This window comes from Anser brachyrhynchus (assembly GCF_964034855.1).
Source record: "Anser brachyrhynchus genome assembly, chromosome: 28".
Lineage (NCBI taxonomy): Eukaryota > Metazoa > Chordata > Aves > Anseriformes > Anatidae > Anser > Anser brachyrhynchus.
The window spans coordinates 2137243-2395081 of record NC_137721.1 but is presented as its reverse complement, the minus strand read 5'-3'; the positions used below and the strand labels follow the sequence as shown (position 1 = coordinate 2395081).

General features: G+C 66.4%; 26 protein-coding genes across 56 annotated transcripts in view; 13 read left to right on the top strand and 13 right to left on the bottom strand.

Moving 5' to 3' along the window:
- NHLH1 (nescient helix-loop-helix 1) overlaps nucleotides 1–14896 on the top strand; it is a 15826-nt gene extending 930 nt beyond the window's left edge. The window contains exons 1-2 of the mRNA XM_080570240.1: nucleotides 1–10521; nucleotides 13548–14896. The exon at nucleotides 1–10521 is cut by the window's left edge and continues 930 nt beyond it. Of these exons, the coding sequence (XP_080426366.1) occupies nucleotides 13953–14351 (399 nt within the window). The 5' untranslated portion in view covers nucleotides 1–10521; nucleotides 13548–13952 and the 3' untranslated portion in view covers nucleotides 14352–14896. The remainder of the gene's footprint in view (nucleotides 10522–13547) is intronic.
- COPA (COPI coat complex subunit alpha) overlaps nucleotides 1–99388 on the bottom strand; it is a 134954-nt gene extending 35566 nt beyond the window's left edge. The window contains exon 1 of the mRNA XM_080570208.1: nucleotides 99385–99388. The gene's annotated coding sequence lies outside the window, so the exon portion shown is untranslated. The remainder of the gene's footprint in view (nucleotides 1–99384) is intronic.
- On the top strand, nucleotides 21361–37101 carry VANGL2 (VANGL planar cell polarity protein 2). 2 transcript variants are annotated; one of them, XM_080570221.1, is made up of 9 exons: nucleotides 21361–21482; nucleotides 28068–28226; nucleotides 29815–30082; nucleotides 30166–30286; nucleotides 32319–32926; nucleotides 33344–33480; nucleotides 33802–33937; nucleotides 34402–34633; nucleotides 34949–37101. In XM_080570221.1, the coding sequence occupies exons 3-9, from the start codon at nucleotides 30012–30014 to the stop codon at nucleotides 35207–35209; spliced, it is 1566 nt and encodes a 521-aa protein (XP_080426347.1). In that variant the 5' UTR covers nucleotides 21361–21482; nucleotides 28068–28226; nucleotides 29815–30011; the 3' UTR covers nucleotides 35210–37101. The 2 variants fall into 2 exon arrangements, with proteins under 2 accessions (XP_080426347.1, XP_080426348.1); XM_080570222.1 differs by lacking the exons at nucleotides 21361–21482; nucleotides 28068–28226; nucleotides 29815–30082; nucleotides 30166–30286 and adding an exon at nucleotides 30297–32231.
- Nucleotides 38570–41701, bottom strand: LOC308183813 (uncharacterized protein). Of its 3 annotated transcripts, none has more exons than XM_080570237.1 (7): nucleotides 41178–41701; nucleotides 40155–40361; nucleotides 39917–40018; nucleotides 39510–39548; nucleotides 39363–39412; nucleotides 39131–39229; nucleotides 38570–38955 (listed from the first exon to the last, which is right to left on the bottom strand). In XM_080570237.1, exons 1-7 carry the CDS (start codon nucleotides 41236–41238, stop codon nucleotides 38893–38895), a joined length of 621 nt encoding a protein of 206 aa, XP_080426363.1. In that variant the 5' UTR covers nucleotides 41239–41701; the 3' UTR covers nucleotides 38570–38892. The 3 variants fall into 3 exon arrangements, with proteins under 3 accessions (XP_080426363.1, XP_080426364.1, XP_080426365.1); XM_080570238.1 differs by having other exon boundaries at nucleotides 38570–38952; XM_080570239.1 differs by lacking the exon at nucleotides 39917–40018.
- Nucleotides 41773–49398, bottom strand: LOC308183812 (SLAM family member 9-like). Of its 3 annotated transcripts, XM_080570235.1 has the most exons (9): nucleotides 48487–49398; nucleotides 46469–46762; nucleotides 46114–46377; nucleotides 45888–45914; nucleotides 45251–45346; nucleotides 45117–45161; nucleotides 43742–43794; nucleotides 43315–43413; nucleotides 41773–43025 (listed from the first exon to the last, which is right to left on the bottom strand). In XM_080570235.1, exons 1-9 carry the CDS (start codon nucleotides 48533–48535, stop codon nucleotides 42984–42986), a joined length of 969 nt encoding a protein of 322 aa, XP_080426361.1. In that variant the 5' UTR covers nucleotides 48536–49398; the 3' UTR covers nucleotides 41773–42983. The 3 variants fall into 3 exon arrangements, 2 of the variants coding, with proteins under 2 accessions (XP_080426361.1, XP_080426362.1); XM_080570236.1 differs by lacking the exon at nucleotides 45888–45914; XR_013942502.1 differs by lacking the exon at nucleotides 41773–43025 and having other exon boundaries at nucleotides 43318–43413; nucleotides 43742–44739.
- Nucleotides 49539–58384, bottom strand: LOC308183811 (signaling lymphocytic activation molecule-like). The gene is made up of 7 exons (XM_080570234.1): nucleotides 57908–58384; nucleotides 54940–55266; nucleotides 54332–54613; nucleotides 53245–53340; nucleotides 52568–52644; nucleotides 51931–52098; nucleotides 49539–51853 (listed from the first exon to the last, which is right to left on the bottom strand). The coding sequence occupies exons 1-7, from the start codon at nucleotides 57957–57959 to the stop codon at nucleotides 51797–51799; spliced, it is 1059 nt and encodes a 352-aa protein (XP_080426360.1). The 5' UTR covers nucleotides 57960–58384; the 3' UTR covers nucleotides 49539–51796.
- LOC308183669 (SLAM family member 8-like) lies at nucleotides 60426–63484 on the bottom strand. The gene is made up of 4 exons (XM_080569919.1): nucleotides 63289–63484; nucleotides 61518–61835; nucleotides 61181–61441; nucleotides 60426–60979 (listed from the first exon to the last, which is right to left on the bottom strand). Exons 1-4 carry the CDS (start codon nucleotides 63335–63337, stop codon nucleotides 60891–60893), a joined length of 717 nt encoding a protein of 238 aa, XP_080426045.1. The 5' UTR covers nucleotides 63338–63484; the 3' UTR covers nucleotides 60426–60890.
- Nucleotides 64855–70598, bottom strand: LOC308183667 (natural killer cell receptor 2B4-like). 3 transcript variants are annotated; one of them, XM_080569915.1, is made up of 10 exons: nucleotides 69868–70598; nucleotides 68254–68493; nucleotides 67729–68037; nucleotides 67397–67660; nucleotides 66992–67102; nucleotides 66522–66595; nucleotides 66340–66405; nucleotides 66163–66228; nucleotides 65912–65971; nucleotides 64855–65682 (listed from the first exon to the last, which is right to left on the bottom strand). In XM_080569915.1, the coding sequence occupies exons 1-10, from the start codon at nucleotides 69956–69958 to the stop codon at nucleotides 65605–65607; spliced, it is 1359 nt and encodes a 452-aa protein (XP_080426041.1). In that variant the 5' UTR covers nucleotides 69959–70598; the 3' UTR covers nucleotides 64855–65604. The 3 variants fall into 3 exon arrangements, with proteins under 3 accessions (XP_080426041.1, XP_080426043.1, XP_080426042.1); XM_080569917.1 differs by having other exon boundaries at nucleotides 66522–66655; nucleotides 68254–68368; XM_080569916.1 differs by lacking the exon at nucleotides 68254–68493 and having other exon boundaries at nucleotides 66522–66655.
- LOC308183668 (natural killer cell receptor 2B4-like) lies at nucleotides 70601–72878 on the top strand. Its single transcript, XM_080569918.1, has 4 exons — nucleotides 70601–70898; nucleotides 71508–71816; nucleotides 71886–72149; nucleotides 72355–72878. The coding sequence occupies exons 1-4, from the start codon at nucleotides 70610–70612 to the stop codon at nucleotides 72552–72554; spliced, it is 1062 nt and encodes a 353-aa protein (XP_080426044.1). The 5' UTR covers nucleotides 70601–70609; the 3' UTR covers nucleotides 72555–72878.
- On the top strand, nucleotides 81789–104216 carry KIRREL1 (kirre like nephrin family adhesion molecule 1). Of its 2 annotated transcripts, XM_080570211.1 has the most exons (15): nucleotides 81791–82058; nucleotides 95877–96026; nucleotides 96749–96898; nucleotides 97692–97849; nucleotides 97941–98091; nucleotides 99003–99108; nucleotides 99213–99361; nucleotides 99450–99577; nucleotides 99674–99800; nucleotides 99917–100017; nucleotides 100107–100305; nucleotides 100384–100491; nucleotides 100592–100731; nucleotides 100836–100913; nucleotides 102050–104216. In XM_080570211.1, the coding sequence occupies exons 1-15, from the start codon at nucleotides 82007–82009 to the stop codon at nucleotides 102518–102520; spliced, it is 2268 nt and encodes a 755-aa protein (XP_080426337.1). In that variant the 5' UTR covers nucleotides 81791–82006; the 3' UTR covers nucleotides 102521–104216. The 2 variants fall into 2 exon arrangements, with proteins under 2 accessions (XP_080426336.1, XP_080426337.1); XM_080570210.1 differs by having other exon boundaries at nucleotides 81789–82058; nucleotides 100107–100491.
- A 2921-nt stretch (nucleotides 104217–107137) lies between these two features.
- On the top strand, nucleotides 107138–114643 carry LOC308183810 (SLAM family member 8-like). The gene is given in 8 exon segments (XM_080570233.1): nucleotides 107138–109585; nucleotides 111776–112117; nucleotides 112401–112694; nucleotides 112832–112954; nucleotides 113056–113084; nucleotides 113086–113148; nucleotides 113466–113573; nucleotides 113870–114643. Coding segments are annotated over 8 exon segments (1077 nt in total). The 5' UTR covers nucleotides 107138–109512; the 3' UTR covers nucleotides 113915–114643.
- Nucleotides 114644–114752: 109 nt separating this feature from the next.
- Nucleotides 114753–119539, top strand: LOC308183808 (SLAM family member 8-like). 2 transcript variants are annotated; one of them, XM_080570228.1, is made up of 6 exons: nucleotides 114753–115632; nucleotides 117248–117580; nucleotides 117894–118172; nucleotides 118255–118380; nucleotides 118564–118637; nucleotides 119284–119539. In XM_080570228.1, the coding sequence occupies exons 1-6, from the start codon at nucleotides 115563–115565 to the stop codon at nucleotides 119356–119358; spliced, it is 957 nt and encodes a 318-aa protein (XP_080426354.1). In that variant the 5' UTR covers nucleotides 114753–115562; the 3' UTR covers nucleotides 119359–119539. The 2 variants fall into 2 exon arrangements, with proteins under 2 accessions (XP_080426354.1, XP_080426355.1); XM_080570229.1 differs by having other exon boundaries at nucleotides 114778–115632; nucleotides 118549–118637.
- A 272-nt stretch (nucleotides 119540–119811) lies between these two features.
- ETV3 (ETS variant transcription factor 3) lies at nucleotides 119812–130958 on the top strand. Of its 3 annotated transcripts, none has more exons than XM_080570218.1 (6): nucleotides 119812–119974; nucleotides 120833–120895; nucleotides 121911–122148; nucleotides 124117–124232; nucleotides 126805–128046; nucleotides 128211–130958. In XM_080570218.1, the coding sequence occupies exons 2-5, from the start codon at nucleotides 120850–120852 to the stop codon at nucleotides 128004–128006; spliced, it is 1602 nt and encodes a 533-aa protein (XP_080426344.1). In that variant the 5' UTR covers nucleotides 119812–119974; nucleotides 120833–120849; the 3' UTR covers nucleotides 128007–128046; nucleotides 128211–130958. The 3 variants fall into 3 exon arrangements, with proteins under 3 accessions (XP_080426344.1, XP_080426346.1, XP_080426345.1); XM_080570220.1 differs by having other exon boundaries at nucleotides 119819–119974; nucleotides 120840–120895; XM_080570219.1 differs by having other exon boundaries at nucleotides 119820–119974; nucleotides 120837–120895.
- Nucleotides 130959–131393: 435 nt separating this feature from the next.
- Nucleotides 131394–144090, top strand: LOC308183809 (ETS translocation variant 3-like protein). 3 transcript variants are annotated; one of them, XM_080570231.1, is made up of 6 exons: nucleotides 131394–131520; nucleotides 136564–136707; nucleotides 139785–139853; nucleotides 140090–140327; nucleotides 141476–141822; nucleotides 143207–144090. In XM_080570231.1, exons 2-6 carry the CDS (start codon nucleotides 136632–136634, stop codon nucleotides 143617–143619), a joined length of 1143 nt encoding a protein of 380 aa, XP_080426357.1. In that variant the 5' UTR covers nucleotides 131394–131520; nucleotides 136564–136631; the 3' UTR covers nucleotides 143620–144090. The 3 variants fall into 3 exon arrangements, with proteins under 3 accessions (XP_080426357.1, XP_080426358.1, XP_080426356.1); XM_080570230.1 differs by lacking the exons at nucleotides 131394–131520; nucleotides 136564–136707 and adding an exon at nucleotides 139273–139343 and having other exon boundaries at nucleotides 141476–141632; nucleotides 141720–141822; nucleotides 143207–144086; XM_080570232.1 differs by having other exon boundaries at nucleotides 131394–139343.
- Nucleotides 144091–145921: 1831 nt separating this feature from the next.
- Nucleotides 145922–171796, top strand: ARHGEF11 (Rho guanine nucleotide exchange factor 11). Of its 4 annotated transcripts, none has more exons than XM_080570207.1 (41): nucleotides 145922–146176; nucleotides 154987–155078; nucleotides 155476–155574; nucleotides 156768–156817; nucleotides 156901–156958; nucleotides 157457–157635; nucleotides 157764–157835; nucleotides 158156–158275; nucleotides 158512–158566; nucleotides 158654–158730; nucleotides 159225–159362; nucleotides 159489–159563; nucleotides 159979–160080; nucleotides 160475–160573; nucleotides 161180–161222; nucleotides 161355–161451; nucleotides 161541–161663; nucleotides 161920–161943; nucleotides 162241–162385; nucleotides 162500–162596; nucleotides 163055–163084; nucleotides 163307–163436; nucleotides 163576–163755; nucleotides 164076–164123; nucleotides 164635–164822; nucleotides 164910–165056; nucleotides 165318–165397; nucleotides 165598–165723; nucleotides 165818–165935; nucleotides 166252–166430; nucleotides 166514–166589; nucleotides 166801–166968; nucleotides 167079–167166; nucleotides 167296–167397; nucleotides 167634–167716; nucleotides 167817–168014; nucleotides 168123–168395; nucleotides 169758–169811; nucleotides 170242–170444; nucleotides 170572–170752; nucleotides 171035–171796. In XM_080570207.1, the coding sequence occupies exons 1-41, from the start codon at nucleotides 146142–146144 to the stop codon at nucleotides 171082–171084; spliced, it is 4482 nt and encodes a 1493-aa protein (XP_080426333.1). In that variant the 5' UTR covers nucleotides 145922–146141; the 3' UTR covers nucleotides 171085–171796. The 4 variants fall into 4 exon arrangements, with proteins under 4 accessions (XP_080426333.1, XP_080426331.1, XP_080426330.1 ...); XM_080570205.1 differs by lacking the exon at nucleotides 145922–146176 and adding an exon at nucleotides 151427–151920 and having other exon boundaries at nucleotides 163310–163436; XM_080570204.1 differs by lacking the exon at nucleotides 145922–146176 and adding an exon at nucleotides 151427–151920.
- Nucleotide 171797: 1 nt separating this feature from the next.
- LRRC71 (leucine rich repeat containing 71) lies at nucleotides 171798–176116 on the bottom strand. The gene is given in 16 exon segments (XM_080570227.1): nucleotides 171798–171972; nucleotides 172054–172107; nucleotides 172109–172176; nucleotides 172269–172377; nucleotides 172476–172555; nucleotides 172629–172668; nucleotides 172902–173000; nucleotides 173085–173171; nucleotides 173919–174240; nucleotides 174351–174419; nucleotides 174509–174583; nucleotides 174693–174768; nucleotides 174910–175035; nucleotides 175114–175230; nucleotides 175305–175413; nucleotides 176069–176116. Coding segments are annotated over 15 exon segments (1539 nt in total). The 5' UTR covers nucleotides 175405–175413; nucleotides 176069–176116; the 3' UTR covers nucleotides 171798–171855.
- Nucleotides 176117–178227: 2111 nt separating this feature from the next.
- Nucleotides 178228–187571, bottom strand: PEAR1 (platelet endothelial aggregation receptor 1). Its single transcript, XM_080570201.1, is given in 22 exon segments — nucleotides 178228–178608; nucleotides 178693–178890; nucleotides 179271–179339; nucleotides 179474–179585; nucleotides 179668–179774; nucleotides 179857–180072; nucleotides 180164–180352; nucleotides 180355–180546; nucleotides 180647–180793; nucleotides 180865–180967; nucleotides 181067–181230; nucleotides 181357–181477; nucleotides 181824–181998; nucleotides 182167–182379; nucleotides 182699–182835; nucleotides 182931–183045; nucleotides 183131–183377; nucleotides 184631–184723; nucleotides 184802–184902; nucleotides 185119–185223; nucleotides 185310–185402; nucleotides 185801–187571. Coding segments are annotated over 22 exon segments (3150 nt in total). The 5' UTR covers nucleotides 185899–187571; the 3' UTR covers nucleotides 178228–178453.
- Nucleotides 187572–187959: 388 nt separating this feature from the next.
- Nucleotides 187960–202886, bottom strand: NTRK1 (neurotrophic receptor tyrosine kinase 1). Of its 2 annotated transcripts, XM_080570202.1 has the most exons (17): nucleotides 202634–202886; nucleotides 200041–200115; nucleotides 199882–199953; nucleotides 199263–199331; nucleotides 198643–198797; nucleotides 198352–198500; nucleotides 198124–198250; nucleotides 197636–197965; nucleotides 197395–197412; nucleotides 197182–197240; nucleotides 196819–196921; nucleotides 196361–196507; nucleotides 196126–196256; nucleotides 195874–196046; nucleotides 194467–194707; nucleotides 194100–194258; nucleotides 187960–193895 (listed from the first exon to the last, which is right to left on the bottom strand). In XM_080570202.1, the coding sequence occupies exons 1-17, from the start codon at nucleotides 202825–202827 to the stop codon at nucleotides 193710–193712; spliced, it is 2388 nt and encodes a 795-aa protein (XP_080426328.1). In that variant the 5' UTR covers nucleotides 202828–202886; the 3' UTR covers nucleotides 187960–193709. The 2 variants fall into 2 exon arrangements, with proteins under 2 accessions (XP_080426328.1, XP_080426329.1); XM_080570203.1 differs by lacking the exon at nucleotides 197395–197412 and having other exon boundaries at nucleotides 202634–202885.
- Nucleotides 202887–203858: 972 nt separating this feature from the next.
- Nucleotides 203859–213446, bottom strand: INSRR (insulin receptor related receptor). 2 transcript variants are annotated; one of them, XM_080570181.1, is made up of 22 exons: nucleotides 212977–213446; nucleotides 210762–211313; nucleotides 209717–210029; nucleotides 209434–209576; nucleotides 209201–209345; nucleotides 208909–209123; nucleotides 208707–208833; nucleotides 208297–208535; nucleotides 208033–208200; nucleotides 207757–207946; nucleotides 207587–207619; nucleotides 207197–207462; nucleotides 206892–207028; nucleotides 206621–206786; nucleotides 206194–206302; nucleotides 206003–206073; nucleotides 205689–205918; nucleotides 205492–205602; nucleotides 205219–205378; nucleotides 204982–205111; nucleotides 204749–204883; nucleotides 203859–204580 (listed from the first exon to the last, which is right to left on the bottom strand). In XM_080570181.1, the coding sequence occupies exons 1-22, from the start codon at nucleotides 213077–213079 to the stop codon at nucleotides 204316–204318; spliced, it is 4008 nt and encodes a 1335-aa protein (XP_080426307.1). In that variant the 5' UTR covers nucleotides 213080–213446; the 3' UTR covers nucleotides 203859–204315. The 2 variants fall into 2 exon arrangements, with proteins under 2 accessions (XP_080426307.1, XP_080426306.1); XM_080570180.1 differs by having other exon boundaries at nucleotides 208707–209123.
- A 138-nt stretch (nucleotides 213447–213584) lies between these two features.
- Nucleotides 213585–218082, bottom strand: LOC308183791 (death-associated protein kinase 2-like). Of its 3 annotated transcripts, none has more exons than XM_080570192.1 (13): nucleotides 217633–218082; nucleotides 216569–216618; nucleotides 216249–216325; nucleotides 215924–216177; nucleotides 215677–215815; nucleotides 215375–215504; nucleotides 215161–215209; nucleotides 215012–215038; nucleotides 214746–214873; nucleotides 214610–214655; nucleotides 214410–214499; nucleotides 214071–214154; nucleotides 213585–213955 (listed from the first exon to the last, which is right to left on the bottom strand). In XM_080570192.1, exons 3-13 carry the CDS (start codon nucleotides 216322–216324, stop codon nucleotides 213875–213877), a joined length of 1104 nt encoding a protein of 367 aa, XP_080426318.1. In that variant the 5' UTR covers nucleotide 216325; nucleotides 216569–216618; nucleotides 217633–218082; the 3' UTR covers nucleotides 213585–213874. The 3 variants fall into 3 exon arrangements, with proteins under 3 accessions (XP_080426318.1, XP_080426316.1, XP_080426317.1); XM_080570190.1 differs by having other exon boundaries at nucleotides 214746–214898; nucleotides 215924–216145; nucleotides 217633–218077; XM_080570191.1 differs by having other exon boundaries at nucleotides 214746–214898; nucleotides 215924–216145; nucleotides 217733–218077.
- SH2D2A (SH2 domain containing 2A) lies at nucleotides 218013–224111 on the top strand. Of its 6 annotated transcripts, none has more exons than XM_080570188.1 (9): nucleotides 218013–218147; nucleotides 218649–218785; nucleotides 219799–219949; nucleotides 220260–220414; nucleotides 220507–220596; nucleotides 220676–220841; nucleotides 221058–221201; nucleotides 221372–221869; nucleotides 222017–224111. In XM_080570188.1, the coding sequence occupies exons 3-9, from the start codon at nucleotides 219812–219814 to the stop codon at nucleotides 222152–222154; spliced, it is 1329 nt and encodes a 442-aa protein (XP_080426314.1). In that variant the 5' UTR covers nucleotides 218013–218147; nucleotides 218649–218785; nucleotides 219799–219811; the 3' UTR covers nucleotides 222155–224111. The 6 variants fall into 6 exon arrangements, with proteins under 6 accessions (XP_080426314.1, XP_080426313.1, XP_080426310.1 ...); XM_080570187.1 differs by having other exon boundaries at nucleotides 218017–218147; nucleotides 218495–218785; XM_080570184.1 differs by lacking the exon at nucleotides 218013–218147 and having other exon boundaries at nucleotides 218291–218785; nucleotides 222017–222163; nucleotides 222295–224111.
- On the bottom strand, nucleotides 223468–232132 carry PRCC (proline rich mitotic checkpoint control factor). Its single transcript, XM_080570189.1, has 7 exons — nucleotides 231363–232132; nucleotides 228783–228830; nucleotides 227768–228352; nucleotides 227052–227147; nucleotides 226026–226169; nucleotides 225626–225691; nucleotides 223468–225215 (listed from the first exon to the last, which is right to left on the bottom strand). The coding sequence occupies exons 1-7, from the start codon at nucleotides 231882–231884 to the stop codon at nucleotides 225129–225131; spliced, it is 1548 nt and encodes a 515-aa protein (XP_080426315.1). The 5' UTR covers nucleotides 231885–232132; the 3' UTR covers nucleotides 223468–225128.
- Nucleotides 232133–235322: 3190 nt separating this feature from the next.
- On the top strand, nucleotides 235323–242188 carry HDGF (heparin binding growth factor). 5 transcript variants are annotated; one of them, XM_080570194.1, is made up of 7 exons: nucleotides 239355–239405; nucleotides 239873–240049; nucleotides 240690–240766; nucleotides 241015–241153; nucleotides 241255–241437; nucleotides 241512–241717; nucleotides 241894–242188. In XM_080570194.1, the coding sequence occupies exons 1-7, from the start codon at nucleotides 239370–239372 to the stop codon at nucleotides 241898–241900; spliced, it is 825 nt and encodes a 274-aa protein (XP_080426320.1). In that variant the 5' UTR covers nucleotides 239355–239369; the 3' UTR covers nucleotides 241901–242188. The 5 variants fall into 5 exon arrangements, with proteins under 5 accessions (XP_080426322.1, XP_080426321.1, XP_080426319.1 ...); XM_080570196.1 differs by lacking the exons at nucleotides 239355–239405; nucleotides 239873–240049 and adding an exon at nucleotides 235323–235830 and having other exon boundaries at nucleotides 241512–241697; XM_080570195.1 differs by lacking the exons at nucleotides 239355–239405; nucleotides 239873–240049 and adding an exon at nucleotides 235323–235830.
- Nucleotides 242189–243139: 951 nt separating this feature from the next.
- Nucleotides 243140–245103, top strand: MRPL24 (mitochondrial ribosomal protein L24). 2 transcript variants are annotated; one of them, XM_080570199.1, is made up of 6 exons: nucleotides 243140–243293; nucleotides 243414–243607; nucleotides 244286–244381; nucleotides 244469–244572; nucleotides 244665–244795; nucleotides 244893–245103. In XM_080570199.1, the coding sequence occupies exons 2-6, from the start codon at nucleotides 243425–243427 to the stop codon at nucleotides 245027–245029; spliced, it is 651 nt and encodes a 216-aa protein (XP_080426325.1). In that variant the 5' UTR covers nucleotides 243140–243293; nucleotides 243414–243424; the 3' UTR covers nucleotides 245030–245103. The 2 variants fall into 2 exon arrangements, with proteins under 2 accessions (XP_080426325.1, XP_080426324.1); XM_080570198.1 differs by having other exon boundaries at nucleotides 243249–243607.
- Nucleotides 245104–245193: 90 nt separating this feature from the next.
- Nucleotides 245194–251025, bottom strand: METTL25B (methyltransferase like 25B). The gene is given in 9 exon segments (XM_080570182.1): nucleotides 245194–245517; nucleotides 245598–245785; nucleotides 246611–247581; nucleotides 247583–247899; nucleotides 247902–248022; nucleotides 248117–248179; nucleotides 249122–249412; nucleotides 250320–250432; nucleotides 250990–251025. Coding segments are annotated over 8 exon segments (2253 nt in total). The 5' UTR covers nucleotides 250425–250432; nucleotides 250990–251025; the 3' UTR covers nucleotides 245194–245320.
- A 59-nt stretch (nucleotides 251026–251084) lies between these two features.
- Nucleotides 251085–254748, top strand: ISG20L2 (interferon stimulated exonuclease gene 20 like 2). The gene is made up of 3 exons (XM_080570200.1): nucleotides 251085–251905; nucleotides 252594–252794; nucleotides 253773–254748. Exons 1-3 carry the CDS (start codon nucleotides 251087–251089, stop codon nucleotides 253884–253886), a joined length of 1134 nt encoding a protein of 377 aa, XP_080426326.1. The 5' UTR covers nucleotides 251085–251086; the 3' UTR covers nucleotides 253887–254748.
- The last annotated feature ends 3091 nt before the right edge of the window (nucleotides 254749–257839 follow it).

Sequence of the window (257839 nt, the reverse complement as noted above, 5' to 3'; positions counted from 1 at the left end):
GGTCTATATACACAAGGTTCTTGATAATTTTAAAATTATAAATGTTTCTTTAACATACTTCCCTCTCTCTCTGTCCTTTCAAATCTAGGTTCTTTGGGGCTTTTTTTTTCCTGAAGGCTTCTGGTTGGAATTTTTTTTTCCCCCTCTCCTTGCTCATTTTCCCCGTACAAACAGAAATAAACCCTTTTACCACTCCCAGCCCCATTTTCCACTCCCAGCTTTTTGTTCGGAGCCGCTCTCTGGCGAGGCGAACAAACAGCTGCCTCCGTTGTCTGTGCCTACGCCGCTCCTCGGATGGCCAACAGGTCTCCCCTGTGGACAGTGCAATGAGCAACCCTCCTATCAGTGGCTGACAAGAGGAAGGGAGAAGCAAGGGGGCTAGGCTGGCAGGCGCTGCAGCAGACGCACATTTTCCCTACCGCTGCCAATGCTGGAGAACACCAAAAGTCTTCGCTTGACTCTCAGCCCAAAATTTACCCCGAGCTGGGGATTTGCGTGTCCTTCAAACTCCTGGTGCCAGCAGTGTCGCTGAGCGGAGGGGTAGGAGGAGAGGCAGTAGCCATCGGTGTTTCCAGCCCTCCTCATTGTGTTTTGCCATGGTCAGTAAATTCATTTTGCTCAGCTGGCTTTTGATGATCAGGCTTGCGCTGCTCGGATCTGAGCCTTCCCTCCTCTGGGGAATTGGGCCTGAGTGTAGGATGAAAGGGGGTGGGGAAGAAATAGGATTGCTGGATTCATCTGGGGAGTAAATGAGCTACAAGAGTGAGTCGCTCTCCCCGTGTTTCTCTTCCCTGTCCTTCCCCTCGCGGTGCCCGTTCTCACTGGTGACACAAACTCAGCTCCTGGCCTCTTTGACAGGGGCGAGGGGATGCTCTTGAGACCTCGAGGTGAACAGTACTTGAAATACAAAGATGTTTTGTTGAAGTAGAGCTAATGTTGGTGAAAGGAGCTGCTTTGTGTGTCGCGGAGAATGAAATCGCATTTTATACAGAAACAGCACCATGCAAAAAGGTCTTACGTTCACCTGCATCCCTCTCCAGATCATAAATGGGGCAGGCCGGGAGGAATTGGGATCTCTGACCTGTTCAGTCATTTATTCTCACTCCTGATCTTCAAACAAAGAGCTGACAGTGGATTTGGGAGTGCTCGTTCCCCTCCGCTGGGACCGGGAAGGCCTTTGCTGCTTTTGTGTATGGCTGCTAAACCGCTGCCCCTTAGGGAATTGCTGTCTGCTGGTTTAAGCCCGGAGACAGTGTCTTAGCCCTGAAAAGGCTCACTCTTAAGCCATCCTTTCCATGCCTTCAGTCTGAGCAAAGTTATCCGCAGTAGGTGCATTTTCCCACTTTAAAAATGAAACAGCCCTGACCCCCTGTTTATCTTCCTTTATAACGTACGGTAGCAGCCTTTGGGGCTGGGTTGCACATCTCTGGTTCCTCCTGCCCGCCCTGATGTAACAGCAGCTGTCCTCAGCTGCACGAACCTTAAAGTTGATAACTCCCCCGATACGCTTGTCTCCATCACTCCTGAGATTATGTGCATTAATTAGAGCATCCCTAATGCTAATAAGCAACGGGGAATAAGTGTTTTCTCAGGACGCGGAAAGTAGTTTGAGCGTTGCCTTAAATGTCGGTTTTTCTTTGCAACAGCGACAAAATTACTGAGTTTGGAGGTGCAACCGCGTGTGTTTTGATGGGTGCTGGCTGAATCGGGTGGAGTCGAGGTGGCAGCCTTTTCCAGGCAGCGATGGCAGAAGAGCCATCCTTTCCCTCTCCCCCTTTCGTGCTGGCTGCTGTGCTTCAGACGGCTGCGCAGGGCGACGGCGCAAAGCTGGCGGTGTGGCCTTCTTTGAGGTGGGCTGATGCAAGCAAGATAATGCCCCTTGTTCAAAGCCTGCTTTCTGTGATAATTAGATAAGTTTGCATGGGAAATTATGCAAAGCATATGGGAAGCAAACAACTTGTCTGGTCATCTTTTGAAGCGAAGGCTTTGAGCTGCCTCTTGGTCTAGGGAAGGGAGCAAACACCGCGTGTCTGCTGTAGCTGGTCCAGGAGGACATAGTCCAGTGGGGCAATGATTCACAGGAACACTCCAGAAATAGCTGTTTTCTAGCCTTGACAGACTTCTTCTAGCAAATGACTTACGATACGCTCCCAGCTGAGTAGCAGAGCCAGCAGAGGGGACAAAAGCTCACTCCGGTGCAGCTGCTGCATACCAATCAAGTTCAGGTACTGGGGAAAATGCTTTCTTCTGCCTCTCAGACTGGCTTGTTGCTCCAAAGCACGAGGACTTGACTTTCTTCCAGTACTGCATTTTGAGGTTGTTTTACATCATTCCTGGTCTAACCTGTTCTTCCTGCTGCTTATAGATGCTGGGTAGCTTTGAGTTCCGTCCAAGCACTTGGCATCCTTGGCATTTTTTAGGCACTGAGTTCAGCAGGTCACTTATTCTGCTGGTTTAGTGGGATTGGGGAGTCTGCAAGCTCACTCCTTTGCTCAACGCTTGACCAAAGGAACAGGAGAAGAAGGAGAAAGCAGCTGAGCAGCCCAAGAGCAAATTCACCCTCAAGGGATGGAGCCTGGGAGAAGCAAGTTCTGCGGCCTTCTGCCAGGGGAAAAAGAAGTGATGCAACTTCTAGCAAGTGTTGCCGAACTGCTCTTCAAAATAAACAGGCTGACGCCGGTGAGGGCTGGGGCAGCTGCTCCCAGGGGCAATCTCCCGTCTGCACCTTGCGCTCTTCTGTTGAAGGTGAAGGCTGCTGCAGCTCTGCGCCTCTTCCCATCTCCTCCCCGCGTCCAGCCCTGGTGAGCCTGGTGGTGATGGAGCAGCCCTGGAGAAGACGGAGGACATTGGAACCAGCTTTCCTGTTGTGCTTGGAGAGGAGCGATTTGCTGCCTGTCGTTCTGCTACAAAGTGCTGAGCCTGGAACAGAAACGCAGGCAGCTCTGCCTCGCTTTTCTCCTGCCAGTCCTCGACTGTCCTCCAAAATCTACTTCGTCCCTTTGCCTTGCCCAGCTCAGAAGTCCTGTCCTTACTGATATCCCCCCACAGACTCTCCATGCAACTCCAGCGCTGCCTCTGGTACCAAGATTGGTCAATAATCCAGGCAGTAATTTGAAGAAACTCTCCCCACACCACCTCCAGCTACATCAAAGCCTAGACTAGGTTTTTTTTGGGCAGCCCCTCGCTCCTCTTGCTGAGGAGGGCAGCTGGCACATGCTGTCTCTGCCGCAGAGCCCCCAGGCATCTTGCTGAGACACTCCCCCGCCACGCACACACACAATCTGCAAGCATCAATTTCCTCTCCTCTCTCCCCACGCAACTCTACCAGGGATTTCTGCACAAAAAGAAGATGCCACTGACTCTCTTGACCTCTGAACTCAGCTGCCTCCCAGGAGGCAGAGGGCTGGGGCTGAGCCCAGAGAGGAGGGTTTGCAGCTGCCCTCGTGCCCGGAGGGGGGAGACATATGGGGGTGACAGTCAATGAGACAAGGAGAAAGGAGAGGAAATGTGTGTTTTCTTAGCGCCCGGCCTCCCAGCTCCTGGGAACTTTATGGCTCTGGAATATTAAGAGGCAGGAAAGTTAATTAATACCCAGAACAAAGCCAGGGCTGTTTGGCTTCTGGGAGAAGGAAGTAGTGGAGACAGGAAGATAAAAATCGGTGTCTTCCCAAATAATTTTTCTGTTTTATCAGCAGCTAAAATAGAGATGAAGCTGATCTGAGGATGAAGGGTTTGGTTTTTGGGGACCAAAGAAAGGCTTTCTGACAAAGGGCAGGAAAGTTTGCTCTGGTGGGAGATGAGTGAGCTGTAGGAACAGCTACCGGTGCCTTATTCACGCTGGGGACTGAACCTGGGACTTTGCAGAGAACCGTTCATGGTATCATACTCTCCATCGCTTCTCCAGGAAGTCACCATTTCTTCTGCGTGAGCTGAAACTTCTGCTCTCCACATTGCGTCCTTCCTCTCCAGGCTGCCCAGCTTCTGCCGCCTCTCCTCTTCCCAGCGCTGGAGCCCAGCATCTGCGCTTTGGGCACCAGCGGCTGCTGCTGGCCAGCGTCGAGCTCCCCGCAGATGGCCCTGCTGGGGATGTCATTCCCCCCCTTTGCTTGCCCATGATGGGCAGCGTTGCAGTGGGTTTGAGTCCAGCTCCCAGTTCAGCTATTGCCAGCTTTGACACCTTGCTCAGCATTTAGAGATACCGAGGCATTGTTCTACGCGCTGCTTTGAGGTGTATTTGGGCAGCCAGGCTCTGTTTTCACAAGTGACAGTTGCTTAGGTGGGGACTAGTGAAGGGAGAGCATTTAGCCTTAACTCCCAGATAAATAGGTAGAGAAAATCTGCCACCCACTTGCTTCGTGAACAAGTTCTACCCCTCTGCCTGCCTTTGAAGTTGCTCCAGATTTCTCTGGAGTGGGCCTGAGCCCATCCTTTGCCTACACAGACTGGTCCGTGGACCGCTAAAGCGGCTATGGATGTAACGGAGCCTTTGTGCGATGCTGCTGTCTAAAGGACACATCCGGGACTGCTAAGGAATCATTTTGGTTACAAGAAGCCACCCTGGGGAAGTGTTTGCTTGGACAAAAATAAGCAGGTGGGAAATGCAAACCAGAAACCTCTGTCTGCACGTCCCTCACCCCCTTCGTGCAAGGATCACGGGGTGCCGTGTGATGATGGTGGGGGCCGCCTGTCCTTGTCCAGGACACTCCGATGTGATGGTGGAGTCAGGTGTGCAGCCTGATCTGGCTCTAAAGCTCGAGGAAACTGACGCAAAGAGACTGCACGGTCTTTTTTCCTGAGTCAATGAAAGCTGTAAGAGAACCCAGGGGTCCTGTGTCGCTGCCTCGTGTTCTACCCAGCAGCCTGCAGTTGCTCGCCAGGGCTCCTGCTGCCACAGTGGTTGACAACTGTTTTCTGTGTTGTACCCACGAGCAGCAGTGAGTCCAGCTGAAGGAGCGAAGGCAGCTTAGCTCAGGACAACCATCGCAGCAAGCAGAGGTCGTTGGCTGGTGCCCAGCAGGCATCTGAGTCTAACGCGTTTAAAATCGGGGTCTGAATACTGCAAATAGTAGTGAGGTTATTGCCAGGCTGGATCATGCCCAGGGTCCATATCTGCTGTTGCCCTTGTCTCCGACAGAGACCAGCAACTGCTGCTATTGGGAAAGGCACAAAAGAACCTGGAGTGACCCCGCATCCCAGCTCCCAACTGTGCAAGACCTGGGCACCTGATCCCCGTGCTCAGTACCGTCGAAGCAGCCCACCCCAGCTCTGCTCAGCCTCGTCCTCTCTCTGTGTGCAGCAAGAAGACCCGGTCAGATTTTCCTACTGCAAGCTTGTGCCTCTGTCTGTCTGTCTGTCCATCAACCAGCCAGTTGCGTGCATTCCTGGAGAAAAATGCTGGGGCTAGAGGAAACGTGAGGTAGTTTGGAGAGATGGTGCTAGGAGGAGATGATGGTGCTAGGAGGAGGTTTTGCCACCACCTCCCGTTTAGTGACTCAAGCTTGCTCCTTCACAGCCTGCCCTGTGCTCCTGGGGCCCTGTCCTTTCATCTCCGTGCTTTGTGCAGCCTCTTTCACCTGCCTGTCCAGCCCCTGCGTGGTGCAATTACTCGGAGGAAGCAGAGGATGGGGCAGGGACGGAGGATGCTGCTTAGGACCTACAGCGCTCTGCTACCCAGGTGATCTTTCCCCAGCGCCAGCACAGCTCTAGCAGTGAGGTTTCTGGGGCTAATCAAGATCGACGTACAAACAGAGCAGCATCTCTGCATCTCGCAGCCAGCAGAAAGGGAGAAGCAGATGGGCTAGAGGAGGCAGGGAGCTGCTGCTAAATGGATTGATGGAGAGGCCTTTAAGAGAGATGGATTGGAGAGGGAGCCGCTGGAGGAAAGGGCCGGGGCGGCCACGCTGCGAATGGGGCAGGGGCCCAGGGAGATGATGGGAAGGGAGAAAGGCCTGCAGATAACAGATGGATGGACACAAAGACTGGAAGGGAAGAGAGGGACAGATGGACAGGCAATAGAGAGAGTCAGGAGAAGAGAGGGATCTGAACGTAATTAGATTGGATCCGATTATGACAGACTCGATTAGAGCAATATTATGATCAGGAGCTTCTGTCGCTATTTGGCTTTTAGGGGGGAACAAAGCCAGAGAGCACGTGTGGAAGGGGGACAAGCAGAGGCGAAGGGAGCTGGGAAGGATGAAAGGAAAGGGGCTCCTTGTGAAAGCTGTCAGTGGTGGTGGTGACAGATTGTCTAGTTATCGAGCACCGGGGCCGTCTGTCACCGACCGCTCACAAAACCTGCACTCAATAAAAGCCAGGGAGACAAAGGCGAGGAGAGGAGAGGGGCTATCGGAGCCGAGAGCTTCTGTCACGAGCCAGGCAAGCGTGCCCAGGGCGTGGGGTGTGCTGAGCAGAGCAGGGCCCTGCTGTTATTAGCTGGGCGCATGCACAGGGAAACACGGGGGTGCGCACAAACGTGTGTGCTGAGAGGTGCTGGGCCGTGCCCTGCCACCTACCCACGCTCACACGTGCCCTGCAGCCCAAGTTTGCACACTCACTTGTGCACACACAGCTCGCACGGACAACCTGCGTGCACATGCAGTTGTGTGCTCTACCACGCTCAGCCAAAAAAGGTTTCGAGCCCGGTGTTGCGAGGGCGGCATCACCCCGAGCTGCCCGGGTGTTCCTGGGGTGCCGCTTCCCAGCGACTGCCTGCGAGGTGGCCGGAGCACCGCCCGGCGGTGTCAGGGGGTGGTCGGCGAGGCCGTGCACCGGCTGCACGGAGCAGCCCGAGCCCCGCAGCCAGCCCGGCTGCAGCAGTTGGTCGTAACGGAGCGCTGCAGCCCAGCCCTGATGGGGACGGCAGCTGCAGCCTCTACGACCCGTGCATCTGCACACCTGGAAGAAGGGTAACAGCACCGAACTGTCGCCACGGGTGCTGGAGGACCTCTTCTGCAGGGGGTGGCCCAAAAACACCGGAGAAGGCTTTGGTGGGAGTGAGCAGCTGGGTCACGGCAGGAACACGGGGGAGCTCGGCAGAGCTGTCTGAGTTTTGTTCTGCAGAGGGTCCTTGCTGGGCGGACGGGACGTGGTCCCGCCATGTGCGTGAAGATGCCAGTCCTCGGGGGCAGAAGTGGTCATGTCCCGGCAGCGATTCTCTTTCCTGCATCCGCGAGTCGTGGCAGGGATCTCCCTCGCGCTCTCCCACCCATCGCTGGGGCGTGCAGCCCCTCTCTATATAAAAGTCCTCAAAACTCTGGCTGGGTCTGCTCCAGCAGCCCAAGGGTTAAAGCTGCCTGTTTTCCCTGACAAGCAGAGGCCAGCGTGGTCCCCGGTGGCTTTGTACAATATGTCGCCTCATCTCCTGCCAAATGCTGCCTCTTGGAGCCTCTTTTCATACCTCCCCGTGCCCTCCCTGCACGCAGGCGGGAGGCTGGGAGCGGCGTCCCCCCGTGGGGGTCCCCGGCCGTGCCTCCTCCCGCAGCTCATCCCCAAAAACCCCTGGCTCGAGGTGGGCAAAGCCTGGGGGGCTCCGTCCCCTGGGGTGGGAGCACCACGACGGACCCACCTCGACCTCACCCTCGCAGGTCACGGCGAAGCTAGCGAGAGGTTTTTGAAAGTTGGCCGCGCTCCCGCCGCCGTTCACCAGCTGCGTTTGCCGCTTGAATGCCGTGTTGAAAGGGAGGCCCAGGAATTCGGAGGGAAGGAGGGCTTTCTGCAGGCTCCGGCTTGTGGGCTCCTGCGGTTAAGAAACCCGGTTGGGTTTGGTGAGGGATACCAGTTTCTGCCCGTCAGGAAGTTGGGAAACTGAGAAGGGAAGAACAAAGCCAAAGGGTCTCTTGTTCTCCCTCCCCCGATCCTCATCAGTTTTTGGCCAGCCTTAGGATACCTGAAGCTCCCAAGTTCTTGCTGAGGAGGCAGAGGAGGAGGCAGCAGCCGAACTCCCGGGGACCACAGCTGCTCCCGTGGGCTCTGAGCAAGGGAAGGTCGCAGCCGAGGGGGGAACTTCGGCTTGGATTGCAGGAGAAAGGTCTTGAGTTTCTCGCTGTGCCGTCACCCTCCCACGAGACCCGTGGCCATGGCTTCATCTTGGCGCGGCGGGGAGGCGCGGCCCTGCCGGTGCTCATCGAGCCCCTGCGAGCACGAGGGCTGCGTCCTGCCCGCAGGCACATCTCACGGACGAGGAGCGGCCGAGCTGAGGGACGTCCCCAGGTGAAGTCCTCCCTCCCGGCAGCGAAGGGGCCTTTGCGATCTCAGCTCCTGCCTGTGGAAGGAGGAAGGCTGGGAGGCAGCCGAGGGCAGAGTTAAGGTGATGGCAGGCTGGGACGGGGACCGTCTGCCGTGCTTGTGTCACTGGGGCCACGCAGAGGGCTGTCCTGGCTGATGTCCCCCACCTCGGGGCTGAGCCAGGCAGCCTGCGCCCTTTGCAGGGGGAGGATGGAGCTGCCTGAGCCTGGAGAGAAAAACTTGAGTGGGGGCCTGCTGAAAGGAGCAGGAACCTGCCCGCTCGCCTGGACGCTGCGGTGGCCACGAGGCCGGCACAGCCCGGGCCTGGCGTCCCTGCGGGGAGGCTCCAGCAGCCAGCTTCGCTCCTTCCCTCCCCTCCTCCCCGAGCCCAGCCCGGCAGGATGCCCGGAGCAGCCCAGCATCAGCTGCAGAGAGAGGTGGGGCCCTGCTGGCGTCCTGGCAGGGGGAGAGGAGCTGGCCCTGGGGGTGGGCAGGCGAGACGGAGCAGAGGAGGGAGCAAGAAATAAATGCAAACAGCCCATCGGGCTCTCGGGGGAGACGGGGGCCCAGGCGGAGCGCTGCCGCGCGTGCGGAGAGAGGAGGGGGACGCAGGGGGATGTGGGGCTGGTGAGCGGTGCCCGTGCCCCTGTGGACGTGCGTGCGCTGCTCGTTTTCGCGTGCAAGAGGAGTGATTTGTGCGTGTCGTGTGTGAGAAGCGTGCGTGGGGCAGGCGTGCGCTGGGTGCGTGACGCGCGTTGCATCCAGTGCCTTCTCCAGGCGCGCTGCGCCTCGCGCGCGCGTTCGTCTCGGGGCGGATGTGGCTACTGCCACGAGCTCATTAGGCGAATATTGTTTTATAATCGGTGCCATAGCAATGGTGAGGCAGGCTCCTCGCTGCCACCTGATCCCTCCGCCTCGTCCGCCGCACGCCCTGCAAACTCCGAGACCATCTGCTGATCCGTGCCACGGGCTGGAGCCTGCCCAGGTGCCGATGCCCATCACCTGGGCTTCGCCCGCCGTGCGGGGAGGGGAAGCAGCCCCCGGGGACTGGGAGCGGGGCAAGAATCCAGCACCTGGGGGAGGGATGGAGGGGGTGACGGCGGGATGCTCCAGCAAGCAAACTGCAGGGAGGTGTGGGAGGATGCACACAAGTACGTATGTATGTGTGGGACGGGGGATGCACGGGTTTCCGAGCCGGGAGTTTACCGGTAAGGGAGACAAACTAGAGCAGATTTTTTCAAGACGGAGTTTAATGCAAGAATCTTAAATCTAGGAAGGGTGAGAGGCAGAGACGGTTTAACCCACAAAAGAGATCATTGCTTTGTGGTTGGCAGGGCTTCGGCGCAGTACCCGTGTGGTCTGGGTACCTCTTCCTTTCACTTTTTTTCTCTCTCCTCACCAAACTTTACTCCAGGTGAATTTCACAGCAGCTCACAGGCAGCACCTACGGGACAGTTGCTGCTGCTGCTGCTGCTGGAGCCTGTCTGGGAGAGGCTCCCAGTCGTCCAGGCACCCATGGGTGCTCACCTGCCCCACGCGTAGACCCACGGCCGGGTGATGCCCGCTCCCGGCTGCTTGCACGCGGACACACGTGCGTGCCAGCAGTGCACGGACACGCAGCCCGCCTCGCACACGCACCCACGCCGTGGCGGGGAGAGCCGCGCCGTCGGTCCCGCTGCTTCTGCAGCCGCCTCTCCTCGTCCCACCCCGGCGCAGAGCCTCGCCTGCCCATCGCTCTCTCGCCACGCTCACTCCCCATCTCTCCATTTCTCCTTTATGAAATATGCATGGAGAACAGATGTCGCCTTCTCCCGGAGCACCCCCACCCCTCCTCCCTCCCTCCCTCCCAGCCCACCACCTCCATCCACCCTCCAGGACCACATCCAACCTCCACCTCCCTCCTCTCCCGGGGGCTCCAACCTCCCGCACAGCCAATGGCATCCCCCTCTCTTGGCTTTAATATTTATGAGGGGGGGAGCAGCGGAGCGGCCAATGAGGCTGCCGGGGTCGGACCCGGCGTGCGAGGCCGGGGTGTATATATAGCGTGCGGGGCACATGCCTCCTCGGGGTGTCCATCTCAACGCGCGGTGGCCCGCCGGCGCTCCTGCCCAAGGAGTGAGATGCCAGGGCCCCGAGGCCACCGGGGCTCCCCCTGAGCCCCAGCTCCATCCCGCCGAGCAAGACGCCAACTTTCCGCCTCCTCGATGGACGGATGAGCCGAGCGGCTCCTGGCTCCCTGGATTATTTGAGCTTCTGGAAGGGAAAAGCTGGAGCCCGGGAATGGTCGGCGGCTTGGCGGTAAGGGGCCTCTCCTCGGGGTGGGATAGCAACCGTGCCCGGCCGCTGCCGGGAGCTTTGATGCTGCCGAAATGCGAGTGGGATAGGTGGGGAGGTGCGGGGTCAGCGGCGTTACGTGCTCCAGGTGCTCTCGGAAGGGGTGCCTGACCCGCTCACGCTTTGGGGCCACCCTTAGGGCACGAGCACGCACTCGTGTCCTTCGCTTTGGGCTTGGCGGTGACCTGGGGGATTCTGTTCAGAAACAAGGGAAGGAGCCTCCGCTCGAATGGCCTGAAAGTGGGGTCACAGGCACAGCCTGCGCCCTCTTTGCGTGGCCAGGGAGCCTTCAGAAATTGTCGCTCTGCTGGTCTGGAGTGCAAAGGAAAGGGCGAGGGGGAAGAGCAAGGGGCTGGGGAGCTTTGCTTCCCCTCGGGGCCATCCCTGGGGCTTTGCTGGAGGCAGGGCTGGGACAAGCAGGGGTTTACAGGAGGTTCTTGCAGCAGATGGCTTTAGGAAGGTGTCAGGTTATGGTTCATCCAAAGGAAAGAGCCCCTCAGAGCACGCGTTTCAGAGGAAAGCTTGTTGAGGCTGGACTAACCCTGCAAAGTAGGAGCAGGGTAAGGAGTGCTGGGGTCCAGTTCTGAAACTTGTCCTGCTGACATCCTCCTGCGACCAAGAGCAGAGAGAGGCCCCGGGCAGGGCTCCTGCCTCCCGTTGCTCGATAACCCCTAAAATTCACTCGCGAGGATGTTGAGACGGTGACAGCACAACGCGTCCCACAGCCCTCTGCACCGGCACGCTGGTGCGCGGTGCTCGGGCTGGTCCCGAGCCTGCTCCCCATCCGTCTGCCCGAGGAGAGGAGTTTTTGCAGCCTGTCCTCCCCCAGGATGGCAGTGACAGTGTCACAGGAGGCTGGGGGGAGGCTGGGGCTGGAGGCTATCGTTCCTCTCCTCCCCTGCCCCGTGCTGATGGGGCTGGGGGGCAGCGCCGCAGCTTCTTGCCACGGGGCAGCCCCAGGCTGGATGCGGCAGCGCCTGAGTTTGCAGAGCGAGAGGAGAGCGGGCCCCTTGAATTCAGGGCAGCAGCGCTGGGATAACGGAGGCAGAAGAGGTCACGAGCATGGCCCCGGGAGCAAGGGGGAGTGTTTAAAGAGGAGCCACACACCTGAGCGCCACCCTGGGTGTCCGCACGCTGACTCCTCGCCGCACCCCAGGTCCGGCACCGGGCACAGGGCTGCTGTGGCACGTGTCCGGCCCCAGAGCTGACGTCCCCCCTTCTCCCAGCCCCGCTGCAGCCTCCCCGGAGCTCGGGCTCCCGGCTGGAGCCGCAGCAGCTGGGAGCGATGCTCCAGGGAACCATATAACGAGCAGGAATGGTGTGACCACGCAGGAACACGGCCGTGGTGACAAGGTGGCCAGGCAGAGCAGCGGCAGAAGGGATGCTCAGCTCGGGCACGGCTTGCTTGGAGCTGTTTGCACCCTGACACGCTGCTCCCAAGCAGCCGGCAGGGAGGGACAGAGCACGAGGAAGGAGGTCCTGGCTCTGCGGGAAGGGGACAAGAGAAACGAGGGGCTGGGGAAACGAAAGCAAGACGGGAACGGAGGAGGTTGAACGGGGTGCAGGAGGCACGGCCGTCGTACACAGCTACAGCAGCTGTGGCTGATGTGGGAACTTCAGGTGCACGCGCCTGTGTGGGTCCGGCTTCGCTGTCCGCAGGCAGAGCAAGTCAAACACGAAGCCAAAGTCGGGCTCGCCCTAAGGACAGCGTAGTTTATGTCATGCTGAAAGCCCTGAGGATATCTCCCGAGAGCCACCTTTCTATCAGCCCTTACTTAAAGCAGCTCCAGGCTAAGGGCTTCACGGGAATAACTTTTTGTTCAGGGTTTGGGTGCGTTACTTGTGCTGCCGCACTGTTCTGTGTTCCAGAAAAAAAAAAAGAAAAAAAAAGTCCATCTGTTTTTGTTTTTTTTTAGTGAAATCTGAATATTCCAGTGCAAGGGTGAGTGTGTAGATGCCTGGCGGGGCAAATATATGAGCCTGGGTGTAAATTACTGTGAGTAAATGGATGTGGGATTCTCACAGAGGAGTTTTTGACTGGGACCACTCGCGTGTATCTGCTGGGATGTGTGTGTGTAAGCACACAGGAACAGCCACGTATGTTAGTGTGGGGACAGGAGGACCGTGCAGTCCTTTCTGTGCATGCTTAGGGGGTTCCTTGCGCTTCCTGGGCAGCGTTTCTGTAAATGCACATCAAGGCTCTGTCCACCAGCCGCCTTTTAAAATGGGATGTGGGCTATTTCTCCCCAGTCATCGCCTGTCCATATTCGTTTAGGTTCCATTTCTCAGTCATATGGCTCATTACAAGCTTGTCAGGCCTGAGCGATGTAATATGTTGTACATCTCTGCCTGGCTGCCTTCCCAGCCCCGCTGCCATCTCTTCGCGCAGCAGCATTTCTCCTTCTGAAGTTTGTTCCCCGGCCCCTGCTCCACCCCAGCACGTTCCCCTGCCCGGGGAAAACGTCCGTGCAGCAAGCCCTTATCTCTCCCCGTGCTGGGGCTCGGGGTCCCCAGGCATCAGCACCGAGCAGCAGAGGCAGCAGGCAGGGGAGAGGAGCGAGGACAGGAGGCAGCCTCCCCGGCCGGCGGCACAGCATCCCGGAGGGAGCGGGCAGCCAGCTTCTATTTGGACACATCAAGCAAAGCAGCTGTGTTGGGTTCCATATGTCTGGGGTGCCAGGATCCATGACATACGGGCTCATTTAGTATACAATAAGCCCCCCTTCCCCTCGCCCCCGCAGTCTGTTTTTCCCCTTCACTCATCCACCACCTGTCATCCCTCCGGAGAGCCAGGAGAGGCGGCTTCCACCTTCTCCCAGCGCTGCTCCGCGGGCTCCTTCTCCGCCACCGGAGCCCCGTCCCAGCCCGACGGGGACAGGCTTTCCCCCGGCCACCGCCGCAGGGCAGCCGGAGCAAACCATCACGCCTCCAGCATCCCCTTTCCGTCCTGCCCAGCGGCTCTGAGAGCCCCTCTGCTTCTTTTTTTCCAGAGCGCGCCGGAGGAGCTCGGCTCTGACACCTGACGGCTCCAAACCTGGGTCCTGCCGCGGCTGCACGGGGGAGCCCCCGGTCTCTGTGCACCTGCACGGTGCCAGCACCGAGGATACTTATTTATTCTTTTGTGTTTCTATGCATCCTGCCCTTTTATTTACACGGTTTATTGTTGAAGTCGTCGCCCACCCAGCGAGGAAAAGGGAAAAATTTTGAAATTCCCTTGCAGGGACGGTGTGTGATGAGGAGGAGGAGGAGGAGAATAAGCAGGGGTTCGCTGTGAGCCGGGGACCTCGTTCAAGCCGAGCAGCTTTGCTTCGACGTGGTGCCCGCGTCAGTCTGTCCTGCAGTGCCTCCTGCCCGAAGCGTCCGTCCGTCTGCCTGCCCGCCCCTCCTCTGCGAAGATGATGCTCAACTCGGACCAGACGGAGATCGACCTGCCCCCGACGCACTCCGAGTCCGAGTCCGTCTTCAGCGACTGCGGCCGCGCGGGCAGCGTGGAGGACGCCGGCGGCGTCGGTCTGTGCGCCCCGTCCCGCATGGCCGAGCAGGGTGAGGCCATGAAGAAAGACCTGCAGCACCTGAGCCGGGAGGAGCGCCGGCGCCGGCGGCGTGCCACGGCCAAATACCGGACAGCCCACGCCACGCGGGAGCGCATCCGCGTCGAGGCCTTCAACATGGCCTTCGCCGAGCTGCGGAAGCTGCTGCCCACCCTGCCGCCGGACAAGAAGCTCTCCAAGATTGAGATCCTCCGCCTGGCCATCTGCTACATCTCCTACCTGAACCACGTGCTGGACGTCTGAGCCGCCCAGCCTGCGTGCGTCCGTCCGTCCGTCTGTCTGTCTGCCACATCTCCTACCTGGGCGTGTGCTGGGCATCCGAGCCAAGAGCTCAAGTCCGTCTGTCCGTCTGCGACCTGCGCCACATGTTGGGCACCCGAAATGCTGTGCCTGCATCCACCCGTCTGTCCGAATGGACCGAGTCCCCGTCCGTCCGCTCTGCCCCCTCTCTGAACTACGGTCTGTATTCCCCCACCACCAAGCCCACGTCCGTCCGTCTGTCTGTCCTGAGCCAGGCTGGCCGTTCGGTCCTTCGGCCGTCCGTCTGTCCTGCTGGATCTGCTGCCTCAAGGCCGTGCTGGCCGTGTGTGCTCCCAGCTCCTGTCCGTCCTCCTGCTGCACGTCCCGCTGAGAGCGCTGATGGGATCCTGAGCCCGCATTCGTCCTTCTGTCCGCCACGTCCACTGCCTGACCCACAGCGGGAGCCTCCAAGCCCGAGTTTCTCTGCGTCACCCCTTTTATACCAGCCACAAACCAGCCCCGTGCAGCCCCAAGCAGCCCTGGGGGCTTGTCCAGCCGCTCAGGGCGCTGGGGCTTTTGCTGCCGTTCTGCTCCTGGCGTTGTGCTGGGCACCTGATGGTCCACACGGGGACCTTCCTGCCACCCCAGCCTGCTCTGCCCAGCAGCATCCACGGGCACAAAGCAGCTTCTCGCGGTTTGTCCTGGCTTGTCAGGAAGCACAGGGCATGCTGCTCCGTCACGAGGTGCCCAGAGCCACGTTGTCCCTGATCCCATCGCAGTGGAGCTGCCTCCACCCAGGGTCTGGCCAAGCCCCTCCATTGCACATCTGCCCCAAAACCTCCTGCTTTGGGAGCATCAAACCCCAAACCCATGCATCTCCGGCTTTGCTGCCCTGGACTCTAGTGCAAAATGAGTGTGGAGCCCCCCCGGCCCTTTATTCGCTCTCTTTGCACCAACAACCGTGACCACCTGGAGCAATCTTCATCCCACCCCCCCCGGCACTTCCTCTGCCTCCCCAGTTTTTGTGTTTTATTTTAAGAGTTAATTTTGCACTGGCAGCAGCAAGAGCACAAGCAGAGCCCTGCAGGGACCAGGACCGAGCCGAACCCCCCCAGCACACCAAAAGGCAGTGCTCTGCTGGCTGCAGGACAGGCAGGGGCCGGGCCCTTAGCGTGGGACCGGGGAGATGGAGTCGGGGGGCTGGAGGGGAAATGTTCTTGGCGAGGGTTGGTGCCAGGTCCCGCAAACACCAGGGGGGCGGCCAAGCGGAGGCTCCTCCTCCTCCCTCCTCACTGTCTGTCTGTCCCGCTGCCTGCTCCCCGCAGCCCCTGCCCTCCTGGGGTCCTGCACTCTGCTTTTTGCCCCCCTGAGGTGGTCACAGCCACCCGAGCCCCAGCTCAGGAGCTCGCCAGCCTCCCAGCTCCGTCCCTCTCCTGTCACCGCCGCCAGCTCCCACCATCACCTCGCTCCTGACCTCATCTCCCCGCTCCCCGCAGAGGCAGGGGACCCGCCGCTACCTCTGTGCCACCGGGTACCTCCGTGCCACCGGGTACCTCCGTGCCACCAGGACGTGCCAGGGGCTGTGGCATCCCCAAGGGCCGGAGCAGGGCCCCCATCACCACGGCGCTCAGCGGCCGAGCAAAGCAGAGCAGGGCAGCCCACCCTTCCCCTCCACTCGCAGACCACGTCCCTGTGCCACGAGGATATTTATTGAATTAATTTATTGATAAATGTTATTATTTATTTGCTGTGTTGTGCACTTTTTGGAAAGGAAACCTAGAAAGCAAGCAAGCAAACAAACAATGACCATGGCGGAAAACAAACCGACCCACCCTTGTACACGGTGTGCCCCAGCGTGTGTTTGTCTTGGCTGTTCAGACTGTGCAAGGATTTATTATTTATGAGTTCACGAGGAAGTCAGGGAGGGGGAAATGAATTAAACCAACAGCAAAAGAGAGATCTTGAACTCGGAGTGCCCGGCTTCCCTTTTTCTTTCTTTCTAACCTTGCTTTTGACCATCTCCTCCCGGCAGCTGTGGGATTCCCCACGCCTGTGGCCGGAGGCGGTGGCAGCGAGACCTCAGGACCGGGAAGCATCGTCCTGGCTGGGCTGGGGCTCACACCGGGTCCTGGGCTTTTCCCCAGCTCTGCAGGCAGCGAGCACACGGGTGCTTGCAGGGTGGGGTGCAGCAATGAATCCGGGCAGGGAACGGGCACCCCGGTGATGTTCCTCCTGGAGATGGGGAAGGAACAAAGCCACAGGGCTTATGCTGAACGTCCTCGTCTGGATCGCTGCTTCAGCCAGGCTGGAAAGCTTCCTTCTAGTCCTTAGAGTTACCCGAGCCCATCTTGGGCACCACAGCCACTGTTTTAGCCAGGACAAGCAGCCCGCGAGCGGTGCCGTCCCTCTGGTGACAGCAGAGGGCTGAGGACACGTGGTCCAGGCACCAGCATCTCCGAACGCGCCCAATAAATCCTCCTTCACCCCCCTGGGAAATCAGCGCAGCCCCGGCTCCAAAGCCACCCGTCACTCGCCCATGCCCCTCTGCCCAGCAGAGCCCCCTCGGTCCCCTTCCCGACATATCCCCACCCTGTCCCCGGTCCCCCTTGTCCCCGCGAGCCCCCGGTGCTCTCCCCGCTTCCTCGGCCCACCCCGCGCCGTGCGGGGAAGCAAGTTTGCGGCTCCTCTCCTTTGTCTGCGCCGATCCCGCGCATCCCTGGGGGCAGGTTGCAGCTGTTCACCGACTTGCTCCAAATTTCTTCATATAATCAATTGGCCTCGGCTGCAGCTCGGCTCAGCGGAGATGCGTCAAAGGGGAAATAATAAAGATGGGGAGGGAGCGGGGGAAGGACGCGGGGAGGCTGCAGAGCCCCCGCACCGGCAGCAGGAAAAGGTGGGGAGGTGCAGGAGCAGCTGATGGAGAACTGGAGCCCCCAGCTCTGCTCCCAGCACCTCCAGGTCTCACCGGGGACATCTCCATCCCACCCCATCCAGCCCGGAGGTGGGAATCGGGTTAGGGAATCTCGAGCCCCACCTCGGCTCCCGAACCTCTGCTGTCCCCGGCTGCCAGCCCCGGCCCTGACATATGGTCCTCATTGTGCTTCACACAATGGCAACACTTCATGCTAATTCAGACGCTGGTCCTGGCCTCGCTGTCATCTCCAACAGATTGGGTCCCTCGCCTGCTCTTTGTGCTCGCAAGGTAACGGGCAGCTCTGCTTCCCCTCTGCCTCCCCGAGCACTTCCCTAGATGCTTCCCTGCTCCCGCAGCCATTCCCCCCTCTCCCCGTGCACATCTCCATCTCTCCATCCACGCCGGTGACGCTGGTCCCGGTGCACATGCGGGTGCGTGCCCGAGGGAGGCTTCACACAACATTTGGAAAAGAACCACGGAAAATTGTCACGAACGTGCCGATGAGCGGGCGTGCATGAAACTGCTCGGCTGCTTCTGCCCGGCATCGAGCATGAGGACGAGGAGGTTGCCTCCTTTCCTGCTGCTCTTCCTCCCCCCAAGAGGAGCAGGGGGCAGGACGGGCCACCCCGCTTCGGGAAGGGGGAAGGACCCCGCTTGTCTCAGCTGCAGCAGGGCCAGGCGTGCCCTGGAGCGGGTGGCCGGGAGGCTGCGTCCCCGGGGATGTCACCACGGGCAGCAGCTGTGTCCCCAGCTCGTCTGGATGAGGCGGCAGTGCCATCTGCTGGGTCCCCAGAACGGGGTCCCGTACACCGACGTCAGCTTCTGTCACCCCAGGCTGGGGACCCCAGGGCCCTGCAGCAGCCTTGTCCCCAGGCAGAGCGCCAGCCACCAGCGGGTGCGAGGGAAAACGGGAAGCAGCGCCCGTGCGCTCAGGTGGGACCTTCCCAAAGCGCCCTCAGCGAGCCAGTGTTCAAAATGCTGCTGTCGATGCTTCTTTAGGCCACGGGGGTACCCCCAGCTGCTGGGAACGGTGAGCCCGGACCCTAAAGTGCCGATGCCCTAAGAGCCAGGGAGCAGATCCCCTGCTTCCAGACAAGGCAGCGGGCTGCCTCGCCGATCTCCCAGCAGAGATAAGCAGCAGCAAGGCAAGAGCCGGGCGGGAGGGCACACGGCCGGTGCTGTTTGGGACCTGCTGTCCCCCCCGGCAGGGTCACAGCACGTGGGGCAGGGGCAGGAGGGTGGCCGGGACTCTGCCGCCCCAGGGTTTGCAGACAAACATCTGCAGGGAGGGCGCAGACACTGCTGATCCCGCCTGGGGCAGGGCCGCTGCTTTCTAGGACTCCTAATCTCCTGAGCTATCTGGCTGGAGCCTTCGCCCCGTCCCGGTGGTGGAGCAACAAACCCAGCCGTGCCGCCCGGGGAACGCCTCGGGGTCAGACCTGCCGGGGCTGGAAGGGGCAGCAAGGGTCCTTCGCAAGAGGATTTTGGGGTCAAGGCAACACGGAGCTGGTGCTGGGGAAGCTTTTGTCCCTGGGAGATGGGAGCACGGTGCCCAGCACCCCCGTGCTGCTGAGCCCCGGTGCCCCTCGCGGTGCTTTGCAGGTCGGGGCTTTTCGCCTGCTGCCCTGAGCAGGGTGCGGAGGGAGGGAGGGGACCGTCCCTGTAAATCACAAGGTGGAACAATGCGGCCCTTCCCAGATGGCGGGGAGGCTCCGGCAGCCCCAGCTGGCCAGGAATGAGCTCCCAGGGCCCATTAATCACTCCTGGAGCCGGAGCTGGAGCGAGAGGACAGCCCGGGGCAGCTGGCTGCAGGGGGAAGGGGGTAGCAGAGGGGTCCCCACCCAGCAGCGATCCCCAAAGACCCGCGGGGCCACGAGGGCCCAAACCCAGCCGGGGTTCCTGCACCCCCCAGGGCTGCACCTTGAGGCCAGCCTCAGAGGCTCGCGGGGCCTGTTTCACCGTGTGAAAACAGGGGGGCAGCGACCCCCCCCAGCTCCGGGCCTGGAGCCAGGGGAGCAGCACGGGCTGGGATCTGCCTCCGGCACCGCATCGCCTCGCCATTTCGCGGGTGGAGGCCGAGAGCCACCCGCAGCAGCCCCAGGGGCCAAGGCTGAGGCTGAGCTCCTGCAGGATCCGGCCCAGCCGGCAGGTAGGAAAAGCTCAGGGGGGCCCCGCTCGGCCTCCACCAGAGCCAGGAAGGAGGAAAGGAGCCGTGCGGGCCCGGGGGGAGGTGGGGGGCCCCCAGCTCAACCCCACAGCCTCGGCTGCCTCCTTCGCCCCACAGCCGGCAAGGGGAGGCCTCGAGCCCCCGAGAGCAGCGGGGAGGCTGCCGCCGGCCTCCGCCTGCCCGCGCCTCTACTTGGGGGGGAACTTGGGGGGACCCTGGGGGGGTCGGGGGGAATCTTGGGGAGGATGCTTGGGGGGGAACCCTGTGGGGCTGGGGGCAGATCCCGGGGGGGCTACGGGGCACCGAGGCCGAACCGGGCGGAGGCTACGGAGCCTCCCCCGCCCGCAAACAAGCCATTTAAATTCCACCAATGGGGAGGCGGCGGGAGGGGAGCTCGGCACGCCATTGGTCAGCTCGGGGGGGCGGGGCCGGCCTTTTCCCAGCCCCGCTCATTGAGAGAAAAGCGCCCGGCGCTGTTCCGCGCACAGCGCCCCCCCTCCCCCCGGCACCCGCTATGGGGGTGCCCCCCCCCCCCCCCCCACCGGCCTGGGGACGTTGGGGGGGGCAGAGCCCGGCCACGGGACGGGGTGCGCAGGGGGCACCGTGTGGGTGTCCCCTGTTGACCGTGGGGAGGGGCTGCCCCCCCCCCCCCCCCCCAGCACCCTGGGGTGCAAAGAGGCGGTGGGAGCACAGCCCTTGAGATTTTGGGGGGGGGGCTGCTCCTGAATGCTTGTCCCCAGTTGCCCCAGTGGGGACCCCCGCTCCTGGCATTGGGGCTCCTGTAGGGCTTGGCTCTGTCCCTGCTGTCCCCCCCCCCCGCTGCCCCCCAGCGCTGCAGGGGCTCCCACGGGGCCTGGCTCCATCCCTGTTGGTCCCCCCAGGTTCCCTCTCCCGAAACGTGCGGCCTGTGGGTGTGTGCCACCCTGCCCTACCCCTTCCTCTGTCCCCCTTCGTCCCTCTTGGTGTCCCCCCCCTGCAGCCATCCGTGTGCACCCCTCATCCCTGGGGCTGCCGGGAGCGGGGCTGGGGGGCTCCCAGCTTAGGCTGGCCCCCCCCGACACCACGACCCGCGGCTGGGATGCCCCAGCTGCGACAGGCACGGCCAGACCCAGGCATCCCGGGGACCGTGCTGGAGGTGGGTGACAGACCCGGCTTTCACGGGGGGGGGACACGTTCGAGGACAAGGGGGGAGACGTTTGTCCACACGCACGTCCTCACCCCAAAGCGCTCAGGCCTGGCACAAAGGGTGGGAGCAGGAGTGCGGCCCCGATGGGCCGGTGCCCTTGCAGGGTCACCTCTCCCTGGGGGAATCCTAAATTCATTAGGGTCGGAAAAGAGCTCCAAGCTCATCTGGTCCAGCCGTCCCCCTACCCACTAAATAACACCCCACTAAATAATATCACACCCTAACCCACGTCCCCAAGCACCGCGTCCAACCTCTCCGTAACCCCCCCAGGGACGGCGATGCCACCACCTCCCTGGGCAACCCGTCCCAATGCCTGACCCCCCCTTCCTGAGAAGCAATTTCCCCAAATTTCCAACCTGAACCTCCCCCGGGTTGGTCCCACCCTAAAAGGGGGGGACCCTTGGGGACACGCACACCCCCGGCACAAGCTCCTGGTGGGCTCCAGGGGCCCGCTGGCGACCTGCACCCCAAAACCCCCAGCTGGGGGGGGGGGGGGCGCAGCACCAGGACCCCTCCCCGCCCTCCCCATCCCCGCAGCAAGCGATGCCGGGGAGGGGGGGGGACACAATGGGGCGGACAATGGGGTCCCCAAGCCCCGGAGGGGCGCCGGGAGCGCGGATGGGAGACAATGGGAGGGCGGGGGGGGGCCGGGAACAGCGGCCGGGGGGGGGCCCGGGGAGCGGCGGGGCCTTGGGGGCCGCTCCGCTGGGAGCCGGGGCTTCCTCCGCCTCCTCCTCCTCCTCCTCCTCCTCCTCTTCCTCCGCCTCCTCCTCCTCCTCCTCGGCCGCCGCCGCCGCCGCAGCAGCCCCGGGATTTTCGTGGCGCTGGGCGCGGGGGGGGGGGGGCGCGCACAAAGGTGCCCAAATGGTGAGTGGGGGGGGGTCCGGGGGGGGTCCCGGGCTTGGGAGGGGGGGGGAACGGGGAGGGGGGAGCCGCCTTGGGGCCGGGCCTGCCCGAGGGCCTGGGAAGCCGGGGACTTTCCTGGGGCCGCGGCCGGGCGGGGGAAGGCGCTGCTGGGCGAGTGGGGGCGAGCGGGGGGCGAGTGGGGGGCGAGTGGGGGGCGAGTGGGGGCGAGGGGCGGGCGGCTGCTGGGAGCCCACGGGCGAGGGGGGAGCAGCGGCAGCCACCACCCCACCACCCCCCCCCAGCCCCGCTGCTGCTCGCTCGCTTCGCCCCGGACCCCCCCCCCCCCAGCTGCGTGCCCCCGGTGCCCCCCGCTCCCCAGCACCGGGGGGCCGCATCGCGGGGCTCGGAGCCCCTTGGTGGGCAGCAAAAGCAGCCGGCACCCCCGCACCCCCTCCCCTGGCACCCCTGCCCGGGGAGCAGAAGGGTGCCGGGGAGGTGGGCGAGGGCTCGGCCCCCTCCCGCGGTGCCGGGTGCGCGGCGGGGAGCAGAAAGGTGCTGAGCCGCTCCCCGCCGCCACGCTCACCTGCTCCCGGCAGAGACCCGGCCGGATCCTGATCCGGTTTATCTTGGTCCTGGCCCTGGCGCAGCGCCCTGAGCCGCCTGGGAGTTCCCTGCGATCGGCGGGCGCAGACACCGGCCCTGCTGCCCCGGCTGGGGCGAGAGGCTTCATTTCCCTTGGGAGAGGGAGTAGAGCCTGTTCCCCCCCCCCACCTCCCGCTGCGGGCCACGGTATAATAAGCGAGGCGGAGGTTTTAAAAAAAAAAAGAAGGAGAGAAGAATTAAATATTATCTGCACGGAGCCTCTGGGGACGGCTCTTGCTTAATCACAGCAATTCGGGATCGTGCTGGGGCTGAGCCGGGCTCGGAGGCAGCCTGAGTCAGATGCGATCTCCGGGCTTCTCCTGGGGATTTGGGCTGCCTTTGTGCTGGGGGCGAGCGCGGGACCCGAGCAGATGATTTAATTAGCAGATGACTCCGTCGGAGGCAGGGGTAGCTCCGAGCCCCATTGGTAGACCCGGGGGTGCCCGTCGCCACGGGGGGGTTTGGCCCCGCTGCTCTCCTCCGGAGCGAGGCAGAGGCACGGATCCAGCCATCGGCCCCGCGAGGGCTCTGCCCGACCACCGAGCGCTTCCCAGAACGTCAGGCCTAGGATTTGGGGTCGGTTCGGTTCCTTGCAGAGTCCGGAGGGGGTCCCTTCCCGCAGCTTGGGGTGCTTTGTGCTGCTGGTCCCGTTTCTGCCGTGGGTTCCTGGGGAATTTGGCCACCTCGGGGCAGCCAGGAGAGGGGGAAGGTGGGGTCTCATGCTGGCAGTGGGGGACATTCGGCAGCCAGGGCTGCCTGTGCTGAGCCCCACGCCGTGATGTGGGGTGCTGGAGCCTCCTGCTCGCCCCCGGGCACCCTGTCCCACGGGGCAGAGGGTGCGAGGAGCTAACGGGGTGGCACAGCCCCACGGACGGGCGCAGCCGGCTGCCATTCCCACTGCTCCTTTAACAGCACTCATCGTTCCTACAGGGACTTGGGGCCTTGGGGGCAGCCGCAGGTTCCCATTAGGCGCACAGCGGGGCTCCCAGGAACTTTCCTGGGATGTGGCGTGCTCCAGGAATGCTTCTCCGCGGCTGGCAGCGTGCGCCAGCATTTGGATGCTGAGCAGGGACCCGGTGCTGGCCATGCTGGAGGAAAGCTGCTCCGTCCCGGGGCATTCCCTGCTGGAAAGGGTGACCCGGAGGAGGGGGGCTTCTGGCGCGATTTGCCTGGTGTTTGTCGGCTCTTCCAGGCTGGCTTCAGCCGTTTGAATGGTAAAATGTTTCTTGTTTGGATCAGATCACAGACAATGGGGCCGGAGGGGACATGGGGGAAGGCAGGGAGCCCATCTCCCCGGCTTCAGACACGGCTGAAGCAGCCCCAGGTCTTTGGGCTGAGCTAATTTGAGATTTCAGGTCTGCTTCCCGAGGGCCGGCGTGGCTGGCAGATGCTTTATGGCTTTATTGTCCGGCCAGGATGCTGGGCAGGGGGCCTGGGAGAAGCGTGCGGCGAGGGCACCGCCGTCCTTGCCTGGCTGCCCCCGTGCTCCTGCAAGCACCGGGGTCGGAGCCGTGGCGTCGTGGCCCGCCAGCGGGCACGGGGTGACGGCACGGCGCCGAAGTCCCCGCAGGGCCAGCTGCCGACGTGCCCGGCCCCGGACAGCCCCCGTCTCTGCTCTGTTTCTCGGGGCTCCGAGGCACGGACCACACCGTCTGCCCGCCACAGCCTTGCGGGATTTAGCGCCAGGCACTCGAGCGGATTAAGCAGAGCTGGAAAACATCCACAAGTGGGGTTGTTTACACGGCCAGCGTCACTTTGGGTCGGGGCTGGTCCTTCAGGACATCGCTGCAGCACGCGGGGGGACAGGGCTTCCCGCGACGCTGTCGGAGAGGCCGCTGAAGTGAAAGTGCCGTCCCGAACCACGCGTGCTGTGGGAGAGCTCTCACCCCGCCCGAGCACCCTGCAGCGCCGCTCGGACCCCGCGCCCACCAGCGAAGGAGCCCGGGACCGCGGCGTTCGAGTCCTCCTGCGCGCCAGGACCTTGGGGTGGCCGCGGGGTTGTCGCCCCGCGCCCGCGTCCCCGCGGGAGGCACCGCCGGGGGAGCTGCTGCGAGGCCGTGGGTGCAGGGCTGAGCCCCCCGCGTGGGGATCTGAGCCCAGGAGGGCAGAGCAGGAGCAGCTGAGGGGCCGTGGGGTGCGCGCGGCGCCACCGCAGTTAGGCTCCCTTGGCGCTGCGGCGTTTTGCAATGCAAATGGCTTTCTCTTTGCAGCCAGCCCTTCTCATGCAAATCCCCTGGGTTTGGTACATTTTCTCCCTCTGGTTCTGGACCTGCCGCAGCCATTTTTACCTGTGCATCCCGGCACGGCCACCACCGCCTTCACCCCGTGAAGCAGACCCGGTGCCGGGGAGAGGCTGGGCTTTGTCCCGGAGCTGCGCAGTGGGAATCCCCGGGCGCTCGGACGTTCCTGTGGATATTGTAACAATCCCGCGTGACCGTAATTAAAGCTGACAGTTGGGAAGGGATATTAAACGTTCTGCATCCAAGCTGACGCTGAGCAATTTGAGATCAGAATGGGACCCCATGGGGGAATTGGATTAAGCTGCTCGGGCTTCCCATGGGCCTTTTGCGCGTCCCTCTGAAGCGCCTGCTTGTGCCGACGGACCGGGGACCTCTTCCAGCGTGGAAGTTTGCAGATTCCTCCTTGGGAGCGTGGTGGTGGCATCTCCAGAGCCTTGTGGGGCTGGGGCTGGACCAGCTTCCCTGAAACATCTCCAAAGCACGTGAGGAGGGCTGGGGCTGCTCCTGCAAGCCCATCTCGGGGGACTTCAGCATCCGACGGAGCCAAGCAGCCCCTGGCTTCTTCCCCGGCACGAGACTCCCCAGAGGCAGCAGGAGAGACGCGGCGTGGACGCAGCTCAGCGAGGAGGTGCCAGGCTGGATGTGGCCCAGAGGGCTCGGGGAGAAGAGGGTTTGCGTTTGCGCTTCTGGAGGGAGCGTGCAGACGAAGGGAGCCGGGCGAATTCTCCCCAGCCCCTCGGCAGGCTTGGCTAGACGTGGCTGTGCTGTAGCAGGGGGAATGCTTCGCCGACCGGTCCCCCAGCTCCTGCCTGGGGAAGGCTGGAGCCCTTCTCCCCTTTCCACGCAGAGGACTTCAGACGGCACCCACAAAGCTTCCTGCACCTTGCGCATCACCCGCAGACACCCAGCGCCGCGGTGCCGGCAGCCTCCTCCGTCCCCGTGGATGCAACCACGGCATTTGGTGCGTGGGGGAACCACAGCCACCGCTCCGTCCCCTCCCTGTCCCCATCACCTCCCGCTTCCCCGATGGCCTTGGGGCTCCGCCGGGACGGTGGCGGCTGGCCCGGCAGGGGACCGAGGCGGTGGCTGGCCGGGGACGGCGTCCATTGTGCGGAGCCAGCAAGGCGTGTTTGTGCAGCCAAGCGAGCGGACGCGCGGGGCGCTGGGCTCGGCAGACCCCAGCACCAGGGCCGGGAGCTGCCTCCGATCCCAGGCTGTGGCAGAGCTGGGGCTGGTTTTGGAGGTGTGATGGGGGCTGGACAGGCTGTGCCCCCCGGCTCCTCCGCGGAGGGATGCTCGCTGCGCTGCTCCCTGGATCGAGCTCCCTGGTGTCAGCTCCGACGGCCCAAAAGTCACGGTGTGAAGCAGAGCTGAGGCTCACGTTAGGTTTTCTGCCTGTCCTTAAGCGTTTACAGACACCAGCTTGCGGTGTGCCTCGGTTTCCCCATCTCTGTGGCGGGCAGAGGTGTGCTGCCAGCCCTCGGGGCCCCTTGAGAGCATGAACAGCGTTGGAGCCGTGTGCCAGGACCCAGGACCCCGGCGTCCTCCCCACGGTGCCCAGCACGACGCTGCCCACCGCCTGACTCAGTTTCCCAACCGTTCCCCAGGCCTGGGAGGAAAATGCTCGCCTCGATGTGCCGGTATTCCCTGCCGCTATTCCTGCTTGGCTTCGCCGGTGGGAAGCCAGCTCTCGTCGGCGTGCAGAGGGTTGCGTTCACACCCCTTCTGGAACCACATGAGAGCATCGTCATCTCGCGCCGCTATCTCGGTGATCGATCTGGATTTGCAGATGCTTTACACCAGCGGTGTAAAGAGCACCACCTCGGCGCGGTGGTGGTGTAAAGGCACGCGGTGGTGTAAAGGCACGGTCGTACGGGCATTTAGCAACCAGGCGGAGCAGTTCAGTAGCTGGCCGGGCCGGTCCCGGTGACCCCATGGGGTTTGGGTTCTGGGTCTCGGTGGGCACCCTCCAACCTGCCCCAGGGCAAAGCAGCCCCGGGCTGGTTCAAATCCTCCTTGGCACGGACGAGGAGAGTGGTGCCGCCGGGCTGCGTCCCTCGGGAAGAGCTGCCTGCTGCCAGCAAATGTCCTCTCTGGCTCTTGGAAGCTCGTGGTCTCGGGGATGGCGTGGATGGGGAGAAGGTCGGTGCCCCGGCGTGTGGTTTTGAGCTGCCTGGCTGGGAAGGGGAGGAGTGGGTTTGCCTCTCGGGCTCCTCCCTGGAGCTGTTTAAAGCGAGAAAGGTTTCTCGTGGAGGAGCACTTGGGTCTTTTTTGGGGCATTTGGAGGCAAGCGATAGTTGAGGTTTGAGATTCGCGGACTCAAAGGCAGGGGGGGTGGCGGCAGCTTCTTTCTGACCGCCCGCAGGACGTGCGCCCCGGAGCCCCAGCCGAGCTCTCTCTGCTTTGAAGCCCGAGATGTGCTTCAGCAGCATCCCGAGAAGCCATCCAGTCTGGACTTGAAGATGTCAAGAGATGGCAAATCCTCTCCTCCCCTGGGGAGTTTGTTCTAATGGTTAATCACCTCGCTATTAAAAAACTGAGTTTTCCTACTCATTTGCCTGTGTCTGGCTTCTGCTCCCAGCCCTCGGCGGTTGCTCTGCTGGCTCGCAGAGGCTGGGTAAGGCGAAGCCGCTTCTCCTCCCGCAGACGAGGCAACCATTTCCAGCTCCACCTGAGCCCCCGTGCTGCCGAACCGGCTCCTCGCTCTGCCAGGCAAACTCTTCTTTTTGAACACCACCAACAATAAAAAAAAAAAAATCCCTTTCTTCCCCGCCGGAGCGGCCAAGCCCCTCGCTCCTCCAGCTGCCGTGAGAAACGCCGCGCTGCTTTGTACTTGGAGCTGGGCACCGCGGCAGCTGCCTCCGCCTTCTCCGGGGACATCGCGAGGCGCCAGGGAAAGCTGGAAGAGCCCCCGGGGTGCTCGGGCTGGCCGGGGGCCGCGGAGGCGCTGGGGGTGCCGGGCTCGGCGCTGCGCCTCTGGGGAAGCCAGTGCTTGGGGCGGGAGGAAGAGGAGCTCCGCGGCGAGCCCGTAACCGCTGCTTGTGATCGAAGGGCCTGAGCCGTTCCCGTGGCTAATTGCTCGCTCCCGTTAGAAACGCCTGCCTGGATTTTGTCCTGGTTCGCTGAGGGATGGTCCTGCCTGGGGTGTTTGGGCAGCGTTGAACCCGCGGGGCTGCTGGAGGGCTGCGGTCCCTCGGGTGGCGGGGACGCGCCGAAACCCCCTCCTGATTTTGGCTGAGTTTTGAGGGACTGGGTCTGGATGGGGCCAGGACCCCGAGGGGATGCCGGAGGGGGGGCTTTGCCCCTTCTGTAGGGTGACGGCGAGGGGCAGCAGGGAGGTGGCAGCCGGCTGCGTGATGCCGGAGCGTGGGGCTGGGGGCGCAGAGGGCGCGGGGGCCGCGCCGTTCCCTCCGCCCCGGGGGGCGTTCTGCAGCGCGATGCCACCAGAGCTGCCTAATGCCACCACGGCTCTGCCGGGGCTCTCGTAACCGGCGACACCCTCGGTGAGCCCCGTCCCTCGCTGGTGGCTGGGCAGTGACGGGTGGGGACAAGGACACCGGCTCGTGGTGGACACGTGCTGGGGCGCAGGACGCTCGTGGTCCTCTTTGGCGTGACAATCCGGGGGCGACGCGCCCCCAGGGGAGGGGACACCGCTCCTGCCGGCCGCTGCCAGGGACGGAGACGCTTCTCTGCTCATCCCCTTTCCCTTTTTCCCCCCCCCCAGCTCGGAGCCCCGGCGCGGACGCCCGACCCGTGAGCGGCCCCCATGCCGCGGCGGCCGCCAGCTGGATGCCGTCCCCGCCGCCCGCTGAGGATGCCCCGAGCGCCCCGGTGACCGCCCGCGGGGGGGACAGCGCCCGTCTCCAGCCCCAGCGCCCCTCCGGTGAGTCCCCGAGCTGTCCCCCACCGCCCCGCGGGGACCCGGCTGTCCCCTCGGGTGGGAGCAGCCAGCGGTGGCAAGGCCCCTTCGTCGTGGCGCTAATGAATAGGGTCGGGGGGAAAAGCCCAGCCGTGGCCCCCCTGCGCCGAGCCGCCGGCCCTCGCATTGTTCCTGCCAGAAACCCGATGCCGGCCTCCCAACAAAGCCCAGAAGAAGGGGGGGGGGGGGTGTGGGGGGGGGTGCTGGCAGGGGGGCCGGGGGGGGTCCCTTTCTCCCTGCCCCTTCCCCCATCGCTCGCTGGGGACGCCGGGACGAGCTCCGGGCCCCCGTTGCCATCTCCTAGACAACCGGCGTGGGGGGGCTTTTGTCTCCATAGTGATAAACGTGCGAGCATCCAGCATCTGGGACAAAAGGGTGTCCCCCCCTTGTCCGTCCGTCCCCAGCCTCGCTTCTTTTTCCCCTCCTCGACTCCCCCCCTGAGGCCTCGGAAAAGAGGCCAGAAGACATTTGGGTTTTATTTGGGCAAAATGGCATTGCCCTGGTAACGCGCCCACCCCGAACGCAGCCGGCTCGGCCCCCACCGCCGGCACCCCCCCACCCCCCCGGCACGCACCGGGGTGGCCGGGTGCTCACTCGGGGTGCTGGGGGTCCCTTACACCCCCCCCACCCCACCCCACAGACATCATCTGGGTGCTGACAGGGGGCTGCGACCCCCCTCAGTGGGGTTTGGGATGCCCCCGCAGGGGTGTCACCGTTCGGGGGGACACCGCGGTGGCCGCCGTCTCGGTCCAGGTCCCTTCCTGGTGGAAATGCTCCGGGGGGGGGCTGCGAGCAGCTCCCGTGCTGCCGATGGGCTGGGGGTGTAACGCAGCCGTAAAGCCCACGTCATTTTCCCAATGCAGCGGAGACGCGGCCCTATAAGCAAGCGCGGGTGGGCGTAAGGCGCGCGTCCGGGCGGATTTACGCAGCAGCGGCGCGCAGGGAGACGTTGGGCGCCGCTGCACCGGGCTGCGGGCTCGTCCTGGGGGCTTCTGACCCCGTCCTCGAAGCCGCCCCCCCCCTCCCAGCCCCGCCGTGCCCACGGGGGCTGCGGGGCCCGCATTGATCCGGGTGTGAGATGCCGAATCCGTGCCGGGAAACTTGTTCGGGCAGAGCCCCAGACTGCGAGCCGGGCCTGCAAGCTTGCCTGCGCCAAGTTATTCATTCTTTTTTTTTGTTGTTGTTGTTGGTTTTTTTGGGTTTTAAGTTTGGCCCCCACCCCAGGCACTCTCCTGGCAATTAAAATAACGATGGCGATGTTCATTAAAGGGCAAATCACCCGAAACAGCGCAGTTAGAAGCTAATCGCTAATAAAGGGAAAGGAGGTGGCCCTGGACCCAACTTGGGTTTAAAATAGAAAATGCCCCAAAACGACCCAAATTCCTTCATCCTTTCCCCGCTGAAGTCCTGTCCCCGCTTTAAACCTGGATCCGCAGGGACGGGGCGGGCGGTGGTGGCGTCCTGGTGGCGGCGGCGGGGACACCCTGGGGTCCCCGGGCACGGCTCCGGGGGCCGCGGCGGTGCCACCGACCCTTCCCCGTCCCCTCCGCAGGCGGGCGCACCGATTTCTCCTGAGACGAGCCCAGCCCAGTGTTCAAAATAGAGTCCCTCAAGGTGACGGTCGACTTCCTGAAGGTGCCCCTCGGCCTGAAGAAGCCCCCTCTGAAGGAGGCCTTGGCGGCCATCCCGGGGCCGGGGAGACCCAAGCCCCTCGGCGTGGAGCGGCACAAGCCCCGGCGCGCCGACACCATGGACAATGAGTCGCAGTACTCGGGCTACTCCTACAAATCCGGGCACTCCCGCAGCTCCCGCAAGCACAGGTGAGAAGGGCTGGCGTGTCCCCGGGGGTCCCCTGTCCCCACCGTGGGCGCGCACCCACCCTGCTCCCCTCTCTGCCCCCCAGGGACCGGCGGGACCGGCACCGCTCCAAGAGCCGGGACGGGAGCCGCGGGGACAAGTCGGTGACCATCCAAGCGCCGGGCGAGCCCTTGCTGGACAACGAGTCGACGCGGGGGGACGAGAGGGTGAGGATGGGCAGGGGGCTGCCGTGGGGCGTGCCGGGCTTTGCATCGCCTCCATCCCTGCTCCAGAAAGGGGGCAGGAGCCGGCCCTGCACTTAGAGCAGCCCCAAATCCCGAGCCAACCTCGGCGGCGCGGGCCCAGCCCACGTCGGGGCTGGGAATTGGGGAAGGGGACGACTGCAAGAGCCCCGGCGGGCGCTGCCGAGGGTGGGAGCTGCGGGGGGGGGGGGTCCCGGCGTGCCTTGCCCGCCCCCGGGGAGCGGTGGAGCCGGTCGGGCTGGCCCTGGGCGGGCTGACAGCACCTCGGGGCGCTGCCTCGGTGTGCCCGCGGCGAGGGCGGGGGGCCAGACGAAAGGGGACGGCGGGGCTGTCGCGGTGTGGGCATGCAGCTGGGGTGGGCACGGGGTGCCCGCAGCTCCCTGCCCGCTGCCCAGGGTGGAAAACGCCTTTGGGGTCGGCTCCCTCGGGATCTGCTCCCTCCGGATCCGCTCCTGCTCCTCGCTCAGCGCCTGCAGGGCGACGCCGGCTCGGCCCTGCCAAGGTTTAATAACCCCAGCCCCGTCCCTGGGAGGATCAAACGGACGAGCGGGTTTGTGCAGCCGGTCGAGCTCTCTGCTGCCGGTGCGGGACCTGCAGCCCCCGGGAGGGTTCCTGGAGCCCAAATCATTGCAGCAAAATCCACCCCCCCCCCCGGGATCAGAGATGCTCTGGACAGGGCACTGCAGCGACGAGGGGGACCAGGCTGGGCGCCAGCTCCTCCGGCCACCGCAGAGCCCAGACCCTGGCTTTAATCATCTCCCAGCCACCTACACGGGCACCTCTGGCTCTTTCATCTTCCCGCAGCACGGAGCCGGTGCCACCGGTGCTGCCTGAGCTGCTCGCGGCCGCCCGCGCACTCCTGCAGTGGCCGGAGCAAAGGACTTGAAAGACGGACTGGAAATACGGAGCGGTCCTGCGGGGGCGGCCAGCACCTCTCCGCTCCTCCTGCCTCCAGCAAGCCCCCGGCTCGGGGGTTATTTCTCTGCTCCGGTTCGGGACGAAGTTGCCAGCCTGCGGAAATTCCGGGAGGAAAAATCCCGGCTTTGTCACGTACAAGGAAAGCCCCGGCTTCAGGAACGCCGAGGTGCTGGGGAGCAGGACGCGAGGATGGACAGACGGACGGACAGACCCTGGGTGCAGGGGAGCGCCGCCGGCGGCGTCACCGCCTCCCTTTGCTGAAACTCCACGTTTTAACTGGGAAGGAATCAAAAAGGGACGACTCACTCCCACACCTGCGTGGCTTTGGTGAAAAAAAAGAAACGAACGGGGCCAGGTCGGCCACGCTGCGGGTTTGTGTCCGCTCCCGGTCCTGCTTTTATATGGGACGGGCTGTGCTGGCTGCTGGGGAGCTGCTGGGGCCTGGCGCCTGCCTGGGATCGTGCTGGTGAAGCTGGAGGTTGCATGGAGAGGTTTTACAAGCAGGGAATACATCTGAAAACAGAAAACAAACAAACAAACAAAAAAAGCAAAAAAAAAAAAGACAAAAAAAAAAAAACAGACTAAGGTTTAAGAAACTGCCCCGTCCCCCTGGCAGAGACGCGTACCCCAAAACGGAGTGATGGCGAGCCGGCACGCGGCCACGAGCCCCGATCGCCGGCGATCTCGCCCTGCCCCGGCGCTGGAGCAGGCAGCGGCAGCCGGCGCGGAGGAGGCGGCAGCGAGGGTGTGTTGGGACGGCGGCCGGGCATGTTGGCTCTGGCCCCGCTAATGAGGGGATTTGCCTGGAAACAGGATGCCTTCCACTTGCAAAGCCGCTCTCGCCCGCGTCGTGCGCGGCGGGGCGGAGAGGTGGAGCGCGGCGCAGAGCCTGCGACGGGGATTTCCTAGAGGGTCCTGGTCGATTCGCCGTCCCCCCGACCCCGGCCGCTAAATGGGGGTGATGGCACCGGTCAGCACGCCGGGCTTGGAGGTTTGGGGGCCGGGGGGGGATGCCGGGCTGGGTTGGGGTCTCGGGGTGGCAGGGCCCTCCTCCACGTGACCCTCTCCCCTTCCCCAGGACGACAACTGGGGCGAGACCACCACGGTGGTGACGGGGACGTCGGAGCACAGCATCTCGCACGATGACATTACGCGCATCACCAAGGACATGGAGGACAGCGCCCACCTGGACTGCTCCCGGCACCTGGGCGTCGCGCTGGCCGGGGCGCTGGCGCTGCTCGCCTTCCTCACGCCCCTCGCCTTCATGCTCCTGCCCCAGCTGCTGTGGCGGGAGGAGCTGGAGCCCTGCGGGACGCCCTGCGAGGGGCTCTTCATCTCGGTGGCCTTCAAACTCCTCATCCTCCTGCTGGGCAGCTGGGCGCTCTTCTTCCGCCGCCCCAAGGCTTTCTTCCCGCGCGTCTTCGTCTTCCGGGCGTTGCTCATGGTGCTCGTCTTCCTCCTCGTCGTCTCCTACTGGCTCTTCTACGGCGTGCGCATCCTGGACTCGCGGGACCGCAACTACCAGGGCATCGTGCAGTACGCCGTCTCGCTGGTGGACGCGCTGCTCTTCGTGCACTACCTGGCCGTGGTGCTGCTGGAGCTGCGCCAGCTCCAGCCCCAGTTCACGCTCAAGGCCGTGCGCTCCACCGACGGGGCCAGCCGCTTCTACAACGTCGGGCACCTCAGGTAAAAGGGGGGGACGGGGACAGGGAAGGGATGGGGGGGGCGCCTGTGGGTCTGGGTGAGCTCCCGTGTCGGCGCGGGCTCCGGTGCGTGCAGGACCGCGGTGCAGTCGTGGTGCTTGTGTGTTCCCGTGTGTGTTTTGTGTGTTTGCACGCGTGTGTGTGCATCTGCATGCGGGTGTTTGTGTGCTCGCACGCGCGTTTTTGTGTCTCTGTGTGTGCATCTGCATTCGTGCGTGTGTATTTGTGCTTGGGCGTTTGCACCCGGGTGTGCACACGCTGCGTCCCGCTGCATCCCGGCACCGGAGGAGCCGTGCGCGTGCCCGCAGTGAGAGCCCTGTGCTCCCTCCCCGTCCTGTCCCGGCCGTGTGCGTGCCCCCGATGAGTGCTAACCTGCTCTTTGTGCCCCGTGCCCCTGCAGCATCCAGCGAGCGGCCGTCTGGATCCTGGAGAACTATTACCACGATTTCCCAGTCTACAATCCTGCCCTCCTCAACCTGCCAAAATCCGTCCTGTCCAAGAAAATGTCCGGGTTTAAAGTCTATTCCCTTGGCGAGGGTGAGCTCCCCCCGTTCCCTTGGCTTCTCCTCTCGTTCTCCCTCCTCCCATCCCGGTGTTTTCCCCTCCGAAGGCAGCTTTCCGGGCCGGGCTCCGGGCGCCGAGCCGGTCCCTCTGGATTTGCGTGCGTTTGTCCCGGCTGGCGCGGGCGAGTCGGGTGCCGGTTCCCAGCCCACACCAGTAACGCCCTGCTGCAAGCAGGAGCAAGTCGAGCGCGGCCGCGGGACGGGGCCATGCCAGCAGCACTGGGAGGCGGGGGGGGGGGGGGGTGGACCCGGAGTGCCCGCTCCCCCAGCTCTGAGCTTGCCCCTTTCCCTGCAGAAAACAGCACGAACAACTCCACGGGGCAGTCCCGGGCCGTCATCGCCGCGGCTGCCCGCAGGCGCGACAACAGCCATAACGAGTACTACTACGAGGAGGCAGAGCACGAGCGCAGGGTGCGGAAACGCCGTGCCAGGTACGGGGCCATCAGCGGGGACCGGGCCCTGGGGAACCCCAGGAACCATCCCAGGACCCCCCTGGGGTGCCAGGAGGGAGGGAGCAGCCCCGGGGCCACCTCCAAGAGCTGGAGCTGCTTTTGGAGCAGCACATCGCAGGGTGCTGGGTGATGTCCCCGTAAAATTGCTTTCGGGGTACGGGGCACGGGGCGGAGCTGTGGGGCGGAGGGGTGGCGAACGGCTCCATCAACCCCCAGGGCTCCTGGGGACCTCAGGACCGGGTTCTGCTGCCCCGACTGCCCCGCTGCACCCGTGGGCTGTGGAGTCACGGAGACCCCGAGTGGCAGCGGCTGGAGGCACTGCGGGGTCCTTCGGGCCCGAGCTGAGCCCCGTCGGGGTCACCCAAAGCAGGGCCTCAGCACCACGTCCAGAAGCTTTCGAATTGCTCCGAGGAGGAGGTTCCACAGGGTCTTTGTCCCGGCAGGCTCGTGGTGGCGGTGGAAGAGGCCTTCACCCACATCAAGCGGCTGCAGGAGGAGGACCAGAAGAACCCGCGGGAGATCATGGACCCGCGGGAGGCGGCCCAGGCCATTTTCGCCTCCATGGCCCGGGCCATGCAGAAGTACCTGCGCACCACCAAGCAGCAGCCCTACCACACCATGGAGAGCATCCTGCAGCACCTCGAGTTCTGCATCACCCACGACATGACGCCCAAGGTGCGCGGGGGCGCAACGGGACGGGACCCAGCCGCCAGGGCAAGGGGCTCGGGGGGGCTTTGCCCACGGCGTGAGAGCCCCCCCCGGCAGGTCGAGGGGTGGGGGGAGGCTTTTTGTGGTGCGGCGCAGCCGGAGAAGCAGGCGTGCCAGGCAGCGATGGATGGGGGCAGGTTCCCAGCTGCTGGACCTGCCGCGCGGCGATGCTTTTCCTGCAGGACCTGCCCAGCAGCTTGAGGCTGCAAAAAAAAAAAAAATTAAAAAATAATAATAAAAAAAGAAAAAGGCTGACGTTCACACGTCCGTTCCTTCCTGCAGGCGTTCCTGGAGCGGTACCTGAGCGCCGGGCCCACCATCCAGTACCACAAGGACCGCTGGCTGGCCAAGCAGTGGACGCTGGTCAGCGAGGAGCCGGTGACGAACGGCCTGAAGGACGGGGTGGTCTTCGTGCTGAAGCGCCAGGACTTCAGCCTGGTGGTGAGCACCAAGAAGATCCCGTTCTTCAAGCTCTCGGAGGAGTTCGTGGACCCCAAGTCGCACAAGTTCGTCATGAGGCTGCAGTCGGAGACCTCCGTGTGAGCTGACGAGGGGTGGAGAGGGGCCGGGGGGGCCACCCCGCCTCGTCCTCCCCGCCTCTGCCGAGGCTCAGCGAGGCCGCGGCCGGAGGGCAGGACTGCGGCAGGCACCTGGAAGCAGTGCCCGCGCCTGGCCCCGCCACCAACCTGTGGCCACCGCTCGCCCTCCGGCTCGGGTCCCCGTCGGGCGAGCCGAGCCCCTTCCTCCTCGTCCCCGCGCTCCCCGAAACCCAGGTCCTTGTAGCGATCCCCCAGGAGGCGCATCCAGCGCAGGACGGTGTCGCGGCCGGGAAGGCGACGGCGTCCCTCGGTGCCATAACTCAAGGGCTAACCCTCCGTTTGAATTTCCTTCACCAGCGTCTTTCCAGCGCGGCCGGGTCTGGCGGACCCCCTGCGCTTTCCCGTTTTCTACCTGGCGACTGTCCTGCCTCTGGCCTTAAAACACCGCCCGGCGTCCGGGGCTGGTTTTTAATAATCGAGACTTTTGGAGTATTTTGCAAACACCTCTGCGATCTGTGGCTGCTATGAACCCCTCCCCGGCCTCCGGGGAAGGACCTGAAGCGGCGATGCGGCCGCGGGCAGGTCCTCGCCTCCCCGCCGTTTTCCACACTCAGCTCTTAACAAAAGCAAGAGAAAGTTGGGGTTTTAAGGCAAAAAGCGGCTTTTCGACGGCGGTGCGTGTGCCCCCGAGGAGATCGGCGTCCCCGCAGCCTACCCTGCCAGCTCCGAGCACGGGGGGGCTTTGCACCGTTCCTGCAGCGTGGCGAGAGCCCGAGTTGTGCTGGCTGCTGGAGCGGGGCAAAAATCATCCCAGCCTCGTCCGTGGTGCTGGGCTGGCCGGTGAGGGCGAGGGGTTGCGGGATTTGGGGGGCACAGCACCCTATAGTTTGCTGCAGAACGGCCCTAAGCACCCCTCGGGCTCCGGTGCTGGCCCCAGGTGGCTTCTTTGCAAAGGGTCTTGGTTCAGCAGGGTCTGAAATCTGTGCCCTGCGGTGGAGATGGGGACGTGGTGGCCCCCGGCGGGGCTGAGCGAGGGGACCCCGCAGCGCTCGGACCCGCGCTGCCCGCGCCGTGGGGCACCGAGCGCACGCAGGGTCCCCGTGCCTGCAGAAGCTTTTGCCTTCCCTTGGTTTTGTTAAGGTTGCAAATACCTCATGGGTTTTTTTTTTGGTTGTTGTTTTTTTATTATTATTTTTTTTTAATTTCTTTTTTTCATCTGGCTTTTGTGCTGCGGGGGGGGGGGGGCGCTCACGGGGGTGACCGCGGCATCCCGAGCTGAGTTTGGGCTCGCTCGGTGGCGAGACCTGCCAAATTCCCTCGCTGTGACGCACACGTCCCACCCCAGAGGGCCTGGGGGCTTCCCCAGTAAATACCAGTAGCAGAGAGAGGCTCCCCAGTGGATTTCAAGGGCTCTCCCAGCACAAGCTTGTGGGGGGATGCAGCAGGGGTGGGGGGCGGGCACCGCCTTTCCAAATTCCCAGGAAATCTCCATTTTTCCGGAGTTTCTGTGTCTTTATAGCCCCGCCAGGTCCCCGCAGTGCCAGCGTCTGTCCCGCGCCAGCTTCCAGTCCCGTTTACACCAGCACCGCCGCGCCGGAGCCCCCCCGGGTGCCGGAGCCCCTCGGGGGGCTGGTGCCGCCGGGAGCCCGGTTTGGGGGTGTTTTACTGCAAAAAGACTTCAGTGAGTGAGAGTGGATGTTGTAGGCTGGGGGGGGGGGGGAATTTTCCACTTGGAGTTTAAGAAGAATTCACCTTTTTTCGTTCTTTTTTTTTTTTTTTTTTCCGCAGAGCCGAGCCCTTGTGCATGCGTGTAGAAAATTGTAAAATGTAAAATTGTTTTTTAATATATAAAAAGCTTGTTTTTACAGTTTGCAGTGGATCGAAGCATTATGGCAGTGTTAGGAAGTTGGTTTTTTTGTCTTTTTTTTTTTTTCATAGAGGATCTAATTTTTTTTTTTTTAATAAAATAAACCCGTTGGACATTTTTTTTTTTTTGGCTTTGTCTTCCCCCCCCCCCCCGGTGCTTTGCAGCACCCGCTCCAAGCCCTGCTTGGTGTGGGGTTGGGGCCGGATCCGGATGCGTGCCCTGCAGCAGCAGGAGGCGGCCTCCAGAGAGCGCTCGGGGAAACCGGTCCCTGCCCTCAAAGGATGCTCGGGGCTCATGGGGCCAAGGTTTGGGGTTTGGGGGGGCAAGGTTTGGGGTTAACGGAGCCAAGGGTTTGGGGTCTTAGGGGTTTTACGGAGCCAAGGGTTTGGGGTTTTATGGAGCCAAGGTTTTGGGTTAACAGAGAAAAGTTTTGGGAGGTTATGGAGCCCTCGGTTTGGGGTTAATAGAGGAAAGATTTGGAGGTTTTTGGAGCCATGGGTTTGGGGTTAACAGGAAAGATTTGGGGGCTATGGAGCCCTCGTTTTGGGGTTTCTGGAGCCAAGGGTTTGGGTTTTATAGGGCTAAGGACTGTGGATTTATGGGACTGAAGATTTGGGGATTGTGGAACCAAGGATTTGGGGTTTACATGGCCAGCAGTTTGGGGTTTATGTTTGGGTTTATCTTAGGGTTTTGGGGGGGACACAGGTTTGGGTTTATGGAGCCATGTGCTTGGGTTTTATGGGGCCAAGGATTTGGAGCTAACGGGGATTCGGGGTTTGCACGACGAAGGCCCTGGGGTGCGACTGGAGAAATTCCCAAACCCTTCGGGGCGCAGCCCCCACCTCGCCCCCCTCGCAGGATGCGCGCTCCGAGCACAGAGGCAGCGGATGTGCCCCCCTGCACACCCCCCTGGCCCCCCGCTGATTCACCGGGCCCGGGCGTCAGCGTTTCCTTTGGCTTTAGCACCTTCTCCCCCCGCTCTCAGCCTCCCCAAGCATCGCCCCCCCCGCGCCTCCCTCCCTGCGCCTTACGTGGGGCTGTGCGTTGGCACCACGGGGAGCAGAAAAAGGAGAAGCCGAGGCAGGGACCAGGTTAACCCAGGGACCCGGGGATGTCACAGTATCACCGGCCGTGGGGACAGCATCCGTCCAGCTGCACGCCATCGGGAGCTGCTCGCTTCCCCGCGATGGTTTTTTTTTGCTTCTCTGCCCTCCCCGGCTTCCACCCACAGGGTGCCCCCATGGTTATTTCCAGCCCTTGCCGCCTTCCCTTTTCTCTCACCCCGCCTTTGCCCCGTGATGACTTCCAGCGTTCAGCAAATGAGCTGCCGGCACGGTAGCTGCGTGGTTTTTTTTTTTTTCCCCCCCTTCCTGCGAGTAATTAATCAGCCAAGAAACCTCCTGCCCCCGCAGCCCCCACTTTTCCCTCCGCGTGGGCCTGCGGCCGCCTCCGCTCCTTCCTAGGGCCAGGAAAAACTGACAGCTCGGCTGCGTGGGGTGGAGAAAATCCAGGCTTTCCGGGGTGAAACCCGGCTTTATTGGCTCGGCCGTGCCCCCCCACCCCGAGCCCTGTCTTTGGGGGCAGTGAAGGCACACGCGGCCACGCTGCGCCCAGCCCCGTCCCACGCGGGTCCCTGTCCCGCTGGGATTTGGCGACGCGCCGGAGCATCCCTCGGGCGGAGCGGGGCGGTACACGATGCTCTCATCCCCCAGCGTCCACGTGTCCCCCCCCGCCGGGTGTCTTGTCAGAATTTGTCATCCTGGGGTGGCCTCGTGCTCCGTCAGGTTGTCCAAAAGCCGTCGGCTGCCCCCGGCCAGCCCTCAGTCAGCACCGGGCTCCCCGGAGCAGCGGGCACCGCCGGTGGCCTCAGGGGCATCAGGCTGCTGAGGTCAGGGAGAGGCAAAAGGAGATGCTGGGGGGGGGCACAAACCCTCCCTGGGGGTCCAGGGCACATCAGGAGCATCCTAAAACCCTCCCCACGCAGCGCTTTGGGTGCACACCGTGCCCAGAATTGTGCCCTGGGCTGGCAGCTGCCGGGGGGGGGTAGGGGGGAAATACCTGGGAAGGCAGCGGCTGTCCTGGGGGGGGGTCTGGCTGGCAGAAGGTGGTCTCGGTCAGCTCCTGGGCTTGGGGTTTCTCTGCCCCCTTCCTGTCCCCCTGCAAGAGAGGAGCAGCAGCACAAGGAGGTGCTGAGCATCCTCGCCACGGCTGCGGCAGGTGGGGAAACTGAGGCACGGGCTTGGGGGGGGGGGGGAGCGGCGGCGGAGCAGCCCCCATGTGCCCGGCTCACCTGGGCAGCGGGGAGGATCAGGGCGGTGTCGTGCTCTAGGACAAGCGCATCTGCAACGCAACACGCGGGGCTGAGTCAAGGCACTGGGAGCGGGCAGAGGCTGCTCCAACGAGCGTTGCCCTAACGAGAAACCCGCTCGCGGCTCACCTGAGAAGTCGCTGATGGAGGTGGCTGGGTCCCGCGTCCCTGCGGGGCAGGGCAGACACACGCATGACATTAGAGAGGCTGAAAACCCATTAATAAAACAACAACAACAACAACACAGCAAGCTCCTACTGGGATGAGGAGTGAGCAGGTTTGGGTTTTGCTTTGCGAGGCCACGAGCTCGGTTTGTGTCAAAACAGAGGCTGAAGCTGGCACAGGGGAGTCCAAAAGGTGCAAAACTGAACAGAAGAAGCCTCCTCCAGCACGAAGCCCCGTCGAGCCATGCCAGGATGGGTGGCACTTTGCTGCTTTTTGTGGTGCTCTGAGGCTGGGAGGATTTGCCACCGCCGTTTGCTGCTAAACCCATCACGGGGCTGCCCCAAGCACGGGTGCCCCGGCGAGGAGCTCACCTTCGCCCTTGGTCCGCCGGTAGGTGAAGAAGAGCACGAGCAGAGCAAGGAGCACAAAGATCACAGGGGACCAGTACTTGACGGGAACTCCCGACCCATTTTCTATGGGGAGAGACCAGAGGTGGGGGCTTGCTGCCAGCAAAAGGGTCTCAGGGTCACTGGGGGGGCTGCAGGACCCTCCAGGGCATTTGGTGGCACAGCCCCAAGCCACATCTCGTCCTTTCCCCATGGGACTCACGGGTTTGGTTCCCCAGGCTGCCCGCTTGCGTTGGTGTGGTGATGGTGGGGGGGTCCCTGGTCAAAGGCGGGGTCGGGGAGGCCACAGGCCACGTCTGCATCCCATCCACGTCCCTGGTGGCCGCGGTGGGGTCTCCCATAGCCTCTGGGTTGTCATCGTGCTGGGTGATGTTCTGGTCCCACAGCTCCTCTCCTTCGAGGGCGAGTGCTGGGCGCAAGGTTCGTTAATTCCCGCTAGGGCCGGGCAGCCCCAGCGACACCAACACCGCACATCCAAATATTAGGAATTCGAGGTGAGACCTACTGAAACCTCACACCAAGCAGCGCGTGGCATCGGGGCTGCACGAGCCCCACCGGGATCCCGCACCACGGCTGGGAGCTGAGGCAGCTGCAATGCCCCCCCACACCCCCCACACCCCAGATCCTCGTCCCTCCATCCCTGGGTGCCCTGGGGCTGGGTGAGCATCAGTGGCCCGGTGCTCGCGGGCTCTGCCAGCAGGCTGAGCTCCTCCCGCACGTCGCATCGCGGCCGCGCACCCCCGGCAGGAGGCTGGGCAGCTCGCCAGCGGTGCCAGCGCGGTGGCTGTGCCGGGGTGGCGCAAGGGGGACACGGCTCGGGGACACCCAACTGGCGCCAGGGCCGGGCAAGGGGCCGGGGGGGCAGCGAGCATCCCGGCTGCGGCGCTGGCAAAGAGCTGGGCTTGAAGCTCGGAGCCAGCAGCGCGGTGAGGTTGGGGTCCACAGCAGAGCCCTGGGTGCTGGGGGAGCTCGGGGGTGCCCAAAGCCTCCCCCTGTGCTCAACCCAAGCCATAAAGCAGGAGGCCAGAGCCGCGCTCCCCATAAAATATCAGGGCCAGCACCCTGCCCTGACGCAGGGGCCGCAGTGCCCTGGGGAGCCATCGCGGCCTTGCACCCCCAGCCTTCACGCCGCCCCCTCTTCCTCTTCCTCCTCCTCTTCCTCCCCTCCCAGCCCCGCAGGTGGGGGCACCCCCAGGCCCCGTGTCGCCCCCCCGGCCCCACTCACCGGCCCCAGCGCCGAGCACGGCGACGCAGAGCCACCTCCAGCCGGCTCCGCTCGCCTCCATCCCCTCCGCCCCTCCGAGCCCTCCACCGCAGCTCCTCGCAGCCGAATTTGCAATGCCTTCCTTCCCCTTTCTGCCCAGCCAACGGCTTCCTGTGAGCACGAAGGTGTTGCCGACATAAAATGATGATTAATGGGCAGAGAGCATCCCGGGGGGCACCGCCGGGGCTGCGATGGGGTAAGGGACGGCGCCCCAGCCGTCACCGGCGTGGGCGAAGGAGGCGGCGATGCTCCAGCGCTGCCCCGGCTCCCTTTGGGCCCCTGCCCAGTGCCACCAGTGCTGCTTCGAGCTCTGGACATTGCCCGGCTGGGCCGGGTTTGGTGCCACAGGGGCAAATCCCTTGGTAAAGCGTTTGGCCCACTGAGGTTTTTTATTTTTTAATGGATCGGCAGAAATTCGAGAAACACAAAAACAAGTCTTATCTGGCTGCACCGTGAAAACGCGGAGAACAAAGTAACACCACGGGTTTGTCACTAATAAGACTGCTTTCCCCCCCCCCCCCCCCAAAAAAAATACGCAGACAGAAAATGAGCTCAGATGTGTCTCGCATTTTTATTCCAGCAGCTCCTAGAGGGCTCTCCTGTGCCAGGCACTTCAAAGAAATCTCCGGTTTCATCCCTGAATAATTTACTATCCGCACAGACAAGACAAAGAGCAGGGGGAAGCAGCACGCACAGGAAGAGGCTTCCACGGCTGCGGTGTCTGTCTGGAAAACTGACGGCAAGGTGCACGTCCTGCTCAGCGCCAGCTCTGCTGGGGACGACGCGGACCTGGGCACCGCGTCCTCCCCGAGCATCCCGAGCTCACCCGGTCCCTGTGGGGATGAGCCCGGGCTGTGCAGCCGCTACCGCCCCGTGCAGCATCTCGGAGAGCTGCTCTGCTCGGCACAGCTCCGCCTGGAAGCAGCCTAATGCTGCAGCTCCAGCACCTCACACGCGAGCACATCATGCAAGAATAAAACCTCGTGTATAAATACATCAAAGGAGGTGAGCACAGCAGCACCAGCCACGCTTCTTGTCCCATTTTCCCCCCCCGAGACCTTCTCCTGCCCCCCGACAACCTCAGACCACTTCCCACCCAGCGGTGTCTCACGCGGGGCTGCAAGCAGCTCGCTCGCGGCACAAAGAAACCCCACGAGTGGTGGGGGAGCTGCGAGGTCTCCACCAGCTCCCCACGAGCACTGGGGGAGCGAGCACAAGCGCTGAAACCACAGTGCACCTTCATCTCATTCTTTTACCGTGTTTTAAAAAGTGTTATTTTTACTTTCTCTTCGTCCCATAACCGAAGAAGTCAAAGTATTTGCACGGTTAAAAAGTGTAGTAAAAAATCGTGGCTTTAGGACTCTCCTCGGGGCTTCCCGCCCCTTTGCGCAGCCTCCTCGAGGCTCCTCGCTGCAGGAGCCTCCCAGGAGCAACGTCTCTGCGTGGCAGGGCCGGGTCGGCAGCCGCAGTTTTGTTCCGTGTTTCTCCGGCCAGAGAGTGCAGAAAGAGGAGCCCACGTCTCACCTGGATGCCAAAACACGGGCAGAGCTCCTGCGCCAGACGAGCGTCTCTGCCTGCGCCGCAGCCCCCAGGTGCTTACGTCCTCGTGCCGAGGCCAGGGTGACCGAGGCGGTGGTGCTGAGCCGGGAAGGGATGCCACAGCCCGGCGTGCTGGCACCACGAGCGGAGCGGGCTCACGGCTGTGCTGGGCTCTGCCTGTGCCGTGGCACCCAGCTCGCTGACCGGCCAGCAGAGGCTTATCCGCTCCTAGCACCCCGGCGTGCTGCCGCCCAGCTCGTTATCATCCACCTGCAGTTACAAACAGACACAGCTACACGAAGCTCCCAGCAGCCGATGCCGCTGGTGACATCCGAGGAGGCCCTTAGGCTTGCTTAGAAGTGCTGGGCCCCAAGAAAAAGCAGTGGCGACCCCCTCTGTCCTTGCCCCAAGCCCCTGCCCCCAGCACCACGGCGTTGCGATGCGCTCAAGGGACGAGCTGCCCCTTCCCACTGCCTCCCCGCCCTGCTCAGGTCCCATTTCGCCCCCCGGGGTCTCGCCTCCCCCCCCCAGCGGGAGATGGCCACGAGCACCAACCCACCTGGGCCATGGCCTGGACGGTGGAATAAATGGTTTTGGAGGTCTCTGCCCCATGGGCCGGCGTCTTCTTTGGGTCATTTCTCTGTGCATGAGGGAAATCCTGCATTTGTGGAAAAAGTTTTTTACATGTTTCCAGGGCACAGAAGAAATGGCTCGGGGAGCCAAGGCCACCCGAATTTGGCGGGGCTGGGGACCAAGACCCAGCGCTGGTCCCTGGTGACACACGGGGAAGCACAGGCAGGTGGCTGTGGCTTTGCCGGCTTCTCTCGGCCGTCCCCTTTGCTGTCCCCGGGAGGAACCAGCAGATAAAAGCGGGGCCGTCCGGCTGCTGTCCTCCCTCCACATCCCCACCATGCGTCCCCCGCGCTGTCCCCAAGCCACGCAGGGACCCCAAGGGGGTCGTCGGGGGTGAGCCCGCAGGGACTCACCTGCTGGGCAATGCCGACCTCAGCGTACACCGTCAGGTATTCTGCTGCCACCTCTGCAAGGAGAAGAAGGGGCAGGTCAGCACCGGAGCCGGCTGCGGCATCCCCGGTGCGCACCCGGCTCCTCGCCGAGGGCTGGGGGGATCCCGGCACCAACCCTGCAGAGCCACGGCCGTGCGCTGGCAGCCAAAGACAGTCGAAGCAACTCGCTAGTGAAAATCAGCTTTTTATTTAAATAGAAGATGTTTTCATGTGCTAGCCTCTCCATTTTAAGCTGCAGCCATCGCAGCAAGAAGCGTTGTCAGTCTTTGTCTCGTCAAATAGAGGATGGGGGGATTTAAGTCCTTCATAACCCTGGCTTGGGGTCAACATTTCAGTGCCTGTCATTTGAAACGGCCACGGGGACTTGGGCCTGCACAGAGAGGAATTTTTAGGGGAAGAGCTTTGCTGTTGCTGGTGGAAGAGCTGGGTCCTGCTTCTGGAGAAAGCCTGGGTCCTGGTGCTGGGTGCGCCTGCACACCCGGCCCGGGCACACAGAAACGCGAAACAAAGGGCAGCGACTGCCCCGTTCACAACAGCTTTAGCTCAGCTTAGCGAAACAGCAAGATGCACACGTAAAAAAGGCGAGGGAGAGCTCTTCTGGGAAGGCACAGGCACATCCCACCGCCGATGCCGGGGGCGCAGACACCAGCTGGTGCTGCAGCCTCTCGCTGCACCCGGCCTCTCCGCTGCAATTGTGTCCTGAGCCCCGGACACGGACCCGAAAGCGATGCCATGCTCTTGGGGAAACCTCCGAGCTCTGCCCCCAAAGCCCCCCAGCCCCAAGGAATCCAGGCAGCGGCTCTTAGGGGCAGCGCAGGCAGGCAGGAGTCGCTCGGGCTGGGCACGGTGCTGCAGTGGGGCCGTTTCACTTCTCTGCACCCCCCTCTGCTGCCGCCTTCAGATTGTCCCCAAAGTCCCTCTCGTGCTTTGGCGCTGTCCTCACGGCTCCGCTTTCTTCCCTTGGGGAGGGCACAAAGGTCTCCAGTGAGGGACAAGGGCAGGGGATGGCTCCAGCGGCCGCAGCATCGCCCCGGGGGGGGGGGGGGCGGTCAGGGACGCCTGTCCTGTCATCGTGCGTGCAGGATGGGGGCGCAGGGAGGTGCTGGGGGTTCGCCAGCCCCAGCCTCAAGCGCTACCTGGGCTCGAGGGAGGATGTACGGTGACCTCCAGCATGTCCCAGGGGGGGTTAAAGCTTTTGGGGGGCTGTGAGAGCGGCTATGCTGCGGTGCCAAGCCCTGGCAGTGGCTGAATTCCCTCCTGATCTTGGTGACCAGCCTGTCCTCACCAAGAAAATCGAGGACGGAAGGAAACGCCTGGGGGAGCCTGAAAATCCTACCTGTAGCGGGAGCTCCGGGCGTGGAGGGGTTGCAGATCTTCCTGCCTGGGGGAGAAGCGACACCGGGCTCCGTCACCAGCAGCCCCCGCGTGGGGCTGCGCTGCAGAGGCTGGGACCTGCAGGCAGAGCCTTACCTCGGAATATCAAGAGGGCCAAGAGGGCAGCCAGGATTATTAGCGCTATGATCACCGTCGCGGCTACGGTGCCGGTAAAGCTGCTCCTGTAGCTGTCTGGAGAGAGAAGAGGGTCCGGTGATCACGGAGGAGTCGTTTGGGCACGTCCCGAGGCTCATCGGCCTCTTCCCAGCGTCAGACCCGGGGGTAAAGAAGCGCGGCTCTGCTGCTGACCCCTGCTCGGCCCTCCCCTGCTCGGCAGGAGCTCTTATTTCATGGGGACGTGGTGCAAGGCTGGCAGGAGCCGACGCGCTGTACTGGGACGAGCTGCTGCTCTTGCACCTCCCCAGCTCTGCCTCCCCACTGCATTAATAGTTCCCTGCTCTGATCCCAAGCTGGGACATTCGGGGACTGACCCAGGCCTCCCCCTCCAAATTTTCTCCGGTGGCAGAGACAGTGCACGGATGCTGAGGATGCCCAGAAAGCCTGGATATCCCCCACCCCTCCGCCCCCGAGCTGCAGGAAGAGATGAACTGCTCCGGCCTCAGGCTCCCCGGCCTCCAGCGCAGGGTCGGGGCAGCCCGGTGCCGGCAGCGCTGGCTCGGGCACCCTGTGACACTTGGGGACAGGACGTGGACGGGGCGGCACGGCTGCTCACCGGTGGCAGGAGAGCGGGTTGTGTTTTCTGGCGGCACGGCGTGGGGAAGAGAACAGGGACAGGGGAGAGAGGTGAGCGCTTCGGCAAAGCCCCCCACCCCGGGGGGGGGGCCACGCTCTCTCTGCTTTCTGAGAGCCTGAGGAGTGCCCAGCTGGGATCAGGATGCGTCCCGTCCCCGCCAGCATCCCCCCGGCCCCCCATCCGCGCATCCTTTGAGGGCTCTCACCTGCGCAGAGGGCGGCGGGCGAGACGGTGGCGTTGCTGCTGCTGACGGGGTTTCGCACCGTGCAGGTGTAGGACAGGACATCCAGCTCCCCCGGGGGGGGAGCCTCCACCACCACCTCGGGCCCCTCGGCATCCAGCTGCTCGCCGCGGCTCCAGGAGAAGGATTTGTCCCCGGGGGTGTGCACGGCGCAGCGCAGGGTGTAGCGGCAGCCCTCAGCCGAGCAGTTCCGCGACGCGCAGGTCACCGCCGGCTCCTGCAGCACGCCTGGGGAAAACGGGGTGGGGGGCGGGGGGCTCTCAGCACATCTCCCACCCTTCGCTCCTGGCACGAGGCCGAAACGTGAAAAGGCACTCACTGTACACCCGCAGGATGAAGTTGGCTTTAAACACGGTAGTTTTTGCTGTGTAGTTGCCGGCATCTTTCTTCCCCAGCTGGGAGATGGTGAGCGCGCTGCCGTCCTCGGGGAAGGTCACGCGTGACTTGTAGGAGTCCTCATAAAACGAGGGATTGGGAGGCTCTCCCAGTTTGATGGTAAGTATGGTCTCTCCACGAAAGCTCCAGGCCAAATTTTCTCCTCTCAGGCCCTGGAGGTGAAACGTGACGGACCTGCCCTCGGCTCCATCCACTTCTAACGTGCTGCTGGCACACGCTGGGGAGAAAAACCAGGCTGAGCCCCGAGCACGAAACGAAGTGGGTTTGGGGGTGCCGTGCTCAAGGGGCAGGTTCAGTCCTGGGTGTGGAGCCCCCCCAACCTTAGGCCTTTGGGGTTCTTTGGGGTCCGGGCCCCGAATCGCCCTCCATGCCGCTCCCCAGCCAGCACAGCATGCGTGGCACGAGGACGGCCGGTGCATCGCCGCGGCTCTGGATGTGAGGGTGCTGAGAACCAGCCCCATCACGGGGCGCTCGCGGGAGCTGGGGGGGGTCCCACGTGTTTTACTCCGGGATGAGGTCCCGCAGCAGGACCGGTGCTTTCGCGTCCCGCAAGCGATCGGCACGTGGTTGTGGCTGCTCTCAGCTGCAAGACTCACGCTGCTTCGCAGGCCCCAGGAGCATGCAAGGGACAAAGCCCCAAGGTGCAAAGCAAAAAGCACAAGGCGGAATTTGTGACGGCTCCAAAAAAAAAAAAAAAGAATCAAGCAGGTTCCCTTTTCTTGCAAGAAAGATGACCAAGCTCATCCAAATGAGCAAGGAAGCAGGTGGCTGCTTCTCTGATTTTGTGACTTCTTCCCTCTTCTGAGGAGGAAGAAGACATATTGCTGTTGTTTTGGCTACTCCCCAGTTCAAATCTCTGCTGCCCCAGCCGGGCTGGGCTGGGAGGGGGGAGGCTTCCCCACCAGAGCCTGGAAAGGGTGGGTCCTGGCCCCGAGACGCTGCTCTCTTCCCAAGGGTGCTCTTCTTCGAGGCCAAGCAAAGGCACTCTTGCCCGCACCCCCCCGCCCCGGGGACCCCTCCGGGGACGCGCTTCCCCCGCTGCAGGGAGGGGAAAAAGCTGGCAGAGGAGATAGGGCTCGGGGAGGAAATGCTGCAGGCAGGGCGCGCTCGTCCTGGGGGCCGCGGGGGCTCCTGCGGCGTCTCTGCTGCTTTCTCCCTGCACCTGACAGTTTCTCTTTTGGCCACAGCCACCTGCAGACCCTGCCCAGAAGTCATGGTTAGGAAGAGAGGAGGAGAAAAGCAGCATCTCCAGCCGGCGTGGGAGCAGAGCCCGTCCTGCACCAGTGCCTGCTTAAAGCCTGAGCCACCCCGCCAAGGCTTGGAGACATCTGGTTGCAAGAGCCAGATGGGAATCCACACGATTTTCCCTTCCAGACCTCCCTCGATATTACTTCTGTGCCCATGAGTTCATGAGACTCGTGGCGACAAACGTCCCGGTGTCTGCAGCAGCCTGAAAACAACCAGAAAGCTCCTCGTTCCAAAAACAGACCTGAGCTCCCCGTAACGAAACCCTGGACAGGCAGCAGGCTCACAAACAACACGCGGACGGCCACGGGGAGCAGACCCCGTGGCCGCCGCCGGACACGGAGCAGAAGGGCAAAAGTGCACATCTGGGGCACATCTGGCAGCAGCTGGACGGAGGCCGGGCTGGGGCTGAGGCCCAGCACATTCACCCGTTAGTGGGGGGGGCCGCGCGAGGATGGGGCCAGGAGCAGGTCTGGGATGTGCTGGGCGTGATTCACCCATCCCTTGTGGGACAGCGGAGCCGAGCCCTTGTAACGGGGTGAAAAAACAAGCCCTGTCCCCACGTAGGGCACTCGCACCGGCACACATCAGTTCGTCCCGGGCTCTCTGCTCTCGTGGGCATCCCCAAACTGCCTCCACCCGTGGGCTCCTTCCCTTCCTTCGTGGCACCCGGGGACAGGAGCATCCCACCCTTACCTGCTCGGCGCAGGAGGCAGGCGAGGAGCAGGCACACAAACACCTCCATCGGAGCACGGCGCGCTCTCTGCCCTCAGCTCTCGTGGTTTGTGGCGAGAGAAGGAAGAAGATCACACTACGCCTTTTTCTGTTTCTCACTTCCTCCAAAACAGCTCTTTAAGACCCCTGGGCTGGTTCGTTGGGGACGGGACTTCTGCAGATTTTTCCAACCTCAAGCAGCTTACCCAGGGCCGTGTCTGTGAGGTTTCAGAGTGCCCGGGCTGCCCCCCGGGGCCCCGGGTGCTCTCCCACACCGGGGACGACTCTCCCCACCCTCTGCCCACCCTGCACCCCTGCGTCCCCCCTCTGTGACGCTGCAGCCGCAGGAGCCGTCCCCCCTCGCCTCCTAAGGGCAGCCCCACGGCCGCACGCTGATCTCTGACTCCTCGCGTTCACTCCCCGTCCTGCGTGTGTAAATACTCCTAGGGAGACCGCCCCCCCCCCCCAGGACCTCAAGCACCCAGGAAGGGTTTGGGGGATTTCTCCGTAACGGGGCCTCTCAGGCACTTCCTTGCTTACCTGCTGGAGGTGACCCTGCTTTAGGCCCCATTTTGTCGGTTTTGGGATGCCCCTCCATCCTCCATCACATCGCCCCTCTTGCTCCTCAGAGGGGGCCCAGGGGTCCCCCGGTGGTCTCGGACCTTGGCCCCAGACGGTTTGGAAGACGCTAAAGCAGAACCCAGAGGCCGCTGCATCTGTTGGCTGCTTGTGGCAGCTGTGCTCGGGCTGGCCCCAGGCCCCCGATGGAGCTGACACCGCCGCTGCAGCCCCCAGAGAACCCCCCCACCACCGCAGCCCCCTCCTGAAGGACGGCACCCTGCCAACTACCCGACCCTGGGGCAGTTCTTGAAGAAGCGCAGCCCGGGGGAAGGAGCCAGGCAGCTGGGGGAGGATTGTACCCCGCGGGATATTCCCCCCCCGGGGCAGGGAGGAGCAAGGGGCAGCAGAGACAAAGTGTTACGTACGGACTGACCGCGGAAAGGCTGGGAGTGAACCTGGGAGGAAGGGGAGGGTGAGAGGGAAACATTTTTATTTTGTTGCTCCTCACTATCCTACTCTGTTACCAACTGGAAATAAATTAATTTTCCCCAAGTCAAGTCTGTTTTGCCCGTGACAGTGACTGGCGAGTGCCCCCCTGTCCTTGTCTCAGCCCAGGAGATTTTTCCACGTATTTTCTCCCCCCGTTCTGTTGAGGAAAGGGTGCGAGAGAGCGGCTGGGTGGGCACCATGCAGCCGGCCGAGGGGATCCCGCTGACTGACATCACACAGCAGCGTCCGGCCCGTCACGAGGAGGAGTAAGGTGCAAGAAAATCCCGTGGAATACCCAGAATGGAAACCAAAACAGAGAAACACCATTCCCAGGCAAAGTGCGGCAGCCGTGACAAAGTGCATGGTGGTGACAAGTGTCCCAACAGCCAGCCCCGAGGGAGCGGGGGGGGCATCACGGATTGGCGCTGATGGACCCACATCACCGGGGCATCCTCTGTAAGGGACGACGAGATCCAAACTCTCCATCCCCAAAACTGTCCGAGGAACGCCTCCGCCACCAGACCTTCCGGGGTGCAGCATGACCCCGGTGTCATACTGAAATTCAGGCGAAGGAAGCGAGCTGGCAATGTCTGGCTTTAAAATACCGCTGGTTCCTCTACCATGGCAAGGGGAGGGGTTTCAGCTGCTCGCAGGGGCTGCCGCAATCCTGCCCTGATGCGGTGCTGGGGGAGGCTGGGCCAGGAGGCCGAGCAAGAGCAGGGAAATGAGAGAAATCAGCCCTGTGGGGTAATTAGCCCCGCTGAACTGCAGTACAGCTGAGGCGGGAGGAAGTGCACATGGAGTAAGAAAATCACAAGCAATCCGTTAAAAACAGCTCCTGTCTTTCACAATGCCCTGGGATGGGACAAGAGCAGGGGCAGGAGGAGATGTCCCACGGGAAGAGCCACCCACAGCCCCCTTCGGTCATCCCACCGTCGCCAGCAGCCGTGCGGGTCTGCAGCACCAGCGCCGCTTCACCTGCAGTTACGCTGCCTTGGCTCTGGGACAACATCAGTTTGTTGTTTTGTTGTTTTTTTTTTTTTACCATCCTGAGCATTTTGAGCCCCCCCGCGCTCCGCAGGTGGGCTGTGGTTGCACATCGCAGGGTCAGACCTGTATTTCTGCAAGGACGAACGAGAGAGCAGCGGGCTGCACCCTGCCAGGCACAGAAATCGGGAGTTTGGGCCCCGTTTTAGGGGCGCAAAGTGGAGCACGACTTTGCCCTTCTCTGGACCTAGGCTCCTGGTGGAAGTGACAGCCTTGCAAGCAGACTTTTCCAAGGAAGCAGCTCAGCTGATCTGCTGACGTAACACAAGGAGGAAGCTCGGGACGTGCAAAACACCAATTCGTCTTCTCGCTGCCAGCACCTGATCCAGCGCATCCCTCCCCCAAACCTCTCCGGGAGGCGTTCCTGGAACTTTGTTTTTCCTGCAGCCGCACGCGAGATCCGTCGTGCCGCTGGGGTTCGAGAACAGCTCGGGCTGGGAGCGTCGGTGGTCCTGGGGGGGCTCCCGGCCGCCCGCAGCACCCCGCTGCCGGATGCTGGCTCGGCCAGAAGTCCGGCTCTTGGAAGTCCACCTGGAGCAGCGGCCGTGGCAGGCGAGGGGGTGGCGGAGCGCAGCAGGATGCGGCCCCTTCCCACGCGTGGCCATGGGCGAGCGGCGCCGGGCGCCCTGCCCAGCGTTGTGCAACCCAAATTTCTGCAGCAGTCAGACCCAAACCCGCGCCTCGTGCAAGCTGCCACGGAGCAGAGCTCGAAACCCCGCTTGCGATTTGTTGTTTTTTTTTGGTGATTTGTCCTTCTTTTTCTTTTTTTTTTTCTTTTTTTTTTTTTTTTTCTTTTTTCCCGGTGTCGCGGGCCGTGGGCTCCCTCTAGCGAAGCCGGGGCCGTGGGCTGCAGCCGTGGGGTCCCGCAGCCTCCCCCGGCCACGTCCTGCCTCGCCCCCGGGGACTGCCGCCTGTGGGGTCGCATCCAGCTCCTCTCCCGGTGCTCAGCATCTCAACCGCTTGTCCCGCAGCCCCAGCCCGCAGCGAATCCTTTCCCCGCTCCGGTCCTGCGCTGGGCTCCACCGTTACTCGACGCCAGCTTTTTCGGGGCCGGGAGCAGCTTTTTTGGGTGCCGGAGGGGCCTGCCCTATTTGGCGGGGCTGAGCGGGATCCCCCCAGCCCGGGATGCGGGTGCTGGTCACGGGGCGTGGATGCCGGGGGTCTCGGGGCCAGGCTGCCGCCGCGCAGGGGGGGCTCAGATCATGGGCAGCGTCACGCTGGCATAAACCGTCGTGGGCTCCACGTCAGGGCTCTGCTCGCGAGGAAAGAAGGGGGTGAGCGAGGTGCCCAAATTGGGGTGCCCAAAGCGGGGAACCCGCGTTCCCTTACCTGCGAGAGGGGCGAGCGGCCCTGCGGGGTGGGCGGCTCTGCCCGGGGGCTGTGCCGGATCCGGCCGGGGCCCTGGGCTGTGTCCGGGGGCAAGCCGGTGGCTGCGGCGTAGATGGTGGTGCAGGAGGGGTGCTCCGTGCCGGGGGGGCTGCAGGGGATTTTCTGCTTCTGTGCGGGGAGCAAGGGGTGAGCGGTGCCAGACAGGTCGCTGCGGGGGCTCTTCCCTCCCTTCAGCCCTGCAGGACTCCAGTTTCATCCCGGAGCAGGATTTGGGAGGGGAATACTTTCCCCCAGAGCCACCTCCGGGATGTTAGGGGCTGGGGAAGCTGCAGCACCCAACTTTATTCCCAGAAAATCCCAAACTAAGGCCACCAGGATGGTTCTCGGGACCTCACCATGCTGGGGGGTGACACCCAGGGGCCCATGATCCCCCATTCCCACCACGGGCACGATCTCGCCACCTCCCCGGCTCAGCCGCCACCAGCCGCGTCGACACCCAGTGACCAAAGCCCACCGCACGCGGAGCCACGAGCGCGCACCCGGCACGGCTTTGGGGTGCCGCTGCCTTCCCCGCTGCTCGAACCCAGGCTGCAGCCCCCCGAGCATCAACCCCCGTGCCTGGGCTGGGCTCTCTCACCTCCACCCGCTGCACTTGGGAGTAGATGGTGTGCACCTCGCTGTCCTCGGCGAATGGCGCATGCTTCCGCAGCTGGCCTGCCCCGGGGGAGACGGACGAAGTCACCGTGGCGCCGCAGGACAGCAGCTGGGGACCACCCTCGCACCCTGCTCCCAACCCCGAAGCATTGCAAGGGATGGCCTCGGTGTTTCCCCAGCACTGCAGGGCGGTGGGCTCAGCGCCGCACGTCCCCAGCACGGTGAATTTGTCCCTTTGTGAATTTTGTCCCCCTTTGTGAATTTGTCCCTGCACAGGGGACAGGGGAGCGGGGCGGCCGTCGCCCTCGCCGAGGCGTCTGGGGAGATGATGGTCTCGCAAATTTGGGCTGGGATCATGCATTTCCCCTCGAAACCGTGTGATACAATCACAGAAGCATAGCATCCGGGTAAAGCACTTGAGACCATGTGCTAGGTGAAGCAGGTATATACATATATATAAATATATATTTCTTTTTTAAGCTGGTTTCCTTCCTCCCTTCTACCCCGTGCTTCAAAAGAAGCAGGTTTCACTCCCTCCCCAGGGCCACGGACCCCAAGACGAGGTACTGCAGGGATCAGCCTGCCTGGGGGGGCTGTGATCCCCTCCTGCCCCCCCCCAAACACCCCCCCATGCCCCCGGCTGCATTCCCTGACACTCACCCGTGTGTATGGCAGTGAAGACCCCGACGAAGATCAGCGCAACCGCTATGGGCACCGCCACTGCCAGCACCAGGTTCGGCCCCGGCCTGGCGCTGCCTGCAGTGCAGAGAGGGGAAAGGGTCAGCACCAGCCCCCCAGCAGAAAAACCTCCCCATTTAAAACCATCCTGGGTCTTGTCACCTACATCTGAGGCTGATTTTTCGGTAGAACAGGAAACAAGGGGCAGGAAATGCTTTCTTTTGAACTCGGTTTTCAATAAGCGCCTCCAAACTGCAGCCGTCAGCGAAAAAGCTGCTGGGGGCTAGATCGGGGCCAGATAAGGCCCTAAATACAGCTCCGGTGGCTTCGCAGGGATCTGCAGGGAGATAGCCCCCGGGTGCTGCAGGTGCATGGGAAGGGAGCCTGGGGACAGAGCTCTGAGGGTGGCACCAGGCTGCCACCACCGTTAATGCGTGTGGCACAGGGGTGTCCCCATGTGCAAGGGGCTTGGGGGGACGAGGGGGGACAAACAGGCCCGAAACCCTGGCATCACCTCTTTTTGGCATCTTCCTTTCCCAGTCTGGGGAGGCCTGGAGATGCCACGGGGTTGTTTACCGGGCACAGGGCGCTGCAAGAGCCCCGGCGTGGGTCAGCACCGCAGGGAGGTGACTTCACGCCGTGTCCCCAGGGAAAGGGGCAGCCGCTGCTTCCCCCGGCCCCAGCAAAAGTCCCCACGTCACGAGGAAGGACAAGAAAACCCCAGCGAGAGAGAGCACGGCTTTTGCCCCGAGAACCTCCAAAGGGGAAGTTGTCACCGAGGTTTTTCATCCCCACCCGGCCCTCCCGGCGTGCAAATCTCATGCATTGAAAATGAGCCCTGGGCACCGGGGCGCAGCGAGAGCGGGGCGGCGGATGAGACCCCCCGGCTCGGCGTTTACGGGAAGGACCGGGCAGCCCTGAGCAGGCGATGCTGCGGCCGCTTTTCCTGCAAAAGGCTCCTCTGAGGCTGCCGAAAGCAACGTGAAAAAAAAAATCCCCTGCAGAGCCAGAGCCGGGCTGGAGGTGGGAAAGAGCCGGGTCGGCGGCTGTAGCGTCCCCGGGGACTCACCCCGCTGCTCGAAGCTGCAGGCGGAGGAGTTGAAGGTGACGGCGCTGCTGCTGACAGGGTTGCTGGCGGTGCAGGCGCAGGCCAGGCTGGTGGCGTTGAGGTGGTAGGAGAGGTGCAGGAGGCTGCCGTTGTGGGCGCAGGGCGATGAGGTGCTGGCCTCCAGGCCGGCCCAGCTGTAGGACACGTTGTCCCCCCTGGCCGCCGTGCAGTTGAGGGTGACGGTGCAGCTGTCGTTGGCCAGAGCCCAGCTGAGGACCTGGATGTCGGGATCGGACACCGGCTCTGGATGGGGAGAGGGGACAGAGGCTCGTTTCTGGGCAAGGACGGAAACGCCGCCTCGTCCCCTGGCCTGGGAAATCCCACCGACCTCTCCTAGCTCCGAGGGAGGTGGGGAGAAACCGATCTCGCCCCGGGCCTGCTGCGGCCTCTCCAAATGGGGACAAGGTCTGCATGTACCCAAATACTCCTGTGATACCAGAGACAGTCCTGGACATCACGGGGGGCATCTCTCACCACCCCCACACGCCACCCCATTGCTGCCCACCTCCCAGACCCGCTCCCAGCACCACAAGAGGCCGTCACGGCCCTCCGAAACCAGCGCCTCTCACCATACACTTCCAGCTGTATCTGCCAGACCTTCTCCTCCGTGTCCTTGCTGGTGATGTACTCGTAGAGCCTCTGGTCCTGCCGCTTGGTGCTGAGGATCTCCAGCGAGAAGTTGGAGGAGTGGAAGCGGTTCTGGCTCGGATTGTAGTTGGTGTAGTTTCCATCCAAGTACTTGAGCAGGACGTCCTTGCTATGCGGGTCCTCTGTGTCCCGCTTCCACACGGCCACCCCAAATCTCTGGGTGAGGTCCTGGAATTCCTGGGGGATCCACAGAACCGTCGCCTTCCCCAGCGTGCCCAGCACAGTCTCCCTCGTCCCGCGGCCCATGCCTGGGAGGAGAGCAGAGAGAAGGGCTGACGCAGGCAGAGATGCATGAGGACAGCCCGGAGGGCTCGCAGAAGCTGCGCCCTCCCTGGTGCTGCTGGAGAACAGATGCCACCCGAGCTGCACGAGCAGGGAACGGTGTTGGACCCACCCTGGTAATCTGGAGATGGCATCTGCTCAACAATCTGCTCGGCTGCTTTACTGAACTGCATTTTCAGCCCGCCTGAACCTTTGCTCGCGCACCACATCCTGCACCAGCGACTGCCACGGCTCTCAGGGTAGGAGGGAACGCGAGGGGCTCCATGCCCCAACGTCCCTGCGTGCTCCCAGCTCACAGGGACCCCTTCAGCACCCGCTGGAGCGGGGCCACCTCGAGCAGGGGAAGGCGATTGTGGCCCTGGTCCCATGGAGAGGTGATGCCCATGGGGTGGCCGGAGCACCCTGGAGCAGTCTTGGTGACACCAGGGCCACTTGGAGGGAAGCGATGCTTGGTGGCCCTCGGCCAAAGCCTGTGGCTGGGTGTGCGTCAAGGCATACGCCTCCCTGAAGTGCTGCTGCTACAGATACCTCCCTGGGGAGTTTTCTTTGAGGAATTGCAGGAAACAAAGCCCCACAGGCTGGCTCTCCCTTCTCCTCTCACCCAGGATCTGGCAGGCGGTGAGGAGACGAGGTGGTCCCATGGTGTCTCTTGGGTGTCTCTTGTCTCTTCCCAAGAGGGCGATTGAGCAGCTCCAATGATGGTGGGACTGTGTGTGCACCCCAACGTACCCAAAAGCATCCTGCCCACCCAGCAGTCCTGGGAGAGGTGCAACTCAGGGCTTCTACCCTTCTACCCAACCCTTTCCTGCTTCAGGCTGTGACCCCGTGATTCACACTAGCCCACAGCCTCCGTGAACCCTGAGCTTGTTTTTGTAGGAAATAGCGTGGAGAGCGATGCCAGCTCAGCACTGCTCGCTGCTGGAGCACGGAGGGGACCCCACCGTGTCACCCCCACTTCCTTCCATCAAGGTGGAGGCTTGTCCCAGAAGGGAAAAGGAAAGTGTGGGACTCACTGCAGAAGAGCAAGCCTGGTGGGGCCCAGATAAGCCCAGTATCCGCTTCTCCTGCTGCACATACAGTTCCAGTAAAAACCACAAGAGAGCTCAGGGTGACTGTTTTCCTCTCCCACCGTCCCGAGTACATGCCATCACTTATTTTTTCCCCCTCCGTGGCACAAAACACAGCAGCTTCAGAGCTGTCCCTGTGAATTACGTCTCCACGGCGCCGACCCAGCCATGCAGACACGGCCGTTATCCCGCAGAAATGCCGAGCCCCGGCTGACCCAGCAGCTGCCACGTTTACTGTAAGGCCCAGCACGGAGCTGGATGTTGTCTTTTCTCAGCGGCCTGGAGCGCGGCGGTTAAGCTCCTGATTAATTACCGAATGGAAAAGCCCTTTTTGCATCACGTTAGAAAAACCCTCTGCCCCGGCAAGAAGCAGCTCCCGGAGAGAGGAGCTGTTTCCCCATGGGGAAGGCGGCTCGGCTGGAGCAGGGATGCTGTAGGAGGGATGCGAAGAGGGCCAAAAGCATCCGCACAAACCCAGCCGGAGGGGCTGGAGGAACGCAAGCGACGCGCGGGGTCCGAAGCAGCCCTTGCGTCAGGTATTGTGTTCATGGGACTTTCGGCATGCTGGCCGGGCAGAAAACCCCGGGGAGATTTCAAGGGCAGGTATTCTAGTAACAGTGAGCCAGCAGAGACGAGCAGAAACCCCAGCTCCGCGAAGCTGCCGGTTTCCTGGCCGAAGCCTTCGGTTTGTGCCCGGCGATGACGCAGTGGGCTGTGGGGGGACACAGTGTCCCCAGGGATGGGGACGCTGGGCTGGCTCCAAAAAGATGGTCAGGATTCATCGCTGACCTCCCTCTGCTCGGCTCAGGGGCCCCGTCTCCCCCCAAACTTTTGCACAGGTTTAACACTGAACCTTTCTCAGCACCCTCCCGCTACGTCCTGCAGCCCTTGGAAGGGAGGACCCCGCGCCCTGGCACTGCCCCGACCCCTCCTGGGTTTTCTGGGTGTCCCCCGACCCTCTGCACCACAGGGACTGTGGATGCTGGGCCTGGAGGGGTCTCAGATCCAGAGCCGATCCGGAAGGGTTTGGATCATTCATTTTTAAGCAGAAAGCGACAACGTCCCCAGACTTCACCCGCTCCCACTCCTACACACATTTTACTGCTCAGGTACCATCTCCCAGCCCACCGGCACCTCCAGCTGAGGCAACCTGAGCTAAAATCTGCCAAAATCTGCCAAATCTACCACACATCTCCCGTACCCCAGCCCACATCTGGTACCGAATGATTTGCTCGGTGCTGTTAATACCCCGTTAAAACACACGCGGAGTACTTTGTTACTGCAAATACGCTCTGCCCATCACCATCTTTGTTCCTCCAGCGTCTTTTATTCACTCCTCCCTCGGTCTGCCTGGTAGGAGCGTATTAGGGATGCACGGCACATCCAGCCTGGAGTTGTGAGTCATTTGTCTTCCAGATGAATATTTATATTTATCTGCCTGCCCACCCAGCGCACGGCTCGCAGTTTCTAAAAGTCCTAAGACCTGACGATCCCCGAACCACCCGAACCACTTATTTTGCAGATAGGAAGGCGTACGTACCCCAGACGCGGCAGAAGGAGACGACCAGCCAGAGACACACGCTGCAGCCCATGCCTCGCTTCACGGAGCTGCTGCCGGAGTGAAGCTAATATCTGCTGCTGGGCTCATTATAAGACCAGGTGTACTCAAATCAGAGACACTGCTGTGGGCCATGTGTTTCCTGTTTTTTCAGCAGAATGACTGTTTTTCTCGAGTGGAAACTATTCAAAGCATAGAGTCACTGCTGAATGCTTCACTGGAGAGCACCAGAGAGACTTGCAGAAGGACCCGGACCATTGATTTATCGTTTTCACCAGAACTACATCATCCAGCCACAGGTCCTTAACCCAAACCCAAGAGAAGAGGAAACAGCCAGTAAGAAAATTATTTCATGTACGGTAACAGCTTCCTGGGGCTGTCCAGTGCCTGTGAATGCGGTGGAGGGGAAAGAGGTGGTGACACAAGCGGATCCCACACCACAGCAGCCACAAAGCTCACCAGGGCCCCTCGCTGCAGGAAAAACACTGGATATTTCGGGATTAACCTGCTCTGGATGCATGGGACCCTTGGTGGTCCCGGCCTGCAGCTTCAGCTCCGTGGCCTCGCTGCAAGCAGGAGCAGAGGTGGCCTTTAACACCCATCGAGGAGAAGCCCAACCCTTGGTCTCAGGCTGAGCATCTTTTTGCCCCAGTTTGCTCCTGCACCGCTTAACCCCATCCCCATGGGCCCAGCCCAGCCAGGACTTGGGGGCAGGGACAGTCCCCACTCCTGTGGGTGCCCCCCATGTTGAAGGGGCAGGGAGGGGACATGGATGGAGCAGGGACCACGCTCAGTGAGCATCGGGGATGGGGAGCGCGGGGAAAACACCGCCCGCATGTTCCATTGCTGGGAAGGGGCGAGAAGAGCTTGGTTGTTTTTGTGTTTTTAGTGGAATGAATTATTCATCTCCGCCGCTGCTTGGCCTGCAAAGCGTTGCTGCTTTACAATGGGAGAAGGTTTTGGTTTGTTTTTTTCCTATTGCTCTTTTCGAGTTTTTCTTACTTTTTCTCTCCTGGTTTGCGGAAGAGAGCAGAGGCAAGAGCATAAAACACAAGTTCCTCCGCTGGTTTAAAACAGACCAAATTTAAGTGTCAGGGTGAAATAAAAGCTGAATTTATGCGCTTCACCATTTTTCAGCGGAGCAGAGCTCTGAGCGCTCCACGACTTTTGTCACCAATAAATTATTTCTAACACTAAAAAGCAAAGTTATGCCTAAAACCACACCAAACCAGCCAGTGCTCCCTGGCGTCCTGCCGGGCCGTTCCTTCCCACTCAGAAAGCATCTGTCTGAGAAAGCAAGGCCTTTCCCAGGAAAGGGAAGAGCTCAGCAGAGGTGTAAAATAGAAAGAATGAGTAAGAGCAGTACAGAGGGGACTCTGCTCCTTTCTCACAGCGTGCAAGGAGCGTGGGCTCAGCCGAAATTTGGCAGCCGGCTCGGAGGATGCTGAAGCAGCTGGATGAGAGAGGGCTTGGGCATCACCTTGGTCTGATGATGGAGGGGTTGGGGATGTCACCTGGGGGCATTGAGCAGAGCACCCAGCTGCCCCAGCAGAAATCCCACCAAGAGCCGGTGCTCAGGAAGGGTCTCTCCCATGGATGTGCTCTTCAGTGTTCTCGCACCGGCTCGGTCGCGTGGGCAGGGCGTTGGGACAGTCCCCAACGGGGACCGTGGTTCTGCCAGGGTTTGAACACCCCCAGCCACCAAGAGAAATCATTCAGACAGCACGAATCGCCATCCAGGAAGGATGAAGGGGCGAGGATAGGACAAATGGTGATGGGAGCTCACAGAAAAACTCCCTTTACCTGGAAAGGAGGATCCTACATGCTGCTGGTTTCCCCATCAGAAACCAGGCAGCTCGGGCTGAAGTCTCCTGGCTGGAAAGGTGAGCGAGGCACCAGCCAATGCTTTGGAGGGGGCTTTCTGTCGAAACCCACATTGGTACTGAAATCTCACGCTGCCACACACGAGGAATTACCCTGGGCCTCTTATTAAACCCGGGAGCTGGAACAACTCGTGCTTGTTCCTGATTCTCAAATGAGCCACCGAGGTCCATGCCACCCCTTTGGTGAATCTGGCCCTCGGAGCCTTTATTTAGTGATGGATCTGGGAAGTTCGCTCTTGGGTTGTAGGGAGAAGAGAGCCCAATTCTTCATTTTCTCCGTCTGATTTGCTGGAGTTGACAGGAGCTGCAGCACTCCAGGCAGCTGTGGCCCTGTGCGATGTCCCTGTCCCCCCTTGCAGGCTCAGGGATGTCACCATCACTCACAAGGCACGTCCCCCTGCCCCGTGCACCCCCCAGCTGCTCCCGCAGGGGACAGCTGTAGAAGGGCTCCTCTCTCCAGCGAGGGCAGTGGGGACAAACACAGCTCCCCTATCACCCCTGGTCCCCAGGCACCCACTGCCACCGACACCAAACCCCAGCCCAGAGGAAAGGGGGAGCAGGAGGAGGGGGCACCAAGCCAGGAGGAATGAAGCACATGCACCCGAAAACATGAGGACTGGCGTGGAAAGGAAATAATTTACTGCGTGCATACAACATAATTCCAATATTGAGCCTTTCTGGGCTGAGAAAAGTCAACCTTAACTGTCTCATGGTCATGCCCCGGTACTCCACGACTGGATGTGGGGCTGCACTGGCCGTATCCTGCACTTCCCCTGAAAGTGCCACGTGCTGTGTACCGTCCATCATGACCACACCACACACCAGTCCCCTAAGGGCATTGTCCCCCCAGTGGCTGGCAGACACCAGGTGAGAGCCGAGGATGCCCACTGCCATGGGGAACCTGCAGGAAAGGCTCAGCTCAGGTCTCAGAGCTAGGGCTGAGAGCATTTTTGAGCTGCTAGATGTCCATTTTGTGATTTGCGTCGTTGGGGTTCTCGAAGTGCCATTGCAAGAGACTTGCCATCTGGGGGCTTCATCCAGGTTCTAGCCCCACAGCGGACAACATCAGCCACAGCGTGTCATTAAGGCAGAGCAAAGAAGAGGAGGAGGAGGTGTCCCAGCAACATCACCATGCTGGTCTTGGTGGCGGTGGTGACAGCAGAGGACTCAGCTGGAGGCAGAGGGAAAACCAAGACATGAGACCAGCCCAAGCGGGACCACTGCAGGGCTGGAGCATGCAGCCCCACGGGCCCCTTCCCCGGGGGGTTCCTGCCACCCCCAGCCCATGGGAAAAGGGCCCTGACCCCTGGGACTCCCGGGGACCACCTCCCACCCATCCCACCCAGGTTCTGCCACCTGGTACAGCCGGTACCTGTCCAAGAGCAGGGGTGCCTGCGGGTCAGCTGGGCGCTGCTGGAGGACACGGGGTTGCTGGCCCTGCAGGTATAGGTTTCCAGCGAGGGGTTGAAGGAGAGGGGCAGCGTGCTGTTAGAGCCCGTTGTCATGACCCTGCTGGGGGGCATCCACTCATAGGTCACATCTTCCATCTGCACCGAGCACTCCAGGGTGACTTCACAGTGCTCCGGGTTGTCCCCGTTCACTATGGCACGCACGGTAGGTTTGGGGACCGCATCTGCAAGAGGCACTGGGATGTCACAGCCCGCCCTGTCCCCAGCAGGGTGCCAGGACCACCGCCCCCCCAGGCTCACCATACACCTTCAGGTAGATGCTGCCGGTGTGCTCCTTGCCCACCTCATCCTCCAGGTACACCCAGTAGATGTTGCTGTCATTTTTCTGCAAGCTGCTGATCTTCAGCGTATTGTTGGAGAAGAGCTGCAGGCGACCCTTGAAAGGGCCATTGGGGTACCGGACCTCCTTCCCGTTCTCGTGGATGGCGACCTTCAGGGAGCTGCCGCAGCGCCAGTGGCTTTGGTGGTAGGTGGTCTTCTGGCTGTTCGGCGGGGGGCTGAGGTACACCACCCCTCCCACGACCCCTACTGCCTGTGGCGAGGCCACCTGCACCCTTGCTGTGGGGAGAGCAGAGAGTTGTGCTACCAGACATGGCTCGGAGGGGACGGGGGCAGCCCCTTGCCTCAGCCACCTTTGTAGCCCCCGGGGCTGTGAGGCATCGGAAAAGGCTGCCCAGGGAAGCGGCTGGGTCACCATTCCTGGACATATCTGGTGTGGTGCTCAGGGACGTGGTCTCATGGCAGACCTGGCAGCGCTAGGGTAATGGTTGGACCTGGTGGCCACGGTGCTCTTTGTCCTGGGAGGTGGTGGAGTCACCACCCCTGGGCGTGTTCAAGGAAAGGTTGGACGCGGTGCTTGGGGACATGGTTTAGTGGGTGACATTGGTGGTAGGGGGGCGGTTGTACCAGGTGATCTTGGAGGGCTTTTCCAACCTTAATGATTTTGTGATTCTTTTCCAACATAAACGTTTCTATGCAGTGCCCCATGGTGGGAACATCCCTGAGGCTCATCGGCCTGACTCCTGCCTCCACAGAGGGTGGAGTCACGGCATATATCCAAGAGTGCTGTCCACATACTTGAGCATCAACTGTCTTGGGGCCATGCCCACAGCCCCGGGAGCTTCTTCCAGGGCCTGACCACAGTGAAGTCTTCCCTAATAGCCAGTCTGGCTGCCCCCAGCCCCATTTCCTCACATCCTGTCGCCAGGGAGAAGAGACCAGGGCCTGCGTCGGTGCTGCCCTCATGAGGAAGCTGCAGGCCACCGTGAGGCCTCCCCTCAGCCTGCTCCTCTCAGGGCTACGCAAACCTCACACATCGCGCCTTCTGGTCCTTCCCACTCTCCCGTTGTCCTCCTTTGGGCCCATTCTGATATTTTCACGTCCTTCGTATGGTGCCGAGCCCAGAACTACACAAGGAGCTTGGGGCGAGGCCGTGCTGATGCCGATGACTGCAGGACAGCCATTTCTTCCACACCCCAGGGTTCGGGACAGCCATTTTGGCTCGCTTCTGGGCGGGCTGACCATCAGCCCCAAGCCCCCCGTCCTCCCCTGCAGGGCCACGCTCCAGTTGCCTGCCCCCGTGTCCGTACACATCCGTGCCTTCCCTTTTCTCAACCCTGGGAGCATCTTGTGAGGCACGGCTTCATGCCGAGCTCTGCCGCTGATATTTTTGCTTCCACTTTTGCTTCTACTTTCCTCCCCCCTTCATAGCTCGCTCGGCAGCCCCTTGCCCCCCAGCTTGGTGGGACACCGGGGTGCCCCATGGGGAGCGAGACGGACACCGGGGTGTCCCCACAGGTCACAGCTTGGGGATGGGAATTGCTGGGGAAAAGAGTGAGGATGGGGAAGGCTCATGTAGGATGGGCAATCCACGGGCACCCCCCCAGTGCCCACCACCACCACCACTGCCGCTGCCATCCCCAGCACCATCCGCCCCCCGCCCGGCATCACAGCCCACCCAGCACCCTTGCCCTGGAGAACCCCCACCCCCCACCCCCTACCCCAATGTTACCTTGCACAATAGAGATGAAGAGGAGCCCCGCTGCAAGCCCCACCGCCATCTTCACCGCATTTTGGCGCGCAAAATTCTCGCTGAAACTCACATGGCCGAGTGTCTCAGACACCCCCAGTGCAGAAGCCCCCCAAACCCCCAGCTCCCCGGTCAAGGAAGTATGTTAGGGCGAAGAATAAAGACCGCACCCTTTCTTCCTCTTTCGGGTCCTCCAGCCTTGCCTGGGAGAGCCAGAGGGCGGCAGTCAAGCTGAGGCGGGGGAGGTTCAGGCTAGACATCAGAAAGAGGTTTTTCACCGAGAGGGTGTTTGCACACTGGAAGAGGCTCCCCATTCGAAGTAGTCACTGCACCAAGCCTGTCTGAACTTAAGAAGCATTTGGACTGTGCACTTAGTCACACGGTCTAAAATTTTGGGTAGACCTCTGTGGTGCCAGGAGCTGGACTGGATGATCCTTACGGGTCCCTTCCAACTCGGGATATTTTATGATTCTATGATTCTTTTGGGGGCAAAGGGCAGTGAAGTCCTGTGCTGGGGGCAACCAAACACTGGCACCTTCCCACCTGTGAAGGAAGGGCGATGGCAGCACCCACCGAGACCCGACCCAGTTTAATTTCAGCCCCCCACAGTTCACACCCATCAGTGAGAAGATGCGATGCCAGCAAGAGGTGTTCCTATGAACGTGCCAGTGCACACAATGCTGCAGCCAGACGGGCAGTGCTGTCCCCGTCCCCGGGCACAGCGGGGCTGCGCATCACCGGCTCAACGCACACCAGTGGGAACTGGCAGAAGTGGGGATCAAACTGTGCTGTCACCGTGCAAGCTGCAGCCTGGGTGCTGCAAGTCACCCCCCACGTGCAAAGCATGGCCATTAGGGAAAAATTACCATGATGGAGCATGGCTTGGGCTGATGGGTGCAGCTCAGAACTGGCACCCTCAGCTGATTCTGCTCATTAGGAGCACGGGGACCCTGCCTTCGGGGCCAGTCCCTTCTGCAAAAGGAGATGCATCTCCTACATCAGCCCCTGCTGACGGGCAGCATCCTCAGCCCCTTCCACGTGCCTGAAGTTTCTGCCCCGGCTTCTCCATCAATGCCCACGCTGCTCTGTGTGTGGGTTGCAGCTCCCAGCCCCAACAACACAGCCAGGCACAGCCCAGACTTACCTCCCGTGGCCGAAGCGAGAGTGGGTTGGGATTTATGCCATTGGAAGGGTTATTATTCACCAAAAAGAAATAAGAAAAGTCTCCTTATGTTCATTTGCATTTGCATTCACCTGCATTTAGCGTGAGAAGTATTCCGCTCACACCTGCATGCCTTGAAGTGCAGAAGACAGGGCGCGGGCTGGCACCGATCGGCGGCAGCAGCACGGCAGTGCCTGAGCCCCGACGGGCAGCGCCTGCCCCCCAGGTTTCCTTGCTGTGACAGCCAGCTCCCCCCCAGCACCCCCCCAGCACAGCTCCCCATTAACGATCCCCATTAGTGCTCCTTTCACAGAGAGCAGACACAAAGATATTTTGATGCAGGGAATCAGACGAGAGGGGAGCAGGCAGCACCATCAGGAGAAAGCTTCCATCAAAGTGGCGCATTTAATTTTAATCCCAAATAAAATCCCTTGATCTTGCCTTTGGTGAGATGTTTGAAGCCAGAGCCCCTCTTCCTCCTCCCCTCCCTTCTCCCAGAGCGACTCGTGCCATAGGATAACTTCAGTGGGAAGGGACATGGGGGCATTGCTGGACACAGGATGGCTCCGGGTGCTCGAGGCCATGCCCAGCATCATGCTCCTGCCCTGAAACCATCCCCAGGGCCACCCCAGTTCGCACAGCAAAAACTTTTCCAAGTTCCTCAGCATTGGCTTCAGAGGCTCCCAATCCCAGAGCAAGGTGATCCGCCCCCCCCTCCTTCCCCCTCCAAGTTACATTTCAGGCTATAAATAGTCAATTAAGCTAATTAAACCAGCCCCACAATTGCCTCTTGCAGTTCGGCTTCTATTCACACTTAAAAATGAATTCACAAGGTGTATTGGATCTGTCAAAAACTAAAAAAAAAAAAAAAAAGCTCATACACTGGCACTAACACACATCAGGCATCCTCAGCTCCCACCGACGCACAGTCCAGATTTCAAAGCCGTCTCCTCCAAAGACAAGCTTCAACCACCCAGCCTGTCCCCCTTCCCTTGCAGCAAAGCCTCCAAGGCGCAGTTTGGGTTTGCAGTCCTTGTAAAACCCCATTTCTGGATGTTCTCATCTTGAGCAAATCCCCAGCTCCCCGCGGGTGCTGGCTCCAGGAGAAGAAGAGGTCTTGCCAAAATGGCCAGGGGCTAAGAGAGGTGGTGGTCCACAGGAGACAGGGACAAGCTCCGCGGGGGGGGACTCCAGTGTTTCAAAGGCACCGTAGGCTGCAAGGAAAAGGGGGGAGTTTCAGCCCAGCAGGGACTGGTGGGTGTCGCTTCGGGTCCCCCACAATGGCATTTACAGCCCCTCACGGCGAGGGTGACGTGGGGCTTTCGTTAGTCACCGAAAAACACCCCCAAAGTCACCCAGATTCCAGCAGCAGAAGCTGCAGAGCGGAACTTGGAGAGGAGACGCGTGGGGCTGCTCTCCCCACGGGGCCGGGGCCCATTTTACCTCTGTGTAGGCAGTGCAGACCAGAGCTGGATCCAGCTTCTTCCTCCTGATGGAAGGGGACTGCGGAGCAGAGAAAGGACCCGCCGTTAGGGACAGTGGGTGGCTGTTGCCCCACCAAAGGTCCCTGAGGACATTTCAGGAGCACCGGGCGGTACCGGCCCCCACCAAGCACCGATGCCTTCGGCTTGTGGGGAGGATTTGGGTTTCTCTGCCATTGCAAATGGGCTGGAGTCACAGCAGGGAAAGCTCACCTTCTTGGTAGCTTGAATAGTGGAGTAGATGGTGCAGGTTTGGGGCTCCTGAAAGGTTCTGGGCCCCTGCCAGGGCAAAACAGTGAAAACGTGAGATGAAAAGCAAGTTATGGGCAAAAGGGGCAGCCCTCTGCCCAGGGGACCACCCACGTTCCCTCTCCTGGGTTGGAGCCCCACCTGTGCTTTGGTGGAGACCACGGCGTAGATAGTGTTTCCTACTGCATTGGCCTCCCTGTTCCTGTTCTGCAGGAGAAAGCAGCCCCAGGCTGGTTAAAGGACGCAGCCCAGGGCGACAGACACTTCCAAACCGATGCTCCCCACGTGGGGAGGGGGCTCCCAGGGACGCCCCCAACACTCACAAGGTCTTGGCCAGCTTGGACTTTGCCCACTTCCTCATAGACAGTCAGCGATGGCTCGACGTGTTCTGGGGGAGCTTGAAGGGTCAGAGCGAGGGATGAGCGGTTGCAGCCCCCATGCTGGGGGGATTCATCCCCTGGGAAGCACTCGAGTAAAGCAAAGCAGAGGGAGAAAGGCATCCCTCGGCAGTCTGGAGGTTTTGTTCCTCCTCTGAATAGAGCTAACATTGACCACAACCCAAATAGTCCCCGGGACCCCATGGGGTGAAGCCTCCAGTGCTGCCACTGGGTTTGGGCACGGCGCTGGGACAGGGCTCAGCCCGTCCCCAAGGGGCACCCTGCAGAGCCAGGGGCTTGGTGGCCGCTCCCACGTCAGCCCAGGAGGGACGGGTGGCCGAGGGCCAGCACCGAGAGCGTTAGCAGGAGCGCGGAAGCTGCAGAGCCAAATCCCCGCGCCAGCCCCGGGGTCAAACCTGCCGAGCTGTCCTTCCGTCGCTTCCTCCAGCACCAGCAGGCAACAAAGGCGACGATGGAGACAGCCAGCACCAGCGGCACGGCCACTGCCCACCACAGGATGGAAGACACTGAGAAGAATGAGGGCAGAAGGGAGACGTGGGACAGAGCCTGGACGTTTCTGAAGCACCGTCCCCATCAGTGCCACAGCTCAGCACCTGCCCAGGAAACCTCAGCCCCGATGTACATCTCCCACGCCCAGCAGTCACCGTTCCACTCCCAGCAGGAGAAGCTGGGCACATTTTAGCCCAGCAGCAGCATGACACCCTCTGGAGTTTCACTGGGGAGTTGAAGGTCCCGGAGACCGGAGCAGTGCAGCTGGTGCACCCCCAAAGCCAGCTTTGTTGGAGCCGAGGGCAAATTACCTGTGGGCGAAGGGAAGCAGACCGTCTTGGTGTCGATGCTGGCCATGCTCCAGCTGGCCGGGTTGCTCGCGTTACAGACGTAGGTCCTGGGCTCGGAGTCCCCATGCACCGGCAGCACGTTCCCGTGCCCCAGGGGAGCCCCATCGTGGGACCAGCTGTAGGAGACGTTGGCAGCACCGGGCACGGAGCAGAGCAGCGAGATGTTGCACCAGCCCTGCTCCTGCTGCAGTGTGCGCACCTCCAGGTTTGGCTGGCCGACGGGCTCTGTGGGGACAGGGGGGTGAGAGGGGCTGGGGGGGGGGGGGGGCAGACCGGGGGGGGCATCCACTCACCCCACACTGACACGCAGAACCCCTGAGGAGGAACGAAGCCAGATTCAGTCTCAAACTCTGCAGAGTATTTGCCGCTGTCTGCCTGGGTGACCGGGCTGATGCTCAGGGAGAGGGTCGCCGGGAGGAAGGTGGCTCTCCCAGAAAAAGGACCCTTGAAATCTCGAACTTCATTCTTTGTAGCCCTCTTAATGACCAGCCGGGTTCCTGAATCCAGTACCACTCTCCATTCAAATACTGCCCACGCTCGTGGTAGTTCCTTGGGCAGCAGCCGCAGCTCTCCTCCGGCAGGCACAGCCCTGTCCTCGCACCCTGCGGTCCCAAAGAGGAGGCACAGGGTGAGCACGGGGGGTGTCCTGGGGCATCAGAAAACACTAGGGAGGGGGCTTGCCTGCTGGAGCCCCCTGTGCTGATGCCCCCATACCCTCTGGGCACCAGTGCTCAGCGCAGCAGGACCAGGTCCCTGGGTGTCCCCAGCTCCTGCAGCACCCCGGGCTGGCCGTGTGTCTGTCTGTACCCCCTACTCACAGCTGGCAGCTGCCCGTGTTTGCATCATCTCCGTCCTGAGCAGAGGTGTTTGCAACCCCTCCAGTAAGGCTCCAGTTGCTCGTTTGTGCCCCAGCTCCTTTCTTGCCTGCCCAGCCTGGGGAGCAGCAAGAACCTTACCCAAGGGACCCTTCCCCCCACCCCAAAGCCGGGCTTTCTCCCCTTCCTGTTCAGAGCAGCCCCGGATGTCTGGGCCTCTGGTAGAGGTGAGATAAAAAGCCCCTAAAAAAAAAAAAAAAAAAAGAAAAAAAAAGCCAGCGGTCACCGGGCCGAGCACGCACGCAGCCGCTCAGCTTCCTCCTGCCTGCGTGCAGCTGGGGCACTGAGGCAGCCCCAAAAGGTGGGGGGCTGCTGAGGGTCCCCAGCTCGGCACGGCACAGCCGGGTGTGCTGCTGCCCCCTCGTAGCCCCCTGTACGGCACGGCCACGGGGACGAGCACCAGGTCGGGGATCACAGCTCCGCATTGATGCTCGGAGGGCGCTGACAAAGCCACCGGCTTCGCTCTCCTTGCGTGCGTGGGTGGGGGCGAGACCTGACTTGAGACACCGAGCCTAAACCTCGCCTTCATTAAACTGCAGCCACCAGACCTCGGGTACAGAGGGGACACCCCCAAGACCCAGCGTTAGGAGAGGCTGGGGCATGCGAGAGCAGGAGCAGCCTCCCTGGGAGGGATAAGCACTATTTATCCCCCGTGGGCTCACACCTGAGTCTCATTGCGCTGGGCGCCCACCGCTCCAGGCACCCAGGAGCCTTCAAGCAACGGGGACTGCCGCTCGCTGCAGCTTTGCAACCACACTGTGCTGCAAGAAAAGCACAAAAGGCACCGTGACGCCCTCGGCCAGGCTGTGCCTTGCCCAGCCACTGCGGTCCCAGCGAGCGGGGGAAGAAACAATGCGAAGTGCAGCCTGCAGAGGTGTGAACGCAGGGGCCGAGCTGGTGCAGCACGCCAAGGTTAACCACACCGGTTAGCAAGGGAGGTTTTGCAGCTCAACCGAGCCCCAGGTTGCTGCAGGTTTTGTTGCTGCAGCTTCCAGCCAGCGGCATCCCCCCCAGGTGCGACCCCCGGGGCTGGTTTGGCAGAGCTGGCGTGCAAACTGGTGGGGATGGGGTGCTCGGGGAGAGGAGGCAGAAGTGGTGCCCGCCCTGGTCACACCAAAAGCAGGGAACGCGATTGGGGCTACAGAAATGTGTCCGGGGGATGCTGCAGGCACCAAACGTGCCCCCGAGTCCAGGCATTTGCAGGGGCCCTGCTCCCCACGGCACAGAAATCTCCGGTTTTAGGAAGAGCCTCAGGCACTGACAGTTCCCTGAAATTGCTGTCAAAAGGTGCTGACCTCACTCAGCAGAGAAATCCGGCCTGCAAAAGGGAATTGGCGCAGCGCAACGGCCAGCGATGGCCCTACATGGGCTGGGCCGGCCTGGGTGCAGAGGACAGAGGCACAGAAAACCCCAAATACTCCCCCAGCCCCAGCCCGTCTCCTCAGGACCCCCGAGCCCGGCTGAAAACCCACGTCCCACCCGCGCATCCCCCCTGCCCTGCCTGCAGCCTCCAGCCGCCCCGCCGTGCCGTCGGCTCGCCCCGCGTCCCCTCCTCACCTTGGCCACCCGCAGGGAGCTGGGCTGCCACCCACAGCACCAGGCACAGCACCATCCACGGCGCCGGCAGAACGTCCCTGAGCTGCTCCATCTCTGGAGCGTGTGAGCAAGCTTCCTGCAGCTGGAGAAAGCCCTAGGAACCCGTGACCGGCCATCAACAACTTCCTCTCTCGCCTGCGGTTCCTCACACCCTCATGGGCGCGCGCTCCGGTGCAATATCCTCTGCGTTGCCACAGCTCGCCCCCGGCCACCCCCGCTGTCCCTGCGTCACCAGTGGGGAGGATGGGACCATCTAAGGCTCCTTTGGCCCCGGGGGGACTCGTGCTGCTGCCTCCCAAGCGAGCTCAGCTGCAGGGCGCAGCAGCTGCAAACCTCAGGGGAAACTAATTTTAATTACTTAAAGTGGGTGCTTTTGGGGTTTTGCTTTCTTTTTGCAGCTTGCCTTTGGGAGAAGAGGGTGCTCAGGGTGGCAGCGGGTGCTCACAGTGTGCAGCACGCGAGCACCCTGACGCCAGCTTGGAGACAGCCCCGAGCAGGATCCGGCCCACCAGAGAGCAGTGCCCAGCCCAGCCTGGGGGTCGGGGAGGCGCGGGACCAGGGCTGCCTCCTCCCTCACCTCCCAGCACCTTTCTCTGTGACCTAATAAAGGCACGAGGGCAGGGTTGAATTTTTTTGGACTTCTTCTCATGCACTTTCCATGTTTCGCTGCGCTTCCCACCCAGATCCGTGCAGGACCTCGGTGATGCTGCACCCACGGGCGAAGCTGGGCGATGCCCCCGCTCAGGGCTCCTCCCCTCTCCTCCCACCGCCCCACGGAGCCAGGCTGCGGGTGCAGGACCAGCCCCCAGCCCCATGCCGTACCCCACAATCTGCTGAGCCCCAGCGCTGGGGGCCGGGGCAGGATCAAACCCCACGCCTGCCCTCACGGCCACGTCACGCCTTGTTCCCGTTCCTGCGCGGCGCGGTGCAGCTGGCCATGCAGCGCACTGCGCTTCTCCTCGTCCCTTTCCTCTTCCTCAGCCGAGCCCAAGGTAAGCTCACTGGGAAACTGCTTTTACATGCCTGCCTCAGATGGTCATTCGGCTGTGGCGTTGGTTTTGGTTCTTTTTTTTTCGTCTTTTGTGCAAACCAGCAAGAAAATGGTCCCTAGCGGAGTCCGAGATAGCCTTTTGAGTGGCCGGGGGAGAAGAACCCCAATAAAGTGATGCTGAAAGCAAAATGCACTTTTTTGAGGGCCTGAAGTTCTCCCTGCTATGCAGGGAGAATAACTTAACTCAGAGTTACTGTGAATTGTTACTATTTTTTTAGGAAAGGATGCGTATCTCTGAGAAACTGTTCCGTTTATAAGGCTTTAGTGTGCCCTGGGAGAGGGAAGCAAGCAAGAGTTAAGGCAGAGCTTCCTCTTTGTCTTTGCAAAAGGCAACTCTCTTCGTACTGGCCCTATAAAATAAACATATATTGGGAAAGAATAACCCCAAAGTGGGTGTACACATCAGTAGCTCCTTCTCACCACCCAGAGACAACTGACGATGGAGGATGTGAGAGGTGAAGGAGGAATTAGCTGGAAGCTCCTTCCCAGAACGAGGGGAACTGAGTGACACCCCCCGCGCTCATCCCATGCCTCCTCTTTGGGACCGCAGGGTGCGAGGACAGGGCTGTGCCTGCCGGAGGAGAGCTGCGGCTGCTGCCCAAGGAACCGCCGCCAGCGTGGGAAGCGTTGGAATGGAAAGTGGCACTGGATTCAGGAACCCAGCTGGTCATCGTGAGGGCTTCAAAGGATAAAATCCAAGTTTTCAAGGGCCCTTTTTCTGGGAGAGCCACCTTCCTCCCGGCGACCCTCTCCCTGAGCATCAGCCCGGTCACCCAGGCAGACAGCGGCAAATACTCTGCAGAGTTTGATATTCAATCTGGCTTCGTTCCTCATCAGCGGTTCTGCGTGTCAGTGTGGGGTGAGTGGCTGCCCCCCCCCCTCTGTCCCCCCACCTCCCCCAGCCCCTCTCACCCCCCTGTCCCCACAGAGCCCGTCAGCCGGCCAAACCTGGACGCACGCGTGCTGCAGCAGGAGCAGGGCCGGTGCAACATCTCGCTGCTCTGCTCCGTGCCCGGTGCTGCCAACGTCTCCTACAGCTGGTCCCACGATGGGGCTCCCCTGGGGCACGGGAACGTGCTGTCGGTGCATGGGGACTCCAAGCCCAGGACCTACGTCTGCAATGCGAGCAACCCGGCCAGCTGGAGCACGGCCAGCATCGACACCGCGACAGTCTGCCTCCCTCCGCCTGCAGGTTTGTGGGACGTTTCCTGCACCTTTATGTCCTAACTGAGCTTTGGGACTTAAATCTGTTTGGGATGAATGAGTGGGAGATGCGGCAGCATGCGGCGGGGGGGGGGGGCTTGGCAGGATCAGTCCTGCAAGATGCTCCAAACCCAGTGGGGCTCGGTAACCCCAGGGTGGAAAATGCCTCCCTTCCCCATCTTTTGGCTCTTCAGTTGCAGGCACTTCGTGGCCCTACTGCAGAACCAAGGGGGTTCTCAGCCTCCTGGTTCTGGGCAGCCTGGTGGCCGCTGTGGTCATCACGCATGTCCTCACTCGGCAGCAGGACGCGAGCCAGGCGGTGGCATCCCCGTCCCAAAGCACTGGACCCCCTGGGAAGGGACTCACAAGCAGCCCGACCCCTGTGAGTTGTTAACCCCCATGAAAACGTATGAACAAGCCAATAAACCTCTTTTTCTCCAGCATTCTGGTGTTCCTCAATCGGTTCTGGGCCATACTGCGGATCCCCAAACACCCTTCCTGACTTGTCAGCTGCCCTTCGCCTCGGCCGTGGTGCTGGGACAGCCTTTGGGGACCTCAGGGACACGCAGCGGGGTCCTCCCCCGGCACAGGGCCAGCGTCCTGGTCCTTGTCACCTCGTGCTTCCCAAGCGAGCATCCCAAGCGTGGGGCAGGGCGGGGAGCAGCAATGCATCCCGCGGAGCCTCCCAGCCTTGCTTTAAACTCTTCCCCCCCCCCGGCTTTTATCTGGGCAGCTCGGCGTATCGCCCGCGCATCGCCGCAGGTTTATTCTCGCTGCCAAATCTCTTTAACTCCAGATCTGCCGCCGTCAGATAAACTGCGAGCGGGGCGCGACGGCGAAGGAGCACCGCCTTATCTGAACGCGGCAGCAGTTTGTTGTTCCTTATCTAGCCCGGCCGAGAGATACGCTGCGAAATCGACGGCGCTGGGAGATCTTAATGAGCTTGTCCGGAGAGCGGTTGAGACTTCAGGGCTGCCCAAATTAAACCTGCGCAGCCCCGCACTGTCCCCTGCCCGGCTGCCATCGGCGATGCCAGGAGAGGGGAGAGGAGCCCCTAATCCATGTCCCCCCCTCCGCCGGCTGCATCTGCCCTGTGATCCCCTCGCCGCCGCTAATCACCTTATGGGCTTGGCGCCTAAGCTCATTGTCTCCCAGCCCTTCCCGCTGCCCGGCCAAGCGGTCAGCGCCGCGGCCCCGAGGGGAGCCCCACGCGCCCCGAGGGTGCCCTGGGAGGGCCTCAGCGTCCCCGGGGATGGTGTGGATGGGTGGGAGCCGGGCAGATCCTGGGCAAAACTCCTGGAAAAACTCGGCGGCGGTAGCTCCCGTCTCCCCAGGGTGGGTTTCCTGCAGCCCTGAAGCAGGCACAGAAGGGGCACGGGGTCCCCGCTCCTCCATCGCCCGAAGCGGTGGGGGATCAGCGTCAGCCCCCTCGAGGGGCGCATCCTGCCCTGCCGCAGGACCTGTCGGCCCCGTTTCTCCTTTGGGGCAGTAAAGGGGTGCCTCACGCGCCCGTCGTTAATTGCTGGGTGCTCGTTAGTCGCCGCTGTGCCCTCTCGGGGCTGTTTTCCCCGCGTGTGCCCGCTCCCCGCGGTGCCGTGGGACGCGGGGGCTCCCCCGGCCCCGGCCCCCCGCTCGCAGGCAGAGGAGCAAAAACTAATTAAGGCTACAAAGGAAAGGCGAGGTTGAAAACCTCCACTCCAGAGCAGGGGCTGAGCCGATTAATTAGAGCTTTTGTCTGCGGCCGGGTTCAACATGTAGGGAACAATTTACATCAAGGGGACCTTCCCTTTGCTGTAGGAGCTTTCTGCGGCTTGCCCAGGGAGCGCGAGCCACGGGAGAGAGGGGGAAGAAAAAGAGAGAGGGAGGGAAAAAAAAAGAAAAAAAAGAAAAAAAAAGGGAAAGGAATGAAAGGGAAGCATTTACCACGTTTCACAGACCACGTTGAGGAGGAAGGGAAGATGCTGCATGCTCGAAGCACCGCATTGCAGAGGAGAGGGTGTTTTTATTCAGCGCATCATCCGCGGTTTCTCGTCCCCCTTCCAGCGAAATGTGGCCCCTGAGACGTGCAGGCGCGGGGGGCTCCGGGGGGGAGCCGCTCGCGTGGCCGCACGAGGGACGGGGACGTGGGGACAAGGGGACGCGCGGCCGCTGCCGGCCCTGACCCCGGCACCCCGGCTGCGGGCAGGCGATGCTGCGGGTGGGTGCAGGATGTGGCCCGCGAGCCCTGAGCGAGGCTCGCAGGGTGCTGCTGCCGGGGGACGCGGGGGGGGGGTCCCCACGGCCCTGCCCCGCTGGGGCTGTGACCGCTTCTGGCTTTTAGCTCGCCCGCAGCTCCCTGGCTCGGGGGGCGCAGCCCGTTCCCGCAGCGCCCGACTTCCCTTTCGGTGTAAATGAAATGGGGGGAAAAAACAAGGTTTTAGGCAAAATGCTCGCCCTGCCCAGAGCGCGGCTCTGCCCGAGAGGTGGCAGCATGCGACCGCGCAGCGGGCCGGGCTGGCTCCGGGTGGGGGTCCCCCCCCCAGGGCACCCCCCCTAGGGTGCAGCCCGCAGGTGCTGAGCCCTGGCTCCGTGCATTAACCCCAAGCCGCTGGGGTGAAGCTGGGACCGGTGGAAACCCTGGCTTTGAGCGGGTCAGGGATGGCAGGAGGGTCAGGAAGGTCTGGCGTCCACGGGGAAAGGCAAATGAACGCCCAAAGCTGCTTTATGCAGCGCCTGAGCCTCTCCCAGCTCCGGGTGAGCTGTGGGGTGAGGGCAGAATTAGTGCCCCTGCTGCCAGGTGGATTTGATGGGGAACGGGCTGGGACGCTGGGGGCTGCCCGGGGCCACCTTCCCTCTCCCGGCCCCCACCAGCCCCACCGGGTTATTCATCACCCACACGGGCAGGACGGGCTCTGCCGCAGCGAAGCGGGAGCTGCCTCCTCCTCCCTGCGCACCCGGGGCAGAATCAGGCCGGGGCACACCTTAGCAGAGCTGCTTCCCCTTCCTCGGCGAAGCCCGTGCCAAGTCACTGCTTCCTTCACCCCACAAACACCCACGTCCCTCCAGCCAGCCTCGTGCAATCGCCCTCCATCAGCCCCCGGGCTTTCCTGCTGCAGCAGGGCACAGCACCGCGGACCGGGGGGTCCCCAGACACCCCCACGGAGGAGGGGACCCAGGGGCACGGCCGGGGCCGCGCTGCTCGGCTGCGTGCAAGGGGGCTGGGATGCCGGGCAGGGAGCCTGGAGCATCCCTGCTGCACCAGCACCCATCCCTAGGGATGCTGCAGGGTGTTTCTAGGAGGGGTGGGGGCAGTGGGACCGGGCACAGGCACTGAGCACCACGCAGGGGACGCCACCGCGCTGGGGACGGGCAGGGGGCAGCCCCTGGGTGCTGGGGGGGAGGAAGGCACCGTGTGGCCCAGGGGTTTTTCGTGGGCGCCCTCCTCGGTCCGCAGGTGATGCTGCTGGAGGCACGTCCACGTGGTGACCAAGGACTGAGCCCTGCGAGGACGAGAAATGAAGCGGCTGCCCCCAAATCCAGCGACACCTCTCCCTGCCCCTGCTCCCACCCCGCGCCCTGCAGCGCCTGGTCCCAACGTTCCCCATCCAGGGACTCCTCCGCTACCGGGTCAGCACCGGATTCGTGTTTACGGCCCCAAATTCGGTGTGAGAGAGTAACTCAGCGTCTCATAAAACCTTCCATAGTTTTTTAATAAGTGAATTATTTACTGGTGACCCTGACTAAATGCTGTGCGGCATAAATTATTGACGGGCAGATCTGTCAAAAAGTTCTCATAAATAAGTTATCCGGTGCCGTCTTAATGTTCCCAGTAAATTACTCATTCAATCTGCCGTCTAAATGCTCTCCTGGGAAAATTACTCGCGCCTGCTGATTTATGAATTAGGACTGGGCAAATAAGGACGAGCGGGAAGGAGAGCCCTGCCGGGGCACCCCGGGCTTTCACGTCGCTGTGACGTTTTGCCGCGACGTGCAGAGCCTGGCACTGCCCCATCCACCGGCCCCGCGCGGCCGCGGTGCAGGGGGTTTGTAGGGTTTGTAGGGTCTGGCTCCGGGGGTGCCACCTCCTGGGGATTTGGGGAGCATGGAGCTCATTTTCTTGCACCTATAAGGTGGCACAGATCCAGCCCTGCCCTGTGTACCAGTCCCAGCAGCCGTGTCCCCCCCCACACACATCCCCCAGACCCACCAGCAGCGGGTTCGTGCTCCCCCCGCACCCCCCCCACCCCGAGCACCCCTGCAGGGAGCCCCGGCTGGCGGCGGGCTCGTTACCTGGGCTTTATTAACACCGCGGGGCACCGCGCGCTTGCTTTATGGCCGCTATCATCACCAGCCGGCAAACACGCATTTCCATCTCCCCCAGCAAGCCTAAATCCTCCCTGCCAAGGGCCAGGGCTTGCTCTCAACATCTCGAGTGTGCGGAGAGCCGTATTTCTCCCAGGTCCTCCTGTCATTAAGGCAGCAGGAGCCCGGTGCAGAGGGAAAATTCCCCGGCACCGAGACCCGGCCCCTGTCCGGCACAGCTCCCCTCCCCGTCCCCTCCCCGCGTCCGTTTCCGAAGCACCTCGTTCCTCTGCCTCTTTGCCAGATCTGACGGAAATAATGCATTAAGCAGACCTCAGCCTCGTGGGGTAACGGAATGAAAAAGCGCAATCCCCAAGACAAGGCACAGGGTCCCTATGACAAGGCACAGGGTCCCCATAACGAGGCACAGGGTCCCCAAGATGAGGCACAGGGTCCCCATGATGAGGTACGGGGTCTCCAAAACGAGGCACAGGGTCCCCATGACAAGGTACAGGGTCCTTATGACAAGGCACAGGGTCCCCAAGATGAGGCACAGGGTCCCCATAACGAGGCACAAGGTCCCCAAAACGAGGCACAGGGTCCCCATAACGAGGCACAGGGTCCCCAAGACGAGGCACAAGGTCCCCAAGATGAGGCACAGGGTCCCCATGATGAGGCACAGGGTCCCCATGACAAGGCACAGGGTCCCCAGGATGAGGCACAGGGTCCCCATGATGAGGCACAGGGTCCCCATGACGAGGCACAGGGTCCCCAAGATGAGGCACAGGGTCACCATGACGAGGCACAGGGTCCCCATGACAAGGCACAAGGTCCCCAAGATGAGGCACAGGGTCCCCATGATGAAGCACAGGGTCCCCAAGATGAGGCACAGGGTCCCCATGATGAGGCACAGGGTCCCCATGACAAGGCACAGGGTCCCCAAGATGAGGCACAGGGTCCCCATGATGAGGCACAGGGTCCCCATGATGAGGCACAGGGTCCCCATAACGAGGCACAGGGTCCCCAAGACGAGGCACAAGGTCCCCAAGATGAGGCACAGGGTCCCCATGATGAGGCACAGGGTCCCCATGACAAGGCACAGGGTCCCCAAGATGAGGCACAGGGTCCCCATGATGAGGCACAGGGTCCCCATGATGAGGCACAGGGTCCCCATAACGAGGCACAGGGTCCCCATAACGAGGCACAGGGTCCCCAAGACGAGGCACAAGGTCCCCAAGATGAGGCACAGGGTCCCCATGATGAGGCACAGGGTCCCCATGACAAGGCACAGGGTCCCCAAGATGAGGCACAGGGTCCCCATGATGAGGCACAGGGTCCCCATGACGAGGCACAGGGTCCCCAAGATGAGGCACAGGGTCACCATGACGAGGCACAGGGTCCCCATGACGAGGCACAGGGTCCCCAAGATGAGGCACAGGGTCCCCAAGATGAGGCACAGGGTCCCCATGACAAGGCACAGGGTCCCCAAGATGAGGCACAGGGTCCCCAAGATGAGGCACAGGGTCCCCATGATGAGGCACAGGGTCCCCATAACGAGGCACAGCCTGCGAAGCAGGCAATGAAACCCAGCCCAGAGGACGGGGAACAGGCAAGAAAATTCACACCTTTGATCTGCGAGGGCGACCTCCCACACTTTGCCCTGGGTTTGTCCCCATGGGGGGGGACGGGGACGGGGTGGACGCGCGGGCACTGCCTGGGGATGCCCCTCGATCTCCGCGGCTCTCCCAGAGCATCCCGACGCTGCTCCGTCACCCGCGCGCCAGTGTTTGCTTTAATAATTGAATGCCAGTTTGGGGGACAATTATTTATTTAAAGGAAACAGCGTGTTAACAAGAACACAATCTAATCCCCCGTGACAGATGTCTGCTTTATTAGCACCTCTGTCCGAGAGCCGAGCCCGGGAGGCGAACAAACAGACACGACAAATAAAACCTCGTTAGGAGATGGAAGCACACTCCAGAAATTAGTGTGCGAAAGGGAAAAAAAAATAAAGAATAAACAGCGACGGCACCCCTTCGGTGGCATTTCCATTGGTGTTGGGGTGCTCGAGGTGAGCTGCGAGGGGTGGGGAGAGGTGAAGCTCAGAGCTGGGGCCGGACCGGCCCTGGGGCGACGATGCTGGCGGCAGCGTTTTGGCCATTTCCCTGGCATTTTGGGCAAATGCGTGGTTAGGCAGCACCCGGCCATCCCCAGGGCTCCCAGCTCTGCTCTCGCTGGCCCTGGGGAGCCGCTGCTGCGCAGTTTGCCGATGGGGAAACCGAGGCAGCGAGCGGCAAAGCAGCTGGAACCCGAGGAAGCCCCGCTGAGATCCTTTATCCCCGTGACTTTGACCCGCTTGTGAAATTTGTTTTCCATCAGCCAAGGAGTTCAGAAGTTATTGGCAGGGAGCGGGAGCACGAGCGCATAAGCTGCGTTTCCTTAGGAAATCGAGCCTCCTGCAGCTCTTTGCAAATCACCATCCGCCGAGCAGGCAGGAGCCGGGCACGCAGCGCCCGCCGCCTCCCCTCCTGGAAGGCCGTTAATTACGGCGGAACGGAGGTCACGCTGGTGGGAGCACGGGAGTGCAGGCAAGGAGGCTGCCTCGTAATTGCTTTACAGAAATAATAATAATAAAGAGACCTAACGCGGGGCTGTGGCGCCGGGCTGGACTTCTCCAGCCTGGCCGCTTATTGAATCGGGGAGGGAAATCCACCTCCTTTCCCCGCCGAGGTGCTTTTCGGAAGCTTTCAAATTATTTTTCCGCTCCCCGTTGTTCCATGCCGGTGAGCGGAAAGTGAAATCCCGTCCTCTCCATCACGCTGCGAGCGGGGCTGGCGGCACCGGCCAGGGCCCCCCAGGCATCGCAGCCCCCCAGGCACCTCTCCAGACCTCACCAAAGCCACCGAAGGCCAGGGGACCCTGGGCAGCCCCGCGCCGATGTCACCCGGCACTGTGCCCATGTGGGCCGGGGCCGGCTAACGAGCGGGTTCGTTAGCCATTCCGCTCCAGCACGCCGCTCGTAATGAGCAAAGGCGAGCGGCTGCCTCCAAATGGGTTCTGGAAGCTGCTCGGAGACATTAGGCTCTGTATAAATATCATTATGATTGTTATTATTATTGGCACAGATGGGCTTTCATGGACCGCCGCGCACCACGGGAGTTCCCGTTCTGCCTCCGGCGCTCGGCGAGTGGGAGAAAACAAATCGCTGATGCCAGCTCCGGCCCCGCGCGGGGCGCCGGGAGGTGTCGTGAGCCTGGTCCCCAGCTGCCCCCCTCCCGGCACCGCCGGGAGCTTCCTGACCGCTCCTCAGGACCCTTCCGGATGGGACCACGGGGACCTCGAAGGGTGTCCCCAAGACACGATGGCCCACGCTTGCCGCGAGGATGGGTTCGTTCATCCCGCCCCAACTCTGGGGTCGATGGGCTTGATGCTCATCCCTCCGTGCTGCCGTGGTGGCTGGCACGTGGCGGGGGCCAGGGGGTCCTGCTCTGCTTCTTCCAGCCTTGGTTTTGGGGTGCCCCCAGCGCCGGCCCCATCACCAGCCACCCCTGCTCCTGAGCAGCGAACGTGGCAGCGAACGTGGCAGCTCCTCTGCTCTGCTCTGCTCTCCTCCCCCCGTCAGCAAATTCCCCACCGCTCCCCCCTGACCTCCCTCCCTTTCCTTCGTGCCTGACAAACTCCCTCCTATTTATCTCCATCTCCTCCGCTCCACATTCCTCCGGGGAGGCAGGGCGGCAGCCCCCCGGTACCCTCGCCCCCTCCAGCCCCGGGGGCAGAGCATCGGGCTTTGGCGAGCCGAGGGCAGGATTTGGCCGCTCAGGAGGGCAGGGGACGCGACGATGCCTCGTCCCCAGCTGGAACCGGGCGCCCCCGGCGCTCAGCATCTTTTTATTGCCCGGGCGGCGGCACCAGGGGGCAGCGCGGAGCCGCCGGCAGCGGGGCCGGATCCTTCCTCGCCGAGCGGGGGGGCAAAGGGCAGGGCCGGGCCGGGGCGAAGCTGCAGCCCCCAGCCCCCTGCCAGGGACGAGGAAGAGGAGGAGGAGGAAGAGGAGGAAGAGGAGGAGGAGGAGGAAGAGCCCCCGCAGTCCGCCGTGAGCCACCTCCTGCATGGCACGGGGGGGCACCCGGCCACGCCAGCGCCCCGCGCGGAGCCCGGGCTGGGGGCGGCAGCTCCGGCAAAAACTAAAAATCAGAGCGAAGGCTAGAAAGCGCTGCTAGAAATCCCCGCCGGAGCCAAGCGCTTGGCCTCTCCGCTCGCGGGCGGCCTCAGCTCCCTGCCCGTCGCCCCGCGCTCCTCCACCCTTGGCAAAGCTGCAGCCGCCGGCGGGCGCAGGAGATGCCTGCTGACTCAGGCAGGCAGCCGGCGCTGGTTCCCATTTGCAATGTTTTCTCTAAAACCCTCAGGGCTAGAAATTCTATTTAAAAAAAAAAAAAAAGAAAGAAAGAAAGAAAGAAAGAAACCCAACAACAACAGCCAAGAAAAAAAAAATAAAAACCCAACCATGAAAGCTGAAGCTTCTGCCTCTACCGAGGGCTTAGCCCGCTCCGCTCGACTTGGAAAGCTTCCCTTCCCCGGAGCCTGTAGGCAAGAGGATTTTTCGAGCCGCTGATAGCCAGGGCCTTCAGTTGGGGCTTAGAAAGTTTTCAAAAGAGGAATAGAGAGAGGGGAGGATCAGCAAGCGTGCGGCGCGGGGGAGAGGCCGCCCGAACGGCGGCGGAGAGGTGAGGCAGGGCGAGGGCGGGGGGCTCGGCCCGCAGCCCCCTGCCCCGGGTGGGTGCCGCAGGGTCCTGGGTGGGTGCTGCGGGGTCCTGGGTGGGTGCTGCTGGGTCCTGGGTGGGTGCTGCGGGGTCCTGGGTGGGTGCTGCTCTCCCCGGGCAGTCCCACACCGTGCACGCCCGTCCAGCTGGCCTGCACGTGCCTGAGTGTGCACACGCAGGGGGACGCACGCCCCGGGACGCACACGTGCAGCGTGACACGCGTGCACAGGCGTGCACGCACACGGGCGCAGCGGCACAAAGCCACCCCCAGCGTGCTCACACGCGTGTTCGCCCCGCGTGCACGCGCCAACACGCACGCACACGCACAAACACACGTGCACACGCGTGCACACTCATGCACACGCATGCACACGCATGCACACTCGTGCACACGCGTGCACACTCGTCCAACTCCAAGGTCCCACGCGCGTCCAGCCGCACCCCCCGGGTGCGCACCCCCTCGCCGTGCAAAAAGCCGCCCCCCCGCGCCCCCCCCCAAGGCCCGGGCCCCCTCTCGCCCCCCCCGCCCCCGCTCCCCCCTCCCCAACTTTCCCGAGTTGCCGCCCCCGGCCCGGCCCCGCCCCGCCGGCAGCGCGCACTCCGGGGCGGCGCGGCACGGCTCGGCACGGCTTTGCACGGCTCGGAGCGGCTCGGCACGGCTCGGAGCGGAGCCAGAGAAGCCCGCGGCCCTTCCCCGGCCCCTGCCCGGCCGGGCCATGCTTTAGCAGCGGCGGCGGGGCCGAGCGGGGCGGCGGGGCAGCGGCCCCCCCCCGCGCCCCGTGCCCGCAGCGCGGCCGGGACGGGAGCATGCGGATCCTCTTCCTCTGCCTCCTGACTCTCGCTGACTCCTACGGGCAAGGTAAGCGCCGGGCACCGGGGGCACCGAAGAGCCTGGCACGGCTCCCGGGGCACGGCACGGCTCGGTCCGGCTCCGCCCGGGGCCGGGACCCGGCTCCGGACCCGCGCGGTGCCGCCGCGCCCCGCTGGGATGCGCCCGGCTCCGGCCAAAGGAGCCCGCGGCTGGGTCCTGGGGGGGGGCTCCCGCGGCTGGGGGGGGGCCGGGCAGGGTCTTGGGGGAGCCCCCCAGCGGGGGCTGGGACCCCGGGTTCGTGCTGGTGGACCCCGGCTGTGGAGCCGCGTCCCCGGGTTGGGAGCAAATGGACCCCCCCTTGCTGCGTCCCGATGCAGCCCGGGGTGGGCTCTGCCCCCCACCCCTCCCCAGCCCGCTTCGGGGCAGGGCCCCCCGGTTTCGGTCCCGCTGGATGCCCCGGTCGGGGCCGTGCCCCCCGCAGGGGTCCTGGCCCCCCCCGGTCCGGTCCCGCTGGAGCCGGGGTGAGGCCGTTGGAGATGGGGTCCGGGGGGGCCGCGGCGCTCGGACGCAGGAATTTTGTCGGTGCCGGGGCAGGCGGGGGGGACCCGGCAGCTCTGGGGACCCCCAGTGACCGGGGAGATCCACGATAGGGGGGGACGTGTGGGGGGGACCCGGCCTGGACGTGGCGATGCTGGCCGAGTGGGGACTGCCGTCCGTCCGTCCGTCTGCCCAGGATACCTCTCGGTGAGAGGGGGCGAGCGCCGGGGGCAGCCGGGACCCCCGGCTCCCAGCCTGGGCAGCCCTCAGGAGCGGGGCTGGGGACAGCGTGGGGCACCCCCTTTCCCCCCCCAGTCGCTTTACGGGGCTTGCTGCAACCCAGGGGCTCGCCCGAGCCCCCCCCGTCCCTACATGACCCCCCCAAATGACCACAGGGAGCCATCGAGGGAAACTGAGGCACGGGGCGCCGTGTGGCCAAGGTCACGCAGAGCAGGGGGCGCGGAGCTGGGGACAGCCCCGGTGCCCCCCCGGCCACCCCGACCACCAGCAGGGCCCCACAGGGATGGGCACCGTGCGTGCACCGAGCTGCTGGGGTCTCTGCTGGGGTGTCCCCCCCCCGCTGTGTCCCCCCAGATGGCACAGGGGGGGCCGGCGCGTGGCCGGGGCCGGGCGCTCGAGGGCATTGCCCTGCGCCGAGCCAGCCCCTGCACGGCCTCCGGGTCCTTCCCTGCTGCAAAATCCAATCTAATTTTTAATTAAGGGGGCGGCGTTGCTAAGATGCCAGGAACAAAAATGAGTCGAACGGGGGGTTTAAAAGGAGCATGCAAAGCCTCTTAGAGGGCCGAGGCTGGGGCCGGGGGGGTGAGGAGGGGGGGGCCGATCCCAGGCTCCCCCGCGCAGGGCTCGGGGAAGCGCCGCGGGGCTCCGCTGCCCTCCCAGGAACAAAAGCGCCCGCACGGTGCCATGTGCATCGTGCCGGCCTCCGCGCTCTGCCTCGCCGCAGGGACGAGCTGGACGGGCTGCGGGGACGGGGACGGGGGTGGCAGCACCCCGCCAGCATCCCCCCGACCCCCCCCCCGAGCGGCCCCGTCCCGCCACGGTCCCCATCTCGCTCCTGCCACCGCTAAGTTTCGCTTCTGCCTCCCCGCCGCGGCCCCGCTCTAAGGTGGGATGCTTGGGGAGAGGGGGGGGAGCAAAATCTGGTGGGCTCCCCCCACCCTGGAGCCAGGCGTGTGGGTGCTGGGGGGGGGGGGGGGGGTCTGTGCCATTCATGGAGTTACACCCGCTCGCACAAAGATGTTGAATGGGTTTCATCACTCTTCATTTCTCACTAAATAATTTTCTGTATCTTATCTAAATGAAACCCATTATTCTTCCCCCCGTTTCAATCACTCGCTGTGATTGCGCCTCAAATTGAAATATTTATTCATTTTCTGGGCGATTCTTCTTCTCCTTCTCTCTGTGGGTTGTTGTGTGTGGTGGTTTTTTTTTTTTTTTCTTTTCTTTCCCTCCCTTCTTCCCTCCCAAGGAAGAGCAGCGAAATTGAAACAGCGGAGAGATGGCGGCGGGGGCTCGTCCCGGGGCTCTGGTGCCGGCGGGGGCTGCGCTGAGACCCCGCGAGCTCGCTGCGTGCCCCGGGGGAACGTGGCTGAGCCCCGCTGCCTTTGGAGCCCTCACCCCTGGGTGCATCGCTGCTGAAGGGGCAGGAGTGGCACCGGGACCGGGCGCTCCGAGGTCAGGCCTGTCCCTCCGGCCCCCATGCTGGTGCCTTTTTCGGGTAGGGAGCGGGTGCAGGGCTCCGGTCCCCCCGCCCCGTGCCCCTGCAGGCACCCCAGGGTGATGCCAACCACCTGGTGCAGCACCAGCATCCCGCAACCTGGGGCTGCCCCAGACTTATGGGGCAGGAGGGACGGTGCCGGGGCACGGGGCCACCCTCCTTGTGCCGGGGAGCGGGACGAGGTGGCTGGGCAGGGGCTGCGCCCCAAATCTGCCCGCTGGAGCCGGGCGGAGGCAAAGGGGTCTCGGTGGCCACGGGGAGCTGCTGGGGACGGCGGCGGGCACCTGCCCGTGCTCCCCGCCCGGGGCCGTGGTGGCTCGGCTCCCTGCGCGCCGCCGGAGCGGCGGTGGCGTGATGTGATGTGTAAGCTGACCGTCGTCTGCTGCAGGGTAATAAAAGCCCCCGGGAGAGCTCCCGTGCCGCGGCGCGGCGGCCGGGGAGGGTGGGAAGGTGGCCCCGGTCCCCACGGCTGGGGGGTGCCAGCGCTTGGCATCGCCCCCCTCCGTGGGCAGAGGGGGGAGGCCGGGGACGTTCGGGGAGCGAAGGAGCCGCCGGTGGCTTCGGGTTGCTCGGGGCATCCCCGCCACCCTGCACGCCCGCTTTGCCCACCCAGAAAGCCCCGTGCCGCTCTCGGCGTGATCCTACAGCGCTCGCGGACCCGTGCCAGCTGTCCCCAGGGTCCCCTCCGGGTCACCGTGATTGTCCCTGCCACCCTGCAGACCCTCATCCCCAGAACACCTCGGAGGGGGAGATGGAGCCCCAAAGGGTCACCACGTGTCCCCCCAGCCCCACAGTGAGGGGGACCTTGGGGTGGCACCCCCAGCCCTGCACTCCCTGTTCCCCGCAGCGCCCTTCAGCCATCCCAGTTTGGGCTAACTGGGATCGGAGCAGCCTGGGATTAAGGTGCTTGAGCGCAGGGGGAGGGGGCTGGCAGCATGGGGGGCCCGAGACCCCCGGGTGCTCCCCCATGGGGCTCCAGCACCGGCACGGAGGGAGGACGGGGGCTGCGCGGGGCGGGTGGGGAGGGTCCCAACCTCCCCAGGGGCCCCAAAGCCCCTTTGCGAGCACCAGGGATGCCGCGGTTTTGTGCAGGGTCCTGCCCCGAGCCTGCGGCACGTCCCTCGCAGAAGGGGCCGGATCCTGCCCCGGCACACAGCGAGCCCCGGCTCAGCCCCGCAGCGGGGCCACGGCAGCCCTTTGGGGCCGGCGGGACGGATCCTGCCGCGGCAGCCACGGCCCCGTGCCGGGACTTGCCCGGGCCGCCCGTGCCAGGGCTGAATCGGCCGCTCCCCAGCTGGGGCCGTGGTTTACTGCCGGGGAAGCATCCCAGGGGGGTGGGGGGGGCAGCGGCCCCGTCCCGCTCCCGTCCCAGCGGCCTCCTGCCCGTTTCCTGCAGGGCCCCCAACTGCGGCCCTCCTCCCACCCGCGGTGACCTCCGGCACCCCACGCGCCCTCCTCTCGGAGGTGAGATCGGGGTCGTCGGCCACCTCGGCCCCACCGACCCGAGCCGACCAGCATTAATTACATCCCCGGCCTTTAATTCGAGATTGATTTAATCCCGAGCCAGCTTTCCTCCTGCCCCGCCTGGCCCAGAGCCCACCTGGGCTGCCCTGGGCTCTCTCGCCGCCCTTCGGGCACCCGTGGGTGCTCGCCCGCCCCGCTCACCCCATCCTTGGGGCCACCGCACCCAGCCCTGCGGCACCCACCTCGCCAGCCTGCTGGGGTGCCCGGGGGCCACCACGGCCCCAGGAAGCCCCCCGGTGTCCCCTCGGTGTCCCCTGCACCTGTAGGACTGGGGAGGGGACCCCGGTGGCCCCGCGGGGTGTCGCCGGCCCCGTCCGGCGGGGACGCAGCCCCCCAGCAGCGCGGGGCGGCGGGGGGATTGTCGCTAACTCCCCGTAAAGGTTCCCCCTAATTGCTTGCCTTACCTCAGGTTTTATCATCAAAGCATCCGTTATTCCCTCTCCAGCCTCCTTTTCTTTTTATTATCTCTTAATTAATCACTCTAGCTTTCACACTTAGCAGATAATTACAGTCTCCTGGGTGCACGGCTCATTTTCATAACCTCCTGCTCCCAGCCGGGGGTGGGCACGGCGCGGGAGGGCACTGGGTGGTGGTGGTGGGGGGGGACACCAAAGGGACCCGTCCTGCGCCCGCAGCGGGACCGCGGCACCCTTGGGCACCCTCGGGCACCCGCAGCCCCGCCTGGGTGGGTGCGCGGCGGCCGGCGCTGAAAATTGACGTTGAGGGGGCCAAAATCAGCCAAAAGGCATCGTGCAAGGGGCCGGGGGGGGGGGGCAATGGGGTGCCGGGGGTCCCCACGGGAGGAGGAGGAGGCTCGGGGCAGAGTTAAGGGGATGGAGGGAGCTGAGCGCGCAGCGGGGTGCGGGCGGGGGGCTCGGAGCGGGGCGGGGGGCTCGGAGCCGGCCAGGAGAGTGCCCGGGGCTGGGGGACGGCGGTGGTGGGGGCAGGAGGGGGTTCGAGGAGCCGAAACCCTCGGAAAAAGGCGCAGGGAAGGGAAAAGGGGGGGAGCGAGGCCTTTTTTCTGCAAGGGCTGGAACATAATGGGCTGCCAGCGCTGCCATGGCAACGGGCGGATTATGATCCAAATGGAAATCAAAATAAGGGGGGGGGTGAGGGGGGGGGGGGGGAGAAAAAAAGCGAAAAGAGTGGAGTAAAAAGGAGGAGGGGAGGAAAAACAACTTTTATTTCGAACCCGAGAGCGGCCGTGCGCCGTGCGGGGGTTGCCATGGGAACGGCGGAGGGGGAAAGCAAAAAAATTAGAAAAAAAATTAAAAAAAGGAGCAAAAACCGCGCACGCGGGCGTGCGAGGGAGCGCGCGTGGGTGCACGAGGGAGCACGTGCCCGGCTGGGCGTGCGAGGGGCACGAGGGGGCCCGCTGGTGGCACCGGGCCCCGGGCGGTGACACCCGGAGCATCCCCGGCCTCCTCTCCCTCGCCTCCTTGCAACGCCCTTCCCGGCGGATTTGGTGGGAAAGGGGGGGGTTTTGCGGGGCGGCCAGGGGGGTTCCCGACCTCCCGCGGTGTTTTGGGGTGCACGAGGCTCGGCCGGGGACCGGGGGGCGTCGTGGGGGCTTGGGGACGGGGCGGGGGGCACGGCGGGTGGACGGGGGCTGAGTGGGGGCTGGAGGTGGCCTCCCTGGGGACACAGGGAGGTGATGAGGGTTGGGGACGGCCTCTGCGGGGGGGGGGCGGGCAGAGATTTGGGGGAAACTGAGGCACGGAGCCTCGCCTGGCCCCGGGGAGGGCTGTGGGGCTCTGCAGGCAGCCTGCCCAAAGCGAACGGGGAGCAGCGGGGAGCAGCCTCCCCCCCACCCCAAATCCAGGGACGCCCCAAAAAGTGCCTCTGCCCCCCCCCCCCCCCCGGGTGCCAGCCCCTGCCCGCCGCGGGCTCGGGGCCTGGCGCGGGGAGCCGAGGGTTAAGCGCCGGGTTTCCTTTCTCTCCCTCTTCTTCCAGAGAGCCTTGGCAGGAAATTCCTCAAATTCCAGGCTTGTAGGATCATTGCTGGGCTCTGACCGCAGCCAGGGCTGCTCCAGCTTCTCCTTTGCGGGACTCGCAGGGGCCGGCGGCGAGGGGGGGGGGCTGCAGGGCGGCCCCCACGGCGCTCCCGGCCCCGTCCCCGTCCCCCCCCAGCTGCCACCCCACGGGGACCCCGGCACTGGGGTCGGCCCCATTTGGCCAAGCTGGCTTTGGCGGGCACGAAGCCCCACGGGACCCCCTCGTGTCGCCGCCCTGGGGGTGCTGGCGAGGGGGGTGGGTGCCCTGCAGCCCCCCCCCCCCCAAGTTCCCCACCCGGGACCCCAAATCCTCGTGGCGGCCACGGGGTCGGGGCGGGCTGAGGTTGCTGCCCCTATTTTCTGGAGCAGAGGGGGAAGGGAGCGCGGGGCCATGCGGTGGGGGGGGACAACGAGGGTCCCCTCCCAAACCCTTGTGGTTTTGAAGGGGACACCTCGCCCCCTGTCCCCATCAGCCCCCATCCAACCCCGTTCCCTCCCAGTCGAGGTTTCCACTGAACCCCCCCCCCTTTTGCCAGGGCGTGAGCTCAGCACCACGAACCACGGGCGACGCCGGATTTATCCGGGGATATTTATTTATAGGGAAACTGAGGCAGGGCAAGGGGCCGGGGGGGCGGGGGAGGTTGGTCCTGCCCCGTGGCACCGGGGGGGTCCCGTCCGTGGCGGGGGCTCCGTACCCCAGCCCTCGGCGCGGGGCCGCTCTGCCCCGTCCTCTCCCACGCGCCGCGGCGCGGAGGCCCCGTACCGGAGGCTCGCGCTCCCAGCTGCTCGTCCCGATTCAATGTGAATGATAATCCCATTATTAAGAGATGTCTCATTAAGACATCTGTAACGAGAGCGCTTACCAGCAGCTCGGTGGAAGGGTGCCAGCCCTGTTTAAATATTTCTTTCCCCTCCATTAATGATTAGGGAATTTTATTTTTCTTTTTTATTTTTATTTTTTTCTCCCCTTTCCCAAAGAAGAAGTCCCCTCCCCCCGGCGCGCACACACAAACAAAAGTCTTAATTAGACATTGTTCCTAACAGGGATATTACACAAATTAATTAAACTCAAGCCAATAAACAGCCCTGCTCCATAATTCTGACAGCCCCAGAAATGAAGAGGAAATAACGAGGGCAGAGGCGCCGCCAGCTCCCGGCTCGCCCATGGGTGGGGGGGGACGGGGGCACCCTGGGACCCGCCATCGTCCCCCCCCCCCCCCAGTGGGGGCTGAACACGGCGTGGGGGGGGGAGCAGCGGCCGCACATCTGCAGCCCAGGCCTTTGTGCGAAGGGCAGCGGCGAGGGGAGGAGGAGGAGGAGGAAGAGGAGGAGGAAGGGGCTGGGGTGCGAAGGCTGCCCCGCTCTGCTGAGCCAAAATGCACGGAGCCCGGCATGGGCGCTGCGGGGCCAGCTCGGGGAGGGTGCACGCGGCTGCACGTGCACACACACACACACGCACACGGGTGTGCACAGGAACACGGCCCGCGCTCACGCTCGCAGCTCCTGCGGACGCAAGGGTAGCGCCTTGCACGTGCACGGCTGGGGCGCGCGCACCCGTGCAAGCGTTAAAGTTGGTGCGCACACGTGCACGCTGCTGGGCGAGCACACGGACGTGCACACGCACGTGCACGCGCTCCCGTGCAAGTAAGCGTCTGGTGCATGCACACACATGTGCACATGCTCCCGTGCAAGCGTCTGGTGCATGCACACGTGCACACACAGGCGTGCACACACACACTCCTGTGCAAGCAAGCATCCGGTGCACGCACACTTGTACACACGTGCACATGTTCCTGTGCATGCACTTGCACACCCATGCACACTCCCGTGCATGCACAGCGCCGTTGCACACGCGCTCCTTCACGCTCATGCTGCACCCCGCTGCGGCCCCTCGCTCCGCGCCCGCCGGCCGTGCCCGGCCCCCCGTGCCCCCCAGGCGCTCCGAGCCTTTGTCTTTCTGCCTGGCTGCCCCCTTTCAGGGGCCGAGGGCAGAAGAAAGGCGCCGGGGTTCTCACAAACGGCCGCTGCCTCCGGGCAGGGCAGGTGGGGGGGAGACGGAGACCCCGGCCCCGGGGCACTGGAGGGGGCTCGGGGCTCCTGGGGACACCGGGGTCCCGCAGGCGTGATCGCCTTGGGGGGGACGGGGGGACCGTGGGGACCCCTGAAGCAGGGTTCTGCCAGGATCAACCCTCGGAGCGCCACGGGACGGCGCCTTAGGGTCGGCACCGGGTGCTGTGGGGCAGCAGAGGTGTCCCCAGGGGGGCCTGGGGGGTTCCAATGGGAAATCCGGGGGGGCAGCAACGGGATTTTCTTGGGACAGCAAGACAGCTCCCATGGGGCAGCAATGGGGTTGCTGTGGGGAGGCAACGGGGTTCCGATGGGATAGCTGTGGGCTTCCCATGGGGAAACGATTGGGGTTCATGTGGGGAAGAAGTGGGGTTCCGGGGGGCTCCCCGCAGGGCACCCCAAACCCCCCACCCCAGGCCCCTGGTGCACGCAGGACGGTGGCAGCTGAAGGGACAGTGGGGTGGCCCCATGGGGACCCTGGCCCCGCGCGGCCCCCCCCAGCCCAGCTCGTTTGCCATAACGCAATAAAGCACTTCATTTATTCGCTCCTCTATTTTCTCCCTCTCCCTGCCCAACACTGGTTTATATTTTATTGGCATCTTTGCTGCGCTGAAAGTAATGTAATTACGAGGGGAATTTATATGTTGTTTCGTAAGTCGGGAGTTCATTTTTTTTGTATTATTATTATTAGGTGGGGAATATTTAAGGCTCCTCAGGAACGAAAAATAGAACCCAATTCCACCGCGTCATCTCCCCCGGTATTTATGCCTCTGCCCAACGAGGTTTCAATTGAAAATTGCTCCGTATGTTCCCAGCGCCGCGTATTTTCTCCCCGTGTCTCATCACGAGCTGGTGCCTCCTCTCCTCCTCGTCCCTGCGGGTCCTCCGCCATCGCTCGTGGCCTTTTTGGGGGTGTCAGAGCCGTCCCCAGATCCTCGCCGTGCGCTACCGCTTGCGCATCCCCTATCGAGGCGCCTTCCCCGTGCCTCAGTTTCCCCCCAGCGCCTTGCAGGGGGGGCAGCAGGGTGGTGGGGCCACGTCCCCGTCCCCCCCCCCAGCCCTCCTCCTGCCGTCCCCAGCAGCGCAGGCGTCCCCGCCGCGGTGACACTGATGGGCTGTGACACGGCGGGAGGTGCTGGCCGCCCGCGCGGCGGCGCGGCGCCCGTCTCCTGCCCGGGAGGTAATCGAGGTGGAATATTTGATCGGCCGGGAAATGAGCTGCTAAATTTGTTGTGAGATTGGTGTCACAAGCAATCGCGGCGGCGCTCCTCGGCCGGCGGGGGACGGCAGCAGCGGGGAGCGAGGGGACACCGCGGGCTGGGGACACCGGGGGCTGGCGGAGCCGGTGGCGCTCCAGCTGCTTCGGTGGCACAGGGGGCACGGCGATGTCCCTGATGCGGAGATGTCCCCGATGCAGAAATGTCCCTGATGCAGATGTCCCCGATGCAGAAATGTCCCCAGTGCGCACCCCACGTGCCGCTGCCCCCGGGGACGCCGCGCCTGGTGGCACGGCCAAGGTCACCGTGGCCAGGGCGCGGGGAGGACGGCGGGGACCCGGCGTGCCCAAAGGCGGCGGGGAGGAGGGGAACCGATCTCCTCCTCATTTGTTTTTATAATTTTGCCTTTTAAAAAATGAAAATAACTGGAGCATCCCTTCCCCGGAGAGCTTTGCTACCACCAGCTTCGGCAGCGGGAAGCGGAGCAGGAGGGGGGGAGAGGCAACGGAGCAGCCCCCGCCAGCACCGTGCCAGCCCCGTGCCAGCCCCGCGGGGACGCTGGGGACACCCCGGGGCCACTCCCCGAGATGGCGGCGAGGGGCAGGGCTGGATGCGGCCCCGTCCCCTCCGTCGGCCGCCCTGGTGCCTCCCAGCCTGGCGCTGGGCGCGTGCCAGCGATGCGCTGGCGTCATATGATGGTGGTGAAATACTTTCCGTTCCTGCTGGGACGGGAGGATCGGGAGCGGAGCCGGGGTCCTGGCTCTGGAGGCAGCCACGGGGGGGAAAAACGGGGACATGGGTGGGGACGGGGATGGGGATGGGGACAAGGGACAGGGATGGGGACAGGGACAGGGATGGGGTTGGGGACGGGGACAGGGATGGGGATGCTGGCGTAGGGGGTGCAGGGTAGCTGCTGCGGGATTCAATTACCGAGGAATTAAAGGATGGTAATATTCAATTAATGTCAATCAGAGCGGGATTAGAGGAAGGAGAAGTTGTCGGATGGGTTGGATGCGGAGTGGATGGGGTTGCGCTTGGGGCTGATAAGGGAGCAGGGGGCACGGATTGGGGCTTTGGCCCCAAATGGTGCAGTTGGCATTGGGATGGGCACCCCAGCATCCTCACACCGCACCCCAGCATCCTCACACCGTACCCCAGCATCATCCTGCCGTACCCCAGCATCATCCTGCCGTCCCCCAGCATCCTGGCACCGCGTTCCCGTCAGCGTTCCCGTCCCCGCCACCCACCCCCCGGCCACGTTAGCGTTAAAAAGCGAAGGGGAAGGAGAAGAAAATAGAAGAGGGCATTGAGTGACTTCAAACAAGGAGCGGAAGCGGCTTCTCCTGCCAAGATGCTTTCAGAGCGCGCGGCTCGCGCTGTTCCCGGGCAGTGCTGTCTTGCTGGGGTAATCGCAGCGAAGCAGCCTCATAAATTGTTGATGGCAACGGGGACCCTCTCTAGCAAATACCAATTTGCTGGCTGCGAGCTGCGGGCGAGCGTGCCGCCGGGCTGGGCTGGCACCCGGGTCCCCGTCCTGCTGCCATCACCCGCCCGCGTGGCACGGGGACACGGGGACGCTGTGGGAGCAGGCTGGGGGCATCCCCAGCTGCGGGGCCCCCTCTGCCCCGAGCCTCATCCCAAGTCCCATCCCTGCTCCCCGCGGTCCCCGGGTGGGTTTGGGGCCCTGGCTGCCACCCTGGGTTGGGGACACGCGCGGGGCTCCGTCCTTGAGGCCACCACCTCCACCAGCCACCCGCGTCCCTGCCCTGAGACGCGGCCGGCTTTAGCAGAAAGCCCCAAATTGCCGGAGCCTAAAATAGCTTCTGCTCCTCGGCAGATGGGGCGGGAGGACGGGGAAGTGCCAGGGTCGATCACGTCTCCGCTCCGCCGCGTCCCCCGCCAGCCGCGGCACCCGCCCGCTGCACGGGCAGGATGGCACCCGCGGGCTGCGTGTCCCCCCACCCCCCCGCTCCCGGTTTTGGGGACGCGGCGACACCGCCGGGAGCGCCGCGCTCGACCCCGTGCCTCGGTTTCCCCACGCTGGCGGTGCCCGAGGTCCATCCGTGGCGCCGTCTGGGTGGTTTTGGGGCCGGCCGCGATGCTTGCGCTTTTTTTCCATCCCATTGCCTCGTGCCGGGTGACAAGTGGCTCGGGGCGCCGGCACCGGGGCGGTGACAGCACGGTGACAGCGTGGGGGCAGAGGGGACGCGGGCGGCGGCGTGGATGCAGCCAGCAGCGTGTCCCAGGGATGGGGACGGGGACGGGGACAGGGCGATGGGGACAGGGACGGGGACAGAGCGATGGCCCCGGCTGCAGCAGCCACCCGCGGCCCCGTCCTCCCTCCCGTCTCTTCCTTTCCGCTCTGCCGGGCAGGGCCACAAGGAAGCCAAATCCTCTTTTCTCTCCCGCAGAATAAAACCAGTGGAGGGTGGTTTTTATTTTTTTTATTTTTTTTTTTTTTCCTCCCCGTGTATTTTTTTTTTCCCCCCCCAATATAAATAGAAGCGAACAACTTGGGAAGAGGAAAAGGGGAAAGGCTTAAATTTAAAAGCGGTGAGAAGAGGAAGGGGAGGAGGGAGAGAGATAAAATAATAAAAAAAAAAGAAAAAAAAACTCGAGCGCGGAGAGATTTAGCTCCATCTGAAAGCTGTCAGCGCGAATAAAAAGCTTTTCTTTGAACCCTGAGTTTAATAGCGAGAGGAGAGAGAGGGAGATTGGAGCACCAGCCCCAGGGCTTAATCAGACCTTCATTTGATAAATAGAGGGAGACAGGGAGACCCGAGCCGGGTGTGTGGCTCGGTCCCCACCGGGTCCCTCCGCGGGAGCCCCCCGCGTGCCCGAGCACCCACGGGTGGGCACAGGCTGGGTGCGCACGCCCGGCACCCCGCGGCGGTGCCCCGGAGCCTCGCGAGGGGTTTGTGGGCTCCTTGGCGCGATGTCAAGGCCCCGCCGCGGCGAGGGACGCGCGGTGCTCGCTGTGCCAGGGCCGAGCCCCCCCCGCGTCGCCCTGCGCCAGACTAAACAGCGGCGGAGACAGGGACGGGGACGGGGACAGGATGGGGACGGGGACGGGGATGGGGACGGGGATGGGGATGGGGACGGGGACAGGAGGGTGCCTGCAGCAGGGTGGGGGGCTTCTTCCCACGCCTGCACACGCGTGGGCACATGTGCACGCCCGTGCCCCCCGCTTTGGCGTTCTGCGGGTGCCGCCGGGCGCTCTGTGTCACCCCACGGTGGCCCTGGGCTGGCCGTGGGTCCCCGCTGTCTGTCTGGCGGCCGCAGCCCCCCCCCGCGCTGCCTCCCCCCCCTTCCCCAGCTCTGATCTTCCCCCACGCCCACCTCTCTCCAGGCACCTTCCTCTTTGATCTCCGCTCTGCTTTTTTATTCCCCCCCCAGCTCCATCCCTCCCCCCGCCTCTCCCATTCTCTCCTTCCCTTTATCTCCCTCCCTCCCCCTGTCCCCGCTCCCGCTCCTCTCCCAAAACGCTGCCGCGGGGGGGCCACGGGGCGGGGACATCCGAGTGTCCCCAGCCGCCCCCTCCATGCCCAGGGCCCCGTGGGCGGCTGGGGGCACCCCGGGGTGGGGGTTTGGGATGCCCACGCGGGTGGGATGTGACTGGGGGACACCAGCAGTGACCGTCCCCAAGTCACCGCGGGTCCCGGTGGGCTCTGCGAGGGGCCGCAGGGCTGGGTGCCCCTTCCTCAGCACCCTGGGGTGCCCCGTCCGTGGGTCCTGGGGTACCGGGCCCAGGGGTGCTCCCATCCTGGGGATTTGGGGATGCCCGATGCCACGTGCGGGCTGGGGGGGGGTCTCTCCAGTTGCCTGGGGGCGATGCTTTTGGGTTGGTTCCTGGTGCTGGGGTGCAGCCAGGGGGTGCTGGGGGCTCCCCGGCAGCGGCGCGGGGGTTTGGGGAGCTGCCGGGGGCTTTGGCTGCAGGATCAAAGGCAGAGGGGGGCTGGAGCGCCCGGCTCTTGGGGACGGAGCACACGCTGGGGACACAGAGCTGCGTGGTGCTGTGCCATGCAGGGCCGTGCTGCGCCGTGCTGTGCCGTGCCGTGCCGTGCTGTGCCACGCCAAGTGGTGCCATGCTGTGCTGTGCTGAACTGTGCCATGTTGTTCCGTGCCGTGCCGTGCCATGCCGTGCCGTGCTGAATTGTGCCGTGCCGTGCCGAGTTGTGCCGTGCCGAGCCGTGCTGAGCTGTGCTGAGCCGTGCCAGGCCTCGCCGGGCCACGCAGGCGGAGGCAGGGCTGGGGACTTAGCGGCTTCGTTATCTGCAGCTCGCTCATCCCCAGAAGGGATTTCTGCCTCCCCCTCTCCCGCTCCACAGCGGAAATCATTTGAATATTTTAGCAAGAGGCTTTCAAGGAGGGGGGAGGCGAGCACGGGGGAGAGAGAGGCAGCCCCCCCCTGCCACCCCAGGGGGGGGCGAAGTGCCCCTCACCCCGCTGTCCCCACGCTCCCCAAGCAGGCAGGGACCCCGGTGTGCCCAGGTCCCCAACCCTGCCCCCCCGCACACGCATGTGACACAGCCGCACGCGTGTGACACGCACCCCGCGCTCCCCCCGCTGCCCTCCCGGTCGATGCCCGCTCGCCACGTGACGGCCGCGGCACCACGGGGACACGTCCCGGGGGGCTGGGGACGGCGCTGGGGACCCCGGTGCTGGCCGTGCCGTGCCGCACGCGGCTCCCTGGTGCCGGCACAGCCCGGTGCCACCGGTATGACGGAGCACTGGGCGCTGGTGTGTGGGGTGCCCTGGGCCGTCACCGATCCCCGTCCCACGTCCCCAGCGGCGCAGACGCGGTTCGTGGAGGAGCCGGAGGACCAGACCGTGGTGGCCGGCCAGAGGATCGTCCTCTCCTGCGTGGTGCTCAACTACTCCGGGATCGTGCAATGGACCAAAGACGGGCTGGCCCTGGGGATGGGGCAGGGCCTCAAAGGTACCCGGGGGAAGGCTCAGGGAACGTCACCGCGCAGGGCAGGGGGTGTCACCGCGTGGGAGGCTCCTGGGCGTTACGGCTCCCGCGGCGCCGCGGCCCTCATTTCCCAGCTCCATGCGCCCGAGCGGGGCCACGTGTCCCGTAGCCAAGCTCCGGCAGGGACTGGGCACTGCTCTCTGCTCCTTCCTGCATGCATTGGGGTCCTGGCATGTGTTGGGGTCCCGCACACACTGGGGTCCTTGCGCACGTTGGGGTCCCTGCACACACTGGGATCCCTGCACACACTGGGGTCCCTGCACACACTGGGGTCCCTGCATGTACTGGGGTCCTGCAGATATTGGGGTCCTTGCACACGCTGGGGTCCCTGCACGGACAGGGATCCCTGCACGCGCTGGGTTCCTTGCACACATTGGGGTCCCTGCATGTATTGGGGTCCTGCACATTTTGGGGTCCCTGCACACACTGGGGTCCCTGAACACTTTGGGGTCCTGCACGCACCGTGCGCCCAGGTCCCTGCACACCCTGAGGACCCCCCCATGCCCCGGGGATGCCGCACGTGCCCCATCCCCTCTGCCTGCCCGTGTCCCACGCGGCCGGAGCTGGCAGCGGGCAGCGACCAAGCCCCCAGCCCCGGCGAATCTGGCTCAGAAGCTGGGGGCACGGGGAGCACCCAGGGGGTCCCGTCCCCTCGGCACTGACCCCCCCGCGCCGTGTCCCCGCAGCCTGGCCGCGCTACCGCATCGTGGGCACGGCCGACTCGGGCCAGTACAACCTGGAGATCAGCGACGCCGAGCTCTCCGACGACGCCGTCTACGAGTGCCAGGCGACCGAGGCCGCGCTGCGCTCGCGCCGGGCCAAGCTCACCGTGCTCAGTAAGGAGCGAGCCCGGCTCCCCCCCGTTGTCCCCGGGTCCCCCGAGCCCCCCCCCGGACCCCCTGAGCCAGCCCAGGCAGGCGCGGGGAAGGCTGCTGCTGCCTACGCCGCCGCCTCCCCCTTGCCTTGCCTCCAGCAGCCTGGCTGTGCCATTATCTTTAATGCCTTAATCTATATTCACGCCGTGGCTGAGTTACGGGACCTACGAGTGCAGTAACTTTGATTTCCCTGACTTTTGTGTCTTGTAAAAAAAAAAAAAGAAAAAAAAAAAAAGATGATGCCGGAGCCGCAGCGGAAATGTTGCATGAATGGGGTTTTGGGGCGGATTTCTTGCTTTTCTTAATTTTTTTTTTCCCTCTCTTTCTCCTTCTTCCCCTGGCGTTGAAATTCCCATTAGAAAGGCAGGAGATAAAAGGCGCGCGAGTGGGAGCTGTGGCTGGGTACTGAGCCCAGGGGGGTCCCCCTGTGTCCCCCACCCCGCACGGGGCTCAGATAGGGCAGAGGGCTCCCAGGATGGGGGGGTCCCCATCAGCCATTCCTCCTGCACCCGGCTCCCACCTGCATAATTGCAGCCAGCACCCAGGGGCGCTCTGCAAGCAGCCCAGCCCCTCCCTCAGCACCCGTCCCTGCAGCACAGCACGAACCCCGCCGAGCCCCCCCGGTTCTCCTCTCCCCAAGAGCCCAGCCCTAATAAATCAGTTTTAAATCAAGGTTTTAGCTCCTCAGCTTGGCAGCTGTGGAGGGTCCCCGGTGTCCCCGGTGTCCCCAGTTGGTCCCCTGTCCCCTCTGCAGTCCCCCCCGAGGACCCCACCATCGACGGAGCCCCCGAGATCCTGCTGCGCGCGGGGACGCCGTACAACCTGACGTGCCGGGCGCGCAGCGCCAAGCCCGCCGCCACCATCGTCTGGTACCGGGACGGGCTCCAGCAGGACGGAGCCGTCACCACCACGGTACCGGCCGTCCCGTCCCCTCCCTCGGCCCCGCCGCGGCCCCGCGCGGCGCCGGAGCTCACCGCGGGCACCGTCCCCTTCTCCCTGGCAGGAGGTGCTGGCTGATGGCAAGCGGGAGACGACGACCAGCCAGCTGGCCATCAACCCCACCGACCTGGACATCGGCAGGGTTTTCTCCTGCCGCAGCACCAATGAAGCCGTCCCGGCGGGGAAGGAAACCTTCGTCAAGCTCAACGTGCACCGTGAGTCCGCGACGGGGACGGAGGGGACGATGCCGTGGCGCGGGGACGCGGCACGCGGGTGTCACCGGGGCAGAGCGAGGAGCTTCCAGGGTGCCGGGTGTTGTGGGGTGCCGGGGGGGTCCCAGCATTGTGGTTTGGAGTCCCCCAGAGGGTGCCTGGGTGGGTGGGGGCCGAGGTTGCGCCCGCTGGGGTTCACCGGAGCTGGGCTGCGCCGGCTGCAGGCGGGGGCCAGCTGGGGACGGCGCGGTGAACACCGACCTCCAGTGGCTGCTGCGGGAAGGCTCAGCCCGGCCGGGTCCACGGCCACGGTGGGCACCCAAATCCATCAGGGATGGTGGGTGCCTGCTTCTGGAAGGGGTGAGGGGCACCCAAAGCAGTCAGGGATGGTGGGCGCCTGCTTCTGGAAGGGGTGGGGGGCACCCAAATCCATCAGGGATGGTGGGCGCCTGCTTCTGGAAGGGGTGGGGGGCACCCAAATCTGTCAGGGATGGTGGGCGCCTGCTTCTGGAAGGGATGGGGGGCACCCAAATCCATCAGGGATGGTGGGCGCCTGCTTCTGGAAGGGATGGGGGGCACCCAAATCCATCAGGGATGGTGGGCGCCTGCTTCTGGAAGGGATGGGGGGCACCCAAATCCATCAGGGATGGTGGGCACCCACTTCTGGAAGGCATGCCAGGCACCCAAATCGATCAGGGACGGTGGGCGCCCATAGCAGGCAGGGATGCCGGGCACCCCAGAAGAACATCGCAGTTTCGGGGCTCTCCCCCCGTGCCGTGCCGTGCCCTGGGTGGCAGCACATGGGGCCGGCGTTGCTGCGCCGGGCTGGGGGATTCTCCCCTCGCCCCCTTCTCTCTCTCTGCCACGCTGAGCCCGCCCCAGCGGCCGCGACGGCTCCGTCCGCCTTCCCGCAGATCCCCCGACTGTCACCCTGTCCATCCAGCCCCAGACGGTGCAGGAGGGCGAGCGGGTCGTGTTCACCTGCATGGCCACCGCCAACCCCGAGATCAAAGGCTACAGGTGAGGAGGACCCGCGGACCCTGGGGGGGGGGGGGCTCACCACAGCCTCCGGGCTCGGTGCGGGGCCGGGGGGGGTGCTGAACCCAGGCTCTCTGCTCCCCCAGGTGGGCCAAGGGGGGGGTGATCATCGAGGAGGCCAAGGAGAACAAGTACGACACGCAGGTGGACTACACCTTCTTCACGGAGCCCGTGTCCTGCGAGGTGCACAACGACATCGGCAGCACCAACGTCAGCACGCTGGTGGACGTGCACTGTGAGCGGGGCAGCCCCCCCAACAACCCCCTCGAGAGCCCCCCCAGGGCTGCCTCCCACCCCCCCCAACCCTCCCCTCTCCCCGCCAGTTGCCCCTCGCATCATGGTGGCCCCCAAGCCCACCGTCACCGACATCGGCTCCGACGTGACGCTGACCTGCATGTGGTCCGGCAACCCCCCGCTGACCCTCACCTGGACCAAGAAGGAATCCAACATGGTACTGAGCCGCGGAGGGGGGCTCAAAAAGGGGCCGTGCCCCCCCCCCCCGCCAGCCCTCCTGAGCCCCCCCCTTGTCCCCGTGCTGCCACCCAAGGTCCTGAGCAACAGCAACCAGCTGTACCTGAAGTCGGTGACGCAGGCGGACGCGGGGCAGTACATCTGCAAAGCCATCGTGCCCCGCATCGGCGTGGGCGAGCGCGAGGTCACGCTCTACGTCAACGGTGAGCGGCCGGGGCAGGGGGGGCACGGTGCCCGCGGTGGGACCCCCCCCCCACCCCCGGGTGCCGCTGGGTTTTGGTGACACCCCCCCCCATCCCCGTCCCCGTCCCTCCCGCAGGGCCCCCCATCATCTCGAGCGAGGTGGTGCAGTACGCGGCGCGCGGCGACCGCGGCAAGGTGGAGTGCTTCATCGGCAGCACGCCGCCGCCGGACCGCATCGTGAGTCAACCGCGGTCGGGCAGGGGGGACGCCATCCCCGTCCCCGGGGGGGCGCCGCGGAGAGGCGCTGACGCAGCCCCCCTCGCCAGGCCTGGGCTTGGAAGGAGAACGTTTTGGAGGCAGGGACGCTGGAGCGCTACACGGTGGAGAGGACCAACACGGGCAGCGGGGTCCTGTCCACCCTCACCATCAACAACGTGATGGAGGCCGACTTCCAGACCCACTACAACTGCACCGCCTGGAACAGCTTCGGGCCGGGCACCGCCATCATCCAGCTGGAGGAGAAAGGTACCGGGGACACGGAGCCGCGGCCACCGCCGTGCCGCCCGGCCCCGGCTCACGTCCCCGCGGCCTCGTCCCTTGCAGAGGTCTTGCCCGTGGGCATCATCGCCGGGGCCACCATCGGGGCCAGCATCCTCGTCATCAGCTTCCTCGTGGCGCTCGCCTGCTTCCTCTACCGGCGTCGGAAAGGAAGTGAGTGGGGGACGGGGACGCCGCGGATGGGGACGGGGCGGGGGGGGACCGGCCAGGCTGTGCCCCCCTCCGTGCCACCTCCGTCCCCGCGCGTCCCCAGGTCGCAAGGACGTCACCCTGCGCAAGCTGGACATCAAGGTGGAGACGGTGAACAGGGAGCCGCTGACGCTGCACGCGGACCGGGAGGAGGACACGGCCAGCGTCTCCACCGCCACCCGCGTCATGAAGGCCATCTACTCGGTAGGGGACAGCCCGCGGCGGGGCCACGCCGCAGCCAGGGCTGCCGGACCGTGGCGGGTGGGAGCGGGGGGGAACGAGGCTGTCTGTCCCCGTTTCCCCTGCAGTCCTTCAAGGATGACGTGGACTTGAAGCAGGACCTGCGCTGTGACACCATCGACACCCGCGAGGAGTACGAGCTGAAGGTCTGCTCCTGGGGCGAGGGGTGGGGAGGGGAGGGGATGGGGATGGGGTGGGATGGGGATGGGGATGGGGATGGGGATGGGATGGGATGGGATGGGATGGGATGGGATGGGATGGGATGGGATGGGATGGGATGGGATGGGATGGGATGGGGATGGGATGGGATGGGGATGGGGATGGGGATGGGATGGGGATGGGGATGGGATGGGATGGGATGGGAGGGGGATGGGATGGGATGGGATGGGATGGGAGGGGGATGGGATGGGATGGGGATGGGATGGGAGGGGGATGGGGATGGGGATGGGATGGGATGGGATGGGATGGGGATGGGGATGGGGATGGGGATGGGATGGGATGGGATGGGATGGGATGGGAGGGGGATGGGGATGGGGATGGGATGGGATGGGATGGGATGGGATGGGATGGGAGGGGGATGGGATGGGAGGGGGATGGGATGGGAGGGGGATGGGGATGGGGATGGGATGGGATGGGATGGGATGGGGATGGGGATGGGGATGGGGATGGGATGGGATGGGATGGGATGGGATGGGAGGGGGATGGGGATGGGGATGGGATGGGATGGGATGGGATGGGGATGGGAATGGGATGGGATGGGGATGGGGATGGGGATGGGGATGGGATGGGATGGGATGGGATGGGATGGGATGGGATGGGATGGGATGGGATGGGATGGGAGGGGGATGGGGATGGGGATGGGGATGGGATGGGATGGGATGGGATGGGATGGGATGGGATGGGATGGGATGGGATGGGATGGGGATGGGAATGGGATGGGATGGGATGGGATGGGATGGGATGGGGTGGGGATAGGGGATGGGATTAGGATGGGGATGGGGATGAGGTGGGAATGGCGACGGGGATTGGATAGGATGGGATGGGATGGAATGGAGTTGGGATGGGGATGGGATGGCAGAAGGTTGGGAGGGGATGGAAGGCATGGGATGGGGATGTGGACGAGGATGAGGATGGTGTGGAGATGGGGATAGGGACAAGGACACAAATGGTGCTAAGAACAGGAATGAGGCATGAAAAAAGGGAAGCTTGGAGGAGGGAAGGGGCCGGGTCTTCGCCCAGCCCACCCCAGCCACATTCCCCTCCCAACCCCCGATCCCCGCAGGACCCCACCAACGGCTACTACAACGTCCGTGCCCACGAGGACCGCCCGGCCTCCCGCACCGTCCTGTACGCCGACTACCGCACGCCGGGGCCGGGGCGCTACGAGGCGCGGCCCCCCTCCCGCCTGTCCCACTCGAGCGGCTACGCGCAGCTCAACACCTACAGCCGCGGCCCCGCGTCCGACTACAGCGCCGAGGCGGCCGCGGGCACCGGGGCTCCCCCGGGCACGGCGGGGGGCGAGACGGCCAGCCAGCTCTCCTACGAGAACTACGGGGGCCACGCCGCCTTCCCGGCCGGCGGCGGCTACGGTGGCTACCGGCTGGGCTACGGGCAGCCCCCCAGCCTGGAGCGGGCGCCCTACGACGCCTACGACCCCATGGGCAAGTACGCCAGCGCCACCCGCTTCTCCTACACCTCCCAGCACTCGGACTACGGGCAGCGCTTCCAGCAGCGGATGCAGACGCACGTCTAGGGGTGGGGGGCGGCGGGCGGCGGGGCCCCGGCGACTGTCCCCTGATATTCAGGGGCTCATCCTGACCCCCCCTCGCCCCGCTTCTCCGTGCGCCGGGTCCCTTCTCTTCGAGCTTCCACTCCCCGCTGGGATAGCGGTTGTCTTCGCGGTACCTTCCCAAAGGGGCGCGGGGCGTCCTCCCCCTGGCCCCGTGCCCCCCGTCCCGGCCCCCTTTCCCCATTCCCGGCTCGGCTGGGAAGGAGGGGGGAGCCCGGAGCCTTCCCCGATGGGGGCTCAGCCCCGCACACCCCGGCCAGCGCCACCCGTCCCACGGCACACATGCGGCCGCGGACGTAAGGACCGCGCCTGGCTTCTGTTTTCTCCCCAAAATGCCCCAGCCCAGCCTGTTCCCGTTCCCTGTGCCTTGACTTTTGGGGTCGGCCCACGCTCGGGGCCGGCTCCCTCCCGTCCTTCCGTCCGTCCGTCCGTCCCACAAAGCCCCCGCTCCCACCCTGCCCCGAGCCGGTGAGCAGGGGGCACCCCGCTCACCCTGGGGGTCTCGGTACGGCGAGCCCCCAAAAACGCCCCCATGCCAAGGGGACGGGGAGCCCTCAGTGAATGTATTACAGGGATGTAGGATAGGGGCAGCTGCTGCACCCCGAGGCTGGGCGAAGGATTTCAGTCCCCAGACGGGCACCAGGACCCCAGAACAAGGGGGACCCCGGAGCAAGTGGGACCCCAGAACAAGCAGGACCCCAGAACAAGGGGGACCCCAATTCCCTCAGGAGCAGGGAGCCGGGTTCTGGCTGGGGCACGAGGGGTTTTGGGGGCACTTTGTGAGCTCAATGCTGGGGAGGTTTAGGGGGGGGTTTGGGCTTCCCAGCTGCTTCCTACCCAGCCCAGCTCTCGGTACCGGTACCCACCAGACTCGGGGGGGTCCCCGTGGGCCCCTGGGATTAGGTACGAAGCACCCTCCCTGCCTGCCTGGCTCTGCCGTGGGGATCGGGGCGAGCTCGGTGACCCCCATCCTGCAGAGCCTCCTCCTCCTCCTCTTCCTCCTGGCTGCGGAGCCGGCCCCGCGGCAAGCAGGTACGATTCGGCCGCAGGACGGTTCGGGAAGGAAGGGGCACGGCACGGAGGGGGGGGGGGGTCCCCATTTTCCCCCCCTTCCCGTCCCCATCGGGTTTAACCTCGACCCCAAAGGTACTGTCAGGACGGTGCTGAACCCGACCCAGCCTGAGCCCCCCCACCCCACCCCGGCCGGCCCGCGTGCCATTTCTTGTGATGGTGCCTGACTTAACCCCGGCTGTCGCCCCAGATGCTGCACCCCCACCGTCTATAGCAATAGCGTCCCGCCGGCCCCGAAGCCAAGCTGAAGCTTTAAACTCAACTCCCCGGGGCAGGGGAGCGGGATCGGGCCCCCCCCCCCCCCCCCCCCCAGCCACGTCCGAGCCCCAAAGGGAGCCCCAGGCCAGGCGGCGGCACCCCGGGGCGCGGGGGCGAGCGGGTCCCCTCCTAGCACAGGCTGTTTTAGACCCCCCCCCTAGAGACACGTATCTGTGACCCCTGCCCCCCAAGCCACCATTTTTTTATTTGTCCTTTTCCTTTTTTTTAAATATTATGTACTATATTTTTAGTCTTAAACACGATATATTATATATATTTAATTTTTTTATATATATATTATAAATATAAATGTTAAAAAAAAAAAAAAAAGAGGGGGCTGCGGTTTGCCTTTGTAGCATCTATCTCGGGGGGGGGGGGGGGCTCTGCCAGCGGGGCTGGGGGGGATGAGGGACTGGGGGGGGGGGGTCCCGAGCCGCAGCACACCCCGCGCTGCCTCCGCCGACCTATTTTTTTTCGCCCGAGCTTTCAGCAGGAGCCGCTGCCAAGAGGGGCAGGGGAGGCGCTGGCAGCCCCTCCGCACCCGGCCTCGCTGCGCTTTATTTCTCCCAGCCAAGGCCGCGAACGGGCTCGCTTAATGATTCTGTTTCCCTACAAACGCAGCCTATTACTTTGTGTGTTTCCACGCCTGGTTTATTATGCATGAACCAGGCAATTTGCCTGCTGCTCCCGGGACCCATCTTTAAAACAAAAAGGTGCTTTGTCATTCCTAATGGCTTCTGCTGGAGCGTGGAGCGTGCGGTCGGTGGATGGATGGATGGAAGCATGGGGTGGATGCGCGGGGAGACGGATGTGAGCGGAGGGAGAGGCCTTAAGCTCCTGCTCTGCCCGGAACCCCTTTAACTCGCCGTGAGCATCCCGTCCAGGAGCGAGCCGTGAATTCACACCTGGCGATTAGATCAGCTCCGAAATCCAAGCCCCGGAGGTGCTTCCACCTCGCTAAAGAGGCAGCCGCGTTTCCCCGGGAAGCAACCCTCCCCTCCTCGCCATCCAGCTCATTTATTCCGAGATGTATTCTAATTTATTCCCCAGGATGGAGCGCGCTCGCCGCCTCCTCTCGGCTCCGCAGAAATCCCTCGCCTTGTTCTTCCTCCCTCGCCTCCCCGCAGGCACGAGGCTGCAGCCTCCAGAAGAGCAGGGGAGGGTGACGCGGGGCTGTTATTTCATTTTTCGTGCGTTCCCGCACGCCGGCTCGCGTGGATGTGCTGCACCGAGACGAGGGAGCATCCCAAAAGTTTGGGGGTGCAGATGAAGCACCGCGGGCGCGGGACAAGAGAAATTGCCTTGGGCTTCGCCGGGCTGTCCCTGTCCCCTCAAAGCTGGGGACAACGGAGGGACGGGGCACTTGGCAGCACCCGGGAGCCAACAGGCAGCTGGCTTTGGGTCCTGGGGTTTCCCCCAAACCCAGCTTTGGGTCCTGGGTTTTTCCCCCAAACCCAGCCCGAGAGCACCAGGCAAGCAGGGAAGCAGCCCCCGTCACCAGGAGCTCCTGACCAGGGCAGGCACAGCCTCAGCCTCGCTCCCAGCCAGCTGCCAGCTACGGCAGGTTAAAAATAATTAAAAAAAAAAGAAATGAAATAAGGATCCCTCTAGAAAAGCGTAATTTGTCTCCCGGAGCCCCGGACCCGCTAATAGCACGCCGTAAGCAAACAGAGGCACGACTCCGGCTCTTCCCTCACCGCCGGCTGTCATGCTGGAATTTAATCTCTCAGCCCTCTGCTCCCCAGGCCGGTGATAAAGTAGAATTTGATTTCGTTCCTAATAAATCAGAGGCTCTTGGAGAGGAGGCGGCAGGAGGGTCGAGGACGCAGCCCCCCGGGCAGGAGTCGGGGCTGAGCCGAGGAAAGGGGCTTTGGTGCCGGGCAGGGCGCGAGCAACGGGGACGGCCAAGCCCCCCTTTATCCTCAGAAAGCTGCAAAACACTGGGGACGTTTCTCCCCCCTCCATGAGACACCCCCCTTGTATGTCCTGTTATCATGGTCCTCCAGGCTGGCGTCTGAGCCAAATCTCTCTTTTTTTGCACCAAAAGCAGGGGCATGACCACCAGCACCAGAAGATGGGGGAGAAGGCCCCTAAAGGTCCCTAAAGGCCCCTAAAGGTCCCTAAAGGCCCCTAAAGGCCCCTAAAGGCCCCTAAAGGCCCCTAAAGGCCCCTAAAGGCCCCGCGCCCTCACGGAGCCGCAGCAGCCCACCTCCACCACCGCCCGCCAGCCGGGCGGGCACTGAGCCCCGCCCCTTCCCGCGGGTCCATTTATACCAGCGGAAATCCCGCGAGACTTCAGCGTGGGCGAGAACGAGGGGAGGGGTGTCTTTGCGCGCCCCGCTGCTTACGTCATCAGTAGCTGCCTGGTGGCGGCCGGGGAAGGGGCGAGGGAGGGAAAATGGCGGCCGCGGGCGGCAGCGCCTGGGCCCGGGCCGGGCCTCCGGGCTCCGGAGGCTCCGGGGGGCGCCGAGGGCCCCGTGTGGGGCCTTGGCGTGGGAGAGCCGAGGCCGGGGGGCTCTGAGGAGGCCAAGAGCTGGGGGAGGACGGCGGCTGGGGGGGCGCAGCCGGGGTTGGGGCCTTGCCTGGAGCCCCGCGGGCCTCTGCGGGGAGGGCGCTGGGTCCCGGCGCCCAGCGTGGGGCGGTGCGGGGCTGCCCCTGGGGCTGCTCGGGGCTGGGGTGGAGGCAGGAGGGGCTGAGCAGGGCTCCCCCCCCCCGGGCCTGCCGAGCTCCCCCTTGTGTCCCGGGGCGCTCCCAGCGCTGCTGCTTGCGAAGCGCCGGCTGGAATGGCTGCAGGGCTGGCCCCGGGGGGGAGCGGCGCGTACCGGCGGATCCCCGTCAGGAGCTGTTGGCGATAAACAATAAAACACCGCGCTTCCCTTGGCCGTGCGGCCTGGAGCTGTTCGCCGCGGCCCTTCGTGCGCTTTAACCCCGGCACAACTTCTTCCCGAGGGGCGAAAGCGCCTTGGAGCGAACGCGGCTCCGCGCTCCCTCCCCGGGGAGCAGGAGGTGGTTCTGCCACCCAAAAACGTGATCCGAGCCGGTTCCTAACGAGCTGACGGGATTTTAGGGGTGGGCTCCGCTGCCCTGCGCTGTCTCGGTGGGTGCAGCCGGGACCGCGAGGCTTCCCCTGCCCGGAGCGGCTGCAGGAGGCGCGGGGCAGGATCCGGCCCCCAGCACCCCTCCAGCACCCGGCGGCGCGCGTGGAAATCGGTTTTGTGAGCTCTGCCCAGCGGCGATGAAACCCTAAAACCCTTCAGGCCTCGTGCAGGGTTACCCGGGGCCCTTTTCGTGCGGCGCCCCCCGTTGCCGACCCAGCTCGTCCTCGTGCTGCCGGCTGAGGTCCGGAGCACGGCGGCGACTCGGCGGCGGTTCCCAAATCCCCCCAAAACGCCCCAATTTCTGCCGGGTCCTGGCAGAGGCACAGCCCTGGAGGAAGCCCCGGACCCAGAGGGGCTCTGGCAGCCCCCAAGGGGCGATGGCCCCGCAATTTTGGGACCCGTCGGAGGGGAGGACCCGAGCGTTTTGGCACCCACAGCACCTCGCGGGCCCTGTCCCCCTTGCCGGCAGATGGCAGGGCCGCTCGTCCCGGGGCCGTGGGGACAGCCAGCGGTGACCTCGCTCTCGTCCCCACAGCGGGTTCGCAGCGTCCCTGAAAAGGGGGGGCTGTCCCCAAAAGCACGTACAGGTCCCCGTCCCGGCGGTGCCAGCGAGGGCTGGGGTCCCCCGAGGACACGATCCTGGGCGCGTGGAGCTGCGCCGAGCCCCCCCTGCCCCGTGCAGCCGCTGTCCCCACCCCTGCGGCTGCAGCAGCGATGGCGGGGGGGGGGGGAAGTGGCTTCCCCCACGCTCGGCCGCAGGTTTCCTGCGTGAGCCGAAGGGCTCTGGCTGGCCGGGCACCGGGGGACCCCAGGGGCTGGGTGGGCACCCGGGGGGGGGGCCCTGCTGGGGGGCCATCGCCTCTCGGAGAGCCGGGGGGGGGCTCTGGGGCTTCCCGGGGGCAGCGCTGGGGTGAGGAATGGCTTAAATCCCGCCCCGGGTGCTGGCGGAGGATCAGCTCAGCCCCGCTGGGCGCAGAGCGAGAGCAAGAGGTGGCAGAAATGATCCGATCTCAAGCTCACGCGGCCCCTCGTTCGTGCTTCCAACTTCGAGGTTCAGCCTTTCCCCCCCGTTGCGCAGGGTGGCTCTGTGCGGTCACGTTGAGTTCTCAGCAAATTGTGACTTTCCCGGCTGCTGACAGGCACGCTCCCTGCCCGAGGCAGCCCTGGGCTCCGCAGCTCCTCCTCGCCCGCGCACGAGGACAGCGCCGGGGGGCTCAGGAGCTCAGGATGCGGCCCAGCTGGTGCCGGAGGGTTTCGGGGTTCAGGATGTGGCCCCCGCACGTCGGCAGCGCCGGCCCCGAGCTCCCTGGGCTGGGTCCAGCCGCGTGGGGCTGCGGCTGCTCCCGATGCTCATGGGGTCGCATCCTGGCCGTGCTGCTGGTCCCGTGTCCCACCTCTTCGGGGCATCGGGGTCTCGGTCCCGGCACTGCTGCTGTCCTGCCAGGCGTCCCGGGGACGTGCCGAGGGGTGATTTAGGAGTGAGTGGCCCCATGCAGTGGCTCTCAGCCCATCCCCTCCGCCCCGTACCCCAACGCCCAGAGCCGGCCGCTTCCCAAGAGCCAAATCCGAGCACTGGCCCGGACCCAGGTGCGTGCTGACCTCAGGTTGTGTTGCCGCTTTTTATCTGGGGTGCTCCTTGGAGCCATGGTGACCTCCCCGTGTGTCGTATGGCGACGAATGCAGCCCGTGCCAGCTGCGGGGAGCAGCCCCTGGGAGCAGCTGGCACGAATCCGGGCTCTGTGGCTTCTCAGCCTGGGGTCTGGGAGCAGGACAGGGCTGGCTCGTGTCACCTCACGCCTTCCCGAGGGTCCTTCTCCCCACCCTCTGTCCCGGGCACGCTGCTCCCCAGCACTGCTGGTCCCTCGGGGACGCATCCTGCAGGGTTCGGGCATCGCCCCCCTGCTCCCCAGGGGCTGATTTACCTTATTTTATTTTTTTTTTGCTAACGCTCTGTCCAGCCGAAAGCCGACTGAACGTGGCGCTGAGGCTCGTTCCCTCTTTGTCTTTTCCACCTTGGCTCGCTGGGGGGTTGAAATTAAAAATAAGCTGGCCGAGGTGCCGATGGGGTCTGCTTCCTTCCCTGCGGGCACCTGGCACGGGGCTGGGAGGGCTCAGGGGGGGTCTTTCCCTTTTGCATCCCCCCCCCACAACCCCCGTGCTGATTTCTTCGCCCCAAGGAGCTCAGCCCAGTGGGGTTTGGGATGCGCCTCCCCCCCTCGCTGCCGTGCTGCCTCCCCCGGGGAAACAATTCGGACCGAGGGGACCGAGGGCAGGGATGCTCTGGATGCCACCGCCCGTGGATGCCGAGAGCTTGGGGGGGGGGGGGGGGGGGACCCGGCCGTGCCCCCCAACCCTGGGCCGTGCGCGTCCCATGTCCCTGCTCGTTTGCGGCGAGCTCGTTAAGAGGCACGCGGTGCCCCGGCGCGATGCGATGCTCGCCTTCCTCCGGGTAGCGGCGGAGAGAGGCGGCTTTGCTCCTCCCCGTCTCCGCCGCCGCTGACTCTGCCCACCGAGCGGCACAGAGCAGGAATGGAGGGGGACTTGGCCACGAGCGGAGCCCGGCTGCCCGCGCTGCTGCTGGCGCTGCTCGGCCTCGCGCCAGGTGAGTGCACGGGCGCCGAGCCCTCGTCCCGCGTGGCCGGGGCCGCCCGGGGTGGGCAGCGCCGCCGCTGGTGCCACCCGGCCCTCCGCCACCGAGCCCTTGGCCGCAGGGGTCCAAACGGCCGCGCAAGAGCGCACGATGCTCGAAGGAGAGGTTTCGTAACCGGGGGGGGGGACGCCGGGCAGCCCCCCGCTGCAGCCCCCGGCAGGGGCAGCTCGCCCCACGGAGCCCCCCGGGGGCTGTGCCCAAGAGAGAGCGGCGAGGCTCTTACGTAAAACGGGAGAGAGGAATCCCCTTAATTCCCGGCGTGCTAAGCCACACGTTTAATAATTCCCATAAAACCCTCGATTCCGACAGAAAGCATCTAATAGTCCGGGCGGATTAGCGGCGAGGTTTTATCTTCCTAACGCTTAATTGGCTTCGGGAGCGTGCGGCCGGCAGACGGGGGCTGCTGGCGCCGGCGCTCGGCGCGTGCTGCGGGCAAAAATACAGCCAGCGGGCTGGAAAGGAGGCCGACGCGGTGCCTCGGGCTTTGCCAGCCCCCCACCTCGATCCGAATCCTTTGCTTTGGGCGTGCGTGGGGGCGATGAGCCGGAGTGGGATAAAGCCCGGGTTGAAATCACCTTCGGAGACCTTTGGGATCTGAGATCGGAGCTGGACGGAGCTGGACGTCCCCGCGCCGGGGAGCCTCGAGCACCTCGGGGGCCCCCGGCTCTGCCCTCCCCCGGGGCCGTTAATAGGATAGGAGGGACCAGCCCGGGACGCGGCGTGCTTGTGCTCGGCGCCCACCCGCTTCTCCCACCCGATTTTCCTCCATCCCTCCCTGCTCCCCCTCCTCGCACTCGCTGGGGGGCTGCGACTCGTCCCTCCTGCCCCCGGGGCTCAGCATCTGCCCGGCAGCTGGGCACCGGCCTCGCGTGCCGGACCCTTCCCGCAGCCGGGGCCCCAAAAACCTGGGAATGCCCCCGGGGGAGCAGCGCGGGAGGGAGCGGGGCTCAGCCCGGTGTCAGGCTCGGGTGGAGGAGCCCCAAAAAAGCCCCCGATAAACGGGATCGGGGCGGCACCGCCGCGGGGATGCTGGGGAGCGTTCCTTCCCAGCGGAGCAGGGAGGCAGCTCGGGCTTTATAAAAAGCAAACGCTGGGATGTCCGCGTTTAATCTGCTTTAATATTCCGGCACATCTGCTTCTGGCGGCGGGGCGGGGGGAGAGGAGGGGGCACCGGGGACGTTGCGCCCCGGGTCCCATCCTGGACGGGGCAAAGGCGCTCGCCCCAAGCCCACCGCTGAGCGTCCCGGTCCCTGCGTGGGACAGGGACAGGTGGCAGAGGGGGGCTTCGACAAGATGCTGCCCCCCCCCCCCCTTTCTCGGCCCCTTCCTCCCCCTGGCAGGGCCGGGGGCGGTGGAGGAGACAGCTTGCGGGTAGGCGGGCGCCGCCAGCAGAGAGGGAGCTGGTGCCGAGCGTGCTTTCGCGCGGCGAGCTGGCGGTGCTGCCAAAAACTCGCGGCGTAGGCTCAGAGCGACATCGCCGCCCCGCATCGCCCAGGTGGCTCCATCCCTCCCGGGCCCCCACGGTCCCTCGTCCCCCCCCCCCGGCCGGCGACGTCCCCGCGCTCCCAGGCACGTGGCAGCGGGGTGCGGGACCTCGTGCGAGCCCCCGAGCGCCCCGCGCCTCTGGAGCGAGGGGGAACCCAGCCCAGCCGCTCCCCCCCCCCAACCCCTGCCCTAACCCCTTGTTGGTTTTTCGTAGGCATCTTGGCAGAGGCGCGTTTTAAGGCAGAAAATGAGGTTTTGCAGATGCTGGCGGGGAACTCCTCGCAGAGTCTGTTGGAGCGTTGTTCTGGTGAGCGCCTGGCCGCAGCGCCCTAGAGCGCGCCGTTCAGATGCGGCACCGGCATCCGAACACGTAGACGCTTTCTTTTTTGGAAACCGACCCTGGCGCCCTCCCCTCCCCGCCGCTAGCGGCAGCCTCGGCGTGCTCTCGGGCCACGTTCCCATGTCCCTGGCCCGGACAGGGACATCCGCAGCGGGTTCAGAGGACACGAGGCGTCTGCGCCGGGGCCGGGCGATGCTTCCTCCTCCTCCAGCCCGGACGGCGGCACCGGGAGGGGACCCGTCCCCCATGGGGGGGGTCCTGCTGCCCATCCCCGCGTTGTCCCCGCGCACCCCGGTGACTTTCTGCCTTGTCCCCAGAGCTCCTCTTCGGCCGAGTCCGTGCGCAGCCCCAGCAGGTGATCGGCATCCTGGGGGGCTCGGTGCTGCTCTCACCGGCGCTGCCCCCCGGCAGCAGGGTGAAGGAGATCGAGTGGAGCTTTTCGGCCGGCGCCGGGGCCACGATTCAGGTGGCGGAGTTTGGCCCGGGGGGTTTCGAGCGCCCCGACCCCCACGACCGCTTCAAGCAGCGGCTGGAGATGCTCAACGCGACGGTGCTGAGGATCGGGGGCCTGGAGCCGGGCGACAGCGGGGTCTACGGGGCGCGGATCAAACTGCACCCGGCGCTGGTGGAGGACCAGTCCTTCAACCTCTCCGTGTACGGTGAGCGATGCAAAACGGGGCCGGGCTTCGGGGACGCAACACAAAGCTCCCAGTGCAGGCTCGAAAAGATGGGGGGAGCGCGGCAACAGAGCGACGAGGTGATTTAGGATTGACCCCGACCTTCCGTGCTGCCTTGCTTGGCCCTCCGTGCTCCCCACCGTGGGGTCCTTTGTGGGGTGGCCGCGTCCGTGGTGGTGGCCGTGCCCCGTGCCACGGCGTGGGGCGGCGGGAGGTGGCCGAGCGGTGCCGCGCCGGGCTGACCCCGTCCTCCCCTTGGGCACAGAGTCGGTGCCGAGCCCCCGGACCCGCAGCCAGCTCCTGGCCAGCACGGTGGAGTGGTGCAACCTGACCCTGCAGTGCCAGGGCGCCGGCAAAGGCGCCGTCAACGTCACCTGGAGGAGGGACAACGGGCGGCGGGACCTGGGCACCGACCGCTCGCAGCTGTCCCCGGACGGCACCACGCTGCGCCTGGCCCTGCAGCCCGGCACCGCCAACGCCACCTACGCCTGCACCGTCAGCAACCCCGCCGACCAGAAGGTCGTCCTCTTCGACCTGCAGGCCATCTGCCGGAGCGGGGGTGAGGGTGCTTGTGCTGCTCCGGGGGGGGGGTCCTGAGCACCCTTGGGTGCCACCGGCTCAGCCTGGGGTTGTTGGGAGGGTGTGGGGGGGGTCTCCAGCCGTCCCCCGGCTCAGCCCCGCTCTCTGCCCTCGCAGGGGGACAGGCGACCTTCTCCAAGTCGGGGTACATCGTCCTCACCCTCATCCTGCTGGCCGTGAGCCTGGGGGGCGCCTTCTGGTGCTGGCGGCTGAACAGCGAGAAGTCGGCGGCGGACCCAGGTCGGTGGAGCCCCTCTCCGTGGCAGCTCGGGGCCGAGCCGTGCTCGGGGGGCCATTTTCAGGGTCCCCCCTGACACCTCCTCCCCCCTCCTCCCCTGCAGCTGCCACCCCCACGGTGCCGGCCGAGGAGGGCCCCCCCCGACCCCCAGTACGCTGAGATCGTGCGCCGGAGCCCCCCGGAAGGTAATGACCAGGTGAGGAGCCCCCCGGGAGGGTCGGGCACTGGGGCTGGGTGCTGCCGGCCAGGGGTGGGGGCACGCTAGGGGGGTCCCCATCACCTCGGGGTCTCCATCAGAGAGGGTTCCAGGTCACACCAGGGGCCTGGCCACGTCGGGGTCCCCATCTCGTGGGGTCCCAGCCACGCAGGGCACTGCTGGGTGCTGCCGGGTGCAGGGGGGGCTCCGCGGCACGGGGCCACCGGGAGCTCTGCATCCTTCCCGTACCGGGGACGAGCGGGGAGGGCAGCGGGGAGGGCGGGGAGGACCCTCAGCAGCCCCCATTTCTGCCCCAGGGCCTCCGTCCCCCCGAAAATAACCCGGACCCGAGCCCGCCGGAGAAAGCGCCGGTGACCACCGTCTGCGAGCAGATCCGCCGGGCGCCAGAGGACACGGCCGAGGAGGTGACATAGGCCCTCAGGTGCGGGTGGCCCGTGGCCCCCTGTCTGCCCCCGGGGGGGGGTCCGGGGCCGGGTGGGGACCCCCCCAGCCCTGCCACTGCCCCCAGCCCTGTCGCTGCCTGCTGCGCCAGGCCCCGTCCCGCTGCCGGATGGAAGGGGGAGAGGAGGGGAGATGCAGGGACGGGCAGACGGCAGCACAGAGGGATGGACAGACAGCAGCACGGACGGACGGACGGACAGGGCGGCGCGGCGCCCTCAGTCCGCCTGAAGGATTCCTCTCTCTCTCTCCCTCCCCGCAGGCGCCAGCAGCGCTGGAGCATCGGGACGCAACCCAAGGGCTGTGACGTGCGTTGTGTGCCAAACCCGACCCCTCTCCAGCCCCCGTTTCGGCTCCGGGGCACGGGAGGCGCCGCCTCTGGGTGCCAGCCGGCCGGACGCTTTCCCACCCACCTCCGGTTTGCCCAACCCTCTGCCCGAAGCCCTCCCAGCCCCTTGGGGAACAAGGAGACGAGCGGCAGCGAGGCTGGGGTCCCCCCTCCGCCACCGGGGCTGGGTGCAGCTCTGATGCCTCGGGACCGGGGTTGGGAAGGGGGGGGGGGGGGTCCCAGCCCCATTTCTTCAAGCTGAGACAGCAGGCTGCCCTGGCAAAAAGAGGGGGGGGGGGGACCAAAACCTTTTTTTGGGGTTACAGGGGGCGGGCAGGGGGCTGGGTGCACCCCGGTGCCAGCCACTGTGGATGCAGGATGAGCCCACCTGGGGCAAATTGTACCCCCCCTGCCCCGCTGCCCCCAGCTGAGCCCCTGCCCTGGTCCCCCCCTCCCGGGGCCGAGCAGCCCCCGGTGGCATCCCGGGGGGGGGGGACGCGGGGGCACCGGTGCCGGCGTGGGTCCGCGCCCACTCTTCCTCTCCCCCGTCGCTGTTTCCGTGTTGCCCGTGCACTGCCTCGAAAAGGGGGGGGGGTGGAGGGGGGGGTCTCACTCGTGTGTGTCCAGCACCTTCTGTCACGGGGCCCCGTGCTCGGCCCCCACCTCCCAGCCTCGCGAAACCAGCAAATAATAAAATCTTGGTGAGAGCGCAGCGGGGAGCCTGCACGGGGCTGCGCGCGCCCAGGCGGGGACCCCTCGCCCTCAAATCGTCCCCGGGGCCGCGCTGCAAAGCTCCCCGGCTTGGGGCTGCGCCCCAAAAAAAGAGCACGGTGCGGGGGGGGGGGGTGCAGCCGCCTCTCGCTTCCCTTTTTGGAACTGCAGAAAACGGCAGCGGGGAGCGCGGTTCCTGCTCTGCGCCGCCCCAGCCCCTGCGCTGCTCCTCTGCAGCCGCCGGCACGGGGACGAACCCGGCCGTGCCGCGCTCCCCTTCCCTCCCCTCGGCCCCGGTTTTGCTCCGGGGAAGGTTTTTTCGACACCGCTCCCGGGGAGCCAGCTCGGCGGGGCGGGAGCGCCGGTTCGGCGCAGGGGCCAGGAGCATCCTGCACCCGCTGGCAGCATCCCCGAGCCGGGGGCCGAGCTCCTTGTCCCCGTCTCACAGCCAGCCGAGAGCTTCTCGACGGCGGCGGCGGCGGCTCCCTGTGCTCGTGGTGCCTCGCAGCCAGCCCCCGCAGGAGCCTCCTCCCCGAGCCCTACGCCCGAATCCCCGGGTGACGGGGGCCGGGCGCTTGTCCCCAGCCCGTGCCAGGTGGCCGTCCCCGCACGCCGCCGGCCCAGCTGGCGTTATTTACCCAACAGCGGCATCCGGGCTCCAGCCCTCCTTTATTGCACCCGGAGGAGAGCGAGGGCTGGGCAGCGGCTCCAAAGGGCTTCGGGCGCCGGAGAGGTCCCGGCGGGGCTGGGCGGCGGTGGGGAGGCTCTGGCAGAGGGGCTCAGCATCGTCCCCAGGGTGTCCCCAGGTCGCCACTCCCCTGGGAAGGTGCGCTGCTGCCTGTGGGCAGATTTGCATGCGTCCTCACCGCCGCCTGCGCAGCTGAGGTCAGCGCTGCCTCGAGCTGGTGATGGAGACATGGGGGGGTCGCGCGGCCGACGGCGTCCCCTCGAGCCCCGGCTGCTGGCCCTGCTCCTCATCGCCGCAGGTAGGCACGGGGGAGGCGGCGGCCACCAGGCCCCGCTCGCCGGTGGCCCACCGGTGCTGAGCCCGGAGGCGGTGGCGGTGGGAGAGCCGGGAGTGGGAGGCGAGCTCAGCAGCGACTCGCTGCTGCTGCAGAAACCCAGCGAAATCGTGGCTTCGGGGCTGGGTTGCAGAATGAGTCCTAGCCCTTTTGGAGGTTTCGGTGCAGGTTTGAAAATGGGGGAAACAGCGGGGTGGGAGCAGGGCTCGACCCCACGAAGGAGTCCCGGGCGCTGCTCCCAAGGGAACCCGGGCTGGGACACCCTCGGTGCTGTTGGGTGCCGTGCCCCGCTCGCTCGCAGCCGATGGGAAGCAGCGTGGGAAGGGCTCAGCGCTGTGCACGGCATCGCCATTTATTGCCAGCGTAAATCACCACCGGAGAGCTCTGCTGTCACCGGTGGGGCCGGGACCCGAGCGTGAGAGAGTTTGCTCCTTGTCCTGCTCCGCGTTAGCGCTCGGCTCGCAAACCGTCGGGGTTTTGTGCCGGCCCGACCCTGCCCGCCCGTCCCCGCAGGGCCCACGGGGGTCCCTTTGCTCAGCTCCCAGCTCGGAGGCAGAGGCGCTGCTCCACGCAGAGCGCTGGGGCTGGGCCGGGACCGCAGCCCCCAGCTGGGGGGCACCCAGAGCACCTGGGGTGGGGGGGGGGACACGGCCACCACCAGCCCGAAGGCTCCAGCTCTACGGGGTGAGGGCTTGGGGACGGGGATGGGGACAAGCGGACACCACGCAGGAGCTTCCCAGGGCAGGATCAAGCCGGGAAATGCCGAGGCTGTGTTTGGGGTAAAGCTCGGGGCACGGCCCTTTGTTTGGGGCAAAATACCAGCGGGCGGCTCGGTGCCACCGGGGGTGACGCGCAGCGACGCGGGCTCGCTCTGCACCAGCGTCCCCAGAACGGGGGAGCCGGGAGGGCACCGTGGGGCTGGCCGCCCCCTCCCTCCCCACACCCCCGCTTTGCTGCCTGCATGCCAGCCCTGCAGCATCGCCTTCCTCTCTGCAAAACCAAAGCGGCCCCCGGCCAGAGCGCGGCTGCACCGGCAGCGGGTGGGAAACGCGTGGCCGGCCCCGAGCGGGGTACAGGAAGCGAGCGGCCGGCGCAGGATGGGTCCTGTGATGTGGGGACGCAGCTGGCCCCGCCGGCACGGTCGCCTCCACGCAGCTTTTCGCGTCTCGAAGCCGCATCCCGCCCCTCCTGGCGTCACGGGAGGTCTGCACGGCACGGCCGCGCTAGAAATAGGGCGCTGCCCGCAAAGCCGGCTGCACCCCAAAACTCGGCTCGCGGCTCCGGAGGGTCGCTGGCGGGCGTCTCACGGAGGGCAAGCCTCCAACCTGCCCCGGCTCGAGCCCCGCAGCGGGCAGAGCCTGCCCTGCTCCTGGCCAAGCTGCTCCCCGCGGCTGGGGGGGTGAAGCCCCCCGGCAGCCGCGGCCGTCCCTGCGATGGGGACGGGGTGGCACGGGGACAAGGCGGCTCCGCGGGTGGCTGGCGTCAGCGCAGCGGTGCTGGCAGGGTGCTGGAGGCGAGGGGTGACGGATTAAGGGTGCTTTGGGCTCTGCTTCTTCCTGACCGCCGCTGTCCCGGGCAGGCACCGCAGGCACCCAGCCGCAGCCGGCGAGCGGGGTCCGGGGGCGCTCGGTGCTGCTCTCCCCGGCACTGCCCAACGGCAGCAGCGTGAAGACGGTCGAATGGTACTTCAGGGCTGGCGCCGGTAAAAAAATTCAGGTGGCGGAGTTTGGCCCGGAGGGCTTCCGTCGCCCCGACCCCCGCGACCGCTTCAAGCAGCGGCTGGAGATGCCCAACGCGACGGCGCTGAGGATCGGGGGCCTGGAGCCGGGCGACAGCGGGGTCTACGAGGTGCAGATCAAATACGACAGCACGACGGAAGTGGACGACCCGTCCTTCAACCTCTCCGTCTACGGTGAGCAACTGGAACCGGGGGGGGGGGGGTACTGGGAAGCGCTGCCGCCGCCCCTGGGGTTTCCAGCCCGCGGGGAGAGGCGACAAAGCCCTTTTGTGCAGGGAGTTATCAGCGCCCAGGAAAGGGGAAGAGAAACCGCCGAGCATCTGCCGGGGTGGTGGGGGGGGGGGGATTTTCCTGGCGTTATGACAGATCCGTGCCCCACCTGCGCTTCCCTCTCCTGCCCTTTGGCTGCCCGGCCCTCCCAGCCGGCGTCCCCAGGGTGTCCCCATGCGGGCCGGGTCCCAGCAGGGTTTCTTTGCGCCGCCGCCAGAGCCCGTGCCGCCGCCGCTGATCCAGCACCAGCTCCACTCCCGCGGCGCCCAGGGCTGCAACGTCACCCTGCGGTGCTCGCTGCCCCCCGGGAGCCCCGCTTGGGCCACCTTGCAGCTCGGGGACGCCTCGGGGACGCCGTGGGGACAGAGAGTGGACGGCCAGACCCTGCAGCTGGCCATCCCCGCCAGCGCCCTCAATGCCACCTACACCTGCGTGGCTCGAAGCCCCGCCGAGGAGCAGAGCTGCTCCGTCGACGTCAAGGCCCTGTGCGAGCACGGTAAAGCCCCGCCGCGTCCCCTCCCGCCACGGCGGGGTGGCCGGGGGGGCGTCCGGCCACCCACCGCCCCTCGTCCCCGCAGAGGCAGGCAGGCAGAGGTGGTACATCTGCCTGGGGGTGCTGGCCGCCGTCGTGGGACCGCTGGCCGTCCTGTTGTGCCTGCGGAGGAGGAGGAGGAGGAGGAGGAGGAGGAAGGCGGCGGAGGGAGGTGGGCACTGCCACCGGGACCGCGTCCCCGTGGCCCCAGGGGATACGGGGGGCACGGGGGGGAGCCGTGTGCCCCCGGGGTGTGATGTCCCCAGGGCTGGGGGGTCCCCGTGCCCCCACGGCGGGGTGGCTCCAGGCCCCCCGTGTCACCCCCGCTCGCCCTCCCCAGCTCCAATCTCCCCAGCTGCCCTCAGCGTGGCGGAGGAGCCGCAGTACGCCCAGGTCCTGAGGAGAAGCCCCGCCGAGGAGGACGAGCAGGTGAGGCCGGGGGAGGCCACCCGTGGCCCCGCCGGGCAGGGGTTGGGGACAGGGCCGGCCCCACGGGGGGGGGGGTCCCGGGGCTGTCCCCAAGGGGTGACCCCGCTGCTGTCTGCTATGGGGGGGGGTCCTGCGGCTGTCCTCACAGGGGGAACCTCAGGGCTGTCCCCCATGGGGGGGTCCCGGCAATGTCCCTACAGGGGGGTTCCAGGGCTGTCTGTCCCCATGAGGGGACCCTGGTGCTGTCCCCCCACAAGGGACCCCAGGGCTGTCCCCACAGGGGGGTCCCAGGGCTCTCCCTATGGGGGGACCCTGATGCTGTCCCCCTGGGGAGATCCTGGTGTGCTGTCCCCACGAGGGGTCCCAGGGCCATCCCTATGGGGGGACCCCAATGCTGTCCCTACAGGGGGTTCTGGGGCTGTCCCTGTGGGGTGACCCCAGGGCCAGGGCTGCCCCCACAGGGGTGTCCTGTTGCTGTCTCCGTGGAGGGACCTCGGCGCTGTCCCCGCAGGGAGGTCCCAGGGCTGTCCCCACAGGGGGGTCCTGTTGCTGTCCGTATGGGGCGACCCCGGGGCTGTCCCCACGGGGCTGTCTGGGGTCTCTCCCTACGGGGGGTCCCGTCCCGACCCCGTGCCTCTCCCCGCAGCCCCCCCAGCCCCGCACGCCCCTCAAAACCATCTACAGCGAGGTGGGGGCCGGCCTGGCCCAGCCGCAGGCCTGAGCAGCAGGACCACGGCCAGACGGACGGCGGGACGGACGGACGGACAGACAGACGGGCGGACGGGCAGACGCGCAGCCCTTTTACCCCCCTTTTTCGCTTTATTTCACCCCATTTCTGTCCCCTTCCCTCCCCAAACGCAGCGGGGCTCGGCACGGCCCCAATAAAGGCGGTTGGAAACGGGGGGGGGCGGTGTCTGTGAGCGTGTGTGGGGGGGGACCCCACGGGGGGGGACCCCAAACCCTTAATTTTTTGGGGGGGGGGGGAGAAAGGGGCCCGCTTCGCTTTCCGCCCTCTTTTGTCCCCCAGCGCCACCCGTCGGCGGGCCGCGGGAAGGGAGGGGCGGGGCGGCGCCGTGCGTGCGCGCTCCCGCCCCGCCCCGCCGAGCCGGAAGCGGAAGCGGGAGGAGGGAGGGGAGGGGGGGGAGGAGGAGGGAGGGGACGGGCCGGGAGCGCGCCCGGAAGTGTGTGGGCGGCGGCGGCGGTTCCGGTTCCGGCGGCCGTGCGGGGGAGGCAGCGGCGGCGGCGGCGGCGGCGGCAGCAGGAGCGAGGCGCGCACCACATCGGCACCGCGGCCCGGCCGCGCTCCGCCGCCCTCCGCCCCCGCTCCGCCCCCGCAGGTGGGTCCCGGGAAGCGGCCCCGGGAAACGGCCCCGGGAAACGGCTCGGGAGCCGCCGCCATCTCGGGGGGGTTGTGAGGGGAGGGGGGGGGAGGCCGCGCCGCCGGGGGCGCTCCTCTGGGGGCGGCCCCGGGGCTTTGGGGGGGGGCCCCCGGTTACCGGAGCCCCCGGCGGGGCGAGCCCCGGGACTGCGGGGGGGGGGGGGGGGGTTCGGGACCGGGAAGCGGGGGTTGGAGCCGGGCGGGTTGGGGGGGGAGGGCCGGGAACGGGAGCCCCGGGGCAGGGCGGCGCTGGGGGGGGGGCAGGGCCGGGCCGGGCCGGGCGGCGGCGCTGTAACGGGAGCCCCGGGGGCGGCCCGCGGCCCTTCCCATCGCCGAGCGGCGGCGCCGAGCAGGAAACCCCGGCGGGGACGGAGCGGGAGCGGGGGCGGGCAGGGCTGGCAGCGCCCCCCGGGGCACCGGAGCCGGGTTTTGTGTGTGTGTGTGTGTCCCCCGCCCCCCCTTTCGGTCCCGGGCCCTTCGCCCCGTCCCGGAATCGAAGCCAGCTGCGAGCTCCCGCCCGGTAACCGGGGGCTTCCCTCCCCCCCTCCCGCCCCGTGTCGGTGTGGGGGAGCTGAGCAGCGCTGCGTGTTTTGGCACCGCTGCCCGGCCTCTGAGCAGGAGGCGAACGGCGCTCGCTGGGGTTTGGCACCCCCTACGTCCCCCCCCTCCCCCCCCCCCCCCCCCCACCGGGGCCCCGCCGGGACGGGAGGTGAACGGTAACGGGGGGGGGGGAGGGGGAAACAGGGTCGGGGGGGCGAAACTGGGAGCGCCGCTGGCGCGTGGGGCTGGCCGGGGCTGATCTCCTTCTGTTCCTCAGTCAGCAGGAGGGAGAAAATGAAAGCGGGCTGCAGCATCGTGGATAAGGCAGAAGGAGGAGGAGGTAAGGGGGGGGCGCCGCGGGGGGCTGCCCGGAACCGGGGCACGGCGCTCGCCTCTGCCCCCCCCCGGCCCCGAGGAGCTCGGGCAGGATGAATCCCACCCCCCACCCCCAAAACCTCCTCATCAAAAAGCCACGTGGCGGTGGGGACGCGAGGGGAGCCCCGCTCGTTGGTACCCCCTAAAGACCTCCGGCTTTAACGCACCGAATCCTCCCCGGGGACGTTCGATTTGTTAGGGTTAATCAATTTTTATTTGTGAGGGCCTCCCCGTCGGGTCTCTTGTCCCCCCCCCCCCCCCCCAATCCCCTCCAAGTTTTGGCACAGCCGCGGCTGTTTTCGTTCGAGCCGCCAGCCCGCGACGGGGGCGTGGGTGCCGGCCGGGCACGGCGAGGCTCCGCGCCCGCTGCCCGAGCCGAAAATCGCAGCCGCGACCGTTTGGAAAAGCGCGGCCCCGGCAGCCTCACCGGGGAAACGGCTCTGACAAAAGCTGAGCTTGGCAGCCGCCCCGAAACATCTGTTGGCGTGCCTGGCCCCGCAGCGGGGTGCCGCGCTCCGAAAGCCGCGTCGCCGGGGTCCCCGGCAGCCCGCTCTCCGCTCGCCTCGCTTGCAGTCGGTGCCCCCAAGTAGGCAAATCCGGCCCTCTTTGGGTCATCTGAAGCACCCGGAGCCCGAATCGTAGCGGCGTTTAAAGCCGTCGGGCTGCTTCCCGCTACTTCTGCCTTCTCTCTGTTGTTTTTTTTTTTACGTCCCTTTAAGTTTTGCCTTTTTTTTTTTTTTTTTTTCCTTTGGAGCTCCTCCAAGGAGACTGGGGCGAAACGAGTAAGGAAGCGAGCGGCTCGAGCGAGCGAGCCGGGCTTCCCTGCTTCTTCCTCATGGAGCGCGTGCTGGGCTCCCAGCTCCCGGCCACTCTCCGCGGCCCCGCTCTGGGGAGAACCCCCCGGGTCCGTAGCGCGGGCGCTCGCGAGCTCCGGAGCCGCGGAGTCGCCGCCTGAGCTCCTTTTCCCGTCGCTCCCCAAGGTTACCACTTCCCCGAGTGGGCGTACAAGACCGAGTCCAGCCCCGGCTCGCGGCAGATCCAGCTCTGGCACTTCATCCTGGAGCTGCTGCAGAAGGAGGAGTTCCGCCATGTCATCGCCTGGCAGCAGGGCGAGTACGGGGAGTTCGTCATCAAGGACCCCGACGAGGTGGCGCGGCTGTGGGGCCGGCGGAAATGCAAGCCCCAGATGAACTACGACAAGCTGAGCCGGGCTCTCAGGTGAGCAGGAGCCCCCCCGGCTCGTCCTGGGGGGAGCCGGTTGCGGTGCCCTGCCCCGCTCCGGGTGCGTTTCGGGGAGCTTCGTGTCGAATCGGAGCTCTGGGGTGCGACTGGGGAGGCGGGGGAGGGAATTCCTGGCTGCCCGTGCCGCGGTCTGCGGCGGCGCGAACCCGCACCTGTGGCTCAGGTGGTTATTAGCAGGACGGCTTCCTTCCGGGGAGCTTTTCTGCCTCGTTTCTCCGCTCCCGCCGCCGCCGCCGGCTTGAGCAAGAAGGTGTGGGAGGAAACCGAGAGGTGTTACTCGATTATCACGCCATCGATGGTACCGTTTCAGAGAAAGCAGCTCCCCTTTCTAACGTTTCTCGTGCTTGCCTCTTCGCTGCCAAACCTCCTCCCGGTGCTGCGGGTGGCTGGGGCCGCCCGTGACCACCCCTGGGCGCTGCTCAGGTGGGGGGGGGACACGTTCCCTGATCCCCGGCGAGGCTGAAGGGCGCCCTGCTGCTGGTGGCGAGGGCTGAGCGTCCCTCGCCTCGTAACGCGAAAACCTCCGCTGAGACGTCGCTCCCTTTCCTTTCGGCCCATCACCCCGTTTGGTTTTTTTTCCGAGCGTTTCGAAGCGAGGCGGTAAAAACCTCGCCGGATCCGCCGCTGCGGCCGTTTCAGCGTTCGAAGGCTGTCGGGAGCAGCCGGGTCCTCGGCGGGCCCTGGCGTTTATCGACGCGGTCGCTAACGCGGACTTCGCTGCCTTACGCCCTCTGATACCTCCTGGGTGGAGCTGGCGAAGGCAAACAAGGCAGCAAACGCAAGAGTCCCGTGCTGGAACAGGAAGGAAACGATAAATCGAGTGGCACCGAGGCCGTAATTGAGGCATGGGAGTGGAAAATAGCCACCACCTGCCAACACCGATCATGCCTTGGCATCTCGGCGCCAAGCGTGACGGCGGCAGGGCAGGAGCCGCGCGCAGGGACCGCGGCTCCCCCCGGGGAGCTCGGGCTCGTCACCCCCCCTCCTGCCAGGAGCCCTCCCCGCTCCGTTTGGCGTCGCCCGCCGCCGAGCGCGGGGGATCCACGGCCGCGAGCCGCCCGCAATGCCTCTGTTTGTACGCCGCAAGGCTGAGGGCAAACAGAAGTGGTGTAAGCGGGGAGGAGGCTGCGCTGCAGGGTATGGCTCCTTTCCCCGCGGCCGAGTTCTTCCTCGCTCCGACGTCGTTTGGGGCCGTGAAGGGCCCAAAAAAGGAGCAGGAGGGGAAGGAGACCGGCCGGGGCTTGGTGATCGGCGCCGCCTGGGCAGGCGAGGGAGCGTTTTCAACCCTACGGTGCTCTGGGTAAACAGGAGGGAAATAAATTCCTCGCCCGTGAGTCCGACGGCAGCAGGGACCGGCCCTCCCGATTTCCGGCCCGGTGCCCTGCGCCCTCTTTGTGACGGCGTGCCGGGCCTCGAGGCTGGGAGGAAAAATAAAAGCCAGGGGTGCCTGGGGAGCCTGGTCCCTCCTGTGCGGCTCTGGAACTGCCCTGAGCTTTGTTCTGCCAACGCCTCGGGTGCAGATTCCCCTTTTTCAGGCTCGGCGTCGCAGCGCAGGCTGCCTCCTGCCTCTGCCCCTCTAGTTCCGCTCCGGCGCTGCGTGGGGGTGCTTGTGCGGGCCCCCCAGCCCGCGGCACCAGTCCCAGTTCGGATGGGGGCGAGAACAGCAGGGGCAGCCCTGGGGGGCCTTCGGGGTCGCCCCTTTTCCCGCGTGTTTTAGGGAATGTCACGCTTTGAAAGTTACCCCTAAAGAACGGGGGACAGGAGGAGCGAGTGCCGTCTGGAAACTTCCCGAGCCCGTATTTTGTTGCCTTCCTGATGTCAGAGCTCTGGGTGACTGCCTCCTGGCAGCCGTGTCAAAGGTGGACGTCGGTCGCGCTACGAAAACAAGACCTTTGGACGGGTTGCCACGTGCCTTGATCGCTCTCCCTGACGTTTCTTTAACAGATACTACTACAACAAGAGGATCCTCCACAAGACTAAAGGCAAAAGGTTCACCTACAAGTTCAACTTCAACAAGCTGGTGATGCCCAACTATCCCTTCATCAACATTCGTCCCAACGGTGAGTGCGGAGCCGGGGCTGCCTTTCCCTTCCCGTCGGCGAGCGCGGCGGGGCCGGGGCGGGCAGAGCAGCCTCTGCGGGTCCCCCCCCTATCGCTCGTCTCCTGCGCTCGAAAGGCTCGGCCGGGGCAATCAGGGCCGGCGCGGTGGGGGCGCCTGGGCGCCGATAAAGCTTTATCTCGAGCGCTCCTTCCCTCGGTTTGTCACCGGCGCATCTGTGGTTGTCCTCGGGGGAGCCTCGGAGCGGTTTGGTTTCCTATTTGGGTTCGCCTCGACGGGTGCCGCAGGTTCGCTCTGCTTTCGCTCCTGGGGGAGGAGGGGGGGGGCGGGCGGGCGTCCTTGGGATAAGAGGGCTTTATTTCTCTTGCAGGGCCCTTGCCTCACATGTTTGTAACCTAAGTTTATGGTGCCATATAAAGGTGAGCCTCCCTGACAAGGAGCTTAGAGGCGTGCGGCCGGGCGGCCCTGTCAGCACGGTCACAAAGTCTGCAGCTCAGCAGCACTTTGCCCTCCTCCCCTCTTCCTGCAAAGCCCCCCGTTTGGTTGCGGCTCGGCTCCTTTCGCACCAAAAGGAGTTGCTGTCGTTTTAACGAACGTGCCTGGGGTTCAGAGAAAACCCGGGAGCGAGCTCAGAGCGTTTCTCGAGTTTCCAGAGCAGCGTAGGAACTCGTCTGGGTTTGACTAAAATCGCAGGTATTTCTCGATCCTCCCTGCGGCAGAACGGCCTGCTGACATTCAGGGTAACGAGAAGGAGTTTGGGAACGGAGCGTAATTGTTCCCTGCCTGTCCTAAAAGGCCTTTGAGTCTCTTGCCAGGAGCAGTAGCAGAAGTTCACGCTGGGCTTGTCCTAGAGTCAGCATTACTGCTGCGGTTTCTCTGGAAGAGGGTCCTTTGTTTCGCAGGATCCTTTTTGGTGGAGTTAAATCCCCCCCGTAGCTAGATTTCTGCAGCCGGGGCGATTGTCTGCGTAGCTGCGCTGCCACCGCGCAGCCAGGGAAATTAATGGCGATGGTGTCCGTCAAAAAAACCCCTTCTGGAAGTCATTACAGCGGGGCCCTAGACTCCAAACTCTCCGCAGCAAAGAAAGCGTGACTGCAGAGGCGCCTGAGCCAGCCTTTCTCACAGCGCCGTGCGCTCGGTTCTCACCTCCAGAAGAGCGCCTCAGGGGAAGCCTTGAAGATCTGTCTCGCAGAGAGGGAGGGAAGGGAGAGAGCAGGGGAAAGTGGGGATTGAGCGTTGACTCTGAAACCCCAGCGGCTGAGAAAAACAGGTTACGTGTGGGCAAAGCGATTTCTCATCGGCGCTGCTGTGCTCTGTGCCTACGTACGGCGATGAGCGCTCGCCGGTCTTGGCAGTTGGAGCGAGCTGCATCCCTCTCCGCCCCGGGGAGCCCCAGGCAGGCAGGAGCACGAGCGTGACGGCGAGGCATTGTCCTCCGAGCGAGCGGGAACCCAGAAGGCGAGGCTTGGGAGAGGAGAAGCGTTCGGAAAGGCCTTCTGCCTCACCTGTGTGGGACACGTCGCCTTTACGGCAGCGGGGAGGGGGAAATGTGTTCTCCGGGAGCCCTCAGCCAAAGCATGGGGGTGTAAGATGTAGTACGAAGCCGCGCTGCAGATCTATAATTACTTGCAGCAACAAGTCTGGGCAGTTCCAGCTCAATATTGCTCACTGCTGTTCCTTTTCCCTGTTTGCAGCCACTCCCTCCTATCTCTGGGGCATGCATTTAAAAAAAGAAGTTTGGAGAACTGGAATGCACTTGTCTAATTACAACCTGTTTTCTTTCCTTCTGGCTGGGATGGGGGCTGGGATATCAAACCTGTTTGGGGCACCGGAATCAGGTTTCTTGACTCCGGCTCCCGCAGCTTTGTGAAGGGAAAGGAGGACGGGACGGGGCGGCGCGCTGCGGAGGTGAGAAAGCGTGCGGAGCGACTCGCCTCCCGACGGCTCGCTGCAGCCGGAGCACGCTGGCGAGAGGCGGCCCCGCAGTGGGAGCTCGCCTCAGGAGCCTGGGGGAGAGGAGGCAGCAGGAGCCGGCAGCGCTGCCGGCGGAACCGTTTTGGGGGGGAGAACGTCCTCGCAGCGAAGCCCAAGCCGGGGGCTTTCAGTATCCCACCCCGAGAGCTTGAGGTTTAGCAGCAGCGCCTCCGCGGGCGGCGTTGGCGCGCGGTTGCCTAAGCGTGCCCCCGGTGCGCCGTCACCGAGGACGTTTTCGGGTTAAACCGGAGCGCGGAGGTCAGGGGGAGAGCCGCCCGAAAGTGGAAGTTTCCTTCGGTGGTGCCGGAGGTTCGAGAAACCTCTGCCGGGGCGGAGAGGAGAAGGTTCCTCCCCGGCAGCGGCGAGGTTTCGAGGTGGGCAGAGGAGACGGGAGCCGCGCCGGGGAAGGGAGCAGATGGGGAAGGCGCCTCCCATCCCGGCGTCTGCCGCGCTGTTGACAGCGCATGGCATTTTCGTGTTGCTCTTCCAAACGCCTGCGGGCGCAGCCCGAAAAGCAGCTCCTCACCTGTGATTTAACTCCCTCAGCAGCGGCGCCCTTAACTCTCTCCCCCCCCCTTTCTCTCTCCACCTTGCCCCAGGTGTCGTGCCGCAGAGCGCTCCTCCCGTCCCCACGGCTTCGTCCCGCTTCCACTTCCCGCCGCTGGACAGCCACTCTCCCACCGAAGATGCCCAGCCCGGCCGCTTCTCCGGCGGCTCCCTGGTCCCGTCCAACCCAGAAGCTTTGGGCGACGGCGGCGAGAGGAAGCCCGACCTGCCGGAGCTGGAGGACGGCTCCTCCGACTGGCGCCGCGGCGTGGATCTCATGGCCTCGCGCAACGCCGTGGGCGCCGGTGGCATCAACCACCAGAAGCGCAAGCCGGATATCATGCTGCCTCTCTTCACCAGGCCCGGGATCTACCCGGATCCTCACAGCCCCTTTGCTGTGTCCCCTCTGCCGGGGCGCGGCGGGGTCCTCAACGTCCCCATCTCTCCCGCGTTGTCCCTGACGCCCACCCTCTTCTCCTACAGCCCCTCTCCAGGCCTCAGCCCCTTCACGGGCAGCAGCTGCTTCTCTTTTAACCCCGAGGAAATGAAACACTACCTGCATTCGCAAGCTTGCTCCGTCTTCAACTACCATCTGAGTCCGCGGACTTTCCCCCGCTATCCGGGCCTCGTGGTCCCGCCACTACAGTGCCAAATGCCCCTCGAGGAGCAGCCCCAGTTCCCCATCAAGCTGCAGCCTCCGCCCGTCGGGCGCAAGAACAGGGAGAGACTGGAAAGCGCCGAGGAGTCGGCCACCCCCCAGCTCGCCAGTCCTCCCCCCAGGGTGAAGGTCGAGCCCTCGGTGGACAAGGAGGCCGAGCGCCAAGAGCCGCCCGCCAAAGGGAAAGACAAAAGCGAGAAGGAGGAAGGCTCCGGCATGGCAGCGGCGCCCGGCGCCGGCCCGGAAGAGGAGAAGGGGCCCGTGTTTGCCAGACCGGCCGCCCCGTCCTGGCACCCGGCCCCGCCGGCGCCCACCCAGGCCGCCTTCCCGGCCGAAGAGCCGCAGGAGCGAGGGGAGAGCAGCGGCGAGAAGCCCCCGAGAGAGCCTGCCGCAGAGCCGGGGGCTCAGGAGAAGAGGGAGGACGCCCTGATGCCCCCGAAGCTGCGTCTGAAGCGCCGCTGGAACGGGGACCGGCAGGCGGACGCCCCCGAGGAGCGCCCCAACGGCCGCCTCCACTGGCACGGGGCGCTGGGCGGCCCGCACCTGGCGGCCGGACCCAAGGCCGTGGCGGCCGCCGCCGCCGCCTCCGACGCCTAGGCCGGCCGTGCCGAAACCGGCCGTGTATTTATGTAGCAAGGTTGCAGAGCGTTGGGGAGGGGGGGCGGGAGGGGGGAGGTTGGGGGCGGGCGGGCGGGCGTTGGGGTGGGGGGGCCGGGGGGGGGTTGGCGCCGGGGCTAGACATGGTTTGGTAATCGTAGAGACTAGGGGTTTGTGTTCTTTGTTTTCCTTGTTGACTTGCAGGTGAGACGCGGTTGTCTTGTTCCGATCGGGAGAGGCGAGGGAAGCCGGCGAGCTTCAGGCCTCGCGCGAGCTCCGGAGGGGTTGAGGCCTCCACCGAGACGGAGGGACTCCAGGCGCAGTCGGTTTTCCGTGCGCTCTAGTATTTATAGAAGCGGCGATCTCGGAATTCATCTAGTTCCCCCTTTTTTTTTGTTGTTGTTGGTGGTGGTGGTGCTGGTTTATTTTTTATTTTTTTTTTTTTACCGAGTCCGGCGCGATGGCGGGAGAGGATTTCCTGATGCCGTGCCGCTCGGCGGCGGCAGGAGGGGCAGGGGGAGAGGGAACATCGAATGTCGCACGGTCCCCGCGTGGCGGCGGGGTGCGGGAGGGCGGCTGCCAGCCCCCCCGGGGACGTGGGGCGCCGCCGGAGGAGCGGCGGCGGCGGCAGCGCGGTCCCAGCGAGCGGGTCCTGGGAGCGCTTCGGGACCGGGCAGGCGTCCTTTTAGCCTTTCAGAAATAGCGCAGAAGCCATGAGCAAATTACAGGATCTTTCAGGGAAGGGAGTGGGGTGGGAAAAAAAAAAAAATAACCTAATGCCTTTAATACACGCATTAAAATGTACCCTAGGTTGGTTTTTTTTTTTTTTTTTTCTTTTCGTAATTGTATGGGTGGAGCTGGGAGTGATTGGAAGCTTAACACTGAAACGATTGTGGGTGAGTTCATAGAGAAGGAATGACAGGAGCTTTGTTAAATCTCATTTCCTTTGTTCGGTTCCCCTATCACTTTGACTCATGCCTTAACTACGTTGTACACTTTAGGAGAGAGCAGGGGCTGGTGACAGGAGGAGCCCGTGCGGGTGCCAGACGCCTTCGGCCCCGGGTCGGGCCGCTCGGTGGAGGCGGGCTGAGCCTGGCGGAGGCGGCCGGGAGCCGCTCGCGAGCCGGCGGCGGCAGATCTCGCGGCGTTGGCCCCCAACCCGCTCTTCCCCGACGTAGCCGCGGCTCTCGTTAGGCCGATGAACTCGGGCTCCGGATTGCGCCGGGGAACGCGGCTCCCTCCCGCTGCGCCACGACGGATTTCGAACGATTCCTTGAAAGGAACGTTTTTTTTTTTAAAAAAATAATAATAATCGGTAGAGCCGCATCCGCAGCGCCATGACCCACGCGGGTCCCGGCGAGGGGCTCGTGCGGGAGGATTCCTTCTGCAGCCGGGGGGCTTTAGGAGCTGTTGGGAGAGGGCAGGGAGCGCGGGCACGAGGTTGGTCGCGTACGCTGTTAGGCAGGGAAACGCCGGCCGCGGGGCCGGAGACGCCGCCGCACGAGGAGGGGACCCCGGGGGGAGCTGGGGAGGGGGGGGCAGTGATTTGTGGCCCCCCACCCCCCACCCCGGGCTGCCTCGTCCCCGTGGGACCCCGCACCGGGATTTACCTCCGGAGGGGCGGGGAGGGAGCCCCTCGGTCCGTGGCCCTCCTCTCCCTTCCCCGCAGCCCCGACGTCAGCGTGAACTCAGGAATTAGAAACACGAGGCCTTTCCCCACCCCCCCACCCCCCCAGTAACGCGTATCGGGGCCCCCCCCCAGTGACCCAAGTGCCGGAGCCCGCGGGTGCTGCTCCCGTTTGGGGTAGGGGGGGCACGGCCCTGGTCGCACTTCTTTAAGGCAAAAAAAAAAAAAAAAACAAAACCCAAGAAACAAACGGAGTCGGGCTGTCGTTTGGCTTTAAAACCGAGTTCGGTTTGGGGGCCGGGGCGTGCCGGGGGGGGGTGTGTTTTTTTTTTGGGGGGGGGGGGGGGGGTGGTGGTTTGTTTCTTCATAGCCATTGCACTGCAAACCGGGAGCTCCGCGTTCAGGGATAAAGGACTCAGGTTCTCAGGACAACGGACCAGGGACCGGCTGCGGGCGGTGGGCTGCGCCTCGGGGGCATGAGGGGTGGGGGGGGGCGGCCAGGACCACCCCCCCTCCCCAAAAAACCCCCCCCCCGGCAGTGCCACCCGCGTCCCCGCTGGCTCAGGGGTCACCGCGGTGCAAGGCTGGGGCTCCTCCCGGCCAGGCGGCGTCGCATCGCCCGGCGGCAGCCCCGGGGGGAGCACGCTTATAAAGAACATTTTAAATAAGAAAAAGGAAAAAAAAAAAAATAATTAAAAAAAAAATTTATATATATTCCGATGTGCCAAAATATTTAAACTTGTAAAGTTTAAATGGTTGAAATCTCAACGTCCACCTGTATTAATTAATCAAGAGCATGTTAATGTTTAAACCATTTTTTGCTTTGTTTAGCCGTAGAGAACCTGTAGGAAAGAGACTTTAATCGGACAACCAGCCGCGAGCCGAGAGTTTGGGGGGAAAAAAAATAACGCGGGCAAGACAGGGCAGGGAGGATTAGCCCCGCGGCTGCCCGTAGCGGTGAGCAAGTCCCGCGGACCGGCCTGCACGCCCCGACCTGGACCCCCCCCCGATCCCCACGGGGGTCTCGGCGGAGGACCCCCCCCTCCAGAAGCATTAACCACGGCGGCGGGACCTTTCCACCCCGCGCTCGGTTGTCCCTTGTTTTTATTTATTCCGTAATTATGTTTTCGTTTTTAAAGTAACTTTTTTTTTTTCCTCTTTTTTTTTTTGTCTTACGGATCCTGGTGGGTTTAAAAAAAAAAAAATGAGTTTCTTCTTTTGGTTTGAAATAATCGTAATCAGATTGTTTTTAAAGACAAAGTTCGATTGTAGAGTGTTTTTAAGGAGAACGTATTTACCGATAGAAAGTTTTCTTTTTTTTTTTATTTTAAAAAAAACAAACACTTTTCCTGAGGCATGTTCTTTGACTTTACTAGACTCGATTCAGCAGGGATTAGCAGGGGTGCATACACATACGGGCGGGGACGTGGTTGGCTTCAGCTGTCTGTCCGCGGAGAGCAGGAAGAAAAGTGTGTGTGTATATGTACATAACAATGTAAAGTAGTCCTTAAATACTCCATTGTGCAGTGCCTTTAGACGTTCCACTTTCTATAAAGTCTTCAAAAAAAAAAAAAAGTTTGCATATATATATTATATATATATGATGTAATGTTATAGAAATATATGTATAATATACATATTTTTTTCCAGGGGTATCTGATAGCTCTGTATTTTGTTATGGAAGTTGAAAGAAAAAAAAAGAAAAAAAAAAAAAAGTATTTTACCTCAAATTAAAAGTTAAATAAACCTTTTAAATAAGCATTTCTGCTCTTAGCTCGCTTCTTGGGGGCTCCCACCCTGCGTCTCCTAGACCCGCCGCCGGCTCCGCCGCGGTCGGCGCCCGCTCCTCGGCCCCGCTCGGTCCCCAGCGAGGAGACGCTGCCCCAGGTGAGCGCCGCTGCGGGTCCGGGCTCGGGTCCCGATCCCATTCCTGCCGTCGGGACGGGGCAGAGCCTCTCCTCCCCGGCCCCCGATGGCGGCCGGGATTCGTGTCCCCCCCCGGCACGGGACGGGGATCGGGTTGTTGCAGCGCATCCATCGCGCCAGAGCCTCTTGGCTCGGCAGCCGCGCCGCTCTTGAGGCCGTTTTAAACTAAATTTAACTAAAACTGGCTGAAATCCACGCCCTGAAATCGGCGCGTTGTTGACCGGGCTTTTTGCCAGGTTTTTTTTTTTTTATTTTTTTTTTTTTAAGAGCGTTTCTGCAGTGGAAAGGGGCTTGGGAAGAGGGGCCGGGGGGGAGGCGTGGAGCAGCCCCGCTCTGTCTGGGGAGGCGGGACGGGGCTGCTTTATTTGATTTTTTTTTTATTTTTTATTATTATTTTTTTTTTGAGCACAGAGACGGATCTGTGTCAGGAGGGGATTAGGGGCTGGAGCTGCTGGCTCCCGGCCCTGTGCTTGCACCACGCAGCTCGGCGTCGCCGCCGTCCCCTTTCCAGGCCTTTCTGTTGTGCTCCTGCGAACGGGGCAGCCCTGGCTCGAGCCCCGCGGCTTTCTGCTCCCTTCCCTCAACGCACGGCGAATCTAACGAGCAGCGCGCGTTTGATTAAGCCCCCGGTAATTCCCAGGGCACGTGCGCTGGGGTCCTGAGGGCTGATCCTCCCTCCCCAGCCCTTTCAGCCCTTCCCGTGCCGGCAGTTTTCAGGCGTCGAATCGAAGACCCCTGGCGGAGGGGGCTCTGCGCCCGCTGCTGCCCGAATTCGCTCTCGCCGCGTCTTGCGGCCGCGCGGAGCTCTCGCGGGGTGCCCTGAACGAGAGGCCGCCGCGCCGAGGGTTTAAGGCATCCCTCAGCACGCGCTGGGCCTGCCGGGGGAAGTTCCCAAAGCGCCCGCCTGCGGGTCGCGAGCCCCCCTCCGCCGATGTTTTTCTTCTCCGCGCGTTCGCCCCGCGAGGTCCAAGCGCAGAAAATGTTTCCACGCGCCGGAGCGGAGCTGGCAAGTGAGGGTGAGGGGGGGACGCTGCTCCCCGTCCGAATGCGGGCTGCGGAGCTGCTTCTTCTCCCCCGACGAGCTGGAGCTTGGGGGGCTGCGGGAGACGCCCCCCCTCCCCGCGCGCGCCTCCCAAATCCCCTCGCACCGAGCGCTGGCTTTGGGATGCTCGGCCCCACGCAGGGCCAGCCCCCACCCTGGGGGGAGAAGAGCCAGGAAAACGAGGGGAGAAGCTGAAGTTTCGCAGCCGCCCTCCCAGCTCCTCGATGGGAAGGGAAAACGCAGTTTCGCGGACGCTTTTCCAATTTTGTGATTAAAAAGGAGCCCTCTCCCAGCCCCCCCGCCAACCTCTCTGAAGCAGAACGCTGTCTGCTTTCCAGGGAAAATAAGGGAGGTTTGGGCCCGAGCTGGAAAACCAAAGCTTAGTATTTAGAAACTTCCAGTAAAATCAAAGCAGTAATTTTCCAAAGCGGCCCCAGCAGCTCTTTCTGGGAGCCTGGAGCTGATGGCAAAGCTGATTAGAGGCTCCTCGCCTGCCTGCGCGCTCCCGGCCAGGTGCTCCCCCTCCTTTCCAAACACCAGCGCAGCCAAAAGCCGAGTTCAAAGCCCCGCGCGGGGGGCTCAGGGCAGCGACGTGAGCCGGGGGGGGGCTGCGGGAAAGCCCCCAGCCCAGCTCCCCCTTCCACCTTCCCTCGCTTCCCACTCCCAGAGCTGCGGCAGCGAGGGGGTGACGTTGCAGCCTCCTGGGTTTTTTTTGGGGGGGGGGCACGCAGCGATTTGGGGCTCGCAACACCCCAGGGGGGAGGAAAGGGGGGTCGCTGATGGAGCGGGGAAGCGGCAGCCTCTCGCCCCGCGCCTCCTTTCCATCTCCTTGACCCCCCCAAGGTTTTTTTTGTGGGTCCCCGTGTCCTTGCTGGGGGGGGGGGGGGCGACGTGCCCCACGCGGCAGCCTCGGGGGCGCTCAGCCCCGCAGCGGAGGGCACGGGGCGGGAGGGGCCGGTGCTATTGATCTGCCAGATTACTCAATTTCACCCGTATTGATCAGGTAATTGCTTTATCTCAGTTCTCATTTGGCCGCTGCTTTATCTGCTCCCAGCCCCGCTCCCCGGCACCGAGAGGCACACGCTGGAGGGGGGGGGGGGGGGTGTGACAAAAAAACCCACCGCCTCCCCCCCCCAGCCCCGAGCATCCTGGGTCCCCAAATCTCTTTCTCCCCGGCCAGCTGCGGCGCTCACAGCGTGCGTGGGACCGAAGCCCCCCTATGGGGCCGGGCATCCCTATGGGGTCGATGCTATGGGGTGGGGGAACAGCTCGGGGGCTTCCCAAAGGGTGTGTGAAGGGTGCCCAGCCCGGCTCTCGGGGGGATGCTCGCACGCAGCTGGGCGCGTGGGAGGGCTCCGCACCCCGCCGGGGATTCCCCGCGCCCTCTCCCCACGCGCGGGCCAAGGGCAGCTCTGCCTCGCTTTGCTTTCAAGCTTCGCCCCGGGTCTTCGCGTGAAGCCCACCAGCCGCAGGGGTCGGCGCTGCCTGGAGGGGGGGGACGGGGGCTCTTTTTTGGCCTCTCCTCCCCAAAATCCCATCCCACGGGGCTCTGCTCCGCAGGGCGGCTTCGCCAGGACGCTCCCGTGACGGCGGGAGCCTGCCGATACCCCCAAATTCGCAGGTGCGACGAAACCCCCCGAGCTCTTTCATCCCGTCCCTGCCTCCTCCTAGCGCAGCCTTACGCCGGGCAATTAAAACCGCCTCCAGCCCCGCTCCTGCCTCGGGTGCCGTAATCCTCCCTTGGCACCCGAGCCGCGGGGAGGAGGGACGAGCAGCGCCGCCGCCGCCTCTGCCGGCTCCGCGCAGCCCCAGGGCCCGATCCTGCCCGGCACGTGGGCTGAGCGCGAAGTCGCGCTGGATGGGGCCGGGGCGCCCAGAAATGTGAGCGAGATGGGTTTATTACGCGGAGTCTGTTGCTGCGATTGTTATCGATCCGCAGCTGTCACCTTCCATTGCTGCTAATGGGACGTGAAGAGGCTTCGGTGACCGGAGAGGCGCGTGCGCTCCCGCGTGCCGGCCTCATCCTGCTCTGGCGCAGTCCCCCAGCACCCCTGCTCCCGCTGCTGCCTCCTTTCTCCTCTCTTCCTTTCGCATTCCTGTCCATTTCTGCCATTTCTCCTTCTCCCCTCTCTCTCCAGCTCACTTTTCTCGTGCCCTCCTCTTGCAGCCCCCTTTTTCCACCCTCTCCTCCTGTTTTCCATCCCCTCTGCTCCTCTCATCTCGCTCCTGCTCCCTTGTCCCAACGGCTCCCTCCCTCCCTGCTCCCTTTTGGTCCCAATTCCCCCTTTCATTTTTGCCATCACCTCCCTTGCATTTGGCCGTCTCCCTCTCTCGGCCGCACGGCCGCCCCATCCTCTTGGAGCCCCTTTTTGGGGTCACCATCGGCTCCGCTCCCACCCCGCGGAGTGGGGCTCTCCGCGGCCTCTTCTTTTTGTGCTTTCCTGCCCCGCCTCCTCCTATTATTTTAATTTGAGAGGGCAAGGAGGGAATTAACCCGTGAGAAATGACACGTTGACCCCAGGGCCATCACGGGGGGGGCGGGGGGCACAGGGAGGTGGAGGCACGTGCCCCCCGCTGCCCTCCGGGGGCCGTCGGGGCTGCCCCAGGGGCATCGCCCGGCACCGGGGGCTCCTGGAGCCAGCGGCGTGGGACCGGGATCTGGCCCCGCGGTCCCCGTCCCCTTCGCGTGGTGGGGCTGGCGGCCCCGCTCCCTCCCTCCCCGTGCCGCTGTCGGGAGCCGTTCAAGTCTGAACAGATAGCGAGCCGCCCGGGCGATTACTCCCAATTAAGGGGAGGGAAAGCAAAAGGAGCCGGAGCCCGCGCGGCGCTTTGGTAGGCAAAGCTCGCAGCGCCCGGGGCCCTGGCACCGTGCCGCCGTGGCTCAGGGTGTCGCAATGGGTGGGCAGCCGCGCTCCGGCTACGCCCTGCAGGACTCGCAGCGAGCTCCTGGATCGGCAAGAAACGAGCGGCGGCTCCACCCGGCCGCCGCGCTGCCCGGGCGCGTCCGTCTGGCTCCGGCTGGGCTCGGGCCGCGGGCAGCGGCGCTGCTCCGCCTGGGATCGGGGCGAGCCTGGCCCCAAAGCCCGGGAGGTGCCGCGGCGTCGAGCGGCGTCCCGGTGCCTCCCGCCCTGCCCTGCGCCCTCGTGCGTCGCCCGCTCCCCGGCCGTGCCGCCACGTGTCCGTCTGTCACTCACCCCCCCCCCACACCCCAACCCCGGTATCGCTTTCCATCACGTTAGCCTCGGTTGATTTAACCAGAAAACAACCCCAGAATTTAATTCCCCGGCAATGCTTCTCCCATCTCGATCAGGAGGCCGGGCTGCTCCCTGCTGCCTCCGCTGGAGCCGAGCCCCTCGAGTAAGCAGGGGATGGGGAACGGGGCCAGCCCGCAGCCCGGGCTTTGTAGGGTGGGCGAAACCCGCTGCCCTCCGGGGGCTTCGTGCCCGCGGCAGACCCCACGTGCCTGGTGGCAACCCGGGGTGGAGCCGGTGGCAGTGCCCGGCCCCGGCGGCCACCCCGAGCCCCTGCGCTGGTGGCTGCCCGTGGAGCATCCCGCTGGGGACGTGCCGGGCTCGGGGCGATAGCAGCCCCCGTGCCTTCTTGTCCCCGTAAAAAAGGTTTGGATGGGGAAAACGGGGCTGGAATGAACCCGGAGCCATCCAGCAGGGTCGGGCTGCCGGCAATTCGGGTGCCTCTGGGCTTCGTGCTCGGTTGCGTGGCTCCAAGGTGAACCCCGTCCCGGCCAGCGCGTCCCACCCGCTTCCCCCGCTTGCGCTGCCAGCCCCGTCCCTTCGGTGCAACCCCGGTGTTGGGCACAAAGGGTCCCGGGGGCATCCCCATTGCCCGCGAGGAAGAGGAGGAGGAGGAGGAGGACGGGGAAGAGACCGCGGCTGCCACAATCGGGCGGCTGCAGCGGTCGGCAGCCCGCGGCCGGTGAGGGGTTAACGCGATTGTCTCCGCAGCCACGGCCGCCCTCCCGGGAGCGCCGAGGACTGGGTTTTCATTTTAAGTAACCCTAACGCGGCGTGCGATGAAATGCATCGGGGTCGGGCGCGACAGAGGCGAGGAGCGCGTCGGGGAGGCGGACGCCGAGCGGCAGCCGGGAGGTAGGAGACGTGCCAGCGGTCCCGGTGCGAGGCACCGCGCGCGCGACCCTCGCTGTGGGCGTCCCAGGGGGGTCCCAGCCCCGGCGGTGCCTGGAGCAGGTCCCGTGCCCATTCAGCACAGGGCATGGGATGTCCCCGGGCACCCCGCTCCTTCCCCCGGTGCTGCTGGGGTGTCCCTTCGGGGTGGTGGCGGATGCTCGGGGTCACCACGGCGGTGGCAGCCTCGTGCTGCCGAGGCTGCTCGGTGCCTCGGTGCGTTCTTCACCGATTTCACCGAGGTCTCGCCCCGCAGACAACTTCCAGGTGGACTCGGCTGCGTCTCTCTGCTGGGAGACCTGCAAGAGAGAAGGGAAAAAGGGGGTAGAAGGGGAAATTTGGGGGGATGGCTTCTCCCAAGCAGGGTTTGGGGAATTATTCCCCCCGGCTGAGCATCCCCGCAGTGCTCGCGTCCAGCCAGGTTGGTGCCCCTGCGCCAGCACCGAAGCGGATTTAGCCAGCGAGGGAAAACCCCAAAGAGCTTTGGGGATTAGGAGCAGGCTCAGGGGATGCAGTGGCCGATATCCCATCCCAAATCTCAGCCCCGCTCCTCCGCAGGAGCCGTGGCAGCAGCGAGCCGGGGAGCAGGGATGTGCAGCTGCTCTCAGCCCGGCCCCACAGTCAGCCTGCGTCTGTCCCGTAGCAGCCGGTGTCCCCGTGTCCCCTGTCCCCAGGGTCCTGCAGCCCCACGGTGGCCGTATCCAGCCCCGGACACGCTGCCCCAGCTCAGCATCGCTCCCATCCCAGCGCCGGTTTTGCTCGTTAGGGACTCGCGTTTAATTCCCGCGGCGTCGCCCGTGGTGGGGACGGAGCGGAGCGCAGGGGACGGCGTCGCTCCTGCTCGCTGGGGGTGCACAGAGCCCCCGTCCCCGACCCCTCGCCAGGACGCTCACAGGGCTTTGACTTTCCGAAGTGACCTTCACCCCCTGTCCCCAGCGTCCCTCCCGGGTTAGGGTTTCTGTTTGAGCGCGTTACAAAAGCCTTTTAAATCCCACAGCCCCTGGAGACCGAAGGAAGGGAAGGAGAGGGAGGGAAGGAGGAAAACCGCTGCGAGCACCGGAGCCCGGGACGGATTTGGGGCTGGGGTCCGACCCTGCAGCATGGGGGGCTCCCAGCCCTGGGAAATGGGGGGGGAAACGTGTCACCGGGGGTGGCTGCGATGACGCTCCGTCCCCATCGCTCTGGGGACGGGGACGGCCGGCAGCCCCTCTCCCTGCCCCATAACCCGGGATGGGGGCGCAGGGGGCGGCCCCACGGCCCCCAGCCCACCCTGCTCGACTCCCCCTGCCCCTTGCTGTTCCGATGGCCCCTAATCCGCTTGTTTTAATAGCATTAAATGCTTTTAAACAAACAGGCCCTTCACCTCTGCCTGCTCCGTGCGCGATGCCCGGGAGGGCTGGGCGGGCTGGCTAAGGAGATTGGAGCGGGATTTGGGAGAGATAAAGGGGCAGGAACCCGGCCAGATCTCACCCCGGACAGACAGACGTGTTTGTCTTGCGCTGTCCCTGGGCGGGGGGGGGGACACCCAGGTGTCCGGGCTCCTTGAGCAGGGCAGCGGGACCCCAGCCCCAATTCGGAGCCCGCCGCCTCCTTCCTCCACGTCCCCGCTCGCCTCCTCTGCCCCGCTCCGGGGGTTGCTCGCCCCTGGATGGGGCACCCCAGGGCGACCCCCCCGGGCTCGGGGGTCCCCGAAGGGCTCTGGGGGGGGGGGAGCACCCTAACCCCGCAGCCCTTGGCACGGCGGGATTGCAGGCAAGAGACTTGAAAGAGGCGGCGAGGCCCTCACTAATGAGGGAGAATAAAGAAGCGGGGAGAGAAAAGCAAATGAGGAGAGCAAACAAGGAGGAAAGAAAAGGCAAGAAGAAAAGGCAAGAGTCATTTTCATAACCGCTTGGTGCCGAGCAAGCCCTCGGGGCGGTTTTTCGCCTCCTGCCCTTTGTATCTGCTGTTCTCAGGGGCCTGTTTGCATTTCTGCTCGAATCCAAACACCCCGGATTGCCCCGGTTGTATTTACCCGTCTGGGACGGCGCCGGGCCCATGGCTGAGCCCGCAGCGAGCCCGCCCCGAAGGGCACGGCGTGGGGCGCGCTCCCCTCCGCCGCCTCCCATCGCCCCCGTCCCTTTTTTTGCCTTTTTTTCCCCCCCCCTGTTTTCCTTTGAATCTCGAATCACGCTCAGATAAATCACGGGGCATCGAGCCCTCGTCCTCCCGGGCGCGAAAAAGCACAAGGGGATGTGCCCCCAGGCGGGGATCGGTCGCTCCATCTCTTTCCCTTCCGTGCCCCAAATTTCCTCCTCCATGGGGGGAAATTTCCTCCTCCACGGGAGGAAATTTCCTCCATCATGGGGGGAGCAAGGGCTGGGGGGGGGCTGCGGGGCAACAGAGCCGCCCCTGGGCAGGATCCGACCGCGGGAGCCCCCAGACCGCCCGGCCCCGCTCCCCCTGCACCTTTCCAGCAATTTCTCCGCTCCCTGCCAGGGGGGGTAAGAAGATTTACGCGTAACCCATCCCCTCCCCGTATATATGAAGGCGATTCTCCCTAAGACCCTCAGACGCTTTCTCTCGCCCTGCCCGGGACGAGGTCCCCAGCGGTGCCGCAGGTGAGTGGGGCAGGATGCGGCCGTGCCCCGGGGCCTGGCGGTGCTTTGGTTTCCCTTCTCTCCTGGGACACGGGGAGGGCTGAAACGCCACCCGGGCGCTCCAGGGAGAGAGGAGGAACGGTGAATTTGGAGGGTTTTAGCCTGGCGGGGTGCTGGGTGCCACCTGCACCCCTCCACCTGTCCTTCTGCTGCCCCAGGGGTGACCAAATCCTGGGCTTTCCCCATCCCTCCCAGCCAGCCCCGTTCCTGTTCCCTCCATCCCCAGGCCTGGGGGCCCCAGGAGCCCCCCCGAGCCCCCCAGCCAGGACACTGCACCCCCCCCCCCCCCAGCCCACACCCCCCTGGGGCAGCCCCTGCGAGCGAGGACGTGACTGTCCCCACGAGGGACCGCGGCGCGGACGGGCTGGGGGACCCCATCGCCCCTCTGCTTTCTGCCCGCAGGCTGCGGGATGCAGTGCGGCTGCGTGCCCCCCCCACTGCCCGCCCTGCCCGGCTCCTACTGGGTACCAGGTGAGCGCCCAGCATGGCCAAACTGGGAGAGGCGGGGAGCGCCCTGCGGGGCCGAGCGCCCCCAGCGATGCTCCCCGCCACGGACCCACGGCCACCCGGGGGTCGGGGGCACGTCACTGTGGGCCCCCCCCTGGCAGAAATGGAGCTGCCTCGGGGGGAGCAGTGATGCTGCGGGGCGATGCCCCCGGGCCCCGGGGAGCCGTCGGGGCCCTAAGAGTGCACGGCTCGCTCCGCAGGGCTGGCCTTCCCCGACTGGGCGTACAAGGCTGAGTCCAGCCCCGGCTCGCGGCAGATCCAGCTCTGGCACTTCATCCTGGAGCTGCTGCAGAAGGAGGAGTTCCGCCATGTCATCGCCTGGCAGCAGGGCGAGTACGGGGAGTTCGTCATCAAGGACCCCGACGAGGTGGCGCGGCTGTGGGGCCGGCGGAAATGCAAGCCCCAGATGAACTACGACAAGCTGAGCCGGGCTCTCAGGTGCCGCAGGGAACGGGGTGGGGCGAGGAGCCCTCGGGGACACCGAGAGCCCTGGGGGACACCGAGAGCCCTGGGGACACCGAGAGCCCTCGGGGATACCGAGAGCCCTGGGGGACACCGAGAGCCCTCAGGGACACCAAGAGCCCTCAGGGACACCGAGAGCCCTCGGGGACACCGAGAGCCCTGGGGGACACCGAGAGCCCTGGGGACACCGAGAGCCCTGGGGGACACCGAGAGCCCTCAGGGACACCGAGAGCCCTGGGGGACACTGGGAGCCGTCGGGGACACCAAGAGCTCTGGGGGACACCGAGAGCCCTTGGGGACACCGAGAGCCCTCGGGGACACCCAGAGCCCTTGGGGACACCGAGAGCCTTGGTGGACACCGAGAGCCCTGGGGGACACCGAGAGCCCTGGGGACACCGAGAGCCCTGGGGGACACCGAGAGCCCTCGGGGACACCCAGAGCCCTTGGGGACACCGAGAGCCCTGGGGGACACCGAGAGCCCTCGGGGACACCCAGAGCCCTGGGGGACACCAAGAGCCCTTGGGGACACCGAGAGCCCCTGGGGACACCGAGAGCCCTGGGGGACACCGAGAGCCCCTGGGGACACTGAGAGCTCTCGGGGACACCCAGAGCCCTGGGGGACACCGAGAGCCCTCGGGGACACCGAGAGCCCTTGGGGACACCGAGAGCCCTGGGGGAAACCGAGAGCCCTGGGGGAAACTGAGAGCCCTGGGGGACACCGAGAGCCCTCGGGAACACCGAGAGCCCTGGGGGACACCGAGAGCCCTGGGGACACTGAGCGCCCTCGGGGACACCAAGAGCTCTGGGGGACACCGAGAGCCCTTGGGGACACCGAGAGCCCTCGGGGACACCGAGAGCCCTCGGGGACACCGAGAGCCCCTGGGGGAAACCGAGAGCCCTCGGGGACACCCAGAGCCCTCGGGGACGTGGTGGCCACAGGAGTGGGCGGTCCTGGCCCCACGGGCTGCAGCACAGCCCCCCGTATGGGGACAGCGGGGACGTGGCCAGGGGGACCCCTCGGCTCTCCAGGTTCCCAGGATTTCGTGCAAAGCCCCCCCCCCACCCATCTGCCCACCCTCCCACCCCCCCGTGCCGCTGACGCCCCGCCGCCTGCCCCCCCCCAGGTACTACTACAACAAGCGCATCCTGCACAAGACCAAGGGCAAGCGCTTCACCTACAAGTTCAACTTCAGCAAGCTCATCTTCGTCAACTGCCCGCTGTGGGACGCGCGCTGCCCGGCCCTGCTGGCGGGCGCCGTGCCCCCCGCCCTGCCGAGCCAGGTACGGGGGGCTCAGCCCCGGGGGGACGGCCCCGGGGACCCGCTGCCCCCGTCCCCACCGCCGCCACCGCCCCGTTCGTCCCCGCAGCTGGTGCAGAATGTGGTGCTGAGCCGGCGGGCGCTGGTGGAGCCGCTGGTGTGGTCCCGGGGTCCCCGGCACCCCCTGCACCCCGAGGTGCTGGAGAAGAGCCGTAAGTGTGGGGGCACGGCGGGCACGACCCACGGGGGGCACGACCCACGGGGGGCACGACCCACGGCCTCGCACGCCCGCGTGCACCAAGCCCGTGCCACCGTCGGGCACGCTGCCACCCAGCCGGGGAGGGGACCCGCGGGGTTCGGTGCCTGGGGTGGGGGGCGGTGGGTGCCGGGGTTGGTGGGTGCCGGGGTTGGTGGGTGCCGGGGTAGGTGGGTGCCAGGGTCGGTGGGTGCCGGGGTTGGTGGTGCTGGGGTTGGTGGGTGCTGGGGTCGGTGGGTGCTGGGGCTGGTAGGTCCCCGGGTTGGTGGGTGCCGGGGTCGGTGGGTGCCAGGGCTGGTGGGTGCCAGGGCTGGTGGGTGCTGGGGTTGGTGGGTGCCAGGGCTGGTGGGTGCCAGGGCTGGTGGGTGCTGGGGTCGGTGGGTGCCGGTGTAGGTGGGTGCTGGGGCTGGTAGGTCCCCGGGTTGGTGGGTGCCAGGGCCAGTGGGTGCCGGGGTTGGTGGGTGCTGGGGTCGGTGGGTGCCGGGGCCAGTGGGTGCAAGGGTGGGTGGGTGCCGGGGTCGGTGGGTGCCAGGGTGGGTGGGTGCCGGGGTAGGTGGGTGCCGGGGTCGGTGGGTGTTGGGGTCGGTGGGTGCCGGGGTCGGTGGGTGTTGGGGTCGGTGGGTGCTGGGGTCAGTGGGTGCTGGGGTTGGTGGGTGCCAGGGTAGGTGGGTGCCGGGGTCGGTGGGTGCCGGGGTGGGTGGGTGCCAGGGTAGGTGGGTGCCGGGGTGGGTGGGTGCCGGGGTGGGTGGGTGCCGGGGTCGGTGGGTGCTGGGGTCAGTGGGTGCTGGGGTTGGTGGGTGCCAGGGTCGGTGGGTGCCGGGGCCGGTGGGTGCCAGGGTGGGTGGGTGCCGGGGTAGGTGGGTGCCGGGGTCGGTGGGTGTTGGGGTCGGTGGGTGCTGGGGTCAGTGGGTGCCGGGGTCGGTGGGTGCTGGGGTTGGTGGGTGCCAGGGTCTGTGGGTGCCGGGCTCAGTGGTGCTGGGGCTGGTGGGTGCTGGGGTAGGTGGGTGCCGGGGTCGGTGGGTGCTGGGGTTGGTGGGTGCCAGGGTGGGTGGGTGCCGGGGTCGGTGGGTGCTGGGGCCAGTGGGTGCAGGGGTTCTCGCCCCCTGGGTGCAGGCAGCAGGGCCGGGTGCAGGCAGGGCCTCCGCCGTTGCCGGTCCCACAGCAGCACCCAGCGGCTGCGGCGGGGAGAGAGGAGGGGGCCGAGGGTGCCGGGGCCGAGGCGAGGTGGAAGGAGAGAGGGGGACGGGGTGGGGGGGGGAGCACCCCGGGGTCCCAGCGTCCTCGGCCGTGGTGGCCGGCCGGGCTCTCAGGGTGCTCCCCGTCCCTCTCGCTGCTCGCAGGGCTGGGCTCCGCGTCCCCCCCGTGCCTGGGGGGCTCCTGCTGCCGCCCCGAGGAGTTTCCCCCCTTGGCCGCCTTCCCCTGCCCGCTGCTGGCCCCCCCGCTGCGCGACTGGGCCCCCTTCCCCGGCCACGTCCTGCCCCCCCCGCGCCATCCCCTGCCGCTGCTGCCCCCCCAGCTGGGAGCCCCCAGCCCCGGGGGGCTCCCCAAAACCGAGCCCTTCCTCCTGGGCCCCCACTGCCCCCCCAGAGCCTTCCCCGGGCTCTTCTTCGGGGGGGGGCTCGCAGCCGAGCACCCGTGCCGGCCGGGGGAGGACGGCGAGGAGGAGGAGGATGAGGAAGAGGAGGACGAAGGCCGGCACGGCGTGGCTCCCGTGCCCCCCCGGCCCCCCAGCTGGGCCCTGCAGCCCCCCTAGGGGGGGCTGCCAGGGGGCAGAGCAGCAGCGAGGCCCCGCGCCTGCCCCCGGTCCCCCCCCCCCCCATAAGACGTGACCCCCCCGCATGGCTCAGAAATAAAGCGTCGTGCAGCGAGGGGGCTCGGCGTCTCGCTGGACCCCCCAAAGCCACCGGGACCCCCGGCCTCACAAAGGGGATTTTGGGGGGGGGGGGGGGAAGGTGGCGCGGGGGGAGGCTGGGAGCGCTGTGGGGTTCATGGGGGGGGCGGGGGGGGGGCGATCCCGGCGGCCACCGCTCGCTCCCAGGGATTCCCGGAAAAGGGCCCCGGCCCGTTTTCGTTTTCGCTTTCCTTTGGTTTTCCGGCTGGGGAAATCCGCGGGGGGGTGAAAACGGGGGGGGGGACACGGGGGGACCCCCGCACCCCGCCCACGGTGCCCCCAAGCCCAGGACGCGTCTGCGGGGCCCCAACCCTGAGGCTGTACCCGTGGGTCCCCAAATCTCCGACGTCCTTCTGGATGCCCCCCCCCCCCCCCCCCCAGGCCAGCTGCCCACTGTGGGTCCCCGAAACCCCGGGCGTCCCCCTGGGTCCCCCAAATCTGTGCTGCCCCCACACCTGGGTGTCCCCGAGGGTCCCTCAAATCCCCGCTGTCCCCGTAGGTCCCCAAATCAGTGCCGTGTCTCTGCTCCCCCCCGCCCCCCCCCCCCGCCGTTCCTGGATCCCCCAAACCCCCACTGTCCCCGTAGGTCCCCAAATCCCTGCTGTCCCCGTAGGTCCCCAAATCCCCACTGTCCCTCTGGGCCCTCCCTGCACCCTGCTGTCCTTGTGGGTCCCCCAAACCCCCGCTGTCCCCGTAGGTCCCCAAATCCCTGCTGTCCCCGTGGGTTCCCCAAATCACTGCTGACCCCAACGGTCCCCAAAATCCCTGCTGTTCCCACAGGTCCCCAAATCACTGCTGTGCCTCTGACCCCCCCCTACACACCTGGCTGTCCACAAAGGTCCCCCAAATCCCTGCTGTCCCTGAAGGTCCCCAAATCCCTGCTGTCCCTGAGGCTCCCCCAAATCAGTGCTGTGCCTCTGTCCCCCCCCCGCCGTCCCTGTAAGTCCCCAAATCAGTGCAGTGCCTCTGACCCCCCCCCCCCCCCGCTGTCCCTTTAGGTCCCCAAATCCCTGCTGTCCCTCGGAACCCCCACCCCTCCGGGTTGTCCCGAGTGTCCCCAGATCCCTGCTGTCCCTACAGGTCCCCAAATTCCCCCCGTCCCCGAGGCTCCCTCAAATCCCTTCTGCCCCTCTGAACCCCCACACCCAGGTGTCCCCAAGTGTCCCCAAACCCCCGCTGTCCCCAAAGCTCCCCAAATCCCCGCTGCCCCCCAAGTGTCCCCAAACCCCCGCTGCCCCTCTAAGACCCCAAACCCCCTCTTTCCCCTATAGGACCCCAAACCCCCGATCCCCCCCGAGTGTCCCCAAACCCCTACTGCGCCTATAGGACCCCAACCCCCCGCCTCTTTCCCCTACAGAACCCCAACCCCCCCCCCACCCCTCTAAGACCCCCAACCCCCCCCTTGCCCCTACAGGACCCCAACCACCCCCTGCCCCCCTCGTCCCCCAAACCCCCTGTTTCCCCTCTAAGACCCCCAACCCCCCCCCACCCCTCTAAGACCCCAAAACCCCCCCTGCCCCTACAGGACCCTAAACCCCCCCTGCCCCCCTCGTCCCCCAAACCCCCTCTTTCCCCTCTAACACCCTGAACCCCCCCCTCCGCCCCCCTCGTCCCCCAACCCCCCCCCGCTCCTCTACGACCCAAACCCCCTCTTGCCCCTATAGGACCCCAAACCCCTGTTCCCCCCCCAAGTGTCCCCAAACCCCTGCTGCCCCTATAGGACCCCAACCCCCCTCTCTTTCCCCTATAGGACCCCAACCCCCCCCCGCCCCCCCTAAGACCCCAAACCCCTCACTTGTCCCTACAGGACCCCAACCCCCCCTCTTTCCCCTACAGCACCCCAACCACCCCCCTGCTCCCCTCGTCCCCCACCCCCCCCCCCTTTCCCCTACAAGACCCCCAACTCCCCCCCGCCCCCCCCGCCCCCCCAACCCCCCCCCCGCCCCTCCAACTCCCCGCCCCCCCCCCCTTTCTCCTACCCCCCCCCCCACTTTCCCCGTGCCACCCCCGCCGCCGACCCCCCCCCGTGCGGCGGCAGCGGGGGCCGGGCGAGCCCGGGGATTGGGAGCGGCCCCTAGGCCTCTCCCTCGGCCCGGCCCCCCAGCGCCGCCGGGCGGGCGCTCGGTGGCGGCGCGGGGGGGGGGGGGGGGCGGGGGGGGGGGGAGCTGGAAGCGAAGCCTTTGGGGGGGGGGGTGGGTTCGTTGAACCGGAGCCGGGTCGAAGCGAGCCGGGGCCGGGCCGGGCAGGGCCCGCCGGGGGGCCGCCGGGGATGGTGGCGGCCGGCGGGGGTGGGGGGGGGGCGGCGGGCGGCGGCGGCTCCCGGAGCCCTGAGAGCGGAGCCGAGGCCCAGGGCCCCCGGGCGGCGGCCGCCGGGGGAGGCCACCATGAGCGTGAGGCCGCCGCAGGCCGCCCTCGACAGGTAGGAGAGGGGCCGGGGGGGGGGCGGGGGGGGGCACGGGGCTTTGGGGGGAGCCCCCCGGGTTTGGGGAGGGGCTGCGAGGGCTGGGGAATGAAGGGGGGGGGGGGAGGGAACGCGGCCTTGGTGGGGGGGGGGGGAGAGCCCCGGCCCTGGGGGTTGCGGAGCCGGTGGGGATGGGGGGGTGGGGGGGTGAGGGGGTGGGGGGGGGGTCGCTGTGAGAAAGGGGGGGTGAAAATGTATAAAAAGGGGGGGGGGTCCCTCGGTGAGACGGGCCCCGCGGTACGGGGTCGGGTCGTGGTGTGGGTGGGGGGGGTCGGGGGGGTCGGTGGGGGAAGGGGGGGGTAGGAAAGGGGGGGGGGGCTACAAAAATGGGGGGGGTCCTGCGGGAAAGGGGGTCCTTAGGAAAGGGGGGGGCCTAGTGAGATGCCCCCCGCGGTATGGGGTCGGATTCTGGGGTGGGTGGGGGGGTCAGGGGGGTCGGTGGGGAAAGGGGGGGCCCTAGGAAAGCCGGGGGGGGGGGGGTGGGCTATGAAAAAGGGGGGGGGGCTACGAAATGGGGGGGTCCCCAGTGAGGCGGCCCCCGTGGCGTGGGTTTGGCCGCTGGTGTGGTTGGGGGGGTCAGGGGGGTTGTTGTGGAAAGGGGGGGGTCTCTGTGGAAAAGGGGGTCCCTGTGAAGGGGGGGGCCCTGCGAAAGGGGGGGGGCTACGAAAATAGGGGGTCCCTAGGAAAGGGGGGGTCTGCAGCAAGGATGCCCCCCCCCCCGTGTCCCCGCAGTGGGTTTGGATCCTGGTGTGGTTGTTGGGGGGGGGGGGGCTTCGGTGGGGTTGCTACGAAAGGGGGGATCCCTATAAAAGGGGGGTCCCTACGGAAGGGGGGGTCCCCAGTGAGGATGCCCCCCCCGTGTCCTGGGTTTGACTCCTGGTGCGCTTGGGGGGGTTCAGTGGGGTTGCTATGAAAAAGGGGGGGTCCCTACGAAAAGGGGGGGCCCTGCTAAAAGGGGGGGCCCTACCAAAGGGGGGTCCCCAGCAAGGACGCCCCCCCCATGTCCCCGCAGTGGGTTTGGATCCTGGTGTTGTTGTGGGGGGGGGCTTCGGTGGTGTTGCTACGAAAGGGGGGGAACCCTACAAAAAGGGGGGTCCCTGTAAAAGGGGAGGTTCCTACGAAGGGGGGGGTCCCCAGTGAGGCCCCCCCCCCCCCCCCGTGTCCCCGTAGTGAATTTGGCTCCCGCTGCGCTTGGTAGAGGGGGGGGTTGGTGGTGCTGGGGGGGGGCTTCAGTGGGGCCCCTGTGAAATGGGGGTCAGGGGGGTTAGGGTCACACAGCCGGGGTCCCATCGGGGAGCGGGGTCAGGGCAAGGGGGGGTGGGGAAATCGGGGTCCTCCCGCAGCTCCCGGCCCCCCGGCACGACGCGGACCCCCGGGGGGGGGGGGGGCCACCGAGAGCCGCGGGCTCCCCGTCGCTCCCGCCGGCCCCGCGGGGAGGCGTTGGGTTAATTGCAATTAATACAAACGGGGTGCCGCCGCCGCGGCCAGGGCTCCCCAAACGTCCGAACCTCGCGGTCCTCGGGGTCCGCAGGAGGGGGGGGGGGGCTGCCATGCAGCTGCGAACCCGGGACCCCCCCCCACACACACACACACACCCCCCAAAGGCTTTTATCGCGTCCCCGGGGCGCTCCTCGTTGCCTTGGGGCTCCCGAAAGGCCGGTGGATCCGCAGCAAGGTGGCCAGCGGATCCGCGGCGAGGTGGCCGTCAGGAAGGGCACCCCAGGCTCGCCGCCCCCGCGAGCCCACCGGTGCTGCCCTTACGGCCCCGCGTCCTCGGGACCGGCCGTCGGCCCCCCCCCCGGGGAGGGGAAAAAACCCAAAGAGCCCGACCGAAGGCGGCCACGCAGCCTCAAACGGCAGCGGGCGCCCCGGCGGCGGTGGGAAACGGTGGCCGAAAGGAGAAGGAAGGAGGTTTGGTCCTCCGCTGTCCCATACCGATATCGGGGCCCCCCCCCGCCCCCCGGGCACGCGGAGGGGGCGTTTTGCCCCGATTTTCCTCCGTTTCGACCCGATTTCGTGGGAGGGAAGGGGCGGCCAGGTGAGCGCCGGGTTACGGGGTCGGGGCCGGTGCCCCTCTGCTCTCCCACCTCCCGCAGCTATATAATAATAACATATATAATAAAGGGCTGGGACGTGGCCTTGGGGCCTGCGTTTGGGGTTAAATCTGCAAGGAACGGGCGCCTCTGGCCCTGGGATGGAGAGGGGGACGTTGCACGGGCAGGGCGAGCGGCACTGGCCCCGTGCTCGCCGCTCGCGTCCCGTCCCGGCGTGGGCAGCGTGGCGCCGGGCAGAGCTCCGGACACTGCCCTTCCCCGGGGGTGGGGGGGTTTGGGGGTTGGAGATGGGCATTTTCCTTCCTGCGTGAGGAAGAGGGCGACGAGTTTGCACGTCGTACCCCCAAAAAAAGCCCCACTGCCTTTTTTTAGTGCCGGGACGGAGGCAGGAGGGTGAGGGGCTGGGGCAGGGCGGCTGCGGACTGCCTTTTTTTAGCGCCGGGACGGAGGCAGGAGGGTGAGGGGCTGGGGCAGGGCGGCTGCGGCCCCCCACGGCCGAGGCTCAGTTTTGGGAACCCCCATCCGGCGTCCCCGTGTGGGGACGCGGCACGGCAGGAGGGGTCCGCGACCTCGCTCGCGCCACGGCCCCGAGCGTGGGGCAGGGCCGGGAGCTCCGGGGGGGGACGGTGCTCGCCCCTGAGCGCCCCCGGGGTGCCGGGAGCCTCGCCGGAGGCTGGAGGAGGCACGAGGGCAGGTGCTCCCTGCGTTATCCCCGCTCCTCAGTGCTGGGCTCGCCCTGCCCGCGGGATAAACGGGGCGCTTCCACCTCCGGGGTGGAGCGCGGCCTTCGAAGCCGCCCCGCCGGGCTTTGCCCCCGGGTTCGTTGGCTGGGGCCCCGCAAGAAAGAAAAGCCCCCGGGGGCGCAGGGGGTGCCGCTCGCTGCAACCTGGGCGAGCGCCGGGCGTTACTGCGGGGCTCGGGGCCGCCCCGCGCTCTTTAAATAGCCGCCGTCTCTGCCGCCCTTTAAGGTCAGGTGCCTGAAGCGCCCTGGGAGCCGCTCTCGAAGCCACAGGCGACGTGAGAACGGGTTAAAGCGAGGCCTTTCTCCCTCCGCTTCCCCCCCGCGGAGCCCCGGCAGGGCTGCCCCGCTCCTCCCGGCTCCCCGTCCCCGGGCCGCTTTTGGGGCCGGGGGCGCACGGAGAGCAGGGGGCCCCGCTGTGGCTCCCACCCGGGCTCGGCCTCTGCCCTCCGGCCTCCCTCCTCGGTGAGGTTTCGGTCGCGGGAGGACCCCGCGGGAGGCGTTCCCCCCCCGGCGGTTGTTCGCACCCGTTCCCGAGCCGCGCTGACACGAGGAGACGCGAGCTGCCCCGCCGCAGGGCGCACGGCTCGCCTCCGCGAGGGCGCTCGGGGAGGAGACGTCGCCGCGGGGCAGGTTATTCCCCATCTCGCCGCTACACCCACGTCTCGCACCCCCAAAGCGCCGTCGGCGGCCGCCAGCGGCCGCTGGGCCGTCCAGCTCAGCCGGGCTGGGTTTATCCGGGGCTGATCGGCCCCGGCGGCACCGGTGGGGAGGGTTCGGGCAGGGTTTGGAGCTCGTGCTCCGGCCGGAGCCGCTTGCTGCCTTTCCCCGCGGGCCCTGGCCCCGTTCCTGGCAGAGCCGGGCCCTGCGCTGCGTGGGAATCGCGCTTCCTTCGCTGGGGATCGGGATCCCGGCCCTGATTGCCCCGTCCGACTCCCTCCGCGCTCCCGTGGCGCGCTCTCCTCGCGGGCAGGGCGGGGAAGGGTGGCACAGGCGCTTTTTCAGACAAAATCGGGTGGGTGGAGAGGGCTCCCCGGGGGCTGCTGCTCGGCTCGCTGAACTCCGCTGGTGGCGGTACCGATGCCTGGCATTTAGGCAGCACGGCTCCCGAGCGGCGCGCGTCGCGAACGCCGGCTGATGGAGACATAAAGACCCGGTGCTGCCCGTCCTCGCCTCCCGGCCCGGCTCTCGCGGCCCCTCGTGCTCCTGCTGCCGATCTCCGCGGGCGCGGCTCGCGGCTCTTGAGCAACGGGAGCCTTCTGGACACGCTGCCGCCCGGCAGCTCCCGCCTCGGCCTCCGGCCCCTTGCCCTGCTTGGCACGGCCGGGGCGCTTCGAGTGGCCCCGTGCCGCCCCTTGGCACGCTGCGGGACCGGGGACCCAAGCAAGGGCACCGGGGACCCAAGCGAGGGGACTGGGGACCCAAGTGAGAGGATCAGGGACCCAAGCGAGGGCACCGGGGACCCAAGCAAGGGCACCGGGGACCCAAGCGAGGGGACCGGGGACCCAAGCGAGGGGACCGGGGACCCAAGCGAGGGGACCAGGGACCCAAGCGAGGGCACCGGGGACCCGAGCGAGGGCCGTGGCCGGACCCTCGCGTCCCCTCCTTGGGCTCTTCCACCCGTTTTACGAAACCCACCAGCTCCCGAGGCGCAGCCTCCCCGCAGGGACCTGGCATTACAAAAATTTGCAGCACACAGACAATTAGAGACGTGGGGAACGGCGCCTGCTCTGCCAATAAATAGGCAGGGCTGCTGCGCTCGCCGGGTTAATTTTTTTTTTTTTTTTCCTCCTTTTAATTAAAAACCTTAATTTAAACAAAGCTCTCGCAGAATCCCCTGCCTGCTGCAGCGAGGTTGCTGCTGCAGGAATCCAGGGATTTGAATTTGGTTTGCTGCGGCGTGGACTGGGGGGCGGGGGGGGGCGGCTTTGCGTCTGATTTGCAAAATGGAAATCGTTACCCACGGGCCGAGGCTTCGCTTCGCCGCTTTCCCTCGGAAATAAAAGCTGAAAAAAAATAATAAAGGGGGGAGATTTGCTGCAGAAAACCCCAAAAATGAGCCAGGTTGGACCGCGGCCTCCTGGCGCGGACGGGCAGAGCAGCTGCGGGGTTTTTTCGGCAGCCGCGGGGACCCCGGTGTGGACGGGACCGCGCGCCCTCCGCTTCGCCCCGCCAGCAGCAGCCTCGGCAAGGCTGCGATCTGCCTCCGCGCACAAACTTGGGAGCGGACCCGTAATTACGAGCTTCCCCCGTGCGTCATCGTTCGGCAGGCGAGCGGCCGGGCCCCGCCGCGGGAGCAGGGGGCAGATTTGGGACCGAACCCGGCACCGGCGCGGGCAGCGGCGAGGAAGCCGCCGGGCGCTGCGCACGTGCCGGGGCTGGACGCGGCCGGGCAAACGCCGCGTCCCTCTGCGGCGCCGTGGGGAATGGATGGGGGGGGGGGGGGAAGGGGAGGAAGTTGAATCATTTTTAGCTGAAATTCCTTCCTTCCTTCCTTCCTTCCTGCCCCCAAATATCGGGAGGCGGCCGGCACGGGAAGGGCCGCGGCTGGGCAGGGCTGCGGGCTTGCAGCGGGGAGCGGCGGATCGGCGCGGCGCTGCCTCCACCGCGGCATCCCGCTGCTGGGCCCGCCGGGGTGGCGAGTCGGGCATCCCTCCCCCGGGAGGCGCATTTCCCTCCCCGAGTTGTGGTTTTGCCTTTGTTTTTTTTTCCCCGATTTATTTCTCTTTCCCGCAGCTCTCGCCCCGCTGGCGGGGCCCGCGGCGGCGCGACCGTGCCCGAGCGTCGCGTCCCCGGGAGGGGGGCACCGCGGGGAGCAGCCATTTGGAGCCCTGGAAGGAAAAAAAAGAGCGCGGCGCCTCGGAGGCAGCGGCTGCGAGGCGCTGGCTGGAGGCTGACCCACTTTGCGGGTTCGATTCCGTTTCCCTCTTCATCTTTTAATTGCGCCGTTCGCCCTGCGCGGGCTCCTGAGGTGGCAGCGCGGGCCGGGCCCTAGGTGTTTGCTCTGGGGCGTGGGTGCTGATTTTTCTCCCTTTTTATTGATTTTTTCCCCCACCCTTTTTCGAGCTGAATTGTCCAGAGTGCCCTGTCCCGAAGGAAACAAAGAGGCAAAGGAGCCGGACAAAGCTGGCGGTGCCCACCTCGACCCCGCCGGGTGCTGGGCTCCCGCCGTGCCTCGCCGTGGGGGGCTCAGCACCCCCAGCGTGCTGCCACGGGGGAAATCCCGACCAGAGATGATAATTGAGCTAAAAATAGCCGGAATCGGGGCAAAGAACCTCAGGCCAGTAACGTGACGTGGCCCGGGCGCAGCGGAGCGTGGGACACCCGAGCGGTCGGGCGGGGACGGGGACGCTCCGAGGGCCATCGCCGCCGATGCCGGTTTGGAGCGGGCGAGCGGCCGGAGCCTGGCCCCGGGCCCGCTGTGCCGGGCCCCGATGAGTCAAGGGTGCTGGCGTGAGTCAGCCGGCAATTCCCAAGGAATTTCGGGCCCCGGAGGAGCCTGAAGGGCCTCGGAGCTAAAGCCTGTAGGAAAACCTGACCGCGGGTCCTTCTGCGGGCGCTGGTTTGGGACCCGATGGCGTCCCCGAGCGAGCGCGTGGCCACCAAAGGCGCAGGGCTCGTTCGTGTGCCCCGTGCGGGGAGCCCGTCACCCCCCCGGGCAAACATCTGCGGGGCCAAAATCCCTGCGGGAACGTGGCAGTCGGCGCCGAAGGAGAAACCCCGGCGCTGCTGGAGGAGCTGCTGCAGCTGGAAACCCGCACCAGGGTCAGGACCGAGTCGAGGCGGCGCAAGCGCCCGCGCGGCCTTTGGTTAGAAACGGCCCCGTTTTGGCTCGCCGTAAGTCAATTAGGAAGAAGCTTACGCAAAGCCGAATTAAACGACTCTTGGAGACGGAAATAAGCTGGCGCTGGCCTGGCTTCCGCGGGCTGTGCGGGAAGGGGATCCCGCCGTAAGCGTGGCGTTGGCGTCGCCCCGCGTCGTGCTGGTGCGGGGCTGGGGGCTGCCGGCCGGGCTCCGGGCGCACGCGGGCACCTTTGGGCACCCAGGAGCTCGCCCTAAAGCCGGCCCTAAAAGGCTGCTCGGGCCCCGGCCGCGTTCGTCAGCGCCTCCCCTCTTAAGTCCTCGCATCCGGGGCGATGCCAAAAGAGGAGCCGATCCTTCCTTGGCCTGGATTAACGGCACCGCCTGACCAGCCGGGTAATCCCGCGGGTAATCTCAGCGGGATCACGCCGGTGCCGTGCCCCCGCGCCTCCCGTGTGCCAGGAGGGAAAGCCGCCGGCTCAGCTCGAGGCTGGGGGGCTTAGGGTTTGCGGGAAGGTCTGCTCCCAAAGGCTCGCCTCAAAGCGGGGCCCTGTCCCTTCGTTTCCCGTCTCCGCTGAACCCTCACCAAATCCCCCAGGCCACGGATCTGCCCGGGCTCCTTCCCACCGAGGGCCTGATTTCGTCCCCTTTTTTTTGGGGGGGCTGTTTGCATCACCGGGGTAGGAAACGAGGGAAGGAGCTGGAGCAGGAGGCGTTGGCCAGCCCCGTGCGATGGAAACGTCCGTCCCTGCTCTCCGGCTTGGCCGGGGGGTGCCAGGCAGGGAGGGGACGCGCAGGAGAGTGCTGATCCCACGGAAAGGGGCGCAATTACCCCAGCGCGCCTGTAATTGTGGTTTCGGGAGCCGTTGCGTCTTGGAAAGCGGCAGCGAGGTTCTCGGGCTGGCGCTGCCGTGGGCTCCAACTTTCCTTCCCCTGGTGGGGGGGTTTGGGGCTGTGCAGGGACCCTGCTGGGTGCCCCCCCACCTCCCGCAGCCTGGGTTTTGGTGCCAGCGTGGGGCAGCTCGGCACGAGCGCACGCGTGGGCTTGCGTGTGCCCGGAGCTACAGGAGATGGAGCTCCATCCGGGGGTGCCTGGTGCTCCTAGAGGCTGCTCGCCCTCTCCCCAGGCTTCCCGCAGCCCCCCTGCCTCCCGCCCCCTGTCCCTGCTCCTTCCCAAGGCCGGGAGGACTCGCGCAGGCGGTGTCCGAGTCTCCGAGGCCGTGCCGGGCGGGAGGAGAAGCCCCGGAGGGAGCGCAGGATGCGGGGAGGCGGTTCGGGGTCCCTCCGTCTCTTGTTCCATTCATCTCCTCTTTCTGTCCTCCCCGCACCGCTGTCCTCGGGGCCTCGTGCCTCCTGCCACCACCCTGGCTCCGCTTGGGGTTTCTGCCCCCGGGAAGCGGGCTCGGGGCTGCTCGCACGCTGCAGCCTCGCTTCTTCGCCGCCTTTGGGGCGCACGGCAAGGACCGGCGGCCGCTCCTGCCAGCGGTGCCGTGAGCCCCGCAGCGCTTCTCCGGGCGCTTTGGGACCCCTGCGCCAGCAGCACGGCCCCGGGGGGGCTGCTGGGGCTGGCAGGAGGAGGGACGGGGATGGGACCGGCTCGGGGGACGGAGGCAGGGCCCCCTCCTCCTGCCGCAGCCCTTGGCAGCCGGTGAGCGGCTGCGTCCCTGTGGTGCGCCGAGCGCCCCAACCAGCTCCCGCGTCCCGCACCCGAAGCCTTCCCGCAGCACCGGGGAGGCTCAGCGAGGGGAGGAACGCTCGAGCACCCGTCCGTGGTCTGTCCGTCTGTCTGTCCGTCCGTCCCCGTCCGTCCCTCGCGGCTGTGTCTCTGTCCTTCCCTTGCAGCCCGCTGAGACCTGCGGCTGCGCGCCCTGCGTGAGGCGTCTGTCCCCTGCCTGTCCCCTCCGCTGCTCTCCCTCAGCCCCACTCGGGACCCCGAGCATCCCCTGGGGCTCTCCCCGAGCGTCCCCAGGGGTTCCCCCCGAGCCCGGTGGCGGGGCTGGGCTGGGAGAGGCGTTTTCCCGAGGCCAGGCAGCTGGGGGGGAGATGGATGGGTGCCAGCTGCCGATGCTTTCCAGCGCCGGGCATCGGTTTTTGCCGAGAAGGGGACAGGTCCCAGGTCCCGGCGGTGCCTTGGGGTCGCTCCATCTGCCCGACCCCGCTCTCCTCCCCCGCAGGTTGAGCAGCCTGTCTTCCCTGGGCGATTCGTCTTCGGAGCGGAGGTCTCCCGGCCACCGCCGCCAGCCCTCTGACTCCTCCGAAACCACAGGTAGGCTGCGCTGCCCCTCTCGGCGGCTTCTCCAGGATGGCGCTGAGCGCCCTGCCTGCGCCCTGCAGCACCCAGCACTGGCAGTGCATCTCATCCGTCCCCGGGGCATGGGTGGGGAGGGAAATGGGGTTGCAAACGGCCTCTGAAACGTCCCCTGGGGGGCTGCAGAAGACGGGGTGGCTTCTGCTGCTGCTGCTGCTGCTGCTGCTCCTGCTGCTGCTGCTCCTGCTGCTGCTGCTGCTGCTGCTCCTGCTCCTGCTCCTCCTGCTCCTGCTGCTGCTGCTGCTGCTGCTGCTGCCAGGGGGGCCAGGCGGGGGCTGTGGCCCCCGAAACCGGGCGCACCGGGGGATCCGAAGCTCAGAGCCTCGCTTTTTATTCCTCTCCCGTCCCTCCCCAGGTCTGGTCCAGCGCTGCGTCATCATCCAGAAGGACCAGCATGGCTTCGGCTTCACGGTCAGCGGGGACCGCATCGTCCTCGTCCAGTCCGTGCGGCCAGGTGAGGGGGCGGAGGGGACGGCGGGGGGGGACCCGCAGCCGGTGGTGGTGGTGGGGGGGGTGCGGGTTTCCTCCCTCAGCCCCGCAGCGGCCGCATCCTGCCCGTGGCGGCCGCTGCGGGAGAAGGGAGGAGGTTTCGGGGCGAGGGTACCCGCAGCTCCCCGCCCTGGGGGCAGCGCCAGGTTAAGGCCGGGCTCCCCCCCCCCCTCCCCGTGCAGCCGGCGGGTGGGTGGCTGGGGAATTCCCTTCGGCAGCCCTGGGTAAACACAGATCCAGCAGCCCGCGGCGGCTCTTGGCGCTGTGCTGCAGGAGACGCTGCCGGTTTTGCTGTATAATGACTTTGCGGGGTGGCAGGGCTCGGAGCAGCAATTTAGACAGACAATGAGCTGCTTATTTTACAGCGGATGTTCCCACCTCCTCCCCCTTCCCCCCCCCCCCCCTCCTAGCCCGAAAGCCAGGAAAAATGAGAATATAGGGAAGGGAAAACGCTGCGAGTTTCGAGGGCAGGTCAGCGCCGGAGGTCCTCTCTCCTGCACCGGGAGCTGCGTGGAGAGACCCCCCCCCTTGTCCCAGGGGGACGCGGATGGGGACGGGGACCCTTCCTGGAGGTGCCGGTGCTCAGTGCGTGGTCAGGGGTGCGTGGGTGCCCCGGCGAGGGCGAGCGCCCGGGTGCAGGACAGGGGGGGACTCCCGCACCCCCGGGCTCCTCCAGCTGCCACCAACGCGAGCGTTAAAGCCGGAGGAGTCCCAGCAATCCCGTGGACTTTCCACTCTCCGAGCTCGCTGCCGTGTCTCGGGCCCTTGGCCCGGAGTCGGAGCTGATGGAAACATTTCCTCTCGGTTTTGGCTGGAAGAAAAGAGCATTTTTCGCGTCTTTTAACCTCGACGGCTTTGTTACAGAGCGGGCCGGGGGGGTGGAGGCAGGGGGAGAGAGGAGGCAGAGCGGCGCTGCTCCTCCTGGGCCCCCGCTCCTGCCTTTGGACGGAGGCGGCTCTGGGGACGGGCAGGAGTCACCGGGGACCGGGGGGAACCGGGGATGGGGGGGTCCCGGCTCCGGCCAGGGCTGGAAAAGTTTGGGCCGCGGCTGCACGAGCGGCGCGGGGCTTCCTGGGGCTGGCAGGCGGCGCTGGGGGCTGCGGCGAGCCTGGCAGCGCGCGGCCTTGGTGACGTCCGTGTGTCCTGGCTGTGCGGCAGGAGGAGCGGCCATGAGAGCCGGGGTGCAGGAGGGCGACCGCATCGTCAAGGTGAGCACCCCCGGCCCCCCGCCTCGCCGCCGCCCCGCGCGCCCCGGCCTGACGCCGCTCCTCCCCTCTCCTCCCCTCGCCAGGTGAACGGCATGATGGTGACCAACAGCTCCCACCTCGAGGTGGTCAAGCTGATCAAGTGTGAGTACGGCTGGGAGCCGCGGAGGAGATGGGTGGGAGGCGCACGGACGTGACGGGGGCGGCTCAGCCCCCGCAGCCGCGGCCGATGGGCACGGTCTGCCCCGCGGCGGGGAAACCGGGGCCCGAAAAGCACAGCTCAGCTGGCCTCCCCGCGGCAGAACCAGCAGCTTCTCAGCTCTGCCCCATGCTGGCACGGTTTTCCCCGTGGACGGAGGGCACCAGGGAGCATCGAGCCTGCTGCCGCCCAGAGCTTTCCGTCCCTTTTTGCTTCTGGGGATGAGGCCCGTCGTAAATCCCCAGCTGTGAGGCCTAAAGACAGGGCTTGGTTCTTGGGAGAAGATGAGGAAACCCGTCCCGGTCCTTCCTGCACAGGCTCACAGGGACGGGGACGCGGCCACCCCGGTGCCGTGACACTTGCCCGACGTTTGGGGTCCAGGCAGCGAATAACGCAACTTTTTCTCTCCCTTCCCTTCCCTCCCCGCTCCCGGCTTCTTCCAGCTGGCGCCTACGTCGCTCTGACCCTCCTGGGCTCCCCCCCGCCGTCGGTGGGGCTCTCCAGCTCCCAGCAAGACGTGAGCACGCCGGGGGCTCCCCGCGTCGCCCCCGCTTGCCCCCCGCCGCCTCCGCCCCCGCCGCTCCCACCGCCGCAGCGCATCACCGGCCCCAAACCCCTGCAGGTTGCGCACCCCGCCCGCCGCCCCCCCCCTGCCCGCCGCCCCCCTCCCTGCGTGGCCGAGGTGGGGGGGGGGGGGAGACGGGCAAGGCTCAGCCCCTCTCTTTCGCGCCCACCCTCCCTCCGTTGCAGGACCCCGAGGTTCAGAAGCACGCCACGCAGATTCTCCGCAACATGCTGCGGCAGGAGGAGGCAGAGCTGCAGGTACGGTGCAGGCACAGCATTTTTCCTTCCCCCCGAGGAAATCCTCCTCCCGGGCTGGGTTTTCCCTCCCCCCGGGGGCAGCTCACCTCTCTCAGCCCTTCGTCCCCGCTCGCCGCAGTCCGCAGCGCCTCCGCCGGGCCGCGCTGGCGTCGGGGGGAGAGGGAGGATATTCGGGTGCTGGCCCGGGGGAGCCCCTGCAGCACGCGGGTGCGCGGTCAGCCCGCCGCCCCCTTCAGCTGCGCCTTTTCCCTCTCCCCGCGGGCTGTGGGATGGGCCGACGGGCTCGGGGCCCTCGTGAGCATCCTCGTCTCTCCGCCCAGCGCTTCTACGAGGCCTACAGCCGCAACCCCGCCACCGTGGTGGAGGAGCAGATCGAGGGGGCACGCCGGCGGGTCAGCCAGCTGCAGCTCAAAATCCTCCAGGAGACCGGCGGCTCCGTGGTACGGGAGACGCGCGGGAGCTTCTGGGGGAAATTCGCGGAGTTGGGACGTCCTGGTTACGGTTCGGGTGTCCTGGGCTCCCTCCGGGGCTGGAGGTGGCCGGGCAGGGTGGCGGAGATGTTTGCGCTTTCCCGAATTTGCTGCCGCGGGTGGGAGCCGCTGCAGCCGGGCGTCCCCTTGCTCCATGCCCGGGTGTCCCCGCGCGCTTGGTGGCATCCCAACGCCTCTCCTTGCAGGATTCGGGGCGGCTCTGCGGTGACTCCGGCTTGGCCGCTTTCAGAGCGGCAGAAGGTGAGCGGTGCTGGCAGCTTGGCCCTTCCCTGTCCCGCTGTGTGGGGCAGTCCCAAACGCGGGGCTCAGCCCCTTCTCCGTCCGCAGGCCGCCTCTCGCTGGACTCTCAGGACGGTGACAGCGGCTTGGAGTCGGGCACAGAGCGGTTCCCCTCCTTCAGCGAGGTGAGAGCGCACCCCAACCGCTGCCGGGCACTGCCGGGGGGGGTGAAAATGGGGGTGGAAACCCGCTGCCCCTCACCTGGGGTGGCTGAGGACAGCAGTGAGCCTCAGACGGAGGGCGCTGTGCACCGCTAGGAGCCGAGGACCTGGCTTTGCGGGTGTAGTTACTTGTTTGCCTTCTGAACAAGCTGAATTTCTGGTAACACGGTCTCAGCTCTGAATTTTTTGGCCACGCAAGGCAGATCCTGAAACACAGCGTACCCGGGATCATGGTCCCAGTCCCAAAGTCCTCCCAATAGCCCCGGAGCATGGCTGTGGTGTCCAGGTTCCCCGGGCCCATTGATAACGGGGTCTCAGGGTCTCTGAGCTGGAAACTGCTCCCGAGACAGCCCCAAACATCTCGGCCGGGCGGGCGAGAGCCCCCCCCAGCCCCCGGTGGTGGCGCGGAGCCGTCCCCGCACCCGTCCCCTCCATCACCTCCCCGTCATCCCGAGCAGATGTCCCTGAACCGCAACTCCGTCCTCTCCGACCACGGCCTGGACAGCCCGCGGACCTCCCCGGTCATCACCTCCCGCCTCTACCAGCACCACCGCCGCCAGGGCTCCGACACCCCCTTCGCCCCCACCGCCGAGCAGGTAGGACGGGGCCGATCCTGCCCTGCCATGGGTTGGGTGCCGCGGCGCTGGGGACGGCCCGGCGGGCGTCCCTGCGCTCCCCGAAGCCGGCGCCTGGCTCCCAGCGCCGTCCCTTGTCCCTTGCAGGGATCGGAGCGCGCGGGACGCCCCCTCATCATCGGGCCGGAGGAGGATTACGACCCGGGATACTTCAACAACGAGGTAGCGGCGGCCAAGCTCCTCTTGGCTTTCGTCCCGTCTCGTCGGGGGCGGCTGGCCGGGGTCACGGGACGGGGCTCTCACCCCTCCCACGGCCTTCCCTTTGTCGCCGCGTGCCCTGGTGCCCGGGAAGCGGTGGCATTTAGAAATCCTCCCAAGGAGGATTTCAGCCGGGCCGCTGACCTCCGCTGCCCCCATCGCCCAGCCTCTGCTGTCACCTCACCCACGCGGCGGGGACGGGGATGGCCCCGGTCGAGCTGGCGGTGCTGGTCCAGGGGGAGGCCGGTGGCCCCGTCGGGGTGGGAGATGGGGAGCAGGGGCTGGGGTTTAGGCCAGCGATGAGCCGCGGGGTGGGGATAATCCGGAGAATTCGGTTCCTTTCTTGCCTAACCGGTGCTTTCTCCTCCGGGTCCTGCAGTGCGACTCCCTCTTCCAGGACCTGGGCAAGCTCAAGTCGCGGCCGGCACACCTGGGGGTCTTCCTGCGCTACATCTTCTCCCAGGCCGATCCCAGCCCCCTGGTAAGAGCTACGGGCACCAAACGGGGGGAAATAGCGACGGGGCAGCGTGTTCGGGGCCCTCCCCGTTTCCCTGGGGTCCCGCAGGGCGCTGACGGTTTGCAGAGCGCCTTGGCAAAGCGCGGGCTCCACGCAGGGCTCCGGCAGCCGGCTCCTGCCGCAGGCAGCTGCCAGCCAGCGGTGTCCCCAGCCGTGCCTGCGGCGAGGGGAAAGCCCAGTGTAGGGTTACACGGCCTCCCCTTCCTCCCAGGCGTGGCACGGGGAGGGTGCTGCCCTCCCCGGACCCCCGTGAGCATTTCCTGTTTCATGGCCGTCCGGCGTTACTGAGCGTTTCACCTTCCTGCCTCGAGCCCTTCCTCCCTCCTCGCTGACCAGCTCCGCTCTCCCCTCCTTGCAGCTCTTCTACTTATGCGCAGACGTGTGCCAGCAGACGGCCGCGAAGGATTCCCGGGTCTTGGGAAAGGAAATCTGGAACATCTTCTTGGAGAGGAATGCGGTGAGGACCGGAGCTGTGAGCCTGCGTGGGGACGGGAGACGGGAGGGGAATCAGCTGGAAAGCCAACCTCGCACTTCGGTGTCACATCCCTTGCACAACGGCCCTTTTTTTTTAACGGCGTTTTTGCCGCTGCCGTCGCTTTGCTGGTTCCTCCGCATCGGTGCACGTTGCGTAAGGCGCGTACCCACGCGTTGCACAACGGCAGCGGCCTCAGCGCCCGGCAGCTCGGCGCAGGAGGAGCAGCAGGAGCAGGAGGAGCAGCAGGAGCATCCTGGCAGCAAGGATGGGGCTCGAGGCTCTGCCCCTAGCGCTCCTGGGGCACCTACTGCTTGGAGGGAGCAGGTTTCGCTCCCGCTGCTCCAGAGGATTTTGTATTTTGGGTGCTGAGATGAGTGCCGGGCGTTTGTGTGTCTGGGAGCGTTGAGACTCTCAGCTCTTGGCTGCAGCAATGCCAGGTGGTGGTGCAGGAGCACGGGCACCCTCCCCCAGCAGCTTGGTGCTGCTGTGAGCGTGGTTTCAGCACCCCCAGCTCCTTCCAGCCCTGCTCGCTGCCTGGCAGAAGCGAAGCGGTGCTGAGCTGCTCTTGTGTTGCCTTCCCTCCCCCAGCCTCTCCGAGTGAAAGTGTCGGAGCAGCTCCTGGCTGAGATCGGTGAGTGAGGAGGGTCGGTGAGCTCCAGGCAGATGGCGAGGCTCTCGCAGCCTGCCCCGGGGCAGCCAGGGGATCCTCTGTGCCCCCCCCCGCGGGCTGCGGTGACACCGGCCGTCCTCTCCTGTCACCCAGAGACTCGCCTGCGGAACGGGGACGATGTCCGAGCCGCCCTCTTTGAGGCTCAGGAGATGGTGATGCCCGAGATCCAGGAGCAGATCCAGGACTACAGGTGGCCCAGCGGCGCAGAGCCCGTCGTGCTCCCCCCCGTGCCTCCGCCCGGTGCCCAGGCTCGTGGCACTGAGCCCCGTGTGCCCGCAGGACGAAGCGCACCATGGGCCTGGGGAGCCTGTATGGGGAGAACGACCTCCTCGACCTGGACGGGGACCCCCAGAAGGAGCGGCAAGTGGCCGAGAAGCAGCTGGCCCAGCTGGGTGACATCCTGTGAGTGCCCGTCGGGAAGGGATCGGGCACAGGAAGGGCTCGGCTCCTCCGTCCTGCCACCTCCCCGTCGTTACTGGGGGAGACTGGGGGAAGGAGAGTTTGGAGCGGGAGCTGGGCGCGCTGGCATCGGGGCAGGAGGAGGGGGCTCCTGGGGGGAGTGGGGGGAGGAAGGGCTCGGTGCTGGGAGCACCTCACCTGGGGGCTGAGCAGAGGAACCCTTCCAAACAAGCTCTTTCATCCCTGTCTCTCTTTCCAGGTCCAAATATGAAGAGGACAGGAGGTGAGTGACCCCTGGACACGGCAGGCGTGCGCCCAGACGCAGCTGCACTGCAGTCGTTAGCTCAGGAGGCAAAAGGGGGGCCCAGAGAGGAGGTGTAGGGGCACCCCCTCCCCGTGCTGGCCCGCGGCACCCTCTCCCAGTGCCGTGTATCCCCGGGGGCCCTCGGGGTGGCCCTGGGGAAGGAGCAGACCCCGTCACCCCACACCCCGCAGGCCATCCTGGCCTCGTTCGCCTCCTCCAGCCCCCGACACTGTGTCCTGGTGCCTCACCTCCAGCTCACGCTCGCCTCTCTTCCAGCTCCCCCATGGCCTTTGCCCTCAGCACGTACATGAACCACACCGGCATCCGCAGCCGGGAGCCGCGCGTGGCCAGCGCCAGCGAGAAGGCGCAAGCCCTCCCGGACAAGGACAAGTGGCTGCCCTTCTTCCCCAAGACCAAGAAGGTGGGTGGCTGGCTGGCAGCCGGCCCTCGGGGATGGTGCTGCCGCCTCCTGAGGTCGGGGTGACCCTGGGGAGCCGCGCTGTGACGCCAGCGCTCCTCTCGGGTGCCCCAACAGAGCAGCAGCACGAAGAAGGACAAGGATGCCATGGAAGACAAGAAGCGCAACCCCATCCTCAAGTACATCGGGAAGCCCAAAATCTCCTCCCAGAGCAGTGAGTACCGGCACCTTCTGGGACGCCGTTCCACCGACGCCCCGCTGCCGGAGGGGACCTGCAGCCACCCGCCTGCCCTTGGCTCCCCTTCGCCCACAGCAGGCACCTCGCAGCAGCTCCCCCACGCTCTCCTCCTCCAGCCGCCCATTGGAAACCCCTTATCCGGGCCGTCCGTGCTCCCACGTGGCTTTGAGGGGAGCAGGAAGGGAGCTGAGCTTGAGCTCTCCCCAAAATTCATCCTAAATAACCCCATCCTGCAGGCTGCCACAGCCCAGGAGCTGCTGGGGTGGGCTGGGATGGTGGAGAGCCTCCGCACGTGTGCCTACAGCCGTGTGTGTTCCCCTTCCTCCCCTTCTGCTTTCAGTTCTCATGCCGTCAGCTCACACGCTCCCTCTCTGCCTCCTTCGCCGCTGAAACGCAGGATTGATTTGACATCTCATTTTTGTTTTTCCTTTCAGCATTTCATGTCCCTTTGTCCCCTGTCGAAGGTAAAAGGCCTCTTCTTTTATTTGCCATTCACCTCATGCGCTTGGTTTTTGGTTTATCCCCCCGCCGAGGCACCCAGCGTTGGGGCGGGAGGAGGGCTGCCCCGCCTGCGCTCGGGACGTCTCCCCGGTGCTGCCCGCTGGCCTTGGGGACACCCCCGTGGTGAGCTCCGGCGGCTCCCCCTGCCCGCCCTCACCGGGGTCCCTTCCTCGCCTTCGCCCCAGCAGTCAAACCCGGCAATGTGAGGAACATTATCCAGCACTTTGAGAACAACCAGCATTACGAGAGCCAGGAGCCCGGCACGCAGCGCCTCTCCACCGGCAGCTTCCCCGAGGACCTGCTGGAGGCTGACGGGTAGGGTGGAGGCTGCCGGGTGCCCTCGGTGGTCCCGGGGCTCTTTCTGGCCGGGACCCTGAGTTTTCCTGCACGTGTGCGTCCCTGCTGCCTCTGCGGGCTCGGCCTGACTGCTCCCGGCTTTGTCTCGCCGCTGCAGCTCCCGCGCCGAGGTCAAGCTGGGCCGGTCGGAGAGCTTGAAAGGCCGCGAGGAGATGAAGAAATCTCGGAAAGCAGAAAACGTGCCCCGGTCCCGCAGCGACGTGGACATGGATGCCGCAGCCGAGGCCACCAGGCTTCACCAGTCGGCGTCGTCCTCCGCCTCCAGCCTGTCCACCAGGTGGGAGCCGCTGCTGGAGCCCAGGCTGGGGGGCACCCGGGTTCCCCTCGGCCCTCAGGAGGGAGCTGGGATGCTCGGGGGCCTGAAACCTCCCCCTCGGGCTGTGACGCTGCCTCCCGGGCAGGCTCCGTGGGTCAAGGCCAAGCCTTGGCCACACAGAATGGGACGGTCGCTGCGGCACCCAGCTGCCTGCAGAGCTCCGGGGCTGACGTTCGTCATGGGAAACCGGGGGGAAATTGGGCTTAATCTGGTGGGAAACGCCGCAGGGGTGCGGCGGCGGGCAGAGGGGGCTCGCGGGTGATGCTCCTGTCCCTCCCCAGGTCGCTGGAAAACCCCACGCCCCCCTACACGCCCAAGATGGGACGCAGGTGAGTGGCCCGGCCGCCGCTGCCATCGCCTCTACCGCGCCGCCCCGAGCCTGCCGCGGGGCCGGTTTCCTACAGAGCAGGAGGGTCACTGTAGAGGGGACCGGGGGGGGTCAGAGGGGCTCTGCCTAGCTTCTCCCTTCCCACCCCCCGGGGCCTTGCCAGAGCACAAGGGGAAACGGCGCCCAGGGCTGCCCCGGGAGGGAGTCCCCGGAGATGCCTCCGGCTTGGCGCAGTCGTGCTGCGTAACGGCAGCTCCCCGTCCTCGGGGGCTAGGGGGCACCTCTGTTCCCTTGTGTCTCACGCAGGAGCTTAATGGACCTATGTAGATGGCTGCTGGGGGACCTAGTCTTTTAGCTCGAGAGTCAGAGGCTTGTGCTTCTTGTGCGGAAGGTCCCGGGTTCAAGCCGAAATAGGGCCCAGGTAGATATTGGCTGTGCTGGGAGCGCTGCAGGCGGGCTCGCTGGCGGCCGCCGCCGCGGCGTACTCCCACCGCCGCCTTTCACCCTCCCAGGAGCATCGAGTCGCCCAGCCTGGGCTTCGGCGTCGACCCCTTCCTGCCTCACCTCCTGGAGGACGAGCAGGGCCAGCTCTCGGACCTGGAGCCTGAGCTGGACTCGCAGAACTGGCAGCACACGGTCGGCCGGGAGGTGCTGGCCAGCCTGCCGCAGAAGGAGATCGACCGGCAGGAGGTGATCAACGGTAAGGAGCCGGGGGTCTCCCGCCCCCCCCCGCCGGCGCCTCGGGAGGCCCAGGGGACGTCCCCAAGCCCGCCTGCCTCTCGCGCAGAGCTCTTTGCCACGGAAGGGTCTCACCTCCGCATCCTCCGGGTCCTCGACCTCCTCTTCTACCAGCGGATGAGGAAGGAGAGCCTGCTGTCCCGCGAGGAGCTGGCGCTGCTCTTCCCCAACCTCCCAGACGTGATCGAAATCCACAGTGAGCCTCCTCCCTCCCGCCTTCCCCTCTCCCCCGCAGGCCTGGCAGCGCCGTCCTGTCTCACCTCTCCGCCCTCTCGTTTCCCGGTGGCTCTCCAGAGCCTGTTAAATTCTGGGATCTGCCAGCGCCCGCCTCTGGGATGCCCGAGCGTCACCAGCCTTTGCGTAGCGTGATCCAAGGACAGGCATCGGTGCCCCGCTCCTTGGCAGATTTCATTCGAGCGGTCCGAGCTCACTTCTTGTCTCTCGCATCCTCGCCCAGATTCTCTCTCCGAATCCATGAAGAAGCTCCGGGAAGAAGGACCAATCATCAAGGAAATCGGGGATCTCATGCTGTCTCGGGTAAGGAGGGACGGCTGCGGGGGGGGCGCGGGGGCGAGGCAGCCCTGGGGACGTCTGGTTATCCGGGAGGACGGGCTGGAGGGGATGGAGGGGGCTCTGTGGAGCCAGGGCAGCGGGGCGGACGAGCTCTGGGAGAGCCCTGGATGGGGTCGGGGTGGGCCAAGCCTCGGGGTGACCGAGCCCCCCCTGTGCCCCCCCAGTTCGACGGCCTGGCCAAGGAGGAAATCCAGCAGGTGACTGCGGACTTCTGCTCGTACCAGTCCATCGCCCTGGAGCTGATCAAAACCAAGCAGCGCAAGGAGACCCGTTTCCAGATCTTCATGCAGGTTCGCTCCTCTCCTGGGCCGCTCCTCGCCCTGGCGCTCCCCCGGCTCGCCCCCGTCGCACCTCGGGGCCTTCATCCTCTTCCTCCCGCCCTAGGAAGCAGAAAGCAACCCGCAGTGCCGGCGCCTGCAGCTCAAGGACTTGATCATCTCCGAAATGCAGCGCCTGACCAAGTACCCGCTGCTGCTGGAGAACATCCTCAAGCACACCGAGGGTAGGGGCGGGGGGGGCGCCGGGTTGGGGGGGGGGCACCGGGGGCCGTGCGCTCACCTCGGGCACGTCCTTCAGGAAGCGATGGCTTTGGGCCGTGGGGCTCGTGCCTCTCCGTTGTCACCCGGAGCCAAATCCGGGGGCTGTGAGGAGGACGTGCTGCTTTCCAGCCGGGCTGGGGGGGGGGAAACCTCCCCCCCTTTCAGCAGGGAGCTCATCTCTGAGCCCGGGGTGCAGCTGCGGGTGCGGGAGCTGGCACGGAGGGATGGGGCAGCACCATCCATCTCCTCCTGACCCTCGGCTCCGCTCCGCCATCCCAGCGGGCACCTCGGAGCACGACAAGCTGTGCCGAGCCCGGGACCAGTGCCGGGACATCCTCAAGTACGTGAACGAGGCCGTGAAGCAAGCGGAGAACCGGCACCGCCTGGAGGGCTACCAGAAACGCCTGGACGCCACCTCGCTGGAGAGGACCAGCAACCCCCTGGCTGCCGAGTTCAAGGTAGCCCCAGCTCCCCGGGGGGTTCGGGGGGGGGTCGCCCGGTGCCAGCCACGCTCACCGCTGCCCTCTGCCCCCCCCCGCAGAGCCTGGACCTCACCTCCCGGCGCATGATCCACGAGGGGCCGCTCACCTGGCGCATCGGCAAGGACAAGACCGTGGGTACGGACCTTCCCGGGGAGAGCCGGGAGATCCCGCCCCCCCCCCCAGCCTCCTGCAGGATCTGGGCCTTTCACCCCGGGTCCTGGTGGCGTTTTGGGGACTCCGTGAGGCTGGGGACGGCCGGGGACAGCGTGTCCGCGGGGCCACCGTCCCTCCCGGCTGCGAGGAGCTGCGAGGAGCTGAGCCCCCGCCGTCCGCTCTCGCACCGCAGACCTGCACGTGCTGCTCCTGGAGGACCTCCTGGTGCTGCTGCAGAAGCAGGACGAGAAGCTGGTGCTCAAGTGCCACAGCAAGACGGCGCTGGGCTCCTCGGACAACAAGCAGACCTTCAGCCCCGTCCTCAAGCTCAACTCGGTGCTCATCCGCTCCGTGGCCACAGGTAGGGGGGTTTGGGGGGGACCCGAGGCGGGTGGCAGGGGACCTGTCCTGCTGGGACCGGGCGGCCCTCGCCGGACCCCGACCTCCTTCCTCCTCCCGCTCCCCGCGCAGATAAGCGAGCCCTCTTCATCATCTGCACGTCGGAGCTGGGCCCCCAGATCTACGAGCTGGTGGCGCTGACGTCCTCCGAGAAAAACACGTAAGGAGGAGCGGGACGGGCGCTGGGAGCTGGCGGGGACTGGGGGTTGGGGGACGGGGGGGTTCCTCCGGGTGTGCCCCCCCCCCCCAACACCCCAGGAGCTGAAGGTGCTGCTCTGGGCCGCCCCAGGTGGATGGAGGTGCTGGAGGAGGCGGTGCAGAGCTCCACCAGGAATGCCACCTTCCCCCCCAAGCGCCGGACGCCGGAGCCCACCCGCGCGGCCCCCTCCAGGTGAGCGGCGGGGCCTTACTGGGAGCCGGGGCCGGAGCCCAGTTCGGCACTGGTTCGGCACTGGGGGACGAGGCCAGCGGGCCGCGGGCTCTCTCGGACCCAGGGGGCTGGGGACGCGGCTCCCCCCCTGGTGCGAGAGCGGCTCGCTGGGGACCTGGGGGTGGCTGCCAGGGCTCCCGGCCCCTTGTCGCTGCTGCCCCCCCCCCCGCCTAACCCCCCCCTTTCCATCCTCGTAGCCTGGTGCTGCCGGACGCCGACGTCTCCCCCATCCTGTCCCGAGGCGCCGGCTCCGCAGCGGAGGCGGAGGAGAGCTCCTCAGGTGAGCCCCCCCGTGCCCCCCCCACCGCCTCGGCTGCCCCGTCCCCGGGGTGGGGTGGGGGGGGCGCAGCTCTGAGCCCCCCCACCCCGTGTCCCCGCAGCAGACGACAATCCCGCCGAGCTGCTGGGCGAGGAGAAGCCCCCGGCGCTGCCCGAGGAGCCGCAAAGCAGCGAGGTAGAGGAGGAAGGGGAGGAAGAGCCCGCGGGGGCGGCCGGAGCCTTCCCGGAGCCCCCCATGCGCCTGGCGCTGCCGGTGCCGCTCTCGGCGGAGGGGCTGGCCGAGGCGGCCCTGGAGGACGGTGAGCGCCCTTGGGGGGGGGAGATCAAGGAGGGGGGGTCCCCTGAGGGAGCAGGGGCCGGGGATGGCACCCAAAAACCGCCTCTTCCCCCCCCCACCACCATCCCAGTGGAGAACCTGCGGCTCCTGATCCTGCGGAGGCTCCTGGGCGGCCGCGACGCGGAGCCCGAGGACGACGTGACGCCCACGCCGTCGGTCAGCGGCGGCACCCAGCCGTGGGACCCGGTGCTCTGCGGCCACGATTCGGCCTCCCAGGAGGTGCTGGCCGAGCCCCCGGCACCCCCCGAGGAACCGAAGCCCCCGCACCACCGAAGCTGGGAGGAGACGAGCCGGACGCGTCCGGCGGCGGAGGAGCCCGGTGGCTACAAGGTCGTCCGGAAAGGTAGGGGGCTGCCGACAGCCCCCCCCCCCACCCAGGGGCCGGGCAGGGGTGCGGGCACCCAGGACACCCCCCCCCCCAGCCCTCTCTCTCCCGTACCTGCCCCCGGCTGCGATTTGGGTGCTCGCTCCCTGCTTGCGCGAGGTTTGCGTGAGGGGTGCGGGTAAACCCCGCTCCCTGTGCACGGCGCTGGGTGCTGGTGCTGGGTGCTGTGGGGTGCCGGTGGTGGTGGTGGTGCTGGTGGGTGCTGGTGAGGGGTGCAGGTTGACCCCCCCCCTCCCTGTGCACAGCCCTGGTGCTGGGTGCTGGTGCTGGGTGCTGTGGAGTGCTGGTGGTGGTGCTGGTGGGTGCTGGTGGGTGCTGGTGCTGGGTGCTGGTGGGTGCTGGTGGGTGCTGGTGCTGGGTGCTGGTGGTGGGGTGCTGGGGGGTGCTGGTGCTGGTGGTGGGACGCTGATGTGGTGCTGGTGCTGGGGAGCTGATGGGTGCCAGGATTGGGGTGCTGGTGGTGGGGTGCTGATGGGTGCTGGTGGGTGCTGGTGCTGGGGTGCTGGTGTTGGGGTGCCGGTGGTGGTGCTGGGTGTGCTGGTGGTGGGTGCTGGTGGGTGCTGGTGGGTGCTGGTGCTGGGGTGCTGGTGTTGGGGTGCCGGTGGTGGTGCTGGGTGTGCTGGTGGTGGGTGCTGGTGGGTGCTGGTGGGTGCTGGTGCTGGGGTGCTGGTGTTGGGGTGCCGGTGGTGGTGCTGGGTGTGCTGGTGGTGGGTGCTGGTGGGTGCTGGTGGGTGCTGGTGGTGGGTTCTGGGGGGTGCTGGTGATGGGACGCTGATGGGTGCCAGGATCGGGGTGCTGGTGTTGGGGTGCTGGTGCTGGTGCTGGGTGCTGTGGAGTGCTGGTGGTGGTGCTGGTGGGTGCTGGTGGGTGCTGGTGGTGGGTGCTGGGGGGTGCTGGGGGGTGCTGGTGCTGGGTGCTGGTGGATGCCAGGATTGGGGTATGGCGGTGGGGTGCTGGTGCTGGGTGCTGGTGGGTGCTGGTGCTGGTGGTGGGACGCTGATGTGGTGCTGGTGCTGAGGAGCTGATGGGTGCCAGGATTGGGGTGCTGGTGGTGGGGTGCTGATGGGTGCTGGTGCTGGGGTGCTGATGGTACCAGGATTGGGGTGCTGGTGGTGGGGTGCTGGTGCTGGTGGTGGGTGCTGGGGTGCTGGTGGTACCAGGATTGGGGTGCTGGTGGTGGGGTGCTGGTGCTGGTGGTGGGTGCTGGTGGTGGGGTGCTGGTGGTGCTGGTGTTGGGGTGCTGGTGCTGGTGCTGGTGCTGGGTGCCGGTGGCGGGTCCCGCTCACCCCCCCCCCCCTCTTTCCGGGGTGCCCCCTGCAGGCAGCAGCCAATCAGCACCCGAGCTGCAGGAAGGAGGCGGAGCTCGTGTAGATGGTAAAGGGACCCCCCCCCCCCCCCCCCCCCCAGTTCCCAGCCCGGGGGGGGGTCCCCGGGTCCCAGCAGGGACGCGCGGCCCCGTGATGGGGGGGGCGCCCCCGTGTCCCCCGGGGGGAGCCGTGAGTCCCAACGATGACACGGGGCAGGGGGGGGGACACGTCCCTGGGATGGTTGGGGGGGGGGCTGTGTCCCCTGGGAACGGGGGGGGGCCGTGTCCCCAAGGACCGTGCCCCCCCCCCCCCCCCCCCGGCAGATGCCACCGAGCGCCCTGGCAGCCCCGCTGCCCCACGATCCCGTGGCCGGATCCTGCCACAAATGCCCCCCCCTGCAGCCCCCCCCCCCGGCCATGAGGCCGCCAGCCCCCCCCCCGTGCTCCCACGGCCCCCCCCCCGCCACCCCAACACTGCTCCCCCCCCCCCCCTTCCAGGCAACTACTTCTACGTCAGCATGCCCCTGGGACCCCCCAAGCCTGCGCCGCCCCCCAGCCCCCCCCGGGGCTCCCCCCCCCGGGACCTCTCCTCCTGCCCCAGCACTGCCGAGGCCCCCCCGGAGCCCCCCGGCCCCCCCCGCGACGTCGACCTCATCTTCCGCACCATCGAGCAGCTGACGCTCAAGCTCAACAGGCTGAAGGTGAGCCCCCTTCGCGGTGCCTTGGGGGGGGGGGGGGGCTTTTTGGCATGGGGGGGGACACCCCCAAACCCGTGCCGCCCCCCCCCCACCCCCATCTCCGTGCCCTTTCTCTTTGTGCCCCCCCCAGGCCGTGGAAAGAGCCCACCGGGAGCTGCTGCGCTCCCTGGGGCACGGCTCCTCGCCCGACGCCACCCCCGTGGGGGGCTCGGCCCCGGGGACGGAGGGGGGGCCCCAGCGGCCCCCCAGCCCCGAGGGCGGCAGCCCCCTGACCCTGCGGAGCCTGCAGGGCCCCAGCGCCAACACGCCGGGTGAGTGGCGGTGCCTGGCCCCCCCCCCCGACCCCTTTTTCCCTGGCCCCCCCCCCGTTATCCCCCCTTTTTCCATCCTTTTTGCCCTTCTCCCCATCCCCTTCGCCCCCTTCTCACCCATTTCTCCCCCCCCCATTTTGCCCCCACCCCACTTTTCATCCCCTTCTCACCTTCCCCTCGCCCCCCACCCTCTTCCCACTGCCCCCCTCGCCCCCCCCCCTTTGCCCCCCCCCCTCATGGCCCCCCCCTCCCCCTCACCCCCTTTCTCCCCTTCTCTTCCAGGCTGCCGAGCCCCCCTGGCCGAGGACCCCGCTCACACCGCCGACCTTTAGCCCCGCCGCGGGGTGTGGGGGGGGGGGCAAATCTCCCCCCTAAAAATCACTCTGAAGCTGGGGGGGGGGGGGGGAGCTGCCCACCAGCCCCCCCCGGCACCCCCGGGGGCCGGCAGCGAGCGCGAGGAGCCTCGAGACCCAGGCTGCTGGGGGGGGGGGGCTTCTGCTGGAAGGAGGGCGCGCGGGACCCCCGCCCCGCCGGCCCCCACCCTGCATGGCAGCCGCGGCTCGGCCCCCCCCTGCGCCCCCCCCGGCCGCGAGAGCTGGATCTAGTCTGTATAAATGCACTTTGTTTCGTTCCTCTCCGTGCTGCGGCCCCCCCACCATCCCGTCCCCCCCCCCCGCTGCCTATAAATATGTACGTACGTGCCCCCGCCGTGTAAATAACCCCGCGGCCCTCCCGTGTGTCCCCCCCCGACCCCCCCGCAGCCAGGATGGGGCCCGTTGTCACCGGGTTGGGGGGGGGGGGGACAGCCGGCGACAATCGGAGGCAGCCAGCCCCCGGGGGGGGCCGTGGCGAGGGTCTGGGGGGGGGTGCCTGTGCCCCCCCCCCCCTCCTTCATCCCCGTCCCGCGCGTAGAGGCGAGGCCGGCGCTGGGGTGTGGTATATATATTATATATAATAGAGCCAAGACCGACTGGTTGCTGTTCGATGCTGTATAATCTCGTTTATTTCCTTCCTTCCGACGGTAAAGATTTTGGTTTGTGATTATTATTTGATTTTATTTTGATTTTTGTGTCCCCCCACCCCAGAATCGAGCCGTCCCCTGGCTAGGGCGCCGCACCCTGCTCCTCCTCGCGGCCCCGCGGCCCGGGGACGGGGTCGCGCTGCTGCAGCAGCTCCCGGAGCCGGGCGAAGGCCTCGCAGCTGGGAGGGAAGCCGTTCCTCTGCGGGGACACCAGGGATGAGGCCGTGTCACCGTAACCCACCCCCCCGTCCCCTGTCCCCCCCCCGTGCGCCCCGCTCACCTGCAGCGAGAGGCGCAGCAGCCCCGGCCGCCCCGCGGCCCCCCCCCGGCTGCTCCTCCTGCTGCTGCTGCCCCTCCAGCACGGCCAGGAAGGCGCCCAGGCCCCGCTCCGTGATGTGGTTGTCTGCCGGGGGGGGGACACAACATGGACACAGAGGTGGGGACGGGCCCCGTGCCGCCGCCGAGCCCCCCCCCGAAGGTTCCCCCCCCACTCACGGGCCAGGTTGAGGTTGAGCAGCGCGCGGTTCCCCGGCAGGACGACGTGCCCCCCGCGGTGCCACGCCGGCTCCAGCAGCGGGTGCGACGGCTCGGCCGGATCCTGCGCCTGGGGAGGAGGCGGACGGGGGGGGTGCTGAGGGTGTGTGGGGGGGTCCCAGACGCAGCATCGTGTCCCCCAGCCCCCCCCTTCCCGGTGCCACTCGCCTCCACGCTCTGCTTCTCCTTGCTGGCGGCTTTGGCGCCGCGGCCTCGGGTGGGCCGGGGGTCTGCAGGCGCTGTCATGGCTGGGGGGGGGGCAGAGGAGGAGGGAAGTGAGCCGGGCACGGCCCCCCCGCGCCCCCCAGGCCCCTCACTCACGCTTCTTGGGCTGCTTCAAGTCGTCCTTCCGCAGCAGCTCCTGCGAGGGACAGCGCCGGGGAGGGGGGGGGGGCACCGAGTTCAGCCCCGCTGCACCCCTCGGGCAGCACTTTGGGGACCCCCCCCTTGTGCTGGGGGGAAACTGAGGCACGGCCACAGCCCCGCCGGCCCCCAGACAAAACCAGAATTTTTTTTTTTTAATCTGGCAGCTGTCTGATCGGCCGTGCCCCCCCCCAACCCCAAACCCCCCACGCTGGCCACCCACCCCCTCACCTTCTTCTTGGCCGTGCCCTTGCTGTGCTTGGCCGGAGGCAGCCTCTCGGCGGCTGCGCTGCCCTGCAGGCTCGGGGCGTCCTCGCTCCTGGCCTCAGCCTGCTTCGGGAGCCACACACCGGTGCTGGGGGGGGCCCTAGGAAGCCCCCCCCCCCCCCCCCATCCCGCACACAAAACGCTCACCGCCTGGGGCTGTGCCAGCGCCTCCGCCAGCAGCAGCCGCCGCCGTTCCACCACCTCGGCGTGCGTCAGCGCAAAAGGACCCAGCACCTGGCACGAGTGGGGCCGGGGCTGCGATAATGGGGCCGGCCGCATCCCGCTCCGACCCCATCCCACTCAGCTCCGACCCCATCCCGCTCTGACCCCATCCCGCTCCGACCCCAACCTGCTCCGACCCCATCCCACTCCGACCCCATCCCGCTCCGGCCCCATCCTGCTCAGCTCCGACCCCATCCCGCTCTGGCCCCGTCCCGTTCTGACCCCAACCCGCTCCGACCCCATCCCACTCTGACCCCAACCCGCTCTGACCCCAACCCGCTCCGACCCCATCCCACTCCGACCCCATCCCACTCCGACCCCAACCTGCTCCGACCCCATCCCGCTCCGACCCCATCCCGCTCCGACCCCAACCTGCTCTGACCCCAACCCGCTCCGACCCCATCCCACTCCGACCCCAACCTGCTCCGACCCCATCCCGCTCCGACCCCAACCTGCTCTGACCCCAACCCGCTCCGACCCCATCCCACTCTGACCCCAACCTGCTCTGACCCCAACCCGCTCCGACCCCATCCCGCTCCGACCCCAACCTGCTCTGACCCCAACCTGCTCTGACCCCAACCCGCTCCGACCCCATCCCGCTCCGACCCCAACCTGCTCTGACCCCAACCTGCTCTGACCCCATCCCGCTCCGACCCCATCCCACTCCAACCCCATCCTGCTCCGACCCCATCCTGCTCCGGCCCCATCTCCCTCCGGCCCCATCCCGCTCCTGCTCCCTTGCTGGGGGGTGAAGCCCACCTCGGCCAGCCGCAGGGCCCCCACGTCCCCGATGTCGTTGTGCGCCAGGGACAGCGACAGCAGCGAGCGGTTCCAGCGCAAGCCCTGGGGGGGGGGCACAGGATGGGCTGAGGGGGGGGGACGGGCAGCAGGCAGCGGCTCGCCAAGCCCCGCAGCCCCCACCTGGGCGATGTGCCCCGCTCCCACGTCCGAGATGCGGTTGAAGCTGAGGACCAGCGAGACCAGGCCGCGGTTGGAGGAGCTGAGGGTGGAGAGGCTCTGCCCGATGAGCCGGGCGGCCTCGTCGCCGATGCCGTTGTTGCGCAGCGAGAGGTGGGACAGCCTGCGGGGACGGGGGGGGGGGACAGCGGGGGTCCCGGTGGTCCCAGGCGGGATTTCGCCCCGTAGCGTGCCCCCCCCCCCGCTCTGCGCGGGGTCGAGCGCGGCACTCACGTGCTGCCGGGCCCCATCAGCAGGTGGAAGGAGTGCTCCGGCAAGGGGTTCCCCTCCAGGCTGAGCGTCCTGCGGAGGCAGGAGTTTCCAAAATTCTCTTAATTAAAGATAACGAGACAACAATTAAGGTGTTTCCCCCCCCCCCTCCCACCGCCTACCCGAGGCCGGGGCAGCGTGCCAGCAGCGTGGTCAGCGCGGGGAGCAGGCGGTCGGTCAGCCCGGCCCTCCAGAGGCTGCGGGGGGGGGACACAAGTGGCATCAAGCGGCACGTCGCTGGGGAGGGGACGTGGCAGCGCCTGGGGGGGGGTCACCCGCGTGCCCCCTCCCCAGCCCCACACTCACTGCACGGCCCGCAGGTGGGCGAGGGCGGGCAGGCACTTGCCGAGGACGCCCAGCATCTCCTCCTCGACGGTCCAGCCTGACGGGGGGACGAGGCCAAAAAAGCGGGGTGGGGCGGGGGAAAAGCCCCCCCAGACGTGGCCTCGACCCTCCTCAAGGGCCTGCTGCGGCTCGTCCCCCGTCCCCCTAGGGACATTTTGGGGGAACTTTGGGGGCTCACCTCGCACGAAGACCTCGCGGACGCTCCGGGGGTCGTCGTGCTCCGTCTCCACCTGGACGCAGCGCTGGACGTGGCCGTGCCGGCGCCGGGTGCGGGTCTCCGGCCCCGCCGGTTCCTCGCCCTCCGCTGCAGAGGGATGGGTGCCTCGGGACCCCAAACCCCAGCACAACTCCCCCCGCCCCCCCTCTCCCGCACCCCGCTCACCGGCTGCGGGGCCAGCGGGGGACGGCCGCGGGGTGACCGCGGGGACGGCGGCGATGCCAGCGCGGGCGCAGAGCTCGGCCAGGTCCTGCTCCAGGAGGCCGCTGCACTGGTACTCCTCTGGGGGGGGGAGGCAAGGTGTCAGGGGGGGTCCCGCTGACTGGGCCCCCCCCCCCAAGCACTGCCAGCCTCACCTGCGCCCTGCTCGCCCTTCCTCGCCGCGTTCCTCGCCTCCTCCTCGGGGGCAGCCACCGCCACCTTCTCCCGGGGCGTTCGCTCCCGGCGCCGCCTCATGGCCGGCAGCTGGGGAGGGGCCGGGGGGGGGACACTCAGCGCCCCCCCCCCAGCACCCCCCGGCCCCGAGGCTGGCACCCAAAGGATCCCTGAGCTAAGGGGGAGCCCCCTCCGAAGGGGACCCGGGGTGGGGGTCCCAGGGGTGGGGAGGACCCTGGGGGGGGGTCCCATAGGTGGGGGGGACCCAGTGGGGGTTCCAGAGGTGGGGGGGGACACCTATGGGGGTCTCTATTAGGGGATGTAAGGGGGGTAATGGGGGGGGGGGGGGCAATGGGGGTCGCCACAGGGAGCAAGGGGGTTGCAGGGATGGGGGGGGGAACCGCATGGGGGGTCCCCATGGAGGGCTCCAGAAGGGGCATGGGGGGGGGGTCCCAAGGCTGGGGGGTGCCCGTGGAGGTCTCCATGGGGGTCGAAGGAGGGTCCCGGGTGCTGAGGGGCAGCACTGGGGGGGTCCCGAAAGGGGGAAAGGGGGGGTCCCAGAGCGGGGGGGGGCCTATAGAAGTTTGCTTAGGGGGTGGGGGGGGTCCTAAGGGGTTTGCACCGCCGGAGGGGGGAGCTGTGGGGGGTCCCCCCCGCGGAGCAGGGGGTCCCGGTGCCGGGGGGGGCCCCGGGGGGCTCCTCGGGGGTCCCCATGGGGCCGGGGGGGGCCCAGGCCGGGCCCCACCTCGCTCGGCGGCCTCGGGCCGTCCCCATGGCAACGCGGGGGCGGGGCCGGCGAGCGGGGGGCGGGGCCGAGACGGGAGGGGGCGGGGCCGGGAGGGGTGGGCGGGGCCGAGGTGGAAGGTGGGGAGGGGGTAAGGGTGGGGCCGTGCTGCAGCGCTGATTGGACAATGATTGGGCCAATCACGGGGCGCGCTTTGGATCCGCTCTGGGAGCGTTGCTGGGCCAGGTCCAGGGGCTGGGCCGGAGCTGCCCTGAGCCTGCCCTGGGCCGGCAGTGGGCGCCCGGCGGGGCCCTCTTGGGCAGCACTGGGATTTACTGGGGCTTTTCCTGGTGTTCTCCTCTGAGTTACGCTGGGCCAACCACCGGCATTTTGTTGGGGCCCTCATGGAAGCACTGCTGGGCCTTTCCTGCAGCCCTCACCGGACCATCACAGGGACAGTCACTGGGCACGTTCTGCTGCTGTTTCTGACTCATTATGGGGCAAATACTGAGCCTTCCCCGGAGCCTTCCCCGGAGCCGTTATTGGAGCATTCCTGGGGCAATCACTGGGCCTTTATTGGAGCCTTAATTGGACCAGAGTTGGGCCACAAACTGGGCCTTTACTGGAGCTTTCATTGCACTTTACTGGGCCATACAGTGGGCTTTTATTGAATCCAGCATTGGCCATTAATGGGCAAGTCACTGGGTCCTTAGTGGTGTTTTATTAGTACCATTATTGGGCCGAAGACAGGGCCTTTAGTGGAGCCTATTGCAAATTTTCTGGGGCAATCCCTTGGCCTGGTTGGGGTCTGTCATGTTACATAGCTGGGCAACCGCTGGGCCTTTAGCGGAGCCTTAACAGGACCAGAGCTGGGCGCAAGCCCGGCCCCCCCCCGGAGCCCTGCTGGGCAGTTCTGGGCCCGCCACTCGGCCTGGTTGGGCTCTGTCGCTGGACCGGAGCTGGGCCAATCACGGGGCCGGTGCTGGACCTTCAGCAGCCAATCACGAGGCGCGCTTTGGATCCGCTCCGGGAGCGTTGCTGGGCCCGGCCGAGGGACTGGGGAGGAGCTGCCCCTGAGCCTGCCCTGCGGGGCCCTCTTCGGGCAGCACTGGGGCACGGACTGGGATTTACTGGTGCTGGCCTGAGGGCCGTACTGGGCCGATCACCGGTATTTTGTTGGAGCCCTCAGGGAAGCATTGCTGGGCCAAAGATGGGGCCTTTCCTGCAGCCCTCACGGGACAATTAATGAGCCAATTAGTGGGGTTTGAGGGAGCCGTTACTGCAGCATTCCTGGGGCAATCACTGGGCCTTTATTGGAGCCTTAACTGAACAGAGCTGGGCTAAAGCCTGGGTCTTTACTGGAGTGCTGTTGTACATTTTTTGGGCCAGTCGCTTGGTCTTTTTTTGATCTCCCCTTGTCCCAGAGCTGGGCCCATCACTCAGCCTGTACTGGAGCTGTCCTCGCACCTTTACTGGGCCAGTCACTGGGCGTCTTCTGCAGCCCTCATTCAACCATTACAGGGGAAACTTCTAGACATATTCTGCAGCTGTATTTGGATCATTCTAGGGCCAATTCCCGAGCCTTTCCTGGAGCAGGCACTGGTCCATTCCTGGGCCCATCCCTGGCCCTTTCCTTGGGCCCTCGCTGGTTCATTCCTGGGCCCATCCCTGGGTTATTCTGGGTCCGTCCCAAGGTGTTGCTGGAGCTCTCCTGGCACCTTCCCTGCACCTCCCGAGGCGCTCCGTCGGGGCCTCACCGGACCGTTACCGGTTGACCCCCGCGGGCCCTTCCTGCAGCCCTCTGGGACCACCCCAGCCCCCGCTGTCCCTTGGCCCGGCCCCGGGCCACGCTCGGGGCTTCGCCGCAGCCCCCTCGGATCGCCCCTGGGCCAATCACCGACCCTTTGCCAGCGTTGGGCAATCACCGAACCAATCAGCGGGCAGCGCCTGGCTCCGGAGTGACCAATCACGAGGCGCGCTCTGGATCCGGCCTGGGCGCTTTGCTGCGCCATCCCCGCGCCCTGCTGCAGCCCCCCGGGCACGTAAGGGGGGTCTGGGGGCCCCTTCCCGGCCCCATCCCGGGGTCGTTCCCGGCCCCATCCCGGGGCTGCGCCCTCCGGGGCCCCCTCTGTGCTCCCCCCACCCCTGGCACAAGGATACGGCCGCAGGCAGCCTGGAGCCCCGGTTCCAACAACCCGGCTTTATTTACAGGCTGCACCCCCCAGGGCTGGGGGACAGGGACAGGGGCTCCGGGGGGGGCGCTCAGCCCCTGCACGGACCCTGGGACGGACCCACCGTGTCCCCTGTCCTTGTCCCCATAACGTCCTGGAGCCAGGGCAGGGTCCCTTGTCCTTGTCCCCGAGGCAAGGGGCGGTTTTTGGGGCGGGGGGCAGGCGGGGGGGCGGCTCAGCGGTCCTTCCTGCGCAGCGGGGGGGACGGCGGGTGGTGGCGGACGGGGGGCACGTCGTAGTGGCTGGGGATGTGGCTGTTCTTGGGGGAGTCGTAGTGGCTGGGGGGGGCCGGGGCTGGTTCCGCGCCCTCTGCCCCCCCCGGGATGCTCTCTGGGGGGAGAAGAGGGGGCTGCTGGGGGCAGCTGGCAGCAGGGCTGGGGCCGCCCCCCCCCGGCTGTACCCCCTCGTCCGTACCCTCCTCGGGGCCGGCAGGAGGCTCCTCGAGGAGCCCGATCTCGGCGTAGGACATCTCCCGCTGCACCGGGGCCTTCATCTCCATGTAGCTGCCCTCGGGGGTCTTGGCCAGGAGGGGGGGCAGGTCCTTGATGGTGGCGTAGGGGTTCTCGCTGGCCAACGAGCTGGCGCTGGCCCCCAGCCCCTCCTGGGGGTGCTCTGCGGGACGAGACAGAGGGGTCCCCATCACAGGGGCAAGGGAGCAGCCCTGCACCAGCTGTGTCCCATCCGTTCCACCCCTCGCTGCACGGAGTGCTCGGTTTTATCCCTGTTTTCATCCCTACTCCCAGGCCTTCTCCTCTCCATCCCCATCCCCATTCTCTTCCCCATCCCTATCCCTATTCTTTTCCCCATCCTCTTCCCAATTTCCATCCCCATCCCCTTCCCCTACCCCCATTCCCTTTCCCTATCCTCCTTCCCCCTCCCCTTCCCCTTCCCCATCCCCGTTCCTGTTCCCGTCACCATCCCCTTCCCCTCCCCAGCCCCTTCCCCTCCCCAGCCCCTTCCCCTCCCCAGCCCCAGCCCTTCCCCGTGGGTACCCTTGCCGTAGTACTTCCCCAGGCTGCAGCTGTAGCTGTAGCTGTAGCTCCGGTCCAGGTGCCCCCCACCTGGAAGCCGAGGACCATGAAGAAGCAGGGGCCGGGACAAGGGGACAGGTTTGGGATCCCCGTCCCCCCTCTGCACCCCACAAGGTGCTCCCCCAAATCCCGGGGTGCCCAGCACCTTCCCCGCTCCCTCTCACCCCTGGGTCCCAGCGGGGGCGCCCCGAGGTGCTTCCAGTCGGGGGGCAGCGTGGCGTTGCCTTCGGGGCCGTAGGGCCTCTCCGCACCGGGGAAGAGCTGGGGGCCGGGTACCTGGGGCCGAAAAAGGAGCCAGGTAGGCCACGGGGCTCCCAGCGTAGCGCCCGGTGCCGTGCCGTGCCGTGCCGTGCCGTACCTTTAGGGAGCTGGCTCTGTCCTGGGCGCTGGGGGCAGGCAGCGTGCACTGGGACAGCGTGTGGTAGCTGGGGTTGGAGTAGTAGTGCGCGTGGCCCGGTGGCACGTCTGGGGGACAGGCGTCAGCCCCGGTGCCACGGGACCCCGGGGGGGGGGGGGCTGGAGAGCCGCGGCCCCGCGTGCCGCTCACCTGGCACCACGTACTCGGAGGTGTCCATCCGTCCCGCTGTGTACGCCACGGCCAGGTGCCGGTTCTCCTTCCCCTTCTGCCGGTGGCGGTAGCACAGCGCCGCGGCCACCACGGCCACCAGCAAAGCCACCAGGGCCACCAGGCTGACCACCACCCCCAGGGTGCTGTAGGCCAGCGGAGGGGTGGGCACGATGGTGTAGGGCTGGTCGGGGGTCGCTGCAGTGGGGGGGGGGACAGGGACAAGTCCTTAGGGTGGGCAGGGACCCCCCCCCCCGCAACCCCCCCACCCCTCTCCGTGCTCACTCACCAGCCTCACAGTGGGGTCCGCTCCTGCCGGGGGCGCACGGGCACACGCCGGTAACGGGGTGACAAGTGGCATTTTGGGGACAGTGGCACAGCTGCTCACACTGGAGCCCAAAAGTCCCGGGGGGGCACTCTGCAGGGTACGGAGGTGCCCAGGATGGAGCCAGCTGGTGGCCCCGTACCACCCAGGACCCCCCCCGGATGGACACTGGGGGGGGGCACGGAGCTGCAGGGTGGGGGAAGGGGGGGGTCCCCCACCTTCTTCGCAGTGCGTCCCCGTCCAGCCCGCGGCGCAGAGGCAGACGCCGGTGGCGGGGTGGCAGGAGGAGCGGTTGGAGCAGGAGCAGCTCAGCGAGCACCTCTTGCCGTAGCGGCCGGGCGGGCAGGCTGCGGGCGGCAGGGCTGCGGTGAGACGAGGGGTGCTCGCTGGCGGGGTGCTGGGGGGGGGGGGGGGGAAATAACCCCGCTCCCCACCAGGGGCACTCACAGCGCTGGCAGTTGGGGCCGCGGTAGCCCGGGGCGCAGGTGCAGGATCCGTCCTCGGGCGAGCAGGACGCCCCGTTGCGGCAGGAGCAGGGCTGGCCGCAGCCCCGGCCCCAGAAGCCGTGCGGGCAGCCCCGCTTGCACTGCGGCCCTAAAAGGGGGGAGAAACCGTGAAGGACAAGGACGGGGGTGTCCCAACCCACCCCCCAGGTTCCTCCTCACCTGTCCAGCCGGGCAGGCAGCGGCACTCCCCGGTGACGGCGTCGCAGCCGTCCGCGTGGGCGCAGTCGCAGCGCTGCCCGCAGCCGGCACCGAACGTCCCGTTCTGGGGGCACGGGGACGGGGTCAGCGGGGGGGACGGCGGCACCGAGCCACCCCCCCCACCTTGGTGCAGACAGGGCTGTTGGGGACGGGGACTGCTCACCGGGCAGGGCTGGTGGCAGCGGGGGCCGTGCCAGCCCGGGGAGCAGCTGCAGGTCCCGCTCTGGGCGCTGCAGGCGGCCCCGTGGGCGCAGTCGCAGCTCCGGTTGCAGCCGGGGCCCCAGGTGCCGGCGGGACACGGCGCCGAGCAGTCGGGTCCGTGCCAGCCTGCGGGGCGAGGGGAAGGGGGGGGGGGCGGCGTGGGGATGGGGATGGGGAAGGGCAGGGGGATGGGCCCCCCCCACCACCACCACCAGCACCACGTCCCCGCTGCGGCCCCCGTGGCGCACCCACCTTCCTTGCAGGAGCAGGAGCCATCGGTGGGGGAGCAGGCGACGGCGTGCTGGCAGGAGCAGCGCCCCGAGCAGTTCACCCCGAAGGTGTCAGGGGGGCACAGGGAGGAGCAGTGCTCGTCCTGGGGGTGGCAGGGACAGGAGGTGGGGGGGTTGTGAGAAGGGAAACCCCCCACAAGAGCTGGGAGTCCAGGGACCACCCTGCTCCCTCACCTTGGCGCACCGGTGCTGGAAGCAGAGCGGGTGACCCCAAAATCCCGACCTCCCAAGGGACCCCCTGAGGTTGCCCCAACCCCCCTCAACCCCAAACAGCTCCCAGACATAACCAGACCCCCGAGCCCACCCCGAGGATGCCCAGTGTCCTCCCCAGGGCCACCCAGACCACCCCCCACGTCCTGTCCCCCCCCCCCAGGGGGTCTCCACACCCTCCCGTGTCCGCCCCGCGGCGGTGGCAGCTCGGGGACGCACCGTGTAGCCGGGGGGGCAGTGGCAGCGGCCGGTGGCCCCGTCGCAGGTGCCCCCGTTGAGGCAGAGGCAGGACTGCAGGCAGCCGGCCCCGAAGGAGCCGGGGGGGCAGCTCTCGTTGCAGAAGAGCCCGGCCCAGCCGGGGCGGCAGGAGCACTCCCCGAGCAGCGGGTGGCAACTGGGGGGGCACCCGCTCAGCGCCCCAGTGCTCCCAGTTTGGGGGCACCGGGTGCGCCAGGAGGGGCTCTGCAAACGGCGGGGAGTGGTGGGGGAGCCGGCCCCTACCCACCCTGAACCCCCCCCCCCCCCAAAATTCTGCATCCTGGGCAGGGACGCGGGGCCCTACCTGAGGCTGTGCTGGGGGTGGCAGAGGCAGCGGCTCTGGCAGTGGAGGCCGTAGAGGCCGGGCAGGCAGCGCGGCTCCTCGCAGCGGCTGCCCTGGAAGCCGGCCTCGCAGAGGCAGGCCCCGTCCACGTGGAAGCACTGGCCCCCGTTGGCGCAGTCGCAGCTCTCCCGGCAGTCCTGCCCGTACCGCCCCACCGGGCACCGCTCCTGGCACCTGCGCGGGGATGGGGATGGTTGGCACGGCCCACGGGGGGGGCTCCCGGGACCCCCTCTCCATCCTCCAGGCTGAGGCCGTGCAGCTCGCCGCATGCCACGCCGCCTGGAGGTCCTGCTCTGGCAGCACCAGCGTTTGGTGACCCCGTCCCCCATGTGCCCCATCCCCGCGTCCCCCCCTGTGTGCGCCGCTGTCCCCTCCAGGTGCGCCCCCATCCCTCTGCCCCCCAGCCCCGCGTTTCCCTGTCCCCTGTGCCCCATCCCCGTGCCCACTTCCCCACGTGCCCCCGTCCCCCTGCCCCCCCCGTCCCCACACTCACTGCTCTCCGGTGAAGCCAGGGGCGCACTGGCACTGCCCCCCCAGGGGGTCGCAGCGGCCCCCGTTGTGGCAGCGGCACTCGCCCTGGCAGCCGGGGCCGAAGCGCCCGGGGGGGCACGGCGTGGAGCAGATGTCCCCCTGCCAGGGGACAGCGGGGTCAGCGGGGCTGGAGGGGAAAATGGGGACACCCCCGTGCCTTAAGGGGGGGGGGGGGGGGGCCGCAGCCCACCCACCATCCATCCATGAGGGCACACGCAGGTGTTGGAGCCCAGGGGGTGGCAGATGCCCCCGTTCTGGCAGGGGCAGTGGCTGTCGCACGGCGTCCCCTCGGGGCAGGGCACATCACAGCTGCGGTGGGAAGGCGAGGGGTGAGCGGGCGGCTGGGACCCCCTCCCCAAGGGGATCCCCCCCCCCCGTGGGACCCCGCACTCACAGGGGGCCGGCGAGCCCCAGGGGGCAGAGGCAGGCGCCGGTGGAGCCGTTGCAGGGGGCTCCGTGGTGGCAGGGGCAGCGGAGGCGGCAGCCCTGCCCGTAGGTGCCCGGGGGACAGGGCTGGCGGCACAGCGGGTCGGCGAAGCCGGGGGGGCAGGCGCAGACCCCGCTCAGCGGGTCGCAGGGGGCCCCGTGGTGGCAGTCGCAGCGGTGCCCGCAGTCCCGGCCCCACGACCGCTCGTCACACTCTGCACGGGGACACCACCGCTGCCTCCCCACGCCCGGCCCCAGCCCCACACCCAGAACCTGCCACATCCCAGCCCCGTCCCAACCCCGCTCCATCCCAGCCCCATTCTATCCCCATCCCCAGCCCACCCCTCATCTCCATCCCCATCTCACTCCCGGTCCCCATTCCAAACCCCGTCCCATCCCCATCACAATCCCATCTCCTTCCTTTTCCCTTCTCCTTCCCCATCCCTGTCCCTACCTCATCTCCATCCCCACCTCCCTCCCAGTCCCATCCCCATCCCATCCCCTCTCATTCCTTTTCCCCATCCCCATCTCCCTCCCAGTCCCTATTCCAATCCCCATCCCATCTCATCCCTTTTCCCTTCTCTTTCCCCATTCCTGTCCCTACCTCATCTCCATCCCCTTCCCCATTTCTCTCCCAGTCCCCATCCCATCCCCATCCCATTCCCATCCCCATCCCATCCCCATCCCACCCCATCCCCTCTCGTTCCTTTTCCCTTCCCCATCCCCATCTCCCTCCCAGTCCCTATTCCAATCCCCATCCCATCTCATCCCTTTTCCCTTCTCCTTCCCCATTCCTGTCCCTACCTCATCTCTATCCCCTTCCCCATTTCTCTCCCAGTCCCCATCCCATCCCATCCCCATCCCATCCCATCCCATCCCATCCTCATCCCATCCCATCCCCATCCCCGTCCCATCCCCATCCCATCCCATCCTCATCCCAGCCCATCCCCATCCCCATCCCCATCCCATCCCCATCCCATCCTCATCCCATCCCCATCCCATCCCCATCCCCATCCCATCCCATCCCCATCCCCATCCCACCCCATCCCATCCCCATCCCCATCCCCATCCCATCCCCATCCCATCCCATCCCCATCCCCATCCCATCCCCATCCCATCCCATCCCCATCCCCATCCCATCCCCATCCCATCCCATCCCATCCCCATCCCCATCCCATCCCCATCCCATCCCATCCCATCCCCATCCCCATCCCATCCCCATCCCATCCCCATCCCATCCCCATCCCATCCCCATCCCCATCCCCATCCCCATCCCCATCCCATCCCATCCCCATCCCCATCCCATCCCACCCCATCCAACCCCACCCCATCCCCATCCCCATTAACCACCGGGACCCACCGCACTCCCCCCATTCCCCCATCCAACCCCACAGCCCCACTCCGGCCCCCACACCCGGGGGTCCCCCACCCCGCGCCCCCCCACCCCCCCTCCCCGCCGAGCCCTCACCGCTGGAGCAGTCGGCGCCCCGCCAGCCCGGCTCGCACTGGCAGCGCTCGGGAGCCACGCACCGGCCGTGGACACACTCCTGGGTGCAGCGCGCTGCAGGGACACGGCCGGGAGGTGAGGGGGGGGCACAGCCCGGGCCCCCCCACCCCCTCGCCCCCTTGCCCCACTCACGGACGCAGACGTCCCTGCTCTCGTAGTAGCCCAGGCAGCACTGGTAGCGCCGGCGGTAGTCGGTGCGCACCGCCTGCCGGTACTCGGTGCGGTACACGATCCTGTGCCAAAACCAGCGCCGTGAGGACGGGGTGCGGGGGGGGGGACACCCTGCCCGATCCCCCCCCACCCCATCTTGGCGACCGGGCAGCACCCAGAGGGACAGCGCTGAGGACACGCTGCGGTGGGACAGGAGAGCAGGAACCCCCCCCCCGGCCCTGCTCCAGGCACCGAGGGCTGGGTGAGCAGGGTGTTTTTTTGGGGGGGGCTGCGCTCACCTTTGCTGCAGGCAGAGCTGGGATGTGCCCAGCACCCCGGTGCAGGGCTCAGTGGAGGCCACGACGTGGGGCTTGGCGTACGACTCCTTCACCGCCGCCGTGAAGCTGCCGGGGGGGCAGAGGGGGCGGGGTGGCGGCAGGTCCCGCGGGGTCCCCGCCGCCCAGTCCCCCCCCCCCAGTACGGCTCCTACCTCTCCCAGTAGCTGCAGACGTTGGGGTCGCCGGGGTGGAGGGCGGCCAGGAGGCAGGCGTGCACCGCCAGCGCCGCGGCCCGCAGCGCCATCCTGCACGGGACACGGCGCTGAGCTCGGAGCCGGGCTCGCACGCCGCGTTCCCGCTCCCCACCCACCGCCCCCGGCTCGGATCGGGCTCCCCGCGGGGCCGCGTTCGCATTCCTGCGTGCGGAGGAACGGTCCTGGCCCCGGCCCCAGCCAGGCGTTAAGGGGAAACTGAGGCACGGCCGCACGGGTGGCCCCAGCACCGCGCCGACCCCACAAGCAGCCAGAAACGCCGCGGCCCCGGAGCTGCGCCCGCTCTGCCCCGGCCCCAAACGCAGCCGCTGCTGCTGCGGGGCCCCGAATGTCCCAGCCCGGGGATGGTTTTTGTCAGCCGCCACCACCGCGGCCACGGCGCTGAGGACATCCCATGGGACGCCCCAGGCCTTATCCTGGCATCTCCTCACCCTGAGAACCTCAGCTCCAGCCTCTCCCCCCCCGTCCCATCGCAGTGCGCAGCCCTGCCGGGTGTCCCCAGGGTGCCGGGGACCAGGCTGCGGGGCATGGGGAGGGGAAGGAGTTAACCCTCCCCCCCCACCCCCAGGCCCCCAGCCCTGGCAGCCGCCCCACGTGGCCCCGTTTCAATGCTTTTAATATTTATTTGCAGTTGTGTTTCCTGGATCCGCCGTGTTCTTGCTCAACCGAGCGAGGGACCGGGCTCGCCGGGGCGGCGCTGGGAGCACGGCCAGCTCGGAGCGGGGTCGGCGGACGGGGCCGCACGCTGCGGAGTTTGGGGGGGGGGGGGCGCATCGGGGCTTTGGCAAGACCGAGCAGGAGGGAAGGGCAAGGGCCTGGGCACCGTCCCCATTGGGGACGCCAGGACCCCGTCCCGGTGACCCCGAGCCAGCCCCGCGTGGCCCCGAGCACGCGGCACCGCGTTTACGGGGCCGTTCCGCGGCTCTCCGGTAAATGCACGTGTGCCGCGGGAGGAAACAGAGGTTTCCTGAGCCACGCAGCTGGATTTACGGCCGCTTCCTCGCTGCTCCAGCCAGGCCGGGGCCAGCCACCGGCCCAGCCTGGCCGGGGACACCCCAGAGGTGCCACCACCCCCCCCCCCCCAGCACCATCCTCCTCCTCCCCGCTGGGGCCGCGCTGGCTTGGTGCAAACCCAGGCAGCGGGCGAGGGGGCTGGGGGTGACCCAGCAGCCCCCGCACAACTTCCCCGGGGCCGAGCCCTCCTCGTCCCAAAGCGGCGACGTTTTTCTAGTGGAAAAACCGTTTAGTCAGAAAGTTTCTCCCCGTTTCCCTTCAGCTCCCAGCGGCCGTTTCCAGGGTGAGTAATTGCTTGCCGGCTTCCGAGCCTCCCGCCCCAAGCCTCTCCTCCCTGGGACGGGACCCCCGAGCCCTCCCCACGGCCCCGCAGCGCCCCGGCCCCGGCCCTGCTCCAGCAAAGCCCCGCGCCAGGGGCTGGGGGGCCCCAGCGCCGCTGCGAACAACAGGAACCGCTTGGAGATGCTGGCAGGAAAAGCGAGGAGTCATCAAAACACGGGGCCCAGCTGCTCCTAATCGGGGAGCGGGGGCGGTCTCCTGAGACCCCCAGGGTTGTCTTGGGGGCGCACGGCAATAGGGACCCCCAAGAGCCAGCACTGCCCGGCCCCACAGACCCCTCCAAACCACCTCCGGAGCAGGGAGCAACCCATCCCCGTTCCAGGGAGCCCCGACCCTATTTGGGGACAGGGCTGGGGTGCTCAGGCGCTGGCGGGGGGGGGTCACCAGCACCCAGACCTCCGTCACCTTCACCCCTGGGGTGGCAGCTCCCCTAGGGACCCACCTGCGTGCTCCTTTTGCAAACCAGACCGGAGGAAAGGGGACACCCCGAGGGGCTGGGGGATGGATTTCATCCCGACCCCCCCCACGAAGCTCCCTGCCTTCTCCCTCCCGGGGCCCGGGGTGACGCGGGGTCGGGGAGCATCGCCCGCGGGTGCAAAGCCGAATTGTGCGGCGTGGGAAGCTGGGGGCGGGGGCTGCAGCCGGGGTGAGGGCAGGGGATGGGGGCTCCTGCCCCGTCCCCATCGGGGACACGGAGCCCGGGAAGGCGCCGGGGCCCCCGGAGCTGCTATCTGTGCCCCGGCGCTTCCTCTGCCGCGGGCTGACGCGTTTCCTCCGGGGGCTGCGAACGTCGCGGGGACACCGCAGGGACGGGGACAGGGATGGGGATCGGGATGGGGACAGGGATTGGGATGGGAATGGGGCTGGGGCTGGGGCTGGGGACGGGGATGGGGACGGGGATGGGAATGGGGACAGGGTGGGGACGGGGATGGGGATGGGGCTGGGTCCCTCTTAGGGTCAGGGTCAGCGCTGGGGTCACCACGGGGGGTCGCAGCTCCGTCCCCCCGCCCTCCCCCGCCACCGGGGGACCCCAGAACCGTGGGCACGGGGCTGGGGACCGTCCCCTCGGGGCCACCCCCGGGGGGCGCGGCGTGGGACACTCACCGGGCCGGGACCGGGACCCCCTCCGGGGTGGGACCGGGACCCCCAGCGGGCCGGGACCGGGACCCCCAGCGGGCCGGGAGGCGCAGCGCGGCCGTCGGAAGCGGAGGGAGGGCCCGGAGCCGCTGTCAGGAAGTTTGGACGCGGAGACAACTACGGAAAAGGGAAAAAAAAAAAAAAATCCTAGGGTTGGGTGGTTGTTCTTTTTTTTTTTTTTTCCTCGCCTTTTCTGGCCAGAAACCAGCAGGTTTGGAACAACAACAGCGCCGGGGCTCGGGGCGGGGGGGGGGCGGCCCCGCAGCCCCTCCGTGGGACACCCCCAAGTGGGTCCCGGCCCCCGACGGCTCTGGGGGACACGAGCGCGGCCCCGAATCCCCCTGAACTCCCCAGATCCCCCCCCTTTTTTTTTTCTTTTTTTTTTTTTTGGGCGGGGGGGGGTCAGTACGTGAGGAGGCGGCACCCCCCCGGGGCAGCCCCCGGGGCCGCGCCCGGCTGAACAGCAGCACCTGGCGGCCGCGGCCAGCAGAGCCCGGCCGCGCGTCCTGCCGGCAGCCCCGGGCACGTTTCGGTCCCGCAGCCCGGGCGCAATTCGTCCTCGCGGCCCGGCAGCCCGTGCACACATCGGCCCTGCAGCCCGGCAGCCCGTGCACGAGTCGTCCCGGAATCCCACACACATCATCCCGCAATCCCATGCACATCACCCCTGCATCCCGCACACATCACCCCTGCATCCCGCACACATCACCCCTGCATCCCATGCACATCACCCCTGCATCCCGCACACATCACCCCTGCATCCCGCACACATCACCCCTGCATCCCACGCACATCAGCCCTGCATCCCGCACACATCACCCCTGCATCCTGCACACATCACCCCTGCATCCCGCACACATCACCCCTGCATCCCACACATGTTTTGTCCTCGCAGCCCTGCATCCCATGCACATATCATCCCTGCAATCCCACACAACGTCCCTGCATCCCGGGCACAATTTGTCCTTGCAGCCCAGCATCCCGTACACATCATCCCTGCATCCCACACGCATCATCCCTGCATCCCAAGCACATTTTGTCCTTGCCGCCCTGCATCCCCTGCACACATCAGCCCTGCATCCCATGCATATTTTGTCCTTGCAGCCCGGCTTCCCATGCACACACCGGCCCTGCATCCCCCTACAACATCCCTGCATCCCATACGCATCATCCCTGCATCCCAAGCACATTTTATCCTTGCAGCCCTGCATCCTCTGCACACATCAGCCCTGCATCCCACGCACATTTCGTCCTTGCAGCCCTGCATCCCATGCACATACCATCCCTGCATCCCCATACAACATCCCTGCATCCCATACACATCATCCCTGCATCCCAGGCACAATTTGTCCTTGCAGCCCGGCATCCCGTACACATCATCCCTGCATCCCACACGCATCATCCCTGCATCCCAAGCACATTTTGTCCTTGCCGCCCTGCATCCCCTGCACACATCAGCCCTGCATCCCATGCATATTTTGTCCTTGCAGCCCGGCTTCCCATGCACACACCGGCCCTGCATCCCCCTACAACATCCCTGCATCCCATACGCATCCTCCCTGCATCCCAAGCACATTTTATCCTTGCAGCCCTGCATCCTCTGCACACATCAGCCCTGCATCCCACGCACATTTCGTCCTTGCAGCCCTGCATCCCATGCACATACCATCCCTGCATCCCCATACAACATCCCTGCATCCCATACACATCATCCCTGCATCCCAGGCACAACTTGTCCTTGCAGCCTGGTATCCCGTACACATTATCCCTGCATCCCACACGCATCACCCCTGCATCCCGTACACTTCATCCCTGCATCCCAAGCACATTTTATCCTTGCAGCCCTGCATCCCATGCACATTTTGTCCTTGCCGCCCCGCATCCTGCACACATCACACCACGGCCACGTGCCGGGTCCTGCGCTTTGCCCACACCAACCCCGTGCAGCGCTGCAGGCTTGGGGCAGAGTGGCTGGAAAGCAGAGGAAAAGGCTCTGGGGGTGTCGGTCGATGCTCACCTGACCATGAGCCCGCAGTGTGCCCAGGTGGCCAAGAAGGCCACCGGCATCCTGGCTGTGTCAGGAGTAGTGCAGGCAGCAGGAGCAGGGAGGTGATCGTCTCCCCGTACTCTGTGCTCTGCTGAGGCTGCACCTCGAGTGCTGGGTTCAGCTTTGGGACCCTCACTCCCAGAAGGACATCGAGGCCCTGGAGCGTGTCCAGAGCAGGGCCACGAGGGTGGGGAAGGGCCTGGGACACAAGTGCTGTGAGGAGCGGCTGAGGGACCTGGGGGGGTTTGGGCTGGAGAAGAGGAGGCTCAGGGGAGACCTCATTGCTCTCTGCAGCTCCCTGAAAGGGAGGTGTGGGGAGCTGGGGGTCTGCCTCTTCTCACAGATAACCAGGGATAGGACCAGAGGGAATGGCCTCAAGTTGCGCCAGGGGAGGTTCAGGTTGGAAATGAGGAGACATTTCTGCTCAGAAAGAGCGGTCAGGCGTTGGGACGGGTTGCCCAGGGAGGTGGTAGAGTCCCCGTCCCCGGGGGTGTTCAAGGGGAGGTTGGACGTGGTGCTTGGGGACGTGGTGCTTGGGGACGTGGTTTAGTGGGTGACATTGGTGGTAGGGGGTGGTTGGCCAGATAGTCCTGGAGGGCTTTCCCAACCCTAATGATCCTGTGATCCTCCCTGCAGCCCATGCGCATTCTGTCCCTGCAGCCCAGCGCCCCGAGCACTCGGCGTCCCCGCGTGCCAGGATCCCGGCCACAGGCCGCACCAGGCACACGTTGTCCCCACGTCCCCGGCAGACGCTGTCCCGGCAGCCTGTGCACGCAGCAGCCCCGCGCTACAGGATCCTGGCCGCTCAGCACCCCTGCGGCCTGGCTGTACACCACGGGATGCCCCCCGGGGCAGCACCCCAGCATCCTGGCCTTACACCACGGGTACCCCACCACGTATCTCCCCCCCATCCCAAGACCCCCGCCCTAATACCACCCCACATCCCGGGCTCTTCCCCCTCACATTTCACCCCTCGGGGGCTCCCCCAGCCAGGCGGCTCAGCACCGCGCATCGCCCCCTCCCCACGCCCAGCCGCCCCCCGCGAGCGCGTACATTAGCCGGCCTCAACTGATGTCAAGGCGCCGTTAATTGCCTCTCCTCGTTACAGTAATAGCTCTAATCACTCGTAACGATTTTCACGTCCCAGTGTGGCTCAACCGCTCCCCCCCCCAATGGGCTCCATTAGGAGCAAGCCCACCCGCGGCCCCGGGGTTTGCCACGGCCACCCCAAAACGGCCCTGCCCGGAGCAGGGTTGGGCACCGAGGCTGTAGGGGCAGGGGGGCTGCGGGTTGGGGACAGCGGGATTGGGATGAGCTGGGGACATCTGGGCTGGGAGCCCCCTGGAAGTGACACCCCCCCCCCCACACGCACACATTGCTCTTAAATAAGGCATCCCCGGGGTCACGGGGAAATGCTGCTCGGGGACACTTCAGCAGCACTTCAGCTGCGCCTCGTTAGCGCTGAGATGCCTCTGCAGCCCCTCCGAGACCTCCGGGGCCGGGGGATCGAGGCCCCACAAGTGCACTTAGGGGCTGTGTGGGGTCCGGCCTCCACTCACCCCCCCCCCCGAGACCCACGGTGCTGGGACGCAGCTGCATCCCCGCAGCTGCCACGAGCGCCGTGCCGGCCCCAAAAACCATCCGGCCCCAAAAACCATCCGGCCCCAAAAACCATCCGGCCCCAGAACGGGGCAACCTCCACGCACCAAACCCGCAACCGAGCAGCGCCCCCGGGGGCTCCTCCCGCCCCACAGCGCTGTGGGGTGCCCCATGGCGCATCCCTGTCCGACGGGGGGAGCAGGGCCAGGGGCACCCCGCCGCGCAGGATGCGGCCACAGCATCAACAATCTCATCCTGCTGGATGTGGGATGGGGCCCAGGACCCTGAGCCCTCTTTAACCCCCATCAGCCCCGTCCCCGGCCCGGCTGCGGTGCTGCTGGGGGGGGTTTGGGGGGGGGACACTCTTCCAGGGAGCAGAGCCGTTAATTACCTCATTGCCAGAGTCCATTACCGCTCCCCCCGGAGCAGCTGAAATGGAGAAACTGCGGGGTGGGGATGAAATCAATCAGGGCTGAACACTTCTGGGAGCGGGGCTGGCGTGGGGGGGGCTTAACCCTTCCCTAGCTGCCCCGCGGGGGAAACTGAGGCACGGCCACGGGGAGACCTGGCCCCGGGTCCCCCGCGCCACGCCCGGTGCTCGCTGCCACGCGCAGTCCCCTTTTTGGGGCGTTTTGCTCCTTTTTGCAGCGCCCGGGCGGCGGGCGGCCGCCGCTTCCCCTCCGCGGGGAGCGGTATTGACCGAGGAGGCAATCTGCAGCGCGGCGCTGGAAAAGCTCAAAGTTGTAATCTTGTTCCTTCCTCAAATTAGATAAGAGGGAAAAGCCCATAAATCAGCGCGGGCAGCGATTAGAGAAACCCCAAGGAAGCAGGTCGCCCTCCCGGCCGGGCTGCGCACCGGTGCCACGGCTGGGTGTGGGGCACCGCTTGGACCCCCCCCAGCCCCCCAGGAAAACTTTGGGGTGGGACAAGGGGCCAGGAACCACGGCCTGGCTGCATAGGTTCGGTTCCCGCACCTGCAGGACGGCCCCTGGGCTCACTGCCTCAGTTTCCCCACCTGCTTTGCCAGCCCCTGTGCCCCATCCTCGGGCTGGTGGCCCGGAGACGGTGACCCCACTGTGGGGTGACAACCGGGGACAGATTGCATGCAGGGGGGCACTGGGGGGGCAGCTCTGGTTTCCTGCTGCTCTCGCCGTGCCGAATTCACCCCAAGCCAACCGGCACGGCAAAGCACCACGGCACCACACCGTGCCTCAGTTTCCCCCCCCGTCTCCCCTTCCCTTATCTCAGGTCGCAGTGGGTAACAAAGGAGCTGGCAGGGCCCAGCCCGCGCTGCCTAATTAGCCAGATGAAATCAATTCGGCTCCATTACAGTCAGATCCAGGTCTCAAACATTACCAAGGCGGCCGGAGAGCCCCGGGAAGGATGATTAAGTGGACGCTACAGGGCATTCGATAACCCCGTGGCTCCGATGACGGTGCGCGGGGAAGGAGGGGCTCCTCCCTTTGTTCCGAGTTTTGGGTTCTTCGCCCCTTTGTGCTGCGAAGCGTCCCCGCGGCGTGCCAAACCTCGCCCAGGGCCGGGGGACCAAGCCATCTCCGTCCACTGTGTCCCATCCATCTCTTCCCCTGCTCCAAAAAGCCCTTCTTTCCCCCCAAAGCCCCTATTTCTTCCCAAAAGCCCCTCTTTCTCCCCAAAAAGCCCTTCTTTCCACCCAAAAATCCTCTCTTTCTCCCCCAAAAGCCCTCCCTCTGCCCAGCAGACCCCCGAGGCAGCCAGGTCCCAGCGTGGCAGAGAAGTGGATGTTTTATTATCGGCCGGGTTCGCTGCGGGGCGTCCCCGCGGGCCGGGGCCAGGACGGGGAGGGAAGGAGCAACCAAGCCACGGGGGACCCTCGCCCAGACCCCCCGGCCCCCCGGAGCGGTCGAGCCACCAACGTGGGGCTGGGGGGCTCCCGGTTCTGGCCCCCCAGGAGCAAACCCACATCGGGTGGGTGCCGCGGCCACAACCCCGTGTGGCACAGCTCCAGCGCACGGCCCTGGGACCCCAAACCAGCCCTACAGCCCCCCCCCCCCAGGAAGCTTTCCATGATAAATGGGGTTCGAGCCCTCAAGGCATCACTTTGGGGCAGGGAGGGGACGCGGAGAGAGGGGCCGGACCCCTCCGGCCGGCCTGGGGGGTGAAAGCCAACCCCTCCAGGTGGCTGGGGGGGGCGTCGGGGAGCCGAGGGGCTCTGGGGTCCCCGTTCAGCCCAGGATGTCCAGGTAGATGGGGGGGCTCTTGACCAGAGCCTGGAGGCGGCTGTGGATGTCCTTGATGCGCTGGCGCTGCTGGGGCTCCCGCTGCCAGCAGCTCTGCATGATGTCGTACACCTCCGAGGGGCACGTGCGGGGCCGCTCCAGCTCCCGGCCCTGCGTGATGCACTCAATGGCCTGCGGGAGGTGAAGGGGGGGGGGGGGAGAAAAATAGAGCTTGGCCCCCCCAGGCACCCTCAGGACGGGGGGGTGCTCTCTGTTCCCCAGCCCAAGTGCGGAGGAGGACGCAGGAGGCCAGCTCCCCGCTTGACGCCGCTTGCCGACCCCAAAATTGAGGGTGGGGGGCTCTGACCGGGTGCTCCCCCCACTCCCCCAGCTCACCTCGGTGTTGGAGAGCTGGTACCAGGGCTGCTTCCCGTAGGTGAAGATCTCCCAGAGCACCACGCCGAAGCTCCAGATATCGCTCTCGGTGGTGAACTTGCGGTAAAGGATGCTCTCGGGGGGCATCCAGCGGATGGGCAGCATGGTCCGGCCCCCCACCTGCCCGGAGGGGGGCCATCAGCTGGGGGGACCCCCCCCCACCACCCCGGTCCTCCCCCTCCCCGCAGCCGCCGGACCCCCAGCCCCCCGCACTAAGTGCTCTGCGGCACCATTAAATATGGATGGGCTTGGGGTAGGGGGCAGCGGCTAAAATGGAAAAATCGAGGCGGGGGGTGAGGGGGGGCACAGACCAGCCCGGGCTGCTCACCCGGTAGTAGTCGGTGCTGTAGATGTCACGGGACATGCCGAAGTCGCCGATCTTCACCACCAGCTCGTGGCCCACCAGGCAGTTGCGGGTGGCCAGGTCGCGGTGCACGAAGTGGAGGGAGGCGAGGTAGACCATGCCCGAGGCGATCTGCGTGGCGATCTGCAGCATGTGGCTCAGCGTCAGCTGCCCGCGGGGCTGCCCCTGCCCCTGCTCCAGGATCTTGGCGTCCGGCCCGTGGGACCTGGCGGGGCAGAGGGGATGCTCGGAGCGGGGGGGGGGACGCGTGACATAGGTGTGGGTGTGGGGGGGTGTGCACGCAGGGGAAGGGCGTGCAGGTGTGTGTATCCGGGGTGGGTGCAGCGGTGTGGGTGCTGGGGAAGGGTGTGCACGTGTGTGTGTGCATGCACGCAGAAAGGGCTGCACATTTGTGTGCATGCACGCAGAAAGGAGTGCACATTTGTGTGTGCATGCACGCAGAAAGGCGTGCACGTGCGTTTGCATGCACGCAGGAAGGAGTGAACGCGCGTGTGTGCATGCACGCAGGAAGGCGTGCATGTGTGTGTGCATGCACGCAGGAAGGCGTGCACGTGCATGTGTGCTCAAGCCAGAGAGGGCCATGCACATGCGTGTGCACGTGCTGGGGAGCGTGCGCACACGTGTGCGGCCACACCAGGGAAAGCCACACACGTGCGCACACGTGCTGAAGCAGCATCCACACGCGCGTGCATGCACAGAGGGAAGGCAGGCACACACGCGCGTGCGTGCACACCGGGGAAGCCGTGCACACGTGCGGGGAAAGCGCGCGCACGCACGTGCCTGGAGGCGTAGTGCACGCACGTGTGCACGCGCCCACGCCAGGGAAGCCCGGGTGCGTGCCGAGGAGGGCTGTGCACGCGTGTGCACGCGCACACACCGCCTCGGCGGGCGCGGGGAGGGCGTGGAAGCGGCCGGGCAGGCGCGGAGCCGGGCGTGCGAGCCGGCCGGGGGGCCAGCGCGGCTGCAGGCGAGCCGGGGCAGGGGCAACGCTGCCTTTGATGGCGAGCGCTGCTGACAGCCGGGCCGAGGAGGCCGCGGCCGTGAGCGGGGGGCTCTGCTCGGCAGAACCATTACTGCCAAGTCCCATAACAATAATCATAAAAGCCACGTCTCAGAGCTCATCGCCTGGCCACTAAAGCGATGCCTCTGGCAGCCCCCCCTTACCCCCCCTCGTCTAGCAGCAATACCTGGGGGGCCAATCGAAAAGTCTCTGCTTATTCCAGCTGATGGCCAATCTCTCTCTATTTAAGCCTCTCAGACAGCTAATCTAATCAATATTGCAAGGAGGGCTGCATTAGCAGGGAGCGCGGGGCGGGCTGGCTGAGCCCTGCTGATGGAGCGCGGGGAGGGGGCCGCGCGCGCCGGGCCCACCTGAGGAAGCGGTTGAGGTCGCCGTGCTTCATGTACTCGAAGACCATGATGAGGGGCTCGCCCTCGGTGCAGACGCCGTAGAACTTGACGATGTGCTCGTGCTGCAGCACCGTCAGCAGCTCGGCTTCCCGCTGGAAGTCCAGCCTCGCGCTCTCCGTCACCTCCTTCAGCGCCTGCCGCCGGCACACGGCCTCAGCCCGGACCCGGGGACCCTCCTCCCCCCCGGACCCCCACCTCCGTCCCCCCCCTCACCTTCACGGCCACCAGCATCTTCTCCTGCTCCGGGAGGAGGTTGTAGCACTCGGCCAGGAAAACCTTCCCAAAGGCGCCTTCGCCCAGCTCCCACTTGAGCACGATGTCCCGGCGCTGCACGTGGTGCACGCCTGGGGGGCACCCAGGTGTCAGCCCCAAGCCCCCCACCCCGGCTGGGTTCAAGAGAGGGTGCGTGGGGGCAACAAGGGGTGTTCGGGGGGTCCCCCAGCCTTACAGGTGTTGCAGAAGTACTGCGGGTTCTCGATGAAGTTGCTCTTCAGCCCCTCCAGCTTGCTCTCGGTGGAGGACACGGGGCTGCTGCCCAGGTTCATGAAGTGCAGGGACATGGCCAGGTCATCCTCCTGGGCCAGCACGGCCGAGCCTGCGGGGACAGGGACGGGGACATCACGGGGGGGGGTGACGGGGGGGGGCGGGCGTTTTGTGCAGCGGTGCCAGGCGCTGCCGAGCATCCCCCCGCCCCAGCCGGCCCCGGGGGGAGCCAACCCGATCAAACCCATTTAGAGGCTGAATCCATTCCAGGAGTGAATTAGCAGCTGCTGCCCGCGCTGCCTGGCCCCAGGGGGGGGCCCCCATCGCCACCCGGTCCCCCCCCCACGGGTGCAGGGCACCGGGGACCCGTGGGGACCGTCACCCTGCGGCCGGGCGCGGGAAGCGGGGCGAGGGGGGACTCACGGTTGATGCCGAACTTGGAGCGGCGCCCGCACTTGTTGAGCACGAGGAGCATGACGGAGAGGAAGAGGCAGGCGAATACAGCCAGGGCCACGGCCACGGAGACCTGGGGACAGCGGGGACGGGGCTCAGGGTCCTGCTGCGGAGCCGGGTCCCTTCTCCCAGCCCTTGGGGTGGAGGCGGCCGCGAGTCCGTTGGGGAAACCGAGGCACTGGGAGGGCAGGGGACTGCCTTCGTCCCCGTCACCTTCCCACCTCGTCTGGCCTCAGGTTTGCCTTTGCCTTACGGACTTATCCTGCGTTCCCATGGGTGCCCTGGTCCCCCCCCCCCAAATCACAGAGAGCCCCGTCCCGGCCAAGCCCTCACCCCAAACGTGTGCTCGTCCGTCGTCTCCACGGGCCCCTCCAGCGAGCTGTTCCTGGTGCCTGGGGCGGGGAGAGGGGCACAGGGTGAGCGTGGGGTGGGGGGACACAGCGGGGACAAGGACAGCCACGCTCCTCCATGAGCACTGCACCCGCACTGGGGGGGGGGGACCCCGGGGGGATTGGGGCAGGGGGAGCAGCGTGCCCCGTCACTCACCCAGCGGAGACAGAGACACTGGCACAGCATGGAGAAAGGAAAAAACACGCGTTATTCCCCCCAAAAAAGAGAACCCCAAAAAGTTGGGGAAACTGAGGCACGCAGGGGCTCGGAGCCACCAGGCAGCGAGGCGGAGACAGAGGCACCGGTGTTGGCGCATGGAGAGGTGCGGGGCACCTCCACCAGCCGGGTTGGGGGGGGGGGGAGCCCCCAGGAAGCCCCCAGCCCCTCCACGACGTACCGGGGATGGGCTCCTCGGGGCTGAAGCTGAAGGGGTTCTCCATGAAGCGGCCCCGCACGCTGCGGGCGGCGGCGCCCAGGGGGTTGCGCACCAGGAGGGTGTAGTTGCCGTTGTTGACGTGCGTGGGGCGGTTGAGCTGGAGGCAGCCGTGCAGCACGGTGGAGTTGTGCTCGTACTCCACGATGCGGGTGTGGATGTAGGGCCCCTCGGCCAGCGCCGTGCCGTTGAAGAGCCAGCGGATGCTGGGCGCCGGGTTGCTGTCCACCGAGAAGGGGATGCACCAGAAGTGCTGCGGGATGGCCTCGTGCAGGAGCAGGATCACCGGCGGGACTGGGGAGACAGAGCCACCTGCGTCCCCAAACCGGCATCCCCAAAACCGGCGTCCCCAAAACCGGCGTCCCCAAAACCGGCGTCCCCAAAACCGGCGTCCCCAAAACCGGCCCCCTTGTCCCACACCAGTCCCCGCATCCCCTCCCCAGGCGGCTCACAGGTGACGTTCAGCGTCACGCTGTCCTCCGCCGGCCCCACCGCGTTCTCCGCCCGGCACGTGAGGTCTTTGTGGTTGAGGCTGGAGGAGACGTTGGTGATCTCCAGGACGAGCTCCCACTCCGAGAGCTGCGGGGAGCAGTGGGATGCGGTGAGCAAACCCTGCCGCGGCAGGGACGGTGCCACCGGGAAGGTCCCCGCCGCGCCCCGAGCCCCGGCGTTGCGCTTGCCTTGGTGACCCTGGGTGGCTCCGATCCCACGTCGGGCACCAGCCAGTCCCCGGTGGCCGGCGGCTCGCCGGCGATGTGGCAGGTGAGGTTGACGCCGTCCCCTTGGCGCAGCACCACGTCGGCGTGCTCGATGCGGACGGTGGGGAGCTCTGCCGGGGAGCGGGGCGAGCGGGTCCCCACGCTGTCCCCAGCCGCAGGCGGCTCAGGAGGGGGGACACACGCCAGCACCCCCCCCCCTCCCCCGGCAGGATCGGGTCCCCCACCCCCGGGCGCCGCGTCCCCGCCACCTACCGCAGCCGTGCAGGGGCTGGCTGCCCAGGGGCACCAGCACGCCGCCCTCCCAGCAGCTCAGCGACTGATTGCCCAGCTCGGCGCGGCTCCCGTCCTGCCACAGCTGCAGCCAGCGGAGGCTGCAGGAGCAGTTGAGGGGGTTTCCCACCAGGATGCTGAGGGGGGGGGGCGAGAGGATGCGTGCTGCAGCGCGGTGCCCGGGGGAGGCCAACCGGGCATCCCCGGCTGCGCTGCTTCTGGCCCAGTCGCCCCGGATGGCTGGTTTCAGCTGGGGCTGTGCCACATGTGCTGTCCCCATCCCCATCCCCGTCCCCATCCCCATCCCCGTCCCCGTCCCTGACCCTATTACCGTCCCCATCCCCATCCCCGTCCCCATCCTGACCCTGTTACCGTCCCCGTCCCCATTCCTGACCCATCCCTGTCCCTATTACCGTCCCCGTCCCCATCCCCGTCCCCGTCCCCATCCCGTGGCTGTCGGAGCCGCCGGCTCGCTGCAGGGTGTGCGCGACCCACGGCCGTGCCCCCAGCCCCGCTCCCACATCACCCAGAGCCACGTCCCCCCCCCCCCCCCGCCGGGGGCCATCCCAGCCGCACCCCGCGCCCCCTCCCCGGGCACTCACAGCTCCTGCAGGGGCAGATGCTGGAAGGTTTTCCAGGAGAGGGTGTGCAGCGCGTTGTAGGAGAGGTTCCTGCAAGCACAGCGCCCGTCAGCCCCCCCCCTTTCCCCAGGGACCACCCTCGTCCCGCATCGCCCTCGCTCCCGGCGGGGGGGGGGGGCCTGGCACAAGCTGGGGACACCGCTGTCACGCCGTGACCAAGCGAAACCGCCGGTGCCAGGCTGGCCCCCGGGGAGCCCGGCGCAGCTTTTGGGCACCCCCTTGCAAGCAGCGACTCCCCGCGCATTACCGGGCAGCCCCCCCCCCGCTCTCCAGCCTCCCCTCCTGCGCGGGGCCGGGGCAGCACGGCGCTCCCGGGGGGGCTCCTGCCCCGATCGATGGTTTCCCACTCAGCAGCACGGCCCCACGTGCCCCCCCCCGCCCCCCCCCCCCCAGCCTGGCTGCAGCGGATCGAGTTTTGCTGCCGCGCTGACGGGCAGGGGGACAGCATCGATCCCCCCCCCCGGGCACGGGGACGAGACACCCTGCACCGGGATGAGCGTACCCACGGGGGGGGGGCGGGGGGGGACGTGCAGGGACAGGGACCTGAGCCCCGGAGCCGTGGAGGGGGGGGGGTACTCACACGTGGCTCAGCCTGGGGGTGTCCTGGAAAGCGTCGTCGGAGATGTGCTGCAGCCCCGAGTTGGCGATGGTGCTGGGGGAGGCGAGGGCTCAGCACGTGCAGGGGGACCCCCCCCGCACCCCACCCTCAGCCCTCCCCACCCCACCCCGGGGTGCTCACAGGTTCCTGAGGTCCCGCAGCATCCTGGTGTCAGCCCGGGTCAGGGCGGTCAGCAGCGGCTGGTTCTCGATGACGCTGGAAGGCGACGGGGCCCCGGGTGGGGGTCAGCCCCCCCCCCACGGGGTCAGCACCTCCCAGGGGTGGGGGAGCAGCCCCGAACCCCCCCCTCGTTCCCCACGCTTTGCTGTCAGGAGCTGCCATGGGGGGGGGGGGGACACACTGCTCTCCGCACCCCCAGGCCGGGCAGTGCCCCCGTCCCCCCACCTGCACCCGGGAGTGCCCCGGAGGGATGGGGGGGGCTGGGGGGGGGCAGAACCCATGGGAGAGGGCTGGGCGAGGGCTGGGGCACCCACACCGTGGGGAGGGCATCAGCAGGACCCGCACCCCCCTCCTGCCCCCGTTGCCGCTCTCCCCACCCTGCAGGATGGGACCCCCAAGCTGGGACCCCTGTGGGGCAGGGACCCCCCCCCCCTTCGAAGCCCGCCCTCCCCGCCCCCCCCAGACACCAAAAGGCACCGGGTGATGATTTATGGCATCGGCTTCCCGGCCCTAACGCAACTTCTCCCCGTCCCCACCCACGATCCGGCTGCACCAGCCCACGCTCGGGGACGGGAACGGGGCCGGAGCGGAGCTGCCCCCGCCGTGCCTCAGTTTCCCCCGGCAAACAGGGCTGAGCTCCCCCCCCTACCTCTGAGCTGCTGCGGGGTTTTCCCCCCACCCCACCCCAGGCTGCGATGGGGACAAGGGAGTCCGGGGGTGTCTCAGGGGACCGTCACCCCCGCTGCCACCCACCCCACCCCGGCAGGCAGTGAACAAAGAGCTGGGGTGGGGAAACTGAGGCAGGGGGGAGGCATGCGGCAGCCACCGCCGGCAATGCGGCAGGGCCAGGGCTGCGGCAGGGCGAGGACCCAGCCCGGGCACCCCGATGGCACCCACACGGTCCCCAGGCAGGCCTTGGGGCAAGGTGACAGCACCAGCGGGGTGGGGACAAGGGGGTCGCCCCCCCCCCCCCGCAACCCCTCCCTGCCCACCGTGGACCCCGCTGCCCCCCAGCCCTTCGCCCCTGCTGGCACCCCCGTGGCAGGGGGCAAGGAGCCGGCCCCAGCCCCTCGCTCGCTCCCTGGGGGGGTCACAGCAGGGACCCCCCCGTCTCTGCCCTCCCCAGTGCCCACCTCCGGGCGGCCCCGATCCCCGCAGCGTCCCCCACCCCCAGCCTCATCGGCGCGGTCCCTGCCCCAGCCCCGTGCCACCACCCCGGCCCCCAGCCCCGCCGCCCCCACCCAGCCAACCCCCACCCAGCCCCAGCCCCACCGCCCTGTCCCCGGCCCCGGCCCTGTCCCCATCACCGCATCCCAGCCCCAGCCCCTGCAACCTCGCCTCGTCCCCATCCCCGTAATCGTATCCCGATCTTATCTCCCCATCCCATTGCCATTTCCCCGACCCATCCCCATCCTCATATCCCAGCGCCAGCCCCTGCCTTACTGCCTCATCCCCGTCCCCATCATCGTATCCCAGCCCCAGCCCCTTGTCCCCAGCCCCAGCCCTGTCCCCACGATAGTATCCCAGCCCTATATCCCCATCCCATCGCCTTGTCCCTGTCTCCATCCCCATCACTGTATCCCAGCCCCAGCCCCTGCCTCACCGCCTTGTCCCTGTCCCCGCCATCGTATCCCAGCCCCACACTTCATCCCCATCCCCTTCTCCCCATCCCCGTCCCCATCATCGTATCCCAGCCCTATCCCCTTATCCCTGTCCCCATCCCCATCCCCGTCATCATATCCCAGCCCCGTATCCCAGCCCCATCCCCTTGTCCCCAGCCCCATCCCCACCATCATATCCCAGCCCCATCCCCTTATCCCTGTCCCCATCCCCATCGCATCCCATCCCCAGCCCCTGCACCACCACCTTGTCCCCGTCCCCAGCCCCATCCCCACCATCATATCCCAGCCCCATCCCCTTATCCCTGTCCCTGTCCCCATCCCCATCGCATCCCAGCCCCAGCCCCTGCACCACCACCTTGTCCCCGTCCCCAGCCCCATCCCCGTCTCCCATCCCCTTGCCCCCAGCCCCATCCCCTTGTCCCCAGCCCCTTGCACCCAGCCCCATCCCCATTCCCAGTCCCTTGTCCCCAGCCCCATCCCTGTCCCCAGCCCTGCATCCCAGCCCCATCCCCTCGCCCCCAGCCCCATCCCCGTCCCCATCCCCTTGTCCCCATCCCTGCATCCCAGCCCCAGCCCCTCGCCCCAGCCCCAGCCCTGTCCCCATCTCCTTGTCCCCATCCCTGCATCCCACCCCCATCCCCTTGTCCCCAGCCCCATCCCCTCGCCCCCAGCCCCATCCCCGTCCCCAGCCCCTCATCCCCGTCCCCAGCCCCTTATCCACAGCCCCAGCCCCTTGCCCCCAGCCCCAGCCCCTTGTCCCCATCCCCTTGTCCCCATCCCTGCATCCCACCCCCATCCCCTCGCCCCCAGCCCCATCCCCTTGTCCCCATCCCCTTGTCCCCATCCCTGCATCCCACCCCCATCCCCTCGCCCCCAGCCCCATCCCCGTCCCCAGCCCCTCATCCCCGTCCCCGTCGCCCAGCCCCACTCACAGCTCGGCGAGGCGGCGGGGGCCCCGCAGGAGCCCCCCCAGGCCGCGCACGGTGCCGGGCTCCCCGCAGAGGAGGCTGCGGGGCGCGGGGCAGCGGCAGGGCAGGGGGCAGGGGGCGGCGGCGGCGGCGGGGGCTCGGGGGGGCAGCAGGGGCAGGAGGGCGGCCAGGCAGAGCCAGGAGGGCAGCGGCAGCATCGCGACCCGGGGCCCGGGGGGCTGCTCCCGGGGCCGCCCCCCCCCCCCCGCCTCGCCCTCGCCGCCCCGCAGCCCACGGGCACGGCGAGGCGTGGGACCGGCGGCTTAAAGCGGCCCCGCGTGGCCCGGCCTCCCGGGGAGGGGCCGGCGGCTCCCCCCGCCCCGACCCTGCCCGCAGCCCCGCGGGGGGCAGGGGGACGGGGGGAGTTTGGGGGGGGGGGGGCGGGGATCGGGCCCCCCCCCCCCCCCAAGTGGGGCAGGGGGCGCCGGGCACCCCCCGCCCCTCCCCACGCAGCCCCAGGGTGTTTGGGGGGGGGGGGTCGCAGTCGTGCCCCCTTCCCCCCTGGGGTCCCGCACCCCCCCGGGTACCCCTCAGCACCCCTCATCTCCAAACCTCCCCCCCCCCGGCCCCCTCCCCGCCTTCAAACCGCGTCCGCAGCCCCGCGCCCCCGAAGCAGCACCCGTCTGTCCGTCTGTCCGTCCGTCCCTTCCCGTGCCCCAGGGTGGGCAGCACAGCCCCCAGACCCCAACCCCCTCCCAGCAGGGCCACCAAGACCCCCCCCCAATTCCCCCCCCCCAATGCCCCCCAAAATCTCACAGCGCACCGAGACCCCACCGGGGGACGCTCGGTGGCACCTTGGCCCTGTCCCCAGCTGTCACCCCCGGGGTCCCCTCCTCGTGGTGGGGAGGGCACAGCACTGCCGTGACCCCCCCCCCGCCATCGCCGCCCCAACTCCCCCCCCCCCCATCACGGCAGCAGGGCTCACACGTGCGCTGAGTTTGGCACGTCCTCAGCCCAGGTTTCTCCCCCCGTGCTCAGCCCCAAACCCGAGGCACCCCGGGGCTGAGCAGAGCCCTTGCAGGACCCCCCCCCCCAAGGCTGAGTTCCCCCCCCCCCCGGGCTGAGCCCCCCCCAGCGGCCCGCCACGCCACCTCCTCCCGAATTCCGCGGCTTTGACGTTTTTTCCCCAGAAACGCCCCCGGCTCGGGCACTGCAGGGCAAAACCACAGCTGGGGCGCGCAGGAAACAGATGGGGCCGGGGGGGGTGGGAGCGGAAAACCCCGAGCTGTGCCCCCCCCCAGCCCCCCCCGTGCCCCCCACAGACCAGGCAGCCCTCGAGCGAGCCCCATCCCGCTTTATTTGCCCTCGTCCCGCGGCCGCCGAGCCCCCGACGCTGGTGCCAGCAGCAGGGCCTGGGGGAGGGGGAGAGGGCAGGAGGGCAGCGCCGTGCCTCAGTTTCCCCACCTGCCAAAAGGGGGGGGCACCCCGCTTTATTCCCAGGGCAAAACGCGACCCCACAGGGCAACCCTTTTTTTTTTTTTCCCCAGCGCGACACCCCCCCACCCCCCCCAGAACCCCTCCATGAGCACAACACCTCGCCGGCCGGCCCCCCCCCCCCCTTCCCTTAAAAGCAATAAATAACCCGAAAGGGCCCCGCGGATGGGGCCGGGGGGAAGAGTCCGGAGCGGGTCGGGACCCCCCCCTGCTCAGAGGCAGCCCGTCCCGTTGGGGAGCCGGCCCCGGCCCCTGCGGGTGGGCAGGGGGGGCACGGGGGGCTCGTCCTCCTCGGGGGGCTGCTCCGTCTCGGCGTCGGAGGGCTCGCCCGAGCCGCGCCGGCGGTTCTCGGGGCTGTAGAAGAAGGAGAGGGTGCGGAAGGCGGGCGCCATGTGGTCCTTGATGCTCTCCAGGAGCTGGACGAAGGACGGGCGCTGGCGCGGGTTCTGCTGCCAGCACAGGCACATCAGCTCGTGGCTGCGGGACAGAGGGCGCACGGTGGGTCTGGGGGTCCCTGTCACCCCCTGTCACCCCTCCCCGGCCACCCCGATGGCAGCTGGGTCACCGTGACCATGCCCCATACGGGCCTGAGGCCGGGGTGACGGGCTCGGTGCCTATTCCCGACCCCATCCCACCCCAACTCACAGTTGGTCAGGGCAATTCTCCGGCTTCTCCAGGACGCCGTTGTCCATGACAAAGTGCAGGACCTGCTCGTTGGACATGCCCTGGTAGGGCTGCTCAGCCAGCGTGGCGATCTCCCACAGCACCACCCCGAAGGACCTGCGGCACCCCACGGTCAGCCGGGGGGGCATCCTGCTGGCTGGGGGGGGGGGGGGGGGGGCTCAGCTAGCACAGCCCCCACCTGCTCCATCACCTACCAGACGTCGGACTGGGTGTTGAAGATGCCGTCCTTGAGGGCTTCGGGGGACATCCAGCGGACGGGGAGCAGCCCCTTGCCCCCTTTGCGGTAGTAGTCCGTCTCGTAGATGTCCCGCGTCATGCCGAAGTCTGGGAGAGGAGGAAGAAGAGGAAGAGGAGGAGAAGACAAAGAGGAAGAGGAAGGGCCGGGAGCACCAGGACACAGGGTCCGAGCCCTGGTGGTGCTGGCCGCCCACCTCCGATCTTGACGGTGAAGTCCTCGGACACCATGCAGTTGCGGGCGGCGAGGTCGCGGTGCACGAACTTCTTGGCGTTGAGGTAGGCCATGCCGTCGGCGATCTCACCCGCCATCTGGATCATGTCCTTGAGCGAGGGCGGGGGCAGCCCGGGGTTGTTCTGCACCGCGCACAGAGAGGGGAGGCTGGGGAGGGGGGGACACACACGTCCCCAGGGACGGGGGCCGTGCCCCCTCCTCCGTGGGGCGCCGCGGCACCCGGCCAGCCCCTCACCTCGGCGTCGGGTCGGAGCGAGCGCAGGTAGCTCTTCAGGTCCCCGCGCGTCATCAGCTCCATGATGACCAAGGCTGGCTGGCCCTGGGACACGACGCCGAGCAGACGGACCTGGGGACGGGGCAGGGGGGACACAGCCCTGTGAGCAGCCCCCGCATCCCCTGCCCGTGTCCCCCCGCCCTCTGCCGCACACCTACCACGTGGTGGCACTTGAAGGCCTTCATGACCGAGGCCTCGTTGAGGAACTCGATGCGCTCCCGCATGGTGGCCAGCTCGTTGACCGTCTTCAGGGCCACCTTGGTCTCCTCGCCCTCGGCCACCAGCCCCAGCGCCAGCCCCTCGTACACCATCCCGAAGGAGCCCTGTCCCAGCTCCCGAATCACCGTGATCTTCTCCCGCGACACCTCCCACTCGTCGGGGACATACACTGTGGGGGGGACACCCATCACCGGCATCATCCCCATGGTGATTGGGACACAATCCCCACGGGGACATCTCTGTCCCTACGTACTGTCCGAGGCACTGAAGTACTCGGGGTTGACGGAGGCGTAGAGCGTCCCGCTGGGGTAGCCGTCGTTGTTCCTGCGAGGGCGGAGGGATGGGCATGGCGCAAAAGGGGGGACAAGGGACAGGGGCGCGATGTCGCCTCCCCCAGCCCCGGAACATCCGGGTCCAGCCCTGGGGGCGCAGGGCGATCGCTACCTCTTCTTGTTGTAGAAGAAGACGAAGATGGCGAGGCAGGAGATGAGCACCATGAGCACCACGGGCGTGACGGTCAGCAGGACATAGAAGCTGCCAGACTCCTCCTCGGCTGCCGGGGGCATGTGCCCATTGGGCAGGGTGCACACGTTTCAGGCACACTCATCCCACCACCAGCACTGAGCCCGCAGTTCCCCAGAGCCTCAGCACCCTCTGATCCCCGGTGCTCCCATCCCAGAGCATCCCCAAAGCCCCCAGACCCCCAATCCAGCAGTATCCTTTGATCCCCTGGTGCAGAATCCCCTGCTCCCACCAGCACTCCCCAGTTCCCCAATCCAGTAGCACCCCCAGCCCCCAGCTCAGCAGCACCCCAGCTGCCTGCCCACAGCCAGGGGGTCCCGCTGGCGTCCCCCCAGCCCCCTGAGGATACCTGGCCCCAGGATGTAGAACTTGACGAGCCCCGTCCAGGAGCCGTTGCCGGCCAGCGAGGTGGCCCGGACCTTGGCCGAGTAATTGCCCGGCTGCAGCAGGGCCAGGTGGACGCCGCCGTACTTGGCGTAGCGGTGACGGGAGACGCAGACGACGGTGATGACCTCCTGGGGGGCGAGGGGATGGTGGTAGTGGGGACATCCCCCCCACCCCACCCTGTGGCATCGGGCAGGGGGACGCTGAGCTCCCCAACAGCGGAGCCGGGTCCTCACCTCGCTCTCGCGACTGTACTTGATCTCGTACTTGAGGATGAGCCCGTTGGGGTTCCGGGGCTCCTGCCAGCGCAGCAGGACGCTGTTCTTGCTGGCCGGCTCCCACGTCACGTTGCCGGGAATGTTGTCAGCTTGCACTGCAGAGGGGCACCAACTGGCTCAGGACCCCCATCCTGGTGCCACCAGCACCCAAAACCATCCCGGTCCATGGCCGGGCAGGAGAGCACCGCACACCGAGCCCTGATATCACCGAGCAGGGGGGCTGCCCTCGACCCAGCCCCGCACGCTGCCCCAACGGGACCTACGTTCGGGCATGGTCCTGGCGAAGACGAAGGTGGCGGCGCTGCAGCCCACGGTGTGCGCGGCGTGGTTGCAGGCGTGGATGTCGATGCGGTACTCGGTGAAGTGCCGCAGCCGCGACAGCACCGCCCGGTCCCGCACCACCTTGTCCTCGAAGATCTGGAAGTCGGGCTTGGGCTCGCTCCCGGCGCGGCTGGGGGCCGGCGGCTCCACCGAGGAGGTGTTGGTGGGGGACGTGACGGCCACCACGTCCCTGCGCCGCTTCGGGGTCCTGCGGAGCGGGGAGACGGGGACAGGGACAGGAGGCAGTTTGGGGCTGGGGCACCTGGGGCACCTCCCCAAAGGTGGTAGGGTAGGGGAGACCCTCAGGGTTTTGGGGCCATTTCCCAGCTCACCTCTTGTTGATGGACGTCACCTTCCAGGGCGGCCTGAGGCAGCGGAAAAGAGGTTAAGGAAGCAGCCCCTTATTTAAGGGACACCCTCTCTGGGGCAGCCTGGTGCTTGGAGACCCCCCTGACACGGGGAGACCCCCCCTGACACGGGGATCTCCCCCCAGACCCGTCACCTGGGGATGATGATGGAGTTGTGGAGGAAGTTCTCGAACTTCTTCTGGAAGGATTCAGCCTCGCCCTCCATGCGGAGCTGCCCGTCGGCGGGGCGGCAGGGGCAGCACCGCTCCTCGGCGTCCTGCTCCACCTCGGGGTCGTCCCCGTCGCTGAAGCGCGTGTCGGCGCTGCTGGTGGGCAGCTTCAAGCCTGCGGGCAGGGACGGGCAGGGCTGGAAGCACCGGGACATCCCCGTCCCACCGGTGCCGGCACCGTCCCCAGCCGCCGTCCCGCACCTTTGTGGCAGTAGTCGTTGACGTAGAGCTCCATGTCCTCGGCCAGCTGCTGCCACAGCACCAGGTAGTAGGTGATGTTGCCGTTGCGCTGCGTGGGCGGCTTCCAGCGCACCACGATGTGGGACGAGGAGTTGGACATGGAGATGACGTCCCGGGGCACCGTCGGGGCTGGGCACGCAGCGGGGTGTCAGCATCTCCCTCGGAGGCCACCGTGGGCACCCCGCTTTCCCCTGCCCCCCACCCCCCACCCCCGGTGCCCCTTACCCGCTGGCATGGTGCGGATGTAGACCACCTCGCTCTGCGCCCCGTAGTTGCGCCCTTCCTCGGCGGTGGTGAGGGTGATGGCGCGGACGAAGATGGCGTACTGCGTCCACGGGCGCAGGTTGAGCAGGGCCACCCCCGGCTCCTGGTCGCTGCTGAGCGGCAGCTCCACGTCCAGCACGTTCCAGCTCTGCGCCCCGCAGGCGTCCTGCCCCACGTACTCCGAGACATTCTGGAAGGGTCTGGCCCCCACCCAGCCCTGGGTATCAATGCGGGGGTCCCGGGAGCACCCCCTGGCCTCGCCAACCCCCTCCCCGGGATGGGGCAGCCCCGTGCCGTGAGGGTGCTGCGGGGTGGGGGATGTGGGGAAGGGGCTCACCCCCACCCTGAGCGCCAGGGCCGGGGCCACTTACGACTCCTTGTAGTAGACGATGAAGCTGAGGAGGTCGCGGTACTCAGGGGGCCGGTACCGCTCCCACTTGAGGAAGATGCGGTCGGCCTCAGTGACGTTGGAGACGAAGCGCAGGGTCTGGGTCTTGCCTGCGGAGGGGGCGCAGGGTTCAGGGGGGGACTCGCGGTGCCGCTGGGCCCCCCCAGCCCCAGCCCCGCACTCACAGGACGCCCGGTCCCCGTTGGTGCGAGGGTTGATCTCGGCCTTGTTCTGCCGCCCCTTGGTGCCCGTGACCTCCTCCATGCGGTAGATCTCAGCCAGGCAGAGCTTGGGGTTGAAGGCGAAGTACATCTTGCCCACGGGGATGGAGAGGACGTGGTGGCTCCAGTCCCACAGCTGCTGCAGGTTCTGGTTGTCCAGGACGTACAGGGTGTAATTTCTGGGGGGAGACGTGGGCGGAGGCGATGGGCACGGGCACACCCAAAGCCGTGCGTCCCCACCGCGCCCTGTCCTCACCCGTCCACCATGGAGTCGCCGCGGATCAGCTTGAGGTTCTTGAAGAAGGACAAGGAGACGAGGGCGAAGGAGTGCTTGATCTTCAGGAAGCCCGTAATGGTCTCGATGAGGCCCAGGCTGCTCTGCAGCTCCGAGGCCAAATTATCTGGGAACAACCCGCGGGTGTGAGCCGGGCAGCGCTCCCAGCCAGAGAGCCGGCCGCTCGGCTGCACAGGGCCGGACACGGCACTCACAGCCCCGGCGGATGTTGACGATGAGGTTGCCCTCCACCAGGGTGCATCCCGCCAGCTCCTGCGCCGCCCGCGTCGAGTCGATGGTCTTGGTGCCCACCTTGCACTCCTTGGGGCACAGCCCCTCGCACTTGTGGCAGAAGATGCTGCGGGGATGGGGACGGGGACATGAGCCGGGTACAGAGCCACCTCCCTCCATCACCACCCCCAGGTTGGGCGGGAAGGGGGGGTCCCATCCCAGGGGGTCCCATCCTGAGGGGTCCCATCCCGAGGGGTCCCATCCCACCTGCTCTCATTCCTGGTGTAGCCGGGGGGGCACTCGGAGAGGCACTGCTGTTGGTGGATGACGAACTTGGAGGCATCGCGGGGGTTGTCGGAGACCTTGCGGAGGCTGGCACAGTACTCGGCGGTGACGCAGCGCCAGCCCTCGTACTCGTAGGTGCGGGGCGGGCAGGAGGGCAGGCAGTGCCCGTTGAAGTGGAAGTGGCGGCAGGCCACGCACGAGCGGCTGTCGCGGGGCCGCCCGCAGCCCCCCAGGCACTCCGCGTGGCAGCACTCGCCCGCCGCCGTGCACGCCGAGCCCGCACCACACGGGCACACTGCGGGAGAGCGGCGCCGCGGGCAGGGGACGGGGAGAGGACGTTAGCAGGGGTAACGTGGAGGGGGAGAGGGCTTGGGGGTTGCATGGGGAACGGGGGAAAAAGGTGGGTGGGGAGGGCTGGGGGCTGCCGATGCCCTCCTGGCACAGGGGGCAAGGAGAGAGGGGTGGAGGGATGGAGGGAGGGAGGGACAGAGGTAGGAAGGGTGGGCAGAGAGAGGAAGAGATGGGGCGACAGTGGGAGGGATGGCCAAATACATGGGTGGATGAACAGAGGGAGGGCTACCCGGACAGACGGCAGGACAGACGGACAGGTGGATGGATGGGGGAGGCTCATCCCACGCCAAGCCTCAGCTGCCCAGCAGGGCCGCGTGGCGCAGCCGGTGCCGGGGCAGTGGCCGAGGTTACAGCCCCGATAAGGATCTGTGTTTATAGTATATATTTCATTACCAGGCCTCCTGTTTACTGCAAACGAGCCCGGGAGGGGCCTGTATTTACCTCGCCGCTGGGAAAACACGGCAGCTGGGAGCTGGCCTCTCCTCCGGAGGATGATACAGCGCGGATCCGATTACCCCACCGTGCTGCCGCTGCTGCGCCGGGGCAGGGACGGCCACGTGCCCAGCCCTGCCATCCCCAGCAGCTCCCCCAGCCCTCCCCAGTGCCTCCCAGTGACCCCCCGTCTGCTCCCAGCAAGGCAGCCCGGAGGAGCGAGCCCCGTGCCTCCAGCACCCACCTTTCTGGCAGTAGCTGGAGGTCCAGCAGCGGTAATCCAGCTGCCCGTTGACGCTGGTCTGAGCGCACGGCTTCTCCACGTCCAGGATGCCCGGGCAGACGTCGGCGCACTCCTCGGCCAGCTTGTTGCCCACGATGTAGCTGGTGTCCACGGCGTCGGGCAGCAGCAGCCCCCAGTCGATGGTGGAGAGGTGGCAGAGCTCCTGGTTGCGCTCGATGCGCACCGAGCCGCGGAGGACGTGGCCGAGGCTGTGCAGCCCGATGTCCCGCAGGTGCGGCATCTCGAAGATGACCAGGGCGTAGTTGAAGAAGAGGTTGGTGCCGCGGATGACCGAGAGGTTGGGGAAGAGGTCCCGCAGGCTCTCCAGCCCGTAGACGCGGAAGAGGAGCAGGTACTCGGTGATCATCAGCAGGCGGGGGAAGCTGAAGCCCCGAAAGTCCTCGGCGCCCGTGGTGAACATCAGCAGGATCTGCAGGTTGCCCTCGATGATGGAGCAGTTCTCCAGTTTCTTCAGCTGGGACACGTCGTTGCGGATGTCCATGCTGCCGCAGACTGGGGTGGCGAGAGGGGACACGGGGGCAGTTGGGGGTCCCGGGCAGACGGCCCCGCCACCCAAGGGACCCCCGGGCCGTGCCCCCGTGCGGTGACAGGCGGGGGGTTGACGTCCTCGCCTCGCCTGTCACATCTGCCTGCAATCCCCGTGGGCAGCTGGGGCAGACGCGAGTGGCTGTGACAAGCAGCCGGCGCGCCGCAGCTCCTCAGGGCACGGCACAGCCGCGGTGATGCTAACGAGGTCTGGCTCTGTGGGAGCTCCTCGCCCACCCCGGGAGCACGTCCGAGCCCCCTGCCCACCCCACGGGAGGCTCTGAGCCCCGGGGGCAGCTCGGGGTAACCGCACGGCATCCTCCTGCCAGGTCAGCCCCATTGACCCCCCGGCACCGTGCCGTGCCGGCCCCATGGGGTTGGGGCGATGGGCTCGCCAACCCGGGGTTTTCCCAGTAGGATACCCCGTAGGGAGCGGGAGCATCGGGGGCCAGCCCCACGCTGAGCATCACCCGCTCCCCGTTCCCGAAGCTGGCAGCTCCCCTCTGGCAGCATCCCCAGCCTGAAACCTGACGCCGAGTTATCGCGGAAAGAAGCGCGCTGAGACACCCGGAGAGGGATTTACTGTAAACACCGAGGGTAAACACGGCCGGCGCGGCGTGTACCCTAAACACCAGGCACCGCCGGCACCACGGCATGGCCGCCCGCGCCGCGCGGTGCCGCCGGCTGGCACACGGAGCTCCACGGCCCAGCAGCCGCCCGGCGCGGCTGGGTTCAGCAGAGCCCCGCCCCCCCCCAGCACCCTGGGGTGCCCCCCTGGGACATGGGGGTCTCCATCCTGCCGTGGGGCTGAGGGTTCAGCCGCTGAGGTGCCGGCCCCGGGGGATACGGCCCTGAGCTGCCACCGCCGTGACCTTGGCAAAGTCACTGGCGCCCCTCTGCTGAGCGGCACGAACCCGAGGGGAGAGGGGGCTGGGGACCCCCGGGTCCCTCGGGGTGCAGAGGGGGGACTGGGGTCCCCTGTGCCCTCGTGAGGGCAGAGATGGAGCAAAGAGCATCCCCAGGGCATCTCTTGGCTCAGATTTGGCTGCTTTGTCCTCCCCCGTCATTTTCCACCTCCACCGCCCCCAACCCCGCTGGGGAAACTGAGGCAGGGGGCGGAGGGGAGCGCAGGACGCGCCACTACACCAACGACAAACCCAAACGTCCTGGTGCCGCCGTCCCCAGCCCACCAGCGGGGCTGGGATGGCAGCAGGGGGGTCCCCACACGAGTCCCCTGGGGCTTTCCCCCGGCCAGACCCCACCACAGCCCCGTCCCCGTCCGCACGGTGCCACCCCGAGCCTCAGAGGGTCACGCACTGACAGCACTGGGTGCCGCAGAGCCGCCGTTTCCACCCTCCCGTCCCCCACGAGGACAAGAAAGCAACACCCCCGACCCCAGCACGGGGCCCCCACCCCAGCTTTTCCCCAGGACGCCCCCGCCCCAGCTCCCCACCCCAAACCCCGAAGGACGTGGCCGTGCCGGAGCTGCCTAGGGGCGTCGCCCCGGGGGGAAACCGAGGCACGGCGCGTCGTCCTTGGCCCTCAGCTCTTACGGAGCAGCCAAGTGACCCCAAAACCCACACCCCACCGGCACCCCTTCCCCACCAACCCCCCCATCCCGGCCACTTACTTTCGGAGGGGGCCTGCACGGGGGGCAGCGGGAGGGGGCCGAGGAGCAGCAGGGCCAGCGCCAGCCGCAGGGCACCCAGCGCCCTCGCCTCCTTCGCCCCCATCCCCGAGGGGCCGCGGTTCCCTCCGGCCTCGGGCGCTGCTGCAGGCGGGCACCGCGTCCGGCCCCGCACGGCACCGCACTCCCGGCCAGCACCCGTGGGACGCCGGGACAGGGGTGGCCCCCGCACCCGCCAGCCCTCGCCCCGGCCCCGCGGCCCCTTCACTTTTGTTTTCGGCTGCGGCACACTAAATATTTAGCCTGACAACTGCGCGGGGACGGGCCGGGGACGGGGCCAGGGCTTGTTTGGGAAATAAAGAGGGGAGAAAACAGGGCGGCCCCCGAGCATGGCCAGGCTGGAGGGGGCCGGGAAGGCGGGGGGCCCCAGGACGATGCGTCGTGCCTCAGTTTCCCCATGGGGCAGGGCGTTGCGGGCTCCTCTCGGCGTGGGGACACGTCTTCACCCCATGGGGGTCCCGGGGGATGGCGAGCCAGGGGGCCCCGAGGTGCCGGCTGCGGTGAGGAGGAGGAGCGGGAGGAAGCCGGCAGCACTCAGCACCCAGCGCAGATGCAGGACACGAGGACGGGGGGCATATTTATTTCGTGAGACAGCTCCGGGGGGGGGGGGGCGGGCAGAGGACCCGGGGGGGGCGTCCCAGCAGCAGAGACCGGTCCGGGGGCACTGCCCCAGCGCCCCTCCAGCACCGCGGGACTGGGAGCACTGGGGCCGGGCAGCAGCTCCAGCTCCCAGGTGCACAAAGCCACCAGAATGAGGGAGCCCCACCGGAATCGGGGGGCCCCCCCGAGGCCCCTCTCGTGGGCCGGCCCCGTTCTGGGGTCCCCTCCCCGAGGGGGGGGCTCAGGAGCAGCTGCTTCTCCGGCGGCGCAGCAGCGTCGCGGGGTGGCTGCCCTCGTCCTCCTGCTCGCTCTCGCAGCCGCGCTGGGGGCACAGAGGGGCTGGAGGGCACGGGGAGGACCCCCGGGCACCCCAAGAAGAGGGCACCCCATTGCATGCCCCCACCCCAAATACCCATACCCCCTCCCCAGCCTCTCACCAGCTCCTCGTCCTCCGTCCTCGGGCCGCAGAGCAGCCGCATGCGGCACAGCCGGTTGCAGGCGGACACCATGTTGTAGGAGAGCTGGGGTGGGGGCGGCAAGGTGGGGGTCCGGGGGGGGGTGATCCCCTCCTCTCCCATCCCCAGACAGCAGCGTTACGGTGCCGACCCCGCCACAGCCCCCTCCCCAAACGCACCCACCCCGGAGCGCAGCGCGGCGCCTTCACCCAAGCACCCCGGGGTGGTGGCACCCCGCACCTTGGTGTCCCCCCCCTGCACCCCGGTGTCCCCCCCACACCTTTTAATCCGGTGCCCCCCCCACCCCCCTTTTCCTTTCACCTTCCACTTCCTCCGGGCGTTGAACTTGCGGAAGTTTTTCATGTTGATGGAGGAGCGGCTCCGCTTCGCCGCCTGCTTCCTGCTCAGGGGCTGCAGGGGCGAAGCCGCGGCATCGTCCCCGCGCCCCCTCCCCGCTCCCCCAGCACACGGTGCCCGGGGGGGGGGGTCCCAGCCCTGTTCCCCCCCCCCATCCCTCTCACCTTGATCCAGGGGTGGACGAGGCACTCGGACGCCGTCATGCGCTCCCTGAAAGACAGGGGGCTGGGGCGGTGGGGGCCTGGGGGCACCCTGGGGACGGGGACGGGGACGGGGACGGGGACGGGGACAGGGACTCACCCCGGCTCCTTCACCAGCAGCTGCCGGATGAAGTCCTTGGCCATCTCGGAGGTCTGGCTGAAGTAGTGCTCCTCGAACTCGTAGGCGCCGTCCAGGACGTTGGAGAGGGTCTCGGCGTCCGTCTCGCCCTGGAAGGGGGACAAGCCGCTGAGCCTGCGGGGACACGACGGCGACGCTGAGCACTGGGCCAGCACCGGCTCAGCCACCCCGGGGACAGCCCCCCAGGGTGCCCCCCGTGCCTCAGTTTCCCCCCTGCCCCTACTCACAGGATGTAGGTGATGACCCCGATGCTCCTGAAAGACAGAGGTGGGGGGGGGGGGGGTCAGGTGCTGCCCTCCGGGGGTCTCCACAGCAGCCACGGGGGGGCTGCACCCCCCAGCAGCACCCCAGGCCCCCCCAGGACCCCAATCCTCACCACATGTCGGTCGCGGAGCTCAGCGGCTCGTAGTTGATCACTTCGGGAGCTGGGGGTGAAGGCAGAGCCCGGGGGGGGGGGAGCACGTCAGAGTGACAGAGACCACCAGGGTGGGCGTCCTGTCCCTGCTGCCCCCTGCTCCTGTTCTTCCCCACGGAGCCGGGGCTTTTGGGGTCCCGGTGCCCCCCCCCAGCCAGCCAGGGGGGCTCGGTACCGATGTACTGGGGGGTCCCGCAGAGGCTCTTGAAGGTGACGCCGTCCTCCAGCTTCTGCGCCAGCCCGAAGTCGATGATCTTGATCTGGGGCTTGGGGACGTCCTTGTCCTGCAGCATGATGTTCTCGGGCTGCGGGGGGAGGGGGGGGGCAGGATGAGGGGGTGGCAAACGGGGCCGGGCAGCACCCCAAAACCACCGCGCCCATGGGGGCAGGATGCGGCCACGGAGGTGCTGAGGTGTGGGTGGCACCGTGACGAAGGGGGGGGGGGGGGGAACCCGGAGGAGAGGGGGGGGACAACACCTTGAGGTCGAAGTGGGCGATGTGGCGCGCGTGCAGGTACTGCACCCCGCGCAGGATCTGCGCCAGGAACCCGATGGCCTCCTCCTCCGACAGCATCTCCTTCTCGGCGATGAAGTCGAAGAGCTCCCCGCCGCGCATCCTGCACGGACACGGCGGTGGCGGCGGTGCCGGGAGGCAGGGGGAGGCTCAGACCGGGCAGGTCTGAGCCCGGGACCCCCGGGACCCCCTCCCCGCCCCCCCAACTCACAGCTCCAGCACCAGCACCATCTCGGTTTTGCTGGCAAAGAGGTCGTGGAGCCGCATGATGTTGGGGTGCCGCAGGTCCCGCAGGATGGCCACCTCCCGCTCCACCTGCGCCCGCTCCAGGCCCCGCCGGCTGCCCCGGCACCGCCGCGTCTTCACGAACTTGGCAGCGTAAAAAGCGCCCGTGCCGCGCTCCCGGCACCGCCTCACCACGCCGAAATGCCCGCTGCGGCCAGAACCGAGGAACCGAGGCTGAGGCTGGTCGAAGGCTTGGGGGGGGCGGGTGGGGGGCTGCCCCCACCCGGGGCACCCCGCGGCCCCCCTCTCACCTGCCCAGCGTCTCCAGCAGCTCGTAGAGCTCCTCCACGCTGCCCGGCCGCAGGGTGACCGCCGGTGAGGCTTCATCCTGCCGGGGGGGGGGGGGGCGCGGCGCGGGGGTCCCGGCTCAGCCGCATGCCTCGGGGGGCTGCACCCAGCCCAGGACCCCCGTGGAGGGCACCGTGCCCCACCCCCCCCAGGTGCATGCAGGAGGGGGTTCTCCGGTGTACATCCCACGCCCTCCTCGCCCCCACCCCACCTTGCACCAAAATCAGCTCCACGAGCTCCTCTCTGAGCCCCCACCCCTCCCCCCCAGCTCCTCCCAGCTCACCTGGGTGCTGTCGGAGGCTGCCCCCCCGGCCCCCCCGTCCTCAGCCATCGCTGCAAAGACAAAAAGAGAGAGGGGCTCTGGGGGAGGGCAGCGGGGCCAGGCGCCCCCTGCCCACCTCTCGGTCCCGGCAGAGCCCCCCCCCAGGCTCCTCGCACCGATGGCTTTTGGCGCCGCTCCTCGACGCGCCCAAGCAAAGAGGGGAAACTGAGGCAGGGCGCACGGTGAAGCGGGGGGGAACCCTTACCCCCCCACGAGCCTTCCTCCGCGCCCCGCCGCGCTCTTCCTCGCTGCCGGGACAGGGGACGGCTGCTCCCCGCGGTGACAGCCCCGTGCCACCCCCCCGGGGCTGCGCGGGGGCACCCGGCCAGGCGCCGCGCGGTCCCCAACCCACGTGCTGGGACGCGCGTGGGGGCGGCTGCTGGCAGCGGCTGGAGCCGGGTGACCGTCCCCAGCATGTGACAGGGCTGGGGGGGGGGGGGGGGGGCCGAGGGGGGGGCCCAGCCGCCATCCGTGGTCACAGCAGCCCAGATGTCCCCAGGGCTTACGGACACCGGGGCAGTTTCCTTCCAGCCCCGCGCTGCTTTTGCAGGGAGGACGCCCCAGTGACCGCACCGCAGGCGGCTGCAGGGCTGAGCCCAGCCGTGCTCACGGCCCCGGGGGGGGGGGGGGCTGCAAAAGGGGCAGAGGGGGGGTCCCGGGAGCAGAGCGTGCGCCCCGCCGTATCCCGGGATGGCTCAGCCATCCAAAGGGAAACGCAGCTGATGGAGACGAGCGGAGCTGGGCGGCTGCGCGGCACCACCCAGGAGGGGTTCCCAACAAATATTTCCAAACACAGGTCAGGCTGCAGCGACCTCAGCCACAAAGCCCCCCCAGGGACAACCAAAGCCCCCCCAGGGACAACCAGAGTGCCCCAGGAACAACCAGAGCCCCTCAGGGACAACCAGAGCCCCCCAGGACCCCAAAACCCCCCTGCACACCACAGGGCACAGCTGAGATTTGCACCGCGGGGGCTTGCCGAAGCCACCCGTGCACCAGCGGGACCCCACCTCGCCGGGACCCCTTACCTCTGCCCAGCTCCGGGTGCGACGTCCCCCCGCGGGACGAGACCACGCCGTGCTCCGCACCCCCGCCCCGCGCGGCTCCAGCCTCCCTCCTGCAACCCACCGTGCGGGGATTTTTTTTTCCTCCAAGTCGCCTCTTTTCCTGGGATCCGGCTTCCGCTGGGGAGAGACTGAGGAAAACCAGCAGGAAGCAAAAAGCTCCGCGCGCCTCTGCTTCCAAGGTCCCTGGAGAAATCCCCCCACGCTGTCCCCGCCCGGCAGAGCGGGGCCAGCTGCGGAGAGGAGCTGGGAGAGGCCTTGTAGGGTCACATTGCTCGGCGTTTCTGCGCCTCGGCCCCTCGAGGAGTGGCCGGGAGCCGGCAGGATCGGTCCCGGGGCCGAGTGAGCCTTCGCTCCCACCGCCGCGGTCGCTCCGTCCGCACCCGTGAGCGCGAGGATTGCAAACAGGAAACCTGCCTGGCCGATAAAAATATTGTAACCCAACTGCCCGGAGGGGAAACGGAGCGGAGGGTGTGAAGGTAGAGAGGAGGGACGGGTTTCTTAAGGTGGAGAGCGCCGGGGGGCATCGCGCCGGCCCACCGCGGCCGTGGGGCTGGGGACGCGCCGTGGGCTCCGCGCAAAGCCCCGGCGCCAGGGCTGCAAACCTGCTCCAGCCCCAAAGCTCTGTGCAGCTGCAGGGCTGGGCCCCGCGGGGGGGAACCAGGGCGCAGATGGGACAAATAAAGAGCTTTTTGTGGGTGCAGACGTGCCGCGGGGCGGGCGGCCAAGGGGGTGGCTGCAGCCCCAGCACCCCCCGGCTGCAGCTTGCCCCCATCAGCACGGGCATCACCGGGCACAACCCGCGCTCCCCTGGTGACCCCTCAAGGCTTTGCAGCATGAAATCAGCAGCCGAAGGTGCTCGGGGCAGAGGGGGAGGAGGGCAAGGAGACGTCCCCAAAGTGCCCCCGCCGGCGCCGGTGCCACCCGCAGCCCCACGCCGCCTTTCCGTGACGTCGGCCCCTCCTCGCCGCGCGGTGCAGCTCCTTCGCTCGCCGCTTCCTGCCCCCGGCGGCGGCGCAACCACGGGCGAGGCGGCAGCATTGCCCCACCGCCAGCGCCCCAGGCCCCACACAGACCCCGGTTCCCGCCCCGGGCTTCGGAGTCCCGGCCGGCGGAGGTAGGTGCAAGGGCTGGGGGCGAGGGGCTGGGGTCTTCCCAGGGGTGGTTGAGCTGGGGTGGGGGCAGAGGGGCTGGGAAGTGGGCCCCGAGCACGGGGACGTGCAGCACCGCGGTGACACGGAGATGCTCGCCGTTTGTCCCCGGGGAAGGGTCCGCGATGGAGAGGGGCAGAGGACAAAGGAGGTGCGGGGAGAAGGGACCACAGCAGGGCTCCTGCGCGCCCCAGCGCACCCATCCAGCCCTGCACAGAGCCGCCCGTGCGCAGCACAGAGAGGGGGCACACGGCGAGGCCGGGCTTCGGCCCTTTTCGAGGCCACTTTGGGCCCTTCCCAGCCCTGGAGCAGCCTCAGCCCTGCCCCGGAGGGCAGGAGCCCGGCTCGCCCACACCGCCCGGCTGCTGTTTGCTCAAGTTGGGGTTGTGCCATTTTGCTTTGTCAGCCTCCTCCCTGCCCTCTTCCGTGCGTTTTTGGGTGCAAGATCGGGCCGGGCGCGCTGCAGCCGCCGGTCCCCTCGGTGCTGCGTAAAGGCAGAGACGAGGCCTCGGCCCCGGGGCTCTGGGATCCACCAGGATCCCGCTCCTCGATGAGCCCCGACCGGCCCCCATGACTCAGAGATGCCTCCCGTAATCGAAATAGCCCCGGCCGCTTCCACCCCCTCGAGCATCTGGTCGGGATTAATTTTGTTTTGCTGAGCGTTGGCGGCACCCAGGCGAGCCCGGGCGCTGGGCGCACGCAGAGCCCGAGTTCACACGCACGTGGCCAGGGTCCCCGTCCCGTCCACGCACAGGGTTTCGTGCGTTTTCCCCATCTCCTCCCCCTCCCCTCCTGGCTCACCGAGTTTTGAAGGTTCTCGGGGTCCCTCCTGGCGCTTTTCTCCGGGTTCCCAGCGTTGCCCCTTCACACCGTGCGGGTTCCTGGGGAGGAGGAAGGCGATGAGCTTATGGGGCAGCACGGGGGAGGCGTGGGACCCCCTTGGAGGCCTCACCTCAGCCTGTTCCTCTCCGCCTGCCAGGGACATTGGCCCCATGGATGACGACCGCCCCCTCTTCAGCACCTTCAGACCTGAGGACAACGCAGCCAGCACCCAGCCGGGGCACGGCGCGACCCCGCTGCAGCCCCCGAGAGCGGAGCAGCCCCCGGAGCAACGAGATGCTCAGGGCAGGGTAGGACGAGGGGCAGCAAAGGGTCCGGCCCCCCAGCTCCCCACCCCAGCACTCTCAGCCACCTGCAGGTACCGTGTCCTCACCCCAAAACCCCTGCAGGGACCGTCCAGCACCGCACACCGACCCGGCCCCTCTCCCACTCCCCAGGCACAGCCCCCACGTCTGCACACCGGGGCTGGGGGGGCTGGCAGCAGCCACCCACTGCCCCCCGGGGGGGGGCATGAAGGGGCGCAGGGGGGCAGCAGAGCATCCTCAGGCACCCTCTGCCCCGCGTCCCCCCGAGCCCCAGCCCCTGTCTGCTTCCTCCCAGGCGCCGCCGGGGTGGCCCCCGCCCGGGGGGGGCGCGCAACCGGAGCTGGTGGCCCTGTGGGCGCGCACCAGGCTGTGGTTCGAGCGGACGCAGGCCAGGAGGCTGGGGGCCGAGGGCGAGCTCCCAGCCTGGTTCCACGGCTTCATCAGCCGCAGGTGAGCAGGGGGTGACCCCGTCACAAGGTGTGTGTGTGGGGGGGGGGGACAGGGGAATTGAGGGAGCTTCGCTCATCCACCCCGTCCCGCAGGGAGACGGAGCAGCTGCTGCGGGACCGGCCGCCGGGCTGCTTCTTGGTGCGCTTCAGCGAGAGTACCGTGGGCTTCGTCCTGTCCTACAGGTGAGGGACCCCAGCCCGGGGAGCTCGGCCCCTCGCCATGCCACCACCGCTGACCCCGTCCCCGTCCCCGTCCCCGCAGGGGCAGGGAGCGCTGCCGGCACTTCGTGCTGGACCAGCTGCCCGACGGGCGCTACGTGATCCTGGGCGAGCGCAGCGCCCACGCCGAGCTGGCCGCGCTGCTGCGGCACTACGCCGCCGCGCCCGTCGCGCCCTACCGCGAGTTCCTGACGGTGCCGTGCCCACGGGTGAGGATCCCCCCCTCTCCCCCCCCTCCTTGCTGTAATTAGCCCCTTTAACATCCCCTTCATTAGCCCATGCCGCCCGCAGAGGCGTTCCCGCTTCTCGACGGGGTGCTGAGGACGCGTCGCAGCTGGGCAAAACCAAAGCTGGGGCTGGTGGCCCGGTGCCACCTCCCCGGGTCTGCGCCCTGCCCTGCGCTCACCCCTCTCCTCTCGCCGCAGCAGGACAAGCCCCACGGGGGGGTGCAGCCCCCCGGCACCAGCTCCCCATCGCCAGCGACCCCGCCGGCGTACAGCACCGTGGCCAAGCGGCCGCCGGGAGCCGGGCAGGCGGCGGGGGACGGCACCGAGGGAGGCTCCGGGGAGGTAAAGGCAAGGCTGGGGGGGGGGGACGGGGGCACTTCCAGAGCAGCTGCAGGGTGCAGGGATGTGGTTGGGGTGAGGACGGCTCCGGTCCATGAGGACGCTGCTGGGGTGGGGATGGCGCAGGTCCCCGGGGCTGCCCCCAACCCTCCTTTTCTCTCCCTCTCTCCCAGGCTCCCGGCACCCCCCCGCCGCTCCCGGCCAAGGTGGGCTCCTCGTCAGCCCCCCAGGGGCCACGCAGCCGGGCTGGGAGCGGAGGGGCAGCCCCCGAGGGTCCCTACGCCCAGGTGCAGCGCGAAGCCGTCCCCGCCGAGCCGCCTGAGGCCAAGTACCAGCAGCTCGTGCGCTTCCACACCTACGCGGAGCCCCACGAGTGCGGGGAGCCGGAGGAGCCCATCCCCTTCTACGCCATGGGCCGGGGCTGCGGCCCCGCTCCCGAGGAGAACGTCTACTCCGAGGTGGCGCTGGCCCAGCGGGAGCTGCCCCCCCTGCTCCCCAGGGGGGCGCGGGGCCCCGTCTCCACGCTGCCCCCCAAGGCGCGGGCACCCACCGAGCCGGCGCGCCGCCGGCTCTTCCGCAGCTTCTCCAGCCAAGCTTCCAGGAGGAGGCAGCCCCCGGTGGCTCCCACCTTGGGCAGTGGGCAGAGAGGAGCCCCCAGCCCACCCCTGGAGGTGCGTGTCCCCCCCGTCCCACCATGGAGGTGCTGGGAGCCAAGCTCCAGGTGGGATAGCGTGGGGCCGGGCTCTCCAGCCGAGCCTCCCCCCGAGGCTAAGGCACCATCTCACGGGGGGGGGTTTCCCTCCCCGTCCCATCCCCAGGCCCCAAGGAACCCCTCGCTGGAGTTTGATGACCCCATTTACGGCCAGAGGAAGAGCAGCGCCACGAGACCTGCAGCCCCCGCGGGGCAGGAGGGGCAGGAGAACATTTACGAGCAGCTTTCCGGAGAGCGGCCCTGAGGCACGCAGGTAGGTCCACGGAAAGAGCCGGCCGCCTGCCCGCGCCACGTCCACCTCGTCTGCAGAGCAGCGAGCCCCTTTTTGTGGGGCAGAGCCCCACGGAAGGAGCAGCCCCGCTGCAGAAACCGGCACCTCGGCAGCCCCGGACCCACGGGCAGCACCCGACAGCTCCGCACCGGGATTCGTGCGCCCTTCCCCGCGGGGCATCCTGCTTGCCTGAGCCCTGCGAGACTGCTAGGAGGGGACGGGAAGAACGCGTTTAATCCATCTTCGCAGAAGGAGATGGCTATGAATAGAAGCAGGGCGGAGGAAGAGGCTGTTATAGTCAAAACAGACTGGTTCCAGCGGGGCTGGTGCCTCCGGATCCTGACGCTGAGCTGGCCACGAGCCGGAGCGGTGCCACGAGCCCAGAGCTGCCCACAGGTGCCTCCAAGCCTGGCCACAAAAGCCACGAAAAGCCACAAAACCCGGGGGGGCTGCCCGCGCCCCCTGAGCCCCCACCTCCTCGCTGCGGCCGCGGTGCCACCGGCTGAGCGTGGCTCCAGCGGGGTCCTGGTGCGGGCAGCCTGGCCAGAAGGGAGCCAAAGACCCGAGCTCGGACCCGTTGGAGCTCCAAAGCAGGGAGGGGAAGGGAGGCCGGGGGTCACCTCTCGGAAAATCGCCGCTGGTTTTTCCCTCGAGCCTTTCTTTGGCGGCCCTTAACCGGCCGCAAGCGGAGCAGAAGTCAAGCTGCCATCGCCCTCCGCGTACCTTCCCTCTAGTGATAAAAATCAGCAATTGCACGGCGAAATGGGAAAAACGCCAGCCTCTGGAAGCTGCCCTCGTCCCCCGGGTCACTGCAGGAGCCCGGCTGGGCGAAGAGGAGCCGGGAGCACAGCCCCAGCCCCAGGACGGAGCCTCCCGCCCCACACCTGGGGGCAAAGCCCCAGCAGGCAAAAGCCCCCCCCCGGTGCTGCTGCCCCGGATTTGGGGACCGCTCTGTACCCAGAGGAGGAAAAACCCAACACCGGGGAACAGCCCCCGGTGCAGCAGGGCTGGGTTTTGTGTCCAGCATCAGGGCAACGTGGGCAAGACCTGGCTTTTTTAACAACAACAACAAAAAAACAGAGCAGAGAGCACGAGCCGTGGAGCTGCTGCTCGGCATCGCCGCGTCTGGCAACGGCCCTGGGCCGAGCGTTTTGGCACCAGCTCTGCCCAAAAGCGCCGGGGGCAGGCAGGATGCTGTGGAGGTGCTTCGGCGAGGAGAGCCCGGGAGAAGGGACGGCACCGCCTCGAGCAGGGAGTCGAGCACCTCGCGCTGGAAACAGGTGTGGTTTGCTTCATTTAAAAGTTTATTCCTTTATCAAAGCTCTTTCCAGAGGATTTCACTGTACAGATAAGATATGAATAAATTACTCAACAGTAACTTTATTCTGGTCATTCAAATACTCCAAACGGGCTCTGCAAAGTACTAAAACATCCAGGGAGCTAGACTAGAAATCGGGTTATCTTCAAATAGCCTAAGAAAAGAACTCAGTCATCAGGGTTCGGTTTCGTTTGCTTGTTTTTAACAGGTAACACGGGAGAAAAAAAACAACCTCCTGGAGTTCTTCTAAACGGAGTAACAAATATTAGCCGTTCTGGCTGCGGTTACAACAAATACAACCCTTAGTGTCGGGAATGTAAGCTAAATAACCAGAGCAGCTCTCTGTTCCCTCCGGCATCGCACGCTCCGGTGAACAACGAACCGAGAGAGGCCGCAGAGATTCGGCTACAGCTGCACGGGTCTGGCCAGCAAGGCTGCACATGATTTGCAGTCATCCCACCCAGCCCTGATACCTTAAGTAAAAGATTTCATTTTAAAAAGTTAAGGCTGGACACGGTCTCCTCTTCCCAGCCAGCGGGGTCAGGTTAACACTTACTCAGGTACGACGCCTTTAGAGGAAAGGGAATTGATACAAACGAGCTAAAGAGCTGGAGGGAAAAAAAAAAAGTACAGCAGGCAGCTTTCGTCTGTGCCTGCTCACAGGAAATGCTGCTTCACTCACTGAGCTCCCTGCCAGCTGCGCCGCGAGACGCTGGGAACACTCGGTTCAACAAGCGTGGAGACCAGATTGTTACAGCACTGGAGGCCTTGGGTCAGGGGGAGGAGGAAAAAGGGGAAAAAAAAGAAAAAAAAAAGGAAATGACACACACACAACAATCACATACAGCCAAAAGCTCTCAGCAGCACCTCGTGCTGGGTGCGAGATCCGCAACGCTCGCTGCATGTTCCACGCCGCGGTATTTGCACTTCTAGCCCGAGCTCTGACCTGTCGCTCTGCTTCTCCTTTGGAACAGGAATGTAAGCTTCCTCTCAGCACGGGTTGAGACATCCAGGCTGGTGCAGCCAAGACCAAAAACACTAACTCAGCCACACACACACACACAGAATAAATCATTCACGAGAGGAGCACGGGATTTACTCAGATGAAATTAAACAGCCACGAGGATGTTTCAAATTAAATGACAAAAAAAAAAAAAAACAGGCTTGCTCTTGAAACTCACTGCCTTTCAGAAAGAAAAATTACACTCTCAACGCACAGCGAGTCCAAGAAAGGAGCAAAGTGGGCAATGGAAGTTTATTGAGACTCTGCCTCGGGTTCCAGCGGCGAGGCTGCTTCGGAGGAGGAGCAGCCCCTGCACCTACAGGACGAGAGCTCCGAGCCTCGCACCAGGCGCGTTTCCTGCAGCTGCCTCGGGGCCGCTGCCAGCTGTACAGAACAGACCCGGTGTGAACCTTCCACCTTACTGCTTGTGAGGACGGGGGGAAGGATTACAGGCGGAGTTTCAGGAATGGTTTGCCTTCAACCTTTCTCCTGACAGGCAGGGGAGCGCGGCAGCCTCCCGCCCGCCCGGCGGACAGCATTCTGCACGGCCTGGTCGGTCTCCGAAGGCCAGAAGTCTGGCACCGCAGGTCACCCGGGCCAGCAGCCAGAACGTGGGGACGGAGGCGTTAGAATCCGTATTTGGCTTGGGTCTGCCGCCGGCTGAGCTTGTTTTCAGACCACGTGTTTTTCAGTTCCAGTTCTCTTTCCTTCGCCTGCAGAAACGGAGCGGATTAGCACCCAGCCGCCGCGCGCTGAGTCAGCAGCGCTGCCCCTGCCGGCCCGGAGCAGGGCGCGCGTCAGGCTCGTTACGGGAGCCAGCGCAATTATCTCGACAGAGGCCTGAATTCATCGGGACGCAGCCCGGGCCGCGCTGGAACGCAGCTGCTTTTGTGGGAGGCCCTCGGCAGCTGCTCCCCGACCACACGGCGACCGTGCGGAGTTAAGACAGGAAGCAAAGAGCCTCGTAACCGAACGCAGCCACGCATGCGCTCGGGCCGGGAGGGGAAGGGGAAAGGTGAAGCAAAGCAAAAAGAAAGGCAGACGGTCAGCTCAGACCCGCGGCGGGTCTCAAGCCCCCTAATTCTGTCCCCGTCAGTTCCCAGGCCACAGGGAGGGCACTCACCTGGTGGATCAGGTACGTGATCTGGTGTTTCCTCCTCTGCTGTCCCGTGGGCTGATCTCCTTTTTTCTAGAAAGCAAGATCAGATAAACTTGAGCCTGGGAAGATACTGACCCAGGCAGCGACACGAGACAAGAGCCTGCACAGAGGCAGTTCAAGAAGTATTGGTTTCACTTTCAGGTCGGGGGCAGAGCTCCTCAGGCTGAAGCAGTTCCTGCACTGCGCTCTGAGAAGCCCTGCTGCTGTTCCCTTAATTATTTACACCGCACACAAGACAAGGGTCCCCATCCCTCCACACGCTGGTGACCGCACAGCGTCTAATACAGCTCCAGCTGCGGTCGAAACAGGAACCAAAGAAAGATCCCCAAAACCCCAGGCAGCACTTCTCCCTCCCTGCCCGCACCTTGCTGAATGATTTCATGGTTTTCTCCTCTGTTAAGGATTTGGTCAACCACTGCTGGGCTCCGCTCAGCTGATCGTCACCCTTGATATCCACAAAGTTGATCTCTTCTCTCCCCCGATTCCGCTTGCCTTGCAGGCGTTTGAACTGAACGAAGAACAGAAACAACCGAAGTTAAACACACATCGCCGCCGCCGCCACCCCAAAGCGAGTGAAGGCAGCTGGAGCCCGACCCTCTGCTCCCTGAGCGTGGGACAGGTCACATCACCACACATCTTTCCAAGGAGGGATTTTTTCTTTAAGATATTTTGATCTACAGAAAAGCAGAACTCTCCTGAACGTTAAGGTTACAATGTCATTTTTCTGCGCAGAATGGAAAACATTTACCCTGGTTTGGACTTGTGCTCAGGAGCCTCAGACTCTCAGGCCCCTCGCTTTAAGTGCGAGAGAAGCACCTCAGGCTGCTAACATACCCACCCTGCCTCACTCAAATCCACCTCAAAAAGCAGAGGCCCCTCAGAGGAAGCGAGCAGCAGACGGGCTATCTTCTGCGGCACTCGCTGCTTCAGCTAACAGGGCTGCCAGTTTCTAGATTAGATCAACAGTGAGAGGTGGTGTGCTGTTTGTTTGGGTTTTTTTCCTTTTAAACGGGTTTCTGAGCTCTAGTTCTCAAGCGTTTGAAGGACGTGGGGAGTCCACGGCTGCGCTAAAGGAGGTACCACGAAGGTATCTGAACTCAGCTCCACACGCCTCGGCTGTCCTACACATCCCCAACGAGAAGAACACTGGGCTAGGTGGAAATAACAAAGCCACCAGCTCAGAAAGCAGGCAAAGCCACCTGGAGCAGCAGCCCGACACACTGCTGGAAGGGCGCAGCGTGTCCACGACACAGCCCTAGGCCCCACGGAGCAGCAGTGGGGTCTGGCTCGGCACAGAGCACAGCTCAGGACCAGGGCTGCCGAGCAGGTCCTACGTCCTAGCAGAGCTTAAACACAAACTCCTCGGTGGGATAGAGAGTAAAGTGCCAACCGCTTCGTCGTCTAGGAAGGAGGAGTCGGCGCTCATCTCCTGCGGCGCGCCCTGGGCTGGTTCCACCTCCTGGTAGTAGCTGCTGCTGTAGTAATCCTGTCGGCAAAGGGAAACCAGCTGGTCACCACAGCAAAGCGAGACTGATCCCGGAGTAAAAAAAACACACAGAGGGGCCCTGGGAGGCAGCGCTGCGCCTCGCACCTCCCCTGGGGAGCCGCTGGTTTCTCATCGAGGATTTTGTCCACCCTCTGGGGAGCACAGCACGTTACACGTGCGCCTCCTCCCGTGGCGGAGGCAGTCGTTACTTACGCCTCGTTACTCCAGCACTGCTGAAGAGCCCAGGGCGTTTTGTCAGAGGTACCCGACAACAAACGCTCTGCTGAATTGCTAGAAACAAGCTGGCCTCAGCCGCCGGCGCTGGCAAGCCCTGGTTCTGCACCCAGACAACGGCGGGGGCAGTTCTGCTGGGGCATTTTAAAGCGAGTGTGCGCCCATTAAACATTTATCCAGCAAAGAGCATCCGCGGCTCTCATGCCAGAAGAGCCCTGCCGTACTAAGTGCTCTGGATCCCCGCTCCTCGTCCCTGTGAGCTCAGCTGGGAGAGATTCCCACCAGCCCCAACCTGCTTCGGGAACTAACTCAGAGCCTCCTGCCCCAGCTCCCTCTTCAGGGCAGCCCCACCGAGCTCCCCCCTGTCCCGGGGATAATTAACCCACCTGGTAATAAGCACCCGTCACGCCGGCGTCGCCGTAAGCAGGGAACTGGCCGTAGGGCTGGCCGCCGTACTCTTCTCCAGCCTTGGGCAGCCAGCCGTGCTGAGCGCCGCTGGAACCCGCGCCCGTCTTGAATTCCAGAGGGGCGTTGGCAGCAGGGTCCTGGAACTGAGACTCGGGCTCCGTCCCCGGCGGCGGGTCCTCCGCCACCGCCGCGCCGGAGTACATGTACGTCTCGGCGGCCGCGAGGCCGGGCTCGCTCCTGTCAGACAAGGAGAAGTAGTTCTCTGGCTCGACCTCGTCGTCGCTGTCGTCCTCTTCCTGCGTGATCTGCTTGGTTACCTGGAGGGCAGCGCTCTTGGCGGCGGCTTTGATGGCAGAGGGGGAAGGAGTTGTGGCCACCGCCGGCTTGGACGGAGGTTTGGGTTTGGAGGAGGAGGTGGGGGCCTTCGCGGGCTTCGCCTCGGAGGCGCTGTCGGCTGCTTTCCTCGAGAAAGCGTAGGGCAAAAGTAACCGATTGGTCTCTTTCACCGTCAAGTTCTTGGGTTGAGGAAGCAGAGCGGACAAGCCAGAGCCCTCGCCGCGTCCCTGGTGAGTTCCGTGCGGGGCAAACGGATGACAGAAAGAAGAGAAGTGAGCGAGACGATTCCGCCTGCCTGACTCCCTGCCAATTATCCCCTCCACTTCTAACGCCATTAATGGGTTTCCCATGGCTCAGCACAATTGCTTGCTACTTCCAACGCGCCGCGGGGCTTCCTCGCACAAGGGGCTGGCGAGGCTTTTAAAGGAAAACCGGGGCTTGCCAATATCTGCCTGCTCCCCAAATGAAGGCGTATTTCGTCTGAAACTTAAAATTTAGGAAGTTTCCCCCAAAAGGGGCTTGCCACCCCAGGAATTTTATCCCCAGACTGCTCTGCACTGATCAGAGCAACCAATTTACAAGGGAGGGCGCCCAAGATCCTCAGCCAAATGCTTATTTACTGCGAAGTTCATTTAATTCAATGTACCCGGCACTCACCTGAAGAGTGCTTTTCTTCCTTGCTGGTTCATCTTCCTCTGAATCTGACTGAGAAAGAAAAACAGAGCTTAGCACAACCTGAGATATCAAAAAACCAACTGCCAGCCACCAAGCAGCTTGTCAGTTTTCGCTGTGAACAGCACAGAGCCGCAGCAGCGCCAGGTCTGGGCTCAGGACCTGCCAGGGGCCCGGCCGAAAAGCAACAGCGGGCTGCGGTCAGGCTCCGTCACGCTCCTGCTGAGGCATCTGCGGCAGAGCAAAGAGAGAGCAAAGACAAACGTGCCGCCCACAGCACGCGCAGGGCCACGGTACCCGGCGTTGTTTAGAGGCAGCTGCGTCTCCTGTGGTCTGGGCAGAGGCAGAAAATAAAACAAGGGGGAAAAAAGAAAAAAGAAAAGACGAGCTTTGCGAACGAGCCGGCATCACTTCTTGCAGCCTCGCCAGAGAAACAACCAAAAGCCGAGCTCCAGCTTGAGCTCGGTCACCCACCTCAGGGTGCAAAAGGGGATTTGGAAACCAAAATCCCGAATTTTCAAGTGTTTTTTTTTTTTACTGCTGCCCTAAAGCAGAGCGGGCGGGCAGAGAAACCCAGCTTGTAGACAGGTGACTCCCTCCCTAGCGCTTCGGAAGCCAGCAGCTCGGATGGTTGGTTTTTTTTTAAAAAAAAAAACACAGGAAAATCAACCGAAAGCAAGGCAAAGAACCCGAGCTGCACGGCAGAAGGGGAGCGCTCTCTTTCAAAGAGTGAGGTTAACGGGGGGAAGCACACAACGCACGGGATGGCCGGGAGCCTTCACATGGACTCTGGAGCTGTTAAATACCATTAAAAACCAGGGCACAAAGCCTGGCCGTCGGAAGGGGCCCCGAGCGCCTTTATCATTTTATGGCTCTGCAGAGCACTTTAAAGGGATTACAGGAAACGAGGTCCTCTGCCAGCTCGCTATCTGAATTATAAAACAGGACAAAGAAGAAGGCCAGGCGTAAATAAAGAGTCGGGAGCAGCAATAAAACCCGGTGGCTGCGTTTCGGAGAGAGGAGCCAGCCCGGGAACCTCCCCGCAGGTGCAACCCAAAGGGGCAGGAGGCTCTGCAGAGAGGAGGAAGAGGAGGAGGAGGAGGAGGACGGGGCGAGGAAGGCAGCGACGGGCAGCGGGATTTGGGGAATCTCGAGCGGGCGCCGCCGGCAGCAGCTCGGTTTTGCAGGGGCTTCTCTTCGCCACCCCGAGGACCTGCAGCGCTTCTGGTCAGAGGCAGGGGTGGGGAAAGAAGGGAGGAGAAGGAATCTCCTCGCGCTCGAGCTTGTTTCAGCGATCGTAAAAGCAAGGAGGGAGCTAAGAGCCCTAAAACTGGGGGTGTCAGGGAGGCCCTGTCCTGGGGCGCTGCAGGAAAGCGAGGAAGCACAAAGTGGGGCTGAGGGGACGGGACGAACCCAAACCTCCTGCTACAAGGGTGCCCCGTGCGTCCCGCAGCCCGGCGCGTGCGGATCGCCGTCGGAACCGGCCGAAGGCTTTAAAATCAGATGGGAAACGGGAGGTGGGCGGCAGGGAGGGCCCTGGGGGCTTCCTCCCCTGAAGTCACTGCGCTCTTCCTCCCGTCCCCTGCCTGCGACGAGGAAAGCGGCTCCTCAGCAAGGCTGGGCTCCAACGGGCCGGGGCTGGGCTCCGCAACAAGTTGTCCTGGTGCCGACAGGCGCAGCCCCAAGCGCGCCCTGATAGATTTAGCTGCCCCTCTGCCGCGTTTCGGGAGCGGTGGCAGGAGGAGCTCGGGCTCCCCGGTTTGCCAAATGGGGCTGGCTGCTGGCGAGCAGCAACACGGCTCGGGGCCGGCCGGCAGGCGCGCGTCCCTCTCGCCCTCTCTTGCCGTGTCCCTGCTGCTCCGGCAAAGCCAGATGTGCCACCCCGAGCGAAGGTGCAGCTCCCTCGTGTCCCCAAAACGCCGACCCTCGAGCCACAATCCCGCCAGGGCAGACAGAAAAAGTCCCACGTGGGCCCTGGGACGGGAAGAGCTGCGTCGCTGCCAGGTCCCACCGTGCTTCTGGTGGTCAACGGGGATGCACAGATGTTAAAATAAAGGGGAGAGAGGGAGCTGGGGGTTCTCTGCTCCTGGCGCCAGCTGGCGGTGTGGGTGCTGCAGCTGGCCACCAGCTGGCTTTGGTGCTGAGGAACCCCATAAAGCACGGGGCAACCATAAAAAAAAAAAGAGCTGAAAGAGAAACCGATTACCTCGAGGTCTGGAGGACACCTAGAGTCTTTAGGGAGATAAACAACACGCTGTCAGGGAGAGCTACTGATCTCAGAGCAAACAAAAGAAGAAAACGAAGAGAAACGTGGGCTTTTTAGGGACGCTCCCAACCAAGGCCACGCGGCTCCAAACCACCGACTCGCTAGCGCCGGGAATAAAGAAGGGTGCGGATAATCGGGGTCTGGGGGCGTTACGATCGCAGATAAGGTTTCTGCATCAGTTTAACTCCGCAAAGCGCTTTAGGATTAGGGCCGGCAGCCGGGACAAACCCTCCCTGCCACCGCCACACCAGCAGCGCCAGGAGAGGCCGGAGGGATGGGGGGGCTCGTTCCATACTCACATCTCCCTGGTGCAGCTCGGGCACCACGATCTTCACCGGCTCCGTCCTCTTCTTCGCCCTGGGGAGGCTCAGCTCCCCCCCAGCCCCGGGCAGGGCGGCGGAGGCCGCAGGGCCCAAGCCGAGGGCCGGGGCGGCGGCGTTCCGGGGGGGGGGCAGCAGCAGCCCCCCGGGCCGGGGCCGCTCCTCGGGGCCGCCGTCGCTGGCCGCGGAGGCCGAGGCCGGGCTCCTGCCCCCCGGGGGGGTTCCGAAGGCCCTGAGGGCGGCCGGGGGCCCCGCGAGGGGAGGCGGCGGCGGCGGCGGCGGGGGGAAGCCGCCGGGCGGGGGCTGGGGGGCTTTGGGGGGCGGCAGCGCGGCGAAGAGGCCCCGAGGCTGCGGCTGGGGGGCCGGGGGCCGAGGCAGGGCCTCCTCGTCCTCATCATCCTCCTCATCCTCCCCCTCCTCTTCCTCCTCCTCCTCCGCCTCGCCCGCGGCCCCCTCCGCCTCGCTGTCCTCCTCGCTGCTGGCGTAGGCCACCAGGGACATGGCCCCCCCCGGCCAGGGCAGCCCCCGGCGGGCGGCCGGCGCTACGCGAGGCCGAGGATCCGCCCCGCCGGCTAGGCCGCGGCCTTGCCGGGGACGAAGGGGAGGGAAGGGGGGGCGAGGCTAAGCCGCCATGGCTGCCCCCCCCCGGCCCCGCAGCCTCCGCGGCCCCAGCGCCCGGCTCCGCGCTCGCAGATAATGGCCGCCGGCCGCGCTCGACACCCCCCCCACCCGCCCGCTCCGCCGCCGTCGCCCGGCCGACGAACTACAACTCCCGGCAGGCCCCGCGCGCCGCCCGCCGCCCGCCTCCCAGCGGGCCCCGCCGCGGGGCATCATGGGAAGTGAAGTCCGCGATCGGGGGCGGGCCGTGGGGACGGGAGGGGGGGGAAGGAGCTGACATGGCGGATGGGGGAGGGAGGAGCGGGGTGAGGCAGAGAGAGGCCGCGGGGAGACCGAGGGCCTCCTGGAGGCCGTGTGGTGAGGAGGGAGGCGGCTGCCCCCGCGGGGAGCAAAGGCCTCGGCCTCCCCCTCGAGGCCCAGCCTCGGGCCCGGGGGGCTCCGCTCCCCCCGCTCCGAGCCTCCCCCGGCGCCGCGTGTGCGAGGCAGCGGCCCCCGCCGGACTACAACTCCCAGCAGCCCCCGCGCCGCCCCCCCCCGCAGGCCGCGCAGCCGAGTGAGGGCAGCTCGAGCGGGGGACTACAGCTCCCGGCGTACCCCGCGCCCCGCCGCCATCTTGGTGCCGTTGTCACGGCGAGGCCCCGGGCCCGGTCCCCCCCCGCCCCCGGTGCAGCCATTTGCTGAGCGGCGGCGGGCGGGGAGCGGGGCCCGGGGAAAATGGACGCGGGGCTGTACCTGGGGCCTTGAGCAGGGCGTGAGGGAGAGGGCGGCGTGGGGAGACGGGCACCAGCCCCGAAACCTGCCCCGCTCCCATACCTGCGCCTGCCCTGGTCCCATAATGTGCCTCAGTCCTGTACGCTGCTCTGACCCCATGACCTGCCCTGGTCCCATGCAGTGCTCCGACCCCACAACCTACCCAGTCCCATACACTGCTCCGGCCCCGTAACGTGTCCCAGAGCCATACACTGCTCTGACCCCACAACCTGACCCAGTCCCATGTACTGCTCCGACCCTATAACCTGCCCCGGTCCCATACACTGTGCCTGCCTCATACGTGTCTGTGTCCTGGCCCCATAACCTGCTCTGGCCCCAATCCTACACCCTGCTCTGGTCCCATACCTGTTTCTGTCCCAGTCCCATAACCTTTGCCTGTCCCAGTTCCATACACTGCCCCGGTCCCACACACTGCTCATGCCCTGGCCCCATATCTGCTCCTGTCCTAGTCCTATAACGCCTCAGCCCCGTACCCGTTTGTGTCCAGTCTCCTACACCTGCTCCTGCCCCAGTCCTACACCATGTTCCTGTCCCAGTCCCATACCTGCTTGTGCCCTGGCCCCATCTCCTGCTCGTGCCCCTGTCCCAAACCTACTCCTGCCCTGGCCCCATCCCCTGCTCCTGCCCCGGTCCCAGGGCCATGCTGGAGGAGGAGGAGGAGAAGGAGGAAGAGGAAGATGCTCCTGCATCTGTGGGGCCAGTTTGGCTTCCTCCATGTCGGTCCCAACCCCCTTTCCCCACGGTTATGGCCTCCCCGCATGCCCGAATGGCGAGCCCCGCTCTCGGGCCCGAGACGCGTCCCCCCGTGTGCTCAGCACCCCACAGAGCGACCCCGGCCCGCAGGGACTCGATCCCGGGAAGGGAAACCGGAGAGACCCCACAAACAGCGGGGCCGCGCGAGGGGAGCGGGCGCTACGGGGCGGTGACGGCAGGGACCGGGGGGACGAAGGTCTGTGGGGGCGGACGAGCGGGCCAGGCTCGCCTTCGTCTCCCCAAATTCCTCGGGCTGCCCCCCCCGACAATGGGGTGCCGCGTCCCGCTGTGCCCCCTCCTGCTGGTTGTTTGAGCCGTTTTGGGGCTAATCAGGAGAAATTCGGGCAAGGAAAGCGGGCGGGGGGTGCAAGGAGAAGCCTCCAGATGAGGACCCCCGGAGGCTGAGGATCTGCACCGGGTTCTCCGTGCAGAACCCCAGGGCGAGAATTTGGGGGGGCATGCAGGAGGGGAACCCCCCCAGCACCCCAAAATTAGCTGCTGAAGGACAGACCCGGTCCCAGCCCCCCCCCAGCACCCAAAGATTCCTCTTCATGTTTCATTTTGCACACCCAGATTAATCCCGGTACCCCGCGCAGCGCCGGGGAATTTCTAAAAAAAAACAATTATTTGGGATTTTGTGGCTTTTCTGGGCAAAAACCCCAAGAATACACCCCAATTTGGGACTCGGGGCTACGGAGACATGCCAGCAGCCTGGTGCCCCTTCCCTGAGCAGGAATTAAAACCGGGGGGGGTGGGGTTGTATTTAATTAATTTCCAAAATTTCTTCCCAAGTTAATTCCAAATTTTCTTCCCAAATTCCCAATTTTCTTCCCAATTTTCTTCCCAAATTAATTCCCAGTTTTCTCCCCAAGTTATTTCCCAAATTAATTCCCAATTTTTTCCCCAGATTAATTCCCAATTTTCTTCCCAAATTAACACCCAAATTAATTCCCAATTTTCTCCCCAAGTTATTTCCCAAATTAATTCCCAATTTTCTCCCCAGATTAATTCCCATTTTTCTCCCCAAATTAACACCCAAATTAATTCCCAATTTTCTCCCCAAGTTATTTCCCAAATTAATTCCCAATTTTCTCCCCAGATTAATTCCCAATTTTCTTCCCAAATTAACACCCAAATTAATTCCCAATTTTCTCCCCAAGTTATTTCCCAAATTAATTCCCAATTTTCTCCCCAGATTAATTCCCATTTTTCTCCCCAAATTAACACCCAAATTAATTCCCAATTTTCTCCCCAAGTTATTTCCCAAATTAATTCCCAATTTTCTCCCCAGATTGATTCCCTATTTTCTCCCCAAATTAACACCCAAATTAATTCCCAATTTTCTCCCCAAACTATTTCCCAACTCCCATTTTTTTCCCCCAAATGAATTCCCTATTTTCTTCCCAAATTAACACCCCCATTAATTCCCAAACCTCTTCCCAACTTATCTCCCCCGTTAATTCCCAAACCTCTTCCCCAATTAATTCCCAAACCTCTTCCCCAATTAATTCCCAAACCTCTTCCCCAATTAATTAATTCCCGAATTTCCCGGCGCACAAAAGGAGGCGAGCGCCGGCGCCCGGGGCACAGCCCCCCCCCCCCCAAGCCTTCCCCCCTCCCCCCCAAACACCACCCTCGCGCACACGCATCGCTAATTAGGGGCGTGTTAATTATTTTTGCAGACGTGACCCTGCACGGGGGGGCGCGCACACGGGAGCGCGCCTGCGCCAGGCCGGCCAGGGGAGCGCGGAGCGCCTCGAGCGGCGGGGAGGGGATTTTTTTTTCCTTTTTTTTTTTCCTTTCCCTTTTTTTTTTTTTTTTGGGGGTGGGGGGTTGGGGGGGGGGGGGGGGAAGAAGAAGGGATTTGGGGGGGGCCGGGGGAGGGCGCAGTTGAATTCAAACACAAACAACTGCATGGGGCAGGGGCCCGCCGCGCCGCGCCGCTCCTAGCACCGGGGCCGCCGCCGCCCCCCCCGCGCCGCGCTGCGGTGGGGGCCGCCGCCTTCCTCCCCCCTCCCCCTTTATTCCCCCCCCCACGCTTTTTATCCCCCCCCCCCTTTATTTTATTTTTTTTTTAATTTTTTAATTTTTTTTTTGCCGGGCTCCCAAACTTCGCCCCTTTTTCCCCCCTCCCTTTTTTCTCTCCCTCCCCCCTTACCCCCCCCCCAGCCCTAATTACCCCCCCCAGCCCTAATTGCCCCCCCCCCCGGCAGCCACCATGTCCCGGTCCAACCGGCAGAAGGAGTACAAATGCGGGGACCTGGTTTTCGCCAAGATGAAGGGCTACCCGCACTGGCCTGCCCGGGTAAGCACCTGGGGGGGGGGGGGACACGGGGGGGGGGGGGGCGCCATTTAGGCCTTTATTTCCTTATTTTATTGAAGAATATTCCCTCGGGTCCCCCGGGGAAACGACGTGCCCCCCCCCCGGTACAGGCAGGTGTGTGTGCAAAGGGGGGGGGTCCACGCGTGTGTGCCCCCCCCCTCCTTCTATGAGCGCACATGGGGGGCTTGGGGGGGGTCGAAATGTCCTGGCCACATCGTGCCCCCACGGAGGGGGGGGGCACACACTCGTGGGGGGGGGCACACACACGTGGGGGGGGGGTAACACTCGTGGGGGGGGGGCACACACGTGGGGGGGGTCCCCAACCCTCCACGTGCCCATGGGGACAAGTCGGGGGCGGGCGCGGGGGTGGGGTGGATTTTAACCCCCCCCCAACACCGTGGCTTTATTTAGGGGAGGGGGGGCTTTGTCTCGCCCCCCCCCCACACCACCACAAGCTCCTTGAACCCCACCCCCCCCCCCCAAAAAAAACCCCTGGGCTGGCTGCAGAGGGTGCTGGGCCGCGCTGCGCCCACACGGCCCGGGGGGGGGGGGGGGGGGGGAGATTTGGGGGGGGGGGTGGGCAGCGAAGCGGAAGGTGTTGGAGCCCCCCCCCACCCCTCGGTGCCCCCCCCCCCCCCTCCAGGCTCCTTCCCCTCCCCGGGCCTGGCCAACTTTTGTTTGGTTTATGAGGATTTTGGCGGCCAGGCCGGGGAGGGGGTGGGGAGCCGCTCGCTTCTGGCACCGGCCCCCGAACGCGCACTCGAGAGCCCTGCGCCCTCCGCTCGGCGAGGGGGGGGTCCCCACGAGCCCCCCCAAACCCCCCCCCCCCCCCCAGGACCCCCCATTCCCAGCAACGCCGCCACCACGGCCTCGGAGCGCCGCGCTTCATTCGGCCTCCGTCCCTCTGCGGTTAAAAACACCGAAGGGAATCAAACCAACCCCCCCCCACCGAGCCTCGTGCTCGCCCCCCGGGGCCCCAACGCCCCCCCCCAAGGGTCCCCCCCCTTAGGGGCTCGGCTGCGGGGTTGGGGTCCGGGTTGGGGGGGGGCCGAGCCCTCGCCCTCCCGCCGCTGACTAATCCCATTTCTCGCTCCAGCGGAGCAGGCAGGGCCGGCCCGTGACTAATGGGGCGCCCTGATGGAACGCTGCCCGTCCCCGTCACCCGTCGGGGCGTTCGGTTTCTGCCCCCCCGAACCCTTTGGGGCCGGAGCGGGAGCAGGAGGCGAGCGGAGAAACCGAGGGCAAGGAGCCGGGAGCGAGGAGGCGCCGGCCGGGGCCGATTTCCCCAGCACGTGCGCGTGGGTCCCCCGCCGCCAAAGCGCCGGCAACACGAGCGGCCCAGCTCGGCCCCCCCAGATTGTTTCATCCTTCACCAAAACCCGCCGGTTTGTGCCTGGAAACCTCTCCCGAGGGGCCGGCACCGCAAGCAGGGGCTGCGTGCGGAGGGGAAACTGAGGCACGCGAGCCGGGGGGTGGCACCGGCAGGGCCCTGCGCGGGGTTTTGCTGTCCCCTTCCTCCCAGGGTGCAGGCGGCTGGGGACAGAGGTGCCGCCCCTCTCCCCCGACCCCGTAAGGTCTCCCCGCCTCGTTGCATCCCTCGTGGCACGGCCAGGGCCTTGTTTCTTACGGCCCATTATTTATTTCCTGCAGGTCAGGTGTTGCGGGGACCGGTGCTGCTCCAGGGCCCCGAGCGTCGCCCGCTCCCCTCAGCGGGTGTTTGGGGCCTTCAGCGGGGGGCAGAGCGGCGGTGGGGAGCCGGGTGGGCAGGATCAGGCCCCCCGTGTGCTGCCAGCAGGAGCCAGGGCGGCCCCACGGGGACGAGATAAACCCCCGGGGCTGTGCCCGGCCTCGTGCCCCCGCAGCAACGTCCTTCGGGGCAGGGGACGGCCAGGCTGGCACCGGTGACAGCCGGGTGCGCGCGTGTGGCCCCCCCACGGGCTCGACCCGCGTGAATTAATTCCCCCTGCCCGCCCCCAGATCGCCACCCCGTCCCTATCAGCGGGGAAACCGAGGCAGGGCCTGGCACCGCCGGGCCCCAGCTGGGCTGCTCCCAGTCTCGCTGCGCTCCGGGCACCGGTGGCAAAGTCCAGGTGCAGAGGTTGGGTGCAGAGTCCGTGCCGGGGTGCGTGCTCGTCCTGCCCCCGCCACGCTCCAGAGCTTTCCCTCCCACCCCAGCCCCCCTTTTTTTTATTTTTTATTTTTATTTTTTTTTGCGCCCCCACCCCGGGCGCTGTTTGCTGGAGCCGGCTGGGGAACCGCGAAGGGCGCACGAGCGGCAGGGCTGGACAAAGGGACGTGGGTGCCCTGGGTGATGCCCCTGGGCGCTTCGGCGGCCGGCCGAGCTCCGGGTGGGCTCCAGACGCCTTGTCCGGGGGGGGGGTCCCAGGGGGACGGAGGGATTTCCAAACAGCCCCAGCGCCTGCCCGCGCTGCTGTTGGGGTATCTCGGCCGCGGCCCCTTATCTCCCCTGCCCCTGCTTCCCCGCCCGCCGCTGCGCGTCGAGATGCCGCGGCCTCTTCTAGGAGGACGGGGTTTTGGGTGAAGAAGGGCCAGATAAGGGGCCGTCGCCCGCTGGGTGCCGCGTGCGGCGCGCGCCCTTCCAGCAGGGGACACGCGAGCCGTCCCCAGCACCCCGGGGACATTCAGCAGTGACCGAGGGGTGGCTGCACGGCAGGGGGGGTCCCGCAGCACCCCCCTGTTCCCCAGGGTCCCCGCCGCGGGCTGCACCGCGCCCCCTTTGCCCAACCACGACCTTGGCCAAGGACGGCTCCCGGCGTGGGGCCGGGGACGTGGCACCGCGCACGGGGCCGAGGCGGCGGCGGCGGCGGGGGGGGCTTGGGGACAACGGCGCCCCGGGGTCCCCGTCCCCAGCGGGGGCTGCGGGGACGTCCTGCGGGGAGAGCGCCGGGGGCCGAGCCGCCGCGGTCGCACCACGTGCGCAGCCTTTCCTCGGGGATGGAGGATTTTTAAAAATAGCCGGGCCCGCTGCGAAGGCCTCGTGGCCGCGCCGGGGCCGCGTCCGCCCCGCTTCGCCCTCGGCAGGGTGAAATCAAGCTGCAATTAAACGCTCTTTGGAACGGGAGCGACGGCAGCCCCCGTGGGGTGGCACAGCCGGGACGGCGCGGCTGCATCTGGGGGTGCCCCGTCCTCGCCCAGCCCCGCTCCTAAAGGGCTCCGCGGGGGCTGGCGGGGGGGGGGCCCTTGGTGTCCTGGGAGCGACCTGGAGAAACGTGATCCGCGCCGAAGCATCCCGGCGGCGGCGGCGGGGCCGGGCCGGCCGCCCGCCCTCTGACTCAGATTTTCTCCTCCGCCCCACCAGCGCCGCGTGGGGACGGCGCTGCTGCTCCCGGCGGTGGCGGCAGCTCGGGCGGGCAGGGCTCTGGCACCGGGGCGCGGTGGCGAGGCCGAGCTTGGTGCCACCGGCGGGGACCGACGCTCGCCCCCATCCCCACCCCGGCTCCCCGACTCTTGCCAAACGGGCCCGGGAGCGCCGCGGCCCTCGGAGGGCTCCCACACGTGGGATGTGTCCCCGGGCCCGGGGGTGGCGGCGAGTGGAGGCACGTCACCGAGCCCGAAACGCGCCGCGGATCCGGGAAGGAGGATGCAGGGAGGAGGGCGTGGGGCTGGGCGCTGCCCGCGGCGGCCCCGCACCCAGGGCTCGGTGCCCGGGGGGGGACCAGCCACGGACCCGGCACAGCACCGGGCACCTGCTGGTCACGAGAGCACCCCGGGGTGGGTTTTTGGGTCCCGGCTGCCCCAAGCTGTGCGTGGGCACATCCTCCCCCTTGCTGCATGTGGGTCCCTTGAGTGGGGACCAGCAGTGAGCTGTCCCATCGGCTCCCCGCCAGCGGGGACGTTCCCCACGAGTGTCCCCATCCCTGCGTGGAGTCCCCAGCTCGGGCATCCCGTCCCCACAGCGCTGCGACCCGGCTCAGTCCCGGGAGCCAACCCTTGGACGTCTCGGGGCGAAGCCGGCCGATATTTCCAGCTCCGGGAATTAAACCGGCCGCAACCCCCCGTCCAGATCCGGCGCCGAGCGCTGCGGCTTGCTCCAGGGCCACGTCCGCGACGTGCCAGGAGGAAAGGGGACAAAAAAAGCCCCGGTGGCAGCCCTGCGGGAGCCCCGCGCCAGCGCGGCCACCTGGGGAAACTGAGGCTCGGGTCGCGCCGTGAGTCAGCAGCGCGCTGGCAGCGTGGCCCGGTGGGTTTCGCTCTCCCACCTTTCTCCCCAGCGAGACCCCCCACCCGCTTTCTCTCCTTCCCCCTTCCTTTGAGGATTTCTCGGGAATTTATGGCTGTGCTCGCGCTGGCTCAAGCGGGGGTTATTTTTAGACGCTATAAAAAGCCGCCGGCGCTGCTGGTGCTGTGTTCCCCGCGTGGCGCGCCGGGAATATTCCCGCTCGGTGACACGGCACCTGCCAGCGGGGCCGCTCGCCCACCGGGGGGGCTTGCGGGGCTCTGGGTGTTGGGGCTGCTCCCCCCGAGGGCCGGGCTGGAGCCGTTCCTCCTGCGCGCGGCTGGGGCCACGATTTTGCTGAGCTCGATGCGTCTGAGCCAGTCTAGACAAGGGCTTAGGGCGGCCGCTCCTCGCCATCCCCTCCGGGTGTTGGCGGTGCTGCCGCCGGCTTGGGAGCAGGGACGGGGCTCTGCAGGGGGCTGCGGGCGCTCGGCCGAGGCGGTAGCGATGCCCCAGATGGATCCAGGCACCGGGGCACCCGCCTCGCGGTGGTAGCTGCTGGGTCGGGAGTCGGCACCGGGGACACGGTGGCCAGGAGAGCGGTGGGTGACGTCCCGTCGGCTGCGCCCTCCCTAGCCCTCGCCTTTTCCTCTCCGTTGCGCAGATTGACGAGATGCCAGAAGCCGCGGTGAAGTCGTCCTCCAACAAATACCAAGTCTTCTTCTTCGGGACCCACGAAACGTGAGTGGGGCCCTGGCGCAAGATGGGGTCTGTGGGGCTAACGGGGACACGGAGAGATCCGACCCTCCGGGGTCTCGGTCTCCACGGGGCAGCGATGGTCGAGGTGGTCCCGGGGGCATTGGGTGGTGCCCAAAGCTGGGGAAGGAGCTGGGGAAGGAGCCAGTGGCGTGGCTCTGCGGGGATCCGGGGGGTTTGGGGGAGAGGCGGGACTCCCCAGCCGCCGTTCCTCATTGCTTTCCCCCGAGCAGGGCATTCCTGGGGCCCAAAGACCTCTTCCCCTATGAAGAATGCAAGGAGAAGTTTGGGAAACCCAACAAAAGGAAAGGGTTCAGCGAAGGCTTGTGGGAGATCGAGAACAACCCAACCGTCAAAGCCTCCGGGTACCAGGTGGGTGGCGATCCGCGGGGCCGCAGCCCTCCGTGGCCGCCTCCCGGCCCCCTCCCCGGCTGTCCCGGCCCCCCTCTCTTAAGCCCCGGTGTCGCCCCCAGCCCACCCCGAAGAAGACCTGCCCCGAGGACGCCGAGCCGGAGCGGGAGCCGGAGGGTGATGGGGAGAAGAAAGGCAACGCGGAGGGCAGCAGCGACGAGGAGGGGAAGCTGGTGATCGACGAGCAGTCCAAGGAGAAGAACGAGAAAGCCGGGATCAAGAGGAAAGCAGAAGATGCTTTGGAGGTAGGGGGACGGCGGGGACGGGGACGTGGGCAGGGGGCGCCGGGGCAGGGCTGAGCCGAGCTCCCCGTGCCCAGGACTCCCCCAAACGCACCAAGGAGGCGGAGGGGCAGGAAGGGGAGAAGAAGGTCGACAACGAAGAGGCCCCCAAGGAGGAGCCGAAGCCCAACCCAACCGAAGGGGAGAAGGAGAAGAACAGTGACGCCGCTGGTGTGCCGGACGCCAACGAAGCCAAGCAGGAGGGCAAGGACAAGGCGGAGGAGGTCAGAGACCACAAGGAGAGGTGAGGGCGGTGAGTGGGGTGACCGTGAGCCCCCAAAACTGGGCTCTCCTCAACCCACCTGGGCACAGGGGAGCATCCCCAGGGGTGCGGAGGGGGGTCCCGGGGCTCCATCCCCAGCTGGGGTCCCGACGTCGCGGGGTCCGTGACCGAGCACCCGGGTCTCTTCGCTCCTGCAGTCCGTAGCGGCCTCCCCGGCGAGCTGATCTCCCGCCTGCCCCTTCCCCGCTGGGCTCCCTGGGTGCTGCCCCGTCTCGCCCTCGTCGGCTCGTCACGTCCGCGGCTCCGGAAACGAGAAACAAACCGAAAAAAAAATGAAATAAAAAAGAGAAATGAAGAGAAACCCGGTAACGATAACCCCTGAACCGACCCGCATCTCCTGGCCCCGCCGTCGCAGGGCGCATGCTTTGTATTAGTGATTTCTAGGGGGCTGATCAGTTGATTTGAAATAAAAGCGATTCATGCCTTTTTAAAGCGCTTCTGCCGGTGTCTTTGTCTCGAGGGGTCGGCCCTTTCCCGCTGTGCTGCAGGTGAGAGGGCTCTGCAGGGCGATTTCGGGGCCCTTTGGGCTCATTTTACCTTCTCGGTGCCAGGAGGAGCCCAGAAGGAAATGCAGAAAGGGCCCGGGGTGAACTGGAACAGGGGGGAGAGAAAAATGATTGAAAGAGGGGAAGGAGAGCAGCGGGAGGAAGCTTTTCAGAGGAGAGATTTTTACTAACGTGGAAAAACACCATTCTACAAGAAAATGCCACGGAGGGGCCGGGACGGGAGCCGTTTCCCCTCACAAACGCTTCCTCCCTGCCAGTGGGTCCCTGGGGGGGGGCACGATGGGGATCCCGGTGCCCAAATCTGCCCAGGGGAGCCCCGTGGCCGCAGGGCCGGGAGCTGCAGCAGAAAATGGAGCCCTGGCCGGGCGCCAGCGCTGCTCCCAGCCCAGCTCCCAGCCGCCGGGGCCGCTGCTGCCCCCACCACGGGCACCGGGGACCTCCCGGGGACCCCTCGGGGCCCCCCCCTTGGCCATGGGGGGAGCCCCCAGCCCCGTGCCCCCAGGCCTCGGCCACCGCCACGGCCCCGCTTGGGGAGCCAGGGCCGGGCCTGGGCAGCAGGCGGAGGCCTGGGGGGGCAATGGGGGGCTGCGGGGGGCACTTGGGGGGGCGTGGGGGGCAAATGGGGCAGATAATGGTGGGGGGGGTGTAATGGCGGCCATGGGGGGCAGGGAGCTGGTGCAGGGCGGTCCCGCGGCCTCACCGCCGCCCCCGGCCTTGCCCCAGCCCCCGGCCCGGCTCCCGCACGCCCCGGGGCCGTTTCTGTCGGACTGGGCCCTACGGGAGCGGGGGGGTACTGGGTAAACTGGGAGGAGGCCGCGTGGACTACAACTCCCAGCATGCCCCGCTGCGCGGGAGAGAGGTCAATGGCGGCCCGCTCCCGGGATGCACCGCGCCAGCGGCGGGCCACGAGGGGGGGGGGACGGGGGGGGTGAAGGACTACAACTCCCAGCGCGCCCCGCGGCGGGACTACGCGTCCCGGCGTGCACCGCGGCGCCGCCGCTTCCGGGAGCGAGAGGCCGCGGGACGCTGAGGTGAGGCCGGGGGGGCCCGGGGGGAACCGGGAGGGTCCCGGGGGCTCGGGGCCGGGCTCGGGGCCTGGTTCCCGGTGTCGGGGCTCGGCCCCCGGCCCCTCTCAGCCGGCGCCCCCCCAGCCCCCGCCGCCATGCGGGTGTCGGCCCTGCTGGGCCTGGCGGCCCGGACCAAGCTGCCCTCCGGGTACCGGCACGGGACGTGGCGGCCCGGCACCGGCCCCGAGCAGCGCAAAAACCCCCCCGGGCAGCGCCGCAACAAGGTGTTCGTGGAGCCCGTCGGCAGGGACGAGTGGAAGGTGTTCTGCGGGGACACGGTGAGCCGGGCCGGGGACACCCCTCCTTTAATGGGACCCGGGGTCTACCCCCCTTTAACGGCCCCCCGGGGAGCCCCCCCATTCCCCCTTTAATGGGACCCGGGGACCCCCTCCTTTTAGGGCCCCTGGGGGACCCCCCCCCTTTTTTTGGGACCTGGGGAGCCCCCCCCCCCCTTAATTGGGATTCGGGGAGTCCCCCTTAGTGCCCCCCTTTTGATGCCCCCCCTGGGGAGCCCCCCCTTTCATGGGACCCGGGGACCCCCCTTTTAGGGCCCTTGGAGACCCCCCCCTTTAATTGGGACCTGGGGAACCTCACCCCTCCTTCATGCCCCGCCTTGATAGGGACCCGGGGAGCCCTCCCTTTAATGCCCCCCGTGGGAGCCCACCCCATTCCCCTTTTAATAGGCCCCTGGGGACCCCCCTTTAATTGGGACCCGGGGAGCCCCCCCTCCTCCTTTAATGGGACCCGGGGACCCCCCCTTTTAGGACCCATTGGGGGCCCCCCCCCCGTTCCTTCAGCCCCTCTGAGCTCCCCCCTTTTATTGGACCCGAGGAGAGCCCCCCCTTTTACCTTCCCCGGAGAGTCCCCCATTTATTGGTCCCCAGGGACCCCCCCCCGCTCCTTCAGCCCCACTGAGCCCCCCCCGTTCCCTCTGCCCCCCCCCGACCCCCCCGCAGGTGCAGGTGCTGGCCGGGAAGGATGCGGGGAAGCAGGCGCTGGTCACGCAGGTGGTGCGAGCCCGCAACTGGGTCGTCGTGGAAGGGCTGAACACGGTGAGGGGCGAGCCGGGGGGGTGGGGGGGGGCTGCGGTGCTGGGGGGGGGGCACGGAACACCCCTAACCCCCCCCTCTATCCCGCAGCACTACCGCTACATCAACAGGCTGGCCAAATTCAGCGGCACCTACATCGCCAGCGAGGCCCCGCTGCTGCTCAGCCAGGTCGCCCTGGTGGATCCTGAGGACCGGTAACGCCCCGGGGGGGGGGACACCATGAGGGGGGGGACACCGGGGGGATCCCCGCTGATCCCCGTTCTCCTCCCCCCCCCCCCGCCGCCAGGAAGCCGACAGAGGTGCAGTGGCGCTACACGGAAGAGGGCGAGCGGGTGCGCGTCTCGCTGCGCACCGGCCGCATCATCCCCCTGCCGCTGCGGCAGCGCCGCGACGGGGTCGTCCCCGAGCAGTGGATCGGTGAGGGGCAGGGGTTTGGGGCTTGGGGGGGCGGCTCGGGGCTTGGGGGGGGGGTTTGGGGGGGGGGGGGGCTCAGCGCCGTCCCCTGTGCCCGCAGACGGCCCCAAGGACACCTCGGTGGAGGACGCGCTGGAAAAGACGTACCTGCCCTCACTGAGGACGTTCGAGGAGGAGATCATGGACGCCGCGGGCATCGTGGAGACGCGCCGGGCCAGGAAATCCTACTGGTACTGAGCGGGGAACCCGGGCGCCCCCGCCCCGCGGGCAGCAGCTCAAAATAAAGGATTTTTTGGTTTTTTGTAGCTATATTTCGGTTTTCGCCCTATTTTTTTTGCGGCTGCGGTGCTTTCGGGGCGGCTCTCGGCCACGCTGGGGAGGGGGGGCAGGCCGCCCTTTCCCCCCCCACCACCCCGTTCCCTCACTCCGAGCCCCGCACCACTAAAAAAAACCCACAAAACAATTTTATTTCTCCTCCTGCCCCACGGCAGCGGTTGGGCGCCCGTCCCTCTGCCCCCGCCGCACCGCTCAGCCCCGTCCCTGCCCGGGGGGCTGTGCTGCCCCCCCTGCCCCTTCCTCCTCCTCCTCCTCCTCCTCCTCTTCCTCGCCGCTGTCCTCCTCCAGGCCCTCCAGCACCCCGTCCAGCGGCGCCCGCGCCGCCACCAGCACCAGGTTGCGCGGGGAGAACCGGGGATCGAAGAGGGGCACCAGGGCGCACTGGAAGCCTGGGGGGGGGGGGAAGAGAAGGTCACCACCGGCGCCCCCTCCCCATTTCCCCCCCCAAACCGCCCCCCCCGGCACCCACCTTGCTCCCGCAGGTAGAGCAGGCGGTCGAGCAGGATGAGGCTCTCCACCAGCGGGGCCAGCAGCAGCACCAGGCTGAGGAAGGCCAGCACCTCGTGCTGCCGGGCCAGCATGGCGCCCACCGCCCCCGAGTCCAGCGGGACCCGCGCCGGGTCCAGCCCCACGCGGGGCAGCCCCAGGCGGGCGTAGCTGCAGGGGGGGGGGACAGAGACACGGGGGGCGGGGGTTAACGGGGTGAGGGGACCCCCCGGGGGACCCTCCAGGAGAAGGGGGAGACCCCAGGGGAGAGGAGGAGATACCAAGAGAGAGGGACCCCAAGGGAGGAGGACACCCCGGAAAAGGGGACACCAGGAGACAGGGGGACGACCCCAAGAGAGGGGGCACCAAGAGAGGGAGAGACCCCAGGAAAGGGGGAGACCCAGAGGGGGAGACCCCAGGAGGGGGGGGCACCCCAGAAGGGGGGACACCCCAGGAGAAGGGGACACCCCAGGAAAGAAGGGAACATCCCAGAAGGGGGGCCCCGGGAGAGGGGATACCAGGGGAAGGGACACCCCAGGAGAGGGGACCCTAGGAGAGGGAGCACCCCAGAAGAAGGGACACCCCAAAAGAAGGCCCCCCCAAGAGAGGGGACACCCCAGGAAAGGGCCCACCCCAAAAGAAGGCCCCCCAGGAGAGGGGACACCCCAGAAGAAGGGACCCCGGGAGAAGGGACATCCCAGGAGAGGGCCCACCCCAAAAGAAGGGACCCCAGAAGAAGTGACACCCCAGGAGAGGGGACACCCCAAGAGAGGAGGACCCCAGGAAAGGGAACACCCCAGGAGAAGGGACCCCAGGAGAAGGGACACCCCAGGAGAAGGGCCCACCCCAAAAGAAGGCCCCCCCAGGAGAAGGGACCCCAGAAGAAGTGACACCCCAGGAGAAGGGACCCCAGGAGAAGTGACACCCCATGAGAGGACCCACCCCAAAAGCAGCCCCCCCCAGGAGAAGGGGGACGCCCTCCCGCCCCGCACGCACTCGGGGAAGCTGAGCTCGTGGGCCTTCTTCCCCGCCTGCACCCCGAGGCGCCTCTTGCTGGGCTCTGCCGCCCGGATCAGGCTCTCGAGCGCGGCGCGGTAGCAGTGGGCGCGCAGGCGGGCGCTGCCCCGGCGCAGCCGCCCCGCGAACGCCTCGAGCGCGTGGCACGCGGCCTCGCGGGCGCGGTACGACAGCTCGTGGCCCGGCAGCGCGGCCACCCAGGCGCTCAGCGGGTAGCCCGGGGCTTCGGGAACGGGCTCCGGGGCTACGGGACCGGGATTCGGGGGCTGGGGGTCTCGGGGCTGGGGGTCTCGGGGCTGGGGACCGAGGTTTTGGGGTCGGGGATCGGGGTTTTGGGGATGGGGATTGGGATTTTGGGGATGGGGGCCAGGGTTTTGGGGCTGCAGACTGGGGTTTTGGGGTTGGGAACCAGGGTTTTGTGGCTGGGGACTGGGGTTTTGAGACTGGGGACCAGGATTTGGGGGCTGGGGACTGGAGTTTTGGAGCTGGGGACCGGGCTTTTGGGGATGGGGATGGGGGCCGGGGTTTTGGGGCTGTGGACTGGGCTTTTGGGGTTGGGGGCCAGGGTTTTGGGGCTGGGGACTCGGATTTTGGGGTTGGGGACCAGGGTTTTGGAGTTGGGGACCGGGATTTTGGGGCTGGGGACTGGGATTTTGCCATTGGGGACTGGAGTCTTGGAGCTGGGGAGCGGGGTTTTGGGGCTGGGAATTGGGATTTTGGGGCTGGGGACCAGGGTTTTGGGGCTGGGGATTGGGATTTTGGGGTTGGGGACGGGGATTTTGGGGCTGGGGACTGGAGTTTTGGGGCTGGGGATTGGGATTTTGGGGCTGGGGTTCGGGGTTTTGGGGCTGGGGTTTGGGGTTTTGGGGCTGGGGACCTGGATTTTGGGGCTGGGGACCGGGGTCCTGGGGCTGGGGCCGCGTGGAGAGCTTCATGTAGCAGCAGGCGGCCGAGGGTGACGGCGGCCACGTGGGGGCTGCGGGCGAAGTGGCGCAGCAGGGCCACGCTGAGGTCCCCGCAGGCGTGCAGCCCCGTCAGCAGCACCCGCTCGCCCCCCGGCGCCCCCCGAAGCGGGTTCCTGGCGGGGGGGCCCGGCCCCGGGGCGGGGGGCAGCAGAAATTCCTCCCCGGGTGCCCGCGGGTCCAGCCGGCCGGCCACGTGCCGCGGGCAGCGGGGACAGAGGGGCGCGCGGCTGCTGGGGCGCCGGGGGGGGGGTTTGGGGTGCCGGGGGGGTGGGAGCGGCCCCCCCCATCGCCCCGTGCCCGTTTTTTGGCCAGCTCCCGCAGCAGCTCGCGGTCGAAGCGCTCGGCCAGGCCCACCAGGCGGCCGTCGCCCTCCACGGCGGTGACGGAGAGGCCGAGGCCGAAGGCCAGGAAGCGCGAGAGGTGGCCCTGGGGGGGGGGGGAACACGGGGATGTGCCCGGTGTCGGGGGGGGGACACACGACGCGTCCCCGGGGTGTGTCCCCCCCCCCCCCACCTCGTACCTGCCCAGCGCCCACGTCCACCACGCGGTCGCAGCCCGTGGCCTGGCTCAGCCGCTGCAGCACCTGGGGAGAGGGGACGGGGGGGATGCGGGGGGGGGACAGGGTGACATGGGGGGCCTGGGGTGACATGGGGGGGCTGTGGGGACATGGGGGGGGTTGTGGGGACACTGGGGGGGACAGGGTGACATGGGGGGGCTGTGGGGACATGGGGGGGCTGTGGGGACATGGGGGGGCTGTGGGGACATGGGGGGGGTTGTGGGGACACTGGGGGGGACAGGGTGACATGGAGGGGCTGGGGTGACATGGGGGGGCTGTGGTGACATGGGGGGGTTGTGGGGACACGGGGGAGTTGTGGGGACACGGGGGGGACAGGGTGACACGGGGGGGCTGTGGGGACATGGGGGGGTTGGGGTGACACAGGGGGGCTGGGGTGACATGGGGGGGTTGTGGGTACATGGGGGGGTTGGGGTGACATGGGGGGACTGTGGGGACATGGGGGGGGTTGTGGGGACACGGGGGGGGTGTGGGGTGATATGGGGGGGGCATGTGGTGACATGGGGGGCACGGGGTGACAGGGAGGGGACACAAAGTGACAGGAGGGGCTCCTGGGGTGACATGGGGAGTTGTGGGGTGACGTGGAGAAGGTATGGGGTGACACGGGGGAGCATGGGGTGACACGGGTGACATGGGGTGTTGTGGAGTGACACGAGGGGACATGCGGTGAGGAGGGGTGTTATGGGGTGACATGGGGCGTTACGGGGTGACATGGGGCGTTATGGGGGGTTATGGGGTGACACGGGGCGTTACGGGGGGTTACGGGGCATTACAGGGTGACACGGGATGGTATGGGGTGACACGGGGGGACATGTGGTGACACAGGGGGATATGTGGTGACACGGGGCGTTACGGGGTGACACGGGGCGTTACGGGGTGACACGGGGGGGGCATGTGGTGACACAGGGGGGGCACATGGTGACACGGGGCGTTACAGGGGGGGCCACCGACCTTGCCCAGGCGCCGGATCTCGTGCTGCTTCTTGGGCTTGACGTGGCGGCGCAGCAGCGGGTGCAGGCGGGGGCTGTGGCAGGGCGGGCGCGGGGCCCCCCCGGGGCGCCCCCGGGGCAAGGCCAGGGCGCGGGCGGCGGCGGCGAAGGCGAGCAGGGACAGGGGCCAGGCCGCGCGCGGGGCCGCCGCCGTGCCCAGCAGGGTGGCCGCCAGCTGCGGGGGGGGCGCCGCCGCCAGGGCCGACTGCCAGGCCGGGGGGAGCTGCGCCCACAGCCCCTCGGCGAAGAAATCCTGCGGGGGGGGGTGGGAGGGGATTAGGGGGGTTATCGGGGTTGGGGGGGGGGCGTAGGTAGGGTTAGGGTTGGGGTTGGGGTTGGGGTTAGGGTTAGGGTTGGGGTTGGGGTTGGGGTTAGGGTTTGGGTTAGGGTTGGGGTTGGGGTCCTAATTAGGGTGATAATTAGGGTTAGAGTTAGGGTTGGGGTTGGGGTTAGGGTTACAGTTAGGGTTAGGGTTACGGTTAGGATTAGGGTTAGCGTTGGGGTTAGGGTTAGGGTTGGGTTTAGGGTTAGGGTTAGGGCTAAGGTTGGGGTTGGTGTTGGGGTTGGGGCTGGGGTTAGGGTTGCGATTAGGGTTGGGGTTAGATTTAGGGTTGGGGTTAGGGTTTGGGTTAGGGTTAGTGTTAGGTTTGGGGTTAGGGTTAGGGTTGGGGTTGGGGTTTGGGTCAGGGGCGGGGTTAGGGTTGGGGTTGGGGTTAGGGTTAGGGTTAGGGTTAGGGTTAGGGTTAGGGTTAGGGTTAGGGATCGGGTTAGGGATAGGTTTAGGATTAGGTTTAGGGGTTAGGGTTAGGGTTAGGTTTGTGGTCTGGGTTGGGTTTAGGGTTAGCGGTTATGGTTAGGGGTTAGGTTTAGGGTCTGGGTTGGGGTTAGGGTTAGGGGTTAGGGTTGGGGTTAGGGTTGTAGTTAGGGTTAAGTTTAAGGGTTGGGGTTGGGTTCAGGGACCTAATTAGGGTCATAATTATGTATGGGGTTGGGGTCATAATTAGGGTTTAGGGTTGGGATTGGGGTTGGGGTTATGGTTGGGATTTAGGGTTAGGGTTGGGGTTGGGGTTGAAGTCATGGTCATAGCTACAGTTAGGGTTAGGGGTCGGGATCGGGGTCAAGGTCGGGGTGGGGTCGTGCGGCTGGGTCGGGTCACTCACGATGACGCAGGCGTCGAGCAGCGGGCGGTACATGGCCAGGAGCCGCACGATGTCGGCCGCCCGCTGCTGCTCCCAGTGCAGGGCGGGGTGGGCGGGGCCCGGCATGGCAGCGCCTGGGGGCGGGTGTGACGTCATGCTATGCTGGGGGTTGACGTCATCTCCTGGGCTCTGACGTCACCTCCTGGGCTCTGACGTCACCCTGGGGGTGTGTGACATCACCCTGAGGGTGTGACATCACACGAGGGGGGGGGGGGGGTGTGACGTCACCTCCTGGGCTGTGATGTCATGCTGGGGGCACGACATCAGTCTGGGGCTGTGACGTCACCTCCTGGGCTGTGACATCACTCTGTGGCTATGACATCACGCAAGGCCAATACCCGACTCCCGGGCCATGACGTCACAGTGCCACCCCGATGACCTCACCGCCCTGTGACGTCACCCAGACCCGCAGCTCTCCGCTCCATCCCCCTGACATCACGCAGTGACGCGCCCCCCCCCCGCTGCCATGACGTCACCGGGCAGCCCCAGCCTCCCCCACCCCCTCCCCTCCCCTCCCTCACGGTGACGTCACACCCCCTGCCCTGACGTCACCGGACGCGCCCCAACACCCCCCCCCATACCATAGAGCCGCCCTCCGGCGGGCCAGAGCGGCCGCGCGCGCCCCACTCACCTCCCTTCCGGCTTCCCGCCGGCGGCGCCGCGCATGCGCGCGGGGCCGGCGCGAGGAGCACCCGCTTCCGCCCCTTCCGCTTCCGCTTCCGGCCGCCATGTCGGAGCTCATCCTCAACGTGAGCTTCGCCGTCGGCGGCCCCCCCCCCCCCCCCGGCGGCCCCCGGCCGGCAACCGGCGGCACCGCAGCTTCGTCCGGCGCCGGCGGCTCCTCGAGCGGCTCGGGGCTCTCAAGGAGAAGCAGCTGCCCCCGAACGCCCGCCGCCAGCCCAGGGGCGACCCAAAAAAACCCGGGGCCTGCGGCGGGGGGCGGCCGCGGGGAGGCGGGGGGGGGCGGGAGGGCACAAAATGGCGGCGGCCTCCCTCAGGAGGGGGCGCTGCGCCCGAGAAGGGAGCCCCTAAAGGCCCGGGGGGGGGGCTTAAAGGCTCTGGGGGCTCCCCTAAAGGCTCTGGGGGCCCCCCTAAAGGCTCTGGGGGTCCCAAAGGCTCTGGGCCCCCCCCTAAATCCTCTGGTGCCCCCCCCCAAGGCCTCTGGAGCCCCCCTCAAGGGCTCTGGGCCCTCCTCTAAAGGCTCTGGGCCCCCCCCTAAAGGCTCTGGGGCTCCCGTCAAAGCCTCTGGGGCTCCTCTCAAAGCCTCTGGGCCCCCCCCTAAAGCCTCTGGCCCCCCCCTCAAAGCCTCCGGGGCCCCCCCGGCTCCCTGCAAGCTGGTGGCCATCGACTGCGAGATGGTGGGCACGGGCCCCGGCGGGCGGACCAGCGCCCTGGCCCGCTGCAGCATCGTGGGCTACGAGGGCGACGTCCTGTACGACCACTACGTGCGGCCCACCGAGCCCGTCGTCGACTACCGCACGCGCTGGAGCGGCGTGAGGAGGCAGCACCTGGCCAACGCCGTCCCCTTCAGCAAAGCCCAGCGGGAGGTGCGCGCCCGCAGGCCGGGGCGTGCGCTTTTTTGGGGGGGGGGGGTTGGAGGGATTTTTGGGGGGGGTTGTGGTGTTTGGAGGGGTTTGGGGGGGGGTTGGGGGAGGTTTGTGGGGTTTGAAGGGTTGTTGGGAGGGGGGTTGGGGGTGTTTGTGGTGTTTGGAGGGATTCTGGGAGGGTTTTGGGGGTGTTTGGGGTGTTTGGAGGGATGCTTGGGGGGGGTTAGGGGGGGTTGTGGTGTTTGGAGGGGTTTGGGGGGGCTTTGGGGGAGGTTTGGGGTGTTTGGAGGGATGCTGGGGGGGCTTTGGGGGAGGTTTGGGGTGTTTGGAGGGATTTTGGGGGGGGTTGGGGTGTTTGGAGGGATGCGGGGGGGGTTGGGGGTATTTGTGGTGTTTGTAGGGATGCTGGGGGGTTTTGGGGGGCTTGTGGTGTTTGAAGAGCTGCTGGGGGGGTTGGAGAGGGTGGGCATGGGGATGCGCTGCTGGGGGCGTTATGGGGCCGTTTGTGGGGCGTGACGGGGTGCTGGGGGCCTGCCCACATCCCAGCTCCCCCCCTGCAGCAGAAAAGGGGGGGGTCTGTGTTACCCCCGCCCAGCCCCACGTCCCGGCCCCAACCCGGTCCCCCCCAGGGGGCTGCGGGGTGCCCCGGGGCCTGCCCCCCGACCTGTTCCCTCCTCTGGTCCCCCAGATCGTGCGGCTGCTCAGCGGGAAGGTGGTGGTCGGCCACGCCATCCACAACGACTTCAAGGCGCTCAAGTACTGCCACCCCAAGGCTCTCACCCGCGACACCTCCAAAATCCCGCTGCTGAACCGCCGCGGCGGCTTCCCCGAGGGCGTCTCCGTCTCCCTGAAGCGCCTGGCCAAGGAGCTGCTGCACCGGGACATCCAGGTGCGCCGCGCCGGGCCTCGTCCTGCTCCCCCGGCACGGGGGGGGCCTTGGGGGGTTCTGGGGGGGCCTTCGGGGGTTCTGGGGGGGCTCTGGGGGGTCTTTGGGGGCCCAGGGAGTTCTTTGGGGGCTTGGGGGGGTTCTTTGGGGGTCTTGGGGGGTTCTTTGGGGGCTCCAGGGGGTTCTGTGGGGCCCAGGGGGGTTCTGGGGGGGCCCGGGGGGGTTCTGTGGAGCTCTGGGGGGTTCTTTGGGGGCCCAGGTGGGTTCTTTGGGGGCTCGGGGGGGTTCTGTGGGGCCCTGAGGGGTTCTGTAGGGGCTCTGAAGGGTTCTTTGGGGGCTCTGGGGTTTTTTTTGGGGGCTCGGGGGGGTTCTGTGGGGCTCTGGGGAGTTCTCTGGGGGCCCAGATGGGTTCTTTGGGGGCCTTGGGGGGTTCTTTGGGGGCTCTGAGGGGTTCTTTGGGGGCTCTGGGGGGTTCTGTGGGGCTCTGGGGGGTTCCTTGGGGGGTTCGTTGGGGGCTCTGAGGGGTTCTTTGGGGCCCAGGGGGGTTCTGTGGGGGCTCTGGGGGGTTCTTTGGGGGCCCGGGGGGGTTCTTTGGGGCCTGGGGGGGTTCTCTGGGGGCTCTGAGGGGTTCTCTGGGGGCTCTGGGGGGTTCTTTGAGGGCCAGGGGGGGTTCTTTGGGGGCTCAGTTTTTTGGGGGGGCCCCGGAGGGTTCTTTTGGGGCTGTGGCCAGCCAGGCACTGGCGGTTTGTTGTTTCTCCGGGGGTTCCCGTCCCATCCGGGGGCCGGGGCACCCCACACCCCGCCGCCGCCGCCCCGTGCCTCGGTTCCCTCTTCCCCCAAAAGCCGCCCACGGGCGCAGCTCAGCCCCGCACGGGGCAGCCGGGAGTCCCCAGGGGGGGTGGGATTTTTGTTTTTTTTTTCCCCCTCCCGGCCGCCCCGGGGGCCGTGCCCAACCCCCGCGTCCCCGTCGTCCCCCGGCAGGTGGGGAAGAGCGGCCACTCCTCGGTGGAGGACGCCAGGGCCACCATGGAGCTCTACAGGGTGGTGGAGGCCGAGTGGGAGCAGCACCTGGCGCTGAACCCCGAGCAGCAGTGAGCGGCCAGCCCCCGCGGGGGGGCTCCGAGAGCCCTGAGGAAGAGGAGGAGGAGGAAGACGAAGGAGCGGGCAGCGAGCGCTGCGGCCCCGTGGCGTGGCAGCACCGAGCCCCCGCCGTGCCCTGAGACCCCGCGGCGTGGGGAGAGCCGGGGCCAGCCCCTGCCTTCAAGGGGGGGGGACACGCTCCCAGGTCCCACCCCGAGCACCTCGGGGCTGTCGGAGCCCCCCTCCGGGACCCCGAAAACGTCGGAGGGCCAAATGTGGCTGTGCCCAGGTGGGGGGGGGTTTTTTTGGGGGGGTCCTCGCGGGTGGGGGCCCTGCCCCGCCACCGGCAGGGAGGGGACGGAGCCGGGCTCGCCCCGGGGGAGCGTCCCCGCGCAGCTCGGGGCCCGTCGCCTCCCCCGTGGCCTTGCACAACTACCTCGAGCCGGGCCCCCGAAGGCTCCGGGATTAAAAAAATAAAAAATAAACTTAAAAAAAATACACAAAAAAAGGGCTGCGGGGCGGGCCGAGGCAGGCCCTGCCGTGCCGGGAAGTCCCCGCGCACCCCCGGGAGCTGCTCCCCTGCGGGACTCGGGCGCTGCCTTCCCCTGGGCGTAAGTCCTGCCGCAAATGGGGGGGGGCCGGGGTGGGAGCGGTGTCTGTCCGTCTGTCCGTCCGTCCGCGTCTGTCTGTCCGTCCCTTTGGGGACGTGGTGGCCTCCCGGACGCCACCGGGGCGGGGGTTTGGGTCCCCGAACTCCTGAACGTGCCCCCCCAGCGAGTTCCTCGGTGCGCCCCGGCTGGCCTCACCGCGGAGCCGCTCCGAAGCGGGACTGTTTTGTGTCCGGGATGCCCATTAAACGAGAGATGATTAATGAGATGATTAACGAGATGATTAATGAGCCCTTCCGTGCGCCGGGGGGACCTGGGGAATGGCGCGAGGGGGCCGCAGCGGGGGCGCTTTGCAGGGGCGTCCTCGTCCCTAAAATGACCTCGGGGGGGGGTCACTGCAGGCTGGGGACACCCCAAGGGGGCTGCTCCCGAGCCCCCAAGGTTTTTGCCCTCCTGCAGGACCTTAAAGCCCCCCTCGGTGACCCCCCCGGGGGGCTGTGCCCCCGCTCCCCCTCCTCTAAATCCCACTTTTTGCGCCCCGGTGGGGGCTGCGGGGAGGGGAGAGGTGCTGCTGCCTGGTGCTGAGCGGCCAAGCCCGGGGGGGGGGGGGTTTTGGCCCGGGGGGGGGCTGGCAGCCGGCAGCCGGCACCCGCCGCCCGCTGCGTCCTGCACCCCCTCCTCATGCCAGCCACGAGCCGTCCCCGTCCCCCGTGTGCCCCCGGGACCCCCGACCCCCTCCCCTGCATGGCCCCAGCCGGGGGGGGGGGGGGGCAGAGCTGTTGCTGCCCCCCCCACACCCCGTTTTCACCCCCCCAGCCCCACCTCGGAGGGAGGCCGGGAGCGAAGGAGGCGATGGCCGGCACGGGGCGGCCAAAACCAACAAGGCCCTGCCCAGGTCCCTGGCCCGCGGCCGTCACCGCCGCCTCTGCGGGGGCCAAACCGGCTCTGGGCCTGGGGGGGGGGCGTGGGGGGGGCTCGTCACATTTTCCAGGGTTTTTCTTTTTTTTGGGGGGGGGGCGGGGGTTCGACGCCTCCCTGCTCAGCTCCCGGAGCATCTCTGGCGGGAGGCACGGGGGCTTTGCGCGGCGTGGCCACGTCCCCGCGGCGCTCCAGGCCTGCAGATGTTGGGCCTCGTTAAAAAAAAAAGCTTTTTTTTAAAAAAAAAAGCTCGTAAAAAGAAAAAAAAGCTCATTAAAAAGCTTTGGGGGCTGCCGGGAGGACCCCCGGGGGTCCCGAACGTGAAGGAAGACACCGAGGGGGGATTTTTAGGGGGGTCCACAGTGCCCCTGGGTGCACACCGCGTGCCACGAGGCCTTTCATTTGGGGTTAAACCACCGGGATTTTGTCATGGCATCCCGGGGGGGGGCACGGGGGGGGGGGGGGTCCTGGTGCTGTCCCGGCCCCGTGCGACCGAGGCGGGTGAGCGCGTGTTCGGCGGGCACGATGCCGAGCCTGCAGCGTGCCGGGAGGGGACGGGGGGGCTGGCGGAGCGCGGGGCACGAAGGAAGGTGAGGAACGGGGAGAAGCTGGGGGGGGGGGCCCTTTGTGTCTGGGCCGGGTTTGGAAGCAATTAGAGCTGGGAGTTGACGAGGCGGGTTGTAAAAGTGCCGGCCGCTCAAAGCCAGCGCGTCCGGGGAAATGAGAACCATGCGGCGCGGCCCCAGCCTGCCGGCGGGCGCGGGGAGAGCCCCCCGAGCTGGGGGGGAGCTCCTCGGGGGCCGGTGTGGGGTCACAGCGGGGGGACGGGGGGACAGGGGGGCTCCGGGCCCAGTCCCGTGGGCGCCGAGCTGGGACGGGACCGGGCACGGCCACGCCACGCACCTGGGGGGGCTCCAGGCCCCGTGCCCGAGTCCCGCGGGTGCTGCGTGGGGACGGGGGCGGCCATGCACCGCGTCCCCCAAAAGGGGCTCGGGACCGTGGATCGCCTTCCCCCCTGGGTGGGGTGGGGGGGCCGGGGGGGGGGCACCGCTGGGGATTTCTGCTCTTCGCAGGGATTTTCGCAGCTTGGCACAGCCACGGGTCGGGGCCAGCTGCTCCCAGAGGCCGATGCCGGGCGCGGGGACGTTTCTCCTCCGCGTCTCCGGCTCGATGCCGGGCCCAGCGCCGCAGCGGGGGCCGTGCCGGACGCGGCTTGTCGGGAGCGGGGAGCTGCGGGGAGCTGCGGCGTCCGTCCGTCCGCCGGGGCCCTGCCCGCCCCAGGGCCGCCGAGGAGGGGAGCGGGGAGGGATGGCGGCGGGGCTCGGCCGCCCTGCCCCGCGCCGATTCCTTCCAGATGTGGGGCCCGCGGGCTTTCCGCCCGGCCGCCGCATCCTGCGCGGCCCCGGCCTGCGGGGATGGGGCGCGGAGGGGGGTAGGGGGGGGTTGGGGGGCTCCGTGCTCGGGGCTCTGCCCCCACCCAGACCCCCCCCCCGCACCCGGTGCGCGGCCCCGCAGCCGGTTCTCCTGGAAATGTGGCATTTTTCTCACTTTTCCCCAAAGACGCGGGCAAACTTTCGGCATTACTCATGCCTCCGCACCGGGGGGGGGGGACAAGGCTCCTGTTACGCGGGGATGAAGGGGCTCAGGCCCCCCCAAAACCCCCCCCAGCTCTGCCCGGTCCCCAAAATGGGGGACTCGGCCCCCTGCCAGCAGCCCGCGGAGCATCGGCGCGGCTGTAGGTAAGGTTTTGTCAGCGCCTTTGTTACAAATCCTGTTCGCCGGGGGATTAGAGGCTCGCTGCAAGCCGGGGCTTGGCTCCTGGAAATCACGGCCCAGAAATTTTGGGGGCGAGGGGGACGCGGCCGGGAGGCCGGGGGGGGCAGGGGGGCGGCGGCGGCCCCTCGGAGGGGCAGGAGGGGAGGTGGAGGCCGCCTTTCGGGCTGCACGAAGCGAGCTCCTCGTTCTTCTCCTCCTCGTTTTTCAGGCGGGCTGAGCACCGGCGAGGCCTCCAGCGCCCGGGAGGTGTTGGGGACACCCCCGCTGCCCCCCAGCACCCCAAATTTACCAACCCCGCGAGCCGGCAGCAAACCCGCGGGGCTCGGAGACAGCAGCGGGGGGGCCGTGGCCGCGGCTTTCCCCTCCGCCACCTCGCAGAAGCCTCCATTTCCACCCCAAACCGGCGCAGCGATCCGGCTCCTTCCATTTCGGGGCTGCCCATGAACCGAGCCCCGGTCGGGGCTGCCGATGGGTTCGGGCTGTGGTGCCCAGGGACGGTGCCACAGCCCCATTTACCCCTCACAGCCCCATTTACCCCTCACAGCCCCATTTACCCCTCACAGCCCGATTTGCCCCACACAGCCTGATTTACCCCACACAGCCCCATTTACCCCACATGGCCCAATTTACCCCACACACCCCGATTTGCCCCACACAGCCTGATTT

Excerpts from the sequence above, each read along its gene's own strand:
- INSRR (XM_080570180.1), bottom strand. The coding sequence starts at position 213,079 with ATGGGGGCGAAGGAGGCGAGGGCGCTGGGTGCCCTGCGGCTGGCGCTG. Across the intron at positions 205,379-205,491 it reads CGCTCCGACCCGACGCCGAG|AACAACCCCGGGCTGCCCCC; the intron begins GTGAGGGGCTGG and ends TGCGCGGTGCAG. Across the intron at positions 204,581-204,748 it reads GAGAATTGCCCTGACCAACT|CCACGAGCTGATGTGCCTGT; the intron begins GTGAGTTGGGGT and ends TCTGTCCCGCAG.
- LOC308183812 (XM_080570235.1), bottom strand. The coding sequence starts at position 48,535 with ATGGAGGTGTTTGTGTGCCTGCTCCTCGCCTGCCTCCTGCGCCGAGCA. Across the intron at positions 46,378-46,468 it reads CTTCATCCTGCGGGTGTACA|GCGTGCTGCAGGAGCCGGCG; the intron begins GTGAGTGCCTTT and ends CGTTTTCCCCAG. Across the intron at positions 43,795-45,116 it reads GCCCGGAGCTCCCGCTACAG|AGGTGGCAGCAGAATACCTG; the intron begins GTAGGATTTTCA and ends TTCTCCTTGCAG.
- LOC308183811 (XM_080570234.1), bottom strand. The coding sequence starts at position 57,959 with ATGGGCTGCAGCGTGTGTCTCTGGCTGGTCGTCTCCTTCTGCCGCGTC. Across the intron at positions 52,645-53,244 it reads CTTCACTGCCATACACACGG|GCCAGCTGCGGAAGCATGCG; the intron begins GTGAGTGTCAGG and ends CCCCCGGGGCAG. Across the intron at positions 51,854-51,930 it reads GCCGCTCGCCCCTCTCGCAG|AGCCCTGACGTGGAGCCCAC; the intron begins GTAAGGGAACGC and ends CCTCGCGAGCAG.
- MRPL24 (XM_080570199.1), top strand. The coding sequence starts at position 243,425 with ATGCGGGTGTCGGCCCTGCTGGGCCTGGCGGCCCGGACCAAGCTGCCC. Across the intron at positions 243,608-244,285 it reads AGGTGTTCTGCGGGGACACG|GTGCAGGTGCTGGCCGGGAA; the intron begins GTGAGCCGGGCC and ends ACCCCCCCGCAG. Across the intron at positions 244,796-244,892 it reads CGTCCCCGAGCAGTGGATCG|ACGGCCCCAAGGACACCTCG; the intron begins GTGAGGGGCAGG and ends CTGTGCCCGCAG.
- NTRK1 (XM_080570202.1), bottom strand. The coding sequence starts at position 202,827 with ATGCTGCCGCTGCCCTCCTGGCTCTGCCTGGCCGCCCTCCTGCCCCTG. Across the intron at positions 198,251-198,351 it reads AGCCACCCAGGGTCACCAAG|CTCTCGGAGTGGGAGCTCGT; the intron begins GCAAGCGCAACG and ends TGCTCCCCGCAG. Across the intron at positions 197,966-198,123 it reads CGTGACGCTGAACGTCACCT|TCCCGCCGGTGATCCTGCTC; the intron begins GTGAGCCGCCTG and ends CTGTCTCCCCAG.
- LOC308183667 (XM_080569915.1), bottom strand. The coding sequence starts at position 69,958 with ATGGAGCAGCTCAGGGACGTTCTGCCGGCGCCGTGGATGGTGCTGTGC. Across the intron at positions 67,661-67,728 it reads GTTCTGCGTGTCAGTGTGGG|AGCCCGTCGGCCAGCCAAAC; the intron begins GTGAGTGGATGC and ends CTGTCCCCACAG. Across the intron at positions 65,972-66,162 it reads CTATTCAAGCTACCAAGAAG|TCCCCTTCCATCAGGAGGAA; the intron begins GTGAGCTTTCCC and ends TCTGCTCCGCAG.
- KIRREL1 (XM_080570210.1), top strand. The coding sequence starts at position 82,007 with ATGCGGATCCTCTTCCTCTGCCTCCTGACTCTCGCTGACTCCTACGGG. Across the intron at positions 96,899-97,691 it reads GGCCAAGCTCACCGTGCTCA|TCCCCCCCGAGGACCCCACC; the intron begins GTAAGGAGCGAG and ends TCCCCTCTGCAG. Across the intron at positions 100,732-100,835 it reads TCATGAAGGCCATCTACTCG|TCCTTCAAGGATGACGTGGA; the intron begins GTAGGGGACAGC and ends TTTCCCCTGCAG.
- ISG20L2 (XM_080570200.1), top strand. The coding sequence starts at position 251,087 with ATGTCGGAGCTCATCCTCAACGTGAGCTTCGCCGTCGGCGGCCCCCCC. Across the intron at positions 251,906-252,593 it reads TCAGCAAAGCCCAGCGGGAG|ATCGTGCGGCTGCTCAGCGG; the intron begins GTGCGCGCCCGC and ends CTGGTCCCCCAG. Across the intron at positions 252,795-253,772 it reads TGCTGCACCGGGACATCCAG|GTGGGGAAGAGCGGCCACTC; the intron begins GTGCGCCGCGCC and ends GTCCCCCGGCAG.
- LOC308183808 (XM_080570229.1), top strand. The coding sequence starts at position 115,563 with ATGGGGGGGTCGCGCGGCCGACGGCGTCCCCTCGAGCCCCGGCTGCTG. Across the intron at positions 115,633-117,247 it reads CCTGCTCCTCATCGCCGCAG|GCACCGCAGGCACCCAGCCG; the intron begins GTAGGCACGGGG and ends TGTCCCGGGCAG. Across the intron at positions 117,581-117,893 it reads CTTCAACCTCTCCGTCTACG|AGCCCGTGCCGCCGCCGCTG; the intron begins GTGAGCAACTGG and ends CGCCGCCGCCAG.
- PRCC (XM_080570189.1), bottom strand. The coding sequence starts at position 231,884 with ATGTCCCTGGTGGCCTACGCCAGCAGCGAGGAGGACAGCGAGGCGGAG. Across the intron at positions 227,148-227,767 it reads TGACGGGTGCTTATTACCAG|GATTACTACAGCAGCAGCTA; the intron begins GTGGGTTAATTA and ends CTTTGCCGACAG. Across the intron at positions 225,216-225,625 it reads TCACGTACCTGATCCACCAG|GCGAAGGAAAGAGAACTGGA; the intron begins GTGAGTGCCCTC and ends CCGTTTCTGCAG.
- HDGF (XM_080570193.1), top strand. The coding sequence starts at position 236,973 with ATGGGGCGCCCTGATGGAACGCTGCCCGTCCCCGTCACCCGTCGGGGC. Across the intron at positions 240,767-241,014 it reads TTCTTCGGGACCCACGAAAC|GGCATTCCTGGGGCCCAAAG; the intron begins GTGAGTGGGGCC and ends TCCCCCGAGCAG. Across the intron at positions 241,154-241,254 it reads TCAAAGCCTCCGGGTACCAG|CCCACCCCGAAGAAGACCTG; the intron begins GTGGGTGGCGAT and ends TGTCGCCCCCAG.
- LOC308183668 (XM_080569918.1), top strand. The coding sequence starts at position 70,610 with ATGCTGCACCCACGGGCGAAGCTGGGCGATGCCCCCGCTCAGGGCTCC. Across the intron at positions 70,899-71,507 it reads CTTCCTCAGCCGAGCCCAAG|GGTGCGAGGACAGGGCTGTG; the intron begins GTAAGCTCACTG and ends TTGGGACCGCAG. Across the intron at positions 71,817-71,885 it reads GTTCTGCGTGTCAGTGTGGG|AGCCCGTCAGCCGGCCAAAC; the intron begins GTGAGTGGCTGC and ends CTGTCCCCACAG.
- SH2D2A (XM_080570184.1), top strand. The coding sequence starts at position 218,340 with ATGGGACAAATAAAGAGCTTTTTGTGGGTGCAGACGTGCCGCGGGGCG. Across the intron at positions 220,415-220,506 it reads CACGGCTTCATCAGCCGCAG|GGAGACGGAGCAGCTGCTGC; the intron begins GTGAGCAGGGGG and ends CCCGTCCCGCAG. Across the intron at positions 220,842-221,057 it reads TGACGGTGCCGTGCCCACGG|CAGGACAAGCCCCACGGGGG; the intron begins GTGAGGATCCCC and ends CTCTCGCCGCAG.
- LOC308183809 (XM_080570231.1), top strand. The coding sequence starts at position 136,632 with ATGAAATGCATCGGGGTCGGGCGCGACAGAGGCGAGGAGCGCGTCGGG. Across the intron at positions 139,854-140,089 it reads CGGCTCCTACTGGGTACCAG|GGCTGGCCTTCCCCGACTGG; the intron begins GTGAGCGCCCAG and ends CTCGCTCCGCAG. Across the intron at positions 141,823-143,206 it reads CGAGGTGCTGGAGAAGAGCC|GGCTGGGCTCCGCGTCCCCC; the intron begins GTAAGTGTGGGG and ends CGCTGCTCGCAG.
- VANGL2 (XM_080570221.1), top strand. The coding sequence starts at position 30,012 with ATGGACAATGAGTCGCAGTACTCGGGCTACTCCTACAAATCCGGGCAC. Across the intron at positions 32,927-33,343 it reads TACAACGTCGGGCACCTCAG|CATCCAGCGAGCGGCCGTCT; the intron begins GTAAAAGGGGGG and ends GTGCCCCTGCAG. Across the intron at positions 33,481-33,801 it reads AGTCTATTCCCTTGGCGAGG|AAAACAGCACGAACAACTCC; the intron begins GTGAGCTCCCCC and ends CTTTCCCTGCAG.
- LOC308183669 (XM_080569919.1), bottom strand. The coding sequence starts at position 63,337 with ATGGCGGTGGGGCTTGCAGCGGGGCTCCTCTTCATCTCTATTGTGCAA. Across the intron at positions 61,836-63,288 it reads CTTCATCTCTATTGTGCAAG|CAAGGGTGCAGGTGGCCTCG; the intron begins GTAACATTGGGG and ends CTCTCCCCACAG. Across the intron at positions 60,980-61,180 it reads GCACCCCTGCTCTTGGACAG|CTGAGTCCTCTGCTGTCACC; the intron begins GTACCGGCTGTA and ends CTCTGCCTCCAG.
- LOC308183791 (XM_080570190.1), bottom strand. The coding sequence starts at position 216,616 with ATGGCTGAGGACGGGGGGGCCGGGGGGGCAGCCTCCGACAGCACCCAG. Across the intron at positions 215,505-215,676 it reads TCGCCCACTTCGACCTCAAG|CCCGAGAACATCATGCTGCA; the intron begins GTGTTGTCCCCC and ends CTCCCCCCGCAG. Across the intron at positions 214,155-214,409 it reads ACGCCCGGAGGAAGTGGAAG|CTCTCCTACAACATGGTGTC; the intron begins GTGAAAGGAAAA and ends CCCCCACCCCAG.
- ARHGEF11 (XM_080570204.1), top strand. The coding sequence starts at position 151,442 with ATGGGGGGGGGGGGGGAAGGGGAGGAAGTTGAATCATTTTTAGCTGAA. Across the intron at positions 159,564-159,978 it reads CGGGATACTTCAACAACGAG|TGCGACTCCCTCTTCCAGGA; the intron begins GTAGCGGCGGCC and ends CGGGTCCTGCAG. Across the intron at positions 165,398-165,597 it reads GGGATCTCATGCTGTCTCGG|TTCGACGGCCTGGCCAAGGA; the intron begins GTAAGGAGGGAC and ends GTGCCCCCCCAG.
- LOC308183813 (XM_080570237.1), bottom strand. The coding sequence starts at position 41,238 with ATGGAGGCGAGCGGAGCCGGCTGGAGGTGGCTCTGCGTCGCCGTGCTC. Across the intron at positions 39,413-39,509 it reads CTCCATCAGCGACTTCTCAG|ATGCGCTTGTCCTAGAGCAC; the intron begins GTGAGCCGCGAG and ends GTTGCGTTGCAG. Across the intron at positions 38,956-39,130 it reads GACAGCCGCTGCCTTCCCAG|CAGCCTGATGCCCCTGAGGC; the intron begins GTATTTCCCCCC and ends CCCTGACCTCAG.
- ETV3 (XM_080570218.1), top strand. The coding sequence starts at position 120,850 with ATGAAAGCGGGCTGCAGCATCGTGGATAAGGCAGAAGGAGGAGGAG. Across the intron at positions 122,149-124,116 it reads AAGCTGAGCCGGGCTCTCAG|ATACTACTACAACAAGAGGA; the intron begins GTGAGCAGGAGC and ends TTTCTTTAACAG. Across the intron at positions 124,233-126,804 it reads CATCAACATTCGTCCCAACG|GTGTCGTGCCGCAGAGCGCT; the intron begins GTGAGTGCGGAG and ends ACCTTGCCCCAG.